This window comes from Schistocerca serialis, chromosome 7 (assembly GCF_023864345.2).
Source record: "Schistocerca serialis cubense isolate TAMUIC-IGC-003099 chromosome 7, iqSchSeri2.2, whole genome shotgun sequence".
In the NCBI taxonomy this organism is placed as follows: Eukaryota; Metazoa; Arthropoda; class Insecta; order Orthoptera; family Acrididae; genus Schistocerca; species Schistocerca serialis.
The window spans coordinates 61326758-61615115 of NC_064644.1; positions in this window are offsets into that span (position 1 = coordinate 61326758).

A 288358-nucleotide genomic window follows, 5' to 3' on the forward strand; every position below is an offset into this window, starting at 1 on the left:
ACATTCCTTACTTCCTTCTTCACTACCCTCACGATGTATCGTCTGTCCCTTCTTACGATCTGGAAACATTGTGTAAGTAGAAGATTAATTCCACTGGCTAATGGCTCACAGTTTTTGAATTGTGCATTGTTCTTCACGAAAGAATAAACAAAACAAAAAAGTATCAGATATATGTAACTGAAAACTATTATGTACTAACGGAAAGAGGTGGAGCGCTTAAACGGCGAAAAACGAAACACTACTCAGTGACAATAAAATTCAGTATACCGTAAGGCTGATTTTTCGGATGGGCAATACTTCCGCTACCCATATGCGCCATGCCGAAGTGAGCATATGGCAGGACTGCCTTCCCGCTCCCCGCCTCACCTCTTCCACAATATTCGTGTGACGCGCGGCGCGAGAAACTGTGCCTCAACCACAACGCCGCGCGACCTGGCGCAGGCGCGTGTCGCGTCCCAGTCGCGTCGCGTCGCACTTCGCGCGGTTCCATTTGAAGCAGTGAAGTTACAAAAAAGCGCGCTGCGCTGCGCCACACACTACACGCGTCTCAGTTTGCACCTAGCCTGACGGAAAACTCCCCCCTCGCCGTAGACAGCCGATGAAGGCGACTGTGCAGGATGAGGAACGCAATCCCGGATGAGTAGCAGGAACTCCGCACTGCTTCCTGGAGACCTTCGCAGCAACCCGATCGGGGTAGTGGACATGAAAATCTTCCAAAGCGGCATCGGAACCCACCCATATCTTAATGTCAGCTGGAAAGATCTCACAAATTAGTACATTATCGCACTTAAGATGTCTGGTACGTAGTACGTCTGCGAAGTTTTTCGTTTTGTCTGTGAAGCCTCTGTAGAAATATCGTCAGTTTACCCAATTCATAGAAATCGCTTACAGGATCACATTAGTTCACTAATCTGAAATCACGTGAACTAACTTCACAGTTTGTGCAGTTTGCACAGGAAGTGCAAAATGGCTAAGCAGGGATGGCTGGAGGACAAATGTAAGGATGTAGAGGCTTATCTCACTAGGGGTAAGATAGATACTGCCTACAGGAAAATTAAAGAGACCTTTGGAGAAAAGAGAGCCACTAGTATAAATGTCAAGAGCTCACACGGAAACCCAGTAATAAGCAAAGAAGGGAAAGCAGAAAGGTGGAAGGAGCATATGGAAGGTCTATACAAGGGCGATGTACTTGAGGATAATATCATGGAAATGGAAGAGATGTAGATGAAGATGAAATGGGAGATACGATACTGAGAGAAGAGTTTGACAGAGCACTGAAAGACCTGAGTCGAAACAAGGTCCTGGGAGTAGACAACATTCCATTGGAACTACTGACGGCCTTGGGAGAGCCAGTCCTGACAAAACTCTACCATCTGGTGAGCAAGATGTATGAAACAGGCGAAATACCCTCAGACTTCAAGAAGAATATAGTAATTCCAATCCCAAAGAAAGCGGGTGTTGACAGATGTGAAAATTACCGAACAATCAGTTTAATAAGTCGCAGCTGCAAAATACTAACGCGATTTCTTTACAGACAAATGGAATAACTGGTAGAAGCCGACCTCGTGGAAGATCAGTTTCGATTCCGTCGAAATGTTGGAACACGTGGGGCAATGCTGACCTTACGACTTATCTTAGAAGAAAGATTAAGGAAACACAAACCTAAGTTTCTAGCATTTGTAGACTTAGAGAAAGCTTTTGACAATGTTGACTGGAATACTCTCTTTCAAATTCTGAATGTCGCAGGGGTAAAATACAGGGAGCGAAAGGCAATTTACAATTTGTACACAAAGCAGATGGCAGTTATAAGGGTCGAGGGACATGAAAAGGAAGCAGTGGTTGGGAAGGGAGTGAGACAGGGTTGTAGCCTCTCCTCAATGCTATTCAATTTGTATATTGAGCAAGCAGTAAAGGAAATAAAAGAAAAATTCGGAGTAGGTATTAAAATCCATGGAGAAGAAATAAAAACTTTGAGGTTCGCCAATGACATTGTAATTCTGTCAGAGACAGCAAAGGACTTGGAAGAGCAGTTGAACGGAATGGACAGTGTCTTGAAAGGAGCGTATAAGATGAACATCAACAAAAGCAAAACGAGGATAATGGAATGTAGTCGAATTAAGTCGGGTTATGCTGCGGGAATTAGATTAGGAAATGAGACACTTATTAAAGTAGTAGATGAGTTTTGCCATTTGGGGAGCAAAATAACTGATGATGGTCGAAGAAGAGAGGATATAAAATGTAGACTGGTAATGGCAAGGAAAGCGTTTCTGAAGAAGAGAAATTTGTTAACATCGAGTATAGATTTAAGTGTCAGGAAGTCATTTCTGAAAGTATTTGTATGGAGTGTAGCCATGTATGGAAGTGAAACATGGACGATAAATAGTTTGGACAAGAAGAGAATAGAAACATTCGAAATGTGGTACTACAGAAGAATGCTGAAGATTAGATGGGTAGATCACGTAACTAATGAGGAGGTATTGTGTAGAATTGGGGAGAAGAGGAGTTTGTGGCACAACTTGACAAAAAGAAGGGACTGCTTGGTAGGACATGTCCTGAGGCATCAAGGGATCACAAATTTAGCATTGGAGGGCAGCGTGGAGAGTAAAAATCGTAGAGGGAGACCAAGAGATGTACACACTAAGCAGATTCAGAAGGATGTAGGTTGCAGTAAGTACTGGGAGATGAAGAAGCTTGCACAGGATAGAGTAGCATGGAGAGCTGTATCAAACCAGTCTGAGGACTGAAGACCACAACAACAACAACAACAACAACTGTCTTCAGGTAAATTAAACATATTAACACCTTACGGTGGCTGCAAAGCCTCGCGGGATTAGCCGAGCGGTTAGGGGCGCTGCAGTCATGCGGCTGGTGCCGGCAGAGGTCCGAGTCCTCCCTCGGGCACGGGTGTGTGTGTTTGTCCTTAGGATAATTTAGGTGAAGTAGTGTGTAAGCTTAGGGACTGATGACCTTAGTAGTTAAGTCCCAAAAGACTTCACACACATTTGAACATTTGAGTGGCTGCAAACATCTGCAGTGTCCTATTTGTCAAAGAAATATTTATTTCAATTTAAAACCTTAGAAATTTTGTTAATAGCACGTGTGACGGCATTTTATTTAACAGTTTACGGAATGTCGTTGCGCTTTCAGTGTAACAGTCCTCCTCGCAAGTCTTCAGACATTCGCTGCGCTGCAGTTAGAAATGCATTACATTCAGCGGATAGTCTCGCTATCACTGTCACGGTTTTGATTAACATCACCGACGTAACACTGTTGGGTCATCGTTTATTGAACATTCACTTTTTTCTCAACTCACTTGACAGACTTTTATAGTCAGATAAAGTTTAGGCTATGCGCGCATATTCTTCATCTGTACATTATTGTTTGATGAATTAATAATACAGACGCGTACACAGTCTCTTTACAGATATACATTTTGCTTACATCAGCTAATGTACGTACCTCTCCACTCTATGGGTTATGATCAGTTTACGATCTGGAATCTTGTTAAACAGGGCTCTGGCTTAACTTCTATAAAGCAAATGTCAGTGTGTTGTCTTTGTAGAGGACACCAGTGTATGTGTTGCTACAGTCACGTGGGTGTGTTCCTACAATCACGTAAGCGAACTACCGGTGCCTAAACATGAAATAATGTTGTCGCGGGGACATCAGTCACACGAAAATTAACAGGCAAATCTGCCATTCAGACTGGGTATGTACACACTCTGTCTCAAGTTCAACTGAAATTCCGACCTTGATATACCGTGGTGCATCTTACAGTGTTAATCAAGGGACACAACGAAACCTAAGCTAGTCATGTTTCATGTGGTTTGAGAAGTTAAACTTATGTAAAAAACAGACTGTAGCGTTAAAAAACATAAAAACTATTATAATACTTACTGAAACTTTAAGAGTTATTAACCTGAATTGAAATATGGATTAACTACCAAAAAAATCTTCATTTTTAAGCAAACAGCATTGAATGCGTTTTGTTCCTATATACAATATTACGTAACATACAATAACAATTATTGGAAATTTTTTTCATAATCAACAGTCAAAGGCCACAGATAATATCTGTCTGGACTAGTTATCTCTTGAGCTGCCCCCAGTGCATTCTCTTAATCATCGCATTTTAAATGATACATGAAATGAAGTACTTATAATCTACTACTACATACTAAAGACTAGTACAATGAAAAAAAAGTAAACAAGGTTATTTAATAAACTTCTTTAAATCTTTGTAAGGTTATAAACCTTTGGCAATCATGTTGTCTGGTTGTGTCCCTAAGGATAGTTTCTACAATTTTGTAGGGAGCAGCATACAAAATCTGCCTGCCACTTTTTATTCTGCCTTTCAGGGCTTGATGACTTAGGATGTGTTCGGAGGAGTACGAGTTCTCCAATTTCATAGTTTCTTACACTTTTTACATTTTTGTCGTACTTTTTCTTGCGTTTCTCTGCTTCTTGGGTTAGTTTAATAAAAATCTGCCTGATTTCAGTTTCTCGCTTCTAGAACCAGCCTCACACTACCAATCTGCCTTTGCTACTGCCAGAAGTGGTCTTCTATACTGAGAAGAGGAAGGCTCTATTATATCCCACTCGATTATCTTCCTAAGTTCCTTTGTTACAGCTTTATCCTTCTTCTACAGTGACGGAGTATGTAGCGTGGCAGTATGTTTCACGTGGTTAGACATCCATGTTATATATGTAACCTTTTAAAGTTCCTGTTTTCTCAGAAAATTCATTTGTATACATACCTTTAAAGTTAGGTCATTGATTATGGTTGGAGTGAATTATTAGGTGGTCTAGGTTTGTATAGCTTATTTGTTTAAATAAGTTAACTGTTTCTGTTGCTGCGTATCTAGGCGCAACGACTCGACAAAATTTTGCCGAATCAACTCTTTTGTGGCAATTACCTAATCGCTTTGACTAAACCGTGAAGTACAGTACCGCTGAATAGGTAGATTACTGTCTAGAAGTAATATTTGAGTTCTGGGACATTCAGTACGGATAATCTGGTAGTACTTGCCATGTATCCCTTCTGTGTCAGTCAGTTCCAACACAACTCTTTTTCCTACATTGTCCACAGTACAGGTTCCAGACGAGAGGTCGATCATTCCGTTCCTCCCTCTGATGAAATCTCTACCCAGGATGCAGGCCACTGATAAGTTGTTTATCACCAGGAACGTGCACTTCAAGGCTCCATTTTCCCTTAAAAGGTCGACCTGCACCTGTGTTTTGACCACCTGCGACTTGGCACTAATAACCCCTACCACTCTACATTCTTGAACTGGAAGTGACGGTATCTTGTGTATGAGACATAATTCTTTGTATAAATCATATTTCATGACGCTTGTTGTTGCTCCGGTTCAAAAAATGGCTCTGAGCACTATGGGACTCAACTTCCGAGGTCATCAGTCCCCTAGAACTTAGAACTAGTTAAACCTAACTAACCTAAGGACATCACACACATCCATGCCCGAGGCAGGATTCGAACCCGCGACCGTAGTGGTCTCGCGGTTCCAGACTGCAGCGCCTACAACCGCACGGCCACTTCTGCCGGCGTTGGTCCGGTGTCCAAGATCACGGTCAATAGTACATTGCCTGTTTTTCGCGTGTACTACGGATTTACCTGTCTTGTTACAACTTTTTGGCTCAGTGCATAATTCATTGCGTATATCCTGGCCGATGTTGTAATGTAACATGTTTACAGAGTTTATAGAGGTGCCCTCACTTTTCTCCTTAACCACTACCGGAAGACATGGGGTGGTCAACTTTAGTTTAAAGAAGTGGACGGGCCGGGTTGTTGGTCCTAACTCGTTGGTCCTGATTCTGCTGCATCATACGACTGTTCTCTTCCCTCACATTATTGTACTCATAATTACTTCTGTATTGGATGTTTCGATCAGGTGGCACCCAATTTTGACTCGGCTGAACCGCCTGTTGGTTAGCCCACCTGTCGGCATGAGATCGACTGGTTTTAGGTTGCTGGAAGTTGGGATTGTTGTGTCCCATTATTTCTCCGCGTCTCTTCCTATTATTTCCTTGCTGATTATGGCCGTGCCCGTTCCCATTTGAATTCGTGTACGCCGCAATCTGTTATGGTTGCTTATAACCACAGTTAGTATGGTTACTATTGTTATAGTAATCGTTCCTTTTTCTGTTTCTGTTATCATTGCCGTTATTATTATTATCATTATTTCCGACGTTCGCCGGAGGGTAACTACCGTTACTCGAACTAACTCTTTCTTCTAACTTCGTGGCTCAATCTAGGAAATTTACGATGATTAAAAATCTTTACAAGTTATCTTAGGCACATTAACTAACTTTGACTGAAATAGGTAATCCCATCTTTAATATCCTTAACACCTCTCTGGTTGTCATGGGTTCGTCCCAGACCGAGTTTTACTAAGGTACTTCTCTACGTATTTTCTCATACTGCCTAACTTCGGTTGTACAATGTCTTAGACGTTCTTGGGTACAAGCACTCCAATATTTGGCTAAGACAACGTTCTCAGATTCTTCGAGTGTTTGACAACTGCCCGCTGTTTCTATTGCCCATAACGCGGCTTCGCCTGTAATATGTGAAGTCACAAATTGTATTTTTTGTCGCTCCTTTCAAATCTTGGACACAACGTGTCTAAAACTTTTAATGAAAATGACCGGATGCATGGTCTTTTTCTCTGCAGAAAATGTTTGAACAGCCTGTGTTTTATGAGGCTTTCTTGCAGTTTAATCTCAGCGTAGTTAGGTTTTTGTTCATAAGCTACCGCTGCGATCCTATCTGGAGCAGGTCTGTAAACATAAACATTTCGTTCAGGGAAAGTTGTTCACAGGTAACAGCTTTCGTTTCAGTAACGCCTACGACCTTGAATCATATTTCGTTCGGTTTCTTGCACACTGGATCCACAACATTCTAGCTGTACAGCTTTATCTTTTATTTAAGTTCTTCCGCTAAGGTGTATTGAATTTGCCTTACTTTATTTCGCAATTCATTTGCTGCTTCGCCACTACCGAATGCAGCTTCGTTTGAGACTTTTGTACCGCATCTTGTAACTCAGTGGTCACGTGTTCCTTCATCCCTACATCCTTTCCGGTTTCAGTCTTTTCCGATTGAGCCTTCAAGTGCTCTTAGACCTGCTCAGTTCATTTTAAAGAAATCTAGTCTGATTTGTTTGTCAGTTCATTTACTTCTGTCCAGGGTGTTTTGTGCATCCTTGCACTTTTTAACATTACTAACAACCTTAGATACTGTTTCAGGTAAGCCATTATATACTTCCTTCATAAGAGTGATTTCGGTTTTAAGAGCGTCTAGCTGCTCGTCTACGTTTGCTAACAGAGCTTCGTCCTGCTTCGTTACAATTTCGTTTAATTGATGGGCGATATTCTCATCACGTAATTTCCCTCTGGCCTCTTGTCTTTCTTCACGTTCTTTGCCGTTAACAGCCAACTGTTCTTAGCGGGTCTCGAGTAGTGCATTAAACTGTTGGAGCATAGCTTTATCTCGTTATTTTTCTTTTTCTTGTAACTTCTGGAAGAATATTGTAAAGAAATCACCACATGGCTTTCCTGTCGGCGATTGTTTCAGTACTGTAGCGTTTGGCCTTGCCTCTGCACAGGTCGATGTTCACGATTTATTATCGTCAGCCAAGACATCCACATCGGGTTCACTGGTTATAAATTACTCATATTTTAATTCTATTCATAGTTTCGTGTGTACTTTCAACTGGCTGTTCTTCAATGTTATTAAGAGATTCGGAATCGGAGTATACTTATTCCTTTCTCAATTGGTTTCAAGTTCTGGCACGATGCATAATATAAATAAATGCAGTCTTTTTTTGCGCTAGCTGTGACTGGCAGCTCAACAGCTAATTTTTGCGCCAGCTGTTATTTAGGCTGCAAGTATTACTCGCTAGTAAATGGAATAAAATCTCAAACAAAACTTCACACGAATACAGACCCTTCCTGCTATGTACACAACACACACACACAAAGCAATACCAGAATCACAATAATAAAATGTACAATTGGGTATCTAGGCGCATTCCTGACCTATCAGCACGGAAAACGGAAGGAAACACTCATTAGTGCCCCTAGTTACAGACAGCGATAGGTCCATGCTGTATGTTATGTATCCTTGTCCTGGAATACAATCCCTTTTCATTACAAATTCCTCTCCTAGCAAGGAAGGTTTCGGGATTTCAGTTATCCAATCAAGCACAAGTGATGATCATGTGGAAACAAACATTCATCAATTAATCATAAATACAAGAAAAATACGATAAAATACAATAAAATAATTATTCATGTTAAACTATGTATTTTACGTATAGTCAGACCCCACGTCGGGCGCCACTTATATCGTCTCTCCCCCCCCCTCTCTCTCTTTCTTTTTAGCATGAAAATGCTTTTATTTTTAATGTAGTATGTGGTCGGGAAAAAGGTAAAGGATATTTAATATCCTGTTGGCGTCGAGAATATTCTACACGCGCATAAGTCCGGCTCACATATACACCGACGATAGTTAAGGCTGCTGCGCACGCACAAATGTTAGTAAAAATGGGTAAAGTTTTGGTTGTAACGGTTTAATTACGTTATCCAAACTCGTGGCTAGTTCAAAGGTAATCAGAAGTAGCATGAAATATTACCATTCTTGCCCGTTAAATTAACTGTTGCAAAAGAGGGAGATGATACAATCACCTACATACCGTAAGTATTTTTACTGACGGTCAATAATTTTCATTGAGAGCAAGTTGGCTTCGATGCAGGTTAAGCATTTCCTTGACAGAAATAAATTTAATTGCGAACTCAAAGATATCGTAAGGCAAACACAAGCCTTGTTGCGTACTGCAGTTAAATTTCTCTATACAATTCCGCAAAAATTCCGACAAAATGAACTTGCAAATATTAATACCTGAAAATTACCATGAATAGCCAAAATATTTATAATGTTGAGAGTGAAGTGTAATATTTAATGTTGTTGATGTTGTGGTCTTCAGTCAAGAGACTGGTTTGATGCAGCTCTCCATGCTACTCTATCCTCTGTAAGGTTCTTCATCTCCCAGTACCTACTGCAACCCACAACCTTCTGAATCTGTTTGTTGTATTCATCTCTTGGTCTCCCTCTACGATTTTTACCCTCCACGCTGCCCTCCAATGCTAAAACTGAGGATCCCTTGATGCCTCAGAATATGTCCTACCAACTGATCCCTTCTTCTAGTCAAGTTGTGCCACAAATTTCTCTTCTCTCCAATTCTATTCAATATCTCCTCATTTAGTATTGTGATCTACCAATCTACTGTTCAGCATTCTTCTGTGCCACCACATTTCGAAAGCTTCTGTTCTTTTCTGGTCTAAACTAATTATCGTCCACGTTTCACTTCCATACATGACTACATAATCATCATCATCATCATCAACATCATTTAAGGCTGATTATGCCTTTCAGCGTTCAGTCTGGAGCATAGTCCCCTTTATAAAATTCCTCCATGATCCCCTATTCCGTGCTAACATTGCTGTCTCTTCTGATGTTAAGCTTATTACTTCAAAATCATTCTTAACCGAATCCAGGTACCTTCTCCTTGGTCTGCCCCGACACCTCCTACCCTCTACTGCTGAACCCATGGGTCTCTTGGGTAACCTTGCTTCTCCCATGCGTGTAACATGACCCCACCATCTAAGCCTGTTCGCCCTGACTGCTACATCTATAGAGTTCATTCCCAGTTTTTCTTTGATTTCCTCATTGTGGACACCCTCCTGCCATTGTTCCCATCTACTAGTACCTGCTATCATCCTAGCTACTTTCATATCCGTAACCTCAACCTTGTTGATAAGGTAACCTGAATCCACCCAGCTTTCGCTCCCATACAACAAAGTTGGTCGAAAGATTGAACGGTGCACAGATAACTTAGTCTTGGTACTGACTTCCTTCTTGCAGAAGAGAGTAGATCGTAGCTGAGCACTCACTGCATTAGCTTTGCTACACCTCGCTTCCAATTCTTTCACTATGTTACCATCCTGTGAAAATATGCATTCTAAGTACTTGAAACTGTCCACCTGTTCTAACTTTGTTCCTCCTATTTGGCACTCAGTCCGTTTATATCTCTTTCCCACTGACGTTACTTTCGTTTTGGAGATGCTAATCTTCATACCATAGTCCTTACATTTCTGATCTAGCTCGGAAATATTACTTTGCAAACTTTCAATCGAATCTGCCATCACAACTAAGTCATCCGCATATGCAAGACTGCTTATTTTGTGTTCAGACATCTTTATCTCACCCAGCCAGTCTATTGTTTTCAACATATGATCAATATATAATATGAACAACAGTGGAGACAGGTTGCAGCCTTGTCTTAGACCTGAAACTACTCTGAACCATGAACTCAATTTACCGTCAACTCTAACTGCTGCCTGACTATCCATGTAAAGACCTTTAATTGCTTGCAAAAGTTTGCCTCCTATTCCATAATCTCGTAGAACAGACAATAACTTCCTCCTACGAACCCGGTCATATGCCTTTTCTAGGTCTATAGCGCATAGATACAATTCCCTGTTCCTTCATAACACTTTTCCATTATTTGCCGTAAGCTAAAGATCTGGTCCTGACAACCTCTAAGAGGCCACTGATTTTCCTCCAATTGGTCCTCAACTAATACTCGCACTTTCCTTTCAGCATTACCTGAGAAGATTTTACCCACAACACTGATTAAAGAGATACCTCTGTAGTTGTTACAATATTTTCTGTTTCCATGTTTAAAGATTCGTGTGATTACTGTTTTTGTCCAGTCTGATGGAACCTGTCCCGACTCCCAGGCGATTTCAATTATCCTGTGTAGCCATTTAAGCCCTGACATTCCACTGTATTTGATGAGTTCCGACTTAATTTCATCCACCCCAGCTGCTTTATTGCACTGCAATCTATTGACCATTTTCACCACTTCCTCAAATGTGATCTTATTTCCATCCTCTTTCCTATCCCATTGTACATCGAAATCTGAAACATTACTGATCGTATTTTCACCTACATTGAGCAACTCTTCAAAATATTCCCTCCATCTGTCCAAAGAATCCACAGGATTCCTTCTTACCTCCCTTTCGAAGACTGCTAATTACACTCCAAAATGGTTTTCCAGCAGCTTGACCCAAAGTCTCCAACCTGTTTCCAAAGTCTTCCCAAGATTTCTTCTTGGATGCTGCAATTATCTGTTTGACTTTGTTTCTTTCTTCAACATAACTTTCTCTGTCTACCTGAGTTCTAGTATGTAGCCATTTTTGATACGCCTTCTTTTTCCTTTTACAGGCTGCCTTGACTGTGTCATTCCACCAAGCTGTTTGCTTCATCCTACCTTTACACACTACTGTTCCAAGACATTCTTTAGCCACTTCTAGTACTGTGTCCCTGTACCTTGTCCATTCCTTTTCCAATGACTGACTACATTCAACTAACTAGTACCTTTCTGAGATCATTGTTATGTACTTGTGCCTGATTTCCTTATACTGAAGTTTCTCCACTCTTATCCTCCTACATATGGACCTGACCTACTGCACTTTCGGCCTCACAATACCAGTTTCGCTGCAGATTAAATAATGATCAGTGTCATCAAAGAATCCTCTGAATACACGTGTGTCCCTCACAGCCTTCCTGAATTCCTGATCAGTTATTATATAGTCAATGACAGATCTGGTTCCCCTGCCTTCCCAAGTATAGCGGTGAATGTTCTTATGTTTAAAAAGGAGTTTGTGATTACTAAGCCCATACTGGCACAGAAATCCAAGAGTTGTTTCCCGTTCCTGTTGTCCTCCATATCCTCTCCAAATTTACTCATAACCTTTTCATACCCTTCTGTTCGATTTCCAATCCTGGCGTTAAAATCACCCATGAGCAGAACACTGTCCTTGACCTTTACTCTAACAACTACATCACTGAGTGCATCATAAAAACTATCCATCTTATCTTGATCTGTCCCTTCATAATGCGAATATACTGACACAGTCCTAATTTTCTTGCTAGACACTGTAAAATCTATCCACATCAGTCGTTCGTTTACATACCTTATTGCAACTACGCTGGGTTCCATTTCTTTCCTCATGTAAATCCCTATACCCCATTGTGCTATTCCTGCTTTGACTCCTGACAGGTAGATATTGTATTCTCCCACTTCCTCTTCTTTCTCACCCCTTAACCGAATGTCACTAACAGCTAGAACATTCAGCCCCATCTTACTTGCAGCCTCTCCCAGCTCTACCTTCTTCCCAGAGTAGCCCCCATTGATATTAATAGCTCCCCATCTCATTACCATTTGTTTCCCGAGTCGTATCTTAGGAGACCCTGGTTTCTCAGTTAGTGGTGGGACTCCGTCACCTCCAAAGGTCCGAGGCATTTTGCTCTGATTGTTGCCAGCATCATATTTAAAGTACCAGGGAAGCAGGTTGCTAGCCTTACTTGCCCCGAGTCCCATTGAGTTTTACCCCTAACGGTTGAGGGACTAACCGGTGGATTTGGTAGTCTTTGCCGCATGAGCACAAAGGTGACCATAACTCAGAATATGTCCGAGATGCCCAGCCTTATTCCAAACTAACCCCGACTGTCGGGACCACTTACTTGGCCACTCTTACGTTGCCCGTGGTTCATGACCTAGGACATGACTACAGGAACCCACACCATGAACCACATACATGGCTACACTCCATGGCTACACTCCATGGGCACACTCCATACAAATACATTCGGAAACGCCTTCCTACCACTTAAATCTATACTCGATGTTAACAAATTTCTCATCTTCAGAAACGCTTTCCTTGCTATTGCCAGTCCACATTTTATATCCTCTTTACTTCGACCATCATCAGTTATTTTGCTCAACAAACAGCAAAACTCATTTACTACTGTAAGCGTCTCATTTCCTAATCTAATTCCCGCAGCATCACCCGGTTTAATTCGACTACATTCCATTATCCTCATTTTGCTTTTGTTGATGTTCATCTTATATCTTCTTTCAAGACACTGTCCATTCCGTTCAGCTGCTCTTCGAGGTCCTTTGCTGTCTCTGACAGAATTACAATGTCATCGGCGAACCTCAATGTTATTATTTTTTCTCCATGGATTTTCATTCCAACTCCGAATTTTTCTTTTGTTTCCTTTACCGTTTGCTCAATATACAGATTGTATAACATCGGGGATGGGCTCCAACCCTGTCTCACTCCCTTCCCTACCACTGCTTCACTTACATGCCCGTGGACTCTTATAAATGCCATCTGGTTTCTGTACAATTTGTAAATAGCCTTTCGCTCCCTGTATTTTACCCCTGCCACCTACAGAATTTAAAAGAGAGTATTCCAGTCAACATTGTCGAAAGCTTTCTATGTCTACAAATGCTAGAATGTTAGGTTTGACTTTCCTTAATCTATTTTCAAAGATAAGTCGTAGGGTCAGTATTGCCTCACGTGTTCCCACATTTCTACGGAATCCAAACTGATCTTCACCGAGGTCGACTTCTACCAGTTTTTCCATTCGTCGGTAAAGAATTGGTGTTATTATGCTGCAGCCGTGGCTTGTTAAACTGATAGTTCGATAATTTTCGCGTCTGTCAACACTTGCTTTCTTTGGGATTGGAATTATTATATTCTTCTTGAAGTCTGAGGGTATTTCGCCTGTCTCATACATCTTGCTCACCAGATGGTAGAGTTTTGTTAGACCTGGGTCTCTCAAGGTTTCATTAGTTCTAATGGAATGTTCTCTACTCCCGGGACCTTGTTTCGACTTATGTCTTTCAGTGCTTTGTCAAACGCTTCACTCAGTATCATATCTCCTATTTCATCTTGATCTACATTCTTATCCATTTCTATAATATTGTCCACCCTTCTGCTTTCCCTTCTTTTCTTAGAGCTGGGTTTCCATCTGAGCGCTTGATATTCATGCAAGTGGTTCTCTTTTCTCCAAAGGACTCTTTGATTTTCCTGTAAGCAGTATCTATATTACTTCTAGTGATATGTGCCTCTACATCCTTACATTTGTCCTCTAGCCATCCCTGCTTAGCCATTTAGCACTTACTGTCGATTTCATTTCTGAGACGTTTGTATTCCTTTTTGCCTGCTTCATTTACTGCATTTTTGTATTTTCTCCTTTCATCAATTAAATTCAATATCTCTTCTGTTACCCAAGGATTTCTATTAGCCCTCGTCTTTTTACCTACTTGATCCCCTGCTACCTTCACTATTTCGTCTCTCAAAGCTACAAATTCTTCTTCTACTGTATTCTCCCCCCCCCCCCCCCCCCATTCTTGACAATCGTTCCCTAATGCTCTCCCTGAAGCTCTCTACAACCTCTGGTTCCTTCAGTTTATCTGGGTCCCATCTCCTTAAAATCTCACTTTTTTGCAGTTTCTTCAGTTTTAATCTACAGTTCATAATCAATAGATTGTGGTCAGAGTCCACATCTGCCCCTGGAAATGTCTTACAATTTAAAACCTTGTTCCTGAATCTCTGTCTTACTATTATATAATCTATCTGATACCTTCTAGTATCTCCAGGGTTCTCCCATGTATACAACCCTCTTTCATGTTTCTTGAACCAAGTGTTAGCTATATTAAGTTAAGCTCTGTGCAAAATTCTACCAGGCGGCTTTCTCTTTCATTTCTTCCCCCAATTCATATTCGCCTACTACGTTTCCTTCTCTCCCTTTTCCTACTATCGAATTCCAGTCACCCATGACTGTTACATTTTCGTCTCCCTTCACTATCTGAATAATTTCATTTATCTCTTCACGTATTTCATCAATCTCTTCGTCATCTGCGGAGCTAGTTGGCAAATAAACTTGTACTACTGTGGTAGGCGTGGGCTTCGTATCTATCTTGGCCACAATAATGCGTTCACTATGCTGTCTGTAATAGATTACCCTCATTCCTATATTCCTATTCATTATTGAACCTACTCCTGCGTTACCCCTATTTGATTTTATATTTATAACCCTGTATTCACCTGACCAGAAGTCTTGTTAATCCTGCCACCGAACTTCACTAATCCCCACTATATTTCACTTTAACCCATCCATTTCCTTTTTTAAATTTTCTAACCTACCTGCCCGATTAAGGGATCTGACATTCCACGCTCCTATCCGCAGAACGCCAGTTTTCTTTCTCCTGATGACAACGTCCTCCTGAGAAGTCCCCGCCCGGAGATTCGAATGGGGGACTATTTTACCTCCGGAATATTTTACCCAAGAGGATGCCATCATCATTTAATCATACACTAAAGCTACATGCCCTTGGGAAAAATTACGGCTGTAGTTTCCCCTTGCTTGCAGCCGTTCGCAGTACCAGAACAGCAATGCCATTTTGGTTAGTGTTACAAGGCCAGATCAGTCAATCATCCAGACTGTTGCCCCTGCAACTACTGAAAAGGCTGCTGCCCCTCTTCAGAAACCACACGTTTGTCTGGCCTCTTAACAGATACCCCTGTGTTGTGGTTGCACCTACGGTATGGCTATCTGTATCGCTGAGACACGCAAGCCTCCCCACCAACGGCAAGGTACATCGTTTATGGGGTTTGGGGGGGGGGGGGCAATATTTAATATTTAAATATTTAATTAAATATTACGTAATGGCCACATGTGAGCTATTACGACAAAAGAAAGCCAGTTGGACACTCTTCTACGCAACTCATTTCAAATAAATGTTTTTCACTTACATACTTCCACATGGAGAGAGAGGTTTTGAATAAGGAAAGAAGAAATTCACTTTTTACCATATATTGTAAAATATAATAAGTACATCAAATACCTAGTTCGTCAGAACAGCTAAGCGACTTAATTCTTCAACAGCAGAGAAAAAAAGTAGTAGTTGATCTTTGAACCAAGTGTTTTTAATCCGCAAAGAGATAAGGCCATAGTTACAAAGAATGTCTTTACATCGTGAAGTTGCTCTTTGATACTAAAATACATATTTGATTTACATATTTAACACGAAAAATCTCATATTGACGAGTTATAGGTTTTCTAGGTACCTGTCGTATTAGCCATGGTTTTTATCGAGAGAAATATTCTTGCTTTTGTACCTTTTTTAGACTTCACATTTACACCTCTGGTATAGTCTTATCTTAATTTTTATTGGGCTTTCGAGGAGGCGTCAGAACATTCCTATGTGCTCCCCGACTCGCCACATAGAGCCGCTCCGCACTCAAACTAAATACTACGTAACTTTGTTTTTACTTAAGGTATCAACTTGTGGTTTTGATACGGTTTTCAATAATTTTCTGAAAGCAGTTGCGTCTCCGGCCAACATGCGGGAAATCAGACAGGACTGCGTGACCTTGTTACAGTGATGACAGAGGCCTCTCCTAACGACTCACCCTGCTTTTGTCCACTGCCAGATCTCTGTAGAGATTTCACAACCGCCTATGAATGTCAACCATACTTTGGTCTTCCCTCAAAAGAATCTCTGACATGTTCTGCTTGGAGCACACCTTCGTTACAGAAGCACACATTCGTTACAGACGTCATTTTGTAGACTATGTACAGCTCAGCCACCTGTCGGAACTTCGCGACATATAGGCGCCGAATCGGGAGTATTCCACGATGCTAGACAAAAATTTCGCGTTCTTTTTTAAGCAAAAGTGACACAGAAAAACGGTTGCTTTAGCTTTTGAAAGGCTCTCGTGGTTTCAAAAAAATCATACAGCCAAAAATCGATTTTTTGAAGCTGACTGAGGAGTTTTGACCCTTAAATGAAATGTAGCCTCATCACCGAATACAAACCTGAAACGAAATTGTTCAATTCGTACTCTACGCTCAGAACAAATTCACAGAATATATAACTGCTAGGCAAGATTTGTAGCAGTTAACTCTCGTATTCGGCCGGAGTGACCGTGCGGTTCTATGCGCTACAGCCAGGAGCCGAGCGACCACTACGGTTGCAGGTTCGAGTTCTGCCTCGGGCATGGATGTGTGTGATGTCCTTGGGTTGGTTGGGTTTGATTAGTTCTAAGTTCTAGGCGACTGATGGCCTCAGCATTTACGTTGATTGTGCTCAGGGCCATTTAACTCTCGTATTGTTTGAAACGCTGACAACGCAAGACACAGCAAACAGACACACAAGGAGCACCTAATTATTGGCTGGCTATATGAGTAGGCCTTGGGGGGGGGGAGGGAGTGGCTTTAAATTAAACTCTGCTAAATGTGCTCTACGTGTGGAACGAGAACAAGGAGCATGTTGAGTTATCCTTATCTCAACAACCAGAGTCTTGAAATTACAGGTGTGGAAGGTACAGTGCCCCACACTCGACGAAAATCACGCCGCACTCTTGTACAGCTGCACTTTTTAAATAGCGAACGCAGAAAGCCTTTTACCGCTGTGTTATTGGCACACATTGGGTAATTGATGAGAGAGTGTCGTCGCTGCACTTACAGGACATCTCCTGAACCAGAAACGTAAAGCAGCGGCAAGTTAAATGGTTGGTTAGCTGCTAAGTTAAAATTCACCCAGGTTTCTGTAGTCAGGATATGGGCTTGTGAAATAGGATCGATCTTAGCGCAGCTAAACCTTTAATAAGAACTATTCGCTGGGTTCAGCATTTCACATAAAGAATATCCAAAATATCTCTTAAATCACTGTCTGTTTTAAGAATTGTAGATTGTAACACACTAGCGACAATAAACTTAAAACTGAGAAAATTAAGAAGTGGAGAAAGAGAGAGAGAGAGAGAGAGAGAGAGAGAGGGAGGGAGGGAGGGGGTGGGTGAGAAAGTTTGCTGCAGGAAACAGCTAAACCATATAAAACTTGATTAGTTACCTAGAAGTTTACTTCCTGTCGACGTTTTGAATATGCCCATCAATTGCTCACGATAAACCGTCCACAATTCAGCTTGCTCCCATTAACATACAACCTCCTCAAAGAAGAGGATAACGGGACCACATTCTGTTGTCTGTAACGTGTGTTGATTCACGTACAAGCAGCTCTGCTCAACCTACTATCTTCAAGTCACAGACAAGCATTACATCAGGTTAGGGGATGGCTTCCTGGCTTCAAATACGCGGGGAGTTCAGAAGTCAAGTTACAAATGTCCTCCCACGCTGAGACCACGTGTTGTCAACAGACAATACATGTTCCGGGTTTCCTGCAGACACACTTTTACTTCGCTATGGATAAGAGGTGCTTGGCTGTGTGCCAATGAAACGGGGTAGCAATTGGGAACTTATTCTAAAGTTGAAACAAGCGGAACAGTAAGATCCTTGTATAGAAACCGTTTAAATATCAGATAAATCCACGAAGAAATTCTGATAGTAGGCTTAACGACTATGTTGTAATATACCTCCGCGTATCCGTGTTACTTCAAAGCGCAGTTCAGCATTCAACCAAACTTACTTCGCCTACGACAATGATGCGTAACTTAAGTCCTCTCGTTCATAGTTATTATCAGCTGCAGCATGTGTCACTTGCCTGCAGAATGTGTCACTTGTCAGTGACTTGAAACTGTCTGGGACTCTCTTTAAAGCAGCTTTTGTAGGTACCTTGATGCCTTTCTGTGAACACTTTGAAGCTGTGCACCACTTTTTACAGAAAATCAAACTCCTCTTTCAGTGCTTCAGAGGCTAAACTCGTTTGCTTCTTTCTAAGCCTTCGATTTTAAATGTAAATAGGACAGCTACGTGCTGGCTAACAGTGTGAGCCGAGAATGGCTTTGTGAGCAGGTTCAGTGAGGCGGGGGAAGCAAGGCGTCCGGTACTGGGTTTAATGATTACGCCCAAGTTGGTCTGTCCGTCGGTTCACTCTAAACTTGGGCTGTGTCCAAGACAAGCCGTTTCTCACCGGTCCCGTAAGCTGACAACTTGCTGCTGGACGTCTGCGATAGGTCGGTGAAGCACTCGTTACCAAAGATTATAAATGAAATACTTCCCGCTTGTCAGCGCTGTACACTTTCAGTGACGCCTCATACTTCCAGTAATTACTGTACAATCCCGTTCTGTTCAGAAAAACTAACCTGTGGTATCTAATGGCAATCGAGATCCTCGTTAATTGGCATAAATTTTAACTGGAGTCTGCGAGAAGAAGAGACTGTTAAGGATTTGTATAAGTGCAGCTACACTCATATTCCAAACCTTTTGGCACTTTATGATTCTTACAGGATAAATCATTTTGTGAAGTGCAGAATATTTCTTCAATTTACCCTCCATTTCTAAACAACATTCATAATGACAGTGTCTTGAAAGGAGGGTATAAGATGAACATCAACAAAAGCAAAACGAGGATAATGGAATGTAGTCGAATTAAGTCGGGTGATGCTGAGGGAATTAGATTAGGAAATGAGAGACTTAATGAGTTTTGCTATTTGGGGAGCAAAATAACTGATGATGATCGAAGTAGAGAGGATATAAAATGTAGACTGGCAATGGCAAGGAAAGCGTTTCTGAAGAAGAGAAATTTGTTAACATTGAGTATAGATTTAAGTGTCAGGAAGTCGTTTCTGAAAGTATTTGTATGGAATGTAGCCATGTATGGAAGTGAAACATGGACAATAAATAGTTTGGACAAGAAGAGAATAGAAGCTTTCGAAATGTGGTGCTACAGAAGAATGTTGAAGATTAGGTGGGTAGATCACGTAACTAATGAGCAGATATTGAATAGGATTGGGGAGAAGAGAAGTTTGCGGCACAACTTGACTAGAAGAAGGGATCGGTTGGTAGGACATGTCCTGAGGTATCAAGGGATCACAAATTTAGCAATGGAGGGCAGTATGGAGGGTAAAAATCGTAGAGGGAGACCAAGAGATGAATACACTGAGCAGATTCAGAAGGATGTAGGTTGCAGTAGGTACTGGGAGACGAAGGAGCTTGCACAGGATAGTTTAGCATGGAGAGCTGCATCAAACCAGTCTCAGGACTGAAAACAACAACAACAACATGTTATGGAAGCGTGTTCATAGTGGTCTGAAATGAGACAATACTCCGGTCTAAGTACTAGGTATTCAGAGAGGGTGTGGACTGTTCTGTGAATATGAGAAGCGACAAGTAGCCAAAGAAAGGCCTAGCAAAGTTAATTGACTATTCTGTCACTTCTTGCATAGCGTCACAGAAGAAAACTACAACACTCTTACTTCTACTGCTACATCAATACGCCAGTTAAAGTGAAGGCTGTGTACTGTGGACGTGTCTTAATTTGTAGCCCTTGTTTCTACGTGTTTCACGGTTTACCGAACGGTACGGTCGAGCGAAATCCATCCCATGCAAACAACAGACTTCGCGCGGAGGTGGCCGTCACCTGAACGCGCGTTTCAAGTCTACAGCCGCAAAGTATAGGCCTCGGATGATTGCAATATTTAAGAATATTGCTCTTTCATTGTTAAAAAATAAAACGTAGTACTTAATTTGTATTCATGATTAGTTCCTCTCTCGTTTTTAAGATTGATACATAGTTTTTGATTTACCGTTTCAGTGCTGTAAGTGGATGATATTTACAGCAAGTGAAAATATTATCTATAAATATTTTACATTTTAGAATTCTAGAAAAGACGGAACGTGTTTGATATTTTTGAGAAACGGTTATTTCTTTTTCAAAGTATACAATTTTAATTTGTTAGATGGAAAAATGTCAGCAAAGAAAGTACAAGAAGTTCGTCAGTGGATAGTACGGAAGTGGTAGGGCTGATCCTGTTCTGGTACAATCTGCATTATTGTCAGACTCCTGATCACATCATAGATATCGTCATCACGCACCATTCCCAGATTTCTCCCCCTCCAATCTCCTGCCACTCAATTTGCCACAAATCAGATATTCAAACACTAGTGGTATGTTCAAAATAGCCGTAGTTTTCCTCCTCTTACTTGGCAGTCCAGAGTAGTGGATCCTGGGATCGTAGTGTTGGCTGCATGGTTGTCAATTTCCCCAGCCCTATAACATCAGAACCTTCTAAGTTTAGAAAGTGATCTTAAGTTTCAGTGCAGGAAATTTATATAGACCAGTTTAAAATTATATCCAAACAATTCCACCCTTCACCACTCGCTCATTTTAAACAATTGCACCTAAGTTAGGAGCTGACTTGCCCTAAATTTAAGTGCACTTGTGCTATGGTTATATTTAATATGTAAACCATGTGCCTCACCACAGCTACCTTAAGTGTGTAACCCAAGAGCCCTCTTATCCCAAGATTAAAATTGTGAGATACTCTATAAATTTGCTTGTCCTCCCTTCAAAGTAGTAGCAAAATCAGATATCTAATACTCTAAGTTTATAATGATGGAAATTCCACTGTTTGTGGGAATGAGAGAACTTAACTTTAAAACTGAATAAGTCACTGGGCCAATATTTATGGTTGTTACGCGCTTGTCACAATCGTCCATAGCAGGTTGGGAACGGCACGGGTATGCACTTTTATTTTATCTATTTAAGCGCGCTACACAGATCCATTCACAGAACTAGCCAACACTGTACCAACCAACAGAAACTACATGGTATGCTGCCAGTCCACACCAGGTACTCAGCTGCAGTTCGTTGCTGGCAGTTGGTAAACAGCATGCTGGGGGCACCTGATGCGCCGAATAGCATCATTCCCGGCCATGGCCAGATGCTCTCACCCGTGGTTAGAGCTCCTATCATGAACTGCTAGTCTGGATGGCACGTCATCTAGTAAGGAAGATAGTGTGACCCAGTCACAGTGCTTACAGCAGCCCACCGACACACAGTGCGCCGAACCTCCATAGGGTTGCTGCACACCATTACCACTGTATCCCGCATCAGCGACTGCAGTTTTTATTTCACATGACATCAAGCAGTGTCCACTTACCTCACACTCCACTTCCACCCGTGCCTGTCGCAGCTAGCATTGCGTTTGTGCTGATATACCACGTCATCAGTTACGACTGTGTATAATTGTCAGTCGCCAATTGTGTGCTATGGGCGGTGCACCCCCACCACAGCTCGCTACATTACTTCACACTCACACGCACCCTTATTTTAGTTTTAGGGTGTGGCCTATTGTGCTAGAAGTACGCAGTGTATCAGCAGAGTCTCTGAAATGTTCGTGGGAGCTATTTGTGGCCCTTTAGTCGTCTGAAATATGATGTTATTAACATCCCAATTGAGGAAATCCATTTCCAGCGCCTGATATACTATCACATAGGGAAGGTTTTCTGCATAGCGCTTCATAAAGTTTTGTTGCGAAGAATGAAATTTTCACTCTACAGCGGAGTGTGCCCTGATATGAAACTTCCTGGCAGATTAAATCTGTGTGCCGGACCGAGACTCGAACTCGGGACCTTTGCCTTTCGCGGGGTTTTTGGTTGCGAACTTTAAGGAGTGACATTCCAGTACGGTAATAGTATAGTGATTACAACAGAAACACACTTTTTGAAATATTACGGTATTATTCACCGATTTTTTGTTGTTGTTGTATAAGGGTCAGTCAAATGTAACGAGGCAGATGGAAAAAAAGTTAGTAAACTGACCGTTATCCATAAGTAATCGCCACAAGTGTCAGTACATTTATCCTGCTGTGATACAAAATGGTCATTGTGTTCATGGAAAAATGTTTGCAGTTGCCTACAGAACCGTGATTGTACCTAGGCGTGCGCAACATCCGAAACAATCGGCGGCCACGAATGCTTTACTTCAGAATTACAAAAATATGGAAATCGCATGGGGAGAGGTCTGGAGTGTATGGAGGCTGCAAAACTTCTGCAGTGTAGTCAAAACTACGTTGGTAATATGTACAAAGTGCATTAAAATGTTATGTGTCCTGAATTAATTTCCTACTCAACGCAATACTGCAACATTAGAATAGTGCAGAGACACGTCTGCTAATGGGACGCCTTACAAAGCAGAATACTGACTGCCACATTAAAGTTATGGCGTGTCGATGTGGCTTCATCATACAACAATATGTCCTGGAGAGTTGTGAATCCAGTGATTGTGGAAAGACGGATTTACCGAATGAACAAATTTCATTACTGAACACATACCCCCAAGCGCGCATCAGTCTCGATGTGTCTGTAACAGCCGGCCGGAGTGGCCGAGCGGTTCTAGGCGCTACAGTCTGGAACCGCGCGACCGCTACGGTCGCAGGTTCGAATCCTGCCTCGGGCATGGATGTGTGTGATGTCCTTAGGTTAGTTAGGTTTAAGTAGTTCTAAGTTCTGGGGGACTGATGACCTAAGAAGTTAAGTCCCATAGAGCTCAGAGCCATTTGAACCATTTGTCTGTAACACATCGTGGAAGAATGTGAAAACAGGAGTGTAAAAGGACAGATTTACCGGGTTAGGTAGTTTCAATATTGAGCACGTAGTGTGAACTGTGTACCGAACTCGAACCAGTTATAATCATGGTCACAAGTGTCTATTACATGCAGTGATGTTGCTAACACTGTTGATGCTACTTGATGTTATGTTACGTTCCGTCAAAAGAACCTGTCGATACTGACAGTAGAATTAATGAAAGAACTGACTGACCTCTGGCCTTACATGCTAATTCACTGCCGTCTCGACCGTGGCCACCATCCGATCCCACCTCGTCTGTAAGGGGCTTATGATAACTAAATGAATAGTTCCAGGAGGCAACATGGGAGTTCAACAGGCCAGAAGTACGACAGATATGATATAATCTTGCATATATTGTTCCAAAGAGAATACATGGAAAAAAGAGGGAGCCTGTTCCTCGTTAATTAAGACCTATCCGCTCACAGCTGATGAGCCTAGCCTGAAAAGGCTTGCTGCTGGACAAGGCAAAAGAATAAAGTAATTACAACATGAACGAGCATTTTGCTAACTTGTCCAGACTGTGATCAGAGAGTGAGTATACTGAGAGATTCATCATACTTATTAACAGGCACGAGAATTGAACAGACTGAATCCCAGGGGGGTCAGTAGAAAGTCTATCGCTAGGGCTGTTTTAGTTTTATTTCTACACAATACCCTCGTAGACATATTATAGAACCAGGTTTATCTTCAGAAGAAGGATCAATTACTTGGGCTGAAACCTAGGTAAAGGTTGGTTTCATTAACGCAGTCGAGGCTGACAGTTTCTTATATATTCTATCGCTAAAGCTTGGCTAGTTTCGTCGCGCCCTCCAACTGAGATACAAACCAATATATTTCTACGTATTCACAACCGAAATAACTGCAGTCGCATTACACTGAATGGAAATCAGCACTTTCCCGAGCTGTGAGGTCGTTGGCTGCTACTAAAAACGGTGAGCATGCACAAGGATATACACGTATATGACAACACCTGCGCTTTTGAAGACCACGCGCTGACTGCAACCAAGGACTGCAAGCGATTGAGGACGAGAGGATTTCTCCCGTGTTCTGGTGTTTCGTTACAGAGGGCGCTGCACCTCAGTATGCGTCCCCTGGCAGAAAGACACGCTCGTGGTCAACCTAAACAGTTTGTTTTGTTCCATCCAGTAATGCCCGTTCTCTCGGTTCAGAAGTTGTGGTTCCTGGAGTGACTAGTGTCCCTGGGCCACGAAGGCGTGCCAATAAATTGAAAGTAACTGCCCTAGCAGCCATTGTAGAAAGTCGCCACGTTGGTAATCACTAAGTATAATTAAACTAATTCTCGAAAAACTCCTCCACCCCCTCGAGACAACAGTCCTCTAACTAGGCAGGCCTATGATGATCACTGAGTGCTGGAGAAAATTAGGTTGACATCAATTATTTAGAAACCAGTTTCATCGGCTTTCAGAATATTAATCGGACCGATCCAACAAATAATATTAAGCGATTCGTAAATCTGTTACCATCGAAATTGCGAATTGTATTTTATTGGGACATAGACAACTTGCGGTAGGGCAGAGCAAAGTATCTGCTGTACAGCACTACGTCATTCAGTACACATTACGTATGTTCTGCATCGTTGGCCGCCCACGCTTCAACCACCAAGTATAGACGGAACACATTTTTTACTGTATGCTTTGTGATATTATCCATCACTGTTACTGGAATATGTGTGTGTGTCGCTAGTATGGAACAACGACTCACTATTTCTCGCTCCGAAGTTCCTTTAGTGAACTCTTCTATTGCGTTTGAACCTTTTGAAATGATTTGTTAAATAAAATGAAATTCGATTTTTCCTGCATTCACAAACACAGTTTCTCATAATTATCATCCATATTACATGAATACACATTCTTGACGTCCTGCAGTCTTATATCTATATACACTAAAGAGCCAAAGAAACTGGTACACCTGCCTAATGTCGTGTAGGGGCCCCGTGAGCACATAGAAGTGCCGCAACACGACGTGGCATGGACTCGACTAACGTCTGCTGATGGAGGGAACTGACACCATGAATCCTGCAGCGCTGTCCATAAATCCTTAAGATTATGCGGAGGTGCAGATCTCTGCTGAACAGCATGTTGCAGGACATCCCAGATATGCTCAATAATGTTCATGTCCGGCGAGTTTGGTGGCCAGCGGAAGTGTTTAAATTCAGAACAGTGTTCACTCTGCAGCAATTCAGGACGTCTGGGGTGTCGTATTGTCCCGCTGGAATTGCCCAAGTCCGTCGGAATTCACAATGGACATGGATGCAGATGATAAGACAGGATGCCTAAGTACGAGTCACCTGTCAGAGTCGTATCTAGAGGTATCAGGAGTCTCATATCACTCCAACTGCACACGCCCCACACCATTACGGAGCCTGCACCAGCTTGAACAGTCCCCTGCTGACATGCAGGGTCCATGGATATATGAGGTTGTCTCCATACCCGTCCATCCGCTCGATACAATTGGAAACGAGACTCGTGCGACCAATCAACATGATTCGAGTCGTCAAGAGTCCAAAGTCGGTGTTGACGGGCACAGGCGATGCGTAAATATTTGTGCCGTGCAGTCATCAAGGACACAAGTGTGGGCCTTCGATTCCGAAAGCCCATATCGCTGAGGTTTCGTTGAACAGTTCGCACGCTGACACTTGTTGATGGCCCAGCATTGAAATCTGCAGCAGTTAGTGGAAGGGTTTCACTCCCGTCAGGTTGAACGATTCTCTTCAGTCATCGTTGTTCTCGTTCTTACAGGGTCCTTTTCCATCCGCAGCGATGTCGGAGATTTGATGTTTTACCGGATTCCTGATATTCGCGGTACACTCGTGAAATGCTCGTACGGAAAAATCCCCACTTCATCGCTATCTCGGAGATGCTGTGTCCGATCGCTTGTGCGCCGACTGTAACACCACGTTCAAACTCACTTAACCTACCTTTGTACCGGCAGTAACCGATCTAATAATTGCACCAGACACTTGTTGTCTTATATAGGTGTTGCCGATTGCAGCGCAATATTCTGCCTGTTTACGTATCTCTGTATTTGAATACGCACACCTACAGCAGTTTCTTTGGCGCTACAGTGTGAAAAACAGTGTTCTGACTGAGTGATTCATCGTCGCCCAGCCAAAACCGCTGAGGACAGAAACTTGAAATTTGGGTAAGGTGAGGATCTTATAAGGTAGGCGTCGTTTAAGAGAGATTTTTCGAAATTCCAACTCTAAGGTGGTGAAATAGGGATGAAGGGTTTTTTGAAAAATGTCGCTATTTAGGTAATTTTGCGCTACACCTACGGAAATGGGTATTTGGTTTCTCGGTCAGAAATAACCAGTTCCTGTTTCAGTATTTTCGAAATTTAACCCTATGGGGGTGAAATAAAAGGAGAATTAAAAAAAATATGTGATTGTCAAGGAACTACTAAAGTACTTTTACAGGTACATCTATGAGCATGGGTATTTCACTTCCTGCTGCAAACATAAAAATACGTGTTTCACTGTTTACGGAAATTTAACCGCTAAGGGGGAGAAATATGGAATGAGTTTTCTTTTGAAAATATTGTACTGTGAAAGCTAAATCAACGAAAATTTAAATTCGACTTCTCATTTGGAAATAAAAAAAAATGTGTTTCATTGTTCTTGCAAACTCAACCCCAGTGGAAGTGAAATGGCGATGTAAGTTTCTACGGAAATATTTGATTGCCCAAATAGTCTTGAAGCTGAATCTATGAAAATGTATATATTGCTTTTCGGTTACAAATAAAACATACGCATGTCACTGTTTCTGGAAATTCGATCCCTGAGGGGATGAAATAGGGGGTCAAACGTTTTATGAAAATATATCATTGTGAAAGCAATTTGAAAGCTAAGTCATTGAAAACTGGCGTTTGGCTTGTCAGTTTGAGACGAACAAACACGTATTTCACAGTTTTTGGAAACTGAATCCTTAAGGGAGTGAAACAGAGTCATTCACTGACTCTTCATGCACCAGCCCAAACCGCTATGGATAAAAATTTAATGTATGGACAGGTCTTGGATCTGTAGGCATCGTTTAGTAAGGGATTGTCCAAAATTCCACTCCTAAGGGCGTGAAAAGGGGATAAAAGGCTTTTTGAAAGTATGTCGCTATTAAGGGAATTTTAAAGCTAGAACTATGACAACTGCTATTTGGTTTCTCACTCAGAAAATAAACGAAATGTATTCAGCGTTTTTCAATTTCAACCACTAACGGGATAAAATAGTTTGAGAAAGATTTTTTGAAAATATATAATTACCAAAGAATTACTAAAGGATTTTTAAGCCTATTTCTACGGCAATTGGTATTTGACTTCTCAGTTAAAAATTAAAAATTCCTGGAAGTTCAACCCTTAAGGGAGTGCAATAAGCGATGAGAACATTAAAAAAAATATTTCGTTACATAAAATTTTGAAGCTAAATTAATGAAAATTGGTATTTCTCTTCTCGGTTAGATGTAAAGAAATATTAGTTAGGGGATGAAAGTTGGTATGGAAATATCTCCACAAGAATGCAAAAGGCATGACTGACAAAAACTAGACACCCGCCACCAGAATCACTTTTGGACAGAAGTATATTAGAAAAAAAACCAGCTCATATGGTCTTAATTAGCGTGAAAAGCTTAGAAGGTGTTGCAGTTTGCGGACAACAAAAATATTCGATTAAAAAAAAAATCTCTGCAGGATTTATCGCCTACGCGAGCAAAGCAGCGGCTCTTAAGCTCGCTGTACACAAACTGGCGTCAGCAGTGTGGGTGAGTGCTGCTCTTTCGCCTTCGTTTGTATGTTTAGGGACATTTTCAGTTGATTATGCAATATTTCATTGAAAGCGATAGTAAAACGTGCGCGTCGTTTAGTGTTTCTCATTACCCCAGTTAGCTTCTACCAACCAGAACACATTAGGTATGTTTTGGTTGGCAGAGCGTTTTGGCCGTGGGAAAACAATAATATGGACAGAAGCATGCTGAATAATGACTGTTTATACACAAAAAATTGTTATATTGCAGTGTTTCAGAACGACTGTGGGAACTTGCCAGTTTGTGTTGATGAGTGTCAATGATCACTGTACTACACATAAATCTATTCCGTAACATCTAGGAACAATTAGATTTTATATTATTTTTATAAATTTAATAGTCATGGGTGACTGGAATTCGTCAGTAGGAAAAGGGAGAGATGGAAACGTAGTAGGTGAATATGGATTGGGGGTAAGAAATGAAAGAGGAAGCCGCCTGGTAGAATTTTGCACAGAGCACAACTTAATCATAGCCAACACTTCGTTCAAGAATCATAAAAGAAGATTGTATACATGGAAGAACCCTGCAGATACTAAAAGGTATCAGATAGATTATATAATGGTAAGACAGAGATTTAGGAACCAGGTTTTAAATTGTAAGACATTTCCAGAGGCAGATGTGGAATCTGACCACAATCTATTGGTTATGAACTATAGATTAAAACTGAAGAAACTGCAAAAAGGAGGGAATTTAAGGAGATGGAACCTGGATAAACTGACTAAACCAGAGATTGTAGAGAGTTTCAGGGGGAGCATAAGGGAACAATTGACAAGAATGGGGGAAAGAAATACAGTAGAAAAAGAATGGGTAGCTTTGAGTGATGAAGTAGTGAAGGCAGCAGAGGATCAAATAGGTAAAAAGAAGAGGGCTGGTAGAAATCCTTGGGTTACAGAAGAAATATTGAATTTAACTGATGAAAGGAAAAAATATGAAAATGCAGTAAATGAAGCAGGCAAAAAGGAATACAAACGTCTCAAAAATGAGATCTACAGGAAGTGCAAAATGTCTAAGCAGGGATGGCTAGAGGACAAATGTAAGGATATAGAGGCTTATCTCACTAGGAGTAAGTTATATAATGTCTACAGGAAAATTACAGAGACCTTTGTAGAAAAGAGAACCACTTGTATGAATATCAAGAGCTCAGATGGAAACCCAGTTCTATGCAAAGTAGGGAAAGCAGAAAGGTGGAAGGAGTATATAGAGTACACAAGGGCGATGTACTTGAGGACAATGTTTTGGAAATGGAAGAGGATGTAGATGAGGATGAAATGGGAGATATGATACTGCGAGAAGAGATTGATAGAGCACTGAAAGACCTGAGACGAAACAAAGCCCTGGGGCTAGACAACATTCCATTAGAACTACTGACAGCCTTGGGAGAGCCAGTCCTGACAAAACTCTACCGTCTGGTGAGCAAGATGTATGAGACAGGAGAAATACCCTCAGACCTCAAGAAGAATATAATAATTCCAATTCCAAAGAAAGCAGGTGTTGACAGATGTGAAAATTACCGAACTATCAGTTTAATAAGTCACAGCTGCAAAATACTAACGCGAATTCCTTACAGACGAATGGAAAAACTGGTAGAAGCCAACCTCGGGGAAGATCAGTTTGGATTCCGTAGAAATGTTGGAACACGTGAGGCAATACTGACCTTACGACTTATCTTAGAAGAAAGATTAAGGAAAGGCAAACCTACGTTTCTAGCATTTGTGGACTTAGAGAAAGATTTTGACAATGTTGACTGGAATACTCTTTTTCAAATTCTGAAGGTGGCAGGGGTAAAATACAGGGAGCGAAAATCTATTTACAATTTGTACAGAAACCAGATGGCAGTTATAAGAGTCGAGGGACATGAAAGGGAAGCAGTGGTTGGGAAAGGAGTGAGACAGGGTTGGAGCCTCTCCCTGATGTTATTCAATCTGTATATTGAGCAAGCAGTGAAGGAAACAAAAGAAAAATTCGGAGTAGGTATTAAAATCCATGGAGAAGAAATAAAAACTTTGAGGTTTGCCTATTACATTGTAATTCTGTCAGAGACAGCAAAGGACTTGCAAGAGCAGCTGAACGGAATGGACAGTGTCTTGATAGGAGGGTGTAAGATGAACATCAACAAAAGCAAAACGAGGATAATGGAATGTAGTCCAATTAAGTCGGGTGATGCTGAGGCAATTAGGCTAGGAAATGGGACACTCAAAGTAGTAAAGGAGTTTGCTATTTGGGGAGCAAAATAACTGATGATGGTCGAAGTAGAGAGGATATAAAATGTAGACTGGCAATTTCAAGGAAAGCATTTCTGAGGAAGAGAAATTTGTTAACATCGAGAATAGATTTATGTGTCAGGAAGTCGTTTCTGAAAGTATTTGTATGAAGTGTAGCAATGTATTGAAGTGAAACAGGGACAATAAATAGTTTGGACAAGAAGAGAATAGAAGCTTTCGAAATGTGGTGCTACAGAAGAATGCTGAAGATTAGATGGGTAGATCACATAACTAATGAGGAAGTATTGAATAGGATTGGGGAGAAGAGAAGATTGTGGCACAACTTGACTAGAAGAAGGGATCGGATGGTAAGACATATTCTGACGCATCAAGGGATCACCAATTTGGTACTGGAGGGCAGCGTGGAGGGAAAAATCGTAGAGGGAGACCAAGAGATGACTACACTAAACAGATTCAGAAGGATGTGGGTTGCAGTAGGTACTGGGAGATAAAGGAGCTTGCACAGGATAGAGTAGCACGGAGAGCTGCATCAAACCAGTCTCAGGACTCGTTTCATTGGAGAGCAATCGGGTTTCTTCCCCGCTCTTCAACACTACTTTTAGTTAACAGACCAAATAAATTTCGTTCAATTTGGCATGAACACGATCATTGCTGTTAGGAAGATTTATCGACTGGTGAATTCTGTTCCGCTGCAAGACGCCCATAGCCTCAGCTGAAGTTTACTGTCTGATTCTCTGAAGTTGCTGGCATGTTGTTGCACAACTGCCGTGTCACACGATGACGCCATTCCACCGATATGTTACGTGAAAAAAATTCGTGGGACGTTCACCGCTAGTTGTACGCTTTGCGACAGAGATTTGAAGTGACGAGCGCACTTTGTGTGCACTGGAGTATACTAACCTAAAGCTGTTTGAGAAAGTAGAAGGACCTTCGCAAAACTTGTTTGTTACATAAAGGTACTTGCTGAGGAGCAAGTCAAACAAAAACACTGTTGCTTCAATGACAAATGTCGTCCGATCTTTAATAGGTGTTAAATTAGAGATCGCGTAGATGCCTGCATACCACGCATGATACGTTCCCTATTACACAGTTCATACCTTCAATTAACTGAGAATGTTACAGTCCACCTTTTCATGCGTTTCTCCTTTTATATATTTTGCACGCACCGACGTTACTATTTGTTCAAAGAAAACAACTTATCTAAAAATGAACACGTTTCTTGCAGAGAACACACAATTTTCTTACATATAACCAAAAATATGACGGATATGACATATAGCTATAACAATAAATCAGTATCCTTAATTTACAGGCGTGCAGAAAAACTGAAAGCTGAGAGTGTAGAAAATGTTCACAATATATTGCTGCCTATAAGAGTTGGCCAATGAGGATATAGATGAGAACAGCCACTATCATTTCACAAAACACAGTGTTATCAGATGGTTCAAATGGCTCTGAGCACCATGGGACTTAACTTCGGAGGACATCAGTCCCATAGAGCTTAGAACTACTTAAACCTAACAAACCTAAGGACATCACACACATCCATGCCCGAGGCAGGATTCTATACTGCGACCGTAGCGGTCGCGCGGTTCCAGACTGTAGCGCCTAGAACCGCTCGGCCACCGCGGCCGGCACAGTGTTATCACTTGTACTATAGATACCGCTACCTCTGAAACAATAAAGTGTATTTTGTCTTTAAAATGGCCAAGAGGTCAGTTTTCAGTTTCTTTCTAGTTATTCGAAGATTGATTAACTAGTACTTCAAATAGTACCAATTATGTGTACCAAATTCAGTGTTAAAATCCTGTACCGCCGTTCGGATGTAGGCTTGCTCTTACCTGAGGCGAATACTGGGATGATTTATTTGAGAAGGATACTGGCGACTTCTTTTCTCATCCAAGTCTAGTGCGAGTTTGTATCTCTTGAATGTCGTTGTCAATGTGTCTTTATACCGGGGGACTATAATTAAAGTCCAACTACTCACAGAGTACGCTGAAAAAAATTAATTCCAGTTTTTGCCACCAGGTGCAAACTGGTGCTATTCAGAATACCGTCGACATCCGGTGTTCACGTTGACCAAATTGTGAAAGTGGCAGTTAATAATAAAATTAACATTATGCCTTCCTTACTTGTGAGCTTTCCAGACCACATCCCATTCCTAATCCATTACATATGGAAACATTTCCATACGTCTTCCTTGAATTCACATCTGCAGGTTTTGCAACTTGTGACCAAAATTGGATTTAATTTTTTTCGGTCTAAATCTTTACAGCATTAACGCATTAGATGTTTAGCAAGTTTCGCTGCCATACGATTATTACAACCCGATCTGGATCCCTATGAGTAGGTGCACTTTAATTACAACCACCCGGTACAACACTCCTCGTCATAAATACGAACAGAGAGGATATGTTTATCATAGGAATTTTGTTGGTTGAATGCGGCAGAGATGGCAGAATGCAATTTTGCCATCCAGACCCTTGACTTCAACCAGTGCCTGATCTAATGAGTTAATTCACAGACCACTCTGTTGTGTATCATGCAGTATAGGCATGACTCACTGTTGACCGTGATGGAAGGAAATTTGAAGCTCGGATGCGTTGTTGGTGTTATCTGATAGGATCCTGCACTGGCGTCAAGCCCCAACCTCTGTTTACACTCATGTACAAGATTACTCCTTACACATACACATCACATGCCGATATTCATAAGCACTAATTTCACGAGAGAAACTGGTTAACACTACTTTACCATTTATTTTATTTATGTCGTTTGATCCACATGACATGCAGCCAACGCCATGTCATATACGTAGTGATACCGATGTCTGAAAAAAAATTATTTAACTGTATAGTAGTGACAACATATCGTAACTACACACAAAAACTAGCAACATATAAAACTATTTTACATTAGTGAGAAAACGTGGTTAGGAGCAGTGCAAATATCTTAATTTGTTCCGAAGTGGTAATGCAGTACTGTTGATCGGTGGCAACGAAATGGTATAGATGAAACAATGTAGCTGTTGTATCATAAGCCAACAGGCATTCAATGGGATGTTACAGATGACCTTCCAGGGATTTCATTACAATCTCGTAAAAAGTCTATGATAATTTTGTGAAGTGTTGCATTTTGTGATGTGAGTATCTTTTTATCATTAACGAAAAACTATTTTTCCTTTTAATATGTCTCTGGAGCGAAGTTACTTGCTGATCTTGACACCATTCATATAAAAGAACAAACCTGTGGGTTTTATGGAGTCTGCAACACTTTCAAATAACGTGTAAGATCTTTATATTCACCTTTTCGCAGGGAATTTGATGTAGTTAAATTTTTCACTGGAATTAATTTTTGCCGTAGTTTCCGAATTCTTCAAGAAAAACTTACAACAGTGACCTTCAAATACGTTTTTCTTGAATAATTCGAAAACCGTGGGCTCCAGCGAAAACATATCCCAATACAATACTTAACTACATCAAATTTCCGACAAAAAAGGGTCCTGCTACTAAATTTTTTCTGTGGGACTAATAGTATGCCCGTGGCAACCGAGAGAATATGAAGACATTGTGAGTTGCGTAAAACCTATCAGAATGGGCAGCTGAAGCACCCTGTACCAATAAATTGTCGTCTGATGTTGGGATGCACGAAGGAAGGAGAAACCTCAGATGTGCAGCCTGCAGAGTTAACTGGGGAACCTTATCATGGCTGTCAGGTATCATACGCTGCGTGTTCACTTAATGATCTATGCTGTAGCAGGAGAAGGTTACAGGCAGCGTTGTTTCGTACCACTCTTATTTCCATGCGTTTCATGCCGTCGCTTTAATTTCAGGAACATTGTCGGATGCACTGAAATCAGAGAGAGGGAAGTGGCAGTCGTTTGTTGTGTCCTTTGCGAGACAAGTCCACGCACACATCTCCAGTTAGGTAGTTGAATAGTTGCTCGATATTACCAGCCATCAGTGGCGACCATTCATCCGTTCTCCATGAAAACAATTCATGTGGCAACGTAAGAATACTTGTAAGTCGTGGCATCTACAGTAGATGACCTGAAGAGCTATGTCTGTATTGGACTGTGTGTACCACCACCTCTGTGCAGAAACAGACGGATTACGCACTGCAGAGTCACGTGCATCGTTCCGCAAAGCAGTTTGAGGGACAATACAGTCTTCATTTCTACGTTTGTATACCATCATGCAGGTGTGAGTGTTATCTGTTTTCAAATGCGTACTTTAGCACCGACATTTTTGTGGAGTACTTTTTCTGTCTTGTATCTAGTGTGCTTATTAAACCATTACTTCTGTCTAGCGTGCTTATCGAGGTATTAAATCATTACGCCTTACTATCTGTGCAGCTTTAATGCAGTCAATTAACTGAAATTCCTGTTGATGTTTGTGTGGGATTCATTATGCTGCACCAAGATTATAGCTGAGCACAAAATGAGAAAAATAACCAGGACAGCGTTGCCAACAGTCCACCGGCTTCATAGCGTCGACTTGTCGCGGAGGTCGTTAGCGAATCTGGAAAGAACTATCAGTGCAACATTAAGTGTATGGAGAGTAAGAATCAATGGGAAAGAAAATGACGCCGTCCCACGACAAAATTAAGTGGACAGAAGGAAGACAATAACATAACAAGCTAATTTTTAAGTAGATGAACATACAAAAGTATGTGCAAATTGTTTCTTCCGAGAAACGTCATTTATCATACAAAACGTTGGTTTCCTTGACTATTTAATTCTTTAACATGTATTCTGAAAGAAAAAAATCACATAAGAATACGGTAATTTATTTCTAGAATTCCTAGAATATGTGTGAAAATTATTTACTTTTGTTTCATTTTTGCGACTATTTTGTTAGTATTTTCTTCAGCTTCCTAAAATAAGACACTAGAATGTACAAAAGTGGGTAAATAAAACTCTCTGTTCACTATGTACCCCTCACAATCATCATGTCCACTCTTTTCAAGGTAAGAATTATAGTCTCATTTAACACAGAGTACCTCTCATGGGAATCGAAGAGACGAGTCTGCGTTTATATGGAACATATACTAAACATAACACTTCAGATGATACATTGCTGTCACTAAATCAAAGGAACTGTCCTAAGAACTAATTGTAGACGCCACTGAAAAGTTTTCTACGTAGTTGTGGATCGTCAGACGCACGTACAATATTATAAACAGAAGTGACACTTCTTACGATATCTAGATTAACTGAAAACTTGTTGTGAATTGATATCACTAATATTACTATAACGTATGAGTAAATGGAAGCTATTTCACATTCCTCGGGTAAACAAGTATGAAAATTTCAGACAATAGCACTAAAGCTATTCAAAACAAAGCAAAAGCTTTCTATAATCAGTTATCGAAAATGAGTGCTGTTATTTCTGTCGGAATTCTGAGACTGCTCTCATGTAGTAGTTAATGTATAACTGTAATACACAAGGGTTAAAATTTATCGTTGTAACACCCATTTCACTGCAGATGTCAGTGCTCAAGACTGATATTAGGAAATTATAGGTAGAAGCTAATCATTTTTTGCCGTAATTATATCCAAGCATAAAACTATATGAAACACGTTGTGCTTGTTTGAAAGAACATGTACTACGACAAGTATTTTTAATTTCAAAAATAGTATGTATCGTCCTGCTTGCTATCGTTATGCCGTTATGGCATCACAGTTTCGGAAGAAATATTCTTCGTGAGGAAACTTTTCATTCCGTATAACCACGCAATAAGGGTAGCATGTGGCGCATGTTAAATATCACTCTGTAGAAAATTATATAAAGAATTCGACATTTCAGCAGCAGTTTCGACGTATAACTTTTTTGTAATCATTATACCTGTATGCAGATTAAAAAGAGGCAACTTATTATCCAGACCTTTTTTTACCATAATCATTATTGCCCTAGAGAATCTGTCTAAAATGAATCTTAAAATATGCGAGAACTGCTTTCATTTTCTTAAAAGCCTCACACTAATTTGTCTGCAGTTCGTGGCCTAATTGCTAGAGTTGCTGCATCTGGATCACGGGGTCTTCGGTTCGATTCCCGGCCGGGTTGGGGATTTTCTCTTCCCAGGGATTGGGTGTTTGTGTTGTCCTCATCATTTCATCATCATCATTATTCGTGACAGTGGCTAGATCGCACTGTGTAAAAAATTGGACTGTGAGAAAATTGGGACTCTCTGCAGGCGCTGATGACCGTGCGGTTCAGCGCCCCACAAACCAAACAACAACAAACAACTCACACTAATTTTAGAAAATATCTTGTTGGAGGAGCAGAATGGTGTCAGGAAGGGTAGGTGATCTTCTGACAACACCTTTGGTATCAGACAAATAATTGAAAAACTAGTAGAATTTAATAGGTAGCATATGCTGTTTATCATCAGTTCGAAAGCCTTTGACAGTGCCGACAGGAAAATGCTGTGGGAAAATCAAGACACGGACGATTGCAACATGACTTACCCAAGAGTATCCCAATAAATATCTTAAGCCGACAAATTTCCCTTGCCCGAAAAGCGAATATTAAAGTAGCAACAACTTTAAGCTTACTACAAAGACACAGAAAACAATAGTCATGCTCTTAACGGCCAAGAGATGATCCCAAGTAAATTTGTAATAAAAGACCAGAAAATAGAGAGAATGAATGAATTCATTTTCTTGGGGAACGCCATTTGCTTCACAAACGAAAAAGACAAGCAGCAAATTATTGTGCTTTCCGCCATTTCTCTGTGCTGATCTGCAGCTTGTTGTCTGTTGTCTTCATAACAAGCTGTACTTGTGAGCAGAGATGAAATTCAGAGGCAGCCAAGTCCACGGTATATGGTGTGTGATCAAAAAGAGGGTCTTTGTTGCCCTTGCAGCTGGCGGCCGAGAACTCTCGGAAGAAGGAAATAGGTGACGTGTATGATATGCGGGCTGCATGAAATCTGACGAAATCTCTCAGTAGGCACTCGTACTTGTGGGGGGGGGGGGGGGGGGGGGGGAAGCCTCTATTTACGTGCTCGCTGAGCGCTCAGAACTGAAAACACGACATGACGAGATCGATGAGCTTACTAGAGACAGTGTCGAACACATCTGTGCAAAGCTTCATCGGATTTTCATTATGGTTTCCATTTTGCGACTGATCAGTCGTTAATGAATAATTGGACAGTATAAACAAAGCTGAAAAAATTTAAGGAAAAAACAAAAACAGAGCTCTACAAAACAATGGAAGTGCCATATACACTTTGTGGCAATGAGACTAGAACAATAACAGCTAGCTATGAACAAGGAAGTTGTACAGATGAGGATTTTCAGAACGGCAACTAGCGACAGATCGATACGATAATGAATACAAAACCCAGGATATAATTGCGCTGGCGGACAGATCAAGGAAAATACAATGCCTAAAATACTAATGAATTATCGACCAACAGGGGAAAGATCAAAAGACAGTCCAAGGTAGAGGTGGAGAGATCAAACAATAACTAACTACCGACAACAGAGGCACTAAACATAAGGATTTAACAGGCAATTGTCTAACACCTGAAGAATGAAGTACTGCTGTTATTTCAATGGTGGATTTCTCTTTTGAAATCCTCAGAACTTACGAAGCACTGAATACCGAGGAATAATTTTTGATGTTTTGCACATAAATGGATCGAGTTTCAACTGAACTGTTTGAGCTAATCTGTGAACGGACAGTATAAACTGATATACAGCTTGTAATGCATATCGTTTCGTAGTATTTTAGTACTTAGACAGAATTTTTCAAGTAATGCTGGTGATAGCTACATGTGGCTAGTTCAAATTCCTAGCTGGAGCAGCGCTCGATTCTGGACACCTGCTTTTAGTACACAGTATTTTGGAAATCGTAGCATAAATTTTGGAAACGGTTTGTTGTTGATTCATTCTCGAATCGCTTAACTAGACAGAGTTTGAAGTCCCAGTCAGTACAATATACTGTGCGAAACGTGCATGAGCAATGCAGTTCATTATTGGCATTGCTTGAAGTGAAAACACATATACTATCCCAAGATACGTAACTGTGACTGAGCCGATGCTATTCGGCTGCGGCGTATGAGAGGATTTGCCAAAAAGGTATCTTTACACGGCTGCCGAACAGATTTAACAATCGTCTACCGCCGGAAATGAGTCAGTCCAAGTGTGTCACCAGCGGAAATGCTGCTTCTCTGGCCACACACTCAGGACTTGTTGTCACCAACAAATAGGAATAGAGCCGTATCACCGATATGACTGTTAAAAAAAAATAAACGAAATAAAAATTTCACTTGACGCTTTTCTACGAAATGATCTCTGTTCCTATCATATTAACTGTGTAAGCGCCGACTGAAGTGGTTTAATTTCAGAAATATCTGATGCCGTTGACTGAGCATTTCATACAAAGTAAATTAATAAAAGACGTAATAGCTTCTCAACAGTACGCAAATCAGATTAAAACAGTGGTGCACGCTGACACTAAAACAACGAGTGCATGACGTCAGATTTGAAAGAAAACAAAAACTCCATGGCATGCAATAACAATTTTGACTAGGAAAACTGGTCTCAAAATCAAGCAGAAAATGTAGTGAAATACTCGTAATCAGTAAAATATATTGGCACAAAAAAAATGCATTTCATTTATTGCACATTAATGTGCCCACCTGTCAAAAGCCTGAATAATCACCTTCTGTTACACAGACCGCTGAGACATTAGGAGGAAGAAAGTCAAAGATACGGACTTGGATGCAGAGCCGTACCGAAACCAGTGCCGTGGCCAGCTCCGCTAAGTTCCTCGGTCCAGGATGAGGCCCAGCACGTGACACTACAAGTTGAGCGGGAAATGCGACGTCACAAGTTTGTTGCAGGGCCGCATTTCCCGTTGGCCCCTGTTTAAGAGGCGTGGTGCAAACAGCCGGATCGAGGTGGCGCTACAGACTCTCCATTGGGTTTAAATCCTGGGGGAAGAAGGGGGGGGGTTGGTGGCCAGGAAAGTACGGTGAACCAATCCCAGTGCTCTTCGAACCACGCACGTGTACAGTGCGACACAATGCATTGTCATGCTGGTAGATAACATCGTGCCAAGGGAAAACAAACAGCATGTGGCGATGCAGACTTGGGTCAATCCAGAGTGACGAATTCCCAGGAAATTACATGAAAGCATTCCCCAGACGATAATGCTCCATCCTCCGGCCTGGACTCTGTCGACGAGTGTTACAGGGTGTTCGATTGGAGGCTTTCACCCGGTACACACCAACGGCGACCTGTCCGATGGAGCATAAAACGTGATTCATCTTAAAAGACCACCTGTCGTCACTCGGCGAACGCCCACCTATGGTAATGTCGTGGAAATTCCAAAATTCGTCTCAGATGAATAGCAGTCAGCTGGGTGCATGAACCAGGCTTCTACTGTGGAGACCCACAGAGAGCTACGTTAGCTGAGGGCTCGTTGAGGACTCACTGCTGGTGGCCCCTTGGTTCATCTGAACGGTTTGTTGCTTAACAGTTGCAACTATATTCGCCCTCACACAATGCAGCAGTTGTTCACGGCCCACGATGCAACACAGTTCCTTCTGCGCCGGCTTTGGGTTTTTACTTTTTCTTTACTGGTGAAACCAGTGGGCTGTCAGCAGCGTAATATGCTGCTCTACAGCCTACAGGAAAGTTAAAAAACATAATGAGATAGAAACAACAAGAAAAACAGGCGATAACACGGTGACACTGTAAAAATCTGTAAAATGGTGGTAAGTTGTCGAATTTAAAATATAAAAACACTGCGGTGACGATGCGAATAAATACAAACAAGCATTAGACAGGCACAATTAAAAAACACAGTGACAGTCTGGTTTCTGATCGCACGAGATAAAAAACACAACTATCGACAGTATGGCAGCTGTTCACAACACTGACAGGGCACGCACAACACTGAACACTCACTTATAACAGCACTTAACAGGTGGCACGGCAGCAGAGGTGTCGGGAGGACCCAGACCTATGAGGAGAAAAGGGGGGAGGAGAGGAAAAGAAAATAGGGGGCCCTGATTGAGGGAGGGGACATAGAAAAAGGGGGCTAGGCACATGTGAGAAGGAGTAGGAATGGCAGTGGAGGGGAGCTCAGAAAGGACTCAGAGGAGAGAAGGGAGGCAGAGAGAGGGTAGGCGGGGAAAAAACAGGTTGGAAAGGGGGAAGAGGGAGCCTGGGGAAAGGACAGAGGAAAGGAGGGGGAGGTGAAGATCAGAGTTGATAGGAGGGATAAATGGAGGGAGAGAGGGCATCATCCAGGAGGGGGAGTTGAAGGAAACCACCTTGGGAAAGGAGATGGAGGGTGTAGAGATGGAGGGTAGGGGGAACAACAGTGGGTGGGGATTGGAGAGGAGCAACCAGGGGATGAGGGGGATCAAGGCAGCAGGAGCTGTAGAGTATTCCAATATGTTCGAGGAATAGGAACAGATGAGGGAAAGAAATCAGGTCGTAGAGGATTGGCATGGGGGATGGGAGTCGTATACAGGAAACAAGGCAGAGTGCATGGCACTAAGGGATCTAGAGGGATTTATAGAATTTGGGGGTGGGGGGATATATCCAGGTGCGACTGTCACAATACAGGATGGGACGGATTAAGGATTTGTAGGTGTGGAGGATGGTAGAGGGGTTCAATCCCCATCTCCAACCACAGAGAAGTTTCAGGAGTTGGAGGCGGTTGTGGGCTTTGGATTGGATAGAGCAGAGATGAGGGTTCCACGTGAGGTGACGGTCAATGATGAGGCAAGGTAGGTGAGGGTGGGGGAGAGGCGGATAGGACGTGTGCAGATGGTAAGGGGGAAATCACGGAGCTGGAAGGAGTGAGTGTTATGACCTATGATGATTTCCTGGGTCTTAGAAGGGTTGATTTTCAGGAGCCACTGGTTACACTATGCTGCAAAAAGACAGGGTTATTCTGGAGAAGACGTTGGGACCGTTGGAGGGCAGGAGCAAGGGCAAGTAATGCGGTGTCATCGGCATACTGCAGGAGGTGTACTGGAGGAGGGGGGGGGGGGGGGCGCTTGGGGCATACCTCTCTCGTGCCTCAACTTTTTTTTTTTTTTTGTCATCAGTCTACTGACTGGTTTGATGCGGTCCGCCACGAATTCCTTTCCTGTGCTAACCTCTTCATCTCAGAGTAGCACTTGCAACCTATATCCTCAATTATTTGCTTGATGTATTCCAATCTCTGTCTTCCTCGACAGTTTTTGCCCTCTACAGCTCACTCTAGTACCATGGAAGTCATTCCCTCATGTCTTAGCAGATGTCCTATCATCCTGTCCCTTCTCCTTATCAGTGTTTACCACATATTCCTTTCCTCTCCAATTCTGCATAGAACTTCCTCATTCCTTACCTTATCAGTCCACCTAATATTCAACATTCGTCTATAGCACCACATCCAAATGCTTCGATTCTCTTCTGTTCCGGTTTTACCACACTCCATGTTTCACTACCATACAATGCTGTACTCCAGACGTACATCCTCAGAAATTTCTTCCTCAAATTAAGGCCGGTATTTGATATTAGTAGACTTCTCTTGGCCAGAAATGCCTTTTTTGCCATAGCGAGTCTGCTTTTGATGTCCTCCTTGCTCCGTCCGTCGTTGGTTATTTTACTGCCTAGGTAGCAGAATTCCTTAACTTCATTGACTTCGTGACCATCAATCCTGATGTTAAGTTTCTCGCTGTTCTCATTTCTACTACTTCTCTTTACCTTCGTCTTTATCCGATTTACTCTCAAACCATACTGTGTACTCATTAGACTGTTCATTCCGTTCAGCAGATCATTTAATTCATCTTCACTTTCACTCAGGATAGCAATGTCAGCAGCGAATCGATCATTGATATCCTTTCACCTTGTATTTTAATTCCACCCCTGAACCTTCCTTTTATTTCCATCATTGCTTCCTCGATGTACAGACTGAAGAGTAGGGGCGAAAGGCTACAGCCTTGTCTTACACCCTTCTTAATACGAGCACTTCGTTCTTGATCGTTCACTGTTATTATTCCCTCTTGGTTGTTGTACATATTGTATATGATCCGTCTCTCCCTATAGCTTACCCCTACTTTTTTCAGAATCTCGAACAGCTTGCACCATTTTATATTGTCAAACGCTTTTTCCAGGTCGACAAATCCTATGAAAGTGTCTTGTTTTTTCTTTAGCCTTGCTTCCATTATTAGCCGTAACGTCAGAATTGCCTCTCTCGTCCCTTTACTTTTCCTAAAGTCAAACTGATCGTCACCTAGCGCACTCTCAATTTTCTTTTCCAGTCTTCTGTATATTATTCCTGTAAGCAGCTTCGATGCATGAGCTGTTAAGCTGATTGTGCGATAATTCTCGCACTTGTCAGCTCTTGCTGTTTTCGGAATTTTGTGGATGATGCTTTTCCGAAAGTCAGATGGTATGTCGCCAGACTCATGTATTCTACACACCAACGTGAATAGTCGTTTTGTTGCCACTTCCCCCAATGATTTTAGAAATTCTGATGGAATGTTATCTATCCTTCCTGCCTTATTTGACCTTAGGTCCTCCAAAGTTGTTTTAAATTACGACTCTAATACTGGATCCCCTATCTCTTCTAAATCGACTCCTGTTTCTTCTTCTATCACATCAGACAAATCTTCACCCTCATAGAGGCTTTCAATGTATTCTTTCCACCTATCTGCTCTCTCCCCTGCATTTAACAGTGGAATTCCCATTGCACTCTTAATGTTACCACCGTTGCTTTTATTGTCACCAAAGGTTGTTTTGACTTTCCTGCATGCTGAGTCTGTCCTTCCGACAATCATATCTTTTTCGATGTCTTCACATTTTTCCTGCAGCCATTTCGTCTCAGCTTCCCTGCACTTCCTATTTATTTCATTCCTCAGCGACTTGTATTTCTGTATTCCTGATTTTTCCGGAACATGTTTGTACTTCCTCCTTTCATCATTCAACTGAAGTATTTCTTCTGTTACCCATGGTTTCTTCGCAGCTACCTTCTTTGTACCTATGTTTTCCTTCCCAACTTCTGTGATGGCCCTTTTTAGAGATGTCCATTCCTCTTCAACTGTACTGCCTACTGCGCTATTCCTTATTGCTGTATCTATAGCGTTAGAGAACTTCAAACGTATCTCGTCATTCCTTAGTACTTCCGTATCCCACTTCTTTGCGTATTGATTCTTCCTAACTAACGTCTTGAACTTCAGCCTACTCTTCATCACTACTATATTGTCAGCGTTATGGATGGTAATGTAGGAGGGACGGTGGGAGAGGAAGGAGGCAATCAGACGGACGTATTTGACAGTAAGGGCGTAAGTCTGTAGTTTAAACAAGAGACCGGGATGCCAAACACGATCGCAGGCCTTTTCGAGGTCGAGGGAGACAAAAATGGCGGAGCGACGGGAGTTAAGCCAGAGGGAGGAGAGATGAGTGAGGCATAGGAGTTGGACATCGGCAGAGGAGGAAGGTCGAAAGCTGCATTGGGTGTTGGGGATGAGGTGGTTTCAGTGGAGGTGGTGATGGATGCGCCGGGTGAGGATGGTTTCCAAGAGCTTGTTGAACACCGAGGTGAGACATATAGGACGATAGGAAGAGGCATCAGATGGATGCTTGTTGGGTTTGAAGAACAGCAGGATACGGGAGGTTTTCCACAGGTCCGGCTTTGGGTAGCAGCACGTTGCTATGCACACTATACTTTCACCATGGCGACTCGAGAAGAGTTTATGGACTTAGCTGTTTTCGAAATTCTTCCATCTTGGACCGGAAGCCCATGCACTTTTGGACATCAGATAAATCGCTCAGTTTCCAAACTATAAGAATAACTGCAGTTTTACGCGCACCCGGACAAGTTTTATCTGCTCTCCACTGCTAGTGCTGCCAACTGCCATCTGTTAGTAATAACTGCAGGTTGACGTCGAACATAGGTGGTAGTCACATTAATGTGACTGTACTGTATAGTACCTCCACTGTGATACAGAACTGGTAGTGTTGCAGACGTAAAAACCACTAAAAAAATGAAACAATGCTAATGAACACGGTTTACTGAAATTTGTCCACAAAAATTCTTGTTGCATGGATTCCAGAACTTTAATCCAATACAACAGCGAATTTCAAAATACTGAAGGCAGATTTACTAGGTGTAACCATACGACTTTTTGGATAAAGGTTATTCATCTGGTCCTGGCTGTATACAGACTAAGTTCCTTACTGAACATTCTGATGAAATACACAGTATATATCCATACACTGCTACTATCTGCTTAACAGGGCGCTGGTCCACCTTAGGAACGCAAGTCCTTAGTACACTTCCAGAATATGTTGCAACACACTTCTACAAACAGATGACGCAAATCCCGTAACTTATGTGCCGATATCTTGTAGGCGTGGAGATGGCACATAAAGCGTCCGTGATGTGTTCCATCGAGTTCAGATCTGGCGTATCTGGTGCCCAAGACATCAGTGTGAGTACACTGTGATCCTCATCAAACCACTATGCCACAATTCTGGCTTTGTAAGACGATCAGCTATCTCCCTGGAAGATGTCACCGCTGTCAGGGACGTCATCAACCACATTGCTATGCAGGTAGTCCACATTAATGCGTACGTAGTCCACAGCTGCTATGGCGACTTCTATTATCAACATGGGTCCCTTGGAGTCCAGAGTCATCGTTCCCTGAAGCGCAACCCTGCATCACTGGTTTGTCTGTGGCGTGATGCATATTTCGAGCAGCCATTCGTTGGATGACGACGAATGCTGAATGACAGGATACTGGTATAACACGAAACACCACCCATGCGACCAAATGACACGTTTCCGTTGTTACACGGTCGTATGTCGATGATCCCGTGATCACTGACGTAAATGATGATGTTATTGGGCCAATATGGGTAGCGGTGTCGCCTCCTTGTGGAGCCTCGTGTTCAGTGGTGAACACTTTGAAACACTTGTACCTTTGGCAGTACTGTACTCTGACATCAAACCTGCACAGATGGCCACCTATTCCGCTTTACATGGCAGACAACCCAATGACTTCCACTTTCCACGATGGGGCATAGGCGTCCAACAGATTTCCACCTACTCGAGGTTTCACTTCCTTCAGTTTCCACAGATGCTCGCAAGAATAGCACACGAACAACGTACCAGCTTCGTCGTTCATGAAACGCTCGATTCCAGACGCCGGGTCCCAATAACACGCCCTTTGCAAAAACCGCTTACGTCAATGGATTATGCCGTTTACCGTCCATATTGTGGTTAAATGGTTCCTCAGTCGTCTCTTCTCCGCTTATGTAGACTACTGTAGGTGAAGATTACGACACAAAGAAGCATACATGTGATTACAATTAAATTTATTTGACAGGTTACAGACATGGCAATACACGAAAGATTAGAATTATGCTATTATACAATCACTTTCATTAGAATTCAATATGTCGTGATGCTGTCACCTGCTGCAATTTGAGCCTGTAGATGTCTTGGTATGGAATCAAAGATAATATTCTTCTGGGAAAACACTGGCACGATGTTTGTTGACACATCCCTCATAAAACATCGACAGTGGTTGCAGACGGACCAGGATGAATAATTTGCCGAACGACCATATTTGATGGACGACTTGTCATTAAACATGCCAGTCAGTGAGGCAGTTGTCGACGTCAGTTTTCGAAGAAGACTTGTGCATTTCCTCGCCACATGCCGCCAAGCTGTACTTTTGAAATACAGGGTGATTCACTTGGAAAAATGCATGGTAAACACTGTGCTGCCTTGCAATATTTTTATTCACAACCATTTTCCATCACTGATCATCTTCACGGTGGAAAATTATTGTGACAGCTTCACATGTCACACATACTATCAGGTAATGATAGTGGGTGGAACAGGGAATAGTCTTGGCAGCGACGGGGAATATGATGTAGGTGGTGAAAGATAGCTACTCATACTGGTGGCACTTATGTGCATTTCGAGCAACTTATCAGCGTCCTGATCGGACTCATCTTAATGCTGCTGTTAGGCGCTTTAACATGTGGCTGGAGAAGACACTGATGGCAGAGGGCATGGGTCACATTTCAGTGGTGCCAGTTGAGTCTATCAGTAGACCGGGTTTCACTAGGCATGGATGCACTTCGATAGGTATGGGAAGGGGGGGCTGGCTAAGCTTATGGGTGACAGTGTAGTGGGCGATGGTGGGATCACTCATGGAAAAATTCCTGTAGTAGCTAGTGTTTGAGCTCAACCTTTTTCGGACTAAAGTCAGCTGATAGGTACACCTGCTTAAAGGAAGTCCCTCTACCTAAGGTCTCACCTTCCGAGGACGTCATATTTCCGAGAAGGAATTAGCATATTTCATCAAAACAGAAGAGGTATTAAAGTTAGTCAAATGCTTATAGATGTTGACTCTGAAATTATTGGTATATCGGAGCATCAATTAAATAATTTCATAATTCTGGGACTTCCTTTACTAGGAAACAGATTAGCTGGCTGTTTTGCTCCTTGCGGAGTGGATGAGTGGCCATGTACGTAAAGAAAACTATTTCATTTGAGTCAATAGGCGCAACATGGCACTGCACTGAGCAGATATTTCAATGTTGTGCAGGAGCAGTTGAATTTGTGTTGTTGTGGTCTTCACTCCAGAGACTGGTTTGATGCAGCTCTCCATGCAGCTGAATTCAGTGAAACTAAACTTATAATTGTTATTTATAGGTCCCATAACTCTGACTTCAGAGCATTTCTGCTCAAGTTAGAGGGGGTTATTGATTCACTTTATAGGAAGTACCAGAAATTAGTTACGTGTGGTGTTTCCAATAATTATTTTGTTTATGATGGTGCAAGAAAAAGGATGTTGGTAGATCTCCTAAATTCATATGATCTGATGCCGACAGTGTTTTTTCCAACAAGAGTGCCAGGGAGCAGCAGCACAGCCATAGATAATGTTTCTATTCATTCTTCATTACTAGATGGGCATTCTGTTAGTAAAAGGGTGAATGACCTTTCAGACCAAGATGCCCAAATTTTGACACTAAAAGGCTAATGTGTTCATGCACTGTCACATATAATTACAAACTACTGAAGAAAGTTAATCCAACAGCAATAGAGTTTTTTAAATCTCTTCAAGGAACAAGAGTGGCAGGATAGATGACTCTTTGAGAGTTGCCAATAACATAGATGACTCTTTGAGTGATGCTTTCCATTTGAACGTTCTAATCGGGGTACTTGCAGTAAAAAGCAGCCCGTGTGGCTGACTAGTGGGATAAGGATATCATGTAGAACAAAGCAGGAATTATATCAAAATATTAGAAGTAGTCACAATCAAGCTACAGTAGCCCATTAACAGTATTGTAAGGTGCTTAAAAATATTATTAGTAGGGCCAAAAGTATGTGGTATGCAAATAGAATAGCTAATTAACAGTATAAAATTAAAACCATATGGTCAGTTGTGAAGGAAGTGTCTGGTCAGCAGCACAAGCTCGACGATATAAAGTCAGTTCGCAGTAAAAATATTTCTGTTACTGATAAATGAAATATATGTACAGTATTTAACAATAATTTTCGAGTATTACTGGTGATTTAAATAAACTCTCTTGGCAAATACCTTTCCGGGATTGATGTCTGAAATGCGCCTCTGTGATACTGACAACGGGGAGATTGAGTCAATAATTAAATCACTGAAGACTAAGGACTCTCATGTATATGATGGAGTGCCTAGCAGAATATTAAAGTATGTGCTACATATGTTAGTCCTGTATTGAACCACATTTGTAACTTTTCCTTTAGGAATCGTCAGTTTCCTCAACGATTAAAGTACTCAGCAGTAAAGCTGCTTTATAAAAAGGGAGAAAGGGATTATGTAGACAATTTTAGACCTATTTCTATGCAATCAGTGTTTGTTAAACTTATTGAAAAGTCTGTGAATGTACGGATAATTGATCATTTTATATCAAATGTTCACTTCGTCTTTAGAAGTCGTATAACAACTGAAGAAGATATACTGTATTCTCTTTTCTCTGTGAGGTATTGGATGGGATAAACAAAAGGTTTCGAATGCCAGGCGTATTTATTCATTCAACTAAGGCATTTGATTGTGTTGATCACAAAATATTGCTCCAGAAGATAGACCATTACGGCTTATGGGAAGTAGCTCACAGTTCGTTTGCCTCTTACTTTAGCAACAGACAGCAAAAGATCATTATTCACAGTGTTGATAATGGCTGTGATGTGGGGTCTGAGTGGGGTACGGTCAGGTGGGGGGTGCCCCAGGGATCAGTGATGGGGCCACTCCTATTCCTTATTTATTTAAATGATAAGCCCTCTAGTTTCTCTTTTATTATTTATTTTATGGCCTTCATTGGACCACTCTAGTCAAAAATACAAAGTTGTAAACAAGTTGTTACACAGGGATACAATTTGGTTCAACAATAACTTAATATGATATTTAGGTAATATAATTATTAGTGTCTACTCTTGTATGATTAAATGATGATGGCGTCCTCTTGGGTAAAATATTCCGGAGGTAAAATAGTCCCCCATTCGGATCTCCGGGCGGGGACTACTCAAGAGGACGTCGTTATCAGGAGAAAGAAAACTGGCATTCTACGGATCGGAGCGTGGAATGTCAGATCCCTTAATCGGGCAGGTAGGTTAGAAAATTTAAAAAGGGAAATGGATAGGTTAAAGTTAGATATAGTGGGAATTAGTGAAGTTCGGTGGCAGGAGGAACAAGACTTTTGGTCAGGTGATTACAGGGTTATAAATACAAAATCAAATAGGGGTAATGCAGGAGTAGGTTTAATAATGAATAAAAGAATAGGAGTGCGGGTTAGCTACTACAAACAGCATAGTGAACGCATTATTGTGGCCAAGATACACACAAAGCCCATGCCTACTACAGTAGTACAAGTTTATATGCCAACTAGCTCTGCAGATGATGAAGAAATTGATGAAATGTATGACGAAATAAAAGAAATGATTCAGCTAGTGAAGGGAGACGAAAATTTAATAGTCATGGGTGACTGGAATTCGTCAGTAGGAAAAGGGAGAGAAGGAAACATAGTAGGTGAATATGGATTGGGGGGAAGAAATGAAAGAGGAAGCCGCCTTGTAGAATTTTGCACAGAGCATAACTTAATCATAGCTAACACTTGGTTCAAGAATCATGAAAGAAGGTTGTATACCTGGAAGAATCCTGGAGATAGTAAAAGGTATCAGATAGATTATATAATGGTAAGATAGAGATTTAGGAACCAGGTTTTAAATTGTAAGACATTTCCAGGGGCAGATGTGGATTCTGACCACAATCTATTGGTTATGAACTGCAGATTGAAACTGAAGAAACTGCAAAAAGGTGGGAATTTAAGGAGATGGGACCTGGATAAACTGAAAGAACCAGAGGTTGTAGAGAGTTTCAGGGAGAGCATAAGGGAACAATTGACAGGAATGGGGGAAAGAAATACAGTAGAAGAAGAATGGGTAGCTCTGAGGGATGAAGTAGTGAAGGCAGCAGAGGATCAAGTAGGTAAAAAGACGAGGGCTAATAGAAACCCTTGGGTAACAGAAGAAATACTGAATTTAATTGATGAAAGGAGAAAATATAAAAATGCAGTAAATGAAGCAGGCAAAAAGGAATACAAACGTCTCAGAAATGAGATCGACAGGAAGTGCAAAATGGCTAAGCAGGGATGGCTAGAGGAAAAATGTAAGGATGTAGAGGCTTGTCTCACTAGGGGTAAGATAGATACTGCCTACAGGAAAATTAAAGAGACCTTTGGAGAAAAGAGAACCACTTGTATGAATATCAAGAGCTCAGATGGAAACCCAGTTCTAAGCAAAGAAGGGAAAGCAGAAAGGTGGAAGGAGTATATAGAGGGTTTATACAAGGGCGATGTACTTGAGGACAATATTATGGAAATGGACGAGGATGTAGATGAAGATGAAATGGGAGATAAGATACTGCGTGAAGAGTTTGACAGAGCACTGAAAGACCTGAGTCGAAACAAGGCCCCGGGAGTAGACAACATTCCATTAGAACTATTGATGGCCTTGGGAGAGCCAGTCATGACAAAACTCTACCATCTGGTGAGCAAGATGTATGAGACAGGCGAAATACCCACAGACTTCAAGAAGAATATAATAATTCCAATCCCAAAGAAAGCAGGTGTTGACAGATGTGAAAATTACCGAACTATCAGTTTAATAAGTCACAGCTGCAAAATACTAACGCGAATTCTTTACAGACGAATGGATAAACTGGTAGAAGCGGACCTCGGGGAAGATCAGTTTGGATTCCGCAGAAATGTTGGAACACGTGAGGCAATATTAACCTTACGACTTATCTTAGAAGAAAGATTAAGAAAAGGCAAACCTACGTTTCTAGCATTTGTAGACTTGGAGAAAGCTTTTGACAACGTTAACTGGAATACTCTCTTTCAAATTCTGAAGGTGGCAGGGGTGAAATACAGGGAGCGAAAGGCTATTTACAATTTGTACAGAAACCAGATGGCAGTTATAAGTGTCGAGGGGCATGAAAGGGAAGCAGTGGTTGGGAAGGGAGTAAGACAGGGTTGTAGCCTCTCCCCGATGTTATTCAATCTGTATATTGAGCAAGCAGTAAAGGAAACAAAAGAAAAGTTCGAAGTAGGTATTAAAGTCCATGGAGAAGAAATAAAAACTTTGAGGTTCGCTGATGACATTGTAATTCTGTCAGAGACAGCAAAGGACTTGGAAGAGCAGTTGAACGGAGTGGACAGTGTCTTGAAAGGAGGATATAAGATGAACATCAACAAAATCAAAACGAGGATAATGGAATGTAGTCAAATTACATCGGGTGATGCTGAGGGGATTAGATTAGGAAATGAGACACTTAAAGTAGTAAAGGAGTTTTGCTATTTAGGGAGTAAAATAACTGATGATGGTCGAAGTAGAGAGGATATAAAATGTAGACTGGCAATGGCAAGGAAATCGTTTCTGAAGAAAAGGAATTTGTTAACATCGAGTATAGATTTAAGTGTCAGGAAGTCGTTTCTGAAAGTATTTGTATGGAGTGTAGCCATGTATGGAAGTGAAACATGGACGATAACCAGTTTGGACAAGAAGAGAATAGAAGCTTTCGAAATGTGGTGCTACAGAAGAATGCTGAAGATAAGGTGGGTAGATCACGTAACTAATGAGGAGGTATTGAATAGGATTGGGGAGAAGAGAAGTTTGTGGCACAACTTGACTAGAAGAAGGGATCGGTTGGTAGGACATGTTTTGAGGCATCAAGGGATCACAAATTTAGCATTGGAGGGCAGCGTGGAGGGTAAAAATCGTAGAGGGAGACCAATAGATGAATATACTAAGCAGATTCAGAAGGATGTAGGCTGCAGTAGGTACTGGGAGATGAAGAAGCTTGCACAGGATAGAGTAGCATGGAGAGCTGCATCAAACCAGTCTCAGGACTGAAGACCACAACAACAACAACAACTCTTGTATGAAAGGTGTTTTGCTCTTCTGTCTGCCCAATATTTCTTCATTCTTTCAGGTATTTTCTTTCTTTCTTCACCTGAGACCACTCTTCCTGTACTCCTTTTATTGATTTTCATTTGTAGTCTGGTTTGCGGGTCTTGCAGTATTCTGGTTTTCTCTGTCTTGTTTTTTAGGTCATCTACTGTAATTTGAAGTCTTTTATATCTTCCTTAATTTCTGTGATCCATTTAATGTCGCTCTTGCTATTCCACAATTATTGTATTATTTTTTTACTAATTCTGTTTTCTGGAGTTCTCATCAGATGTCCAAAGAATGAGATGCGTTTCTTCCTGATTGTGTTCATGACTGGTTCTATTTTCTTATATACTGTTTCATTTGATGCTATTCCCCAATGACCATTTATTTTATACTGTTTATTTATACATGTCCTAATTATTCTTCTTTCTATTTTTAGTATTCTGTCAATTTATGCTCTATTAGTTGTTTCGAAGATAGTTTCAGCTGCATACGTTATTTCTGGTTGTGTAACTGTTTTCTAGTGTTTTAATTTTGCATCTATAGATAGGCTTTTTTTGTATGTAGTTTTGGTAATGTAATTTGCGTAGTTCAGTTTTTTAATTCTGTTCTGCCATGATGGCTTCTCTTTTAGATTGTATGTTATTATTTCGCCTAAATATTTAAATTGATCAACTATTTTGATTTCCTGTTCTCCTATTGTAATTTTGTTTGCAAGTGGTGGATCAGTTAGCGTAATCTCCGTTTTTTTTCAAATGATATTCCATGGCCTACTTTCTCTGCTATTTCTTGTAGTGATTTCACTTGTCGCCTGGCTTCTTGAACGGTGTTGGCTAGGAGAGCAAGATCATCAGCGAATCCCAAGCAGTTTAAGCTAATATCATCTTTTGCACTTCCAGTTCTTATCATCTTTGGATTGTCCTTATACCATTCTCTCATTATGTATTCCAGTGCACAGTTGAACAGTAATGGTGATAGGCAGTCACCTTGTCTTAAGCCTGTTTTTATTAGAAATGGTTCTGAAATTTCTCCTCTAAACTTCACTTTTGATTTGGTGTTGGTTAGAGTGAATTGTATTATTTTCATTAGTTTTGGATGGAGTCCTAGATTTCTTAAAATTTTTAATACTGACGGTCTGTGGAGACAGTCATATGCCTTCTTAAAATCTACAAATGTTATTGCCAGAGGTTTGTTCCGTTTCTTGTAGTATGCCATAATCAATTTTAAACTAATTATCTGCTCTGCACAGCTTCTCCATGGTCTGAAACCTTCCTGATATTCCCCTTACTCCTGTTCTAATTGCTCCTTGATTCTTTCATATAGGATCTTGGATAGAAATTTTTATGTGCAATCTAGGAGAGAGCATCCTCTGTAGTTGTCTGGGTTGCTCTTATCTCCCTTTTTGTGTAGTGGGTGGATGATAGCTGTGGTTCAATGTTTGAGAAATTGTTCTGTTACACAAATTTTTGTTAGAGCCATGTGTAAGGAGGTCTTGACTGTGTCACTTGCATATTTCCACATTTCGACAGAAACTTGATCTTCTCCACATGCCTTATAATTTTTTTGTTCTTTAAGAATTTTTTCTACTTCTTGGAAAGTTGGAGGGTCTAGTTTGTTAGGTTTGGTTTTTATTAGGGTATTATGTTGATTTGTAAGGGTTCTTTGGGTTCCTCACAATTCAGAACTTTATTAAATGCTTTTGCCATGATTCCTGCATTTTCCTTGTTACTGTGTGTCATTCTTCCATCTTCATCTTTCAGTATTAGTGTAGGGGCTTCATTTTGTTGTAGTTGTTTCCCAAAGATTTTCTAGTAGTTCCTGGAGTTGGTTTTATGATAATTACCTTCTATAGAGTTTATAATATCTTTATGAAATCCTCTCTTGATTCTTCTAATATTTTGTGTGAAATTTTTTCTTTCATTTTTAGGTTGATGGCATTTTCTTCAGTTTTATGTGTTTGAAACTTTAACCATGCTTGGTGTCTATCTTCATGGAATTTGTCACATTCTGATGTCCACCATGCATGCTTCCTTCGTGAGTTCAAGGGAGCTAGATTCTCTGCTTCTTTTTTAAGATTAGGCACTAGTTATTCTAGATTGTCTGTTAATTTGATGGTTTGTGTTATTTGTTGGTACTTATTACTTTTAATTAGCTGATGTGGGTCAAACCTCCATTTTATTTTATTAGTTTTTCTGGTCCTCTTCTTTAATGGAGTGAATTTGATTTTAATTTTAACCATATAATGGTCTGAGCCTGTGTCTACTCCTCTCAGTACTATAAGATTGTGGATCTCCTTATGAAAATTTTTGTCAATACAGACATGGTCTAGCTGCCACTCGCCCTTCCACCAGTCTGGATATTTCCATGTTTTAAGTTTACTTGGCTTCGTCTTAAAGTACGTTGATTTAGATATAAGGTTGTGTTCTCTGCAGAGTTCTAGAAGTCTTTCACCGTTTTTGTTTGTAAATTTATGTGGACTCCATTTTACAATTATATCTTTATATTTCCTTTCTTTTCCCAACTGAGCATTGAAATCTCCCAATAAGATTTTTACATTCTTTTTATTTACTCTGTTCACAGTTTGTTCTAGAAGGTCCCAAAATTTATCTACCTCTTCCCTTGTTTTTGTTAGACAATTTTTTTCAATTGTTGGGCATGAGCATTTATTATAGCATAGGTTTTATTCATTGTTTTAAAGCTTAGAGTCGCAATTCTTGGTGATATTGCTTGGAAATCCGTTATTGAATCTATTATTTTTGTGCTTACTAAAAACCCTGTTCCAAACTGGGGTCATTGTTTCATTGCCCTCGGTCCTGGTTTCCCGTTATAAATTCTGTGTCCTTGTGATTCGAATGGGTCCTATGTGGTGTTTCTCATTTCTTGGATCCCTGTTATTAAAATTTTTTGTTTATTTAGTTCATCCGTGAGCTCCTTGAGTTTTCCGGTCTGAAGTAGTAAGTTTATGTTGTGTGTTGATATATAATTTATTCGCTCATGTTTAATCTTCTTTCTGTGTTTTAGTGTGCATTTGGATGGTTGAAAACGCTCCGATTCGTTGCGGTCTTCTAGTTGACTAACCACCGAATCCGATGTAGCCTTTTCCTGCGTTTTTGAGCAGGACAGTAGAATTGTTTTCCTAAAAGACCTTTCCATTTTTGACTTTCGAAGGTTGTCAGCCTTAGTTGGAGCAAGCTCCGATTTACAACTACTGTTGTTAACCGCAGAGGGCGTGTTTGGTCCGCGAGAGCAATTTTATTTCACTCAAGTCCGCCAGTACACCGGTGAGGACTTCCCTATCCACCACCTGGGAAGCGCCACGTAGGAGTATCACCTCTCCTCCTACTATGACAGCATAGTAGGTTCGTGGTATGCCTTCTAGTATTATGGGCAACTCTAAAATATTTTTGTTGAATTGTGTGTTAGAAACTGCAACAACTGTGATTTGGCGTTAGGTTATTTTCTACAAGCCATGAACTTATGTCATGAACTGTACTATTTGAAACTGGGCCAATTTTGCACACAACATCCTTTACTACCAAGCTAGTGTTATCAGCAAACAGAAATATTTTAGAGTTATGCCCTCTAGTATTATGGGTAACTCTAAAATATTTCTGTTTCCTGATAACACTAGCTTGGTAGTAAAGGATGTTGTGTGCAAAATTGGCCCAGTTTCAAATAGTGCAATTCATGACGTAAGTTCATGGCTGGTAGAAAATAAACTACCGCCAAATCACAGTTGTTACAGTTTCTAACACACAATTCAACAAAACCTAAAGCTTTAATTTCGCAGAATGGTCATATGATTATTGAAAATGAACAGTTCAAATTTCTGCGTGTTGAGATAGACAGTAAACTGTCGTGGAAAGTCCACGCCCAGTCTCTTGTTCAGAGACTTCATACTTCCATTTTTACAATTCGAACGGTATCTGAAGTGAGTGATCGTTCGACACGAAAATTAGTCTACTTTGCTCATTTTCATTCGCTTATATCGTATGGTACTATATTTTGGGGTAACTCTTCGCATTGTATAGGATATTTTTGTCTCAGAAATGGGCGGTTCGGGAAATAGGTGGTGTAATTTCATGAACCTCTTGTCGACCCCCGTTCACGAGTCTGGCTATTTTGACATTGGCCTCTCAATACATATACATATATTCCTTACTGTCATTTCTTGTTAACAGGATCTTATTATTCCCAAGAATAAGCAGCTTTCACTCAGTTAATACTCGGCAGAAACCCTATCTGCATTTGGATCGTACTTTCTTGACGCTTGTGCAGAAGGGTATGCAGTATACAGCTGCATCAATTTTCACTAAGCTACCACAAGAATTAAAAAATCGTAGCAGTAATCCACGCGCTTTCAAATCGAAACTGAAGAGTTCCTCATGGGTCACTTTTTCTATTCTGTCGATGAGTTCCTTGAAAAATTAATCTGATTCTTGTTGTATTAATTATTACGTTTACTTAAACTAATGGACTGACTTTTTTCGGGTTCATAAATATTTATTTTATCTGCTATTACTTTTATGTTGTAATTTCATGTACTGGCACGTTCCATGAACTTGGAGATTTGCTCCTGAATTTGGCCCTTCGGAAGTAGACGTGTAAGGAAATAAATAAAACTGAAAGAAATCAAACCTCTTCATCAAACATTCCACTATTTGTAAAGTAGTCAAGCTGAATGTTTATGGGCCACCTTCTGACCTAGTAATAAAATTGTCAAGTTCGATGTTAATACAGTTGCTGATGTCACTGACGATTTACAGAACCTGATCCAATTCGATAGTGCCTGGTTGTACACAGGGAGAGGCTGCTAAACAACTAGGTATCAAACCATGGTCAAATTCTTTCACGACATACAATATGCGGGATCGCTTGTAAGTGCGTCTCGCTACTAATTATTTGGGGAATGAAAGATTCTCCTTTTAGTCACCTATTTTCTGACTGGTCTGAGACTACCCGCCACGAATTCCTCTTCAGAGCTAAGCTTTTCATCTCACAGTAGTAGTTCCAAAGTACGTCCTCAAATATGTGCTGCATGTGTTCCAATCTCTGCTCCCTCTAGTACCATGGAAGTTATTCCCTGATGTCTGAATAGATGTCCTATTCTCCTTGGCGGTGTTTTCCACATATTTCTTTCCTCTTTGATTCTGCGCACAACCTCCAATTCCTAAACTTATCAGTCACCCTAATTTTTTTAAATTGTTCTCTAGCACCACATCTCAAACGCTTCGTCTCTCTTCTTTTCCGGTTTCCCTGTACATCTTGTTTCACTGCCATACAATGCTGATCTCCAAACGTACATTCTCAGAAATTTCTTCCTCACATTAAGGCCTATGTTTGATACCAGTAGGATTCTCTTGACCAGGAATGCCCCTTTTGCCGGTACAAGTCTGTTTTTTAAGTCATCCCTGCTCCGTCCATCATTGGTTATTTTGTTGCCTAGGTAGGAGAATTCAGTAACTTAATGTACTTCATTTCTCCAATTCAGATATTAACTTTCTCGTTGTTCTCATTTCTGCTACTTCTCATTACTTTGGTCCTCCATAGATTTAATCTCGATCTATAATCTGTACTCGTTGGAATGTTCATTTCATGCAACAAATTCTGTAATTGTTCATCGGTTTCACTGAAATTAGCAATGCCATCAGCGAACCTTAGCACTGCTATCCCTTCATCTTGAATTTTAAACTTACTCTTGAACCTTTCTTTTACTTCCGTCATTGCTTCATTGACGTATACACCGAATATTAGGGGTGAAGGATAACTTTTTAGTGAGAGTACTTTGTAGTTGGTCTTCCCTTGTTATTTTTCGTTCTTCGCTCTTTTATACGAGGGCGGTTCAGAAAGTAGCCTCCGATTGGTCACAGTGCGGGTTGTGGGGGGAGTAGCGACGCCATCTGTGCGTTCACGCACTCAACAGGTCAGTCGGCATCAAGCCGTGGTCGAGTGAACGTCGTACCTGCGCTAGTTTAGTTTTTGTGGCAGTTTGAAATGTGTGCTGCAATAGAAAACCCCGCCAAATGTGAAGTGCGTGCTGTCATAAGGTTTTTTACAGCCAAAGGATATTCTGCAGCAGCTATTCATCATGAGCTTTGTGCCGTGTACGGACCAAGAGTTATGAGTGAAGGAGTTGTCCATGAATGGGTACGTTTATTTAAAAGTGGACGAGAAAACGTTCATGATGAAGAGAGGAGTGGTAGACCATCATTGGTGACTGACGAACTCGTTCAGACAGTTGATGCAAAAGTTCGTGAAAATCGATGTTTCTCAATGTCGGAGTTGTCTACTGGTTTTCCACAGATTTCTAAGACTCTCTTGTACGAGATAGTGACAGCAAGATTGGGTTACCGTAAGTTCTGTGCACGATGGATGCCCAAAATTCTTACCGACCACCACAAAACTCAAAGAATGGCCTCTGCATTAGACTTTCTGTCACGTTATGAGGACGAAGGAGAACCATTGTTAAACAGAATCGTGACCGGTGACGAAACCTGGATTAAGTACGTGAACCCTGAGACAAAAGAACAATCAAAGATGTGGTCACATTCAAATTCGCCTACCAAACCAAGAAAAGCCTCGCAAGATTTTTCTGCCAGAAAACTGATGGCAACGGTGTTTTGGGATGCCAAAGGGGTGTTGTTGGTTGAATTCATGGAACGTGGTACGACCATTAATCAAGACGTGTACTGTGAAACAATAAAAAAGTTACGACGGGCTATACAGAACAAACGCCGCGGTATGCTGACTTCCGGTATCGTTTTTTGCACGATAACGCCCGTCCTCACTCTGCTCGCAGAACAACGGCCCTTCTTGAGTCCTTCAAGTGGGACGTTATCAACCATCCACCTTACAGCCCAGACCTGGCGCCAAGTGATTATCACCTCTTCATGCATTTGAAGAAATGGCTCGGGTCACAGTGGTTTGATGACGACGAAGAGCTCAAAGATGCGGTCACAGGCTGGCTACAGGCACAAGAGGGTGATTTTTATGCAGAAGGAATTTCAAAGCTTATGAAGAGATACGATAAGTGCCTCAATCGCTATGGAGACCATGTAGAAAAATAGTGCAAAGATGTAGTTGTAAGATGTATATATCAAAATATTTTTATTTAACTTGGTGTATTTTTTTAAATCAACCGGAGCTTACTTTCTGAACGGCCCTCGTATATTGTATGTCCCCGTCTTTCTCTATAGCTTACCTTCTTTTTTTCTCAAAATGTCGAATATTTAGCACTCTTTTGCCTTGTCAAACTCTTTTTCCAGGTCGACAGTTCCTATAAACGTGTCTTGATATTTCTTCGTCTTGCTTGTGTTATTAACCATTTGATCCCTTTCCTATCGTCATCTAACAGATCTTCAATTTTCTTCTCCACTCTTCTGTATATTATTGTTGTCAGCATCTTGGATGAATGAACTGTAAAGCTGGTTGTACTTTAATTCTCCCACCTGTCGGCTCTTGCAGTCTTCGTAATTGTGACAATGTTTTTCAGAAAGTCTGACGGTATATCGTCAGTCTCAGCCATAAATGACAGGTATCCTGATTGAGGAAGACACTTTGTCTGTGACAAGGACAACCCGAGCAAAATTTCGACGGGAGCAGAGATCACGAATATCTGAAAGCCTGATATTTTATAGACTCCAACTCACTTCATAAATTGTCTTAAATTGACAAGCCATTCACAAGAGACTGATGCAGTAAGAAGGCCATAGAGTTTTTTCTCAGAGGCCCATGCGGACGTTGAATGTCAGTGGAAAATGATTACATACTTCGCTAAAGCACTATAACTAAGGGAAATTAAATTTACCACGACAGAGTTCTGAGTTGGAGAGAGTGTTCCACTTCCAGCAATAGTGAAATTCCATTACGTATTTATGAAGCGTTGATTCAAGATATCTGCATCTACTCCTATAGCCCGCAATCCCCCGTGAGGTGTCTGGCGGAGGATACCTTATGTACCACTGTTGCTTCCCCTGTTTCCTGTTCCAGTCACGAATAATTCGCGGAAAGAACTATTGCCAGTAAGCTTCCATGTAGTGTCGAATATCTCTTGATTTTATTTACATTGTCTTTCCGCGAGATATACGTTGGAGGAAGGGATATATACGTTCACTTTTCTAAGAACGTAAGCTCCCGGAACTATAACAATAAAGCACACAGTGATGCCGATCGCCTTTCTTGCAGCACCGGCCATTGGAGTTGGTTCATCATCTCTGTAACGCATTCGTCATGGTTAAATGAACCTGTAACAAAAGGCACTGCTCTCCTTAGGATCTTCTTATTTCCTCTACCAGTCCTACCTCATACGGATACCACGCTGAAGAGCGATATTCAAGTATTTGTCGAATGAATGTTTTGTAATCCACTTCCTTCCTGAGTATTCTTCCAATGAATCTTAGTCTGGTTTCTGCCTTACTGGCGATTAATTTTATGTCGCCGCTCCATTTCAAGTAGCTTCATATTCATATTCTTCGATATTTTATGGAAGTTACCGCTCCCAGTGATTGTTCTGCGATCGCATAATTATACAATAAAGGGCCTTTCAGTCTATCTATTCGCAATACGTCACATTTGCTAACGTTGAGCGTCAATAGCCACTTCCTACACCAAGTGCCGATCCTGTGCAGTTTTTCTGCATTTCAATGCAACTTTCTACCGTCGCCTCATGGAATTTCCGGCTTTATCTGCTAGGTCATTTATATGTTACGATTTTAAAAGTAATGGTCCTATAAACTCGTCCTCCCCCCCCTCCCCCTACCCCCGTCCAAGGCACGCCGGAACTTATTCTCTCCATTCACAGTGACATGCAGTCTGCTAGAAACTCTTCAGTCCTATCACATAATTGGTCTGGTATTCTGTTCTCTCGTATTTTATTCATTAGGTGGCAGTGCGGAACTGTATGAAATGCATTCCGAAAGATCAAGGAACAGGGCATCTCTCTGGCCTCCTGCTTTATGGGTCTCTCGGACGAACGGACTGAGCTGGATTTCACGCTATCGTTGTTTTCAGAACCCATTTTGGTTCCTACAGAGGAGATTTCCCGCCTCCAGATTTGTCATATTAAGTGAGCATTGCATGTGTTTCAAAATTCTACAAGTGACCGACATCACAGATATAGGCTTGTAGTTCTGTGCGTCCGCCCGACGACCCTGCCTGAAAATGGGAACGACCAGCGCTTTTTCCAATCACCAGAAAGACTTTGCTCGTCCAGGACCTATGGTACACTGCTGTTAGAAGAGGGGCAAGTTCTTTCGCATAATCTATGTGGGATCGTATTTGTCATGTCGAGTGGCCCCTCGACTGCTTTTCTGTCCCATGGTCACTTATTTCGATATCAGCCATTCTTTTGTTCATGCGACGATTTGCAGGTGGCGCTACACTGCTTCTCTGAAACAGTTTTTTGGAATAAGACATTTAGTATTTCTGACTTCTCTGTGTCGTCATCTGTTACACTGCCATTATGCTCACAGAGTGACTGGACAGATAGCTTCAATGCGTATACTGATTTAACATAACACCAAAACTTCTTAGGATTTTCTACCAAGTCTGTGGACAGAATTTTAATTTAGAATTCTTTGAAGACTTCATGCATGGATCTCCTTAGGCTAATTGTGGCTCCGTTTGACATTGCCTTCTTAAAGTGTTTCGTAAAATGCTTTCAGACTTGCCGTATTGATAATGGCCTATGTTATTGTTGAGGATGAAATGTTTTTAATGTGAAATCTGTTTCTTTTCGCTGGCTTTCTTTGTATCTCTATTTACAGCCGTGTTCAGTGACTCTGTAACGGTCTATGATCACTGATACCGTGTTCTGCGCGGAGTACAAAGGTCCGGATCTGTTTGTCACCAGCAGGTCTAAAATGTCTTCGCGAGTCGTTCCGTGATTAACTGCTCAATATTATTTTCGGATAAAGCTCTTAGAACAACTTCACACGATCTCCCGTCCTGCTACCCGTCCTACTCACTTGAGACTTCAGGCGATAGCAGGTAAGTTAAAATCTCCGTCTACAATTATAACCTGACCAGGAACTATAAGAGCGTCCGATGACCGTTTTTGATCCACTTTTAACACTTGACTTCAGTCAAACTGTTTTGCATTCAGAATGTGTTCTAATCTCACACGCCTCCACCACCACATATAGGCAGCATATATTCGTATCGGAATACAGAATTTCTTTGCTATTGATGCAGCATGACAGAGATGATGAAATCAAATACATTGTTCTCCTGAATGACACGTCGAACAGTCCAGCTTAGTGATGGCTATTGAGGTATCTCTGTCATCATCCACATGAGTACTCACATCATTACATAGCGGTGAGTAGAGGAGGGTATTTCCTGTACCACTGATATTTACGCCCTGCCCCATTCCAAACGTAAACGATGCACCCGAAGATCGACAAATGTTAAACCTCCGTGAGGGCTTGAATCCGTATAATTTCACTTTCGTGGTCTCTCTTCGAGAGATATTTTGCAGGAGGAAGCAATATACTGATTGACTCTTCAAACAACACACGGTCTGAGAGTTTTGATACCAAACTTCTCTGTGATGCACAACGTCGCCTTTGTAGCTGCAATCGCTGGAGATGGAGGAGCATTACCGTGACCCATTCGTCCTGAAACACTCAACCGCAACATAAAGCGCTATTCTTCTTTCAATCTCATCTATTCAGTATTATCAGGTATAAGTCAAAGACTAAGCTCAATATCCCTGTATCAGTCGAATGAGTGTTTTTTAAGCAACCGCCTTCCTAAGAAAAAGTAAGAAAGATTTTAACGTCACGTCTTTATAGACGGAGAAAAAGCCTGGATTATAGAAAGACGAAGTAGGAAATCGGCCGTGCGCTTTCACAGGAACCATCCTGACATTCGGCGAAGACCAGTTTAAGTAAATCACGGCAATTTGAACGGCTGAACCTTTGTCCACCTGAACGTGAGCCCGTTTGTCTTCAACCGAGGCACCTCCCTCACTCAACTCTATTTGGGAGTCGTTCAGTGACTCTCCGTCTGGCATCTGCCATTCCAACGATTAGTTTTATGTGGTAATTCATTCCAAATCACGCCGAACGCAAGCTGTCTGATATTTAAATGATGTGACGTTTTATAGCAATTTTGTCAGAAAACGATAACGGGTCTTAACGTCTAAGTACAAATTGGCTAAACAGGAATGACTAGAGAGCAAATGTAGAGATTTAGAAGTATGTATCACTAAGGGAAAGATAGACACCTACTGCAAATAATTACAGAGGCCTTTGGAGAAAAGAGAAGCACTTGTATGATTATCAAGAGCTCAGGTGGAAACCCAGTCCTAAGCAAAGAACGGAAAGCTTAAATGTGAAAGCAATGTATAAAGGGTCTACAGAGGTGGAAAATAAGATACCGTGAGAAGAATTTGACAGAGCATTGGAAGACCTGAGTCGAAACAAGGCCCTGGGAGTAGATGACATTCCGTCAGAACTACTGATAGCCTCGGGAGAGTCGGCTATGACAGAGCTCCTCCATCTGATGTGCATGATGTATGAGTCTGGGGAAATCACCTCATACTTCAGTAGTAATTCCAATCTCATGAAAATCAAACGCTGACAGGTGTGAACATTACCGAACTTTTTTTTTGTCATCGGTCTTCTGACTGGTTTGACACGGCTCGAATGAATTCCAATCTCTGTCTTCCTCTACAGTTTTTGTCCTCTACAGCTCCGTCTAGTACCATGGAAGTCATTCCCTCATTTCTTAACAAATGTCCTATCATCCTCTCCCTTCTCCTTATCACTGTTATCCACATGTTCCTTTCCTCTCCGATTCTGCGCAGAACCTCCTAATTCCTCACCTTCAGTCCACCTAATTTTCGACATTTGTCTGTAGCACCACATCTCAAATGCTTCGATTCTCTTCTGCTGAGGTTTTCCCACAGTCCATGTTTCACTATCATACAATGCTGCGCTCCAGTCGTACATTTTTCCTCAAATTAAGGCCGAAATTTGATGTTAGTAGACTTCTCTTGGCCTGGAATACCCTCTTTGCCATTGCTAGTCTGCTTCTGATGTCCTCGTTCCTCCGTCCATTACTGGTTATTTTACTGCCTACTTCGCCTTCTTCGGGACCATCAATCCTGGAACACGCCTATCTCACCAATGACTAATAGTGTTAGACACATACAGTTGCTGTCAACAAGTATGGGCCTTGAGATGATATTGTAACAACATCGAAACTAGTCGCCAATGTAACCAACACCAAATACAGCTCGAGGAATGTCGTCATTTTTTAACTGATGTTAAGTTTCCCGCTGTTCTCATTCTACTACTTCTCATTACCTTCCTCTTTTTCGATTTACTCTCAGTCCATACTCTGTTCTTTCCGTTCAACAGATCATGTAGTTCTTCACTTTCACTCAAGATAGCAATGTCATCAACGAAGCATATCATTGATATCCTTTCACCTTGAATTTTAATTCCGCTCCTGAAACTTTCTTTTATTTCCATCATCGTTTCCTCGATGTACAGATTGAACAGTAGGGGCGGAAGGCTACATCCTTGTCTTACACCCTTTCTAATACGAGCACTTCGTTCTTGGTCGTCCATTCATATTATTCCCTCTTGGCTCTCGTATATACAGGGTGTTACAAAAAGGTACGGCCAAACTTTCAGGAAACGTTCCTCACACACAAAGAAAGAAAATATGTTATGTGGACATGTGTCCGGAAACGCTTACTTTCTATGCTAGAGCTCATTTTATTACGTCTCTTCAAATCACATTAATCATGGAATGGAAACACACAACAACAGAACGTACCAGCATGACTTCAAACACTTTTTTACAGGAAATGTTCAAAATGTTCTCCATTAGCGAGGATACATGCATCCACCCTCCGTCGCATGGAATCCCTGATGCGCTGATGCAGCCCTGGAGAATGACGTATTGTCTCACAGCCGTCCACAATACGAGCACGAGGAGTCTCTACATTTGGTACCAGGGTTGCGTAGACAAGAGCTTTCAAATGCCCCCATAAGTGAAAGTCAAGTGGGTTGAGGTCAGAAGAGCGTGCAGGCCATGGAATTCGTCCGCCTCTACAAATCCATCGGTCACCGAATCTGTTGTTGAGAAGCGTACGAACACTTCGACTGAAATGTGCAGGACCTCCATCGTGCATGAACCACATGTTGTGTCGTACTTGTAAAGGCACATGCTCTAGCAGCACAGGTAGAGTATCCCGTATGAAATCATGATATCGTGCTCCATTGAGCGTAGGTGGAAGAACATGGGGCCCAATCAATACATCACCAACAATGCCTGCCCAAACGTTCACAAAAAATCTGTGTTGATGACGTGATTGCACAATTGAGTGCGGATTCTCGTCAGCCCACACATGTTGATTGTGAAAATTTACAATTTGATCACGTTGGAATGAAGCCTCATCCGTAAAGAGACCATTTGCACTGAAATGAGGATTGACACGGTGTTGGATGAACCATTCGCAGAAGTGTACCCGTGGAGGCCAATCAGCTGCTGATAGTGCCTGCACACGCTGTACATGGTACGGAAACAACTGGTTCTCCCGTAGGTAGGACTCTCCATACAGTGACGTGCTCAACGTTACCTTGTACAGCAGCAACTTCTCTGACGCTGACATTAGGGTTATCGTCAACTGCACGAAGAATTGTCTCGTCCATTGCAGGTGTCCTCGTCGTTCTAGGTCTTCCCCAGTCGCGAGTCATAGGCTGGAATGTTCCGTGCTCCCTAAGACGCCTATCAATTGCTTCGAACGTCTTCCTGTCGGGACACCTTCGTTTTGGAAATCTGTCTCGATACAAACGTACCGCGCCACGGCTATTGCCCCGTGCTAATCCATACATCAAATGGGCATCTGCCAACTCCGCATTTGTAAACACTGCACTGACTGCAAAACCACGTTCGTGATGAACACTAAGCTGCTGATGCTACGCACTGATGTGCTTGATACTTGTGCTGTAGAGCAATGAGTCGCATGTCAACACAAGCACCGAAGTCAACATTACCTTCCTTCAATTGGGCCAACTGGCGGTGAATCGAGGAAGTACAGTACATACTGACGAAACTAAAATGATCTATAACATGGAAATTAAACGTTTTCGGACACATGTCCACATAACATCTTTTCTTTATTTGTGTGTGAGGAATGTTTCCTGAAAGTAGGCCGTACCTTTTTGTAACACCCCGTATATTGTGTATTACCCGTCTCTCCCTATAGCTTACGGCTCCTTTTTTTCAGAATTTCGAACAACCTGCACTATCTTACATGGTGGAACGCTTTTTCCAGCTCAACAAATCCTATGAGAGTGTCTTGGTTTTTCTTTAGTTTTGCTTCCATTATTAATCGCAACGTCAGGCCTGCCTCTCTCGTGCCTTTACCTTTCCTAAAGCCGAACTGATCGTCATCCAGGGCATCCTCAACTTTCGTTTCCATTCTCCTGTATATACTACTCTAGACAGTAACTTGGACGCATGAGCTGTTAAGCTGATTGTGCGATAATTCTCGCACTTGTGAACTCTTGCTGTCTTCGGAATTTTGTTGATGATGCTTTTCCGAAAGTCAGATGATATTTCGCCAGATTCATATATTCTACACACCAACGTGAATAGTCGTTTTGTTGGCACTTCCCCCAATGATTTTAGAAATTCTGATGAAATGTTATCTATTCCTTCTGCCTTATTTGACCTGAAGTCCTCCACAGCTCTTTGAAATTCTGATTCTAGTACTTGATAATTCTTCTAACACGTCAGACAAATTTCCCCCTCATAGAGGCTTTCAATGTATATTTTCCACCTATAAGCACTCTCGTTTGCATTATCAGTGGAATTCCCGTTGCACTCTTAATGTTATCACCCTTGCCTTTAATGTCACCGAAGGTTGTTTTGACTTTCCTGTATGCTCAGTCTGTCCTTCCGAATATCATTTCTTTTTCGATGTCTTCACATTTTTCCTGCAGCCATTTCGTCTTAGCTTCCCTGCACTTCATATTTATTTCGTTCCTCAGCGCAATGTATTTCTCTGTTCCTGAGTTTGTCGGAACATTTTTGTACTTCCTCCTTCCATCGATCAGTTGAAGTATTTCTTCTGTTACCCATGGTTTCTTCGCAGTTACCTTCTTTGTACTTATGTTTTCCTTTTCAACTTCTGTCATGACCCGTTTTAGAGATGTCCATTCCTCTATTGAGCTATTCTTATTGTTGCATCTATGGCCTTAGAGAACTTCAACCATATCTCGTCATTCCGTAGTACTCTCTTATCCCACTTCCTTGCTTGCTGAGTCTTCCTGACTGATGTCTTAAACTTCAGCCACTCTTCATCACGACTGTATTGTGATCTGACTCTATGTCTGCTGCTGGGTACACCTAAAAATCCAGTATCTGATTTTGGAACCTCAGTCTGATCATGTTGTAGTGTAAATGAAATCTTCCCGTATCAACCAGCCTGTTCCAAGTATCCAGCCTTTTCCAAGTATATCTCCTCCTCCGGTTATTCTTCAATTACTAGCTGCAACTAGTTACAGAACTGCCCGCATCTCGTGGTCGTGCGGTAGCGTTCTCGTTTCCCACGCCCGGGTTCCCGGGTTCGATTCCCGGCGGGGTCAGGGATTTTCTCTGCCTCGTGATGGCTGGGTGTTGTGTGCTGTCCTTAGGTTAGTTAGGTTTAAATAGTTCTAAGTTCTAGGGGACTGATGACCATAGATGTTAAGTCCCATAGTGCTCAGAGCCATTTTTTTAGTTACAGAACTCAATTAGACTTTCTTCTTTTTCATTCCTTGTCCCCAGTCCATTTTCCCTTGTATCCTTGTCTTCTATTCCTTCCCCTACAACTGCATTTCAGTCTCCCATGACTATTAGATTTTCATCCCCCTTTAGATACTGTATTAGCCTTTCAATATCCTCATACACTTTCTCTGTCTCTTCATCTTCACCTTGCGACGTCGGCATGTATACCTAAACTATCGTTGTCGGTGTTGGTTTGCTGTATATTGTGATAAGAACAACCTTGTCATTGAACTGTTCACAGTAAGACACTTTATGCCCTATCTTTCTATTCATAACGAATCCTACTCCCGTTATACAATTTTCTGCCGCTGTTGATATTACCCTGTACTCATCTGACCAGAAATCCTTGTATTATTTCCATTTCCCTCACTGACGCCCTCTATATCCATATTGAGCTTTACCATTTCTTTGGTTATTAGAGCTTTTTCTCATGGTAACCTTCCCCTTGGCAGCCCCCTCTCGGAGATCCGAATGGGGGACTATTCCGGAATCTTTTGCCAATTGAGAGATCACCATGACACTTCTTCAATTACAGACCACATGTCCTGTGGATACATGTAACGTGTCTTTAATCCAGTGGTTTCCATTGCCTTCTGCATCCTCATGCCGTTCATCATTGCTGATTATTATACCTTTAGCGGCAGTTTCCCACCACTAGGACAAGAGTGTGCCCTGAACCTCTGTCCACTCCTCCGCCCACTTTGACAAGGTCGTTGGCAGAATGAGGGTGACTTCTTATGCTGGAAGTCTTCGGCCACCAATGCTGATTATTAATCATAATTTAAACAGCGTTGCGATTCGAATCCGCGACCGAAGACATTTTTGGTTATGAATCAAAGACGCTACCCCTAATAAATCATAGTTAGAAATGATAACACTATTTCTTTACAGAAGAAAGGAAAAAGTGGTAGGAGCCGACAGCGGGGAAGATTGATTTGGATTCCGGAGAAATGTAGGAACACGTGAGGTCTCTTAGAAGACAGGAAAACCTACATGTATAACATTTGTAGACATAGAGAAAAGTTTTGAGAATGTTGACTTTGAAATTCTGAAGGTAGCAGGTGTAAAGTTTTGGGACCAAATTGCTTTTTACAACTCCTAGAGAAACCAGATGGGCCATGAAAGGGAAATTCCGGTTGAGAAGGGAGCGAGACAGAGTTGTAGCAGGTGCCCGGTATCATTCAGTCCGTAGACTGGGCAAGCAGTAAAGGGAATCAAAGGAAATTTTGGAGTAGGAATTAAAGTCTAGGGAAAAGAAATAAAAACTTTAAGTTTGCCGACGCCGTTGTAATTCTGTCGGAGGCAGTGAACCAGTTGACCGGATTAGAGAGTGTCTTGAAAGAAGGCTGTAAGAAGAACATCCACAAAAGGAAAACGAGAATTTTAGAATGTAGACGAATTTAATGAAGTGACGCTGAGGGAATTAGACCAAGAAACGAGACATTTAAAGTAGTAGATGAGTTCTGCTCTTTGATCGGAAAAATAACTATGATGGGGGAACTAGAGAGGATTTAAAATATAGACTGCCAATGACAACATAGGCGTTTCTGAGAAGAGAAATTTGTTGACACTGAATATAGATTTAGTGAGATAGAAAGTCTTTTCTAAAAGCATTTGCGTGGAATGAAGCCATACAAGGAAGTGATACATGGACGAATAACAGTTTAAAGAAGAAGAGAATAGATGCTTTTGAAATGAGGAGCTACAGAGGAATGCTGAAAGTAGTTGAGTAGTTTTTGTAAGTAATGAGGAGGCACTGAAGGGAACTGGAGAGAAAAGAAGGGATCTGTTGATAGGCCTCATTCTGAGGCTTCATGAGAACACTTATTTGTTATTGGAGGGAAGCGTTTATGTGTTTGTGATGGACGGGTGTGGGGGTGGGGGGTGGGAAGGGGGTGAGGGCGAGGAGGGGGGGATAAAAATCATAGAGGGAGACTCAGATACGAATAGATTAAACAGATTCAGAAGTCTGTCAGCTGTAGCACTAATTCAGAGGTGAAGAATCTCTGACAGGATACAGTAACATGGAGAGCTCCACCAAAACAGACTTCGGATTGAAAACCACAACAACGGTTATATGTAGATAAGATTGTGTGTATCTCTATACTTCGGATATATTAGAAACGTGTAGAGATATAGCAATGTTGCCATCTATCTTCGTTCCATACTGAACGTTCTGTTGAACACAGGTAAAAATGTTTGTAATTTTAGCTAAATCCAAAATGTCTTCTGATTTTATACTTTTAAGAGAGGTGTAATTTATTCGTAGTGCCATGATCTCTTTGCCAGCAACATGTAAGGCTTAGATTGTTCCTTGTCCATCGCCTCTTGAAATGTTCCGCGTTCGGTACTTTATTATTAAGTGGCTGGCTTCACTTTTGGGAAATTTTCCAGTTCAGTTCAGGAAGCATTTCAGTCACATCTTTCTGCAAGTCTACAAAGTCTTCAGCTATTAGTTGGGACCTCACTTGCGTCAGCTGATATCAAATGTTGATCCTACCAGGCGCAGATGCAAAAAGTCACATTCTTACCATAAAAGAATAGGAAAACTCCAGTATTTTACCTGTGAATCGAAGGTTTCTATATCGTGTTTTCCTTCCGAATGAATTTCTAAGCCATTACATATCTCAATTGATTTTGATCCCTAAGCGTTTCCATGCCAAACTTGCTAGTTGTGACCCATTAATCATGTAGACCAGTTGTTTTGTTTCGAGTCATTCACAACTTTGTTTATCTGTTTTTAGGGTCTTTCACTGGTAATCAGGCGAGCACAGGAGTATGGGTTCTAACGTATAGTCTAGACCGTCCAAAGGTATCATCGTAATGTTTCTGAATGCCGAGTATTTTTCAGGGTTACGATTAAGAAGTACTGGTATAGATTTGTTTTTATATCGGCTATTTCCTCTTTCTTGAGGACTGTTCGAAATGTGCCGTCTTCCAGCCATTGCAAATACTTTTTTGTTAAATATGTATTTAGTACGCTCGACCACATAGCCGTATACAACGCAAAAGGAGTTCTGTTCAGCTCTTGGTTCCCCACTACTATGGCATTAATACGCAACTCACTTAACAGTAATGGGAATGGTAACTAGAAAGACAGCTTTGCTAGACGATTAAGACAATAACTTGTGTTATATCCGCGTCCTACACGCGATGACGTTAAATATTGCGTCGAGAGGTCTGAGAACCGGTTCTCAATGAGAAGTATAGAAGTCTACTGCGGCCAACTGATTATTGTACAAGTAGGAAACAGTAAACGGCGTATAATAAACCATTTCTCCGTTCAGCTGTGAACGTAAAGAGGGAAACTTCATTTCCAGCCTTAATGCTATCATTTGAGTTACGAGGAGTTGCGGTAGACACCGAGATGAAGAGATAAATCCAGGTGGAGAGGATATACGCAACTTGCTTGAATGGACTGAGGCGGTAATTGCAAACTAATATCTGTACTTAATGGTAAATGACCAACGAATGGGTGCTGTCATACACAAATTATGGGTTTCATTTTAACAGTTCGACGTAGTTTGTTCATTACTGGATATTTACAATGTGAGAAAAGACTGTTGAGGGGGAAATGGAGGTGAGGTCAGAGTGTTATCTGTTTAGAAAGTCCATTAATATAAACCTGTGTTCTTAGAATACCAGCAGACATTTAAATGACACTACATGGTTCACAAGCAGAAGGCCTTCCCTACCTTCATTCACGTAGCTTAATGCTTTCGCTGATCCTGAAACGAAGTAACATTAAAGGCGAAATTAATATTGGTTATAATAATTATTATTACAGTTGTAACACATTAGTAACAACCAATAAAAACTTCTAGTATGGCGCTACACCTGACATTATGTTGTGCAGTATTAAGTTGTATTGTCGAATTCGTCAAGAAAAAAGAAATCGCTGCTCCAATTGTAAGACTCAGCACACTGTTTCTGGAAGACGTACAAATATAATTTCAGAATTTCTGTACTGGTCTCAGCAGTAATGTAATAACGGTTTCTAGAAACGGTTACGACAATCTGTGTATTATATGCATCTAGAAAAATGACATGCTATCGTAACAAGACTTACACATGCAAACAGAAAAATACCTGTTAACACAAGAGAATCAAAGAAATGAGTAAAATAAGAGTAATGGAAAAAAAGAGCCACACCTAAAAATATTTCTCTCGAGATTTTCAGCGATACTTCGCGTCACAAATGTCACTTCGTAAGAACCAGCACATGGCGGTACTCCGTTTGCCTCGGCAGCACTTTTCCATTTAGGAAGTGTCCGGTGGAACAGTTCTCTAACTTCCTCACTAACGGCCCCGAGGTTACTGATGAAGAAGTCCAAATGATCAATGAAGAAACGTAGTTTAATTGACATATTACTTCGCGTAGGATGGTATGATCTCACCTGTTTGCGAACGGTGCCAGTCTCGCGGTTGCTATCTTCTCTATTGTTCCCTAAAAAGACAACCACGCTAACATCAAGTGTTTCTCTCTCAAATTATTCAGTAACGAAGACAAACATGAGGAATTTAAAATGAATTTTTTTTAGGAAGTCACGCAACTATGAAATTTGGTCGTCAAAGCACTGAATTCAATATAATACTGTGACAGGAGAGAGAAGTCCCCAATGACGATGAACCTGATCCAGAATTTTAGACAAAGGGAAATAATAACTGCTCCTGATATCAGATAATTACGCATTAGCGTAATACGTCGCGCCACTGTACGTTCTTATTGTGAAACTATACACACCAAGCTAGCGAAGCGACTGCCGACGCCGTCGTTGGAAGGTAATTGGCTGATCAACCTAAAGGAAGTTCTTACTTCAAAAATACACGCAAAGAACCGAAAGAAATTATAGGCTTGTCAGTCTCAGGGAGGTTCAAAAATGGTTCAAATGGCTCTGAGCACTATGGGACTTAACTTCTGAGGTCATCAGTCCCATAGAACTTAGAACTACTTAAACCTAACTAGCCTAAGGACATCACACACATCCATGCCCGAGGCAGGATTCGAAACTGAGACCGTAGCAGCAGCGCGGTTCCACACTGTGGCGCCTAGAACCGCTCGGCCACCCGGGCCGGCAGTCTCAGGGAGGTTCTGCTTAGGAATACACCATGAAAAACGAAAGAACACGTAATGTGTTCGTTTTTTATACCCTCGAACAATTCGAAACCAGCCCTTTCTTTGCATCCTCTAAAAAATCAAAAAATCCGTACGAAGTCTATTATTACAATGTATGGTTATTAGTGTGGGAGTTAATCGGGTATAATATTACTAAAAGAATTCCACATACACAGTAATAACAGTACTCTCTATTTAATTCAAAATTACGGTACATACGAACATGAATGCTTGCTTTACAACAGGTGCCTAAGTTCAAAATGGTTCAAATGGCCCTGAGCAGTATGGGACTTAACATCTGAGGTCATCAGTCCCCTAGAACTTAGAACTACTTAAACCTAACTAACCTAAGGACATTACACACATCCATGCCCGAGGCAGAATTCGAACCTGCGACCGTAGCAGTCGGGCGGTTCCGGACTGACGCGCCTAGAACCGCTCGGCCACACCGGCCGGCGGTGTATAAATATGGTGGGAATATATGAAGTACAGTATTTCATTAGTTTTAAAGAAAAAGATACACGGAATTCCTCTCCATTTGGCATCATTAGCAAAAGTCTCTGCCCATGCGTCACTGTATTGGTTTTAAATACGTGATTATATATATATATATATATATATATATATATATATACACTCCTGACACCGGTGTGTCAGACCCACCATACTTGCTCCGGACACTGCGAGAGGGCTGTACAAGCAATGATCACACGCACGGCACAGCGGACACACCAGGAACCGCGGTGTTGGCCGTCGAATGGCGCTAGCTGCGCAGCATTTGTGCACCGCCGCCGTCAGTGTCAGCCAGTTTGCCGTGGCATACGGAGCTCCATCGCAGTCTTTAACACTGGTAGCATGCCGCGACAGCGTGGACGTGAACCGTATGTGCAGTTGATGGACTTTGAGCGAGGGCGTATAGTGGGCATGCGGGAGGCCGGGTGGACGTACCGCCGAATTGCTCAACACGTGGGGCGTGAGGTCTCCACAGTACATCGATGTTGTCGCCAGTGGTCGGCGAAAAGTGCACGTGCCCCTCGACCTGGGACCGGACCGCAGCGACGCACAGATGCACGCCAAGACCGTAGGATCCTACGCAGTGCTGTAGGGGACCGCACCGCCACTTCCCAGCAAATTAGGGACACTGTTGCTCCTGGGGTATCGGCGAGGACCATTCGCAACTGTCTCCATGAAGCTGGGCTACGGTCCCGCACACCGTTAGGCCGTCTTCCGCTCACGCCCCAACATCGTGCAGCCCGCCTCCAGTGGTGTCGCGACAGGCGTGAATGGAGGGACGAATGGAGACGTGTCGTCTTCAGCGATGAGAGTCGCTTCTGCCTTGGTGCCAATGATGGTCGTATGCGTGTTTGGCGCCGTGCAGGTGAGCGCCACAATCAGGACTGCATACGACCGAGGCACACAGGGCCAACACCCGGCATCATGGTGTGGGGAGCGATCTCCTACACTGGCCGTACACCACTGGTCATCGTCGAGGGGACACTGAATAGTGCACGGTACATCCAAACCGTCATCGAACCCATCGTTCTACCATTCCTAGACCGGCAAGGGAACTTGCTGTTCCAACAGGACAATGCACGTCCGCATGTATCCCGTGCCACCCAACGTGCTCTAGAAGGTGTAAGTCAACTACCCTGGCCAGCAAGATCTCCGGATCTGTCCCCCATTGAGCATGTTTGGGACTGGATGAAGCGTCGTCTCACGCGCTCTGCACGTCCAGCACGAACGCTGGTCCAACTGAGACGCCAGGTGGAAATGGCATGGCAAGCCGTTCCACAGGACTACATCCAGCATCTCTACGATCGTCTCCATGGGAGAATAGCAGCCTGCATTGCTGCGAAAGGTGGATATACACTGTACTAGTGCCAACATTGTGCATGCTCTGTTGCCTGTGTCTATGTGCCTGTGGTTCTGTCAGTGTGATCATGTGATGTATCTGACCCCAGGAATGTGTCAATAAAGTTTCCCCTTCCTGGGACAATGAATTCACGGTGTTCTTATTTCAATTTCGAGGAGTGTATATATATATATATATATATATATATATATATATATATATATATATATATATGGGGTGTAATGTATGTGATGCGTCTCAAACAGCCTCTCCATACAAATGCCAACCTCACCTTCACGAGTTGCGGCCAAGGATTGCTGCACGGTACACCCTGTTACCACTAACGAGGATATGGCGACCGAGTATCTCCCGGAATAAGGAGACACCCTCTACCAAGCGAAACGGCCACCTAGGAGGGCGGATGAGCAGGTAGAGGCAGGGCACTCTCTTGTCCTTGGGATGGGAAACTGTCCCTAAGGGCGGAAGAGCCATATGATGGCCAACGGCATAGAATGAAGAAGGCAAGGAGAAACCACTTCATTAAAGATCTAATTAGATTTCTCAAGTATCAGCAGCCATAATATGCAATGGACGAGGTCAGAGAAAAGTTAGGACAAGCTAATGGAATCAGTATCCAGGGAAAAATAGTTGATATGCTGCGTTTTGCGGATGACATTGCTGTCCTAGCGGAAAATGAGGAAGAATTACAAGTAGTGTTGGAGGAAATGGAAAACACTCTTGCTACACGGTACAACATGAAAATGAATAAGTCAAAAACAAAAATCTTAGTTGCAAGCAAACAAAATAATCAAGCAATTACGAATATAAGGCTGAATGGAGAGAAGCTGAAAGAAATACAAGACTTTGTCTACTTGGGAAGCAGAATAACATCAGATGGTCGTAGTTAGAAAGATGTAATAAGTAGAATAAATCAGGCAAAGGAAGCGGTTCATAAAGACCTTTGTTGGGAGTGTGCTTCTCTACGGCAGCGAAACCTGGACACTTGGAGAGGACGAAAGAAGAAGGATTGAAGGATTCGAAATGTGGTGTCTGCGAAGGATGTTAAAAATTCCATGGACGGCCAGGATGACAAATGAAGAAGTCCTGCAGAGAGCGGAGGAAGTTCCAGTTCTTTGGAAGACGGTCAAGAAGAGGAGAGATATATGGATGGGACACATTCTGAGACATGAAAGTCTTCTCCACACTATAACGGAAGGCCTTGTGGAGGGCAAAAGGGCAAGAGGCAGACCTAGAAGAAAGTACGTAAGCCAGATAATGCACGACCTAGGATGCGGAAGTTTCACGGAATTGAAGAGGCTGGCGGACAATCGCACTGAATGGAGAGCTGCTGCAAATCAATCTTAGGATTGGCAACTTAAGAAGAAAGAAGAAGATATATATATATATATATATATATATATATATATATATATATTATTGGTGTTTTGCCCTTAAAGAGCGCATTTGAACTAAACTACATGGCCAGTTCCTTTTGCTGCCTTCCTTGTTGCCCAAACTTCCCTCATTCGCTCGCTGTGTTTCTGTTTCCGGTCCTCTGTCCATGCTTTTTGTCGGCTTTGTGTCTTCGGCTTCATCTTGATTGCCTTTTTGGTTGCCCATATTTCTTTCATCTTCTGGCTGTGATCTTGCTTGCGTTCTTCGGTCCATTTTATGCCTGTTCGTTTGTCACATTGTATCTCATGTAGTTTACTTTTCTTAATGATGTTTCTGCATTTTATTCTGTCGTTTATTGTGTCTGCTGTTATGTTGAGTTGGTTCAGGTCGTTTTCTACCTCTGCCACCCATTTGTTGTTTCTAGTGGTTACCCAGTCAAAGATCTGTTTGGTCAGCCTGTGTGATGGCATTCTGTATAGGTGTCCATAGAATTGTAGTCTGCGTCTTCTAATCTTTTCTGTGATTGTCTCCGTATGTTTGTACAGTTCCTATGTAGGTTTCTTGATCCATATTCCATTGTTGTTAGTTGCGCCAAATATTTTCCTAAGTATTTTCCGTTCTACTTTTTCTAATTGTCTGATACGTGTATGCCCTAGGATTCGTGTGGTCTGTGCTGCATATAGTGCCTCGGGGAGCACCACCGTGTCGTAATGGCGTAATTTGGCTTTTTGTGAGATAGACTTCTTGTTGTAATGATTCCACACTACTTTGTATGCCTTGTCCAGTTTAGTCTTTCTTTCTTCGTTTGAGTCTCTGTTATGTACACTGATTTGTAGTGTTTCACCGAGGTATTTGAAGTTTGCCGTTTTGTAAATCGTGCAATACTTTGTGTTCAGAGATGAGAGTTTCTTTGTGCTCATAAACTGTGTCTTTTTGTAAGACATCTGTAGCCCAGTTTTGGAAGCGATTTCGTGCAGTTTTTCAATAGCGTCTTTTGTTTTCTTTATACCTTTCGTGACAATCACCAAATCGTCTGCAAAAGCCAGGCATTTAATCTGTTGGTTTCATAAGGTTATTCCCTGTTGTGATGTTTCCCATTCTGTTATGACCTTATCTAACACCAGATTGAAAAGGAGAGGTGAGAGGCCATCGCCTTGTCGGACACCTATGCGAATTTCAAAGGGCTCTGATAGTTCCCCAAAGAACTTTACTTTAGAGGTCGTGTTTGTTAAAGTTTGCTCTATGATAGCCCGTGTTCTGTTGTCTACTTTGTATTCTGCTAGAATTTTGAAGGGAGTTTTCCGGTTGATAGAGTCGTACGCCTTTTTGAAGTCAACAAAGGTAATGATCAGGTTCTGTTTGTGTTGTAAAATCATTTTCAGGTTCCAAATTTGTTCCGCACAAGACCGCCCTTTACGGAAGCCTGCTTGGTATTCCCCAATCAAGTGGTCGGTCTGGCATTCTAGTCTGTTCAGTAAAGCTTTAGAGAGGATCTTGTATGTGAACGGTAGTAGGGATATGGGTAGTTGTTCAGGTCAGTCTTGTCACCTTTTTTGTGTAGTAGGTGTATCAGGGCAGTTTTCCAGTCGTCAGGAATTTTCATGGTCTTCCAGATGTCTTCCAAGATCCAGTGGATGTCTTTGGTCAGCAAATATATATATATATATTTCACAAGAAAAGAAAACAGGGATTCCTGCACTATTACAGTAGCAGTATTTATTCATTGATATACCTGTATTTTATTAGATAGCTTCATGGGGTTTCATAAAGACATTTCGTAGCTGACATCCATAATGATATAAATATCTGAGCCGCGTGACTTAGTTTCCTTCGTATTCCCGGGGCAAGTTTGTCCTCTTTTTTTCTGCGTGTTCTGATGGAGACGCCCGCCTCGCGACCGCAGCTCGATTTCTGCAACGGTGACCACGAGAGAGCGCTATCGATGCAGGGCAGTCGGGTGGAGCAATTCTGGCCGGACGGAGGTGGCAAGAGGAGTTCGGAAGCGACCGCCAGTACAGACAGAGGGCCCCATCATTTTTCAGAACGAGCGGATCACAGGTGTCTGGTGCAAGGGGTCATCGCTCGTCCCGGTCGTGTTGCCACTACTTAGTGACCTTCAGCTTCCTTTATTTGGTGAAGTTGTCGTAGTGCTGTGATCCCGGACACGAATTTGGTTCCAAGTAAAAAACTTGATTTACGGCTTAGTTGTTTGCTTACGTGTATTCCTGGAAGAATACGCGTGGACAGTTTGGCTTTGCTGGCAGTTGTTATATTTATCCAGTTAATCTGCAGGCCACCCGGCGTTCTATTGTGGATACTTCTCGACATCTTCGTTAACTCCACCCGTGCACTGTAAAAGTTGCTGCCTCCTCGAGTTTACCTAACTTTCGGTATGGTTTGGTTGAACCTTTGAATCTGTCAGCCACCCCGTTGTGGCCGAGCGGTTCTAGGTGCTTCAGTCCGGAACAGCGCTGCTGCTGAGGTCGCAGGTTCGAATCCTGCCTCGGGCATGGATTTGTGTGGTGTCCTTAGGTTAGTTAGGTTTAAGTACTTCTACGTCTAGGGGATTGATGACCTCAGATGTTAAGTCCCATAGTGCTCAGAGCCATTTGAACCATTTGTCAGCCACCTTTTGAGTCGTTCTGCGTTTCGATAACATCTCTGCGGTGTTTTCGTTGAGTTGCGGGCCTTGGTTTCCGCCCACTGCCTTTGAGCCCCTATTAGCCTGGCATTTCCATATTGATTGGGGTTTTGCAGAGGCACTGTGCTGTTTTGCAACGGACTTGTAGTTCTCTCCTGTGTGTGTGTTTATTGGAACTGCTTGGCAACCAGTGGTATGGAACCGGCCGTTAACACACGCCTTAGTGTGTTCTAGTCTTGCCGGCGTGAGCCCACACCTAGTAGACGGCGACGCCGGTCTGACGGGGTTGGAGCACGGTGGGTCGGCAGACGGCTCCCCCAGTAAAGAGTTTATGTGAAGCATTACACACAGTTAAAGGCTTGCCTTGGTGTACCTTGGCCAGGTCTCTCAAATGTTTCTTTTTCCTGCTTTGCTCACGTCATTAAGATTTCAGCAGTTTTCTTGTTGTTTAACTGAAAGGAGTTATATGATTTTAATATCGTGGCAATCGTACATAACTGAAGCTTGCCTTGAATGTATATGTGGCTGGTCCCTGAAGTGGCTGTTTTCTGTTAAATGCTTGGAACAGTTTTCAAAAACGTTGTTGCTTTGAAATTGCAGAAAGGTGTAAATTTAATGGTTATCGTTTTTCTTAAGAATTGGGTAATTGTGAACCTTCCTCAAGATCTTTAATTAAGGTGTGGGTTCGGTTACTTGTTTTTATTTAAATTACGTTTCTTACAAGTCCGAGAAATTTGTAGTCCAAAAATCTTGGCTTATTTAAATGAAGTGCGTTACCAAAAGTTCAAAGATGCTTTCCCTGAACTTTGCCTAACCGTTGCACGTTCCCTTGGTCTTTTTAAATTACTCTTATGTTTTGTTTGAACAAGTCAAGATCACTCAGCAAATCACGTATGTGTGAATCAGACTGTCACGTGGAGCGGCCGCGCGGTTTGAGGCGTCATGTCACAGACTGAGTGGTCCCTTCTGCCGGAGGTTCGAGTCCGCGCTCAGGCATGGGTGTGTGTGTTGTTCTTAGCATAAGATAGTTTAAGTAATGTGTAAGTCGGGACCGATGACCTAAGCAGTTTGGTCCCTTAGGAATTCAGACACAATTGAACATTTTTGAATCAGACGTTAATTCCCTAATCTGCACTCCTACAAATATGTCTTCTTTTATCTTTGACTGAGTTATCCTTAGAAAAGTTTATCTTAAGTGCACGAATCAACTTAAAGATTTGTAAACGGCTTTTTTAAAGTTTTCAACAAGACGCAATTTTACGAGCAGCAGAGGCAGATACATGTTTTTTGTTATCAAGAAGAGGTGTGTTCATCACATTCTTCTGTTCGCAAAGTATTTTATTCCGTGCCATTTTCCCGATAATACTGGTTTCATCTGTCTCTACTGTCCAACAAGCCTTGTAAGCTGCAGTTCTTCGCGTACTCAAGTTGCACGTCGAAGAAGAATTTCTGTTAACCTGAGACCCCCATTCATCCGCAACTTCTACTCGTACTTCTCATTCTGAATATGTGTGAATAGTAGTTTAAATCGTTTATATGTCACCTCGATATTAAGTTAATGGGCAGTCGGAAGCACTGGGAGGTTATAACTAAAGTGCAGCAATTTAGGCTGTAATTACAGTACGGCAAGTGAAACTGCGATAGTGCAGAACCGATTTAGGCTGGAAAAAAACTAGTTTGTTTTGGCAGCACTGGACATTGCACTTTAATTATAAGTACCCTGTTAATTTGTTCCCGTTATGAAGTAGTACTGCTTTCATCTACGAGGGTTATTCCAAAAGTAAGGTCCGATTCGCCGTAACTATTGAAATTTGGCGCCAATGACAAAACACGCATGCGCGCCGACTCCCGGCAAGCCTTGCGCGTCAAACGCCGCCATTCGCTTTGTTACTGTTGCTGAGTGTAGTTCACAGTGTCACTTTACAATGTTTAAGACAATTGATCAGCCCGCCGATTGTGAAGTAAGGGCAGTGATACGGTTTTTGTCTGCAAGAAACAATTCAGCGGCGGAAATCCATCTGCAGATTACTGAAGTGTACGGTCCTAACATAATGAGCGACAGTAAAGTGCGCAAGTGGGTGCGAGCTTTTAATGAAGGACGGGATAATGTGCACGATGAACCACGGTGTGGCCGACCATCAGTGATTTCAGACGATTTGGTCAATGCGGTTGACAAAAAAATTCGTGAAGATCGCCGATTCACTATTACAGACGTAGACATGCATTTTCCGAATGTGAGTAGAACAACTTTGTACAGAATTGTGTCTGAACATTTGAAGTTTCACAAATTGTGTGCCCGTTGGGTTCCCAGGCTGCTTACTGAGCCCCAACGAATGAAAAGAATGGCTTTTGCTCTTGATTTTTTGGAGCGATATCATAAGGAAGGTGACAGTCTTTTAGACAATTTTGTCACAGGGGATGAGACATGGGTTTCTCACATCACTCCAGAGTCTAAACGTCAGTCAGTGCAATGGCGTCACACGTCATCGCCAGTCAAGGTCAAGGCAAAGCAGACAATCTCAACACGTAAGGTTATGGCGACTGTGTTCTGGGATAGACGTGGAGTATTGTTAGTCGACTTTATGGAGAGAGGAACAACGATTAATAAAGCCGCCTCCTGCGCTACCCTGACTAAACTTCGACGTGCAATCCAGAATAAGCGACGTGGTCTTTTGTCGTCTGGAATCTTGTTGTTGCATGACAATGCCAGACCCCACACTGCAAATGAAACGCAAGCTCTGATCAAGAAATTTGGATGGGAACAGATGGACCATCCTCCTTACAGTCCGGACCTGGCGCCAAGTGATTTCCACCTGTTCCGTTACTTAAAGGAGTTTCTCGGCGGCAAGCGCTTCGACACAGATGATGAAGTGAAAGAAGCAGTTAAGGACTGGTTATCGTCACAGGCGGCCGATTTCTATAACATGGGCATTCAAAAGCTTGTTGAACGATGTGACAAATGTTTAAATAAGTATGGAAGTTATGTAGAAAAATAGATAAAGATGTAAGGAATGTAAATAAAACAATTGTTTTGAAAAAACATTTTAGTTTTGATTTTTTTTTATAACCGGACCTTACTTTTGGAATAACCCTCGTACATTTACAGCTGCATATACAGTCCACGAATCTTCATACGGTGTGTACCGGACGGTACCTTGTACCACAACTAGTCATTCCCTTTCCTGTTGCACTCACTCTGTAAGAGCCCTAGCTTCGTAGGAGTCAAATGAAATGTACAATCGTTCTACAGTCTCCCAAATGGTAGTTCCATGAACTTCATCAGTAATTATTACTTAATATCGGTAAACAGGTATTGCTGTTAAGTATCATTCAACTTTATTCTTTACCGTTTTCGGTTGTTAGAATCATCATCACTGGAAGATAAACAGTAAATCAGATGGATAAAAATGCGTATTATTCATAAACGACTAAACAGCATACCAAAATTCATTGATGTTTCACAGTGGTATGTATAGACAAATAAGTATAGTCCCATACTCTGGGAATCAGTGCAGGGGCAGCAGGTGTAAGAAATTTCCATGACCGCTCATGGCGAAATCCTAGTGGAGGTGATCTGCTGTCGCCTTTCTTCGACCTGTCTTGAAGTGACAAGTGTGTACCTGTGTCGTGTGGATGAATGTAACGACGAGTGTTTGTAGAGAGTGGTTTTTGGTTTACCTAGTGGATTGAGGCGTGAATGGGAATTTGGATTAAGGAGGGAGGTATGCTTAGGTAGCCTGTGCAGTTGTGCATACCCGCAGTGCCAGGGTGGTGTAGTAATTAGTCCATCTGTCTAGTGAGCAGGAGACTTGGGTTCGAATCCCCCCTGGTAAAAACTTTCATTCGTCGTTTCAGTCCGAATGTTCATAGATGTTTGAGAGTTGAAAATGTCTCACGAAACGTATAAATTCATTTAATAAATATTTTTATTGTGCTGTAAGGCAAGATAATTAGGAACTTTAAGTAAGGTTATTTGGAAAGTCTGAAATTCAATTTTTTCCTTCTTACGATTTGAATACTTGGCTCAGGTATATTTACAATAGACACGTTGCAGAAATGCGTAGAACAACTGTAAGAGCAAGGTCAAACGTCGTCCAACTGAGGGATCCAGAATGGAGTCCGATTATCGTAACACCAAGCACTGACTTCCTAAGGTCCATCCGCACATATTTCACAAAATAAACAAATAAAATTATTTATTTAAATCTATAGATCTCATATTACCTACAGTAAATAAAACGTAGATAACTTGCTTGTTGCTACTCTAAAAAGGGTTGATAACTACGAAGGAGAAAACCAATTGGGAGGCAATTGGGAGGAACACATAGAAAACGTTATGGGGAAGGCTAACCAAAGACTGCGTTTTATTGGCAGAACATTTAGAAAATGTAACAGATCTACTAAGGAGACTGCCTACACTACACTTGTCCGTCCTCTTTTAAAATACTGCTGCGAGGTGTGGTGTGGAATCCTTACCAGGTAGGACTGACGGAGTACATAGAAAAAGTTCAAAGAAGGGTAGCACGTTTTGAATTATCGCGAAATATGGGAGATAGTGTCACAGAAATGATACAGGATTTGGGCTGGACATCATTAAAAGAAAGGCGTTTTTCGCTGCGACGGAATCTTCTCACGAAATTCCAATCACCAGCTTTCTCCTCTGAATGCGAAAATATTTTGTTGAAACCGAATTACATAGGGAGGAACGTTCACCACGATAAAATAAGGGAAATCACAGCTCGTACGGGAAGATATAGATGTTCGTTCTTTCCGCGCGCTGTACGGGATTGGAATAGTAGAAAATTGTGAAGGTGGTTCGATGAAGCCTCTAAAAATGGTTCAAATGGCTCTGAGCACTGTGGGACTTAACATCTGTGGTCATCAGTCCCCTAGAACTTAGAACTACTTAAACCTAGCTAACCTAAGAACATCACACACATCCATGCCCGAGGCAGGATTCTAACCTGCGACCGTAGCGGTCACGCGGTTCCAGACTGAAGCGCCTAGAATCGCACGACCACACCGTCCGGCGATGAACCCTCTGCCAGGCTCTTAAATGTCATTTACTGAGTATCCATGTGGATGTAGATTTAGATGTGTCCACAATGTGATGTGTCACACAACAGTTGCTTGTTTCCTCATTCCATTCCACTGACTGCGGGAAGCGCGGCTGTAGCGCAATTCCAGAAAATGTTATCCTGCCATCTGTGGATGATCTAATAAAAGAATGCTGCAAAATTACCTATACTTTGAAATTAATTTACCTTACTGTATTTGAACTGGCCAGAGGTCGCCAATAAACCGCTCAAAGATTACGTTCAGGAACAGTTATAAAACAGTTTTGCGAACCAAACCGTTTGTATTAATAATTTCCAAGCAGGGAAAGCAGAAGACGCTTTAGTACTGTCCTAAAGTTACCAAGTTTTCACAGAGATGAAACAGTGCTGGTAAATGAATTCTAGTTCGATTGTACTTTACACACTTCCAATGACAGAAATGAGACTGATTTCTTTTTCTTAGAGTAGCAGATATTAACTGAGAATAGAGGCAAAAGAGGCGACGGACCTTTTTCTTTGCTCTTCGAATTTTCATTGCAGCTAAACCTAGGACCTGGCCATATAGTAATTTTTGGCGAATTATATAAACGCTAGTAGAAAAAGTAGTGACTTTGTTCTCCTGGAGGTACCACACGATAAGCAGGGATACACTGCCTTACAAATAAAAGTGAGGCACGTAGAGTACGTTGTCGGATGTTAATTAACTCCGTACCCATACACAACATCGACGTATGTGTAAGATTTTAGAGTTGCAATTGCCTGTGATAGGTGTAATCGCCAACAGAAACCGGTAAGTTTGTTTGTGTTCAGTAATGTTACCAAAGGCACGGACGGCGTCAGATGTTGTGTGATTACTCTGAAGGTCACGAGATGCTGAGACACCGTTAGCAACACCTGACATCGTCTACAGTGGGCTTCATTGTAGATCTTTTCTGTCCAGCTGGTCGGATCGCGCAATGTCAAGATTTGTGGGGCATTCGATTGTGACAGTCGCCCCGTGTTGAACTACATGGGAAGGTGAGGGCGGGAATACTGGTCGTAAAGGTTCCAGAGCGTCATGTCTGATCACCAACGAGAGCGGGCCGCCGTATTGTACAACAGGTGCTTCACATACGAACCTCCCCACCGCAGGCCAGCAAACGATTCTCTGCTAGCAGCCGGACCAGGGAAGTTTAGTCTTATGCTTGGGGTGCTCTTAACACAACAACATAAACGGCTGCATCTAAAGTGGTGCTGTAACCGGGGAACCATGGACTGTCGGTGAATGGCGTCAAATTGTGTGCAGCAATGACTCGAGGTCTGCACAATCGTGAACGGCCATCGTCTGCGAGTATGGCGGTGGCTTGGGGAAAGGTCCTATTCATCCAATATTTTGAACAGTCCCAATGGTGTTTCTCGAGGCGTCATGATGTGGCAAACCATCGGGTATGACGTGAGGTCGCGGCTGACAAAACTCTGACGGTACAGTGGAGCATCACAAACATCCTGCGTTCTCAAGTGTTGGTCTAATGTGACAATAGTGTGGTGTCAATTTTAGCAGGCAGATGGTCGTTCACACATCCCACGTGTCTCTATGAGTCGTGCATGATGCTGAGGTATCCCGTGGCCAGCAAGACCCACATATCTTTTCCAGATAAAACATGCGTCGGACAAGCTAGGACGTGAACTCTATCCCAGCGCCAGACCATTTACAACAGCTCTGGGCTAGCATGCCTCAGGTACTGATTTAATGGCTTCATGACACCCTTCCCAAACGAATTAGTGCATGCATTCCAGGCCACAAAGGACGCGTTGTTATATTAATAAGTGGGCTCATATTGCCAAGTTCTTTGTAAATTTTTCTTGAACTTTCGATAACTGAAATAGCAACACTCTCAACCCGTGGAGTTTCATGTCGTTTCGTCCAGTCCTTCGGGGTGCTTGACTTCTTTTGTAAGACAGTGTACTTAACGTCACTCAGTTAATACCCTAATCCCTAAGATTTAATTTTCAGGGCTCTTTAATTTTTGAAGCTTTTTCTGTCACGACGTATTCACTCCCACGACATACACTAGTAACCTTCCTATATAAGTACACACATACACTAACACACATACCACACACAACCAGAAATTTTGTGTTGTCCAGTACCATCGTTAGCATTGTTCCACGAGTAATATCGTTCCAACTCGTCCGTCCGACCAATGTCGTCGGGAGGCTTCCATTGGTTGTCAGGCAAATGCCAAAAGTGCTGACCCCTCTCATCTATATCCAGTTCGGAACATCTCTGCTCCACTACCGGCGCCAGGTAAATGGCTGAAAAGACAGAGATTCTATAACGGGCCGGATTATGGCGACCCAGGTAGTTCCCGTGTTTACGCAAGTCTAATGGGCCATTGAATGTAATGCGTACACCAATTTTAAAATTTAGAATAATAAAAAAGATTTCTGGTTCATCACTAGTAGGCCAAATTTATTTTACACAACAATAAATATATACGTGAGCTATCAAAACAACATTTTTAAGTGATCTTCTATTAAATAACACAGTCATTATTAAATAAAGAGCGCCTAGATTGATTACGTATATGCAAACAAACATAGAGGCGTTACTCAGAGCTATTGACTAATGAGCCGTAGTTGTGTCTGGTTCTTCGAAACGCGCGCCAGGCGGAGTGCTTTCGCTTCGCGTCTAGTGTTTGTGGTGGCGCTTTCGGTTTGGCGCGCTGTTTGGATCGCTACCGCCCTTTGGCGGGAGGTGGAGCGAGTGCACGGTCGCGTGACGATCGAGGCGTACCTTCTGGGCTGTGACCGAGAGAGGTGGTGGCGCGAGCGGGGCCCTGCTGTTGGGGGTCGTCAACTGCTCGCAACGTGCTTTGGCCGACCTCTTGGCTGTCAGGGGCTGAGTCTGCCTTACCCGCATGTACGTGGCTAATGTAGATTAGAAGCCGTGGTGCAGGAGATCAGCTTGTGGGACCACTGGCAGCGGTTGGCTCTGACGAGCATTTGGAAGTAACAGAGTTTTTCAAGTTCTAGTGAAGTGTATGAGTTTTTTCACCAGTGGTTTTGTTGGGGTCTTCCCACCACAGTTTTCGTCAGCCGGTCCGCGGGAATGTGGTAAATGGTTCTTGGTCGGGCCGTTACATTCACACATCGTTTGGGTGATTTAGGGTCGGTGTCGCGTGTTTCTGTGGTTCGAAGGCTGTGCAGGCACTGACCATGCTACATCTTCTGGTTTTGGGTAACTCGGGGAGGTGGTGGGTTGTAATGGAAGTTTTCGGGCTGATCTTTCTGTGGCCCTGTACACCACCAGCAACTATTCCGACTATTGTGATTTCGGCCCCTTTACACGTGTCACTCCCTCACCGAGCTAAGGAAAATTCTTTTTGGGAACTGCCTTTAATGTGAAGGTTTGTGTGCTGACTTATCCACATTTATCGAGTAACAACTGACAGTTGTAATATAAGTTATTTAACTGGCGAGAGATAACTATTTTCGCTTTAGTACAATCCAGCTACTTAAAGGTGCTTTTGAAGGAATTGTTCTTTTATAGATATAACAAGTTTAAAATCTTATTAGTGGGAAGATGTTAACGTCATACCTGGCAATCTCCTTTTCATAAAGAAAATTTGTCAGCTATTCGAAATTGTTCTTGAAATTTTTTTAAATGACAGATTTAAAAATTTATTATTCAGAAAGCCTTTCAAAATAAAAAGATAACCTTAGCAGTGTGTGTTTTTTCACCAGCACCTCCTGGCCCCTACTTCCACTATAACGTTTTTGGAATAACATGTGTACTTGAGTTGTTGTTTGTGAACCGCCGTAATTGACGGTTCAACTAATGTCATCATTACTGGTATCCTCGGAGGAATCTAAGTAAGGAACAGAGTCAATTTCCTCTTTACCCATCATCCTCGGTGTCGTTCCAGAGCACGTCTTCACTTTCGTCCAGAATATTTTAAATACGGCATTCCTTGAATGATTTTACGATCACTGGTACTTCGATCTTCTTCCAGGCAGCCGAAATCCAGTGTTCAATAATGTGCTATGCAGCACACTTGGTTTCTCCCGTCAGAGTCAGTTCACGGTTTGGTTCCCAAAACTATTTTTCGTACTGTTCCTGAACGTAACCTTATAAAGGTTCAGTAATACAAACATCCGAGGGTTGCAGCACAGAAATTATCCTTCCAGGAATAATAGAAAGGTGACTGGCTAGGCTGTGGATCTTCTTTTTTACATCTCAGTGAGATGACAGAGAAATTTGTCAAGACGAAGCATTGACAGTAGTTTGGAAAGCCCACCTGACGGAGTTCCCATACGTTTCGGAGCCAGTCAGACATTAAAATTTCGGACTCCCATCCCGTCTCTTGATTTCGAACAATGACATCAACAGAGAACAATATTCATTTTTACGGGTCTTGGCGCTTGTTTTTCACTTGTCTTAAGATGAAGAAAGGTGAAAGTTTGCGCCCATCTGCTGTGACTGCCAGCACTGCAGTTGCGCGCCGTTTTTCTAACCCTGATGTTTTGATGGTAGCTTCCCCTGTTCCCTTCACATCAGTGATGTGATTCCGTGGCATGTGAAACTCAACTGGCGTCTCATCAGACTTGGCTATTGGAACCATCGAAAAATTCTTCTCTTTCCGAAGTGTGATGACATACCACTAAAACTCTTGAATTTCTTTCTCAAAATCCAGTGGAAGCTTTCGGCTTACTGTCGTACGGCGTTGTAGCGATAAGGCCGGCTGTTTCGTAAAGCGATCAATCCATCCACCGATAGCCGTGAACTCTGGCCTCGGTACGGTAAGAACCGCTCTGTTTCCTGTGGTGTTACTAGCCACAGGCTGCACTATGTTTGTCCTTTCGCAGACGAACTCTAAAACTGTCACTTCAGCGTCAGTATGTCTTCCCTTGCTAGCGTGAGAGATTTTTCTATTAGTGCAGTTTCAAAATAATGCCAGTGACCACGCGGTTTGAGGCGTCATGCGAGGCGCAGTCCCTCCCGCCGGAGGTTCGAGTCCTCCCTAGGGCATGGGTGTGAGTGTTGTCCTTAGCTTAAGTTAGTTTAAGTAGTGTGTAAGTTAGGGACCGATGACCTAAGCAGTTTGGTCCCTTAGGAATTCACACACATTTGAACAATGCCAATTTCTGTTTCTTCTGGAAGCGAAAGTTATATCGTCCCGACCTCCTGTTACGATATTTTTCAGTATGAAGAATTACTTTACGCTAGGAATAAGCTTGTCTGCTGAGTCTGGTTTCTTGACAACGCAATGCAAACCCACTAAGCATTAATAGGACAATAGTAATGTAACGAAGGTGAGATTTCCAGCAGTGTATTGTGATGTAAGTAACAACACCTAAATTTAAATGATATTGCTGGTGAACGATGGAATCAAGTTTGCACTCGAATGTAATGCGCCATCGAATATTATGGGCACTCCATTTCTGAATACCGCATAAGATAAAAAAAATGTGAGCTCTACATTCGCGTACTGTACATTAGCAGCTACAGCTCTGAAATTTAATGGTCTCAAAGTAAAATAATTTTGTCATCGTAGCGACTGACATGAGTAAAATTAATAACGGTACTAAGCATTTTATATAGGCGAACCTGAAACTACGACGACTCTTTTTATAAAAAAATCATGGTACTCAAACTCTGACCTTACTCTTCTTCAATCCAAATATGAAATGAACTACATTTCCGTTGCCAAGCTTATACCTGTCACCTACCACTAGATTTTTTTTTTGGTCATCAGTCTACTGACTGGTTTGATGCGGCCCGCCACGAATTCCTTTCCTGTGCTAACCTCTTCATCTCAGAGTAGCACTTGCAACCTACGTCCTCGATTATTTGCTTGACGTATTCCAATCTCTGTCTTCCTCTACAGTTTTGGCCCTCTACAGCTCCCTCTAGTACCATGGAAGTCATTCCCTCATGTCTTAGCAGATGTCCTATCATCCTGCCCCTTCTCCTTATCAGTGTTTTCCACATATTCCTTTCCTCTCCGATTCTGCATAGGAGTTCCTCATTCCTTACCTTATCAGTCCACCTAATTTTCAACATTCGTCTATAGCACCACATCTCAAATGCTTAGATTATCTTCTGTTCCGGTTTTCCCACAGTCCATGTTTCACTACCATACAATGCTGTACTCCAGACGTACATCCTCAGAAATTTCTTCCTCAAATTAAGGCCGGTATTTGATATTAGTAGACTTCTATTGGCCGGAAATGCCTTTTTTGCCATAGCGAGTCTGCTTTTGATGTCCTCCTTGCTCCGTCCGTCATTGGTTATTTTACTGCCTAGGTAGCAGAATCCCGTAACTTCATTGACTTCGTGACCATCAATCCTGATGTTAAGCTTCTCGCTGTTCTCATTTCTACTACTTCTCATTACCTTCGTCTTTCTCCGATTTACTCTCAAACCATACTGTGTACTCATTAGACTGTTCATTCCGTTCAGCAGAACATTTAATTCTTCTTCATTTTCACTCAGGATAGCAATGTCATCATCGAATCGTATCATTGATATCCTTTCACCTTGTATTTTAATTCCACTCCTGAACCTTTCTTTTATTTCCATCATTGCTTCCTCGATGTACAGATTGAAGAGTAGGGGCGAAAGGCTATAGCCTTGTCTTACACCCTTCTTAATACGAGCACTTCGTTCTTGATCGTCCACTCATATTATTCCCTCTTGGTTGTTGTACATATTGTATATGACCCGCCTCTCCCTATAGCTTACCCCTACTTTTTTCAGAATCTCGAACAGCTTGCACCATTTTATATTGTCGAACGCTTTTTCCAGGTCGACAAATCCTATGAAAGTGTCTTGATTTTTCTTTAGCCTTGCTCCCATTATTAGCTGTAACGTCAGAATTGCCTCTCTCGTCCCTTTACTTTTCCTAAAGCCAAACTGATCGTCACCTAGCGCATTCTCAATTTTCTTTTCCATTCTTCTGTATATTATTCTTGTAAGCAGCTTCGATGCATGAGCTGTTAAGCTGATTGTGCGATAATTCTCGCACTTGTCAGCTCTTGCCGTCTTCGGAACTGTGTGGATGATGCTTTTCCGAAAGTCAGATGGTATATCGCCAGACTCATATATTCTACACACCAACGTGAATAGTCGTTTTGTTGCCACTTCCCCCAATGATTTTAGAAATTGTGATGGAATGTTATCTATCCCTTCTGCCTTATTTGACCGTAAGTCCTCCAAAGCTCTTTTAAATTCCGATTCTAATACTGGTCCCATATCTCTTCTAAATCGACTCATGTTTCTTCTTCTATCACATCAGACAAATATTCACCCTCATAGAGGCTTTCAATGTATTCTTTCCACCTATCTGATCTCTCCTCTACATTTAACAGTGGAATTCCCGTTACACTCTTAATGTTACCACCGTTGCTTTTAATGTCACCAAAGGTTGTTTTGACTTTCCTGTATGCTGAGTCTGCCCTTCAGACAATCATATCTTTTTCGATGTCTTCACATTTTTCCTGCAGCCATTTCGTCTTAGCTTCCCTCCTGTACTTCCTATTTATTTCATTTCTCAGCGACTTGTATTTCGGTATTCCTGATTTTCCCGGAACATGTTTGTACTTCCTCCTTTCATCAATCAACTGAAGTATTTCTTCTGTTACCCATGGTTTCTTCGCAGCTACCTTCTTTGTATCTATGTTTTCCTTCCCAACTTCTGTGACGGCCCTTTTTAGAGATGTCCATTCCTCTTCAACTGTACTGCCTACTGCGCTATTCCTTATTGCTGTATCTATAGCGTTAGAGAACTTCAAACGTATCTCGTCATTCCTTAGTACTTCTGTATCCCACTTCTTTGCGTATTGATTCTTCCTGACTAATGTCTTGAACTTCAGCCTACTCATCTTCACTACTATATTGTGATCTGAGTCTATATCTGCTCCTGGGTACGCCTTACAATCCAGTATCTGATTTAGGAATCTCTGTCTGACCATGATGTAATCTAATTGAAATCTTCCCGTATCTCCCGGTTTTTTCCAAGTATACCTCCTCCTCTTGTGAACAGGGTATTCGCTATTACTAGCTGAAACTTGTTACAGAATTCAGTTAGTCTTTCTCCTCTTTCATTCCTTGTCCCAAGCCCATATTCTCCTGTAACTTTTTCTTCTACTTCTTCCCCTACAACTGCATTCCAGTCGCCCATGACTATTAGATTTTCGTCCCCCTTCACATACTGCATTACCCTTTCAATATCCTCATACACTTTCTCTATCTGTTCATCTTCAGCTTGCGACGTCGGCATGTATACCTGAACTATCGTTGTCGGTGTTGGTCTGCTGTCGATTCTGATTAGAACAACCCGGTCACTGAACTGTTCACAGTAACACACCCTCCTACCTTCCTATTCATGACGAATCCTGTACCTGTTACACCATTTTCTGCTGCTGTTGATATTACCCGATACTCATCTGACCAGAAATCGTCTTCCTTCCACTTCACTTCACTGACCTCTACTATATCTAGCCTTTGCATTTCCCTTTTCAGATTTTCTAGTTTCCCTACCACGTTCAAGCTTCTGACATTCCACGCCCCGACTCGTAGAACGTTATCCTTTCGTAGATTATTCACTCTTTTTCTCATGGAAACCTCTCCCTTGGCAGTCCCCTCCCGGAGATTCGAATGGGGGACTATTCCGGAATCTTTTGCCAACGGAGAGATCATCATGACACTTCTTCAATTACAGGCCACATGTCTTGTGGATACACGTTAATTGTCTTTAATGCAGTGGTTTCCATTGCCTTCTGCATCCTCATGTCGTTGATCATTGCTGATTCTTCCGCCTTTAGGGGCAATTTCCCACCCCTAGGACAAGAGAGTGCCCTGAACCTCTATCCGCTCCTCCGCACCCTTTGACAAGGCCGTTGGCAGAATGAGGTTGACTTATTATGCCGGAAGTCTTCGGCCGCCAATGCTGATTATTTATCAAAATTTAGGCTTCCTTACTGAAAGCTTAAACCTACTTTCTTCCCCTCCATTTTGTTGCTGGCATTTGGTCACATGACACCCGTTCAAGGTCATCGCCGATTCCTTGACTCAGTTTGTCTTACTAGATGGGCGCAATACCTCTCACAGAACACGTTGAGCTACCGTGCCGGCCCCTCTGATCCGTTGTGAAGCGTTCACAAATGAGATCTGGAACACGGCATTGCTATTCAGATTATTATTTACGCGCAGTCCATCTCGTGGAATTTGCGATGCCTTCTACTTAGTGTCCACATACCTTCAGCGCGCTGCAGAAGTCAGCAGCCCTGAACTGCAGCCTATTACGTAAAGCCGAACGCATTTCGCAAACAGCTCGAAAAGTCACGCTCAGCTGAAATGGCAGATTGCCGTATTCGGCACCACTAGTCTGACGTACAACAGGCTCTTAATACAAGAGAGAAGTAGGACATCGCATATCATAGCGACGCGTTATGAATAATTTATAATTTATTATTCCACTATTTTCCGGAGATTCGAGCATTGGCGCAAGGTGTGTGTTTACTTGCAGGTTACGTAATAGGCACGCATGATTGTACGTGTGTGTGTGTGTGTGTGTGTGTGTGTGTGTGTGTGTGTGTGTGTGTGTTGGAGCAATCGGGTGCAGCGTGCTTCCACCTGGCCTCATATCGGCCTGGATTAGAGATAATCGCTGGTATTCCAGCAATTACACCGATGTTATCGCTTTCCTCTAAATATATCTCCGCATTTTCCGGTTGAGACAATGTGCCTTGTAAAATTATTGGCTGACGAGACCGCCGGTATTGGCAGTGGTATTGATTGATCGGAAAATACAGTTAATAACTCGCTCGCTTCATATTGCATGTTTCTCATATCTTTTTTCCCCCTGTAAAGCTTTCTTTTTCTGTAGATATATCTTAATTTCTGTTTACGCTTGAGCTTTTTTAGGAGAATTGCATGCAAAGTTAGATATTACGCTTACAAGGAGACCGTGCCTATTCGCCTTCGTCATCGACTAGGTCCAGGTTCATGCTATACGCAGAGCTTGGCCAGAAATTGAAGTGACAGAAATGGGAGCTACAGGCGTCCAAGCGCTTAGAAAATACCTGCATGCGCCACTTACGTTAGACTTTTATTCAGGCAGTGGTTGCCGCAGCGGGAAGAGTATGGAAAGGTATCCGTGAGTCAAGCAGTCGAGTCCACTTGCGGGGACTTCTTTATCATCAATTTTAAGTTGTATACAGGGTATTACAAAAAGGTACGGCCAAACTTTCAGGAAACATTCCTCACACACAAGTAAAGAACAGATGTTATGTGGACATGTGTCCGGAAACGCTTAATTTCCATGTTAGATCTCATTAGCTCATTTTAGTTTCGTCAGTATGTACTGTACTTCCTCGATTCACCGCCAGTTGGCCCAATTGAAGGAAGGTAATGTTGACTTCGGTGCTTGTGTTGACATTAGACTCATTGCTCTACAGTACTAGCATCAAGAACATCAGTACGTAGCACCAAGAGGTTAGTGTTCATCACGAACGTGGTTTTGCAGTCAGTGCAATGTTCACAAATACGGAGTTGACAGATGCCCATTTGATGTATGGATTAGCACGGGGCAATAACCGTGGCACGGCACGTTTGTATCGACACAGGTTTCCAGAGCGAAGGTGTCCCGACAGGAAGACGTTAGAAGCAATTGATCGGCGTCTTAGGGAGCACGGAAAATTACAGCGTATGACTCGCGACTGGGGAAGACCCAGAACGACGAGGACACCTGCAATGGACGAGGCAATTCTTCGTGCAGTTGACGATAACCCTAATGTCAGCATCAGAGAAGTTGCTGCTGTACAAGGTAACGTTGACCACGTCACTGTATGGAGTGTGCTACGGGAGAACCAGTTGTTTCCGTACCATGTACAGCGTGTGCAGGCACTATCAGCAGCTGATTGGCCTCCACGGGTACACTTCTGCGAATGGTTCATCCAACAATGTACGTTCTGTTGTTGTGAGTTTCCATTCCATGATTAATGTGATTTGAAGAGAAGTAATAAAATGAGCTCTAACATGGAAAGTAAGCGTTTCCGGACACATGTCCACATAACATATTTTCTTTCTTTGTGTGTGAGGAATGTTTCCTGAACGTTTGGCCGTACCTTTTTGTAACACCCTGTATACCGCAAATAAAATGAAATAATTGTCAATAAGTCTCGCATATTACATTTTCGTAACAGGCTTGAGAAGTAAAGGAAATGGAAAATTAGGGACTGACACAAATATTCAGGATCGGCTTTTAATGCATATTGGAAGTGGATATGCGTGGTAAGGTCTTATGGGCCAAAAGTGCAGAGGTCATCGGTCCCTAAGCCTACACACTATTTAATCTAACTTGAACTAAGTTAACCATGGACAACACATACACACACATGCACGAGGGAGGACCCGGACCTCCGACGGGTGGAGCCGCACGGACCGTGACAAGGCTACCCCGCGCTGCCGAGACTTTCTATATAAAATTAAATACTTTTACTATCTTGCAGTTGACCATTTACACGTACTGAGGTGATATTCACTCTCAAAACTTGAAATTAAAAGGAAAGTTTCCGCATAGGCACTCTACCGCACGACTCTCGGATTGCCGGTCTCTCCTGTTTCCACTGTTGCAAACCGATGGCTCAGGAAACCTCGATAACTTAAATGGCTAATCCCTGGCCCGACCAGCGGCAGAAATGCTATTTTTGTCTACAATCTTGGCTATCTGCAGCTCCCCTCTGTGCCGCTTCCATTTCTGGCCGAGCTCTGCGGACACCACAGATTTGGTCGGAATCGGTGAGGATAAGGTGGGTCCGTTACTGCGAAACGGGATTACGAAAAGAAACGTTAATTAGAAGACGCACTCTTGCTTTATATTTTACACTATGGCATGAGCTACCGCCGATATGAGCAGACTGCACTTCGCAAATTAATCAGATGTTCCCAGGCGCGTAATTTATATGCATACTGGTTCTGAATAAATAAATATGCAATAAAAAACAAATGGGCAACGTAAATGGCTGTCTTGTTGACGCTGGGGAAACTGCTCGCTGGGGTAATTCACGGCATAATAACAGCTTCTTCTAGAATAATTTCTTTCCTAAAAAAGGAATACACACTACCGTGGCATAGTACAAATAACAATCCGTACAACATGATGATCGAAAATTCACATCTCTTATTAGAAAGTAAAAATCTTTGAGTGAGACAAACGGTATGTTTCTGAAGAGAGCTGAAGAACTTCATTTTTCCTTCGGTTATTTAAACTGATAGAGAGACCCCAAAGAATAATTCTAGTAAAATTTTGAGTGTTTAATTTTTGAACGTTGCCGCTAGTTAATTGGTTATCCAGCTAAGACGGCAAGATGTGGTGCGAGAACACTCCTCGTTTTTTACGCTTTCTGGTAGATTAAACGAAGATACAGCTTTCACGTTCGTCAACGCTATGTAGAAATTTGACGAGTGCGAATATTACTTGAAAATTTAAGCATATTTTCCGCTGTCTATACACACGAGTTCGGCGGCACGGTAGCTCAGCGTGTTCGGTCAGAGAGCTGGTTGGTCTCTGTAATAAAAAACTGAGTGGAAGGATCAAAAAACGAACTTGACCGGATGTAATGTGACGTTCCCAACAGCCAAACACATCAATCCACAACGAATAAAATGCAAAAGAAAAGAGTTATAGGGGTCGTCTTTGATTCATACTCTAAAAGTCTTCGGTCCCGGGTTCAAATCCAGCCACTGCTTAAATTTTGATTACAAATCAGCATTGGTGGACGAAGCCTCCCGGCATACGAAGTCACCCCCATTCTGCCAACGGCCTTCTCAGAGAGGGCGGATGAACGGACAGAGGTTCAGGGCACTCTCTTGTGCATGGGGTGGGAAACCGCCCATAAAGGCGCAAAAATCAGCAATGACAAGTGAACGGCATGAGAATGCAGAAGGCAATGGGAACCACTACATTAAATACACGTAACGTGTATCCACAGGAGATGTGGTTTGTAATTGAAGAAGTGTCATAAAGATCTCCCCATTGGCAAAATAATCCAGAATAGTCCCCCATTCAGATCTCTGGGAAGGGACTGCCACGGAGGGAGGTTACCATGAGAAATTCATTGAATAATCAATGAAAAGATAACGTTCATCCAGTCCGGGCGTGGGATGTCAGAAGCTTGAACGTGGTATGAAAACTAGAAAATCTGAAATAGGGAATGCTAAGGCTCAATCTAGATATAGTAGGGGTCAGAGAAGTGACGTGGAAAGAAGACAAGGATTTCTGGTCAGATGAGACTGGGTAATATCAGCAGCAGCAGAAAATGGTATAACGGGAGTAGGATTCGTTATGAATAGGAAGGTAGGGCAGAGAGTGTGTTCCTGCGAACAGTTTAGCGATAGGGTTGTTCGTATCACTACCGACAGCAAACCAACACCGACAACAATAACTCAGGTATACATGCCAACGTCGCAAGCTGGAAATGAAGAGATAAAGTGTATGAGCGTATTAAAAGGCTAATACAGTATGTAAAGGGATATGAAAATCTAATAATGGTGGGCGACGGGAATGCAGTTGTAGGGGAAGAAGTAGAAGAGGTTACAGGAAAATATGGGCTTGGAAAAAGGAATGAGAGAGGAGAAAGACTAATTGAGTTCTGTAACAAGTTTCAGCTAGTAATAGGGAATACTCTATTCAAGAATTACAAGAGGAGGATGTGTACTTGGAAGAGGCCGGGGGATACGGGAAGATTTCAGTTAGAGTACATCATGGTCAGACAGAGATTCCGAAATCAGATACTGGATTGTAAGGCGTACCCAGGATCACTCAGATCACAACATAGTAGTGAAGAAGAGTAGGCTGAAGTTGAAGACATTAGTCAAGAAGAATCAATACGCAAAGAAATGGGCTACGGAAGTACCAACGAATGACGAGATACGGTTGACGTTTCTAGGGTTATTGATACACCAATAAGGAATAGCTCAGTAGGCAGTACAGTTGAACAGGAATGGATATTTCTAAAGGGCCGTCAAAGAAGTTGGGAAGGAATGAAATAAATAGGAAGTGCAGGGAAGCTAAGACGAAATGGCTGCAGGAAGAATGTGAAGACATCGAAAAAGAAATGATTGACGGAGGGACAGACTCAGCATACAGGAAAGTCAAAACAACCTTCGGTGACATTAAAAGTAAAGGTGATAAGAGTGCAACGGGAATTCCACTGTTAAATGCTGAGGACAGAGCGAATGGGTGGAAAGAGTACATTGAAAGTCTCTGAGGGGGAAGATTTGTCTGATGTGATAGAATAAGAAATAAGAGTCCATTTAGAGCATATAGGCGACCCAGTACTATAATCAGAACTAAACAGAGCTTTGAAAGACTTAAGATCAAATAAAGCAGGAGGGATAGATAACATTCCATCAGAATTTCTAAAATCATTGGGGGAAATGACAACAAAAGGACTATTCACGTTGGTGTGTAGAATGTATGACTCTGGCGACATACCATCTGGCTTTCAGAAAATTATCATCCACAATTCCGAAGACGGAAAGAGCAGACAAGTGCAAGAATTCCCGCACAATCAGCTTAGCAGTTCATGCATCCAAGTTGCTGGCAGGAATAATATACAGAAGCATGGAAAAGAAAATTGAAGACGCGCTAGATAACGATCAGTTTCCCTTTAGGAAAGGTAAAGGCACGAGAGGGACAATTCTGACATTGTGGTTAATAATGGAAGCAAGGCTAAAGAAAAATTCCTAGTATTTGAAACCTGGAAAAAGCGTTCGATAATGAAAATGGTGCACGATGTTCTAAATTCTGGGAAAAAAGAGGTAAGCTATAGGGAGAGACGGGTCATATACAGTATGCACAACAGCCAAGAGAAAATAATGAGAGTGGACGCCCAATCACGAAGTGCTCGTATTAAAAAGGGTGTAAGATAAAGATGTAGCCTTTCGCCCATACTGTTCAATCTGTACATCCAGGAAGCAATCATGGAAATAAAAGAAAGATTCAGGAGGGGAATTAAAATTCAAGGTGAAAGGATACCAATGATGCGATTCGCTATTACATTGCTGTCCTGAGTGAAAGTGAAGAATTACAAAATCTGCTGAACGGAATGAACAGTTCAGTGAGTACAAGAGTATGGATTGAGAGTAAATCGAAGAAAGCCGAAGGTAATGAGAAGTAGTAGAAATGAGAACAGCGAGAAACTTAACATCAGGACTGATGGTCACGAAATAGGCGAAGTTAAGGAATTCTGCTACGTAGGCAGTAAAATAACCAACGACGGATGGAGCAAGGAGTACATTAGAAGCAGACTAGCAATGGCAAAAAGCGCATTCCTGGCCAAGATCACCAAATATAAGCGTTAATTTGTGGTAGAAATTTCTGAGAATGTACGTCTGGAGAACAGCATTGTACGGTAGTGAAACATTGACTGTGGGAAAACCGGAACAGATGAGAATCTAAGCATTTGAGATGTGGTGCTACAGAGAAATGTTGAAAATTAGGTGGACTGATAAGGTAAGGAATGAGGAGGTTCTGCTCAGAATCGGAGAGGAAAGGAACTTGTGGATAACAGTAACAAGGAGAAGGGACATGATGATAGTACATCTTTTAAGACATGAGGAATGACTTCCATGGTACTAGAGGGAGCTGTAGAGGGCAAAAACTGTAGAGGAAGACAGAGATTGGAATAAATCCAGCAAATAATTGGGGATGTAGGTTGCAGTTGCTACTGTGAGATGAAGAGGTTGGCACAGGAGTGGAATTCGTGGCGGGCCGCATCAAACCAATCAGAAGACTGGTCATAATAAAAAAGAAAAAGAAAATACTTTCGGACTTTCAGCAGTCTTCCTGATTTTCTTCGATGTGTGCAGGTGGAAGTCTGTGCTTCAGCGAATAGGCCAACAGGCAAATCTACAGGCCAACTCCCTGCGTGCAAACTAAAAAGTGCTGTCTGGAACTTTTCCTTGTTATTATTTAATGACTACAGTAAGTTTTAGTGTTAAATATATTTTGAATATTTTGGTACGTTTAAGAATTTCGCGTGAAAGGTATTTTGCTACAAATCGACGCCTGTGACCGAAATTTGCTAATGTACTGCCCATTGCAGAGGTTTTGGGAATGTCATAGAAAAGGTATTTCATTCTAAATACTTGAGTAATAACAACAAAACCAGCGGCTGTATGTGAATCCAACGTCGTTCACTCTTTGTAAAACATGCTATCAGTTTCGACACCTACCCCCTGTGGGTCCGGGGTAAGAATAGGCCCGAGGTATTCCTGCCTGTCGTAAGAGGCGAGTAAAGGGAGTTTCAACCGTTTCGGCGTTCCATGTGATGGTCCCCCTTGGGGTTTGACCTCCATTTTTCAAAATTCTACAGAAGTACGAGCCTTTTGGGGAAGGACGCCTTACGTGGTGTACCACTGCTCCTCAGTGCACTAAGACCTTGGCACTCAGCATTGTACTGGCGTTGTAACCATACCCACTATTCCTCAAATTGAGCCTAAACGCCTGATGGGATGTACAAGTTACGCCCATAGTGCGTCCCCATCTGCACCTACGATCATGATGGGCTTTCCATGGCACCAGAAATCCAGCACGGTAGCCAGCCCGTTGTGGTGGGGTCGTCATGTACCCTCTAGGTTGTAGCCCCCTGACAACACAGGCATCGTACTGCCAATACCTGAGCTGCACCCTCCCCACGTCGGCCAAGGGCAGTCTCCTTGGGGCATCAGGACTCCCGGCAACGGTCATCCTGCCAGGTGGCCCTTGCTGAGGCTGGGTGGCGCCCGTGGGGAGAGCTCCTGGTCGGAGTGGGTGGTATCGGGGCGGACGTTTTGCAGATGAAACGTCAACACGTATCAGGTCGCTTTGCGGCCGAGTCTTTCAAAAGCAAAGGTACTATTTCTAGTTCTGGTTCTCCTGCCCTTTCCCCCTTGGCCACTCCCTGGGAAGAGGGACAGGCCCGCCGGCTTGGGGCGAAGTACTTCCCCCGCTATTTGGTCTGTTCTCGAACCGATGGGGGGACGTTCGCCACCTCCAAGCCCATGTTCTTTGTTCAGCACATTGAGGACATCTTCGGGGAAGTCGAGGCTCTCAGCAAGATGCGTTCAGGGTCCGTTCTTATAAAGACCACCTCCGCCACACAGTCGGCGGCGCTCCAGGCGTGCGACCGCCTAGGGGACATCCCAGTGTCCATTGTCCCGCATCTGGCACTAAATAGGACGCAGGGGGTTATTTTTCATTGGGACCTCCTGCTGCAATCTGATGAGGAGCGGTGGGCCAACCTGGAGCGCCGAGGCGTGCATTTCGTCCAGCGAGTCCAGCGCGGCCCCAAAGACTGTCGCATCGACACTGGGGCCTTTATCCTCGCCTTCGAGGGGGACGTTCTCCCGGAGAAGGTAAAGGTGATGTGCTACTGGTGCGATGTGCGACCTTACGTCCCGCCTCCTATGCGCTGTTTTCGGTGTTTGCGCTTTGGGCACATGTCGTCACGGTGTGAGGCTGAGCCCCTTTGTGGCAACTGTGGACGTCCTCTTCATGAGGAACATACGTGCACCCCACCACCTTGGTGCATTAATTGTCCTGGCATCCACTCGCCTAGATCCTCAGACTGACCGGCATATCAGAAGGAGAAGATAAAAGAACTCAAAACTTTGGATCGTCTCTCTTATTCTGAGGCCAGGAAGAAGTATGAGCACCGCCATCCCGTGCCATTGACCACTTCGTTTGCCTCAGTTTTGTCCACTCCTTCCGCGGTATCCCCACCCCTATCCTGTCCCCCATCCGCCTCCTCCCCCCATCCGGGGTCTCTGCCTCCGCCTCCCAAATCCCTCCCTTCCAAATCCTCGTCCCCCGCGGCCCCTGGCCCGTCTGCCCCAGGGGCCACCCTTCCTCCTCCTCCCCCCCACCCGCCGCTTGAGAAGCGATCCTCTTCTCAGGCGTCCATCTGGGAAACTTTCCAGACCCCAGCTTCCGAGGTCCATCGTTCCAAAATGGACCCCGTGCATGAGGACCTTCTTCGGGTCCAGCCCACCATCCCTGTGCTCGGACTTCCAAGAAGGCCTCCAAGAAAAAGTCTCTATCCCCCTCTCCACTCCGGCACATTTCGTCTGACGCTCCATCCGTGAGTCGCTGCTCTCGGCTGTTCTCAGTTTCGCCGGGATGCTCTGCTGCCAGGCGCTCAGCTGGCCTCTCGTTGGCAAATGATGATGCCCCCCCTACACCAGGGACAGCGGCCGCAGCTGGTGACGACTCGATGGAACAGGATCCGCCTCCCGCCGGTTGTAGCGTTGTTCCTTTGAAACCTGGCCCTCCGCGGCCGTCGAGGTGACCAGCTCTTCCCCCGTCTCGTTCCCCCTCTTTTTTGACTAGCGATGGCCTTGTTACATTGTTACATTGGAACATAAGAGGTATTCCATCCAATCAGGAGGAATTACAACTGCTCCTCTGCCTGCACTGTCCACTCGTCCTTGGTCTCCAGGAAACCAAGTTGCGCCCAACTGACCGTATTGCCTTTACCCACTATACCTCGGAGCGGTATGACCTCACCCCTGTGGACGGTATCCCAGCTCACGGTGGTGTCATGTTGCTCGTTTGGGACGATGTCTATTACCATCCCATCCCATTGACCACCCCACTCCAAGCAATAGCTGTCGGTATTACTCTTTCTGCTTTTACTTTTTCAGTTTGTGCCATCTACACTCCCTCGTCATCCGCTGTTAGTCAGGCTGACATGATGCACCTGATTGTTCAGCTTCCCCCGCCGTTTTTATTGTTTGGCGACTTCAATGCCCATCATCCCCTTTGGGGCTCTCCTGCATCCTGTCAAAGAGGCTCACTCTTGGTGGACGTCTTCAACTATCTCAATCTTGTCTGCCTCAATACTGGCTCCCCGACTTTCCTCTCGGACTCTACTCATACCTACTCCCACTTGGACCTCTCGATTTGTTCTACCACTCTTGCCCGTCGGTTCGAGTGGTATGTCCTTTCTGACACCTATTCGAGCGACCACTTCCCCTGTGTCGTTCGTCTCCTGCACCACACCCCATCCCCACTTCCTTCGAGCTGGAACATACCGAAAGCAGACTGGGGACTTTACTCCTCCCTGGCGACCTTTCCAGACCACGATTTTCTCAGTTGTGACAGTCAGGTCGAATACCTCACGGCTGTTATCAATGCTGCCGAACGTTCCATTCCTCATACCACCTCTTCTTCACGTCACGTTTCCGTCCCCTGGTGGAACGAGGCTTGTAGAGACGCTATCCGTGCTCGACGACGTGCTTTACGCAGCTTTCGCCGCCATCCTACGTTGGCGAATTGTATTGGCTACAAACGACTCCGGGCGCAATGGCGTAGAGTCATCAAAGACAGCAAAAAAGCTTGTTGGGCCTCTTTCACCAGCTCCTTTAACAGTTTTACTCCCTCTTCCGTCGTTTGGGGTGGCCTGCGCCGGCTGTCGGGCTTTAAGGCCTACTCCTCGGTACCTGTCCTGACCTCAGGTAATGAATTCCTCGTTGATCCTGTGGCTGTCTCCAACGCCTTCGGCCAGCTTTTTGCAGAGGTTTCAAGCTCCACCCATTACCACCCTGCCTTCCTTCCCAGGAAAGAGGTAGAAGAGGCTCGGCGACCTTCCTTCCACTCGCCGAATGTGGAAACTTATAATGCCCCCTTTACTATGCGGGAACTCGAACGTGCGCTTGCACTGTCCCGGTCCTCTGCTCCGGGGCGAGATGCCATTCACGTTCAGATGCTGGCACACCTTTCTCCGGCGGGCAAAAGCTTCCTTCTTCGTACCTACTATTGCGTCTGGACCAAAGGTCAGGTCCCCATGCGTTGGCGTGATCCCGTCGTTGTTCCTATACCCAAACCCGGGAAGGATAGAAGCCTTCCTTCTAGTTACCACCCCATTTCTCTTACAAGCTGTGTCTGTAAGGTGATGGAGCGCATGGTTCATGCTCGGTTAGTTTGGATTCTTGAATCTCGATGACTACTTACCAATGTCCAATGCGGCTTTCGTCGCCGCCGCTCCGCTGTTGACCACCTTGTGACCTTGTCGACATTCATCATGAACAACTTTTTGCGAAGGCGCCAAACGGTAGCCGTGTTCTTTGATTTGGAGAAGGCTTATGATACCTGTTGGAGAGGAGGTATCCTCCGCACTATGCACAGGTGGGGCCTACGCGGTCGCCTGCCCCTTTTTATTGATTTCTTTTTAACGGATCGAAAGTTTAGGGTACGTGTGGGTTCCGTATTGTCCGATGTCTTCCTCCAGGAGAACGGAGTGCCTCAGGGCTCCGTCTTGAGTGTAGCCCTTTTTGCCATTGCGATCAATCCAATTATGGATTGCATTCCACCTACTGTCTCAGGCTCTCTCTTTGTCGATGACTTCACGATCTACTGCAATGCCCAGAGAACATGCCTCCTGGAGCGCTGCCTTCAGCGTTGTCTAGACAGCCTATACTCATGGAGTGTGGCAAATGGCTTCTGGTTCTCTGAAGAGAAGACGGTTTGTATCAACTTTTGGCGATATGAAGCGTTCCTTTCGCCATCCTTACATCTCGGTCCCATTGTTCTCCCATTCATGGAAACAACTATGTTTCTAGGGCTCACGTTGGACAGGAAACTGTGTTGGTCTCTGCATGTCTCTTATTTGGCGACCCGTTATACATGTTCCCTTAATGTCCTCAGAGTTCTTAGTGGTTCATCTTGGGGAGCGGATCGCACTGTCCTGCTTCACTTGTATTAGTCCATAGACCGATCGAAGCTGGATTATGGGAGCTTCGTCTACTCGTCTGCTCGGCCATTCCTCTTACGCCGTCTCAACTCCATCCACCATCGAGGGTTACGTCTTGCGACCGGAGCCTTCTACACTAGTCCCGTCGAGAGTCTTTATGCTGAAGCTGCCGAATTACCACTGACCTACCGGCGCGACGTACTGCTGTGTTGGTATGCCTGCCGGCTGTTGTCTATTCCCGACCACCCCTCTTACCAGTCCTTCTTCGCCGATTCTCTTGACCGTCAGTACGGGTTGTATGTGTCTGCCCTGCTGCCCCCCGGAGTCCGCTTCCGTCGCCTGCTACGACCATTGGATTTTGCCCTCCCTACCACCTTCAGAGAGGGTTAGAGCCTGACACCACCTTGGCTCCAGGCTCCGGTTCATATTTATCTCGACCTCAGCTCACTCCCGAAGGAGGGTACTCCGGCTGCAGTGTATTGCTCACGGTTTGTCGAACTTCGTGCTCGACTTGCCGGTCACACCTTTATTTACACCGATGGCTCCAAAACTGACGATGGGGTCGGCTGTGCCTTTGTCGTCAGGGCCGCCACCTTTAAATACCGGCTCCTCGACCAATGTTCCAGCTTTATGGCCGAACTTTTTGCTCTCCATCAGGCCGTTCAATACGCCCGCTGCCACCGCCATTCATCGTATGTACTCTGCTCTGACTCACTCAGTGCTCTTCAGAGCCTTGGAGCTCCCTATCCGGTCCATCCCTTGGTTCAACGGATACAGCAGTCCCTCCATTCTTTTGCTGATAATGGTTCTCTGGTCAGCTTTCTGTGGGTTAACAGACATGTAGGAGTGCCCGGGAATGAGGTTGCGGATGCTGCAGCCAAGGATGCAGTCCTACTGCCTCGGCCAGCCTCCCATTGTGCCCCGTCGTCTGACGTTCGTGGGGATGTTTGTAAGAGGCTTGTGTCGTTGTGGTGGGATGCTTGGTCATCCCTCCAAGGAAACAAGCTCCGGGCAGTAAAACCGCTCCCAACTGCTTGGACAACCTCCTCCCGACCGTCTCGGCGAGAGGAGGTCCTTCTGACCAGGTTGCGGATTGGGCATTGCCGGTTTAGCCACCGCTACCTGTTCTCTGGTGACCCAGCCCCGCAGTGCCCTTGTGGTCAGGCATTAACAGTGCGCCATGTTTTATTGTCGTGTCCCCGCTTTAGTCAATCTCGTGTTGTCCTGTCCCTGCCATCTACTTTACCGGATATTTTAGCTGATGACGCTCGAGCAGCTGCTCGTTTTCTGCGTTTTATAACTTTGACTGGTTTGTCCAAAGACATCTAACCTTTTTACTTAATTTATCTGCATCTTTGTCAGGTCTTTCTGGTGTCCCCCCCTCCCCTTGAGTTTTATTAGATTCCATGCGCTCTAACAACAGTGACTGGGCGCTAATGACCTCAGTAGTTGAGCGCCCTTAAACACCACCAAAAAAAAAAAAAGTTTCGGCACCAAACGGCGTCATCTTCGGGCCCCAAGTGTAACCTGCCATCAACAACGGTTTTCACGTGCAATGAACAGAATCGTTTGCAGCGGGTCAAAATTAGCTGGATCCCGTACCTTCAGTGGCAATAACGAACCCAGCATGACTGGGGGTTGGGGGTATTGTTTTGGGTAACATATTGTGCTCGATTTGTAACGCTGCGCACCAGTGCCTCTGACGAAAAAAAAAAAGAATTGCAGACTTTGAGACGTCGTACATAAGACGTTTTATTTTCCTTTTTCACTACCTTCAAATTGATGTGTCTTCATCTTACTGCAATTTCTTTTTTGTAACACATCGTAAAATGACAAAAAATAATTAAATTAATTGAGAAATCGTATAAAAAAGATTTTGTATGCTCAAGAGTTTTCTTATTTATCAGTACAAGTAATCGTATCCACACTTTTAAAATGACCAGAACAGCCTTAAGTTAACGTTTTAAGAAGCCTAAATTTCCAAAACACCACCCACATGGTCGCAGTACCGGAACTTCTTTATTTTAGGAATCATGTGTTAGCAAGATGGTTGAAACGAATGAAAATGCATGAGCTTGTTACCAGAGGTGTCCCAGTCGTTTATAGAAAGGAAGGGAAAGTTGGACGTCACATGGTATCGCCTCTCTACCGGACGAACAGCACGTAGTGTTCCGTTGAGTCTCACTCATCGGCGGGCGACACCGTTTGTGATGATGACGGGAGCAGAGGACCTGGACCAACCAAAGTATGGGTCGCCTACTGTTCTCGGATGAGTGCACATAAAATCTGACTAGTGATTTTGGACGTACCCTCATACAGGAAGAGGTGGGAACACGATACTGTCGCAGGAACATCGTCGAACATAATCGTTTTGGTGGACCATGTGTAACGGTGTGTTGAGGCATAATGTTGCTTTGTCGTACTGACCTACAAATCGTCGAACACGGTACTTTCACCGGTCAACGCTCCTGTACACTGTACTTCCTCCCAATGTGCGTCTTTTCATCCCCAAGCGTGACTTTTCACGGGTGCTTTCGGACGTTATTTCACTCTTATTGAAGACATTGCGCTACCTCGTCGATCAGTGCAGGTGAAGGAGAGTTTGGAAGGAGAGGACATGCGAGCGAATGGCATGACCTGTCCATTTCCTCTACTTAAATGCCACTGGGTACGTGGGGGATGCGTTAGGAGGACGTATTTCAGCACGTTCGCATTCTCCAACGACCATCTAGCAGTTGTGAAGGAATGGAACGTCGTAACATGAGAACTTCTTAGCGATCTCGTGTCCAACGTGGTGTACTTAGAGACCATGCAATGCCGTCCGTAGTGATCACACACTCTATTACGAACCATTTATCAGCTGTTGTAATAATCAGGGGGATATCATCAGTTGCGGTTACTGCAGTGTAATTATTGCCTTTGGATGAAAGTGTCATTTTGTTCGTCTCATTTCATATTTCGTTCAGCTAACTTCTATACTACACTCTAGTAGTCCTTTCTACGTATGGTGTAGGTTTCATCAAGCTATGTTACTCGGCAATGACTTTCGTCCTTATATTTTCGTCTTTAAGTTACTCACACTAGTATAAGATACCCTTACTGAAGACATGACAAATTGTTGTCAATAATGCGGTACGGGCAAATCAATGGACGCCAGATATTTCTTAGCCTGGTAGGCTAATGCGTTCTCTGCGTAGAATGCGGACTTGGTATTCGATAATTGTATTGTGCGTGAAAACTGCCTCGATACTTGCACATTGTGCCGGATTCCTACAGTTTCCGGAACTTAATAAGTACTTATAATGTTTCGTTGTCAACTCCGAAAATAAGTGTGCAGAATTTTTTTTTTTTTTTTTTTTTTTGTTTATTTGACTTTGGCGATGAAAGAGTGAGAGCGTCATCTAGGGTCTTCTTGGAAGAAGTGAACCAGCTGTTCCTGTGGTACCGCTACCTCACACCTTCTTAAGAACATCTACATCTATATACATACTCCGCAATCCACCATACGGTGCGTGGCGGAGGGTACCTCATACCACAACTAGCATCTTCTCTCCCTGTTCCACTCCCAAACAGAAAGAAGGAGAAATGACTGCTTGTATGCCTCTGTACGCGCCCTAATCTCTCGTACCTTATCTTTGCGGTCTTCCCGCGAAATATAAGTTGGCGGCAGTAAAATTGTACTGCAGTCAGCCTCAAATGCTGGTTCTCTAAATTTCCTCAGTAGCGATTCACGAAAAGAATGCCTCCTTTCCTCCAGAGACTCCCACCCGAGTTCCTGAATCATTTCCGTAACACTCGCAGGATAATCAAACCTACCAGTAACAAATCTAGCAGCTCGCCTCTGAATTGCTTCTATGTCCTCCCTCAATCCGACCTCATAGGGATCCCAAACGCTCGAGCAGTACTCAAGAATAGATCGTATTAGTGTATAGTAGTGTAATGAGTCATAATATACAAAATGAAGATGAAAGACTATCCTAAGATGTTATGTGACAAAACCAGATGCACAACTGAACGTCAACTTCCACAATTTACAGTATTCAACTACCTGAGTAAGATTCTTGCCTCACAGCCTATTTGCTTCGTAAATGTATGCCTCACAGTCCACTTGCTTCGTAAATGTATCAAAGAGTTCCACGTACAGGCTGCCGACTAACACACGTTCTTTGAACAAACAGTGCGTATTGACTAACAGTCGTTTATGTACCTAACGGGAATCACCTTTCAATGTGACTAATTCGAGAACCCGCACGGATATCCATGCGTGTTGAAGAGCGATTTGAGGGTCGGGAAAATGCGCCGGCCCTGCATGAATCCGCCCGGGGGCTTAACGACGAGGGTCGGCCTGCACATGACCAATAAATTCTACACGCAGACAGTTCTGGTACATTATTCCGTACCGACTGGTAACAAGGTGGCAACAAGAAGTGCATCCGGCCACATGTTGAATTAAACATGCCAAATCCGGTTAATAACCTTAGCGAACCTGAGCCGAAGATGAACAGAGGCGGAAAAAACCCTGTTACTCTCCCGTGATATTCGTGATGTATCTCATTCTATTTGGAGCACGTGAGATATGTCGCAAGTTACCACTGCATACTCACGTGTAATGTGAAAACGGTATGACAGAAAATGGAATAATACAAAGAACATTCAGCAATTAATGTACCACTTTTGTCTGAATGTAGGTTGGTTTTACTTAGGATTCCAATACAACAATTCCCACTCTTTAGGCTACAAAATTCTATTTTCCAACATAAAGCGAAAGTCTTACACTAGCCTATTGTGAGGGCCTGCATGCCCCCATGGTACCACTCTAATGGACAACGTCGGAGCCAACGTCTCACCACATCAGTAACCTGCCCATTATCCACAACTGCTCTCCGCGAAGTGCATCCCTCATTGGGACAAACAGATGGATGTATGAAGGTGCGAGTTACGGCCTGTAAAGTAGATGAGGAAGAAAAGTCCAATGAAATTCTTAGCTCCTCTCGGGTGCGCAGTGTCGTGTGAGGCCTTGCGTTGTTATGGAGAAGCGGAAGTTCGTTTGCATTTTTGTGGCGACATCAAACAGAATAACTGCTTTAGATTCGCAGAACACCGTCGCCATGACTTAATCGGCCGAGGGTGCGGCTTTGGATTTTTTTCTTCGGAGGAGACGTGGAATGGTGCCATTCCATGGATTACCATTTTGTTTCCGGTTCGAAGTGATGAAGCCTTACAGATGAGATTTTCGCTCTGCAGCTGAGTGTGCGCTGATATGAAACTTCCTGGCAGATTAAAACTGTGTGTCGCACCGAGACTCGAGCTCGGGACCTTTGCCTGACGGAGCGTGAGTCGTGCTTGGGTGGCGCAGATGGTAGAGAACTTGCCCACGAAAGACAAAGGTCCCGAGTTCTAGTCTCGGTCCGGCACACCGTTTTAATCTGCCAGGAAGTTTCATATCAGCGCACATTCCACTGCAGAGTAAAAATCTCATTCTGGGAACATCCCCAAGGCTGTGCCTAAGCCATGTCTCCGGAATATCCTTTCTTTGAGGAGTGCTAGTTCTGCAAGGTTCGCAGGAGAGCTTCTGTAAGGTTTGGAAGGTAGGAGACGAGGTACTGGCAGAAGTAAAGCTGTGAGGACGGGGCGTGAGTCGTGCTTGGGTAGCTCAGATGGTCGAGCACTTGCCCGCAAAAGGCAAAGTTCCCGAGTTCGAGTCTCGGTCCGGCACACGGTTTTATTCTGCCAGGAAGTTTGATGAACCCTTGTTTCATTGCCTTTGACAATGTTCTACAGAAACTGTCATGATCAGCCTCGTAACGCTCAATCAATTCCGAACAGATGGTACTTCGTTGCTCTTTACGGTCTTTGTTAGGCGGCGAAGAACCCAGCAGGTACACACCACTGAGTATCCCGGCTGGTGGACGGTGGCGCCAGCACTGCCAACACATCCAGTTGAGCAGCGCGGTGTTTGATTGTGATCCGTCAGTCACCTCGGATGAGAGTGTCCGCACGTTCCAACACTATAGGAGTCACAGCTGTGTGCTGTCGGCCGGCAAACGGGAAATCGGACAGGTTTGCGCGACCTGGTTGCGATGATGACAGACGCCTCGCCCCAAGCCTCAGCGTGCTGGTGCCCACTGCCAGTTCTCCGTGGGCATTCTGCAGACGCCCATGAATATCTGCGATGCTCTGGTGTCCGCCAAACGAAACTCAGTGACAGTTTTCTGCCTGGAATGCACTTCCGTTGCAGAAGCCATTTTGAAAGCAATGTATAGCGCAGCCACCTACGCGAACTTCATGAAACTAAAGGGTCTGAAACGGGAATATTCCACGAAGTCTCACAACAAATTCCACATTTTTTTTCAATCGAAACTGGTTGAAAAAAAAAATTAGTGGCAATACTTATTGAGCGTTCCTCGTATACAGCTACATCTGCTAACAGTGCTGCTGGGTAAACTTTCCACATATGAACCTAACACTATTTTGAAGCTAAATTTTATCTGTTTAGCGTACACTACTGCATTTCCTTTTCAGTTAAAACTTTACTTTTAGAGTTAATTTCATTATTTTAGATCTATAATTTGTTACCACACAGCCCGCATCTTATGGTCGTGCGGTAGCGTTCTCGCTTCCCACGCCCGGGTTCCCGGGTTCAATTCCCGGCGGGGTCAGGGATTTTCTCTACCTCGTGATGGCTGGGTGTTGTGTGCTGTCCTTAGGTTAGTTAGGTTTAAGTAGTTCTAAGTTCTAGGGGACTGATGACCATAGATGTTAAGTCCCATAGTGCTCAGAGCCATTTTTTTTGTTACCACATCCATTTTATAACGCCCATGCTGACATCTAAGTCCACACTTTGGCAAACAGCAGTGCGTGGCAGAGGGTACTGTATCATATGTTACCGTTCCTTCCCATTCCAGTTGTGTATAGACTATGTTAATAATGAGTGCATGAATGCCTCCGTGCGCGCTCTAGTTAGTCTAAGCTAGTCAATCCCGTCCACAGGGGATCAATGCGTAGGGGGCGCGAAGTATGTTTTTTACAGGATACTTGCCGTCTATCTCCAATGGTATGCTACTTCCGATTCCTCGGCATCCCGTGCTGCTCTCCCGTAAGTCCAACAAAACTCCGACCATTCGTGCTGCTTATTTCCATATACATTCAACACACCATGTTTGTCGTATTTGGTGTGGGTCCTCAACATCTGAGCGGTAATCTAAATGGCACGCGCAGTGTCTTCTATCTAGAGTCACGGCATTTTCCTAGTATGCTCCCGAAGACCAGAAGTCAGATACCCTCTGTACCTGCGACTGAGCCTATGTCATCATTCCACTTCATATCAATAGAAATTATTACACCGAAGTAATTGTAGGAGTTGAATTATTTCAGTGGCGCGTAACTGATATAGTATTCGTAGGATTCCATCTTCTTCCGTTCGTGAAACGACGATTTTACATTTCTGTCGTTTAAACAAGTTGCCATACGTTCCACCAATTTAAAATCTTATAAAGATCTGACTCGATATTTGACAGTGGTTTATTATTGTATATAAGTGCATATTCTGCAAAATGACTGAGGTTAGTACTGTTGCCAGGTCATCAATATGGAAGATGTACAGCAGGAGTTGCCACACATTTCGCTGGGACAAGAAGGAAGAAACAGAGGATGGACAAAAATATGGAAACACCCAGAACACAAGACAATGACATGCCAAATGCGGTGTAGGTAAAACGCTTCCAGTAGTCTCTGAATGGACAAGTACAGGTCCTGTACAGTTTTCAAGGGATCTTACACCATTCTCCCTGCTAAACAGTGACAAGTCCTGCCAACGATGATGGAGATGTATCCCGACCACGCATGCTTCCTTGCAAAGTAGACTCCAAAGGCTCTACAGTACTGACGTCCCTGGTGGCCAGAGGAGTTGCAACACTTCATCCTCGTGTTCACAAAACCAGTCCTGTGTCAACAAGGGCCTTCTCGTCTTAGAACACATAATCGTCATTGGGGAATAAACACTGTACCATGGGAAGGATCTGATCACCCAAAATGGTCACATAATCCTTGGCAGTAATGGGACCTTGCGAAGTAATCAAGGGCCCTTGGGATGCCACGGTATGGCTGCCCAAATCGTCACCGAAGCCCTGCCATGTTTCACTCTTGAGACGTAAAATCAGCCCGAAGTTGGAAACAGTGTGAAACAAGACTCATTCGAGCAAATGACATTCTTCCACGCCTATACAGTCCAAATTCTAAGGCTTCGGCACAACGTCTTCATGTTACAGGCATATACATCACTGCTACGTGGTTCTGGAATTCCAGTTAGTCCTTCAGTTCCTGCTTATGGAGCTCCATTCGTGTTGTTTTGGTGCTGACATGGTTAAACAGTGCGACGTTCACTGCTGCAGTGACTTTTGCATCTATGGTCCTCTTTTTTCGTCACAATGCCCTTGAATGACCCCGGATGTTGTTTTTCCAATTTCCCGGTATGCGGCATAAATTTTCGTTACGGTGCTCCCTGAAACATGCAACACTTTGGTTACCTTGGTTAGAGAAGCGTCCGTCATACGAGCACCAACAGCTTGCACATGTTCGAGTCCTCTTTGCTGCGACATAGAGTACTCACAACTACATGGCTACATGGAACACTGTTCTGAGCACGGCTGGAACTTGTAACGCATTGAGGGCATTTCACAAGTGCCGCTCGTGATCACATACAACAGCTTGGCTAGCATCAGCATGAATGTTCAAGCATGCAATTTTCGTGGTGTTTACAAATTTTTATCCAACCCCTGTACTTCTACGTCCGTTGATGAACATCCATCAAATTTGTTGGACCCCTTACGATACTACAATCGTAAAACCACGTTGTTGAGGTACGATGCAAATATTTCTCGGAAGGCAGCCAATACTGCATTCATCTGGCTTCCCGAAAGTCACGTGAGAAAACCACTAACTGTCCTAATCCATAGCTTTCAGGATGTCATCTCAGTAATGCACATGCACTGTTTCGCGTGACTGATGTTTCGAAATTCATTTCGAGCTCTCAAAATAAGGTTCCACAACAAATGATTTGAATGATATTGGACGCCAGTTTCGTGAGTCACTTAAGCCATTTTTCTTCAGGACGGGTGCGACCTATAGCTTCCTCTAACCGATGGCTACAGTTTATTTGCCAATCACACCAACGCGGGCTGGTCGGTGGCCTGTGTACTCCTGTGCGCCCAGACTAGATAAAAGCGAATGCCGCGCCGCGCACGGCAATGCGAAGTCAGGCTGCAGTCTCGCTAAAAGTGTTTGGACTCACCGCTTGTAACTGAGCACATATATAGACTTGAAATGACAGTGTTGTATGATTGTGATAGGGACTCGGTTTTCAATTCCCTCTGACAGTGTTTTATTCAGATCTCGTGTCAACTTCAAATGAGAGATTAAACATGTTTCTCTACTCCCGGCTACAACTCTTCAATTTTAATTCCACTCCTGAACCTTTATTTTCATCATTGTTTCTTCGATGTATAGGTTGAAAAGCAGAGCGAAAGGCTACATCCCAGTCTTATATCCTTTTTAATCAGAGCATTTCGTTCTTGGTTTTCCACTCTTATTATTCCTTCTTGGCTCTTGTACTTGTTGTGTATTACCCGTCTCTCCATGTAGCTTACCAACATTCTTCTCAGAATTACGAACATCCTGCACCATTTCACATTGTCAACCGCTTTTCGCAGGTCGACAAATCCTAGGAACAGGTCGTGATTTTTCTTTAGTCTTGCTTCCAGTATAACCTGCCACATCAGAATTGCCTCTCTCGTGCCTCTACATTTCCTAAAGCCAAACTGATGGTCACCGAACACATCGTCAATTTCCTTATACATTCTTCCGTATATTTTTCTTGTGAACAATATGGATGCATGAGCCCTCAAAGCTGATTGTGCGATAATTCTCGGACTGGTCAGGTCTTACAGTCTTCGGAACTGTGTAGATGACGTTCTTCCGAAAGCCAGATGGTATATAGCCTGACTCATACATTCTACACACCAACGTGAGTAGTCGTTTTCTTGCCACTTCTCCCAATAATTTTAGAAATTCTGATGGAATGTTATCCACCTCTCCTCTCTTATTTCACCTTCAGAGGTCCTAAGCTCTATTAAATTCTGATTCTAATCCCCTATCTGATCTACATTTTCTTCTACCACATCGGACAAATCTTCCCCTCAGAGAGGCTTCAATGTACTCTTTCCACCTATCTGCTCTCTCGCCTGCATTTAATAGTGGGAATCCCGTTGCACTCTGTGTTAACCATCCTTGCTTTTAATTTTACACAAGGTTGTTTTGACTTAACCTTTACACTGAGTCAGTCTTTTAGACATTTCCATTTCGATTCCCTCATATTTTTCGTGCAGCCATTTCGTCTTTGCTTCCATCCGCTTCCTATTTATTTCATTAATCAGCGAGTTGAATTTTGTGCTTCCTTCTTTCATCGATCAACTGAAATGTTTCTTCTTTTACAAATGGTTTCTACGCGTTTACTTTCTCTGTACCTACGTTTTTCTTTCCAACTTCTGTGATTGCCCTTTTTACAGATGTCCAATTTTCTTCAAGTATACTGGATACTGAGCTATTCCTTACTGCCAAACTTTGGCATGCAATAATTTAGTGTCACTGGCTTCTGAAAAAGGCCAATTATTTTGAATGAAACCTGGGTAAAGATGGGTTTCTATTTGCAACCGAGGCTGACGTGTTACATGTTTCTTTTCCCAAGCCCATATTCTGCCGCAGATTTTTCTTCTACTTCTTCCCCTACAACCGCATTCCAGTCCTCCGTGACTACTAGATACTCATCTCACTTTACATACTGAATTATCAGTTCAATATCGTCATATACTTTCTCTATTTCTTCATCTTCAGCTTGCAACTTCCACATGTATACCTGAACTGTCGTTATAAGTGTTTGTTTGCTGTCGATGCTGATAAGAACAACGCTATCACTCAACTGTTAACAGAAGCAAAAAATGGCTCAAATGGCTCTGAGCACTATGGGACTTAACATCTGAGGTCATCAGTCCGCTAGAACTTAGAACTACTTAAACCTAACTAACCTACGGACATCACATACATTCATGCCCGAGGCAGGATTCGAACCTGCGACCGTAGCGGTCGCGCGGTTCCAGACTGAAGAGCCTAGAACCGCTCGACCACACCGGCCGGCTTCACAGAAGCACACTCTCTGCCCTACCTTCCTATTCATAACGAATCCTACTCCCGTTATACCATTTTCTGCTGCTGTTGATATTACCCTGTACTCATCTGACCAGAAATCCCTGTCTTCTTTCCATTTCACTCCTGTGACTATGTCTAGACTGGGTCTTTGCATTTCCATGTTCAGATTTTCTAGCTTCCCTACCACGTTCAAGCTTCTAACATTTCATTCTTCGATTCGTAGAAGGTTATCCTTTCGTTGATTATTCAATCCTTTTCTCATGGTCACCTCCCCTTTGGAGTACACTCCAGGAGGTCCGAATGGGGGACTTCTGGCTGGCCGGAGTGGCTGTGCGGTTCTAGGCGCTACAGTCTGGAACCGAGCGACAGCTACGGACGCAGGTTCGAATCCTGCCTCGGGCATGGATGTGTGTGATGTCTTAGGTTAGTTGGGTTTAAGTAGTTCTAAGTTCTAGGCGACTGATGACCTCAGAAGTTAAGTCCCATAGTGCTCAGAGCCAACCGGGGGACTTCTCTGGAATCTTTTGCCGATGAACGAATCATCGTGTCACTTTTTCAATTGCAGGCCACACGTCTGTAATCCAGTGGCTCGCATTGCTTCTGCATTCTCATGCCCTTGATCATGGTTGATTCTTCCGCCTTTAGGGGCAGTGTCGCACCCCATAGCAAGACAGTGTGCTGAAACTCTGTTCAATCCTCCACCCTCTTTTACAAGGCCGTTGGAAAATGAGGGTGACGTCTCCTGGTAGGAGTCTTCGGCCGCCAATGTTGATTTTTGTTCAAAATATAGGCGACGGCAGTATTCGAATCCTGGACCGAGGACATATCGATTATTAATCAAATTTGCTACCGCTTTTTTGTTGATCTTGTTTTTTTTTGTTATTGTTCATTGCATTTGTTCGGGGCGGACGCACCATAACACCCTTTCAAGTTCATCGTTGTTCCATTCACTCTTTTTTTTATTACAGCTAACCCTCCGCCAGAACATGCTGAGCTACAGTGCCAGAGCCCCTACGCCACTGTAATTAACCTTGAATACTGTGGTGTCACCGCCAGACACCACACTTGCTAGGTGGTAGTTTTAAATCGGCCGCGGTCCATTTGTACATGTCGGACCCGCGTGTCGCCACTGTGTTATCGCAGATCGAGCGCCACCACAAGGCAGGTCTCGAGATACGGACTAGCACTCGCCCCAGTTGTACGGACGACGTAGCTAGCGATGCACACTGACGAAGCCTCGCTCATTTGCAGAGCAGATAGTTAGAATACCCTTCAGCTAAGTCAATGGCTACGACCTAGCAAGGCGCCATTAGTAACATTGCATATATCTAAAGAGTCTCACTTGTATCGCCACAATCTCCAGATGTACCAAAAGGATGGATTAAAGTTAAGTATTCCAGAAGCTACGTACTTTTCTTTATAGCATTCATTACGTATCCTGTTTCAGACCTCACGCCACCCTGCTTTAGCTTAGGGCGTGCCTTTCGGCTTCCTCTCATTGTGTCTAGGCTGTCTTGTCTAGACACAAGAAATACGTCGCATAAATGGTCGACGGTCTTCATGTCGCGCGATCAGGGTGGCCAAATGATACGCTCGAATTTCCAGAATGTTCTACAAACCAATCGCGAACAATCGTAGTATGGTGACATGGCGCGTTGTCTTCCATAACAATTCCATCGTTGTTTGGTTGCAAATATTCTCCTAGTAACCGAACATAACCGTTTTCCGTCAATCATCGGTTCAATTGGACAAGAGGAGACAGTTCATTCCATGTAAACACAGTCCACACAATTATTGAACCACCACCAGCTCCCTCAGTGCATTTTTGACAACTTGGGTCCATACCTTCGCGGGTTCTCCGCTATACTCGAACCCTACCATCAGCTCTCCCCAAATAAAATCGGGACTCACCTGACCTGACCAGGGCGCGATTTTCCAGTCGTCTATGTTCCAACCGATATGGTCACGAGCCCAGGAGAGGCGCTGCAGACGATGTTCCGCTGTTAGCAAAGACACTAGCATCTGTCGTCTGCTGCCATAGCCCATTAAAGCCAAATTACGTCGCGCTCTCCTGCTGAATGTGTTCGTCGTATGTACCATTTCAAGTTATGCGCTTATTGCATGCAGTGTTGCCTGTCTGTCTGCAGTGACAACTCCACGCAAACGCTGCTGCTCTCGGTTGTTAAGTGAAGGCCATTGGCCACTGCGTTGAGGTAAAGCCTGAATTTTGGTAATCGCGATATATTCTTGACACTGTGGAACTCGGAATATTGAATTCGCTAACGATTTGCGAAATGGAATGTTCCACGCATGTAACTCCAACTACGATTCCACGTTCAAAGTCTGTGAATTCCCGTCGTCCGGCGTAATCACGTCTGAAACCTTTTCACGTGTGAACCACCTGGATACAACTGACAGCTCCGCCAATGCACTGCCCTTCTATACTTGCGTACGCGATACTCTGTATGATACATAGACGTGACAGTCATGGGAAGCACTTATATAGATGGCATCAGTATCGTGTACACAAGTATAAAACGGCAGTACATTGGCGGAGGTGTCACTTGCACCCAGATGATTCATGTACCATACTGAAAATGTATATCTTTCCACGGGAACTACCTCATGGCTACTGATACCAGTTTCAGTACTGACAACCTAACAGAGGTGCAGTCTGTCAGCTGCATTGAGATCTCATAGACATATGATATGTTTGGGCTTCCGAACTATATGTTCCAAGTTTTCAGAGGCACTATTTAATGTTGTTCCACAGTATGTCGTTTCATTAGTGAGCTCCTGTTTCAACCGAATTTATCTATACGTAATGTGACAAGTAGAAAAACGATTATGTAATGATATTCTATTATACCGGCTGATCAAAAAGTCAGTATAAATTTGAAAACTGAAGAAATCACGGAATAGGTAGAGAGGTACAAATTGACACACATGCTTGGAATGACATGGGGTTTTATTAGAACCAAAAAATACAAAAGTTCAAAAAATGTCCGACAGATGGCGCTTCATCTGACCAGAATAGCAATAATTAGCATAACAAAGTAAGACAAAGCTAAGATGATGTTCTTTACAGGAAATGCTCAATATGTCCACCATCATTCCTCAACAATAGCTGTAGTCGAGGAATAATGTTGTGAACAGCACTGTAAAGCATGTCCGGAGTTATAGTGAGGCATTGGCGTCGGGTGTTGTCTTTCAGCATTCCTAGAGATTTCGGTCGATCACGAAACACTTGCGACTTCAGGTAACCCCAAAGCCAATAATCGCACGGACTGAGGTCTGGGGACCTGGGAGGCCAAGCATGATGAAAGTGGCGGCTGGGCACATGATCATCACCAAACGACGCGCGCAGGAGATCTTACACGCGTCTAGTAATATGGAGTGGAGCGCCATCCTGCACAAACATCGTACGTTCCAGCAGATGTTTATCAGCCAGGCTGGGGATGATGCGATTCTGTAACATATCGGCGTACCTCTCACCCGTCACGGTAGCAGTTACAAAACCAGAATCACGCATTTCCTCGAAGAAAAAAAGGCCCGATAACGGTAGATGTGGTAAATCCAACCCATACTGTGACTTTCTCGTCGTGCAATGGAGTTTCCACGACAGTTCTAGGATTTTCGGTAGCCCAAATTCTGTAGTTGTGGGCGTTGACAGACCCTCGGAGCGTGAAATGAGCTTCGTCGGTCCACAACCAATCGTCATCTTCCGCCATCTTTTGAAACGCCCACACCGCAAATGCCGCCCGCTTCACTAAATCGCCAGGAAACAGTTCATGATGCCGATGGATTTTGTACGGATATCACCGGAGGGTACGCTTAAGTGCCAACCAAACAGTAGCGTATGGAATGCCGGTGCGACGTGCGACTGCACGAGCGCTGACTTCCCCGTGCAGAGACGAACCCTCTACAGTCTCCATTTCTTCCTGAACTGTCTCAGCTGCATTACGCCTTGTGCTTGGTCGGCCACTACGGGGTCTATCGTCTGAACAACCCGTGGCTTCAAACTTAGAAATCATTCCCGCCACAGCTTCATTTGTCAACGGACCTTTACCCGTTCGAATCCCCTTCCTATGGCTATAGGATCGTAACGATGAACTAGCACATTCCACATTCTGATAATACAGCCTCACTAAAAGCGCCATTTCAGGTGACGTCAACATGTTGCGACTGCTGGCGTATCTGATTCTCTCTCTCATTACAGCTCCCTTTATACACGGTTGTCACGCGCAGACACTGACGTTTTGCTGTCCAGCGCCATCTGTCGGACATTTTGTGAACTTTGTTTTTTTTTTTTTCTAGTGAAACCCCATGTCATTCCAAGCATGAGAGTCAATTTTTACCTCTCTATCTACATTATTCCGTGGTTTATTAAATTTTCAAATTTATACTGACTTTTTGATCATCCGGTACACATATATGGTTGGGGTTCCGAACTATATGTTCGAAGTTTTCAGGGGCACTATTTAATATTGTTTCACAGTATGTCGTCTCATTAGTGAGCTCTGTTTCAACAGAATTTACCTATACGTAATGTAACAAGTTGAAAAACGATCTTGTAATGATATTCTATTATATGTAAATAGATGAAAATTATGAATAAATCTATACGTTACTAACACTTAGCGCTCATAAAAAGCTAACATGTTGGGTAGAAAAGAACTTCACAACGCCCTTCTTAGGGACGAATTTTCCACTGAAGGAGATGGTAATTAATTTGTGGAATGTATGGGCGCCCGGTGTCTCAAAGTTTCTTGAAATTTCCACTCACTGAACTACTGGTTGTAGTTGACCGCTGAACTTGGCGCCTGTCGACCTTGCCACGTGCCTGCACATGCTACCGCGAAGGAGAAGGAGAAGGGGAAGGGCCCAATTTTAAGGCCGCGACTCGACACACGACACGGGCACCGGGCGGAAGTAATCACTCCTCACAGGTAGACGTTCCACTCAGGCTGCTGCGGCGGCACGCTTTATTCTCCTATAAACGAGACCGATAGCCACGATTTAATTCAGCATTCTAATGAGTGGTAGGTAATCAGAAGAGTAAACAGGCGTGCCTCTGCCTCAGGCCGCAGACTGCGCTAGTGCACAGCACGTGAACCTCGTGTAATTTGTCTGACTGTCGTTCGCCGGCCACTGTGGCCGAGCGGTTCTAAGCGCTTCAGTCTGGAACCGCGCGACCGCTATGGTCACAGGTTCGAATCATGCATCGGGCATGGATGTGTGTGATGTCCTTAGGTTAGTTAGGTTTAAGTACTTCTAAGATCTAGGGGACTCATGATCTCAGATGTTAAGTCCCATAGTGCTCATAGCCATTAGAGCCATTTTGAGCGATTTGACTGTCGTTCGGCTGTATAGCCGGAGGCACAACGCGCAACGTCGTGTGGAGAGAAGGTGTGAAATTAGAATTTCGTGGAAGGAAAATTATTTCTCACCCGCATGTGGCCTACAACAGAGGCAGAGCTGGTGGTCGCACGAGGCTTCCACCAGACAGTGCTCCACCAAAAAGTTCTGACAATGTATCAGATCCTTAACATCTCCCAGAAATTTTGCATTTGGGGTGTGTCATGTCATTCATCACGATCTGTATCTGATGGACACGTTTAAGTTCTGTGAACCCGTTATACGCATTCGCGTAAAAGATGTGCTCTCACTGGAGCCACTGATTGCAAGAGAGTTACATTTTACAAATGGTATTCAAAGATCAGATGCACAGGGTTTGTGAATTAAGTAAAACTATCAGACAAAGGTGGCTGAACATCTAGAGCTGCGCAACGGATAATTACCCAACGCTCATATTTACGAATCATTTATTTTAAATATGATACCAACGTGGGCTGCCTGAGCTTGTATAATGCCCCCTCCACCCTGCCACACCCCCTCATGAACCCATGAGGATCAGGTTTCCACTTTTTCTGACGGTTTATTATCAATTTTCTTGTATAACTAAAAGCAATAAAGTGAGATACCGTAACTTATTTGTAACATTTATGGTATCAGAAGCGTTATTTCATGGGTTTTAAACTGTTACCCTCAAATTTACAAAGTTATCAGGTCGAGACTACCGAATGAAATTAATGGTTCAAATGGCTCTAAGCACTATGGGACATAACATCTGAGGTCATCAGTCCCCTAGACTTAGAACTACTTAAACCTAACTAACCTAAGGACATCACACACGTCCATGCCCGAGGCAGAATTCGAACCTGGGACCGTAGCAGCAACGCGGTTCGGGACTGAAGAGCCTAGAACCGCTCGGCCACATCGGCCCGCAATGAAATTAATCTTAATATCGGTATGAAGAACTGCAGGTAGTATGCAGCAGATAGTGTTGAAGACATGGGCACGGTCATAGCTACGTACTAGTCATGAGGTCCGGTTCTGTGCAACAAAAGCCGTGTAGTTTTTGCAAAGGGGTTATTTCCTCACATCGTTCATAGTATCACCGAACACGCCACCTAATAAAACCCTTGTCCACATCATCAATATGATATTTATTGTATGCAGTTTACTTCTAAGCACTTGGATCCCGCTTTTTTCGACATCGTTCTCTCCTTACTTCGTGTGCAGAATATCGATGTGTTTCACTTAGAAAAATTTGCTTGCTGATGTCATCTTTTGTATCATCGATGACACTTGAAACGCTATCGGTGCCATGTAACATCGGATACTACTTTGAGCTGGAACATGGCTTTTCACGTAGCGGGTATGCATGAAAAAGCCGGATTTCGGAGAAAAGAAAAGATGAAATACTGTTTGTTCAGTCCTCAGGCCAAGCGAAGTTTATGGGTCTCTTTCAACTAGTAACTTGTCAGCTCACTGCCTTCCAGCTGCAAACTCACTGTTGCTTCCCACTCCACAATTTCAGCACGTACATCTGCTAACACCAGCTCATACGTACTGGAGGAAACAGCGTTTCCGTACAACTTCTGCGGCGGGGCGGGGTCGGTCGTCTGCAATCTCTCTTCCACTTACCGGAAGTCCACGTACCTCGATATGCTTCTTTCCGACGTCGCTTCACTCTGTAGTAGCGGATACGTGCTAGGCAGTGTAAAGCAGCGTTGATGAAACCACTACCTAATAACTACGACCCAGAGCCGGCGTAACTCGAGTTGAAAGTCAGTTCCTGAAAGATCATTTTTCAAAAATCGGGCGTTCGGAGGATGCAGTCTATGCGCAGAGAGAATTCCAAAATTAGATTCAATGTACTTTTTATTCATATGGAAACACATGAAATGGCTATCAAGTCAGTATTTAAAATTGTAACGCTCTGTCATTGAAAGTTCACTGTCTCTACAACATAGTTTCACTCGAAAAGCAGCCAGAATTTTTGCAAGTCCGGCCCGACTAATTTTCACGTTCTACCAGGTACCGATCCGCAACTATTCGCGAGTTAAACATTCGGTCGTTTCAGTGGTCTTCTTCGAAAGAAGTGCTCGCCAGAGTATTCCGTACAGAGCACGAAACATGGCACGCGGAATTGTTACTACGACCAGAAAGTTCAAGCTCTCATTAACTCTCAAACTATTTAATTTAGAAACACCAACTATCATAAAAACGTTCGTACCTCCAGTCACTTTAGTTGGGTTGGGTTGTTTTGGGGAAGGAGACCAGACAGCTAGGTCATCGGTCTCATCGGATTAGGGAAGGACGGGGAAGGAAGTCGGCCGTGCCCTTTGAAAGGAACCATCCCGGCATTTGCCTGGAGCGATTTAGGGAAATCACGGAAAACCTAAATCAGGATGGCCGGACGCGGGATTGAACCGTCGTCCTCCCGAATGCGAGTCCAGTGTTTAACCACTGCGCCACCTCGCTCAGTAGTCACTTTAGTCCCGAGGTATTCTAACCACAATTAACTCACTATTTCTTCATTTTTCAGAGTATTTTTACAGAGCTATCCAACATGTCATCCGTAGGCTGGTTAGCAAGCGACTATTTCGAATTACTCTACTCACTGCCCACCGCTCTATATTCGCGACGGAACAGCTTAATTATGATTGGCTGTTGATCTAAACGACCAATCAGAATGTTCCTTCCAGATCATTCTCGCGGCGATACTTGCCTTATCCAATAAATAATCTGATAGTAATTAACGTCATTAAAACTTCAGTTTCTAGTATATTGTTTAATCAAAATTAGGGAGGTATGAATTATACTCCAACCTGATAAATAAACTTATTCCTTCTCTAACTTTTATTCTGGCTGCTTTTATACAAAAGCCATATGTCATCTGAATCATGGTTGCACCATAACTTTCCCACGGTCTATTTGTATAAGGTTTTATGAAAAATGACACCAAGTTTTAATGTATGTCCCACATACTCTCTACATCATTCGTACGCACTCACACAACAAAATATAATCAAATAATAATTTTGACCCATTGTTATGTTACATAATGCTCAGTTACCATGGTATTAAAATGGAAAATTCTAATTAATTTATTTTTATGCACAACTAACTTGAAATGATAATGAAAGTCAATCTGTATTTGTTGCTAACATGGTTTTAAAAACAAGCATTGGTTTTAGGACTTTTAGGTAATTTTCTTTATCTCCAGCACTATAATAAATAAAAATCTGAAATTTTGACAGCCTCATTCCATTAATAACAAAAGGCTGTGTACCAAATTTGAACAAAATCGGATAATAACTAATATGGGTTATTTAGATTCGTAGAGGGTATGAACCTTCGTATTGACTGACTGTCATGCTATGCAGTTCTCACGGCAAGCACCGTCAGTTGCGCTGTGAGTAAAGCGACAACAAACATGGCCATCCTGCAGCCACCGTGCCAAACGGCTGTGTGCCTTACTACAACGAATGTCATTTTGTAATAACTTGCTACGTTACACTTCCTAGTGAAAACTGCTTCCAAGTGTCTTGCCTCGAACTCCATCTTCTCCTCCGCCAAAGAGTAGTTACGTTAAGTTCTTTAAAGGAAGATATAAACGGTATCCATCAATTTCTTTAATAAGTTAATTCTATACTGAAAAAGCTTGTCACACTCCCAACGAAAGTTCTTCGCTATTAAAACTGACATGAAGTATTTAACTAGTACTGTATTACAGAAAACAGTTAACAGAAACTGAGTGCTTCTCTGAGCTTCTACAACTTTGTTATGAAATCAAAATCTCCTCCTATTCACAATGAAACTTTCACGAAGTTCTGCACGTCCGAGATAGAGTGCACAGAAACATTTCAGAGGAGAGTTGAGGCTCAAACGGCTTCTCTTCACTTCTGGGAAGATGAAGTACATTAGAGGATACGACCTACTTGAGGAGTGGTTAAAATTTGATCTCAAATGTTAGTTACGTAAGTGGGTATAGTGTCTAATTAGTTGTTAAGGGCTCGGGTATCGGTGCCTTGGCACACGATGTTCAGTATCCACATTTTCCTACTGTCGGATAAGATGTCGTAAGTCGTCGATCTGTAAAGGAAAAAAAGTGGCAGTCGCGTTTTCCCGTACTTTATGCGAGAGATACTGTTCGTTACGTAGCTGGTGGATCTCTCTGGTGCTGGTCCACCACGGAAGGCCAAAGCCCGACTCTAAACATTTTGTAAAATTTGAAGGGTCTTGGTGCTAGTAGACCACGTCGTCCCTCAAGCTACATTTTGATAGAATGAGGTGGATTGTACGGCCTCTAGCGGTCCATCGGGGCAGAAATCATTCACTGGCGTCGCTGGCGTTGGGAACACCTGCTCTGAATATCAAGTGGCTTCGGCTGTCTCTAATAATCACATTCGTTCTGATTATTGGTATCGATCACTGCTTTTTCACTTTGTGCCTTGCAGTTCCATACTTTTGTACTGGAAGAAGATCTTTTCCTACATTAAACCCAGTGAAAAGTATCCTCTTATATTTCAAATTAAAGCAAATATATTTTTTGAAATACCCTACGCAAACCCATGTGTTCATGTTAAATGTCAATTTCTCCTCAAATATTCGTATTTCAATAGTGAAAGCCTTAACATATTACCAAGTTCTAGACTCTACAGCATATAAAAATTTCAAAATTGTTAGCCAAAACCAATAAAAATCACGTAATGAAGACATGGTGAATGTAAATTAAAGGTTTGTCTTTTCTGTATTCCTTTCCTCCTGTCATAAAAAGCGTCGACAAATGGTTCAAATAGCTCTGAGCAATATGGGACTTAACATCTATGGTCATCAGTCCCCTAGAACTTAGAACTACTTAAACCTAACTAACCTAAGGACATCACGCAACACCCAGTCATCACGAGGCAGAGAAAATCCCTGACCCCGCCGGGAATCGAACCCGGGCGCGGGAAGCGAGAACGCTACCGCAAGACCACGAGCTGCGCACTAAAGGCTGTAAATTCAACTAAATACTTAGAGATTACAATTACGAGTAATATGAATTGGAATGATTACATAGATAATGTTGTAGATAAAGCAAACCAATGTCACTCAGAAAGTGCAACAGGTCTACTACAGAGACTGCTTACACTACGCTTGTCCGCCCCTTCTGGAGTATTACTGTCGATGGGGGATCCATATCAGACGGAACTGCTGGAGGACGCCAAAAAAGTTCAAGGAAAGGCACCTCGTTTTGTATTATAGGACAGAGAGTACCACGGACATGATACGAGAAATGGGTTGGAAATCTTTAAAACAGACTTTTTTCGTTGCGGCAGGACCTTCTGTAAAATTTCAATCACCAACTTCCTCCTCCGATTCTGAAAATACTCTTCTGGCGCCCACCTACATAGAGAGAAATGATCTCCTCGATAAAATAAGAAAAATCGGAGATCGCACGGGAGAATCAAAGTTTGTTTTTCCCGTTCGCCGTTAGAGGATGGAATTCAGAGAAGTAGGCTGAATGTGTTTCTGTGAACGCTGTCAGGTTCTTCATTGTGAATTCCAGAGTAATCATGTAGATATATACGTGGTGTCGTATTGAGATATAGTGTCGTTAACACACATGGTATACTACATACTGTGACTGTGTGATCAAAAGTATGACACCCCCAAAAACATACGTTTCTTGTATTAGGGTCATTGTGCTCCACGTACTGCCAGGTACTCCATATCAGCGACCTCAGTAGTCATTAGACATCGTGAGACAGCAGAATGGGGTGCTCCGCGGAAGTCACGGACTTCGAACGTAGTCAGGTGATTGGGACTCACTTGTGTCATACGTCTGTATGCGAGATTTCCACACTCCTGAACATCTCTAGGTCCACTGTTTCCGATTTGATAGTGGAGTAGAAACGTGAAGGGACACGCACAGCACAAAAGTATACAGGCCGACCTCGTCAGTTGACTGGGAGAGACCGCCGACAGTTGAAGAGGGTCGTAATGTGTAACAGGCAGACATCTATCCAGACCATCACACAGGAATTCCAGCCTGCATCAGGATACACTGCAAGTACTGTGAAAGTTAGGCGAGAGATGAGAAAACTTTCCAAACGACGCCTCGCTTGATGTAAGGAGCGTAAACATTGGACGATTGAACAGTGGGAAAACGTTGTCTGGGGTGACGAATCACGGTACACAATGTGGAGATCCGATGGAAGGGTGTGGGTATGGCGAATGCCCGGTGAACATTATCTGCCAGCTTGTATAGTGCCTACAGTAAAATTCGTTGGCGGTGGTCTTATGGTGTGTTATGGAAGGGGTTTGCAGCCCTTGGTGTTTTGCGTGGCACTCTCATAGCACAAGCCTACACTGATGTTTTATGCACCTTCTTGCTTCCCAATGGTGAACAGTTCGGGGATGGCGATTGCATCTTTCAACACGATCGAATACCCGTTCACAATGCACAGCCTGTGGCGAAGTGGTTGCATGACAATAACATCCCTGTAATGGACTGGCCTGCACAGTGTCCTGACCTTAATCAAATAGAACACCTTTGTGATGCTTTGGAATGTCGACTTCGTTCCAGGCCTCACCTACCGACATCGATACCTCTCAGTGTAGCACTCCGTGAAGAATAGGCTGCTATTCCCCAAGAAACCTTCCAGCACCTGACTGAACGTATGCCAGCGAGAGTAGAAGCTCTCACCAAGGCTAAGGGTGGGCCAACACCATATTGAATTCCAGCATTACCGATGGAGTGTGCCACGAACTTTTAAGCCATTTTCAGCCAGGTGTCCGGACACTTTTGATCACATAGTGTATATGGGGTGTGAACAGTCTCATATGTTGAGTGATACCTCTGAAAAACAAAGATATGTTGTATACTTTTGGGAGGCAGCATTATCGGTGCCTGAGTGAGTCTCAAATTGGCCACATCGTGAGTATTTGGCCAGTTGTTCGAATCGTGCGACTTCGAGGTTCGTGGGGCAGTCGAATGTGACAGTGGCAGGGTGCTGGTCTACATGGGAACGTGAGGGCAAGCACGCTCCTCGTCAAGCTTCCGGTCGACAGCGTCTGACCACCACATTGAGGAGTGCCGTTTTTTGCCACTACCACATCGGAACCCCTTCACAACCGCGCTTGCCGTCCGGGAAACGGGCTCCTTTCAACGCGTCCGTGAGCATCGCGGCGGCTAGAGAAGCGCTATTCTTACAGTGTTTTGCAGAAGCCGAGCGGTGTTACTTCTAAGGCCATGGTGTGGGTTCGACTTCAGATCACTGGTGTGGTGTCTGAGGGAATTCTGACGACACAACGGTGCATCACGGCTATCCTGCATACTCATGTCTTATACGCCATGCGGCAATATCGAGGTGCAGGAGTAGGAAAATGCTCATCCACGAGTTATCTGCGTGATGTTCAGGTGCTCTCGTAACCAACAAGATCCCCATATCGGTTCCCGATGAAGCTTGCATAGGACCAGCTCGGACAATTCCGTCTCAGTGCCACTGTTCAAGAAGTTAAGTACCAGTGACAACAGCTGTGGGCCGTCTTGCCTCAGAGGAGGACAGGGCAGCTATATGATGTTTTTACCAACCAATTCAGTGCATCTATCCATTCCTGAGGGGTAGCAACGTCATACTGATAAGTGACCTCATATTACCAAGTTATTTGGAAATTTGAATCTATTTTGTAATCAGTGATATAACATTACGTAACTTCATTACATATCGTGAATTTTGATTTCGTTTCCTCCTCTCCTACTGCGTGCTTCTCTTCTTTATAAGACGGATGTGCGATTTTCTCAGAATGGATTGGTAGTCAGGGGCTCGTATTGTTAGCCAATAACCAGTGTAATAATACTTAGAGAATGTATAAGTGTATGTTTCGAGTAAACATGCATCAAACGCGCAGTTGTAAGTGGAGCAGTGGCTATTGATTTTAATAAACTAAAAGGTGGTAAAATTAGACAGTCCTCGATGTTTATTACAGCATTCTAGTGCGAATCGTTTACGAGATATCGTATTTTGAAAAGTGTCCACACCGACACTTGTTTGTGCCACACAACCTGCGTAGATGCAAGGTACGATGGTGTCTCTTGAGCACACTGCGACTTACTAGTCAGTTAGTGTATGGCAGTCTACGCAGTAGGTCATCAGTGGACTATAGGATTTGCCTACGCAGAAAAAGCCGAAATGCTCATGGGGTATGGAGAATGTAGGAATTCCATCTTGAACGGTGTATATTGCAAGCTATCCCACTAGCAGTCAGACATCGTTGCAAATAATCATGTCTCTTCAGTTAGGCGAGGGTGGCATCGGACACCTGGCCAACTAGACAACGTAACAGAAGGAGACAAATGACGACAGAAGAGAAAGAAATTAATATTATTCCTGCTCTTACAGTTGATCCGTATGTTAGCTCCCGCGCAATCGCACAAGGAAGTGGCATGAGTCAAGAAAGAGTCCTGCCCATTCTCCATCGAAATAGCTCCCATCCCTATTACTTCTCTCTGCATGGAAACGGTTATTAGAATCAAGTTAACTTTTTCACATGGGCACTAAGAAAGGATACTCCAGATCTGTCGTGTATCTTCTTTATTGATGAAGACACATTTACCAATCATGGCCAGGTAAACTACCGAAACACGTGCTATTGGTCTGTTAACAATCCACATTGGCCATTTCAAGTGTAAAATCAGCGGTTATGAAGTGTAAATGTGTGGTGTGGGATACTCAAGCATTAGCTCATAGGCCCGATTTTTATAGACGGGACACTGAAGACTCACAAGTATCTCAGACTTGCATCTTCCACAGATGCTAAGAGATATTTCTACTCTAGGAGGAACGTGTTGTACCAACATGATGGCTGTCCAGCCTATAGTGCACGAAGTACAACAGGCATGTCCTCACGAATAGTTACAAAATCTTTGAACTATACGCAGGACCAGTTGCACCCGATGATAAACAACGACGTGTTACTGGAGCCTGCTCGGATAACTCCGCTGAAATGCTAGCACGTGTGCAAAACCGTCCATCCATACCAGACTGGAAGCGTGTATTACTGCTGCCGGTGGTCATACCGAATACAACGTGTGTTGGTCGGTTGTCTCGTTACTAGTCAGAATCCGCGTAATTATTGAATGTACAGGGTGATCAAAAAGTCAGTAAAAATTTGAAAACTGAATAAATCACGGAATAATGTAGATATAGAGGCACAAATTGACACACATGCTTGGAATGACATGGGGTTTTATTAGAACCAAAAAATACACACGTTCAAAAAATGTCCGACAGATGGCGCTTCATCTGATGAGAATGGCAATAATTAGCATAACAAAGTAAGACAAAGCAAAGATGATGTTCTTTACAGGAGCAAAACCAGAATCACGCATTTCCTCGAAGGAAAAATGCCCGATAATGGTAGTTGTGGTAAATCCAACCCTTACCGTGACTTTCTCGTCGTGCAGTGGAGTTTCCATGACAGTTCTAGGATTTTCGGTAGCGCAAATTCTGCAGCTGTGGGCGTTGACAGACACTCGGAGCGTGAAATGAGCTTCGTCGGTCCACAACACGTTACTCAACCAATCGTCATCTTCCGCCATCTTTTGAAACGCCCACACCGCAAATGCCGTCCGCTTCATTAAATCGCCAGGTAACATTTCATGATGCCGATGGATTTTGTACGGATAGCATCGGAGGGTACGCCTAAGTGCCAACAAAAGAGTAGTGTATGGAATGCCTGTGTAACGTGCGACTGCACCAGCCCTGACTTGCCTGTGCATAGACGAACCCGCTACAGTCTCCATTTCTTCCTGAACCGTCTCAGCAGCATTACGCCTTGTTCTTGGTCGGCCACTACGTGGTCTATCGTATAAACAACCCGTGGCTTCGAGCTTCGAAACCATTCCCGCCACAGCTGCATTTGTCAACGGACCTTTATCCGTTCGAATCCCCTTCCTAAGGCGATAGGATCGTAACGCTGAACTAGCACATTCCCCATTCTGATAATACAGCCTCACTAAAAGAGCCTTTTCAGGTGACGTCAATATGTTGCGACTGCTGGCGTATCTGATTCTCTATCTCATTACAGCTCCTTTTATACACGGTTGTCATGCGCAGTCACTGACGTTTTGCTGTCCAGCGCCATCTGTCGGACATTTTGTGAACTTTGTTTTTTTTTTTTTTGTTGTAGTAGAACCCCATGTCATTCCAAGCATGTGTGTAAATTTTTACCTCTCTATCTACATTATTCCGTGGTTTATTAAGTTTTCAAATTTATATTGACTTTTTGATCACCTGGTATTTGTGTTGTGCTGCAGTGTTTGCTACCAAAGGTATTGTACAAGTGTTGGTGTGGGAACTTTTCAATATCTGATATCTCGTAAACGAATTCTACCAGAAACCTGCGAAGTCGGTGATCATAAATAGTGTGCCACCAATTTCCACAGTAACTGATATTTGCTTTTGACGCTCAGGGACACATTTCAGTGTTTATACGAACCTAGGACAATCTCAGCACAACGCAGGTACTTACGATACGAGATAATGAGAAGATGGTCTGCTCTTTCAGGGTCTTCCACATATCGGCCGTGAGAATTACGTTCCAACTGTTGAGGAGCAATTCGTAACAAGCTACTTGAGAGTAGTTTTAAACACTCCTACAGTAAGTATTCGTATTATTTTACGATACGAAAACAATAATATACGGCAACATGGGTTCTGGATTTTGGAAAGTTAGTAGTGTTCTTTACTTATTTGGCACTCCTGAGCATGAAAATGACAGGTTCTTTATTTTTTTCATCACCCCCAGTTTTCCCTGCACAGCGACCTCTTCTCCCAACTTACTGTGGGCTATTTACTATTTTCTGCGAAATTTCTTACTGAGTGTTATTTTCATAAATGTGGCAACGTCGCAAGTTTGTAAAATGATGAAATATAAGGAGAGAATGAATTTCAAAGCTGACGTTCCGTTATCGCGCAGAAATCAATAGATGAGTGAGAGCAACAGCTGTAAGGTGCTTAGACACATTGTTGTGAGTGGTGTTATTTAATCGAACTCGTATTCAAAACATCAGGATGATGGTGTGTGAATAGCCGACATATATTTTGTTGCAGATATGGATTCTATGTGATGAATACAAGACGTCGACAAATTACAGAATTTGTGCAGGTATAATAATTTGCTTACTTCGGCATGAAGCTCAGAAATCAGAACAAATAATTTATTCCACACATTGTGTTTCACTCATGCATAGAGCAGTTCAGGAAGTGGACTGAAGGAAAAAATAAGTATTCCCATGGTATGGGGCGAATAGAGGAATCACATCGATGGTTGTTAGTTCTGTATGACGAAACTATCGTGATGCAACAAATGAAACATGAACAAAATCTTCTACCTGAACTTAGATTCGTAGATTTGACCAGTCCCTCATGCTCCAGGACTGCAATACCCTTTCGATCAACACCAATGGATACATTTGAATTCTTTGAACCGATAAATCATGAAAGTAATAAAACTGACAATTCCGACAGTGGTACTGATAATAACCCAAGACCTCTTACTTAAACAGAACTTAACACTTTGATAAAAGACATAGAACTGTCAAAAGACTCAGCAAAGCTTCTGGGATCACGGCTCAGTGAAAATAATTCACTTGCACACGACACATAATATTCAATGTAAGAAATCGGGATGATGACTTTAGGGTAGTTTTCTGTTGTTGAAGATGGTTTAGTGGTGTTCCCCAAAGATATCACCGGATTACCGACGAAAGTGGGAGCTCCAAAGTATGGCAGTAAACAATGGAGGTATTTTTTGATTATTCAAAGCAAGGTCAAAAAGCGGTATTTCCACATGTTGTTAATGAGCTGGAACAGACTCTAATTGAGCATTCCTCACACCCAAAACAGACGTCCATTACTGTAAAAGTATTCCTTCATAATGTGAAGTATGAAGAACACCAGTGTCCTGTATGTGGTGACTTTAAAGTGGCTGATATCCTTCTCGGTCAGCATACAGGGTACACTGAGATGCCTTGCTATATGTGTGGATGCTATATGTGTGAATGGGACAGTATTGCATGTCAAGAACATCAAGAACATTGGAGTAGGGCAGAGCCGTCTAAGAGGGATCGTAGAACATTGTGAATGAGCATTTGGTTAATCCAAATCACAATTCAATACCTACACTGCACAACATATTAGTCCAGATGAAGCACTATGTGAAAGTATTCGACAAAAATATCTCTCCAGCCAACTCCCAAATCCATCGTCTGTAATGCTGAAAGAACGGATATTTGTTGGAAGGGGTTTCTGTAAATTGATGTCCGACGAACACTTTGAAAGTGCAATGACTGATATAAAAGAGCAAGCTTGGAGAAGTTTAAACAATGACTTGCCAAATTTCTTTGGCCAGAATAAGTGTGTGTGTGTGTGTGTGTGTGTGTGTGTGTGTGTGTGTGTGTGTGTGTGTGTGTGTGAATTCCTAAGGGACCAAACTGCTGAGGTCATCGGTCCCTAGACTGACACACTACCGAAACAAACTTATGCTAAGAACAATACACACACCCATGCTCCATATTTAGCAATTATATACAACTACTCGCTCACAGAAAGATCCGTACCTAAGGACTAGAAATTGCTCAAGTCGCACCAATACCCAAAAAGGGAAGTAGTAATAATCCGCTGAATTACAGGCCTATATCACTAACGTCGATTTGCAGTAGGGTTTTGGAACATATACTGTATTCGAACATTATGAAGTACCTCTAAGAAAACGTTTTATTGACACATAGTCAGCACGGTTTCAGAAAATATCGTTCTTGTGAAACACAACTAGCTCTTTGTACTCATGAAGTAATGAGTGCTACCGACAGGGGATGTCAAATTGATTCCATATTTTTAGATTTCCAGAAAGGTTTCGACACCGTTCCTCACAAGCGTCTTCTAACCAAACTGCGTGCCTACGGAGTATCGCCTCAGTTGTGCGACTGGATTCGTGATTTCCCGTCAGAAAGGTCACAGTTCGTAGTTACAGACGGAAAGTAAAGTCATCGAGTAAATAAGTAATAAATAAATAATAAATAAATAATATCCGGCGTTCCCCATTAAGTGTTATAGGCTCTCTGTTGTTCCTGATCTATGTTAACGACATAGAAGACAATCTGAGTAGCCATGTTAGATTGTTTGCAGATTATGCTGTCATTTATCGTCTTGTAAAGTCATCAGATGATCAAAACTACTTGCAAAATGATGTAGATAAGATATCTGTATGGTGCGAAAAGTGGCAATTAACCCTGAATAAGGAAAAGTGTGAAGTTATTCACGTGAATACTAAAAGAAATCAGCTAAATTTCGATTACGCGGTAAGTCACACAAATGTGGTCTGTAAATTCAACTAAATAGTTAGGGATCACAATTACAAATACCCTAAACTGGGACGATCACATAGATAATGTTGTGGGTAGAGCCAATCAAAAACTGCGATTCATTAGCAGAACACTTAGAAGTTGCAACAGGTCTACTAAAGAGAATGCTTACACCACGCTTGTCCGTCCTATTCTGGAATATTGCTGTGCGGTGTGGGATCCGCATCAGGTGCGACTGACAGATGATATCGAAAAAGTACAAAGAAGGGCAGCTCGTTTTGTATTATCGCGAAATAGGAGAGATAGTGTCACAGACATTATACGTGAATTGGAGTGACAATCATTAAAACAAACGAGTTTTTCGTTGCGACGGGATGTTCTCGTGAAATTTCAATCACCAGTTTTCTCCTCCGATTGCGAAACCATTCAGTTGGCACCCACCTACATAGAGAGAAATGGTGATCACGATAAAATAAGAGAAATCAGGACTCACACAGAAAAATTTAAGTGCTCGTTTTTCCCTCGAGCCGTTCGAGAGTGGAACAGTAGAGAGACAGCTTGAAGGTGGTTCATTGAACCCTCTGCCAGGCACTTTATTGTGAATAGCAGAGTAATCACGTAGATGTAGATGCCGGAGGGAGGACTCGAACCGCCGGCGGGAGGGACGCGCGGTCCGTGACCTGGCACCTCAATCCTCGCGGCCACTCCGCACGGCCCGGAATAAGCAGCCTAGTTACAAGGACGTAGTGGAAGATGGGCTACAGTCGTTTAAACAGTTAGGAAGCAAGGTTTCCGTTAAAGAACATTTTCTTATGTGATACCTAGAGAATTTCCAGGATAATTTGGCTGACACATCAGTGGAAAATGGTGATCAAGTCCATCTGGAGCATCGATATCGAGGTCGTTTGGCAATAAGTATGGTGTCTGACCGCTGCTGGTGTGTCACACGTGAAGAAGTGAAACACTAAACGAAAAACGGAAGTAACACCACCCTCTGGTAAGTGTCCCAGCCGCCATATTTGCTTTCTCCAATTCACATTTCTTTCACGTTACTTTTAAACCATTTTATCGTTCCATTTCACCTCCATATTCCTGTAATTATTTTCCGATTTCATTGAGTACAGATTTGGATGATGATTATGTGCAAAAACCTGACGTGCTGTATAGAAACTGGCTTCAGATTCGTGTCAGTGCAGTCGCTTTTGTAAGAAATTCATATTTCTATGCAAGCTCCAAACAAAAAGTCAAAATTAGTCGATCTATGCAATGTTTCGTACATTTGTACAAGAAGTCATATTGTGTACAGTATGTTCACACATCATTTACAATGGATTTGCACATTTAAAGTAGTTTTTGAATATAAGTAAGAGTTAAAATCTTCTGGCTATAGTAACAATAATGTGCTGCTTAATTAAGACTAAAACTTTACGTTTTCTGCCACAACGAGTATTCCAGAGGACGCTGATAGGTGACCGAACATAAAGTGAGTAGAATATTCCACGCGTACATCACACTATTCATACAGACTACGAGCATGTGGCAAATGCCGTCTAAGCTTAGTTCGATGACATTCTAAATGCTTAAGTAGGACCGATATCTAGCACATTTTGGAGCTGTCGTAACAGTTAGAACCACGCTGCGGTCATTTGAGTTTTATCTAGCTAACTCAGCACTCCTGTGGACTGGAATTCTTACGCTAGTCGTGTGTGGGGTGTAATACAACCGATGTAGTTTTTTATATATTTTGAATATTTCAACATGGTAATTGGTGCTTTAATCGTTATTATTGTGGGTTAATGTTATTCTATATTATTGGTATAAAGAGACAATAATAAACGGAATTTTACTTCTTAATTATCAGTCACGCAGCAGCTACAATTACGGCGTCATACATTACTGAAATTAATGTTTTTTTTCCAAAGCTAATGACTGAAGTAATTGAGGTTAGAATCAACAAAATATGGTTTATGTACAGACAGTGCCACAACACACTCATTAGGCAAAAAACATGGTTTGAACATTTTATTTATCGTTACTGACGCAATTCTTTTCTTCACGTGGTCGTTACATCTTTTCCCAGATAATATCTGTCACTGACCTCACTTTCATCTCCTCCCTTTTCAGATGTGTGGTAATCACTGACAATACCATCATCTACTTCATTTTCTCCATTAGAACCAGCAGCCCTCTCAGCAATCAATGCTCCCACTTGGCCCTCTTTAATCCCATAAGGGTTTAACTATAAGTCATTTGCTCTTAATTGTATTATAAAACAACGTATGTTATGGAAAACACAAAAAAAGCAATGAAATAGGAAGCCTGACTTTTCTTCTTGTGGAGCGAGAGTGATGTGTTGGGGTTTCACAAGCCATCGGAAACTCAAACTTGCTTCAACAGCAACTCACGAAGTCCTGTGCACAACTAAAGCTACCAATACATACTCATACCACTCTACTGACATCTCGTAGCAGCTACCTGCAACTACAAAGTAGCATGATATGCCATCTAGTAATTTATTATAGAAATTTGTCATGAGGTTCCCTCCCCCCCCCCCCCCCCTCACCAACGCACACCACAGACAGTTTAAGACAGTTTCCTTAAATGAAAATACCGTGTCTTGCCCCAATTCATTTAACGAGTAACCTACATCTACCGGCTGCAAAAAAGAACCTTATTTCAACAAGCATATCACTTGCAGGGATCGACTTGTATTGCATTAAATTGTCAGCAACGTGTGTGTAAGGGCAACTTCCACCACACTAGTGCGTTCCCCGCTCTTCCATTTCATGCCAGTTACACTGTGCCGCCAGTTTTTGTAACACAGCGCAAAGTCTGCAACTCTTCGTTCTAGAATGGCGAATGCCTTATCGATCCTTGACTTTCGTCGTCCTATTTTAAGAACGTGATCACCTGACGTGCTTTCCATTTCCGTTGTATGAACTTGTACTGTTTGGTTGTACCCCACTATCTGCCTACCCTTTGTGACAAATACGGCAGTCAGATAATTTACAACAACTCATTTCAGTTATTATTTACATATGTGCAAAGAATATTGCTCTATAATAGCCTGACTTAACACCGACAGGACAGTCCGCAGAGTTACATAGTATTCTGCCGCACGGTATTCCCATCAGGCCTCTTTGGTTGCTTGGTCTGCTTGGTCATTACTTCGCATTGGCACTTGTCTTGGTACCCAGCAGAATGATACGTTTCCACTCCTGTTAAAGAGGAATTGGTGTGTTCTACAAGTTACGCCTCAATTTTTTTCCGTAGGCAAGTATACTGCAATGCTTGTATTGCACTAAGTAAATTCCTGATATATGCGGTTAGTATAACACTAATGCAAGTAATAAAAAAAGTATATTAGGAAATTAAAATGGTTAAGTAATTAAATTAGAGGATTAAAGAACCATCTGCTGATACTGCGACCATCGCCGTTGATTATGTATTCTCGCGTTTGCCCGCATCACATATTCCGAACTCCACTATCAGTTCGGTAGATTTTTATAAATACCGTTCGCCAGGCAGCCTAGAGGCCTGCATACGCCAATCTTCTACCGTGACTTTGCAACTATGTAAGAGTTTCTGCTTCACTTCGTACGAGCAAACATGTTATTTTCAGCAGTGTAAGAAACTTTTTGAACTCGTTCTGTGTAAAATGATGGTCTTGATTACCGAAATTTTTTTGCACTCGTCGGGTTGGTCTGACCTCTGTAACTAATCTGTATGGGAAACGATGCTAAGTAAGGATTACAAAGCGACGCTTCGGCAACTACTGAAAGTGGCTCTCTTCTGTCTGCGGCATACGTTTCATCTCTTACGTTACATAGCACATAATCTAACTGATCAAAAGTATCCGGACGTCTTATGTAATATGGATGACCTTTATATGTCACGAGAGGCTGATTCATCAGTATAAAAGGAGTAGGGGACTACTGTGCTGTAAGTAGTGAGGTAGTGCCAGCAGAACGGGTGGATCAGGAGAGGTCAGTGACCTCGAATGTGGAGAACTGGTTGGATCTCACCTCAGTAACAGATTCATTAGGGACATATTCAAGTGGATTGTTGGTGAACTGGAAACGCGAAGGAACAACTGCAGATAAACCAAGACGAGACGGAGTTCCGCTACTGGGTAACGGGGATCGTGGAGCACTGGAGAGCGTGGTTGTAAAAAATCGTTGAAGGAATCACTTTTGAGGTCGAAAGTGCTACCAGGACATTGAACATCACAATGACTGCGTAGCGACACAGTAGGAACTGCGTACAACGCTCCAGCATTTCCTCACAAGCCACGAATTTCTGTAGTCAGTGGGGACGGTGAGAAGGGCAGCGTGGCTTGCCCTTGGATTACCGGAAACGAATGATTTGGAGTGATGCAACACGGTGTACCCTGTGGCAATTTGATGGAGGAGCTGTGATTTGGCGAATGTCTGCAGAACTTTGCCTGCCGTCACGTGCACTGCGGGGAAGGTAGTGTTACAGCATGGGAGTAGCCGTTTGTTCAATCGTTTGTAGGATAGCAACGTTTCTAAAATGGACTGGCTTCCCCAATTTCTAAACCTGAACCCAACGTAACAACTTCGTGATGATTTGTAACATCTACTTCGCTGCAAACCCAGCATCCAACGCCACTACCTTTTCCGATTTTGGCTCCTGAAGAGGAATCGGCTGACGTTTTTCCACAGAAGTTCAGAGACGTCCTTGAAAATGTTGCAAGCAAACTTCATGCAGTCATAATAGTGAATGGTGGAAACACTTCATATTAATGTCTACTAACAGTTTTCCGGATACTTTGAGATTAGAAAACGTACATTCAACATTTTACACTATTACTTGCTGCAGAGCCAACAAGAATTTTATGGCCTGTTTCTTCGAGTTGCAACCAAAGTCTACGAACACAGTTTATAAATATTTTGTGACGTCTGTTTCATACTGTGGTCCGTATATATGACTTTGTAGAACCTACTAAAGAGACGGCAGTTGTTAATAATTCCCTGACAATTTCAATTCACAGCGACCACAGCAATAGCGAACACCAATAACTATACCACATTCGTAACTCCAGTCGCTCAGGACATGTAGTCTAGGGGTAGAATATTTGGCTGCTAATTAAAATATCATAGGTACCTGTTCGAACACAGACACTCCGTAAACTTCCAAAGAAAAATCACTACCAATGGCGGCCGAAGACTTCTGGCGTAAAAAGTCACCCTTATTCTGCCATAGGCCTTGTTAAAGGGGGCGGAGGAGCGGACAGAGGTTCAGGGCACTCTCTCGTCCTTGGGCTGGGAAACTGTCCCTAAAGTCGGAAGAATCAGCAATGATCAACGACATGATGATGCAGAAGGCAATGGAAACCACTGCATTAAAGACACATAAAGTGTATCCACAGGACATGTAGCCTGTAACTGGAAAAGTGTCATGATGATCTCTGCATTCGCAAAAGATTCCGGATTGATTATTCTGACCATCAGAATAAAATGGAATAACCAACGAAAGGCTAACTTTCTACAAGCTGGATCAAGCAATATCGGAAGTTTTAATGTGGTAGAAAAGTTTGAATATCTGAAAAGGAAAATGCAATGTCTCATTCTAGATGTAGTGGAAATCAGTGAGGTGAAATATAAAGAACATACGGGTTTCTGGTCCGAAGAATGTGGGTTAATATCAACAACAGCAGAAAATGATATAATGGAAGTTGTATTCTTTGTGAATAGTGACGTAGGGTAGAGAGCGAGCTACTGTGAACAGTTCAAGTATACATGGCAACGTCGCAAGCAGAAGAGGGAGAAACAGAAAAAGTGTATGAGGACATTAAACGGTTAATTCGGCATGTAAATGGAGATGAGAACCTAGTAAGCAAATGGGAAGCGGTTGTACGATAAGGAACTGAAGAAAGGCTTACAGGAGAACATGGGCTAGGCGGTAGGAATGAGAGACGAGAAAGAGTGAGTCTGCAATAAATTGCAGCTGGTAATAGGGAATACTCTGTTCAAGAATCACAATACGAGAAGCGTACTTAGAAAAAAAACCGGAGACACAGAAAGATTCCAGGTAGATTATTTAACGGTCAGAGAGTGATTTCGAAATCAGATATTGGATTGCAAAGCGTACTCAGGAGCAGATACAGACTGTGATCATAAATCAGTAATGACGAATTGTAGACGAAGTTTACAGAAGCGCACGGAAGAATGTGTGGTAGGAAGTGGGGTAGTGAACTAGTAAAGAATGGTGAGACGTGTGTGAAGTTAGCTTAAGATCTATATACTGCGATGAAAGATATCACAGTAGGCAGATCAGTGGAAGATGAGTGGAAGTCTACAGCAGGACAGTCATACATAAGTACAGGGAAAGTAACTCCAAAGAAACCTTGGGTAACAGAAGACGTACTTCAATTAGTTGCCGGAAAGAGGAAGCACAAAAATCAAAAATGTTCAGGGTAGACAGAAATAAAGCAATTAAATCCCTTCGGAATGAAAATATAGGAAGTTTAGAGCAGCTAAGATGAAATGGCTGGAAAGATGTGAAGAAATCAGTAGGTTGCTGGTTCGACCCTCTGGGGCAAACGTGGGGTCCGCAGCCAGCCAACAGCGGGCCGCGCTATGGCTCGCTGCTGTGGGCAGTCTTGTTGGCTCCCAACACACGCTGAAGGCAACCCAAGGCGAGAGCCACAGATTCGGGAGCCAGATCGCAGGCACTTGTTATCGCCATGATCTTAGCCACGCCGCGGGCCGCCTTACAGCTCCCAACAGGCGGTGCTGAGGCGGCAGGGATGGAGACTACTGAGTCGACTGCCAGCACATCCTGATGTCACGACTCCGCGGCCATACAAGGCCGACACACAGCAGGGCATTGCATGGGTCGCTGAGGCAGCCATTCCATGCCAAGCCATTTTGCAGACAGCAAAGTGGTGTCCTCAGCATTGCGGGATGCGGTGATGCAGACCGAGAGGAACGGGGGAATTGTAGCTGGAAATAATAAATCACTTGGGAAACTAGGACGAGTTTTTACTCGGTGCATCCTGACAACCCATCCTCGTCCAACATTCCTCTACAATACTGTTGAAAGTTGACATTACCGTTGAGGAAGACATGAAATGTGAAGGGATGCAAGTTGTCTTCGATTACCACCACAGGTCTCATGTATTTGCAGAGGAATCTCTCCCATGGCATTATACTGCTCGCACCAGTGTGTATCCTTTGCGCGCTGCACGTTTGGAGCCGCCGTTCACCTCGATGACGACGTTTCTGGAGACGACCAGTGACCTAGTGTAGCAAAAATGTGATTCACCAGAAGAGCCGACATCTTTCCATTGATCGATGGTTGAATGCAGATGGTCCAATGCCCACTACAGTCGTAACTGACGATGTCGTTGGGTCAACAACATATGAACACGTAGGGTCGTCTACTGTTGCGCTCCATGTTCAACAATATACAATGAACAGTGTGCTCTGAAACGTGCGTGCACCAGCATTGTGCTCTTCCGGCAGAGATGCCACAGATCACCATCTGTCCTTCTTTACAGAGCAGACGAGCCGCTGGACCTCACGGTCTAGCGATTTAGAATAGTGGTAGTTTCACTGTACTTTTACCTCTTTCCATAGATGCTCACGACAGTAGCATATGAACATTCGACCAGCTTCGCCATTTTCCAGATACTCGTTTACAGGCTCTGCATAATAATAATCTGCCTTTGTCAAAGTCGCTTATGTCAATGGATTTCCCCATTTGCAGCCCTTATCTTCGATAGGATGACTTTCCACTCGTGTCTGCTCTGCTTACATACTTTTGTTACAGCATAACGTTCCCACGACGCCATCAGTTGGCATCCAACTTCACGGTGGGCAGAGGTCGTAATATTTTGGCTCATCAGTGTATATGCATTTGAACCTGCTTACTCCAGTCAAACTGCCGGCTGGTGTGGCCGTGCGGTTCTAGGCGCTTCAGTCTCGAACCGCGTGACCGCTACGGTCGCAGGTTCGAATCCTGCCTCGGGCATGGATGTGTGTGATGTCCTTAGGTTAGTCAGGTTTAAGTAGTTCTAAGTTCTAGGGGACTGATGACCTCAGATGTTAAGTCCCATAGTGCTCAGAGCCATTTGAACCATTTTTTTGCAGTCAAACTTACTTTACCTCTATAATTTTTGTTCCCAACAAATTCATTCATAGGCTATACACATTGCAGGAAATGTATTCACAGATGCGAAAATGAATCATCTTCGGCTGTTTATTGGAATGATGACAATGAAAATTTTTGCTGGACTGGGACTCGAACCAGGATATCCTACTTTATATGAGCGATTTCCTTAGCAGCTTCGGCCAACTGAGTACGAATTATAGCCAACCATGACATTTCATATGTCTTCGTATATGTGTCACGACCAGTAGTTGTTCGTTCCCTATATTCCCGTCCAGGAAGACATATTTATTCAGATTCGAGGGCCTGGTATTAGCAAACAAATACGAAATAGCCATACTTGCGTGTTTAAGAAGTACGATGCAATGTTCCTTTGGACATGCGTGAACGTCCGACGGAACATCATTTCTTAATAACCCAGGCACATCTGATTCGTGTAGACTATACTAACGCTGCACTGCACACAATTGGAGGACTTCTATCACAAAGTACGCCTCGTGGATAACATACGCCTCTGTGAGATATCAGTGCCCTTGTGGTGGAGGAATTTGGTCGTATTTCGAGGCTGTCACCGACAACAAAGTTCAGACATCCGTGAATAAGACAAAAATCGTAACTGAATGTGGTAAAGTAACTGAAGAAATACTGAACTTCGTTTTTAAATTTTTCTTTAATAAGGGAGATACAGATGTACTGCTTCTGGTGGCTTCCCAGGCCACTGCAAATTTGAGTGATGTTTGCTGGTGACGATGGCGTTGAGAACAGCTACAAGAGGCTCCATAGTCCGATGGGACTATGTTCGATTCTATACAGAGTTTGCCGCTTAATGAGCTCCCCTTACTCCTATATTTCTGCATTCTGTACCTGTCAACTAGTTCGTTTCATTTAGTACTTTCAATATATCATATTTATTTTAAGCTCCAAGATCAAAGCAATCTATGTATTTTCATATTATCGTATTCTCTTTCTCAATTTTCTTTATTCCTTTCACATCCTTTTCGACGTAGAGTCAGAAAAGCTATGTTACTTCAGTGTAGAATAATAGTTTGGTTGTTTCTATTTTTTACTTTCAAAACTCCCATTTTACTCCAGTCTTATTGTATTTTTACTAGGAACGTTCTGGGGTAGTTCCGATTTCTTCAATTCTGTATGTTGTATGGGGTGCTCAACCCATATCTGACATTTGCCAACAAAATTTCGTGATGCGACACTGAACAAAAACGCAAAAAAGTAAAAAAATCTCACTTTTGCCTTTTTTTTAAGTCGACAACTATCAGCTTTTCGTAACTATCCGTCCCGTTCTACAGTAAAGTACATAAAATTTCCTACAAATTTCACTGTTAAGGTTTCTTTTTCTCTCGAACTGTTGCAGCTGAAGCGATAGTTGAATGTAAGTGTATTTCGACTGTCTACATCTACATCCATACTCCGCAAGCCAACTGACGGTGTGTGGCGGAGGGTATTTTGAGTACCTCTATCGGTTCTCCCTTCGATTCCAGTCTCGTATTGTTCATGGAAAGGAGGATTGTCGGTATGCCTCTTTGTGGGCTCTAATCTCTCTGATTTTATCCTCATGGTCTCTTCGCGAGATATACGTAGAAGGGAGCAACATAGTGCTCCTCGGTGAAGGTATGTTCTCGAAATTTCAACAAAAGCCCGTACCGAGCTACTGAGCGTCTCTCCTGCAGAGTCTTCCACTGGAGTTTATCTATCATCTCCGTAACGCTTTCGCGATTACTAAATGATCCTGTAACGAAGCGCGCTGCTCTCCGTTGGATCTTGTCTATCTCCTCCATCAACCCCATCTGCTACGGATCCCAAACTGCTGTGCAGTATTCAAGCAGTGGGCGAACAAGCGTACTGTAACCTACTTCCTTTGTTTTCGGATTGCATTTCCTTAGGATTCTTCCAAAGAATCTGTCTGGCATCTGCCTTACCGACGGTCAACTTTATATGATCATCCCATTTTAAATCACTCCTAATGCGTACTCCCAGATAACTTATGGAATTAACTGCTTCCAGTCGCTGACCTGCTATATTGTAGCTAAATGATAAGGGATCTTTCTTTCTATGTATTCGCAGCACATTACACTTGTCTACGTTGAGATTCAGTTGCCATTCCCTGCACCATGCGTCAATTCGCTGCAGATCCTCCAGCATTTCAGTACAATTTTCCATTGTTACTACCTCTCGATATACCACAGCATCATCCGCAAATAGCCTCAGTGAACTTCCGATGTCATCCACCAGGTCATTTATGTGTATTGTGAATAGCAACGGTCCTACGACAGTCCCCTGCGACGCACCTGAAATCACTCTTGCTTCGGAGGACTTCTCTCCATTGAGAACGACATGCTGCGTTCTGTTATCTAGGAACTCCTCAATCCAATCACACAATTGGTCTGACAGTCCATATGCTCTTACTTTGTTCATTAAACGACTGTGGGGAACTGTATCGAACGCCTTGTGGAAGAAACACCGCATCTACCTGGGAACCCGTGTCTATGGCCCTCTGAGTCTCGTGGACGAATAGCGCGAGCTGGTTTTCACACGATCGTTTTTCTTCGAAACCCATACAGATTCCTACGGAGTAGATTTCTAGTCTCCAGAAAAGTCATTATACTCGAACATAATACGTGTTCCAAAATTCTGCAACTGATTGACGTTAGAGATATAGGTCTATAGTCCTGCTCATCTGTTCGACGTCCCTTCTTGAAAACGGGGATGACCTGTGCCCTTTTCCAATCCTTTGTAACGCTACGCTCTTCTAGAGACCTACGGTACACCGCTGCAAGAAGGCGGGCAAGTTCCTTCGCGTACTCTGAGTAAAATTGAACTGGTATCCCATCAGGTCCCGCGGCCTTTCCTCTTTTGAGCGATTTTAATTGTTTCTCTATCTCTCCGTCGTCTATTTCGATATCTACCATTTTGTCATCTGTGCGGCAGTCTAGAGAAGGAACTACAGTGCAGTCTTTCTCTGTGACACAGCTTTGGAAAAATACATTTAGTATTTCGGCTTTCAGTCTGTCATCCCCTGTTTCACTACGATTTTGACCACAGGATGTCTGGACATTTTGTTTTGATCCACCTACCGCTTTGACATAAGACCAAAATTTCTGAGGATTTTCTGCCAAGTCAGTACACAGAACTTTACTTCCGAATTCATTGAACGCCTCTCGCATAGCCCTCCTCACAGTACATTTCGCTTCGCGTAATTTTTGTTTGTCTGCAAGGCTTTGGCTATGTTTATGTTTGCTGTGAAGTTCCCTTTGCTTCCGCAGCAGTTTTCTAACTCCGTTGTTGTACCGCGGTGGCTCTTTTCCACCTCTTACGATCTTCCTTGGCACATGCTCATCTAACGCATATTGTACGATGGTTTTGAACTTTGTCCAGTGATCCTCAACACTATCTGTACTTGAGACAAAACTTTTGTGTTGAGCCATCAAGTACTCTGAAATCTGCTTTTTGTCACTTTTACTAAACAGAAAAATCTTCTTACCTTTTTTAATATTTCTATTTACGGCTGAAATCATCGATGCAGTAACCGCTTTATGATCGCTGATTCCCTGTTACGCGTTAACTGTTTCAAATAGTTCGGGTCTGTTTGTCACCAGAAGGTCTAATATGTTATCGCCAGGAGTCGGTTCTCTGTTTAACTGCTCAAGGTAGTTTTCAGAATAAAGCACTTAAAAAAATTTCACTGGATTCTTTGTCATAGCCACCCGTTATGAACGTTTGAATCTCCCAGTCTATATCCGGCAAATTAAAATCTCCACCCAGAACTATAACATGGTGGGGAAATCTACTCGAAATATTTTCCAAATTATCCTTCAGGTGAGCAGCCACAACAGCTGCTGAGCCTGGGGTCCTATAGAAACTTCCAATTACCATGTCTGAGCCTGCTTTAACCGTGACCTTCGCACAAATTATTTCACATTTAGAATCTCCATGAATTTATTTCGATACAATTGTTCTTCTTATCGCTATAAACACGCCTCCCCCTTCACTGTCCAGCCTGTCTCTGCGGTATACATTCCAATCTGAGCTTAGAATTTCATTACTGCTTACATGTGGTTTCAGCCAACTTTCTGCCCCTAGTACTATGTGGGCATTGTGACTGTTTATTAATGAGAGCAGTTCTGGGACCTTTCTATAGACGCTTCTGCAGTTTACTATAAGCAGATTAATATTGTTATTCCATGTTGCATTTTGCCTACTCCTACCCTGCCGCGTCTCAGGAGGCATCTTGTCGGGCCTAGGGAGGGAATTCTCTAACCTAAAAAACCCACATGTGCACTCCACACGTACTCCGCTACTCTTGTAGCCGCTTCCTGCGTGTAGTGCACGCCTGACCTATTCAGGGGGACCCTACATTTCTCCACCCGATAGCGGAGGTCAAGAAATTTGCACCCCAGATCTCCGCAGAATCGTCTGAGCCTCTGGTTTAAGCCTTCCACTCGGCTCCAAACCAGAGGACCGCGATCGGTACTGGGAACGATACTACAAATAGTTATCTCAGATTCCACCCCGCGAGCGAGACTTTCCGCCTTCACCAACTCCGCCAACTGCGTGTATGACTTGAGGATGACTTCTGAACCCAGGCGGCAGGAGTCATTGGTGCCGACATGAATAACAATTGCAGTCGAGTGCACCCAGTGCTCTCTATCGCCGCCCGCAGGGCCTCCTCCATATCTCGGATGAGACCCCTCGGCAAGCAGACGGAGTGAACACTGGCCTTCTTCCCCGACCTTTGCGCTATTTTCCTAAAGGGCTCCATCACCCGCCTAACGTTGGAGCTCCCAATCACTAATAAACCGCTCCCCCCGTGTGCCTGCTCGGACCTTGTTGAAGGAGCAGCCACATGTCCACTCACAGGCAGAGCGGGCGATGCCACACGGCCAGCCTCCACATTGACCCTCCGCCTCGTGCGCCGCGAACGCCGCCGAACCCGCCACTCCCCTTGAGGAGAGGGCGGCCCAACCGCGCCCGGTACCCGCGAAATGTCTCGACAGCAGGGACAGTGAGTGAAGCATGTAACACCTGGGGTGTACCATGCGACACACCAGACTCCCCTCTGCCGCTACATTCTCAGGCAGCAGCCTGAAGACGGCTGACCGCGGCCATCAGCACGTTCAGCTGTTCGCGAACAGTGGCCAGCTCCTCCTGCGTCCGTACACTGCAATCAAACATCCTATCCATCCTAAGAAATCAATTTACTGTAAAGAGTTAATCAACTTTTAACTAGACTGCTAATTCACTAAGGCGGCTGATAGTTGACTAAACTATGGTTACTAGACACTTCTTGTAGAAAACAATGAAAATAGCACTACCTGTCTCTGGACCGTATTCAAAACAAACACTAGCATTACGGGCACTATGGCTGACTAAAGGCACTCTCTGTGACTGTATTCAAAACAAACACGGAATCTATGGAACACTATTACTAGCACTCGACAATTAAAGCTTCCTAAATGCAAAAACACACGGAAGAAGAAGTGACAAGTAAGAAAAATACAGTTAATACTTAAATTAATGTAGCTCGCTGCACAGCAGAAGTGACGCAGACGGCAGTTACGACGACACTGACACTACTGGCACTGTGCTGTCTCTGAACGTACATCACTTAGATCGATTGTGTAAAGTTACAGGTAATTTTTGTCAAAATTTCATGAGCTTCAACTTATTTGATTAGGTATGAAATTGTACAAATTCACATATAAAAAAGAAAGTCCAATGAAAATTCTTGAAAAATTATTACATATTATTATATCAATTACAATCGTATATCAAAATGTTATATGAGCAATAATTATATGCGGCGTTGTCGTTCAGAGGATCGTGGATTATGTTCTTCGAAGGCTACGGGTCGTACTGCAAGTTCGTTTTGTTGTATCATCAGCGTTGTTGCTTGTTCATTTGGAAAATTAAACAGGTGATGAGAGATTGTGATCGAATCTCAAGGGAAGAATGATTGCGAAATAGCTAGTGAAATTGGACATACCTTCCACATTGTGTAAGCACCTTCCTTCAATCTGTTCTGGCTTTCTTTTTACAGCCTCGTCTGTCTGTGTCAGCGATATGTTCCGGTGGCTTGGCGATTTCACAAAGTCTCTGCACAGTGTGCAGATTGTGGAACTATAAGGGCCTGTCTTCCTGCATCAACAAGTGTGCTGACAGTGCTTTATACATTTACCAGAATTGGCCGGAGTATCGCGCCTGGTGCAAGGTTCAGAGAGGTTGTTTTCGACGCACCACGTCGAGTATCTTTGTTGATGATCGACTCTAACGTGACCGGATAACTGCTACACTTGAAAGTAAATTCTCACTGAATGTTATTATGCAGCAGATTTGGTGGGGGCTATGAAATTTTGTTGACAAACCTCAGATTGGGATTCAGCACCCCAAAAAACATGTAGAATGGAGCAAATCAACACTGCTCCACAACTTTCCTGGCCGGTACTCTTTTTAGGACAAATTCACTGTATTATATACTACAGGGAAAGACAGGTAACATACAATATGTGAAACATGTACAAGAAACGAAGAGGTAAAAATAAGAACCAAAATGGAGAAACCGTGTTGATATAGGCGATGAATGATTGATATGGGGCCACTGGTTTGTTGACTGGTTTCGGTTATAATCATCATCATAAAATCACATTTTGGAATATTTCACATTCACACTACCCCTAAAGTATGTATGATGTTCTTCTCCCCGCACTGATTATCTACTGATCGTTTCTTCTCCCTGCACTGATTTCCTGATGATGATTAAAGTCAGAACGCGTCAATAATCCAATCAGTTGCCACACATCCAGTGACTTACAGAAACAAAACTTTTTATTCAGCGCGCATATCAGCAATGTTTCTCCATTTTAATTCATAAAATGGGGGCTCACCTCTTGCGTGACTCTGTGTCACACCTTGTAAAAATAAGAACGATTAATCAACAGAGAATTGCTCGGATTATGGACGGTGTAATACAGGGATGGAATATTTTTACTCAACTGCTCAACTTGTATATTGGACGAGCAATAAAGAAAATAAGGAAAGGTTCAGAAGTGAGGTAAAGATTGAGAGTGATATTACCTCAGTAACACGGTCTTCAATTCCACGAAAACGGAGTCGAGTGATTAGCTGTCGATGAGAATAACTACGGTCCGCAATGACAACTAGTTTTTTGACGAGCAACTATTACGGATCCTGTTGCTTACGACGTCACTGTATCATAAAAAATGTGGTTGACCTGCGAAGCTAGATATTACTGGTAGTTAATCAAAAAAGCAAAACGAATGTTAGGAGCGAACGTAATGTATTTGAAAATAATCCTAAATCGCAGAGAAAAAAATTTCAGTATAGTTTGTGGGCGACGCTATTAACCGGCAAGCAACACTTTTACGTAGGCGGAAAAAGGTGTTGTGAGGCTATAATATGGCGCAGGTGCAGTGCTGTGGAAGAATTTATGTGTCGAGTGCTGCGGGAAGGTTGGTGCCTCGCAGTTTCTGACATCGTCACTCAGCCAGTGCGAAGAATTCGGTGTAATTACGCTTTAGTGCGCCAAGGACCAGACACCAGCAAATTGTGAGGTGCGCGCGCCGCACATGATAGATGGTTATTATCTATCACAGAACATTTAGAGGCAGTATTTGGGGTGCTAATTAGTTCTGTTATTTTTTATTATCTCCACTGTTCTGGGGAAAACTGGCTTTATGTCTAGAATATAAATCCGAAATTCACCGATGAAAAAGGTCCTTCAGGGAAGTTTTCTGGACATTTTGGGGTAGAGGATCTATGGTCCCCAGTGGCTCATTACAGATTAATTGCATTTCACTCGTTTTATTACCATCATACAGCTTTGTATCCGTATTACACAAAGAATGTCAGCAAACAGTGCCAATATAGATGGTATGCGTTGCGTATTTTGTTCCGAAAGAAACTTGCGTCATTTACTTGTGGTATTGTTGTTAGCAATAGGCACTGAACACTTTAAAGCAATAGTGACAGTAAATCGAACGTGCCTCTTTCAAAATATTCAGAAGTTTTTGGTTCAAATGGCTCTGAGCACTATGGGACTTAACATCTGTGGTCATCAGTCCCCTAGACCTTAGAACTACTTAAACCGAACTAACTTAAGGACATCACACACATCCATGCCCGAGGTAAGATTCGAACCTGCGACCGTAGCAGTCGCGCGGCTCCGGACTGAGCGCCTAGAACCGCTAGACCACCGCGGCCGACACAGAAGTTTTTCAGAGACCGCTAACAATCACAGAATTTTTATTATTTAATGAATCAAGGTGTTACGAGGTATAAACTTAATCTTTATATTGCAATGGAAATGCAAAAACATTTAACAGAAGTAAAGATACACAAAACATAATTATTCCCACCATTTAGAGCCTCGAGAAACTTGAGTACAACACTTAGTTCTGTAAATACAGAAAATTTACACACGACCATACCCGGGAAAGAATACATAGAAATAATTGCATACAAATTTTGAAAATACTGAACAATGTCAGTATAAAATACTGGACATTGTATATAATACGACTGAAATAGTTGAACTGATATATGTACTAGATCTTGTTCTCTCCCAAAACTATTTCACTTTCAGTGGCAAAATGTGTAAGCAGGATGTAGGCGTAGCAGTGGGTAGTCAGCTCATTGGGATCAGCGGAGAAATTTTTATCAGGAAACTTGAAAATAAACATATGAACAATAGTGACAACTTCACTCAGAAATCAGTGAACTGATGCTGATATGTAGATGAGTCGTGCATTGAGACTGAATAAGAAACTGAAGCTTTCTTTACAGAGTCAATAGTTTCCACAAAAACATCCCCTTCACTATAGAACTCCATAAACTTAACAAAATAAAACTTTTAGACATGAGATTAGCTAGTAAAAACCAGACACGAGACTAGCTAATACAAACCACATCCTAACGTAATGCACAGAAGCCAACAAATACAGACACTGCCACTGGTTAGTGCTGCACACACTCCAATTCACATAAACAAGCTGCATTCGGAGCTTTGTTAAACGGAACACAGAAATTTCCACTTAGTACTGCTGACTATTGTAATAAATTGCACTTAACAATTGTTACAATGGACATGAAATAAATGCAATTTGACAACATGTATCGAAAAGTAAAAGCAAACAGACACAGCTACCATCAACAACAGCACACAAAAATTTGAGTATATAACTGTACCGCAGTTAGGAGTAATTTCAGACGAAATAGCCGAGCTAATACCACGATCGCTTTTGCCACCACTAACAAGGAAGGAAGTGGTGCATGACATGTCACAACCAGCTGAGAAACTGAGGAAAGCAAGAATTTATAACACAACATTATATTATTGCAGCAAATATTACACAGGCCAAACGGGCAGAAACGTTATAATCCGCTTTAAAAGACCATTAACTATTTCAGGTAGTAGAAGGTATCAGATAGATTATATAATGCTAAGACAGAGATTTAGGAACCAGGTCTTAAATTGTAAGACATTCCCAGGGGCAGATGTGGACTCTGACCACAAGCTATTGGTTATGAACTGTGTATTAAAACTGAAGAAACTGCAAAAAGGTGGTAATTTAAAGAGAAGGGACCTGGATAAACTGACTAAACCAGAGGTTGTATAGAGTTTCAGGGAGAGCATAAGGAAAAAATTGACAGGAATGGGGGAAAGAAATACAGCAGAAGAAGAATGGGTAGCTTTGAGGGATGAAATAGTGAAGGCAACAGAGGATCAAGTAGGTAAAAAGATGAGGGCTAGTAGAAATCCTTGTGTAACAGAAGAAATATTGAATTTACTTGATGAAAGGAGAAAATATAAAAATGCAGTAAATGAAGCAGGCGAAAAGAAATACAAACGCCTCAAAAATGAGATCGACAGGAAGTGCAAAATGGGTACGCAGGGATGGCTAGAGGACAAATGTAAGAATGTAGAGGCTTATCTCACTAGGGGTAGGATAGATACTGCCTAAAGGAAAATTAAAGACACCTTTGGAGAAAAGAGAGCCACTTGTATGAATATCAAGAGCTCAGGTGGAAACCCAGGAAGGGAAAGCAGAAAGGTGGAAGGAGTGTATAGAGGGTCTATACAAGGGCGATGTACTTGAGGACAATATTATGGAAATGGAAGAGGATGTAGATGAAGATGAAATGGGAGATATGATACTGCGTGAAAAGTCTGAAAGAGCACTGAAAGACCTAAGTCGAGAAAAGGCCCTGGGAGTAGACAACATTCCATTAGGACTACTGACAGCCTTGGGAGAGCCAGTCCTGTCAAAACTCTACAATCTGGTGAGCAAGAAGTTTGAGACAGACGAAATACCCTCAGACTTCAATAAGAATATAATAATTCCAATTCCAAAGAAAGCAGGTGTTGACAGATGTGAAAATTACAGAAATATCAACATAATATGTCACAGCTGCACGAGAGTTCTTTACAGGCAGAACTAGTAGAAGCCGACGTAGGCGAAGATCAGTTTGGATTCCATAGAAATTTTGGAACACGTGAGACAATACTGACCCTAAGACTTATCTTAGAAGACAGATTAAGGAAAGGCAAACCTACATTTCTAGCATTTGTAGACTTGGAGATAGGTATGGATAATGTTGACTGGAATACTCTCTTTCAAATTCTAAATGTGGCAGGGGTAAAATACAGGGAGCGAAAGGCTATTTACAATTTGTACAGAAGCCAGATGGCAATTATAAGAATCGATGGACATGAAAGAGAAGCAGTGGTTGGGAAGGGAGTGAGACAGGGTTGTAGCCTGTCCCCGATGTTATTCAATCTGTATATTGAGCAAGCAGTAAAGGAAACAAAAGAAAAATTTGGAGTAGGTATTAAAATCCATGGAGAAGAAATAAAAACTTTGAGGTATGCCGATGACATTGTAATTCTGTCAGAGACAGCAAAGGACTTGGAAGAGCAGATGAACGGAATGGACAGTATCTTGAAAGGAGGATATAAGATGAACATCAACAAAAGCAAAACGAGGATAATGGAATGTAGTCGAATTAAATCGGGTGATGCTGAGGGAATTAGATTAGGAAATGAGACACTTAAAGTAGTAAATGAGTTTTGCTACTTAGGGAGCAAAATAACTGTGATGGTCGAAGTAGAGAGGATATAAAATGAAGATTGGCAATGGCAAGGAAAGCGTATCTGAAGAAGAGAAATTTGTTAACAACGCGTATGGATTTAAGTGTTAGGAAGTCGTTTCTGAAAGTATTTGTATGGGGTGTAGCCATGTATGGAAGTGAAACATGGACGATAAATAGTTTGGACAAGAAGAGAATAGAAGATTTCGAAATGTGGTGCGACAGAAGAATGCTGAAGATTAGATGGGTAGAACATATAACTAATAAGGATATACTGAATAGAATTGGGGAGAAGAGAAGTTTGTGGCACAACTTGACTAGAAGAAGGGATCGGTCGGTAGGACATGTTCTGAGGCATCAAGGGATCACCAATTTAGTATGGGTGGCAGCGTGGATGGTAAAAATCGTAGAGGGAGACAAAGAGATGAATACACTAAGCAGGTTCAGAAGGATGTAGGTTGCAGTAGGTACTGGGAGGCGAAGAATCTTGCACAGGATAGAGTAGCATGGAGAGCTGCATCAAACCAGTCTCAGGACTGACGACCACAACAACAACAACTGTTTCAGAGTTAATTAAGTTTACAAGTCAGCTGTAGCGAAACACATAGACGAATTACAACACTGCTGCAATAGGAAATGATCTTAAAATATTCCATACTTCAGGGAAAATCTGAGAAATGGACATCTTGGAGAAAATAGAAAAATTCTTCCATGGAAAAAATTGGAAAGACGAAATCCTAATCGAAATTACAGAACTCAGGATCCCATATTTATTTACCGACTCTAGTTCTATATTGCTGTCACGGAAAATATATAAAAATTAAGAACATTTATGAATATCTGTTAGAGAAATATCTTTTTCATCCTCCAAAACAACCTTAATACTGTCATATTTAACATCAAACTGCCACACTCTGTGGGCGGCGGGTGGAATTATTTGTTTTATATAAAATGTTTTGTGTTTTTCCCGGTTGATGCACCAAATGTGGGGCGGCGGGTGGAATTAATTGTTATATAAAATGTAATGTGGAAATTATGCATTTCCCGGCCGATTAACCATATGTGGGGCGGCGGGTAGAATTATTGTTATTTAAATGTTCCTATTATTTATTTAATGTTGTTTGCCGTTCTCAACACTGGCTCTCTAACTACAGTATTGGCAACCAGAAAGTGATCAGCAAAACGTGAAGCCTGTAATTAGAATTCCTAGTGCCCACTTCATCTGAGAAACACACTTATAGCTACAGCTTATAGCTCTGAGGAATTAGGAGGTTGTCTGGGATTCATAATCAAAAACGATTTTCTATAAATTGTTCAGTATATTCTGAAAGTCACAGACCAAAAGAATCCACACAATCCAACTACCAGAGCAGTTCAGAGTCTAATGCACTGATGCAACTATAACTGCTCAAACTAAATGTTTAAGTGAATGCTCGCCATAATTTGATGATAATGTTCATCAAACGTCACGCTAAATAATGGTAGAATATTTGTCCCACGGCGGCGCATGAAAATACGACATACGCAAACTGAAGATAGATCATTAAAGTCATCCCAGAATTAACGCTTCACTCGAAAACGATATCATGGTTACGCGTATCCCGAGTAACTTATTACGGCATCCGAGGCTGTTTATAGCAATGATACCGACGCGACGCGACTCCCGACACAGGTGGTGTGCTATTCAGCGTCTGGAGAGAACTGGAGCCTTGCTTCCTCGCGCAGCGTTCTTATATACACTCCTGGAAATTGAAATAAGAACACCGTGAATTCATTGTCCCAGGAAGGGGAAACTTTATTGACACATTCCTGCGGTCAGATATATCACATGATCACACTGACAGAACCACAGGCACATAGACACAGGCAACAGAGCATGAACAATGTCGGCACTAGTACAGTGTATATCCACCTTTCGCAGCAATGCAGGCTGCTATTCTCCCATGGAGACGATCGTAGAGATGCTGGATGTAGTCCTGTGGAATGGCTTGCCATGCCATTTCCACCTGGCGCCTCAGTTGGACCAGCGTTCGTGCTGGACGTGCAGACCGCGTGAGACGACGCTTCATCCAGTCCCAAACATGCTCAATGGGGGACAGATCCGGAGATCTTGCTGGCCAGGGTAGTTGACTTACACCTTCTAGAGCACGTTGGGTGGCACGGCATACATGCGGACGTGCATTGTCCTGTTGGAACAGAGAGTTCCCTTGCCGGTCTAGGAATGGTAGAACGATGGGTTCGATAACGGTTTGGATGTACCGTGCACTATTCAGTGTCCCCTCGACGATCACCAGTGGTGTACGGCCAGTGTAGGAGATCGCTCCCCTCACCATGATGCCGGGTGTTGGCCCTGTGTGCCTCGGTCGTATGCAGTCCTGATTGTGGCGCTCATCTGCACGGCGCCAAACACGCATACGACCATCATTGGCACCAAGGCAGAAGCGACTCTCATCGCTGAAGACGACACGTCTCCATTCGTCCCTCCATGCACGCCTGTCGCGACACCACTGGAGGCGGGCTGCACGATGTTGGGGCGTGAGCGGAAGACGGCCCAACGGTGTGTGGGACCATAGCCCAGCTTCATGGAGACGGTTGCGAATGGTCCTCGCCGATACCCCAGGAGCAACAGTGTCCCTAATTTGCTGGGAAGTGGCGGTGCGGTCCCCTACAGCACTGCGTAGGATCCTACGGTCTTGGCGTGCATCCGTGCGTCGCTGCGGTCCAGTCCCAGGTCGACGGGCACGTGCACCTTCCGCCGACCACTGGCGACAACATCGATGTACTGTGGAGACCTCACGCCCCACGTGTTGAGCAATTCGGCGGTACGTCCACCCGGCCTCCCGCATGCCCACTATACGCCCTCGCTCAAAGTCCGTCAACTGCACATAAGGTTCACGTCCATGCTGTCTTGGCATGCTACCAGTGTTAAAGACTGCGATGGAGCTCCGTATGCCACGGCAAACTGGCTGACACTGACGGCGGCGGTGCACAAATGCTGCGCAGCTAGCGCCATTCGACGGCCAACACCGCGGTTCCTGGTGTGTTCGCTGTGCCGTGCGTGTGATCATTGCTTGTACAGCCCTCTCGCAGTGTCCGGAGCAAGTATGGTGGGTCTGACACACCGGTGTCAATGTGTTCTTTTTTCCATTTCCAGGAGTGTATAAAGGAGCGGTGCGGACGGCTAAGGGAACGCCCGATCAAATCGGCTCTCCCGACTAGCCGCTGGGCTAGTAATGCACCACATTAAGTTATTGAATAAATCATCGCTTCCTTTGCTGATGGCCGATGAAGCTCTCAATTTAAATGTGCAATCAGCACACAGGTAAGTAATCATAACAAAAGTCTGACGTGCCTAAGTAAAATATTTTGGGTGAGAGAATTAATTTAATTACATTACATGCAGTAGACGAGCTCTGAACATGCCCTTTTGGAGATACGCTATCGCAATAGTTTTATAGTTATTCAATTGAAACTTCCCACATATTTATGACTATAGCGGATCCCCATTTTACTTCAAAATAAACATCCTAGCCTTATTTATTAGCCTACTTAATCTATCTTGCTTCCTTAATTTTTAAGACAAAAACCAGAAAATCGTTAATTTCAACTAAAATCTTAATTTGTGAGATCCAAAGTACTGTTTCTATTAAATTATTATGAAAGAGAATCTAAATATAAAATTTTAAGTCTCTAGCTGTTTTCTGTTGCGCCAATGATTTTTACAGAAAAACGTCCAAATTTCGAAAATGGTTAGAGTTATTGAACTGACATTCAACACATGTTGATTTAGTATTACTCCTGACATGCTAGAAACATTTCTGGTTATTTACTTGATTTTTAAAGTATTGCGCAACATTTATGATGTCAGAGCTAGTTACAGCGGACTAGGCTGGCACACAATGGAAAGACTGATGCGAATTTTATACGGGGTGAGTAGGCTGCTTCCCTACAACTCCTTCTTACTACTCAATACAGAATGACCGGAAAGGCGGTCAACATTTCAAAATTCTATACCTGAATAAATATTGTAAGTAGAGAATTGAGAAGCATGCTTGAAAAGATATCAGGCTTTATTGAAACCAAAAAGATGAAAACGGTGCTTCTAATGGTCCAAAACAATAATTACAATTACAATAGATTTTTAGCAAAGAAGGATGTTCTTTACAACAAGTGTTCAACATGTCGGCCTTCATTCATCGACCTGTAGTGGATGGACAGTGTTGTGAACAGCACTGTACAACATATCAGTAGGTATGGTGAGAGACTGCCGTCAGATTTTGTCTTTTAGTTTCTCTAATGAAGCCGGTCGATAGCGGTAAGTTTGGGACTTAGGTCCAGGAACATAAGAGGCCAAGCCTGACGGATGTGCTGGCTAAGCACACTATCCTGAACAAACTCTGTGTCCAAGACATCTTTCACTCTTGTAGCAGTGTGGGGCTGGAGTGCCTGAATAATAGCAGTACATTCCAACAGGTGCTTTATTAGGCAGGCTAGGGAAAATGCGATTCTGTAACATACAGCGTACTTCGCATCCTCCATGCTCGTAGTCTGAAAAGCAGCAGACGCTGATAGTTTGAAAAGCAGGTCTCCACAGTGACGGATCACGATGCTATGTCCACACCACTGTGAATTTTTCGTCATGCAATGGGGTTTCCTGCACAGTTCTAGGGTTTTAGGTAGCCCAAATTCTGCAGTTGTTGATGTTGACAGACCTTCGGAATGTGATATGGGCTTCGTCGGTGTTTAACACGATCGACAACCAATCGTTAGTTTTCACAATTTTCTGAGGTGCCCACACTACAAATGCTCTTTGATTTATAAAATCAGTGGCTAAGAGTTGGCGATATGATGTATTTTGTACGGCTAACATTAGAGGGTACGCTTTAGTGGTCTGCAAAGAGTAGTGCTTTGAATTCTGGTGCCACGTGCGACTTCACGATCGCTGACTTCACTGTGCGGAGTCGAACCCGCCAAAGTCTCCATTTCTTCCTAAACTGTCTAAGCAGCGGTAGCACGTGTCTGGTCGCCCACTACTGTGCCGGTCGTCTAAACAACCCGTGGCCTCGAACTTCGTGATCACTTGCTACAGGACCTTTACCATTCGAATACCCTTCTTATGGAGACAGGATCGTAAAGCTGCTATAGCGGATTATTTCTCCCGATAGTAAAGCTTCACTAACAGCACCTTTCCTGGAAAAGTCGACATACCCTGATTGCTGCCGCATCTGATCCCACACTACAGCGCGCTTTGTACACAGTTCTCATGCGGCGCCATTCCTTAGCCGGTTACTGCACTTGTTTTCTATTTGAATGAAACCGCATGTCATTTCAGGCATGTGAGACAAGTTTTAACCTCACTACCTACATTATTCGTGATTTAGTGAATTTTCAAATGTTGACGGACTTTTGGGTCACACAATATTTCGCGACCCAACAGCACAGATTCGACAGCAGGACAGTAGAAGACATTGCAAGCGACTTACAACACCAGGATCGACATATCGGTTGTTAAACTGAAACAAGCTTTGTTTTGAGCGCCATTTTGTTTTCGATGCGCAGTAGAGTTCATTGTTACGTCGTGTTTTAAGTATCCTTCCCAGTTTTATAAGCAGTCAACAAGATCCAAGAAGCCATAGTAATAGAAGTAACTGAACACGTGACAAGATAACATTTATTTGATATGAACAGGGCGAGTGATTACTTAAAATATTTATGTGAACAACAGACCAAGACTGTAGAGAACAACTTTGATACCCATTTATCGATTTGTACAAGGTTATTGTGCTGTAATTTTAGCCTGAAGGTGAGATTTATATCTTGAAATGTGTTTCTTGGTGAAGTAATTGAAGTAGTCAACAAGTTTTGTGAGTGTTAGGAGTCTCTGAAAACATGTCGAATGCAAACTTTTCTCTTACCCTCAACCTGCTCTGCTCAGTCTCGTTCTTGCTTTTCGGACGCTGTCAGCTGCACGTTCACAGTTGTACACAGTAGTATTGTGGGCTTACAGATTAAGATTTGGTGGATATGCCTCTCTTGTGTGGCTTCACTGAAAGCAGTGGAAGAGCAGCACGGCGTTTGGTGCCGCCTGGTGGCTCACCCTAGCGGAGATATTGGCTGCAAATGGAGAAATCCATTGAGAAAAGCGACTATGACAAAGGGTAGGATGCAGAGCATGCGAACGAGTACCTAGAAAACAGGAAACTGGTCGAATGTTCACGTGCTACTCTCGTGAACATCCAAGGGAAGAGGTAGAAGGACAGGGAAACCCGCACTAGGCGCTAAAGGGTTGGACTTCCACGACTCTTCATAGAACATGACGTTCGGAGGCCAGTCTGCTCTGTAAAGTAGGATAGATGTGATCTGTGGTATCTCTACTGAAAGCGTATAATGTTGGTGCACAGAAAAGTGTTATGGAGCATGCAGCTCGTCGTACATTGTTGAACATGTTGACCCGACGACATCGTGAATTACGACTGCAGTGGGCCCAGGACCATTGCAATTTGACCGTCGATCAATGGAAGCGTGTCGGCTCTTTGGGTGAATCCACAAACGGCGTCATCGAGGTGAACGGTGGCTCCAAACCTGCAATGTGCCACGGACGCAAGCTGATGGAAGCAATATTATGCTACAGGAGACATTCTCCTGCGCTTGCATGGGACCTGTGGTAGTAATCGTAGACAAGCTGACAGCTGCGAACCATCTATATCGCTTCACACTTGATGTCTTCCCCGACGGCGATGTCATATTTCAGCAGTACAATTGTCCATGTCTCAGAGCCAAACCGCGCAACAGTGGTTTGAGGAGCATTATAGTGAATTCACGCTGCTCTCGGCCACCAAATTCGTCTGACTTAAATCCTGTGGGAACCATATGGGTCGCTACTGGTCGCCATCACCGCGTATCTGAATCAGGGGCCCGTTACTTACCCGACGATACCCGGCAGGGAGTCACCATTGACACGCAAGTCGCCCAAGTGGCGTCAACTAAAAAGACTTGCACTAGGCGGCCGAACCCCGAAAGGGGATATCCCGGCCAATAAATGCCATACGATCATTTCATTTCATTCTAGTACAGAGTTTCCGTGTTGCTGTTCGTAGCCACAGTTTGTAGTGATCAGCCTGCAAGGCTTAGTCTTCAAGTGGAGTCGCCTGTAGCCTTCGCATAGAGAGAAGTGTTTACTACAATGATCGCCAGCGTGGTGCCCTGAACTGACGTAGCCTTGTTGACATTGCATTCGGTAACGCACGCCTTGACATGCCGCTGCTTAGTTGTATCTGTCCGCAAGCATATCCAACGAGTTGCTGTACAACTTTAGTTACGTATCGCAGCGCAATAAAATTTATATTTGTGAGTCACTAATCTGTTTGCACTGTCACAGTTCCTCCGTCCACTTCGGAGCACCTAAACGTGACAGGCTACGACGCCCGCGAGCCATTCTATCCAGACGACCCGTAAACACCATTAGGTTGGGTTAGTGACCGAACCTCAGTTTCAACACTCAAAGTTGAGTATTTTGTATCATTGCTTCTATTACATTACAGTATACTGATTATTACTTTGTGGCCATCTGATCACAACCGAATAAAAAACAGTTTTTGTTCCATATGTGTTTCGCCGTTATTCTTTGCAAGGCAAGACCTCCAACATATACATTTTATACTATTTAGTTTACATTTGGTACGCTGCATATATAGGCTATAAACAGCACTGATACTTCTTGTTTTTCTACGATGTACTAACAATTTGAAGTTGTACACAAAGACTTCGTGGATCAAAATGCTGTGTTCTTGTTCCTTTGTTATAGTTGTTCGTGTTCTGATAACTGCCATCTGAAATTTCTTATTGTACCCTTCATAGCATTAGGTATTGAGCAGACGTTCTGATGTTATATTCTCGATGGTGCTCCTAAGTGTAAAATATTATTGCCAAATACTGAATGTATTTTTTTGGCGTCCGTGATACCTCTCCCCCTTTCACTCTCTCTCTCTCTCTATCTCTCTCTCTCTCTCTCTCTCTCTCTCTCTCTCTCTCTCTCCGTGTACTTGTTTTGATATGGCTGCATGTACAAATGATATGTTTCTTATCTTATTATTTCGTTAAGTTTTAGTACAGAGTCTGTATTGATGTTCGTCTGTTCATCTATCACATGTTTCTTTCAGCAATGACTTTTTGGCAGTGGTAGATTTCCTACGTTTGCACAAAGCATTTGTTGTGGCTGTTTATACTACCTACTTTCATATCTTGTACCATAACTATTAGATTGTTGCTTATTCTGCCTATATCCTGTTTCACGATTGTCGGGTGATGGTTGGGGTGCTTCAAGTGCCCTACAAATATGGAATGTTCTGTTTCATACTATGTTCTTTGTACGGTGTTTTAAAATTCCTGCAGATTATGCCCATGCGTACTGTTCCAAAGTAATAATTAGCAATATACTGTAATACTATACGCAACTGAAACGGATAAGACTACGAAAGTTGAAGCTTTTCATAAATGTTTATTGCTAGTTACTTTTCATGTTGCTCTTATTATCATTTTAAATATCACGTTCTGCGAGCACGTTGTGGCTAGTGTAGAAGTCAACTGCCTTGTACAGCCATAATTATTCTGTAGTTGGGGGTTCTCTTCCTGTTGCGGCAGAGCGGGGTCGTTTCGCCGTTCTTTCGTCACCTACGGTCTCTCAAAGTCACTTTCATTGAACAGTTCACCTACCTCTATATTTCTTCCTTCCGATGTCCCTTCACTCTGCAGTAGTAGATACACGCTAGGCAGTGTAAAGCAACGATGATGAAACCACTACCCAATACCTACCACACAGAGGCCGCGTAGCTCAAGTTGCAAATCAGTTCCGGTAAGTTCATTTTCACCAATTTCGGGCGGTAGGAGAATGCAGTTTACTTGCAGTAAGTATTTGAAAATTCTACTAGAGTCAAATTTATAAGGAAACACATGAAATGGCTATCAAATCCGTATTTAATGATGCAGATGCTTTATCATTCCAAGTCCACTGTTTATCCAACATACGTGACACGTAAAAGCAGCCAGTATTCCTGCAAGTCCGACCCGATTAATTTTGCGATCTAACAGTCACTGACCCTCCACTATTAAAGAGTTGAAAATTCGGTCGTTTCAGCGGTCTTCTATGTTAGAAGTGCTCACCAAAGTATTCCATAAAGAACACGGAATATGCAACGCGGAATTATCTCTATGAACAAAAGATCAGACGCTTACAAAATTTCAACTAACTTATTCAGGAACATCAACCTTTCCTCAAAATGTTTATAACTTAAGCCGCCTTAGTCACGACACGTTTTAAATGCAATGAACTCACTAGCTCTTCATTTTACACATTATTTTCTCGGAGACATCTAACACGGTGTTACTCGGGAGTAGGTTGGCGAGCAACTATGTCGATGCTCCTCTGCTCTCTGCCTATCTAACTACCTGCGCGCGGGAACCGCTTAATTCTGATTGGCTATTGATCTGAATGACCAAGCAGATTGATCCTCCCAGATCATTCACGTGGCAAAACTTGCCTTGGCCAACCACTAATCAGATAGCCATTTACGTCATTACAATTTCAATTTCTAACACATTGTTTAATAAAATACAACGAAATGCAAAATATTCTTTAAATCAAAGTAGAAACTTTATCCGCTTCAGCCTTTTATTCTGGCTGCTCTCTTAAAAAAGCAAGCACACATCGACATACGTCATCAGCATCGGGGTTGTAACACAATTTCCCAACAGTTCAGCTCTATAGGGTTTTACATAAAATGACAGTAAGTTTTAACGTATGTCTCACATACACTCTCTCACTCATTCTAATGTATTCATACAACAAAATAATAAGAAATAATAATTTTGAATGATTTTTATGCGACATAATGTAGAGTAATTAAAGTTTTGAAAAGAAAATTCCAGTTGATTTTATATATTGTGTGCTTTGTTATGACTTCAGATGGTAATAAAAGACATTTGGTTATAGTCCCCAACTGAGCCTTGAAACATAAGTGTCGGTTTTAGGATATTTGAGTAATTTTCTCAGTCTGTGCGACTGTAATAGATAAAAATCTGAAATTTTCACAGGCTCCCTTCCTTAATAACAAAAGATTGCGTACCAAGTTAGAAAAAAATGGGGTGGTAATTACTATGGTCTATTTAGATTCGTAGCGTGTATGAATGTTACTTGAGACCGTTCTCACGGCTGGTAATGTCAGCTGCGCTGTGAGTCAGAGTGAAGAAAAAAAATAGCCATCCCGAAACCACTGTGCTACAAGGCTACGTACCTTACTGTATTGAATGTTATCTCATAATAACCTGCTACATTACACTGTCATCTCCAAAGTCGGTCGTCACAGCAGTTTTGATGACATCTTCTGGGGATGAGGACAAACCACCACCAAAATTGTGAAGGTGTTGTTACAGAAACAAAGGTAATTATGGCAATAAACCAAATAAATCGTAATTACATTCTGGAAACATCCCCCAGGCTGTGGCTAAGCCATGTCTCCGCTATATCCTTTCTTTCAGGAGTGCTAGTTCTGCAAGGTTCGCAGGAGAGCTTCTGTAAAGTTTCGAAGGTAGGAGACGAGATACTGGCAGAAGTGAAGCTGTGGGTACCGGGCGTGAGTCGTGCTTCGGTAGCTCAGTTGGTAGAGCACTTGCCCGCGAAAGGAAAAGGTCCCGAGTTCGAGTCTCGGTCGGGCACACAGTTTTAATCTGACAGGAAGTTTCATAATTACATTGTTACTCTATGATGAATCACCGGAGATCAGAGGTCCCATTTACTTACATACTCAGAAATTATCTCTGAACAACCTTTCAAATCTTGTCAGCGAACTTCACCTTGCATATCTGTATTTCGAAAACTTTAGTTCGAGGGGTGAAGGAGAGCATCGTGTTTATCATAATAACTTTTTCTTCTGACTGTTGGAAGAAGGAAAAGTTTTGCATCCGAGTTTCACAATTTTAGCCTAGCAAGCACAAGGCGAGTGATAAGTGAAGGAGCTAATGTGATTTTCAACATAGATGCGGCGTGAAGCCACAAATGAGGTTTTCAAAACGTTAAATGGGCCGCTGAGGAAAAAGTCATTGATTGGATACAAGCTGGCATTATTATTCTAAAATTAGGTGTTTTGGACATTGCCATCATCAGGTATCCTGGAACATCATGTTGAACATAGATACAAAAGCTACATTTTGTGATAGCAACGATCATAAGCAGACTGGTCAGTCTGTTCCATTTTGTATCTATGTGAAACATAAATGATGGAAAAGTCCAAAATGTGTAATATTGGTATAAAAAGATCAGCTAGTAACCAGTAAATGACTTTTCCCTCAGCGAGCTAGTCAGCATTTTGCAGACTGATTTTTGACCCCCATGGAAGCGAAGGCTTCTGGAATTTCAAAGTAAGGCTATCCACAGTGCATGGAGCGTTTTTCTTACCACGTACAGCTGAAGTTTGGTGAAATGTTTCTCTAACACTCTCACGAAGAATACACGAATCCGTAACAAAATACTTAGCTTTTCTTTGAAACTTATGTACCTCTTACTCCATCATGATAAAGAATTCCAAGTCCACTTAAAGTTCCCAGTATTGACCAGTGTAGAGCCTCATAAATTATTTTTTTCTACATCACAAACTGGTGGTTGATAAGGTGACAAAAGTTTCATTTTTAGTTGTCTACAGTTCGTATGTAAGTCGTCTCTTTTTTCCATAAAATTCTTCTCGGCGGTATATAGCGTCATTTTGCATAACATACCAACGGCGCAGCCACTTACAACAGTGCCGAAATGTGGATATATTATAAAATTGTATACTGTCAATAGCGGAGATACCTTTTTCCGTGACTGACTTCAAACGTGAAAGCCTACGAACTTATATAAGCAACCTGCTGTTAATCTTCAGTACCGCTTTAACTTCGAATAAAGCTGGGGCAGGTTTACAGGCGATACGCTGCCAAGTACTACATCTTATAATGTCTTTCAAATAAAACACCGTGGCATAACGTGTGGATGCTGTTTAATTCCGTCACGTACACTGTAGAGATCCATGTCAGTTACTAATATGAAACGAACTTAGCAGGTAGTTACATGGGACTTTTCAAGTGTCTAGCGCTACTGTCAACATACTCTATTAGTAACACTCTGTACGTTTATTGTGAGAGCAAAAACATCGCTTTCTGTTCACACACTAACAGCCTCGAGGTCATAAGAAACTGAATGATTTTTATTGAAATATACATTGGTTGATAGAATTGATGGCGCTCTTCTTCTTGTCGGTATTTATTTTCCCAAACAACGTCTAGTTTACAAACAAGACTTACTTATGTCTTTCTAAAAACAGTATCTACTCAAGGATGAGTACTGTAATGGAATGAAAATAGAATTCCATATCACAGGAACTATCTTTTGAAACCTGTTTCTTTTTATCAATAAAGCTATTCTCACACAGCATTAAATGAAAGTACATGGTTCATGGTTTTCTAGTTCAGTTTCTGATGGCACAATTATCCTCAAACGGCAAGAAACAATAATTGCTAAATTTCAACAAAACCGATATCATAAGAGACAGTGAAATGTTTATATGAAAACTAGCTCTGCAGATGACGAAGAAATTGAAGAAATGTATGATGAAATAAAACAAAATTATTCCGATAGTGAAGGGAGACGAAAATTTAATAGTCATGGGTGACTGGAAGTCGTCAGTAGGAAAAGGGAGAGAAGTAAACGTAGTAGGTGAATATGGATTGGAGGTAAGAAATGAAAGAGGAAGCCGCCTGGTAGAATTTTGCACAGAGCACAACTTAATCATAGCTAACACTTGGTTCAAGAATCATAAAAGAAGGTTGTATACATGGAAGAAGCCTCGACATACTGACAGGTTTCAGATAGATTATATAATGGTAAGACGGAGATTTAGGAACCAGATTTTAAATTGTAAGACATTTCCAGGGGCAGATGTGGACTCTGACCACAATCTATTGTTCATGAACTGTAGATTAAAACTGAAGAAACTACAAAAAGGTGGTAATTTAAAGAGATGGGACCTGGATAAACTGACTAAACCAGAGGTCGTACAGAGTTTCAGAGAGAGCATGAGGGAACAATTGACAAGAATGGGGGAAAGAAATACAGTACAAGGAGAATGGGTAGCTTTGAGGGATGAAGTAGTGAAGGCAGCAGAGGATCAAGTAGGTAAAAAGACGAGGGCTTTTACAGATCCTTGGGTAACAGAAGAAATACTGAATTTAATTGATGAAAGGAGAAATATGTGAAAATGCAGTAAATGAAGCAGGCAGAAAGGAATACAAACGTCTCAAAAATGAGATCGACAGGAAGTGCAAAATGGCTAAGCAGATATGGCTAGAGGACAAATGTAAGAATGTAGAGGCTTATCTCACTAGGGGTACGATAGATACTGCCTACAGGAAAATTAAAAACATCTTTGGAGAAAAGAGACCCACTTGTATGAATATCAAGAGCTCAGATGGAAACATAGTTCTAAGCAAAGAAGGGAAAGCAGAAAGGTGGAAGGAGTATATCGAGGGTCTATACAAAGGCGATGTACTTGAGAACAATATAATGGAAATGGAAGAGGATGTAGATGAAGATGAAATGGGAGATATGATACTGCGTGAAATTTGACAGAGCACTGAAAGACCTGAGTCGAAACAAGGCCCCGAGAGTAGACGACATTCCATTAGAACTACTGACGGCCTTGGGAGAGCCAATCCTGACAAAACTCTACCATCTGGTGAGCAAGATGTATGAGACAGGTGAAATACCCTCAGACATCAAGAAGAATATAATAATTCCAATCCCAATGAAAGCAGTGTTGACAGATGTGAAAATTACCTAACTATCAGTTTAATAAGTCACGGCTGCAAATTACTAACGCGAATTCTTTACAGACGAAGGGAAGATCAGTTTGGATTCCGTAGAAATATCGGAACACGTGAGGCAATACTGACCTTACGACTTATCTTAGAAGACAGATTAAGGAAAGGCAAACATACGTTTCTAGCATTTGTAGACTTAGAGAAAGCTTTTGACAATGTTGAGTGGAATACTCTCTTTCAAATTATGAAGGTGGCAGGGGTAAAATACAGGGAGCGAAAGGCTATTTACAATTTTTACAGAAGCCAGATGGCAGTTATAAGAGTTGAGGGACATGAAAGGGAAGCAGTGGTTGGGAAGGGAGTGACACAGGATTGTAGCCTCTCCCCGATGTTATTCAATCTCTATATTGAGCAAGCAATGAAGGAAACGAAAGAAAAATTCGGAGTAGGTATTAAAACCCATGGAGACGAAATAAAAACTTTGAGGTTCGCCGATGACATTGTAATTCTGTCAGAGACAGCAAAGGACTTGGAGGAGCAGTTGAACGGAATGGACAGTGTGTCGAAAGGAGGGTAGAAGATGAACATCAACAAAAGCAAAACGAGGATAATGGAATGCAGTCGAATTAATTCGGGTAATGCTGACGGAATTAGATTAGGAAATGAGACACTTAAAGTAGTAAAGGAGTTTTGCTATTTGGGGAGCAAAATAACTGATGGTGGTCGAAGTAGAGAGGATATAAAATGTAGACTGGCGATGGTAAGGAAAGCGTCTCTGGAGAAGAGAAATTTGTTAACATCGAGTATTGATTTAAATGTCAGGAAGTCGTTTCTGAAAGTATTTGTATGGAGTGTAGCCATGTATGGAAGTGAAACATGGACGATAAATAGTTTGGACAAGAAGAGAATAGAAGCTTTTGAAATGTGGTGTTACAGAAGAATGCTGAAGTTTAGATGGGTAGTTCACATAACTAATGAGAAAGTATTGAATAGGATTGGGGAGAAGACAAGTTTGTGGCACAACTTGACTAGAAGACGGGCTCGGTTGGTAGGACATGTTCTGAGTCATCAAGGGATCACCAATTTAGTATCGGAGGGCAGCGTGGAGGGTAAAAATCGTAGAGAGAGACCAAGAGATGAATACACTAAGCAGATTCAGAAGGATGTAGGTTGCAGTAGGTACTGGTAGATGAAGAAGCTTGCACAGGATAGAGTAGCATGGAGAGCTGCATCAAACCAGTCTCAGGACTGAAGACCACAACAACAACAGTCAAATGAGAAGACAAGATGTAAAAAAGGAAGTCAATTATATATTATTTCCAATGTAACCGCTATAATTGTTAATACATTTATTCTACAAGACAAGATGGTCAGTACCTCCATGGAAAATGTCTGTGGTTGTCCAAGGAACCCTGATTGTACCCTGGCATGCATCTCTTCCACCAAAGCAAATCAACGCCCATGAATATCTTTATTCAACGCTCCAAATATTTGGATATTGAATTGGGGGGGGGGGGGGGGGATATACCAACTGTATGGAGGAAGTGTAAGGACTTCACTGCAAGCCATCTGTTCTGTAGTTGGAACAATTGTGACAACATGTGTGTGAGAATTATGCCATCTTTGAACATTCCTTAATATCTGGAGTTGATCGCGTGCTTTGACACAAACAATTCCTGGCACTCAGCCATTGCTAGAAGCAATAACTGCAAAACAATCACAGTGAATAGTTGAATGTACTGCGATCAATAATGTAAGCTCTAAAACTACTGTCTTCACCAGAAAACTAAGGCACGCAACTATCCACAATGCTACCAAACTAACCACGATTGTTTCACAATATGATCTTATAGAATAGTACATGTGACAATTCATTCAAATAAAGGCAATAACTAAACAAAGCCTTAATACAACAGTGGTGAATCACTGACTCAATCACATAAAATCGGTAGCATAAACTCTTAAAACCACTGGAGTGAACAAATGATGTATCATCATGACAATAAACTAATCAGTTTCTGCTTAATACATTTCCTCATGCCCACAATGTAAAATATCCACAGATACGCCCAATGCGCCTCACAGCACACACTCACCCTGTATGCAATATGGCCCCCTGCACTGCTTGAGTCACAGGGCCACCAAGATGTTACGATCAGTTATGAATCAACCAGTTAGTACTCGTTGTATCATACAGAAGCCGTTCCTTTACCTTCACTTGGTCTGCTGTACATCCAACTAGACTACTGTGCATCCAACTGGAAAAGTCAACAAATGCTCCACCAGTTATAGTCCACATAGTAGTCCTTTCTGTGATGACTGTTGTCTTGTTTAGCAACAGTCATTCATGCACCACCGTCTGGAGGCCCTCGCTCTTCATTTTACTCAGCTCACGACTCTATGTGTCACTACAACAACTGACTACGTTCAAAAACACAGGCCCAGTTCGCCATTGGTGTCTCCTCAAATGCCACGCAAAACCAGTCCTTGGCGACGTACAGCAGATGTGTCCATAGATCCAAAGCTGGCAACAGGGCTGGCCTCAGGAGGCGTTGCCTGTTACAGTCCCTCCATCTTACTAATTACCCTTGTCTTTGCCTGTGTCAGCCTGGTAACGACGCTGCTTGCATCCATCACGTGTCCACATCATCCATCCTCTTGCAGAACGAGTGCTATCCTGACTCGAAAGAATCTTCGGTGGCATGGATATCGACCACACCATTCGTCACGGCAAAATCTCCCTCCCCTCATCTGGTAAAACCCCGGCCTCCCACTGCACCACTACGAGATGGCAACAAACGTCTTGCCTAGAAATAAAAACCATCACAATCAATCATGACTAAAAAATTCCATGCCATCATATAACCTTATCCGAGTTGTCTCTTTAAATTATATTCATACATACTTAACATTGCAATCCCTCGTCAAAACGTATAATCATAAATAATGAATATTGAAATCTTAGTCACTGGTCCTGCCTTCACTGCCTGGAGCGCAAATGGGGAACACGTTGCCCCAGGCCTACCGAAAAGTTGACAAACTGGCCCTGAGTGTTTCATCATGCATGGCGACTACAATGCAGTGAAAACTGATACCAGACAAGCACCTGAGGTTATCCCTTACAGAAAAGAGTTCTCACCCATGAAACCAAACAACCATCTCGTTTATGGCAACGTAACTCATCTCTTCCACAACCCAGATCCAGTTAGTTCAGCTTCCTTGCACTGAAGTGACTAATAATAATTCCGCGATTGTTATTTCTAATGTGGTCAGTCTTTCTTGCAACGTTTTTAACAAAGATCTATTCTTTTCCCCATCAATTCTTAATAGATCGATATCGCTGTTTTTGCAATTCCTAGTTCATACTTGTAACATACGGACCTGGCATGCGAAGGTGATTTCACCTTGTAAGAATTGCACCACTAGTTCAAATTCCGAGAGAGCCGAACTAATAAGACTTACGGCAGTACTCGGGTCCTTGGTCTGTACTTCAGTTAACTGCAGTGGCTCACCCATTGCCTGCCATAGCTCCTGGGACAGCTCTAGCTCTGTATTGGCCAGAAACTGCCCACACACCATCAACTCATACATGAGCTTCTCGTTCCTAAGTCACGCCTTGCCCAGCATATTCCTCACCTACATAACCGAAACAGCACGTAGGAGTCTTTATTCAAAAACTACCTCAGTATGCACCAGCACAATGGAAAGCGTGCTCTGCTATCAAAATGTAGGCTGGGATTTAGGTGGAGTGGGGATCAGGGTGGGGCGGGGGGAGGGGATGAGAGGGTGGTTCTGCAGATGTGGGGCTGAATTTAACAATTATTTTACCAAACATCAAACGTCACATAACAAACCAGTAATCCACTTACAATAACACAACATCTATATATTTCTGTAGCCTTCTTAATTTAAGAAATACAGAAAAGTCCAACTGCTGCCTTACAACGGAAAACTGGGCATCGGCGTAACCAATATAACATATCTGGCACTTGGCCATTATCAGAAACAATAAGTGAAAAACTTATGAACCCAGAGAATACTTAAACTCATCTGGGATCAGTTATATAATCTCTGTTTACATCTTGATTTATTGTTACTCTCAACACCAGAGAACTAAGACACCCATCTATCCATAATTCTACCAATGTACCCATTTTTGAGTCCGAATAAATTCTTACAAAGTAACATATGTAACAGTTCATTCAAAAAAGGCGATAACAAAACAAAGTCTTAACCCCACATGGGTGAACCACTGATTCAATCACGTAAAATCGTCTACGTAATAAACTCTTAAAATCACTGGAGTAAACAACTGGCTTATGATAACAATTGCAGACAAACAATTTCTGCTTAATACGCTTAGCCACACCCACAGCTTGTAATAACTGCATTACCCCCACTGTGCCACTCATGACACACTGCTGCACACCTTGCATGCTGTAAATAATAAGCAGCTGGTTACACAGCACATGCAGACAGTTGTTTACAAGCAGCTACGCTCAGTGTATCGTTTGCATACAACACAGTGCACCGCCTCAATACCATGACCTGCAGGATGCGATCATCAGCTACGAAGGCATTCACGTAGTGCTCCCTATATCATTCAGAAGTCGTACCTTGACATGCACTGGGACTGCTGTGCGTCAGACTGGAAAAGACAGCAACAGCTGCACCAGGTTGTCGTCAACACGGTAGCATTGTCCGTCCCAACCGTCGTCTCGTCTGGCTTTCGTCCAGCCCACGTAAGCTTCTTGAGAGCTCTGCTTCTGACTGCTCAGCTCACACTCCATGAACGGACTAACTCCAACAACTTCGGGCCCAGGCCGCCGTGACTGACCGAGCGAGGTGGCGCAGTGGCTAGCACACTGGACTCGCATTCAGGAGGACGACGGTTCAATCCCGCGTCCGGCCATCCTGATTTAGGTTTTCCGTGATTTCCCTAAATCGCTCCAGGCAAATGCCGGGATGGTTCATTTGAAAGGGCACGGCCGACTTCCTTCCCCCGTCCTTCCCTAATCCGATGAGACCGATGACCTCGGTGTCTGGTCTCCTTCGCCAAAAAAAACAACAACCACCGTGACTGACACTTCAACCACCGCACCAACACGGCTTTGGGCGACGTACTGCAGGCTTGCAGTGTGGTCTTGCCAATGGCCTCGGAAGTTACTGGTATCTCCAATCACTTCGCCGTCCGTACCTGTCCCCAAATCGACCACTGCAGCCCTCAGGTCTATCAAGTGCCCGCCTTTTCTGCCGTCTTGTGACAGGACTGCGACACTCGACGCGATAATAATCTCTAAGGGCAGCGAAATTGACTGTACCGTTCAACATGGCAAAACGAGACACAGTCCAGTTGATGAGGATTGGACAGCTCAAAAAAGGAGAATCCCAGATATTGGGCAAAGAAATGTAGTGAAATGTTAGCTAACTGTGAAGGAACAATGGGTGACAAAACAGCTTCAATCGATTGACAAAGAATGGGAAAAAATACTCAAGAAAATGGAGGAATACGACAATATATTACATATGAATGAAATAAACATAAAGGGCCGGGAATATGTCTAAATGGCTGGTGGAATAAAATTGAAAAACATGGCCGTTGGATGGACAGGTTCAGCATAAAGAAAAATTAAATCTTCAGTGAAATGAAAAGCAAAGGTACAAGAGGCAAAGTGTGTAACCTCCCCCTCACTTATCGACCTTAATGACAGTGAAAAATTAAACCACGTGAACCTAATGGAAATTTGGGAAAAGCAATCGTCACCGAAGTTAATCTGTCGGTAAGGAGGGAGGGAAGGAAAGGAAAAATGCAAATGAAACTGGTGGAAATTAATTTTGAAAAGGGGTAAAGTTAATAAAGAAAGTAAATGTGCGGACGCTACGTTAACAATTAACTAGCGGTAATTAGATATTTGAGATTTGGGAGAAATTACAGTCGCCAGTCCTATGGACAATTACTATAGTAACTGGAAAAGAAAGGTTATTACACATATAATTAGCACTAGAAGCGTGGCAACTGAAGGTTAACACCTGTAGTGTGAAAACTGAAAGTTTGTCAGAAGTAATAAATTTCGCTACACTCTGACTTAATTTAGCAAAAGAATTAATAAAACCGGAAAATTGAAAGTTAATTTAGTGACTGAAATTAATAGTGAGCTATGTTTCTGAAGCACATAGAAATTCGGTAAAATACGGTTAGTCTTGGGCTACCTCAACGATCATTTCAAAAGCTACTTGAATCTACGCAATTTAGAAGTAAGAGATTTAACTTTGAACTTGAATTAAATGATTCTGAACAATTAACAATAGTAAAATTTAGTATGTACCAAGCTGAGCTGCAGTCACAGGTAAGCTAAAATACGGTAACAAAACATGCACTCTTAATTTCTGCTTGTGTAATCTAAATATTGTAGCCGGCTATGAATACCTTAACTGAACTTTGAAATTAAAGCAGTGAAATCGAATGATATTACTTTAATGCTGGCGTTTGAATTTCAACGACACTCGGGTTCATTCCGGAAAAGGAAGGGACCCTGCTTGGTAATGCAATTGGGACAATGACCAACAAAGGTTCATGCTACGTTGCTGTAATTTAGCGAGAAAAATTTAACGGTTTGAAAAGCTGAGGTCTGCCATACAGCTCTAAAACTTTACGTGCTTCCAGTCTTCCTTGTTGGTTGATTGAAGGTTTGAAGTCGTCGGTCGAGGAGGTGGCGACAGTCACTCATTGTCGGCCATCGCTGTTGCAGAAGCTGGATGTTGGTGCGCCTTCTTCTCGACACGGTCACCAGCCGAAACGGGCTCTTGATGTGTGCCATCTAACGTTTCCCGTCCGCGACACCGTGTCAGAAACTATCATAGCAAGTCGAGTGCAATTACATGCTGCCAAACCCCGAAAGCGCGGCAACTCGCGGGAGCGTCATACAACACACCTGCTCCACTGGACTACTCCAGCCGGACTCCCTCTGCTCTGCCCGCGCTCCACGTGGCAGAGTTAACACTACCAAAGATCCTAAACACTTTGGTTCTCCACACGACCTATCGATGTATTCGTTCGACAGCATACTTTGCCCTAGGCAAGAGCCAGCGTAAAAATACAAATAGTATTTACAAAACAAACCGATTATACATCGACATAAATGCATGTATATACAAATAGTAAAACAATTACAATATACAAAGACACAGAAACGTCATATCTTCAGGTAACAAAACAAGGAAAAAAATTTATAGTACAATAGATGGAAATAGGATATGCATTTCCGGTGTTACAAGTGCAAAGGCAAAGGGTGCAGATAACGTAGCAGGTAGCTGGACTCCACAAGGTTTAGACACTGTCTGATGACGTGGAGTAAGAGAAAATGGGAGTCGACATGAAACAGCTAAATAATACAATTTTGTAGAGAGAGTTTACCAAGACGTCGGAAATAAGAGAGAAGGCATAGCTAACTTTCACTCCGGTTTTCTAAAATGGTTGCGGTGTTTGGAAATGGCAGTCAAAAGCTGTTCAAGTTGGTTTCAGTGTCTGTGAATCCAAATACATAAATCTGACCTACAAAAAAAAAAAAAAAATCACTTCATAATTCCGAAGAAAGCAAGAGTATACAAGTCTAATTAACACCTATTAACAGCTCATGCATCCACGTTTCTGACAAGAATAATATGCAGAATAATGGAAAAGAAAAATGAATATCGTTTAGATGACGCTCAGAGTGTCTTCAGGAAAGGTAAAGGCAACAGTGAAGAGCTTACCAAATTGCCCTTGATAGTGGAAACAAAACATGGTCTTGGGATCTGCAGACCTAGAAAAAGAATTTGACAGCGGATAAAAGAACAAGACGTTAGAATTTTCCGGGTACAGAAGTGTATGCTATAGAGAAAGATGGGTAATGAACAATGTGTACAGGAATCAAAAGGGAATAATAAGTAAAGACAAAGTGCGAAGTGCTCAGGCTAGAAAGTGATATAATACAGGACAGATGTCTAGTCCCTCGTCGCATCTGTTCAATCAATAAATTAGCTCGACTAATAAGATAATAAATGAGAAAGTTATGTAGATAATTGCTTAGGAGAGGAAAATGGGGAAAATATTGAAAAGGAGGACGGCCATGTTGATATGCGTGTGTTAAATTATCAAGAAACTACTTTCATGGTATTTGAGCAAGCTGTCGAGGGTAAAAACTATAGAGGAAACAGAGATTTGACTATGTCTAACAAATAATTGTGGATGCTGGGCTGAAGGGTTGCTTTGAGATTAAGTGCATGACCTGCACTTTTTTCCAGTCGTTAGGTATATTTCGTTGCTCAAGCGATCTACGATAAATTACTGCTTGAAGGGGAGCAAGTTCTTTCGCATAATCTTTATAGAATCTTAGAGGGATCTCATCTGATCTTGAAGCCTTTCCACTACTAAGCGATTGTAGCTGCTTTTCAATTACGCGATCACTTATCTCAACATCTGTTATTTCGACGTTCGCACGCCTTCTGCAAATTTAGGAATATGTGATCAACTTTGCATCGCCTGTCGATAGCACTCATTAATTTGTGTTAGTAAAGGGTCAGCTGTATTTCAAAAAAACGGTATTTTCTGAATTCGTTTCGGCTATGTGTCAGTAGATCGTTTTCTTCGAAGGGTTTCATAATGTGCTGTCAGAGTATGTGTTAGAAAATTTTAACTGCAAACTGATATCAGTGATATGTGGCTATAAGTCACATAGGGGAAATAGAGGAGATAGTGCCACAGACAAGATACGTGAATTGCAGTGGCAATCATTAAAACAAAAGCGTTTTTCGTTGCGATTTTCTCATAAAATGTCAGTCACCAGTTAGCTCCTCCGATTGCGAAAACGTTCTGTTGGCACCCACCTACATAGGGAGAAATGGTCATCACGATAAAATAAGAGAAATAAGGGATCTCACAGAAAAATTTAAGTGCTCGTTTTTCCCGCACGCTGTTCGAGAGTGGAACTGTAGAGAAACAGCTTGAAGGTGGTTTATTGAACCCTCTGCCAGGCACTTTATTGTCAATAACGGAGTAATCATATAGATTTAGATGTTGAGGATTTCTTCTGTTTCCGTTCTTGTGTGTTGGCATGATCTGTACAACTTCCCAGTCTTTAGCTACGGCAGATTTGTAGAGCGAGCAGTTGTCTGCAGTTGTTAACTATTTGCTGTTCTGGTCTTCAGTCCTGAGACTGGTTTTATGCAGCTCTCCATGCTACTCTATCCTGTGCGGGCTTTTTCATCTCCCAGTACCAATTGCAACCTACATCCTTCTGAATCTGTTCACTGTATTCATCTCTTGGTCTCCCTCTATGATTTTTAAGCTCCACGCTATCCTCCAATACTAAATTGGTGATCCCTTGATGCCTCAGAACATGTCCTACCAACCGATCCCTTCTTCTAGTCAAGTTGTGCCACAAACTTCTCTTCTCTCAATCCTATTCAGTACCTCCTCATTAGTTATGTGATCTACCCAGCTAATCTTCAGCATTCTTCTGTAGCACCACATATCGAAAGCTTCTATTCTCTTCTTGTCCAAACTATTTATCGTCCATGTTTCACATCCATACGTGGCTACACTCCACACAAATACTTTCAGAAACGACTTCCTGGCACTGAAATCTATACTCGATGTTAACAAATTTCTCTTCTTCAGAATCGCTTGCCTTGTCATTGCGTCTGAATTTTATATCCTCTCTACTTCGACCATCATCAGTTAATTTGCCCCCCACATAGCAAAACTCCTTTACTATTTTAAGTGTCTCATTTCCTAATCTAATTCCTTCAGTATCACCCGACTTAATTCGACTACATTCCATTATCCTCGTTTTTCTTTTGTTGATGTTCATCTTATATCCTCCTTTCAAGACACTATCCATTCCGTTCAACTGATCTTCCAAGTCCTTTGCTGTCTCTGACAGAATTACAATGTCATCGGTGATCCTCAAAGTTTTTATTTCTTCTCCATGACCGAGCGAGGAGGCGCAGTGGTTAGCACACTGGACTCGCATTCGGGAGGACGACGGTTCAATCCCGTCTCCAGCCATCCTGATTTAGGTTTTCCGTGATTTCCCTAAATCGTTTCAGGCAAATGCCGGGATGGTTCCTTTGAAAGGGCACGGCCGATTTCCTTCCCCATCCTTCCCTAACCCCGAGCTTGCGCTCCGTCTCTAATGACCTCGTTGTCGACGGGACGTTAAAAAACACTAACCTAACCTAAAAATCTTCTCCAAGGACTTTAATACCTACTCCGAATTTTTCTTTTATTTCCTTTAGTACTTGCTCAATATACAGATTGAATAACATCGGGGACAGGCTACAACCCTGTCTCACTCCCTTCCCAACCGCTGCTTCCCTTTCATGCCCCTCGACTCTTATAACTGCCATCTGGTTTCCTTACAAATTGTAAATAGCCTTTTGCTCCCTGTATTTTACCCCTGCCACCTTCAGAATTTGAAAGAGTATATTCCAGTCAACATTGTCAAAAGCTTTAAGTCTACAAATGCTAGAAACGTAGGTTTGCCTTTCCTTAATCTAGCTTCTAATATAAGTCGTAGGGTCAGTATTGCCTCACGTGTTACGATATTACTACGGAATCCAAACTGATCGTCGCCGAGGTCAGCTTCTGCCAGTTTTTCCATTTTTGTGTAAAGAATTCGCGTTAGAATTCTGCAGCCGTGACTTATTATTTCGGTAATTTTCACATCTGTCAGCACCTGCTTTTTTTGGGATTGGAATTATTACATTCTTCTTGAAGTCTGAGGGTATTTCGCCTGTCTCATACATCTCGCTCACCAGATGGTAGAGTTTGGTCGGGGCTGGCTCTCCCAAGGCTGTCACTAGCTCTAATGGATTATTGTCTACTCCCAGGGCCTTGTTTCGACTCAGGTCTTTCAGTGCTCTGTCAAACTCTTCACGCAGTATCGTATCTCCCATTTTATCTTCATCTACATCCTCTTCCATTTCCATAATATTGTCCTCAAGTACATCGCCCTTTTATAGACCCTCTATATACTCCTTCCGCCTTTCTGCTTTCCCTTCTTTGCTTAGAACTGGGCTTCCATCTGAGCTCTTTATATTCATACCAGTGGTTCTCTTTTCTCCAAAGGTCTCTTTCATTTTCCTGTAGGCAGTATCTATCTTACCCCTAGTGAGATAAGCCTCTACATCCTTAAATCTGTCCTCTAGCCATCTCTGCTTAGCCATTTTGCACTTCCTGTCGATCTCATTTTTGAGACGTTTGTATTCTTTTTTGCCTGCTTCATTTACTGCATTTTTATATTTTCTCCTTTCATCAATTAAATTCAATATTTCTTCTGTTACCCAAGGATTTCTAAAAGCCCTCGTCTTTTTACCTACTTGATCCTCTGCTGCCTTCACTACTTCATCCATCAAAGCTACCCATTCTTCTTCTACTGTATTTCCTTCCCCAATTCCTGTCAATCGTTCCCTAATGCTCCCCCTAAAGCTCTCTACAACCTCTGGTTCTTTCATTTTATCCAAGTACCATCTCCTTAAATTCCCAACTTTTTGCTGTTTTTTCAGTTTTAATCTACAGTTCATAACCAATTAGTTACAAGAATTTAATTTGTACACAATCTGCACAGAAGGACTTGCCCTTATTAAGTGATTCAGGTAGTTCGTTACATCTAGGATACCTTTTGTGAGTTACTCATTTTGACAGCTGTTCTTAATTCGAATTCAGAGAATTCAAGAATATTTACTGCATCTTATTAAGTGATGGAATTTTTAAGAACTGTGGTTAGTAACTCCATTTTAGTGCCGCTGTCGTTAATAAGATTACCAGTGGTATCATGCAGTGATGGTATTAATTGTGAGTAGCCGCTTAAGTACTTTATATACAACCATTTTAGATTTTTTGTCAGATTTCGAGACAGATTTTCATTTTTGAAACAACTAAAGGCATATCACATTGAAGTCTGTGCTACTTTTCGAGTTCCTGTAAAAACATTGTCACTTCTGGCGATTTTGCATTAACTCAAATCAGGCATGCTTTTATCGTCACTACTGCAAGACTGGCCAAAGCTATCTTGTGTTTTATGGGGGATATCTTCTGCCTCTTATTAAATCTTAAAATAACTGCGAAAATCAAGTACTCTAAAGTTCATGACACTTACTTACTACAGTCGTAGATCAGAAACCTGTATCTGAAGTAGATGTCGATATCCAGATCCGGGTGCCGGCGACTACATGTCGGCCACTAAGCGTCATTACAATGCAAAAACCAATTACACTGTATGTCGTATATTTCAAGAGGAGAAGAAGCTGAACTATTCGAAAACTACTAAAAACAAGGTGACAGCTCAGTTGTATCGTTTCAGGAAACACCTGTTATCCAGAAACTGGCAGGCTAATCAGAAAATCGATTCTGCATAAATCGATTCTGCATATTTCACTTACGCTTTGCTCATACATTCCATTGTCGTACAAAAGTACGACGTGAGATGGAGCAGAAAACAACAATTTACGCACTGTATTATCCAAAGCTTCCAATATGAGTAATTCGTAAAATCAAGGGATGTAAACACTTCAGATGCTTTGGAATAAGTTTGACATCGTTTACTTACACATGCCACTAGTGTTAAATATTAAGTTTGAACAAAGCAAGTTTTTATTTAGTATAAACTGATATTAAAATGTGAAGCGGCGCGTGCATCTAAATCTACAGTGAAATACATTTTTACAGACTGGTACTTCATATGTAAAGTGAAGGAGTGCCTACTGGCATTTACGTAGCCACTTAATATCAGAGTGACTCTTGCTGCAATTGCAGTACTATACTAATTTGATCAGTTCATTAAATATCGAGTTTCTAGGAAAATTATTTGCACTTTTTGGTCGCAACATTTGATTTATTTTATCAACACAGGCGCATTTACAGGGTAACAGATAATGGATTTCAGCAGCAGTGCTGCAAATGCTTGTCATTTTCCTGCAGGATGTACACATTAAAGACACAAAGCCCGTGAAAATGCTTAAAGAACTTAATTTTCTCTTGCCATTTTGCAGGAACGAAACCACAAAGAACATAGTAAAATTCGTGGGTTGCGTGAAGGGAGCAGTTGCTCTGTATTTGTAAGCATCTCCTAATATTGCAATGTTGCGTTGATTCAATATCATCCTGCATTAGTCACTGTTCTAGTCCATGACACACGTTTTGTAGTATGAACTTGGTAAGTAATCCTCCATGATGAACATATCAACTGAAATGTTTTACCAGACTTCGACATACAGGACGGTGAAGTCGACTGGAATCCGCAGGGACGCTGCCGTTTTCTGTACTTTGAGACCAGTGTTCCACATCCTAGAAGTAGATAATAAATTGGTACCTAATGTTATATATATATATATATATATATATATATATATATATATATATATATAATTGCCTACCAATTTATTGTCTACCTTACGAGACTTCTTTATTAGAATTTAATTCGCTGCCAGGAATGATTGTGGATTATGAAATGCAAGTTGCTTTTGATCTGTTGGAAATGTAATTACATTCTTAATTAAATCATTCTATCAGACGTAGAGATCTGCATTATTGTTACTATGATTCATGGCAGACGATCATTCGTGAAACCTCTAAATTACTTGGGCTGAACGTAACAGGAGTTTGTAACACTTGTGACGTAGCAGTTCTACTGTTTTCAATCTCTAGTTTCAGTTTTTGTTCTTAACTTTTCGTAATAATGGAAGTTTGGCTCATTCAGCACACAAAAAGCTATAGAAAAGGAAAAAAAAACGCTTGAATAACACTTTCACTAACCGTCGTAATCTTCACTGTTTATCGTTTCTGCCCTAACGATCATCGATGACCTTTGAGATAGACATTCAAGACAATCAGTCAAGAGTTGCTTTTATAACTTCACTAAAACTAAAAAAAATTTCATCTAATATCTAATCACAGTACTTTCAGTCTGTCTGTAAGATATACTCTTCATCACGTCACAATCTTGTTCAACGATAAACCCACTCTATCCTTTAGTTAACTTACGTGAGCGTAATGTTTATCGGACTAGTGTATAAAGGAACTTAATAATTTTTTCTAATTGATAAATGTATAGATAGTTATTCGACTCTCCTACTAAAGATTAATGTGAAAAGTATTTAAGACTGATGGACAAAAGAAGACTTACGCTCTTCGTTTATTAGTTTTAGAATTAGTTTCCTTTCGTGTCCTCATGTCATGGCGAAAAGACGTGCTGTCAAATTTTAAAGTGAAATCGTGTTATACAATAAAAGCAATTCATCGACAATATGATTTCCTGGCTTCGATACCATGGATCCCAACTCCCGTAACTCAGGAAGGTTGTTATTATTTTACTTTTGTCTGGAGTATTTAGAAGGAGGCGACGATCTGCACAACGGCGCTGCTCAACAATAGAAGTACGTGAATGTGTTCCTCTTTCCCTTCGTGGCCGCCAATGTCAATTTCAAGATTTAGGTCATGGCCTATTTGCCGCAAAATTCAGAACCGGCAGTCTTTCTTTTCATTTAATTAGGAAGTCCGATAACTTTCTTTCTCTGATGAATAAATGCATTTTAATCGCAATTCTTTTTTCCTAGGCCACGGGGAATGATAGTACTTAGAACGTACGTGCCTCTGTCCTGACCGTACGTTCGCATACATTTGAGTATGTACCAACGTAACTATAATTATGACCTATTTTCTTCACAGTATTAATTGTACAAAAATGAAATGACCATATGGCATCGTTGGCTGGGAGACCCCATCGGGAAAGTTTAGCCGCCAACTGCAAATCTTATTTCATTGGACGTCACATTGGATGACTTACACGTCGATGATGACAATGAAATGATAATGTGAACAACACAACGCCCAGTTCACGAGCGGAAAAAATCACCCGGGAATCGAACGCTGGCCGACTTGCGTGAGGGGCAAGCACGTTACCAATGTTATTTTGAACCACCCACTCGCGAAAGTACGTGCCCTCGTATTTTGTGTAGTCAGTCGGGTGTATTCCTTAATATCATTACTTTTAATGTTCAGTAGCTTAGTTTCCGCAATTGACCTTTGCCTGTGTCGCAACTGCGCTTCATGCAAAATATTTATTACGCCACATTCATACCAAATCTCATTTCAAAATTACGACACCGACCGACTAAGCTTCTAACAATTTAATAGGACGGTTACAAGTGGTATGTTGCATTTTCGATAAATTTCAACTAAATCAACTTCTGGTCGGAATTTTCAAGCAATTATTATTGCTCCATTAACCATAGTGATATAAACTTGTTTTATTTTTTTTTTTCATGCATGGAAGTGAAATGACACTCATACAGCTGTTGACGGATTTCCAAAGAAACACGCCATTATCTTTTCTTTTCATTGTACTTCGTGTATGCACTTGGCCGCTTAATAAAATGCAATGAAATGAACTATTCAAGCGAAGTTTAACCGACCGCTGTCCCCAGATCTCAGCCAGCATACGAGAAACAAATACCACAAACACTTCGTAATACAGTTCAAATAAACAATAGTCCTACAATAACAGTCAATAATAATAATAATACCTGTGGAGGCCTGGGAAAAGAATAGGCCTCCAGTATGTTCTGCCAGTCGTGAAAGGCGACGAAAAGAACAAACCACTAATAGGGCTAACCCCCCTTTTAGTGTGATTAGTTGGTTCACGACAGAACTGATGAAGCCTCGCACAAGCGCTGTCATGGTCGGGGACGACGCTTGAACCCTATGCCCGTCCACAATGGTAACGACACTGCTAGCCAAACGGAAAATGATTTAAATCTAAATAGAGGTGTTTCGCAGGATATGCTTCCTGCAACCACTCTAGAAGGAAAACAAAGACAGAGGATGAGATGGTCAGATGAAGTTAACAGACACCTCATGTTCTCTTATTACCAAGCAACAAACCTAGGAACCAACACAACTGGATACAGATCACAAGTATACACAACATTTAATACCAGATACCCAGAATTAAAATTTTTAACAGAACAACGACTAGACTAGCTAGACTAGACAGGGTACCCCAGTCAGAAATAGAAAACATCAAACAACAAGTACAACAAATACTGGAACAAAATAATGTGCAATCAGAAGAAGAAGAAAATACAGTAATGGACTCAAACATCCCAGAGAGAGCAAACAAACAAAGAACAACACCATCAATTAAACAGTCAGAGGAAAACGAAATCTTAAGACAGCCACCAGAACAAGCACAATTAGAACACGAAGTGACACACATGTTAGATATAGAAGAACAATTTCAGCTGACATATATAGAATACAGAGACACAAATACAGACATTAGACCATTCTTGCATAGACCGCCAAATAACCCACAAGTCGAAACAACAATAAAAACTATCAACACAATCATACACAACAAAATAAATGAAAACACAACTATGGAAGAGTTACAACTACTGGTTTATATAGGAGCACTCACTACACTAAATATACACACTAGGCAGAGATCAGAACCAACCAACACACAGATGAAACCCACAAAACCAGCATGGCAACACAGGCTTCAGACCAGAATAGAAAAACTGAGAAAAGACATCGGACAACTAACACAATTTATAAGAAATGATATGTCAGACAAAAAACGAAAAAGGTTAGGTAAAATCTCTCAACAAGAAGCGATAGAGCAATTAGATGAAAAGAAGCAGAAATTACAAGCATTGGCCAAACGACTTAGAAGGTACAAAAAAGTGAAAATAGAAGGAAACGAAACCAAACATTCAACACAAACCAAAACAAATATTACCAGACAATAGATAACACACACATTAAAATAGACAATCCACCAAACATAACAGACATGGAACACTTCTGGAGCAACATATGGTCAAACCTGGTACAGCATAACAGGCATGCACAGTGGATACAAGCAGAAACAGAGGCATACAAGATGATACCACAAATGCCTGAAGTGATAATTTTGCAACATGAAGTCACCCAAGTAATTAATTCTACTCACAATTGGAAAGCCCTGGAAAAGATAAAATAGCAAATTTCTGGCTAAAGAAATTCACCTCAACACATTCACATTTAACTAAAGTATTTAACAGTTACATTGCAGACCCATACACATTCCCTGATACACTTACACATGGAATAGCTTATCTGAAACTTAAAGATCAAGCAGACACAGCAAACCCAGCTAAATATCGCCCCATAACATACCTACCAACAATATACAAAATATTAACTTCAGTCATTACACAGAAATTAATGACACATACAACACAGAACAAAATTATAAATGAAGAACAAAAAGGCTGTTGCAAAGGAGCATGAGGATGTAAAGAGCAACAGATAATAGATGCAGAGGTGACATATGAAGCTAAAACTAAACAAAGGTCGCTACACTATGCATACATTGATTACCAAAAAGCTTTTGATAGTGTACCCCACTCATGGTTACTACAAATATTGGAAATATACAAAGTAGATCCTAAATTGATACAGTTCCTAAACATAGTAATGAAAAATTGGAAAACCACACCTAATATCCAAACATCACAGCCAATACAGATTAAGCGTGGAATATACCAAGGAGACTCATTAAGTCCTTTCTGGTTCTGTGTTGCTCTGAATCCACTATCCAACATGCTAAATAATACAAATTACAATATTACTGGAACATACCCGCACAAAATCACACATTTGCTATACATGGATGATCTGAAACTACTGGCAGCAACAAATCAACAACTCAACCAATTACTAAAGATAACAAAAGTATTCAGCAGTGATATAAACATGGCTTTTGGAACAGACAAATGTAAGAAAAATAGCATAGTCAAGGGAAATCACACAAAACAAGAAGATTACTTATTGGATAACCACAGCGACTGCATATAAGCGATGGAAAAAACAGATGCCTATAAATATCTAGGATACAGACAAAAAATAGGAATAGATAATACAAATATTAAAGAAGAAGTAGAAGAAAAATACAAAGACTAACAAAAATACTGAAAACAGAATTGACAGCAAGAAACAAGACAAAAGCTATAAATACATATGCTATACCAATATTGACCTACTCATTTGGAGTAGTGAAATGGAGTAACACAGACCTAGAAGCACTCAATACCCTTACACGATCACAATGCCACAAATATAGAACACATCACATACATTCAGCAACAGAAAGATTCAAATTAAGCAGGAAGGAAGGAAGAAGCGGATTTCTCGAGATAAAAAACCTACATTATGGACAGGTAGACAATTTAAGAAAATTCTTTCTAGAACGAGCAGAAACTAGCAAAATACACAAAGCAGTCACTCATATAAATACATCGGCTACACCACTGCAATTTCATAACCACTTCTACAACCCTTTAGATCACATAACATCAACAGACATGAAGGAAGTAAATTGGAAAAAGAAAACACTACATGGCAAGCACTCGTATCATCTAACACAGCCACACATCGATCAAGACGCATCCAACAAATGACCAAGTAAAGGCAATATATACAGTGAGACGGAAGGATTCATGATTGCAATACAGGATCAAACAATAAACACCGGATATTACAGCATGCATATTATTAAAGACCCCAATACTACAATAGATAAATGCAGACTTTGCAAACAACAAATAGAAACAGTAGATCACATCACAAGCGGATGTACAATACTAGCAAATACAGAATACCCCAGAAGACATGACAATGTAACAAAAATAATACATCAACAACTTGCCATACAACATAAACTAATAAAACAACACGTTCCCACATACAAGTATGCACCACAAAATGTACTGGAGAATCATGAATACAAATTATACTGGAACAGAACCATTATAACAGATAGAACACCACATAACAAACCTGAGTCATACTCACCAATAAAAAGAAGACATTAACACAACTAATCGAAATATCCATACCCAATACAACAAATATACAGAAGGAAACAGGAGAAAAAATTGAAAAATACATCCAACTGGCTGAGGAAGTCGACGACATGTGGCATCCGGATGAAGTTGACATTATACTAATTATACTATCAACTACAGGAGTCATACCAAACAATATCCACCAGTACGTCAACGCAATACAGCTACATCCAAACTTATATATACAACTACAGAAATCTGTAATTATTGATACATGTTCACATTACCCGACAGTTCCTAAATGCAATGTAACACATACCGTACAGTTAACAGGAAGTCGCGCTTGATAAAGACCGGCGTCACTTTCCATTTTTGATCAGACATAACGTCTGAGAAAAGAAAGAAAGATAATAATAATAATAATGTAATGCACTAACGTTTTATGAAACACAACTGATCTTTTGTTCACACGAATTAATGAATCATGTCGATAGGAGACGTCAATACCACTGACGTAAATATAGATGTTACTTCCTGCCACCCAAACACACGCAGAATAGCAACGTACAAGTCGGTGATATAATGAAACACTTGATGGATGTTGGTGTTGTTGTTCCACATCTACATCTACCTCACATCCTGCAAGCCACCTAATGACGTGTGTCGGAGGGTACGTTTTGTACTACTAACTGAGCCCTCCAAGCCTATTTCACTCGCCAATAGCGAGTGGCAACTGACTGTCGGTAAGCATCTGTATTGACTTTAATATCTCGAATTTTCTACCCATGGTAATTACACGAGACGTATGTATGTAGGGGGAAGAAATATGTTGTCCGACTCTTCACGGAATGTGCTCTCTCCAAATTTCAATAGTAAATCCCTCCGTGACGCACAACGCCTCTCTTGTAACGTCTGCCAGTGGAGTTTGTTGAGCCTCTGTATCGCTCTTGTGGCGACTAAACGATCCAGTGACGGACGTGCTGCTCTTCGTTGGAGCTTCTCTCACTCTTCTATCAATCCTATCTGGCAGGAGTCCAAGGTAGATGAGCAATATTCAAGAATAGGTCGAAAATGCGTCTTATAAATAAATCACTGCCTCCATGGATCAGTTATATTTCCTTAAGATTCTTCCTATGAATCTGAGTCTGTCATCTGCTTTTCCACTATTTCTTTTATATGGTCACTCCACTTAAGATCGCTTCGGATAATTATTCCCAAATATTTTACGACAGATATTGTTTCCAGAGGTTTGTCATCAGTAGTGTAGCTATAAAGTAGTGGATTTCTTTTCCTACGTATGCGCAATATATTACGTTTATTTACGTTCAGGGTCAACTGACAGAGCCTGCACCATTTATCAATTGTCTGTGTTCATTCTGCAAATCGTTACTATTTTCTGGCGTTGCTACTTTGTTACAGACAACCGCATCATCTGTGAACAGCCTTAGAGAGCATCCGCATCTCTCTGCCAGATCACTTATATATATTGTAAACAGTAACGGTCTTGTCATACTTCCTTGGAGTACACCGAAAATTACCTTTACATCTGTCGATTTTGTTGTTATTGTTGTGGTCTTCACTCCAAAGACTGGTTTGATGAAGTTCTCCAGTTACTCTATGCTAGTGCAAGCCTCTTCGTCTTCGAATAACTACTGCAACTTACATCCTTCTGAATCTGCATTCCGTATTCACCTCTTGGTTACCCTTTACGACATTTTAGCCTCCCCTCCCCACCCCCCACCAAAAAAAAACTTTCCTCCAATACTAAATTGGTGATCCCTTGATGGATAATGAAACAGATAGCTGCAGAAAACTGATACACACTAATAGGCGATTCGGTTGTAAAAAATATAAAAAAATTTAACTATGAAAACAGTAGAAAACAGAAAAACCTTGCATTGCTTGTATTGAATAGCTTCACAACATATCACAAAAATTGCCGTCATTAAACGATGTAAAATAAGAAAATCTCTTTCAACGTGTGTCACAGACAGTTTTTATAATATTAAAATCAATAATGAAAAATAATTCAACGAAAGCGGCATCTACCAATTTACCTGAAATGAATGCTCAGCACAATACATAGGACAAACTGGCTATGACTTTTACACTACGGTCATGGAACATATAAATGCATTTCGATGAGACACAGCAGAGAAATTAGCTATAGTCACACGTATCAGAGATATAGGTCACAACTTTGAGAACATAAATGATGACCTGAAGGTAAAGCTCATTTTAAAAGAAGGCCACAAACTGGACCTGTCTGAGATTTACATCCACAAAAAGAAAGCACGACAAACTACTCAACAACCATTCTGAAAACAAATCAAGTGAATTCTTTAAGTCTCGACAAAGTTTTCATCCGTCTTTAGGCTCATATTTACTTGTCGTAAGTGTAACAATTTATTCACATATATCTTATCTCCCAACATAGCCAAAAACGTCATCATTTACGCAATAACTCTGTAATTGTGCACTTATCGAACTGTGTTACAATACTATTATATCATACTTTTAATCATAAGAACTGTATTGTAGACAACAAATAAACAGCTTTTCTCTCTCCTTCTTTTGGCCACCAGTCTTATGACTGATTTGATGCGGCGCGCCACGAATTCCTCTTATGTGCCAACCTCTTCATCTCAGAGTAGCACTTGTAACCTACCTTCTCAATTATTTGATAGATGTATTACAATCTCTGTCTTCCTCTAGAGTATTTGAACTCTACATCTCCCTCTAGTACCATGGAAGTCATTCCCGCATGTCTTAACAGTTGTCCTATCATCCTGTCCCTTCTCCTTGTCCCACATTCTCCTTTCCTCTCCAATTCTGCGAGGAACCTCATCATTCGTTACCTTATCAGTCCGCCTAATTTTCAACATATCGTCTATAGCACCACACCGCACATGCTTCGATTCTCCTCTGTTCCAGTTTTCCCACAGTCCATATTTCACTACCATACAATGGTATACTCCAGACGTACATTCTCAGAAAAATCTTCCTCCTTACAGAGACTTTCGGTGTATTCTTTCCACCCATCCGCTCCCTCCTCTGCATTTAGCAATGGAATTCCCGTTGCACTCTTAATGTTAACACCCTTGCTTTTAATGTCACCAAAGGTTGTTTTGAGTTTCCTGTATACTGAGTCTGTCCCTCCGACAATCATTTCTTTTTCGATGTCTTCACATTCTTCCTGCAGCCATTTCGTCTTAGTTTCCCTGCACTTCCTATTTATTTCATTCCTGAGTTTCCCGGAAAATTTTTGTACTTCCTCCTATCATCAGTCAACTGAAGTATTTGTTCTGTTATCCATGGTTTCTTTGCAGTTACCTTCTTTGTACCTATGTTTTCATTTCCTACTTCCGTGATGGCCCTTTTTAGAGATGTTCATTCCTCTTCAACAGTACTGCTTACTGAGCTATTCCTTATTACTGTATCTGTAGCATTAGAGAACTCCAAGAATATCTCTTCATTCCTTAGTACTTCCGTATCACACTTCTTTGGATATTGATTCGTTCTGACTAATGTCTTAAACTTCAGCCTACTCTTCATCACTACTATATTGTGATCTGAGTCTATATCTGCTGCTGAGTACGCTTTTCAACGCAGTATCTGATTTCGGAAACTTCTTCCTGACCATGTTGTAATCTAACTGAAATATTCCCGATCTCCTAACCCTTTCGGTATATAACCCCTCCTCTTGTGATTCTTGAATAGAGTATTCCCTATTACGAGATGAAACTTGTTACAGAACTCAATTATTCTTTCTCCTCTCTCATTCCTGTCCATATTCTCCTGTAACATTTTCTTCTACTTCTTCCTCTACAACCGCATTCCAGTTCCCCATGACTATTAGAGTTTTATCTCCCTTCACATACTGTATTACCCCTTCAAAATCCTCATAAACTTTCTCTCTCTCTTCATCTTCAGCTTGCGACGTCGGCATGTATACCTGAACTATTGTTGTCGGTGTTGATTTGCTGTCGACTCTGATAAGAACGACCCTGTCACTGAACTGTGCACAGAAACACACTCTCTACCCTACCTTCCTAATCACAACGAATCCTACTGTGTTACACCATTTTCTGCTGATGCTCCTGATATTACCCTATACTCATCTGACCAGTAACCCTTGTCTTCTTTCCATTTCACTCCACTGACGCGGTATATATAGATTGAGCCTTTGCATATCCCTTTTCAGATTTTCTAGTTTCCCTACCACGTCCAAGCTTCTGACATTACACGCCCCAACTTGTAGAACCTTATCCTTCCGTTGCTTATTCAGTCTTTTTCTCATGGTAACTTCCCCCTTGGCAGTCCCCTCCCGGAGATCCGAATGGGGGAGTATTCAGGAATCTTTTACCAATGAAGACATCATCATGACATTTCTTCAATTACAGGCCACATGTCCTGTCAAATATCTTTAATGTAGTGGTTTCCATTGCCTTCTGCATCCTCATGCCTTTGATCACTGCTAGTTCTTCAGCTTTTAGGGGCAGTTTCCCACCCCTAGGGCTAGAGAGTGCCCTGAATCTTCTGTCGGCTCCTCCGCCCTCTTTGACATGGCCGTTGGCAGAATGAGGGTGACTTCTTATGCCGGAAGTCTTCGGCCGCCAAAGCCGATTATTAATCAAAATTTAAGCACCGGCGGGATTCGAACCTGTAAAGAGTTCACAGTTTACACGATTTTTTTTTTCTTTTTGACGTCACACAGAAATTGTACAAGCGTTCCATTTATAGTTCAAATTCTTGTGTACGAGAGGACATAATTTTCAATCAATATCATATTCAATCCCAGTCTCAAAATTAGCAGTAACCTTTTAAGCTGATTGGTATGTTTTGTAATGAAACAGTACCTAAATCATATCATTAACTATTTACCGGACTTCTTAATACATCTTACGATATTTTCTGAATCCTTAGTGATTATTTGGTAATAGATCTTTCCCTTTGTGGTATTACGTGACGTTCGAATACGGTATAGGTTCTAGAATCTTGCTCTAAAATGATGTCAGTTGTTTGAATTTCCTCATTTTGAGAGTACTGAAGGGCGATATGTTTTAACCGTAAAAAAACATTCAACAGGCAGGATAGCATAAAATAGTTCTTTATTTTAGACAACAGGGTTCAACAGACTATGTTGTGATCTTCAAGTGTCAACATATTGTAGTAGTACAAAATGTTCATTTTGCGCTGAACCTCACGCATAAGATGTCAAGTGGATAAAAATCAACATATTATAAAAGGTGATTTTTATCTGCTTGACATCTTTTACGTGAGGTTCAGCGTAAAATGAACATGTTTAACAACAACAAGATTTTATGAGCTGAAGATGACAGCAAAGTCTGTTGAAACCGTCTTAAATAGAGGAATATTTTATGTGATCCTGGCTGATGAATGGTTTTTATTTACGGTGTCAGCTGTATTGGTATGTTCCAGGTTCCATAGCCGAGGCTGCTAACGCACGTCAGTGCAGTAGCACTGGATGCGGAGATGCACCGCTTCGAATCCTGGTAGTGGGTGAATATTTCATTGCTAGTATTTGTCCAGCTAGAGGAGGAGAAGTGGTGGCGGAATGTTCCCGACCATGTCTCTGAACCAATGTACTGGGTTAAATTCCAAACCTCTATGCAGTGTGCCGGCCGCGGTGGCCGTGCGGTTCTAGGCGCTCCAGTCCGGAGCCGCGCTACTGCTGCGGTCGCAGGTTCGAATCCTGCCTCGGGCATGGGTGTGTGTGATGTCCTTAGGTTAGTTAGGTTTAAGTAGTTTTAAGTTCTAGGGGACTGATGACCACAGCAGTTGAGTCCCATAGTGCTCAGAGCCATTTTTTTCTATGCAGTGTCTCACGAAGTGAGGACATGAGCGTCACATGTTCATGGTGATCCCATAAAATATGAGAAATGGTATAATGATGTAATACCTGTTATTTTGACAGATGTCTCAGGGCTGCTTTCCAGACTGTCGTTTATTTCTTTTAGGCAAATGGAACACTGGCAGGTGGATCTCATAATTAACGGGTGGTTTTGGTTGATGTGCTGGCATTTCGAGTAGCAACATATGGGAGTCAGCAGGCAGCGGACATGGAGAGACGGTGTAGAGGAATGGCTCACGCCATCAACGCTCTTAGTTCGCGGTAGTGAGACTACGGGCGAACTGGCAGAGGAAGTGCAGCGCTGTGAGAGAGGCGTAGATGGAGACTCCAGGCTCCACGAGAGACTTACACAGTCTCATCCGATCATCTCAGTTTGCTGTGACACTGCAGTGGCGTACACTAACTTCAAGGGTTAGTACATGGCTTGCGTCACCCTGGTAGGGTCTGAAACTTAATGCTAGTTGTAAGGTCACCTACATCACATCAGCTGGTAAGCCTGTTCCCATAACATAAAAATTTGGTACGAAAATACTAAATCGTTAACTTTATAGAATAATTACAATGTCTTCTAAACTACAACGCCTGTATAAAGACAAGTTGTGTCTAACGTTGTTATCAAAAATATCGAAAATTTCCTCATCGTTTTACTTCAGGTTTCTACACATACTCTAATAAAAAGCTCAGAGAGACATAAGCTATATAATTTACCGTTGATTTATGTAAACATAAATAGAATAATAGGGTAACTGAAGATGATAACGCCGCGTAGGTTTTACCGCCATGTGCAGTTTAATGGCTAGTTTGGAAATATTTCGATGATGGAAACCCCGTGTAAATAACGAATAACAAAGGCAGGAGCTTCCACAGACATGCTTGTAGCGTCCCCTTCAGCAACAGCAACTGCAGTGTGAACTGGACAGTTGTTAAATAGTGACCTCACGTGCTAAAAGTTTGCTTTCTATTGACAATGAATATTTTCCGTGAGTTAAAGGAGGTATGTATGAATTTCTACCGTTACTCTCATTTAATGTTTCGATTACTATGTGATTAAAATACGTTCTTTCGTGTATGAAATGATGTAAATAGATTTTAACTAGAATGAGATTTTCACTCTGCAGCGGAGTGTGCGCTGATATGAAACTTCCTGGCAGATTAAAACTATGTGGCGGACCGAAACTCGAACTTGGGACCTTTGCCTTTCGCGGGCAAGTGCTCTACCATCTGAGGTACCGAAGCACGACTCACGCCCGGTACTCACAGCTTTACTTCTGCCAGTACCTCGTCTCCTACCTTCGAAACTTTACAGAAGCTCTCCTGCGAACCTTACAGTACCGGGCGTGAGTCGTGCTTCGGTAGCTCAGATGGTAGAGCACTTGCCCGCGAAAGGCAAAGGTCCCGAGTTCGAGTATCGGTCCGGCACACAATTTTAATCTGCCAGGAAGTTTCATATCAGCGCACACTCCGCTGCAGAGTGAAAATCTCATTCTGGAAACATCCCCAGGCTGTGGCTAAGCCATGTCTCCGCAATATCCTTTCTTTCAGGAGTGCTAGTTCTGCAAGGTTCGCAGGAGAGCTTCTGTAAAGTTTGGAAGGTAGGAGACGAGGTACTGGCAGAAGTAAAGCTGTGAGTACCGGGTGTGAGTCGTGCTTCGGTAGCTCAGTTGGTAGAGCACTTGCCCGCGAAAGGCAAAGGTCCCGAGTTCGAGTCTTGGTCGGGCACACAGCTTTAATCTGCCAGGAAGTTTCAGATTTTAACTAATTTAAATATTTTTCAGTACAGTTAGCAAAAACTTTAATAAGGCACTTGCAGGTAATAACGCCATTTCTGTATTTTTCTCATGTACTTGACAATATGGGTAAGCCCCGTCAAAATCTTCGTGTAAGGTGGACTACTGAGGATCTATGGAAGACCATTGAAGCAGCTAGATCTGGAATTACCGTTGCGGAGGCCTCGAGACTGGCTAAACAAAGATGAAGAGAAGACGCCAAATAGGAAACTTGGCCGTAATCAGAAGCAACAATTCTCAATAGAGAGTTGTTCAATACTGATCCATCAGCAGCATCAGCAACGGATCTTGCAAATTCTGGCAAGAAAACTCAATTAAAGCACATTCCAAGTCCTGTAAGGAGGACTTGTACTGTATTGTCTTGTTTACTTCTACGACAAAAGGACATTTATTTAATGCAAACTGTTACATAGCCACAGTTTTGAATATAATGTTAATGTTAAAAGATTGCATTTACTGTATGTTCCCTCAAACTCCTCGATTTTTCTGCATTTATTTATTTCTGTTTATCTCACTAATGTTGCTTAGGTTCCTTATGTACTCTGTAGTTACATTAATAGTTGTTTCTTCTTTTAACCTCCTGATGTAGCCTTGTCAAGTACTTATTTTATTTTATTAGTTTTGTTTATTAATAGAAACTGTAATGTAGGCATGCTGTTCCTATTCTGTGTTAAAGTTTTTCCTGTCTACTCCATTTTTATTTATTTACTGTTCAGTGCTTTACTTTTTCATTCCTTTGCCACCACACCGTAAAAGATGTTACTTACTGTATCTTTCTGCTTCACTCTAGACGTATTACTTCTCTTCCAGTGTTGGTTGCGAACATTGTAACTTCTTTGGTGACAATACTCAGTAAATGTCTGAAGATGGCCTCGTAGCCGAAAACCGGTTAAAACAATAAAAGTAATACTATGGAAGAAAAACAAACTGGTGGTTTTCATTTATTATAGTGTTGTTCTACCAAGAACCGACGGAAGATTCTGTTAACAACAAGGACAGATTTCAGTGAACACAACGTAAAATATGGTATAATGAAACATGAGATGATGCATCTCTGAAAATATGTGGGCTGTGTACACTCTGCAAAGATGGCTGTTCCAAACCTCGAAATGACTGAATTAGAAGTTCACTGTGCGCTAAAATTTTGCATTGGTTCCATGATTGTGGAATGTATCACTTCCATTACTAGTTACAATTACGCATTTCCTTCATTTTTGACTAATGTATGGTACATTTGGTGTCATAAATGTGAAAGAATTTCAATGTGGCGTTGTTACCTTCACTACTCCTTACAAACACCAGTTCTTCCTTTCCTAAACATAAAATTATATCTAGAAAAACACAAAATATAGGCCAAATTATTTTTAAAGGAATTCATAAGGGCATAGCTCATTAAAAAATTACACATTTTACATATCGATATACAACATTAGAGACAATTAACAGAATGCACGGTTTTATTACATCCAGTTATCCTATATAGAGAGGAATTGTTGTTAGCTAATTCTTTAAAAGATCTTGGCCAATTTACTTCTGATTTTTACACGATACTTTCGTCAACAATTGGATGGACGTAGGCTGTATATTTTAATATACATACTGTATGAATCTTTACGTAATATATAAAGGACAAATACTGTGTCCAAAACTCTCTAAAAATTCTCGATCGATTCATTTCAAAATTTACAGAATACTTCAATGAATATTCAGGTGGACATAGAATATACATTAATCAAATATCTCGGTTAGCTCGTGACCAATTACTTCAAATGAACTACCACTTGGCCGTAGTCTACTTATTTTAAATGTATATAATATATAAATGTATATATAATATAGAAAAAAGGAAGGTTGTTAGGAAAAGTCGCAATATTGTTTACCGATTTGCTGCAAGTTTTTATGCGATGCTATAATTAACATTCAAAAGGACATAGACTATATATTTGTTAAACGACAATGTATAGGGTTTCTGTAAAACGCACAGCGAGGAAGAAAAAGCCGGACTGTGTTGCAAAAACTGCAGTTTCGATTTCTTTCACTCCATCAGTTTCAACTATGATAGGAGGGCTGTAAATCGTTACCCAAGTTATTTATCCATATATATTCTTTCTCCTTATATATCATTTCAAACAAAAATTGTAAACACACTAGTACGCTGTTTTGTTTCCTTCCTTGTCAGTTTTATGAAAAATTGGAAAGCTATTTTTATGGCTTATGATTAGACAACTACTACGGGATATGACTCATCCAAAACTTTGTAATCCTACCAATTCACAAATTATGCGAAACTGACACTGAAGCTGCTGTCCTCATAAATCTCGATCCAGCAGCAATCTCATCCCATATACACTAACGATCCTAACTGATCTACTCATTCATTAGCTACTTCAGTTCCTAATCATTATTTCGTTTGCAGTAACAATAAACAATATACAGGGGTAGGATGATAAAGAGTGAGTGAGCGACGGTATAGACATAGAGAAGAAGAGGAGGTGATGCACGGAGGGGAGGGGTGGAGGAGCAGAGATGGACAAAGGCAGGTGGAGGAGGAGAGAATGGAGAGAAGTAGTTTACAATGTACATTCAGTTCTCATACACATTTAGCAATTGTGAATCATTGCCTGGCTCGCTAGTACACATACAAAACAGAACATATACCATTTAAATATATTTACATTATTTTAGCTGAACTTATAATACACTAAGCCACTAGCACACTATCGTCACACAAGTAGCTGTGGTTTAGTGATAAAGTAAATTAACGTAACTGTATAGTGTCCTCGCTTTTCGTTGAGTATAATACACATGTAATCAATTAAAATTTGTAACAATAGTTGTAACACGACCTGCAATAGTGCCTGGCTACCAAATTAAATGCCAACGAAAGCAAATAAATAAAAATACACAACTAAATACCCAAAAGAGTTACTTGAAGACACACAATAGTCGTTGCCATAGAGGCGCCTGCTCGGAAAATTCCAGTGTTTTCAGACGAAGTATTCTTACCCGGCAATCGATAAATTTAGTAAATTTCAATACTGATGCCGCTAACGGCGTGAAACTGGATGTATTCAGCTTAAACAAATTATAAGCAATAGTTTCACAGACCTAACTGGAATTTATTAGAGTGATTTTTTGAGCATATCCCTTTAAACACTACTTAACTTTTTCGTAATTTTTTAATAGAACAATAATTTAATTTGGACCCAACCTGTCTACTAGGAACAGTACTAGGAAGTAAAATACATATTAGTGTCCTCTAAAGCGCTAAGCTTCAAGCTTACAACTATTTATTAATACCTTATGAATAATTACTGCACTTTGAATAATTACTGCATGTTTTTAACGGCTGGTGTGGCCGAGTGGTTCTAGGCGCTTCGGTCGCAGGTTCGAATCCCGTCTCTGGCATGGATGTGTGTGATGTCCATAGGTTAGTTAGATTTAAGTAGTTCTAAGTCCTAGGGGGCTGATGACCTCAGATGTTAAGTCCCATAGTGCTCAGGGCCATTGGAACCATTTTAAATGTTTTCTGTGTTCAAAATAGATTTCTTCAAGGAAATCTTAACAACGGATTTGAACGCAGTACCGCACTTCCTATGCTTTCAGCAAGTCAATATAGATTAATTCCATCAGTTAATCGTCATTTCTGATGTACTCTTTAGGCATTTGTAGTGCATTTATTCCTTAATATGAATCGATATCAATGATGTAGTTGCAGTAGCTGCCATAATAACTTCATTACAACACGATGATCGTCCACTGCCCTTGCAAGTCTACGTAATAAACTATTGTTACGGCCAGCTTCAGATACATTATTTCATTTTGTTGATTACATCGCCTATAGTTCTTCTCTGCCACGTAACCGGGTTAACAAAGCAATTCTAAGTTTCTGTAACTCTAAATTCCTACACCGTCCGGACACTTTCATGTGACCATCTGTCAAAAGCTTGAAGAAGCACTTTTTGAAATGCAGGCAGCTGCGAGTCGTCCAGGAAGAGAGTAAATAAAGTTCTGGAAGGTACCGACAGGGAAGTGCGGCCATGCAGAGTCCAATGCCGTGACAAGCTGCGCTGGGTTTCTCGGTTGAAGATCCTCGCCGCGAACAGCTCGATCGAAGAGGTCACGCATTGACGATTGGGTTTCAATCCGGAGAGTCTGGTGGCCAGGGGGATACGGTAATGTCATTCTGGTGCTCGTAGAACCATGCACGTACACTCCGAGCTATGAGAAACACTACAGCGTCCTGCTGGTAGATGCCATCAAACTGTATGTGGGGAACGACATGGTCTCCAAGGATAGGTGAGTACGTATGTTGATCCATTGTGCCTTCCAGATTGATAAATCACCCAGGGAATGCCACGAAACCATAGGCCTGCCGTGTTTGCTTTCAGACGTTTCACGCCATCCACGCCAACGGCCATCTGTACAGTGACACATAAAACGTGATTTATCTAAAAAGGCCACCTGTAGCCAATCAGTGGATGTCCAGGTGCAGTACTTGCGTCCAAATTTCTGCCTTCGTCTCCAGTGGACGGCAGTCAGTTTGGGACCATAAAACAGGCGCTTGCTGTGGAGGCCCATCCGCAGAAACGTTCGCTGAACGGTCGTTTAAGAGCCCCTGTAGTTTGTCCCCCGTTCATATAGGAGGTCACTGGTTCAACAGTTGCTCGTTTATTCCCACGTATACATCTCCGCAGCCGTCATTCACCCTTGTCACCTATGGCCCATGGTGCACCACAATACCTATGGTGCCGGTTTTCAATACACTGCCATTTTGCCATTCACGTTAATACTTGAACCACAGTGCCAAGCGAACAGTTTACAAAATGTTCCAATGTTCAAATGTTTGTGAATTCCAAAGGGACGAAACTGTTGAGGTCATCGGTCCCTAGACTTACGTACTACTTGAACTAACCTATGCTAAGAATAACACACTCATCTATGCCTGACGGAGGACTCGAACCTCCGGCGGGAGGGGCCGCGGAATCCGTACATGATGCACCAAACCACGCGTCCATTCCGCGCGGTGAACAGTTTACAAACTTAGCCGTTTTGGAGATGCTTCCACCCTTCACGCGAAAGCCAATGATCATGCCCTTTCGGACATCAGATAAATCGCTCCTGCATTACGACAACGCCTGCACTGTTTTCCCGCATCCGGATCACATCACAAGCATTACATTCCCTCCATTCCTGGTGCTGCCCTGTGTCATCTGTGAATGATTATTGCACGTTAGTGTCGAACTTAGGGGTGGTCACACTAAATGTGACTGGACCGTATGTAAGGTTAGTATGTGCTAGTGACGTATCTTGGATAATATCGAGACAGATTATAATAATCGATGTGTGTACGTTCCAAATCACCTCCTAAAGAAATGGACCGATTTCAGTCAAACTTGGTACACGTACCCCCTACTACCAGATAACAATTTATGCGGGACTAATAACCATCTATCTGTTACAGTTCAGGAATACGACATCACAAACTACAAGATTCAAAAGCTGCCGCATCATGCGCAACGACCGAACGAGGTGGCGCAGTGGTTAGCACACTGGACTCGCATTCGGGAGGACGACGGTTCAATCCCGTCTCCGGCCATAAGTGATTTCCCTAAATCCTTTCAGGCAAATGCCGGGATGGTCCCTTTGAAAGGGCACGGCCGATTTCCTTCTCCGTCCTTCCCTAACCCGAGCTTGCGCTCCGTCTCTAATGACCTAATTGTCGACGGGACGTTAAACGCTAATCTCCTCCTCCTCCTCCTCCTCCTCCTCCTCCTCATGCGCAACGTTTATGTTTATAACCTCTGTGCTACTATATCTTCTAGCAATAAATTTCTCAGACGGTATCAACATGTGTCGTCAAGTGCACCAACAAAATTAAATCATGGTACCACACACAGTTCAGGAGACATGATGTCCCAAATACTGACATGCATGAAAAACTGCCACATTACGAATGAGGTTTAAATTTATTACTACTTTGCTACGAACTCCAATGGCAACATATTTCGCAGATAGTGTCCACATATGCTGCTGATTTTTCCTACTCATGCAAATGCATTTTTTTCGATATTAAACATTAACACATTTTGTTTGTTTTCGTTTCTAATAGAATATTGGCAAGATGAATAATAGGGAAATGCCGGGTTTGTCAGCTAGACCGCAATAAAAACGTACACGGAAGTCACAATGACCAGAAATTAAGCGGAATGTACGGTGGCCATGGAACGGGTAATATTCTGCCTTGAATGGCTGTATGGCCTTCCAGCCAAAAGAGGCAAATTTTCTAATAAAGAAAGAGGCTTCAAGACAAAAAATGCAAAGACATAGAGGAGCGTTACTCATTCAAGTATGAAACTTTCCACCCCAGGTAGACAGAAACAAATTCTAGAGCAGACAGCCGGCCTGCACTTGTCACTGGGACTGACGTCATGACGGTGGCGACGTCTCCAACAGTGTAGCCAACGAAGTGCGGCGTTTCCTCCCAACGAGAATCTCACACGGTGGCCTCCGCTAAGGCAGACCCCCACAGACCAGACGTCTCCCAGCCGCTAACCCGCCCACAGTAGCTGTCCAAATCAGTGGTTCCCAAACAGCGGCTCTCTCAAACCGCAGATGAAACTCGATGCGCGGCCGCAAACGCTGACCGCACGCCGGAGCACACTCACCTCTGTCGCTCTTACAAAACAACTAATGGGAAAGCAAGAAGAAGAAGAAGAAGAAGAAGAAGAAGAAGAAGAAGAAGCTGCTTGTGGGACCCACCCACCGCCAACAATCTGCGGGTATCAGCTTTAACATGTTGGACCTGAAAAAAATGCATTCTTTTGAAAATTCTCGTACATTGTATGAATGACATCCTAATAAATTCGCTATTTTCTAGAATTACTACTATATAAGTCACTTAATGTATTTTTGATTGTCATCGCAAAGTCAAATTTAACAAGCCTTCCATTTACATATACATCTACATCAGCATTTATACAGAAACTCCGCCATCCACCGTACGCCAACAGAATGAAACTACAGAAACTAAAGATAATGGTATTCAGAAGCAACAAATTGTGATTTATTTACGTATTTGGTAATCTAACAAGAAAACAGACAGATGAAATTATTACTCTATGATATAACTAACGGGTTTCTGTGTTAGATTTGAATCTTGTCAATGAAAAAGACTTTGACTGTGCCAATCACTTCGTATAATATCAACCATTATCTCATACAAGGTAAACGATCAAAATAAACGCAGAAATGAACCGTAAAAAATCCATGGGTTTTGCATGAAGCTATAATGTTAAAGAGTTTTAATCACTTCACAAACCATTATGAAATCGTCATCTAGTTTCTCTGGTTAAGCCCTCTTCAGTATTGTCATCTTGCTAAAAATGAGAAGGATTTTTATTCAGTTTCCTCTTGGTACGCAGCATCTGCGCTGCGTAAATTCTTTCTGCAACTACATCAACACGAATACTCTGCAATTCACACTTAAGTGCATGCAGAGGGTTCATTGATACACTTTCACTCTATTTCTCTACTGTGCCACTCTCTAACAGTGCGTGGCAAAAACGAACACTTAAATATTTCCGTGCGAGCTCTGAATACTCTTGTCTACTTCCTAGGTAGATGGCCGTCAACAAAATATTTTCGCATTCAGAGCAGAAGGTTGGAGATTGAAATTTTGTGAAAAGATATCGCCGCAATGAAAAACGTCATCGTTGTACTGATTGCCACAACCGCTCGCGTATCATGTCCGTGACATTCTCTCCCCCACTTCACGATAATTCAAACGGAGCTGCCCTTCTTTAAACTTTTACGATGTCCTTCGTCAGTCACATCTAGTAAGAATCTCATGCAGCACAAAATACTCTAGCAGTGGATGGGCAATGTGGTATAAACAGTCTTTTATTGTATTTGTTGCATCTGCTAAATGTTCTGCCAATAAAATGCAGTATTTGGTTTGCCTTTCTTGAACATTTTCTATTTGATCGTTCCAGTTTAAATTGTTCGTAATGGCAAATACTAGGCGTTTAGTTGAATTGACAGCCTTTAGATTCGTGTGATTTATCGTATAACGGAAACTTAACAGACTTCTTTTAGATTCATGAGAATGAGCTCGCACTTTTCATTATTTAACGTCAATTGCCACTTTTCGCACCAGACAAGTATCTTGTCTAAATTATTTTTCAGTTGCTTTTAATCTTTTAAAGACTTCACCAGACGTTAAATGACAGCGTCCTCTACAAACAGTTTAACTTGGCCGTTCAGATTGTCTCCTGAATCATACATATAGATTATAAACAGCAGAGGGCCTATAACACTTTTCTGGAGAACGCCGGACATCAATTCTGGATCACCCGACGACTTTCTGTTAATTATTAGGAACGGTGACATTTCTGACAGGAAATCACGAATCCATTCACACAACTGAGACGATACTCCATACATATGCAATTTGATTAGAAGTCGCTTGTTAGGGATGGAATCAAAAGCCTTGCTATAAATGTGGAATCAGTTTCAGATCCCCTGTCGATAGCACTCATTACTTTGTGAGATTAAAGTGCGAGATGTACTTCACGAGAATGGTACTTTCTTAATCCATGCTGACAGTGTGTCAACAGATCATTTTCCCCGAGGTAATTCATGATGTTCGAACAAAATGCATTTCCAAACTTCTACTGTAAATCAATGTCAGTGATACGGATTCGTTCTGAAATAGCGTTTCCGTACATGGGAAATGCTTGGTGTTCGAATGCTGCGTTAGTTGAGAAGATATGGCGCCAGAAACTTGAAATATAATAGGATTGACATGTAGTTATTACATTTCTACAACTGAAGCTTATCTATTAACTGATATTAGTCTGCGATAAACGCTGCTTATTAACTGAATTAGAAGTAAGTAACAGCTGCAAAATACCAACACGAATGTTTTCCAGACGAATGGAAGAACTGGAAGAAGCCGACCGGGGAAGATAGTTTGGATTCCGTAGAAATGATGGAACACGCGAGGTAATATTGACCCTACGATTTACCTTAGAAGATAGATTAAGCAAAGGCAAACCTAAGTTTCAAGCATTTGTAGACTTAGAGTAAGTTTTTGACAATGTTGACTGGAATACTCTCTTTCAAATTCTGAAGGTGACAGGTATCAAATACAGGGAGTGAAAGGCTATTTACAATTTGTACAGATACCAGACGACAGTTATAGGAGTCCAGGGACATGAAAGGGAAGCAGTGGTTGGGCAGGGAGTGAGACAGGGTTGTAGGCTATTCCAACGTTATTCAATCTGTATATTGTGCAAGCAATAAAGGAAACAACAGGAAGATTTGGAGTGAGAATTAACACTCATGGAGAAGAAATAAAAGTTTTGAGGTTTGCCAGTGACATCGTAATTCTGGCAGAGACAGCAAAGGACCTGGAAGAGCAGTTGAAAGGATTGGACGGTTTCTTGAAAGGAGGTTATAAGATGAACATCAACAAAAGCAAAACGAGGATAATGGAATGTAGTAGAATTAAATCAGGTGATGCTGAGGGAATTAGGTTAGAAAATGAGAAACTTAAAGTGTTAGATGAGTTTTGCTATTTGCGGATCAAAATAACTGATGATGGTCGACGTAGAGAGGATATAAAATGTAGACTGGCTATGGCAAGGAAAGCGTTTCTGAAGAAGAGAAATCTGTTAAGATCGAGTGTAGATTTAAGTGTCAGGAAATCTTTTCTGAAAGTATTTGTATGGAGTGTAGCCAAGTATGGAAGTGAAACATGGACGATAAACAGTTTACACAAGAAAAGAATAGCTTTCGAAATGTGATGCTACAGAAGAATGCTGAAGATTACATGGGTAGGTAACTAATGAGAGGTACTTAATAGAACTGGGGAGAAAAGGAATTTGTGGCACAACTTGACTAGAAAAAGGGATCGGTTGGTAGGACACGTTCTGAGGCATCAAAGGATCACCAATTTAGTACTGTAGGGAAGTGTGGAGGGTAAAAGTCATAGAGGGAGGCCAAGAAATGAGTACACTAAGCAAGTTCAGAAGGATGTAGGTTGCAGTAGGTACTCGTAGATGAAGAGGCTAGCACGGGATAGAGTGGCATGGAGAGCTGTCAAACCAGTCTCTGGAGTGAAGACCACAACAGCAACAACAACAACAACAACAACGACAGTTATCTAAAGGCAAAGTACATACACTAATAGACTGCCCGGTGACGCCCAGATGAGTGTTACAAATAACAATTCAGTTCGTGTTCTCTCCCGTAGAAAGTTCAAAACCATTGCCGTGGATGTCAACTGCCCGTACCGTCACAAACCTCAGAGAATTCTAGAGATGGCAATCAAGGTCCACTGCAAGTATTCCGCACGATATAGCCGAAGCTGTGAGCCAGCTGACAGTGCCCGTTGGCGCAACTAGTGATGCGAGATTTCGACCTTTCTTATAATCAACATTGTATGTAATTGGTGGCGCAAATTCAGAACTGTGTGCATTGGAATACCGAACAAAAGTTTTTTGTCATCCCCCGGCGGACATCAAACAGCCGTGTTAGGCCGTGGGTGCACTCTACGCATTGCCACATTTGAAAAGAGGAAAAATCGCATATCTTCGCCTTTACTCACCTGTTGTGTCTGTATCGCTCCGCTCTTTGAAAAGGTGCAATTTTAGAATCCACTGTGAGCAATGGTGCTTTTCGATGTATCTGAATGCAACAGTCCAAGCAGCTTCATTGGTCATGCTCTTTCCAAAACTGGTTAAGACTGACCTGCCGCCGCGCGGCATTAGCCGAGCGGTCTGAGGCACAGCAGTCATGGACTGTGCGGCTGATCTCGGCGGAGGTTCGTGTCCTCTCTCGAGCATGGGTGTGTGTGTTTGTCCTTAGGATAATTTAGGCTAAGTGGTGTGTAAGCTCAGGGACAGATGACCTTAGCAGTTAATTCCCATAAGATTTCACACACATTTGAACATTTCTGAACAGACCTGCAGAACTGTCACTGACAACGCGTGTCACTCGTCTCCCGTCACTGGCGGTTGGGTTCTTCTTACGACCTCTTTTCTTACGTCGTGTAGACGACTACACTGTTCTTGTGGGTAGGAAGTCAACGCACGTTGATACTCCAAAAGACACGGCAACTCCGGGAAAATAAATGGGCAAAAGAAAAAAAGAAAGAAAAAAACCAACGCAGCACGAAGGAAGTGTCCGAATGGAACAGAAATCGATAGATGTGATATACATGTGCAGAAACACAAATGATTACAATTTCAGGAAAAATTGATTTATTCGACGGAAGGAGATTCCGAAGTTGAGCAAATCAATAACGCGTCGGCCTACGTGTCGCCGTTATGCAAACAGTTATTCGGCTTGGTATTGATTCATAGAGTCCTAGATGTCCTCCTGAGCGATATCGTGCCAAATTGTGTCCATCGTCAAAACCACAAGCTGACTGGAGGGACCTGCCCGTAATGCTCCAAATATTCTCTATCGGGAAGAGATTCGGCGACCATTCTGCCAAAGGTAGGGTCCAGCAAGCGTGGGGAAAAGCAGTAGAAACTCTCGCTGCAAGTAGGCGGACATTGTCTTGATGACATTTAAGCCCAGGATGGCTAGCTGTTGTGTTGTAAGGGTGCAGCGGAGCACAACCAGAGGGGTCGTGCTATGAAAGGAAATGGCTGTAGGGTCATATGGTGGGCGATGGTCACGGTGGTATTCGACTTCCGTCCGGGACGTCTTCAGACACACGTCTTCGGCCTGGCATCTTATTGATTGGAGTAGAATTGCCTTCGATGAATAGTCCCGCTTCGAAATGAGCCCCGATGACCACCGTAGATGCGTCTGGAGACCACCTGGACAGCAGTGGGACACCAGTCTAGCTTTTACCCCCCCTACGGACTGATAACCAGGAGTGAGGGCCTAGGGTGCCATTCAGCACAGCGGTATGTCCAGTCATATTCTACGCTGTGTTTAGTTGTTTTGGCATGGCTAGCCGTCCTGGGCTTACATTCCAGCAAGATAACGCCCACCTGCACATGTCGAGAGGTTCTACTGCTTGTCTTCATCCTTCCCAAACCCCAGGTTGGACAACAATGTCGCCAGATCGCTACCCAACCGAGCATTATGGGTAGGGCACTCGAACCAGCTTGGAATTTTGACGATGTAACGCGGATGGCACGATATCGCACAGGAGAGCATTCAGCAACACTTTTCATCCAATCCAAGCCGAATAGCTCCTTGCATAACCGCCAGACATGGACCAACGTATCTACTGATTTGCTGAATTTGTGTAGATCTTTCTCTTGAATAAATCATCCAATTTTTTAAAATTGTGATCATCATTTCGTTATTTCTGTCCCACGCGGATGATTCCTTGGTGGTGCGTCGCCCTTTTTTTTATCTTACATCGTATAATACATTTTCTTGAGACAGAAAAACTTCAGTCCACGAAGCTGTAGTAATTAGTTCGTCTGCACGTGTACATCACGTCTGCCGATTTCCGTCCCATTCGGATAATTCCTTCACGGTGCGTCAATTTTTTTTCTTTTTTTTTTGTCTTACGTCGTGTAGTGAATTTTCTCGAGACAGAAAAGCATCAGTCCACGAATCAGCATGGCTTTAGAAAGCTCGTACGAAATTCAGCTTGCCCTTTTCTCACATCAAGTTCTGCGAACCATGGATGAAGGGCAATAGGAAAGCTCTATATTCTTAGATTTCCGAAAAGCATTTGACACGGTGTCCCACTGCAAAATGTTATCGAAGGTACGAGAATACGGAGTAGGATCCCAAAATACGTGAGTGGCTCGAAGACTTCTTAAGTAACGGAGCCCAGTATGTTATCCTCGACGGAGAGTGTTCACCAGAGACAAGAGTACCTTCAGGAGTGCCCTAGGGAAGTTTGACAAGACCGCTGTTATTTTTTATATACATAAAAGACCTCGCGGACAGGACGGGCATCAATCTGCGGCTCTTCACTGATGTTGCTGTGGTGTATGGGAAGGTGTCGTCGATGAGCGAGTGCAGGAGAACACAGGATAGAATTCCTATTGGTGTCAAGAATGTCAGCTAGCTCTAAATGGAGAATACTGTAAGTTAATGGAGAAGTGGAGGAAAAACAAAGCCGTAATGTCCGGTTACAGTTTAAAGTGAGGTGCTGCTTGACACAATCACTTCGAATAAATATCTATGCGTAACACTGCAAATTTATATGAAAAGGAACGTGCATGGGAGGATTGTGGAAAGGACGACTTCAGTTCGTTGGGAGAATATTAGAAAGCGTGGTTAATCTGCGCAGAAGACCGAATAGACACTAGTGAGACCCATTCTTGAGTACTTTTCCAGTGCTGGGATCCGCACCAAGTCGGAATGAAGTAAGACATCGAAGTAGGTCAGTGGCGAGCCACTAAATTTGCTACCGGTATGGTCGAACAACACGCAAGCATTAAGTAGATGCTTCGGGAAAAAATGGGAATCCCTGGACAGAAGTCGATGCTTTTTACGCGGGGCACTATTGCAGAAATTTAGAGAACTGCCTTTCGAGGCAGAATGGGGAAAGATTCTACTGCGGCCAACATACGTTTCGCGTAAGGACCACGAAGATGAGAGAAATTGGAGCTCACAAAGGGGCGTATAGATAGTCGTTTTTCCGTCACTGTATTTGCATGTACAACAGGAAAGGTAATGACCAGTAGTTGTACATGGTACCTTCCTCCACGAAAAGTACAGTGGCTTGCGGAGTCTATATGCAGATATGCATCTGGATCTACATCTAGATGGGCACTCTGCAAATCACACTTAAGTACCTGGCAGAGAGTTCATCTAACAACCTTCACAACAATTCTCTCAATCTCGAAAAGCGGGCGGAAAAATACGAACAACTATATCTTTCTGTGAGAGCTCTCATTTCTCTTATTTTATTCTGGTAATCGTTTCTCACTATGTAGGTCAGCGTCAACAACATATTTTCGCATTTGGAGGAGCAAGTTATGATTGAAATTTCGTGAGACGTTTCCGTCGCAGTAAAAAATTGCTTTGTTTTAATGATGCCCCCACAAATCCTGTATCATGTCAGTGACACTCGCCCTTGCTTCGCGATAGTACAAAACGTGCAGGCCTTCTTCGAACTTTCTAAAATGTACGTTGTTAATATATTTCAACAACAATTAACGAATTTAGTACTGTCCCAGAGTCGGTAGGTCAGGTATCTTGACGAGATCTTGGGATCTTGTAACGCTCTTCTCTCTGGCGTACGTTACTTATTAAAGCCTGTACTATGATAAGTTGACGGGCTTCACCTTATAAGAAAGGATTTTAGTAAATATGTTGACCGCGTGTACCTGAATGGAGGCAAAATCAGACTTACACCCACTCAGTAACAACAATGATACGTCAAGCAAGTATAAAGTGCAACTACACCTTAAGACGGGCAAGAAACATACACAGCAGATGCTACCGATTGTCAATAATACGGTCGCCAGCCTAATTAGGCATTAAGTGAGTTTTTTCCTTGTACAAGTGGATGTACGTACAAGCATAACAACACGTAGTAATACTGCATTATATGGTAAATTTTAGAACCAGAAAAATCTACTGAACTAATATTTTCCCTTTCTGTACTAATCTGGACAAGCTGTAAATACACAACATTACACTACAATGATTACTACAAACTGTGTTTTGTCTATTGATCCGACTGAAATCGGGCATAGGTTACCCTAGAAATAACACTTTTGAAACTCACATACAATGTAAATTTTAATAAGGATAAAACACTGATAAATTTAGGTTTTATATTGACTTTAACTTTGCTGGTCAAATCAGTTCAGTACACTTCAGAATTTAAAATGAATAGCAAAGAAATGAGAGGGGGGGAGGGGGCCTGAAACTGTTATGATCACTGTGTTGTAACTATTAACTATTGGAAGCAATAAGCACTCAAGATCTACAATATATGAGTTACTACTCTTTTTGTCTTATTACTTCCTCATTTAACTACTATTATTTTTGTCTCAAAATAATTAAGCTTCATTACTAAACCAATTCCAAAATTATCTTCCAACTTTGTTAGACCTTAGTTCTTTGCTTATATTTTCGTTAACAATAAAGCTCCTTAAACATCTTTCTAGCATAGATAGTTCTGCAGGTAATTCTTTTAACATAAACTTTAAATCTTCATTTCGGGACACTCGGGTTGCACAACATAGGGAAAGGACCCTGTCTAGGTTAGTGATAAGGATAATTAATTGCTAGGACAATTCTGGTAAAAGTTAAGTTATTATTGAACAGTCAGGAACAAAATTAACACTGGTCCACACGAATACAATTCTAAAGATTCAACCTGTTCGTGTCGATGCGGCGGTTGGCGGGCGGCGAGATGGCGAGGCGTACAGCACACATACAATTACAGCTATGGCTCTTGCTGTATCGGCACTTTGTTTCTTCTTAGCGTCGCAATCCTTTTCAATTCAGTGACTATAGAATATGGCCATGCTGTATAGTCGTCGGAAACGGCACATCCGAGGCTCAATGAAACCACTTTTTCCAGGATAGCCTCCTCGATCAGGAACGTGTTCCTCAGACCGATGCCCAACTCCGACTGTTACTGCTGCTGAGCCCGTTATGCCGTGCCGCGCCCGTGTGCATTTTACCGCGCTCGCCTGCCATCCACCCTTTACCGCTCCCCTACAGATAGGGTATTCACCAAAGGTTTTACATTCCACATATCCTAATACATTGCCTACGTATGGACCAGGCGCACAGTTACAATTTTAAACATGTTACAATAGATTCAACACCAATTCTGTTATAGCATTTCTAGAAATTTGACATAGATATTAATATTCACATCGAAAGTTGCTTACATTTTCGTTAACATAATGACACGAAAAGAAAAAGAAATGAAATCAGAATATCGATTACACTAATTTATCGAAAATCAGAAGAAAAAATTATTATATGTACAATAGAATAGCGTTGGTGTTGTTACAACCTCACTTTCCGTTCTTTAGTAGACCTGTTAAAGTTTTTAAGTGTTCTGCCAATAAAAGACTGTCTTTCGTTCGCCTTTCCCACAACATTTTCTAGTGTTCTTTCCGGTTTAAGTTGTTCGCATTTATAATTCCTAGTTATTTTGTAGAATTTACTGCCTTTAGATCGATTTCTCGTGTAACCGAAGCTCAACAGATTCCTTTGAGCACTCATGTGGATGACCTGACACTTCTCATTATTTACAGTCAGTTGCCAATTTTCGCACCATAGAGATATATTTTCTAAATCATTTTGCGATTTGTTTTGATCTTCTGATGAGTCTACTAGACGATAAACGACAGCCTCAGTTGCAAACAACCTAAGACGACTGCTCAGATTGTCTCCCAAATCGTTTATGTCTTCGGGAATGCCGAAGACACTTAGGTTTTACCGGATGGCTTTCTGTCGGTTACTGCGAACCGTGACCACTCTGATAGGAAATCAAGAAACCAGTTACATAAGTGAGAAAATATACTATAAGCATGCAAGTTCACTACAAGCCGCTTGTGTGGTACAGTGACAAAAGCCTTCTGGAAACCTAGAAATAGGGGATCAATTTGAAATCCTCTGTCAATCGCACTCAGTACTTCGTGTGTGTAAAGAGCTAGCTGTGTTTCACAAGAACGATGTTTTCTAAATCCGTGATGACTGTGTGTCAATAAACAGTTCTCTTCGAGTAAATTCATAATGATCCAACAAAGTATATGATCCAAAATCCTGCTGCATTTCGACGTTAATGATACGGACCTAAAATTTAGTGGATTGCTCCTACTACCTTTCTTTAATATTGCTGTGACCTGTGCACCTTTCCAGAATTTGGGTACGGATCTTTCGTCGAGCGAGCTATTCCATCAACGTATTCAGAAAGGAACGTATCTGCGGTACAATCTGGACCAGAAGAGTTGCTTTTATTAAGTGATTTACGTTGCTTCACTAGTCCGAGGATATCTACTTCTAAGTTACTCATGTTCGCAGCTGTTCTTGATTCTAATTCTGGAATATTTACCTCATCTTCTATCGTGAAGGAATTTTGGAAGGCTGTGTTTAATAAATCAACTTCCGCAGCACTGTCGTCGATAGTATTTCCATTTAAATCGCGCAGAGAAGACATTTATTGTGCCTTGGCGCCAGCATACTTTACATACGACCAGAATCTCTTTGGATTTTCTGTCAGGTTTCGAGAGAAAGTTTCGTTGCGGATACTTGTATAAGCATCTCGCAGTGTGTCCCGCGCTAAATTTCGGACTTCTGTAAACCACTGCCAATCTTGGAGATTTTGCGCCTGTTTAAATTTGGCATGCTATTTTAGTTGTTTCTGCAACAGTGTTCTGACTTGTTTTGTGTACTAAATGGCATCACCTCAGTCGTTTATTAATTTATTTGGTATAAATCTCTCAATTGCTGAAGACACTCTTTTTGTGAATTGAAGCCACATGCTGTCTACACTTACATTGTTAATTTGGATGGTGTAGAGATGTCTCTCACCAAGAGGTCAACTGAATTTTTATCCGCTTTTTTGAATATGTATATTTTCCGTTTATTTCTGGAGGTTGTAATATTCAGTATTCAGTCTCGCTACGACAATCCTGTGTTCGCCAATCCCTGTATCCGTTTTGATACTCGTTATTAGTTCAGGATTATTTGTTGCTAAGAGGTCAAGTGTGTTTTCACAAAGGTTTACTATTTGCTTGGGCTCATGTACTACTCGACATAATTTTCAGAGAAAGCGTTTAGCACAATTTCGGATGATATTTTATGCGTACCTCCAGATTTAAACATGTATTTCGCCAACATGTTGAGGGTAAATTAAAGTCATAAACAATGTATGAATCGGATGCAATTTGAAATTAAACTCATGTAATCTTTGAACCATTCAGCAATTGTATCATCTGATTTTGGAGGTCGGTAAAACGTTCCAGCTATTATTTTATTGGTTCAAATGGCTCTGAGCACTATGGGACTTAACAGCTGAGGTCATCAGTCCCCTAGAACTTAGAACTACTTAAACCTAACTAACCTACACACACATGCTTGCCCGAGGCAGGATTCGAACCTACGACCGTAGCGGTAACGCAGTTTCAGACAGAAGCGCCTACAACCGCACGGCCACTCCGGCCGGCTATTATTTTATTCCGGTTGAAAAGAATGACCTCTGCTCATACTAATTCACAGGGACCATCAATTTCGGTACAAGATAAGCAACAGGCCACACCAAATTGTATTTATTGTATTTAGCCTATCCTTTCGGTATACCGTTAGGTTCTTCGCAAAAATTTCGACTGAACTTATTTGCGGCTTAAGCCACCTTTCAATGTCTATAACGAGTTGAGCATCAGTGCTTCCTATTAGCGGTTGGAGCTCTGGCATTTTCCCAACACATCTCCGGCAATTTAAACTGTTATGGAAAGTTTTGGAAATTTGTGGTAAGGCCTAATAGGACCAAACTGTTGAGGTCATCGGTCCTTAAGCTTACACACTACTTAACCGAACTTACGCTAAGGACAACACACACACAAACTCATGCCCGAGGGAGGACTCGAACCTCCGACGGGAGGAGCCTAGCGAACAGTGACAAGACGCCAAAGACCGCGCGGCTACCCCGCGCGGCACAACTGTTACGCCGATGGTTCCTGTATCTACATTCCTCCTCTGTTCGACCCGCACCCTTTGAGACTGAAGCCCTCTTTTTGTGTTTCCCCGAGATCCTCTAACCTAAAAAAACCGCCCAGTCCACGCCACACAGCCCCTGCTACACATGTAGCCGTGTCCTGTGTGTAGTGGGCTCCTGACCTATTCAGCGGAACGCGAAATCCTGTCACCCTACGCCGCAAGTTGAGGAATCTGCAGCATACACGGTCGCAGAACCGTCCGAGCCTCTTATTCATACCCTCTACTCGGCTCTGTGTCAAATGTCCGCTATCGCTCCTCTCGACTATACTGCAAATGGTGAGCTCTGCTTTCATCTTGCAAGCAAGGCTGGAGGCCTGTACCACTTCTGTTAGCCGCTCGGAACAATAGAGAATCTCATCCGATGCAAAGTGACACATGACACACATCATTGGTACCAACGTGAGCCACCGCTTGCAGCTGACTGTGGTTTTCATGGCATCCAGAAAGACCCGTTCCCCGTCTGGAATGACTCCAACCGGTATGCACACGGAGTGCGCATTGGCTTTCTTCCCCTTATTGGCAGCCATGTCCCAAAGAGGCCCCATAGCGCGCCTAACATTGGAGCTCCCGACTACCAGTACGAGTTCCTAACACGGTGTCGTTGTGGGCGTGTCCAAACACGATAGTTTATTTCTGCTGCGCAGAAAGACACAATCGTGTTTGGACACGCCCACAACGACTGGCACTTACACAACACTTTTCCACCGTGACTTACGTCAGCGTTCGAGACTCATACGGTCGGCTGTTACAAATTCTAAGCCTATTACAGCGCTCTAAAGCGCCCATTGCACTGTTTTCAGAGGGACGACTAATATTTTGTGTAGTGAGCCTGTTGAACTGAGCTGCGGTATTGGGTGATGTACGACTGCCCACAAAACAGTCCTCAAGAAGGATCCGTGGAGACACATTTTGATAGTCTCTGATAAAATACTACGGCAATGATCATTAGTTTGCTGACGATCGTCGTCAAACTCCTATGACGACAGGATGGCTGAGGCATAAATTCGTATAAGTTCGGTTGGTACGTGCTTGCAGCTGTACCCTCATTGCTGGTTGTATATTGATTTGACAAACCCATTCATCTGAGCGGAATGAACAAGAATTGCTGCTGCAAAAAGATTGGTATCGCTTCTTCGTATTGTTATACTTGACGGAAAATCAGAAAATATTATATACTTGTCCAATAAACAGCACTGGCCCTGGTTTACGTTCATTTGCGTACAGAAGTTTGAAGTGCTAAATTGAAAGCAATATCGGTAAAGTAGCATAGTTGCATTTAGCTGATACTGAAAGGTGTGTGACTGTGAACGATTGGTGATTCAGATTATTGAAAAATTGTTTAGAGAAAATACGTAACTGTGTTAGTGAGATGCGATATCTTAACTTTTTATGAGAGTAAGTAACTGACAAGAACGATTTAATATGTATTCTTTAGCTTTGACAACCGCTCTTTCCATTAACGAATGTTGTAACGTTCTTTTAAAATGATTTGAAATAATAACTTTACAGTTACGTAGAATGAAGTCTGATCTGCGGAATGAGCACTGAACGCAAATTGTCGTGTGGTGTGTTGTAACTGCAAGTGGTGTGCTTATTCTGTGTTATTGTTAGCAAAACTTTACACGAATCGATTGGGCAGTGCAACCCCCAATACCAATAAAGAAATACAGTCACCGCAAAATACATTCAGCCCCTTGAGCACTGAATACTAAGGCCCTGCTCAGGGTTATTAAGTTTGGTCCCTGTGCAGATAACAAATAAATGAAATTGTCTTACCTCTAAAGCAGCAACGGTGTAGCGCGATATGTTCTGGTCTCTCATAAAAAAATGTAAATGCCAGCTACAGGCTCAGCAGTGTGCAACACTGGCCGTAATACTTGAAATGCATATGAAATTCATTTGGCTGATAAACGAGATTTGAGAAAATTCAACTACTTTAAAAAATATACGACCTGGGTTGGGATGCGGTACTGATTATGGTGAATTACTAACACTGAGTTGTTTTAGCAAAATTATATTGTAAGTTAAGTTTGTCTTTTAAAAAACACCTGACAAGTGAAGCTACATTACTCACAATTGATTCACAAATAATGAGATTTAAACAGCATGTATTATCTAACGTCATTAATTCAACATAAATGTAAACCACCAAATTACATAAACTCTTAACATATCTTAAAATCATAAAAAAAATGAAATGACAAACTAGTCTTTTCTCAAAACAGTTTACGTACATTCTGGGGTTACACAACAATTACAAATTATCAGCCAACTCATCTATACTAGCGCGCTGGCAAAAACAAAAGTCATAATTATTTAATATTTTTTGCCTTGGTTGCCTGAACACTTCCACTTCCATGTTCAACATTACTGAAATGCCTAAATTAATCTACCTCTTGGTGGCTTCACACAGCGCACCACAGAGACTGCCTACTCCATCGTCTTTCCCTCACAAACAGCTACCTACGGCTGTGCGACCAGCGCTCTCTTACTCCAACAAAGCAGTACTGTATCTTTGGGTCTGCGGTCGCGCAGAGTCAGCGATCTGTACGATCTGTATTATCGAGCCTACCAGAGGTATTCAGCGCACAGTCAGCGACATGCATTATCGGGCCTATCAGAGACATTCATTATTTATAGTATACTAGTTTCACTTTAATTTATTAATGTTGTTGTTGTGGTCTTCAGTCCTGAGACTGGTTTGATGCAGCTCTCCATGCTACTCTATCCTGTGCAAGATTCTTCATCTCCCAGCACCTACTGCAGCCTAAATCCTTCTGAATCTGCTTAGTGTATTCATCTCTTGGTCTCCCTCTACGATTTTTACTCTCCACGCTGCCCTCCAGTACTAAATTGGTGATCACTTGATGCCTCAGAACATGTCCTACCAACCGATCCCTTCTTCTGGTCAAGTTGTGCCACAAACTCATCTTCTCCCCAATTCTATTCAATACCTCCTCATTAGTTATGTGATCTACCCATCTAATCTTCAGCATTCTTCTGTAGCACCACATTTCGAAAGCTTCTATTCTCTTCTTGTCCAAACTATTTATCCTCCATGTTTCACTTCCATACGTGGCTACACTCCATACAAATACTTTCAGAAACGACTTCCTGACACTTAAATCAATACTCGATGTTAACAAATTTCTCTTCTTTAGAAACGCTTTCCTTGCCATTGCCAGTCTACATTTTATATCCTCTCTACTTCGAGCATCATCAGTTATTTTGCTCCCCAAATAGCAAAACTCCTTTGCTACTTTAAGTGTCTCATTTCCTAATCCAATTCCCTCAGCATCACCCGACTTAATTCGACTACATTACATTATCCTCGTTTTGCTTTTCTTGATGTTCATCTTATACCCTCCTTTCAAGACACTGTCCATTCCGTTCAACTGCCCTTTCAAGTCCTTTGCTGTCTCTGACAGAATTACAATGTCATCGGCGAACCTCAAAAAAAAAAAAATGGCTCTGAGCACTATGGGACTTAACTACATTGGTCATCAGTCCCCTAGAACTTAGAACTACTTAAACCTAACTAACCTAAGGACATCACAGACATCCATGCCAGAGGCAGGATTCGAACCTGCGACCGTAGCAGTCGTGCGGTTCCGGACGGCGAACCTCAAAGTTTTTATTTCTTCTCCATGGATTTTAATTCCTACTCCAAATATTTCTTTAGTTTCCTTTACTGCTTGCTCAATATACAGATTGAATAGCATCGGGGAGAGGCTATAACCCTGTCTCACTCCCTTCCCAACCACTGCTTCCCTTTCATGTCCCTCGACTCTTATAACTGCCATCTGCTTTCTGTACAAATTGTAAATAGCCCTTCGCTCCCTGTATTTTACCCCTGCCACCTTCAGAATTTGAAAGAGAGTATTCCAATTAACATTGTCAAAAGCTTTTTGTAATATTGGAACTAACTGCAAAAACTATTGATGAGGTATGAATGCATGGTCTTGTGGCGATATAAATTAGCAAAATATATGCGATGGTTAAAATTCCACGAACTTTCGACCGAGCCCTCCTCGCACATTGTCAAGGGGCCTCTCCGTTATATAGCCGCGCTGCTGGCTGTGACGTCACTGGTGCTCCCTCTCTCGTCGAATAGGGTCATGTTTCAATCCTGTGTTCGTCGCGTCCGCTTGAACCTTGGGGTGCATGGGTTCCAGGCTGCGCGGAGCTGCAAACCACCGTCCTTATTGATGGTGATATAACGGTTAGTTTTGATGTGGTCTTCCTATTAATTCAAGTTCCTGTCAAAGCCTGTGTTGATCTCCTCTCCCAGTTATTTGGTAGTACAATTGCGAGACTGTTTAAGTACACATTGACATCGCGATATTTCCTAAATGGTGGCCAGTATTTCAACCCGTTGAAAGCAGTGGTGATGGCAAGCCCGTTAGTTCCATCCATAGCCAAACATTTACACGGCTCCAGGGAAACAAAGTTGTTTTTGTCACGGAGATTTCTTATAACACCTCAACTGCATTCCCGAACACATTTTCTCGACAAAAGGCGGCGTTGTGTATACCATTTTTGGGTTGACAGAAAACATCTTTACTGTTAGTGTTATCATGCTTAATATGGTGCTTGATAAGTTCACTATTAACTGTTTCAGATGGCGTGGGTGGCTTAACAGAGCGGCCATATGCCTCACTCCAGACGGTATTGTCATCAGTATCAATGGAATGTAATGAAATTTCTGACGTGGTAAACTTAACTTTGTTTTCCGATTTGGTAGGCACAATGGGTTCATTAATGTTTTCCCAGATTATCAAACTGCTGTCGCTAACCGTAGTGTCGGAGGAAAAACTGACGATGTCATGCCTCTTAATAGAGGTCACGGTTAACTTCTCAGCAAAATTTTGATAGGTGTCACTACGTTGATGTCTTATAGCATTAGTGTCGTCTCTTAAAGGTTTGGTACTGTCTGCGCATTTTATCGCAAAGACATTTTTCACTGGCCTTAATGTCTGTATCTATCTGTTTCAAATGGTTATCTGTCGTTTCCCTGTATGATTTAAGCTCGTCACGTATGCTGGAAAACCGTTCATTGAACTGAGTGGTGTTGTCATCTTGTTCTTCTCTTATTTCTCGCATGCTGGAAAGTTGTTCACTGAACTGTGTGGCGGTGACATCTTGTTTCTCTCGTATGATGGAAAATTTTTCATCATTTTTATTAAGCTGTTCATTGAACTGAGTATTTTGTTTAACCATCATTTCATCAGTCTCATTAAATCGTTCATTGAACATGTGCATGAGATTTTGAAACATCGCTTCCATATTACTTAGAATTTATGAGTCGGATGTCACCTCTGTTGAGTTTTGTGATGTGGAGACATCTACAAACATGGACGTTTCGTTTGTTACATTGTCTGCATAATTACCGTTAAATGAGATTTGGCGGACTTTTTAAAACAGATTGAGTGTTTTGCACTATTGTTTCCTCTGACATACTATTGGCAATCTGATTAATTGTGTGAGAAGTAGGTAAATCACTGACCTGATTCGGTAAACAATAAATTTTGAATTGTGCACATCAGCCATGTGCAGATCAGCGGCGTCCACAATACCGGAATCTAAAAAAGACAAAATTTCAGCACTCAACTCAATGAAAAAAAAAAAAAACAAGGCGGAGCATAAGAATGCCAACGAAGTGTGGAAATTTTTTTTATACAAATTAGTTAACTGCGTTGCGCCAAAAAATCTAACTACTTTATCGCTACAAAGTGGTTGAGAGAATAAAATATATTTATCTATTTTAATATCAAAGATTTCACAAAGCGAACGTTCTTTTAAAATGATTTGAAATAATAAACTTCAGAGTTACACAGAGTCCTCGGTTTTATTTCCGACCAGGTCGGAAATTTTCTTTGGTCGGAAACCGGGTGTTCGTATTGTCATCATCTCATCATCATCGTCGCACAAGCCGCCGAAGAGGCGTCAAGTAGAAGGACTTGCACTACACAGCCGAACTATCGCAGACGGGGTCTCCTCACACAATCACTTCATGCATTTGGCTGGACATCTGTCAGTTGTGTTGGAATTAGAAATGATGTTTGCCACCAAACTTCTGGTGAAAATATGCCGTTTCGTTGAGTATCTGGATTGTTTGATCAAGTAATTACCCGATCACTGGCTTCCTGGCACCTTCCGTCCACTGCCTGACGATGTTGTTGGAGAACATGTTACACTTGCTGCAGTCACCGAATCTTTATGTTACCGATTACTTAGAGGAAAATTTAGTTCTCTTAACGATATCTTGTGAACATCATCCATGCTAGAGTGGTCCTCAAAAACCCACTCTAGTACCAAAAGCTTAAGGTGGGACACCCTTCTTAAAGTGAGCTGAACTTGTTACTATACAGGGGAGGAAAGGCATGAGAAGGGTTAACTACAAGTAAATGACGCAGATAATACTGAAATTAATAGCAACATGGTGCCATCATATGGACAACATAAATGGTCCAAGAAGGTAACTTTCTTCTGTTAGTATTAATTGCACCATTTACTTGCAGTTAACCCCTCTAACGTCTTTCTCCCCTATGAAGTAACAAGTTCAACTCAATTTCAGACGGATGTCCGACTTTCAGCATTTAATACTCGCGTGGTTTTCTGAGGACCACTCTAGCATGAATGATGCTCACCAGGTATCTTTAAGACAACTAAAGTTACCTCTGAGTAATCGGTATCATTAAGATTCGGTAACTGTTCTCCAACAAGATGGTCAAGCAGTGGACGAAATGTGCTAGGAGGCCAGTGATCTAAGTAATTAATCGATCGAACACTCCAGATAACGTAGCGGCGGATTTTCACCAATATTTTGAAGACCTGAGCGACTAAATCAGCATTAAAGGTTTGTGAAACACGATTTCTAATTCCAACACGTCTGACAGCTGTCCAGCCAATTGAATGGAATGATTGTATGACACTAATGGCCAGGAGGCCCTGTATGCGGTAGTTCGATCGTGTAGTGCAAGTCGTTCTATTTGACGCCACTTTGGCAACTTGTGCGACGATGATGATGAGATAGTGACAACACAAACACCCACTTTCCGACGAAAGAAGATTTCTAACTTGGCCGGGAGTAGAACCCAGGACCCCAGGACCTAGAGGCAGCAAAGCTAAATACTAGACCACGAGCTGCAGGAAACCAAACTAGTGATTCCATTTTATCCACAACATTTGGACGACTTGCCTAGTCGTCTTCGTGAGGCAATCACCGAAAAAATGTGTATAATACGGAAGCATGGTACCCAACGTATTCGACCCAAAAGCCTGTTCTTCACTACATTATATGACTACTAAGACTGTCATATACAGAAAATATTACAGGGTACAGACAAGGAGCTATGCAAGGAACATCAGTTAATTAGTCGACTGAAGCATAAAGCCAATAAGGTACGAAAAATCTCGAATCTGTTGAAAGAAAAATGCTAGAAAATATCGAAAGTCGGGACAGAGGTTTTAATCCAAGCAAAACTTAAGTTCTGGATCTCGATTTATTGACTCTTGAATACATTCTCATGTCTCAGGGTCGAAAATACCAATTTTACGTAAATGTAACGGAACGGCTGAGCAACACTCCGAAACATATTCACACCGTTGACAGCAGAAGGTACCGAGACTCGAGCTCGGTTATAAATGCTCGCACGATCAAATAGTACCTCAGGTAGCAAATACGATAGTGAGTAGCACTAGCTCGTGGATTACAGTCCTGTCCTGTAACTGTAACAAAATAGTGCATGCGCTTTCTAAAAAGGAACTCTTGTAGAAGCGGCACCTCAGTCTCACAGGATGGTTGAATAATCAGTGCATTAGAACACTTTAAATCCTTGGCACTGAAGCTCGCTTAGAAGCCTCGCACCCGAGCCCCTGTGCCGTATGTAAATGCTGCTCTTTTTATTGTGGGAGTAATATCCAATTTCTCTGACACTAGAATTGGGAAGTTTTTTTTCTGTTTTTGCTTATTTTCATTCTGCTGTACCCTACGGTATATTTGGAAGGAAATGCTGACATTCACAGACACTATTCTTAATCCTTTAAAGGCTGCCAAGAAGATCTTGCAGAGTTTCGCGCTGGCTGTTGTTCGAGCATTTACGAGTACATGTTTCCTTCATTAAATTTTTAGTTGATAATATCGGCGCATTGAAAACCAACTATGACACACACTTGGATGATTTACTCTTGGATAACTCATCTTTAGCAATTGTACAGTAGAAATGTGAAAGTTTAATTGATAAACGCCAGTTTCTACTATCAAAGTTGAAAGCCTCCCTTTTGGCACACTCCTTTTATTGTGCATAGGAGTTCTTCATTAGTTCCGTGTGTTTGGCGTGTTGCTTATACTATCATAAATCTTTATTATGTTTTTAATGTTTAATTTCTGCAACCTTCCTTCTGGGTTTTTAAACTTTCCTATCAGCTTCCTGCTACCTATGTAGTGATTCGCCATTGGCCAAGTACTGCGGATCCCATCATTCTACGTAACCTGTCGAACTGAATTAATTTGTACTGGGACCTCTTTTCCACGCAGACTATTCTGAAGTGAGGTGATGGAGGTTCGAGTCCTCCCTCGGGCATGGGTGTGTGTGTTGTCCTCAGGATAATTTAGGATAAATAGTGTGTAAACTTAGGGACTGATGACCTTAGAAGTTAAGTACCATATTTGAACATTTGAAGTGAGGCGGGCACGACCACGATCTATCGATGGAAACGCTTGGTTGTCTCGTGCGTCTTCATTCGCTGGTGAATATAGGAAGTAGTGTTTGGGAGCCTGCATCATTACTTTACGATGACTCGTAGCAATCCTAGAAGCGCCACATCCGACAATTTGGACACAAAATCGACTGAAATGTCAAATACCGGAGAGCCAGACCTATTGTTAGGTAATCAACACCCGATGCGTGAAGACGTTAAGTGAATTATAATAACGACAGACAAATAATAATATTTCTGAAAAGGAGATAAAATTTCGTATTCATTTTTGCTGACTTCAAGAAAGGCCTGACCAAGTTTACAGGGAGCCATTTTTTGATATGCTCAGCGAACAGGGCTTAGATGGTAAAACAGGAGACCTAATTAAGTAGTCACCAACAAACACCAATTCTGAACCGAAATTTCTAGAAGTTTTGAAGAATTGGGATCAAAATTGAATGGGGCAGAAAGATGGTCTATCCTCAATGCTCTTTAACTGTTTTCTACAAAAATTCATAAGGAAATGGAGAATGTCAGTAGGAGAAAGCTATACCAACGAGGAACTTATTTCATAACAAAAGGGACAGTCTATGAATAGACTGTTTAGCATTTGTGGAAGACCCAGCTATTTTTTCAGACTCAATAAAACAGCCGCCAGACAATCAGAATAGCTGAAACAAAAAGCAAAAAATGCAGACTTACAAGTCTCCTTCCAGAAAACGAAATTTATGACCAACCTTAAGGAAGCCCCAAATGTATTGTAAACTAAATATGGAAAAGTTAAGAGAACCAACAATTTCTGGTGTCTAGGACAACTAACTGAACAAGATGTTTCGGAGAAAAAGCCATTCAAGCAAGAGTTAATAAGATGAAAAGAGCATCCTGCCTCACAAATGACGTATATAATTAGGAAGCAGTATCCATAAATACTAAACTTGCACCCAAATCCACAGAAGTACTTTATGATGCAGAATGTTTAAATCTGAACAAAAAGACAATGATGGAAGCACTGGAAATCACAGAAACAAAAATGACAAGGAAAATTCTGGGATCAGTTAAAAAGCAAACACAACACAGGAGGCGTGATAATAGTAAACTTTATACACATATTAAAAAATTTACAAATATGATTAGGAAAAGAAGAGTAGTTTTCTAGGGCCACATCCAAAGGATGAATCTTAACAGACTACCAAAAAGATTGTTCATTTACTTCGGTTGATCATAAATGGATCACTTGAGGAGCAAAGAATTTGAAAGGTACATGAACGAACTCCACATTGCTGCACAAGATACTGAGAAACGTCTGCCACTCAGAAAGAAATTACAAGATATCAATGTTTTCCAAGAAAAAAATAAAAAGAAGACTGGAGCCATTTGGAGGGAAGAAAGAAGAGACATAGACACAAGATGAGAGAAATGTGGAGGAAAGTAGGAAAAATGGTTGAAATGGCTCTAAGCACTGTGGGACTTAACATCTGAGGTCATCAGTCACCTAGACGTAGAACTACTTAAACCTAACTAACCTAAGGACATCACACACATCCATGCCCGAGGCAGGATTTAAACCTGCGACCTTAGCAGCAGTGCGGTTATGAACTGAAGTGCCTAGAACCGCTCGGCCACAGTGGCCGGCGGGAAATAAGGAGAAACAGTTGAAATAACCGTAGTCCATTGCGGCTAGTTCTTAAAAGAAGATGAAGAAGAAGAAGAAGAAGAAAAGAGAATTAAAGGCAGTGCACTCATCACCAGCTACTCGGAAGGGGACAAAAACCCGAAAGCTTGCGGACTTCAACATAACCGGAGCACACTAAAGAAGACCATGCAGTTTTCCATGGAATCTTAATGTTTCATTACAGCCCAGGTAGCGATTATACGTAAGACCGTTGTCTACAAAACATGACAAGGCAACTGGAGCAGCCGCCGAATATCTGTCTTAAAAACGAAAAGATCAACTTGACTGGACAAAGAAATATATACTTTGTATACTTATTATTTGTAGGAATGTAATTAAATCTTAAAGCCAAAATATTATTGACACGTGCTTCCATTACCTTAATGTTACCGAGGAGTAAAGTGAGGCCATGCAATTAAATAATCTGGTTCCAAATGTTATCGTTGAAACAAAAAAAAAATTACAGTTTACTGGGATTATTGATATTTAACATTAAATACGAACCACTTTCCTGCCTTCGGAAGCTGAAATTGACCTACGACACCAACAGCCGATTCGTGACTAAAATTGTAGAACATTGGCAAAGTGTTGCCTTTTGATATTGTTGGCTTATTCTCGCAACCACTGACGGAAAATTCAGTTAATATTAAAGGTGTATATTTTAAATGGGCGATGATTTACGGCTTCTAAATATACGTATTTTTGGAAAATCATGCTTTGCGCAACAGCTATATATCAGTTTGTTAGACCATACTCTGGTGATTACAGGACATGTGTCAGATAAAGCTCCCATGAACCTACTGACTTTTGAGTGTGTTGGTTGCCTTCTTGCATGCTTTTATTTTAATCCAGCAGCAATTTAGTACCGATGTAAATACAAGTAATCGTGACTTATTACATCTCTTCTAATCTATGTCTTCCATACCTGCGGATGGTCTATCATGTGACCAAAACTGGTTTTTGTAATGAAACTACTGTGCACATCATGATTGTTTTAAAGACAATTGATTGCAGAGCAGCAGTGAGGATTGATAATTTGAGTTTGTATCCAAAACAAATTTTTCGTACTGCAGCATACTTTTCACTGTGTTGAATCTTCGTACTATAGATGTGTGCCGGAGTAGGCTGAGACTCTGAACCTGGTCTGCCGAGAGCTGTGCTGTTATCGACTGAAGTTTGTAAGCACGACTAAATACCGTTCGTCACACATACAATATGCCAGTACATTGCTGTTAATCTCCACATTCACGAAAGCTCCCTTGCCAGACTTGTTGGTCTATCTCCCCTAACAGAAATGATCAGGCAGAGGTAGGACTCATCCACAACGTAGCGAATTTTACTGAAAGAAATGAAGCTGTGTGTCGTGCCTGGATAGCTCAGTCTCTATTAGTATCTTGCCCGAAAGACTAGGGTCTGGATTTGAATCTCTGTAAGCGCTTATTTCGTTGCAGACTAAAAAGTTCTTGCTGAAAACAACCCTAAACATTTGACTCAGTCAATTCCCAGCGATATTCTTTCTTCCAGTTGTCCTAGTGTAAAATGGTAATGCAAAATAGTTTTTGCGCAACCTGCACCACGCAAGTAATGAGCAGCCCTTAGTGGCTCGCCATCACAGCTTTCATTATTTTAAATATCTTTGTGACTAATGCCCTTTTGGCATATTTATTATTTTATAAATGGCATATAAGTAATGCCAGTCTTTTACGACGATTCCATACTTATACTCTATCATACATTTTTAGTCACAATTCTGTGACCACGTTATAGAATATAGACCATTCTTTGTTCTAATTCTGAGGAAGACACTTCTAGCAGTTTCGAAACCAGGTTAATTTGTTAAAACTAGTGCTGATTTTCTTTCAATTCTAACTATTCACGGTCTCTGAACGTGCAGCCATGTACAAGATTTTGTGAAGTCGTGAGGTTGGATCGTGGTCTACTATACGATTACTATTACATTTTGATGGGAACAGTTTTAACTTCTTTTTCGAAATATGTAATCTAAGCAGCTGTTAGTATCTAAGTAATAGAATTTGATGCTACATATCGGGTGTCTGCCAAACACAGGGCTAAGCTTCTGTCTTAATAAATTGCACGGCAAATCGCGGTCAGGATTTCCGCCGGTAACTTTATCTGCTGTTAAATCTAGACAGAATTACTGAGGAGGTTACCGCTACGATTTATTTAAAGGAATCACAGTTAATTTGCTGCTGCCAGGTTTAATGAACAAGCCAACCGTAAGTAGGTGCCAGAAGCAGGGTCGTAATTGTTCTGAAAAATGAAGAGTCGGGGAACCGACGATCGATTAGCTCACTCCCAGATGAGAAATGACGCACGAAGGTGCTACAAAAGTGCAAGTCATTAGTGGAATAATGTCTCTAGTGACATTCCAATAAATAAACGAGTGTTTCATGAAGACAGTCTCGTGTCTAGAACTATCTCGTACGTCAGCTAGGAAGCTAGTTCATCGGTTCTTTTAGAGCGCTGCTGCACTCTCATTGATAATCTCATCTGAATTGCCCGGACAGCGTACAGTCATTTGTAATTTGCAAGCAAGCAGACCTCGTCCCATGGACGGACAGCGATGTGTCTGTTTTATGTCATCCCGCCTGTCGACCAAGAACATGCGGGAGATAGAGTGGTAAGCAAGTAAGATGTATGTGTATGACGAGAGATCGTTACACAGCAATTAGAATGCCAGGCGATAACATCAAAGCGTAGATTTTCGCGGCGATATTCTTGAATGAACGCTCCACGGAGTACCTGTGGCGTCAAACTGGTATTCAGTCTCAAAGCTTACTACTACTGACTCCGTCCTCATCATCAGATTGACATTTTATTTAGTTTCCCAACTACATTCGTTTACCAACTGCAGATAACGGGCAACAGTTAAGGTACCCTGAAACAAGAACGGCTAACAATAAGCGAACCCCACGATTCCCACAGAAGCACCACTTTCTATAACCAACTACCTTCGATGGATCCATCCAGTGGGGACTGACATCTGACCAGTACATGTAATTCTGACGATAGAATGCTCTCACGACCGGATGACGTTGCTGCTGCTAAACCTTTCGGTCTACGAAAGCTAATTTCAGATTTCTGTTTCGGATTTTAACATGGAGAAAATCCGATCGTCAAATTTAGAAAAAAGCAAATAGGAAACCATCTCGCTAGTATCGGCTAGATGACACATTTGTGGTCTGACGACATTATAAAAAAGATTTGAACGAATTATTTGGTTTTCTAAATAATAATCCGAAAATCCAGTTCACCACGGAAATGTAAGATGATATCAAAATACATTTCTTGGGTGTTTTAGTTATGAGACAGATCGATGGAAGTTTGGATCATTAGCTTTTTCCAAAAATAACGCCTATGGAGAGATATTTACGTAAGAACTCCAGTCACCATCCACTACAAAACAGAGATGTCATTACAAATATTGTCGATAGAATGGGTATGATTTGCTCGCCTGAATACCTAGACACCGAGTTAAAACACCTGAAACAGGCTTTTGAGAAAAACGGATATCGGAGAAAAAAGTAAACAGAATTCTACGACGAAATAACGGAAAGCTGAAATACAAGAAAAAAAGAGATCAGATCGGAAACATTTTACAGAACCATGACTTTAGACCAGTTTTTAGACCACCAAAGAAAACAGGCCAAGTTCTCCGATCTGTAAAGGATAAACGCCGTTTTCATTTCGCATGTGAAGTATATGAAATTTCGTGTACGTGTGGTTAAGTTTATATTGGAACAACGAAGAGAAGCGACGATACACGGCTAAAGGAAAACAAAGGTCTTTCCTGATCAGGAAAAAATAGACAGGTTGGCGATAGCAGAGCATGTTGTTCGGTCAAAAAGTCACGAAGTGAAGTTTTCTGAAACAAAAATTCGATCCACGACGATAAACTATGAGGACTGTCTGTAAAATAAGGTACCCAATAAAAATATGGTTTTTGGCATTGGATAATACATATTTGAAAAGCTTAGATTTTTACCTGTTTTTCGACATAATTGGCTTTTGAGATCAATCCATTTTTACATTCGATGTGCCTGCGGCGTAGAATCCTCCCACCACGCCACAGAGGTAGCTTAAAACCTCTTCTTTCAGCTCCTCTCTGGTTGGGAAATGTGTCCCACCCAGTGTTTCTTCAATCCAGGGAAGAGATGGAAGTCACTTGGGACTATGTCTGGGCTGTAGGGCGGATATGTGGCAGTATCCATCTAAATCTGTTTATGAAATTCGGTGTGACACGGGCGACTTGCGGACGAGTGTTGTCGTGTTGAAAACGCACTCCCACAGTGAGCATGCCTCTCCTCTGGTTTTGGATATTGCGGCGAAGGTTCTTCAACGTTTCTCAGTAGCGGTCCATATTGATTTTTGGACCTGCAGGCAGGAATTCACACAACAATAACCCCTTCCTGCCCCAAAACACCCTCGCCATCACTATGGCGGCAGACAGGTGATACTGTATGTTTCCACTGACGGGACTGTTGTATCATTTCTGGTGTTGTGTAGAGGACCCAGGTCTCGTCCCCACTGACAATAAAGAATTCCTCGCCATCAGTTGTGTAAGCATGATGATATTCGCGACCCACTTCCACGAGTTTCCGTTTGTTGTCTTACGTAACATTTTCAGGACCCACCTTGCACATACCTTGGCGTACCCTAAATGGTCCGTCAAAATTTTGTGAATGCTGGTGTTGCTGACATCAGGGATTACATCTCTGAGCTTTCGAACCGTCACCCTCCGATCTTTCAGCATTGCTTCTCCACTTTCGCAATCGTTTCGTCAGAAACCGATGCCTGTCCAGAACGCTGGAACGTCTGAACGTCCATCTTTTTATTCTCTGCACCATTTACACGCATGTTGTACGCTCATACACATTTCTCCGTAGACTTCACGCAGTTGGGAATGAATTCCTACAGGCGTACACTTTTTTGCACACAAAAAACGAATCAAAGAGGATAATTCTCACCTGACGTGAGACGGCGAGTGGGAGTTGCGTTTCTGACGGCTGCCAAGCCAACACCGAACGCCACAGACAGCTCGCCGGAGCGGGAAACGGGAGAGGGGGAACCAAGCTACAAACCAGTGTTGCCGGATACCGCGTAACAGCGTTACTCGCTTCTGCAGGTCCTTGGAAACCTCATATTACGGACAACTCTCCTTTCATCCATGGTTATCTAGAGAAGCTACTGAAATTTATAAACATAGGGATAATTTTAATAGGAAACAAGAGACAACAGAATTTATCGATATATGAACAGCAGCTCTACCGAATCGATAAACAGTTTCTTTATCACGTTTAACTGTGGCCACGCCCCTCTTTCACAGACGTCCGATACGTCAGCCGGCAAGGTTCAGCGGCGGAGTAACGCCGCTGAAGATGTCCAGCTTAGTTCTGGACGAAACTTCAGGAACAGAAGAGTTTCCTGGATCACGACCTTATACCCCAAAAGATTTATCAGCAGCGATCAGCGATATGTAATTCCGTTCACTTCCCTCTGCGTTCACATAGAAATTATCTGCATATGTAAACAGTACGTCATAGAGGAAACGACTGTTTTTATCCAGTGTGCGTTTCATCCATTCTGAAAACTGAACACGACTTGTTAGATAGTTCACGGTGAAGTGTTGCAACTTTTGCTTTTTGTAAGTGCGCCATTTATCTGTGGTCGAAATTTTAATTGGTGATGTATGGCTGACCCCAGTTTGCTGTGAGATGCGGTGAGTGCTGTGCCCTCGACTCTTACTGAACGCTGCCAGAACAGCGGTTAATGCTGCTTCACGCGTAACCGTTTTGGATCGTCAGCTTTCGGTAATCGGTGGCAGAACTAAATTCATGGAATCTGGCGAGAACTTTCGTCACTGCGGCGTGGGTAGTGGATGGCCTGCCTGGGTGTCATTTGAAGAAATCCTCTGCGATAGCAAGGATACTCCTCCCTTCTGTTACCAGAACGGTGTCAGCGCGTTCGTCTTGCGTTAACGCTATCAGCATTTACGTCACCTGTAAGGAAGAAGGCTAAGTCGTAAACCGAGGGTGAATGGAGCTATGCTCAAATGAAAGGCACCATTCTTTTTCTCGTGCAATTCTCTGTCTGTTTGTTATACCATATGATCCGCTTTCTGTTTAAAAACTACCACAAGTATTACTTCTCCAGTCAACATCCATGTTTCTCATCACATATTAATCGTACAGCGATGAATAAGGTATCGTTAGAAATGTTTTGAACAGGAAGCACACCTATTTTGCACTAAGACCTACTATTTGTGGAAAGTTTTGTCATAAAAGAGACTTTTATTGTCAAAGGCAAAAGGGTATCGAGCATGCCCAGCTTCATCCCTATAATTTAGGAACCCAACTTGTTAGTCACGAAAAGGAAATTCCTTTTTCACATGACCCTATTACAAATACCATTTTATTTGTTTTAAAATACTTATTAACTGGATAATTTGTATGCAGCATTGTCACAGGTAGGCTAATAACAGTGACCACTGGTATTCCAGTATCTCTGCCCGTCATACAACTTGACTTTTCGAAACGAATATACTTTCCCAAACTCGTTTTTGGTATTGTATTGTGATCTACCTAATGCTGCTATCGCCTAACGTACTACCTGTAACTGAGAATGTTTGTCGAGTTAAGGTTATAGGCATTGTAGCTCAAGCCGGGACAAATATTCCGAATGCAAAATATATTTTTGGACACCTGGTAATGTATATACAAGGTTGTATCATAAATTTATTATTATTATTTCACATCGTTCGGCTCATTTCCGAAGATGTTTTCTCTCCATTCCCACAACCACCCATACACCAACGACTACATTTATTTGATATACTGTCATTGCTCAAAACTACAAAGTTGTGAGTGTTTCACACAGATCCTCTGGTTGTAGTAAACAAGCAAACGCCGTATAATCACTTCTTTTTTTACCGAATGCCGGTTTCAGTGTGAGCTGAAGATCATCTTTAGGTCTAGTGGGAGCAGGAAGAAAGAGGTAATAACAATAAAAATAACAAAAGTGTGATATTACAAACACTATCATCAGCGTTGCACAATTAACAACAAAATGTTATCAGAACTGGGAGATACTTGGCACTACAAATTGCATTTTGCCAAGTAACATATAATACAGAGGTTGTGGATGGGCTACAGAAATGTGCGTATATCATAGGTCACTATATTAATACAGTATCACAGAGATCCTCCATTATAAAATAAATTAAATAATATAATCAAGAATTAAAAGATGTGACACTGTAATAAAATTCATTATGTATGATGCGTTGTACAGTAAACGGTAAAATGAGAACTTCGAAAACAAACTCATGATGGGCCTATATTGTGCATTGCACATTTTTATTCTGGTTTGTATATTTTAGAAGAGAGTGTAATATTAAGGAACATATCTAATCAGTACAGTTTATGTCGTAGCGGCCCATTATCAGTTAGAGGGTCCACACAACAGACAAGCAAGGTGGGCTACCGGCCTCCCTTCAAGAGCTCAGATCGAAACATCACCCGCGGATGTAAACAATAACAGGCTTTCCGCATAAACATGGAACTACTTAGTGAAAAGCCAAGTGACAGTGATCCATAAATTGGAACGAAGTGACTACCCGTGGTCTAGGGGTAGCGTTTTTGACTCATAATCAAAAACGTCTTCGGTCTCGGGTTCGATCCCCACCACTGCCTAAATTTTGATAAATAATCAGCATTGGCGGCCGAAGACTTCCGGCATAAGAAGTCAGCCTCATTCTGCCAACGGCCTTGTCAAAGAGGGCGGAGGAGCGGATAGAGGTTCAGGGCACTCTCTTGTCCTAGGGGTGGGAAATTGCCTCTAAAGGCGGAAGAATCAGCAATGATCAACGACATGAGGATGCAGAAGGCAATGGAAACCACTGCATTAAAGACACGTAACGTGTATCCACAGGACATGTGGCCTGTAATTGAAGAAGTGTCATGATGATCTCTCCATCGGCAAAAGATTCCGGAACAGTCCCCCATTCGGATCTCCGGGAGGGGACTGCCAAGGGGGAGGTTACCATGAGAAAAAGATTGAATAATCAACGAAAGTATAACGTTCTACGAGTCGGGGCGTGGAATATCAGAAGCTTGAACGTGGTAGGGAAACCAGAAAATCTGAAAAGGGAAATGCAAAGGCTCAATCTAAATATAGTAGGGGTCAGTGAAGTGAAGTGGAAGGAAGACAAGGATTTCTGGTCAAACGCGTATCGGGTAATATCAGCAGCAGCAGAAAATGGTATAACAGGTGTAGGATTCGTTATGAATAGGAAGGTAGGGCAGAGGGTGTGTTACTGTGAACAGTTCAGTGACCAGGTTGTTCTAATCAGAATCGACAGCAGACCAACACCGACAACGATAGTTCAGGTATACATGCCGACGTCGCAAGCTGAAGATGAACAGAGAGAGAAAGTGTATGAGGATATTGAAAGGGTAATGCAGTATGTAAAGGGGGACGAAAATCTGATAGTCATGGGCGACTGGAATGCAGTTGTAGGGGAAGGAGTAGCAGAAAAGGTTACAGGAGAATATGGGATTGGGACAAGGAATGAAAGAGGAGAAAGACTAATTGAGTTCTGTAACAAGTTTCAGCTAGTAATAGCGAATACCCTGTTCAAGAATCACAAGAGGAGGAGGTATACTTGTAAAAGGCCGGGAGATACGGGAAGATTTCAGTTAGATTACATCATGGTCAGACAGAGATTCCGAAATCAGATACAGGACTGTAAGGCGTACCCAGGAGCAGATATAGACTCAGATCACAATATAGTAGTGATGAAGAGTAGGCCGAAGTTCAAGACAATAGTCAGGAAGAATCAATACGCAAAGAAGTGGGATACGGAAGTACTAAGAAATAACGAGATACGTTTGAAGTTCTCTAACGCTATAGATACAGCAATAAGGAATAGCGCAGTAGGCAGTACAGTTGAAGAGGAATGGACATCTCTAAAAAGGGCCATCACAGAAGTTGGGAAGGAAAACATAGGTACAAAGAAGGTAGCTGCGAAGAAACCATCAGTAACAGAAGAAATACTTCAGTTGATTGATGAAAGGAGGAAGTACAAACATGTCCCGTGAAAATCAGGAATACAGAAATACAAGTCGCTGAGGAATGAAATAAATAGGAAGTGCAGGGAAGCTAAGACGAAATGGCTGCAGGAAAAAAGTGAAGACATCGAAAACGATATGATTTTCGGAAGAACAGACTCAGCATACAGGAAAGTCAAAACAACCTTTGGTGACATTAAAAGCAACGGTGGTAACATTAAGAGTGCAACGGGAATTCCACTGTTAAATGCAGAGGAGGGAGCAGATAGGTGGAAAGAATACAATGAAAGCCTCTATGAGGGTGAAGATTTGTCTGATGTGATAGAAGAAGAAACAGGAGTCGATTTAGAGGAGATAGGTGATCCAGTATTAGAATCGGAATTTAAAAGAGCTTTGGACGATTTACGGTCAAATAAGGCAGAAGGGATAGATAACGTTCCATCAGAATTTCTAAAATCATTTGAGGAAGAAGTTTCTGAGGATGTACGTCTGGAGTACAGCATTGTATGGTAGTGAAACAAAGACTGTGGGAAAACCGGAACAGAAGAGAATCGAAGCATTTGAGATGTGGTGCTGTAGACGAATGTTGAAAATTAGGTGGACTGATAAGGTAAGGAATGAGGAGGTTCTAAGCAGAATCGGAAAGGAAAGGAATATGTGGAAAACACTGATAAGGAGAAGGGGCAGGATGATAGAACATCTGCTAAGACATGAGGGAATGACTTCCATGGTACTAGAGGGAGCTGTAGAGGGCAAAAACTGTAGAGGAAGACAGAGTTTGGAATACGTCAAGCAAATAATTGAGGACGTAGGTTGCAAGTGCTACTCTGAGATGAAGAGGTTGGCACAGGAAAGGAATTCGTGGCGGGCCGCATCAAACCAGTCAGTAGACTGATGACCAAAAAAAAAGACTATGTGTAGCGCTCCGCCGAATCGGCGTTATAAGCACGCCAGCAGAGTCAGACCGGCAGTGTGTACCTACAGCTAGGACAGCTCCGGCCAATACTTTCGCCGGCTCTAGCATAGTAGACACCTGCCTTTGCATTCAGTAGATTATTCTATCTTTGTAATTGGTAGAGTAGTATTTTGATCATTATTTTCTTGTCATTGTCTTGTTCTCTTAACTGTTTTTTTTTCCACCACAAGACTAGTTGTGCCTCATTTGTTCCTGCATTTCGAAATTACTGCACGCCGAGAAGGCGTTTTCATTATCATAATAAATTGTTTTCAGACTTGATTGTTAGTTATTTCCTGCAAAATGCAGGACTCTACAGTTTGAGGCTTATATCTGTTAAAATACAAGTTTAAGAACTGGGCGTCATTTTAACGAATAAGAATGAAAATGAACTGACAACCCTCGCTCTAAGATAAATAATGGGAGGAATAGAGATACAGTTCCAAGAATTACGATAGAGTTTGGCATGTACTACAAACTGCAAAGGCGTTTAATGTTACCAGCGTGGTATGTGTGGATCCCCACAATATTTTGGTGTTAGTTGTGCACCCTCTGTTGGTAGAGTCTGCAGTATCACACTTCTGTAATTTTTATTGTCATTGCCTCCTTTTCTTGTTCCAACTAGATCTGAAGATCGTCTGCAGCGAGACTGAAAGCGGTAGTCAGTAGTAAAAGAAGCGATCTAAACCGTGTTTGTTTATTTATTATAACAAACGAGATCACGATCCCTCGGGAAAGATATGTAAATGTATGTAATATGGCCTCATATATATTACCTGTCTCACATTTGTAAATTCAAACTCCGTCCATAGGTTCTGGTGGGCTCATCAATAGCGGCCAGCGTTGTTTCATTCTCAGCCAGTGGCATCATTGGTTGCGGTACGAGCCCGAGGTGGGGGTAGGATGGGCTTTCGGCCACCACTTAACCATGCCAAATCCGTTCGTGACTACGCCGACCCTGTGCCGATGTGGGACAAAGGCATATGAAAAAGTAGTATCTCCTCTGATTCATTATCTAAACGTACGCTCACAGAATATCAGCGAATCTCTCCGTGAGCCACAATGTCTTTCTTATATTGTGTGTAACTAAAATTCGAAGAACAGCTCGTCTTTCTATCTTCTTTGTCTCCCGTATTAATGCAACCTGGTAATGGTCCCAGACATATGAACAGTACCCAGAAAACGGTCAAGTGCGTGTTTTGCAAGTCAAAGTGCGTTCGCAGATGATTTACATTCTATTAAAATTTTATTTTTATGGGCGTCCACAGCCTCAACATGTTTTGAGAATGGAAACGTGGTCCAAGTAGGCTGTAATCGGTTCATTACACTTGCAATTGACCAGTTTCAACTGATAATCGTTTTCAAGCACATATTATAATCTTCACGCTTTATTTTTCATTCTGATACGTCCATATGGACAGGTATACATCGTATACCTCCCATGCCAGTACACAGCTGGCACATGTGGACAGGTAAAAGTCGAGTCTAATATATTTGCAAGATGTAAAAATGTCTGTATGTAATAGCTGTGTATTAGAATCGATATATACATGTCTCCATGTACCATCTTTGTACTGGAATGTGGCCGTGCGGTTCTAGGCGCTTCAGTCTGGAACCGCGTGACCGCTACGGTCGCAGGTTCGAATCCTGCCTCGGGCATGGATGTGTGTGATGTCCTTAGGTTAGTTAGGTTTAAGTAGTCTTAGGGGACTGATGACCACTGCTGCTAAGTTCCATAGTGCTCAGAGCCATTTGAACCAGCCAGTCGGAAAGTGGGACAGCCGAGCTGTAAGATGGATGAGGGAAACGGTCCAATGAAGATTTGTGAGTTCTTCTCGGGTGCGCAGACCCGTGTGAGGGCTTGCTTTGTCATAGAGAAGGAGAAATTCGTTTGTCTTTTTGTGGCAGCACTGAAGTCGTTTCCTCAGTTTCCTAGGGATAGCAAAATACACTTCAGAGTTCATCATTGCATCAGAAGGCAGCACATTAACCAGAAAAATCTCTTCAGAGTCCGAGAAGACGGTCGCCACGGCTCTACCCACTGACGGTGCGCCTTTCAACTTCTTGTTTGAAGAAGAGGAGTTGTAGGGCCACTCCATGGATTACCGTTTTGTTTCTCGTTCGAAGTGATGAACCCATGTTTCATCGTCTGTGACAACAAAATGTCACGATCAGCACCGTAAACCGCAAGAAATTCCACAAAGATAGTTCTTCGTGGCTGTTTATGGTCTTGTGGTAGGCAGCGAGGAACCGAGTTGGTGGACGAGTGTGCCAGCACTACCAACAGAGACGTCCAGTTGTGAAGCGAGGTGTTTGATTGTGACCAGTCGATCGCCTATAATTATCTGCCATGCTCCGCTCTTCTGTCAAAAAATAAATAAATAAATAAATAAAATAAAAATAAAATAAAAATAAAATAAAAATAAAATAAAAATAAAATAAAATAAAAATAAAATTAAATAAAAATAAAAAATAAAAAAAACTTCACAGGCATTTCTCTCCTTGGAACCCACCTCCGTTAAAGCCGCCATTTTTAAGGCTACGCATAGCGCCACCACTTAGCGGAACTTTATGAAACTATAGTGGCTAAAGCGAGAATATTCCATTATATCCCCGGACAAAGTCTGCATTTTTTAAACCGAAACTGGCCGAGAGAAAATAGTATAGCGATACTCACTGAACGCACCTCGTACATCGGATGGATGCTACCAGCCACTCGTTAGGGGTCGTTCGGGGTCAACCTGGAATACTACCTGAAGGAGAGAAGACGACGATGTCTGCATCGGATCCCTCTAGATTCTCCGTTGCGAGAAATAAACGGACTAGCGAAGTTAGTCTGGCTTTAAGAACTTCAAAAACCTTCTTTACAGAAGGTAACCAAGTCTCGTCAGCTACTATTGCTTCACATGTAACTGATCATCTTGTAAATAGTACCTTCTCGTTCAGCACCCAACCAAGAAGATGTTATCAACTCTCTTTCCAAGGGAACTGCTACTACTTAGTGATCTCCTAACTTCTACAACCGTACAGACAGTTCAAATGGCTCTGAGCACAATGGGACTTAACTTCTGAGGTAATCAGTTCCCTAGAACTTAGAACTACTTAAACCTAACTAACCTAAGGACATCACACACATCCATGAACGAGGCAGTATTCGAACGTGGGACCGTAACAGTCGCGCGGTTCCAGACTGCAGCGCCTAGAACCGCTCGGCCACCATGCCCGGCGTACAGTCAGTGTGCCGTACATTGTTTATATATAATGTTTGGACAAAAATAATAGGCCATCTGCACCCTGTGGCTCTCGCAACTATTGTATCTTTCCTTACCAGAACTCAAGAATGCTACAATTAATATCTCCGGGAGAAACAAAAGTAAAGGTCGAACTCAAAACTCCCAATAAGGCTAATATCTTAATAAGCAGTGGGGCAGTAAAATCTAGAAATACAGCAGCTTGCAACCTACCGGCCATTCAAATTGCTACACCAAGAAGAAATGCAGATGATAAACGGAGTGGACAAATATGTTATACTAGAACTGACATGTGATTACATTTGCACGCAATTTGGGTGCATCGATCCTGAGAAATCACTACCCAGAACAACCACCTCTGACCGTAATAACGGCCTTGATACGCCTGGGCATTGAGTCAAACAGAGCTTGGATGTCGTGTACAGGTACAGCTGCCCATGCAGCTACAAGACGATACCACAGTTCATCACGAGTAGCGACTGCCGTATTGTGACGAACCAGTTGCTTGGCCACCATTGACCAGACGTTTTCAGAGATCCAGAGATCTGGAGAATGTGCTGGCCAGGACAGCAGTCAAACATTTTCTGCATCCAGAAAGGACCGTACAGGGCCTGCAACATGCGGTCGTGCATTATCCTGCTGAAATGTAGGGTTTCGCAGGGATCGAATGAAGGGTAGAGCCACGGGTCGTAACACATCTCAAATATAACGTCCACGGTTCAAAGTGCCGTCAATGCAAACAAGAGGTTACCGAGACGTGTAACCAATGGCACCCCATATCATCACGCCGGGTGATACGCCAGTATGGCGATGACGATTACGCGCTTGCAATGTGCGTTCACCGCGCTGTCGCCAAAGAAGGGTGCGGCCATCGTGATGCTGTAAACAGAACCTTGGTTCATCCGAAAAAATGACGTTTTGCCATTCGTGCACCCAGGTTCGTCGTTGAGTACACCATCGCTGGCGCTCCTGTCTGTGATGCAGCCTCAAGGGTAACCGCAGCCATTGTCTCCGAGCTGATAGTCCACGCTGCTGCAAACGTGGTCGAACTGTTCGTGCAGATGGTTGTTGTCTTGCAAACGTCCCCATCTGTTGACTCAGGAATCGAGACGTGGCTGCACGATCCGTTACAGCCATGCGGATAAGATGCCTGTCATCTCTACTGCTACGGATACGAGGCCGTTTGGATCCAGCGCAGCGTTCCGTACTACCCTCCTGAACCCACCGATTCCATATTCTGCTAACAGTACTTGGATCTCGACCAACGCGAGCAGCAATGTCGCGATACGATAAACCGCAATCACGATGGTCTACAATCCGACCGTTATCAAAGTCTGAAACGTGATGGTACGCATTTCTCCTCCTTACACGAGGCATCACAACAACGTTTCACCAGGCAATGCCGGTCAACTGCTGTTTGTGTACGAGAAATCGGCTGGAAACTTTCCTCATGTCAGCACGTTGTAGGTGTCGCCACTGGCGCCAGCCTAGTGTGAATGCTCTGAAAAGCTAATCATTTGCATACCACAGCATCTTCTTCCTGTCTGTTAAATTTCGCTTCTGTAGCACGTCATCTACGTGGTGTAGCAATTTTAATGGGCAGTAGTGTATTCCTTCTGTTGCTGTCCAAAAACTGGGAGTACAGAAGTCTAAGTAGTGAGGGTTTTGGAAGTAATGCAATCAGGTTTCCCCGTTATCGGTGTTCGAAGGTTTACGAGGAGCTGTGATACAGAACAAACCGTCAAATTGTAGACCTGCTTATTAGTCTTCCAGTCTCAACTTTTACTATACGCTGTGTCTGTTTATGGAACTAGATGTCCTGCAGGTATGCATCTGCCAGCTGTCAGGAAGCGCTTTAGTAACGCTCTCGCTATGGGCACAACAGTAAACAATGTCGGTCCTAGATCAGATGCGTGAAATTCATTCATTCTATTGACTTCTGCGCCTCTCCAATTGCTATTTATGCTTACCGTGAGGGACAGTACCCGCACAGCTATCAGTCCTGTTCTGAATACCATACACGGCGACGATAACATCCACTTCAGGGATGCGTTTGCTATTGTTCGCATGCCAAGCTACGCGTCCCTCGCTGGTCACAAACAACATATCTTGTCTGCGCTGGGCATTGATGATCCGACAAACTTCTGCGCTAAAGATATTCAAGACACGCCACTTTTTTCCGCCACAAGCAAGCAGCGCGGAAGCAGAGACGGAACTTACTGTGCTGATCTGCGTCAGCAGACAGACCCCACTCATCGACCTCACCGGTGGCGAGTGGAAGTAAACAAACAGTGACGACAGTCTCCCATTCACGGTGACTTCATAGATTAGATAATGAATGTTACTGGCGTTGTCCTTCAGAATATTCGACAAAGGATAACCATAACGATATCCCGCACGTCGTCACAGACATATTTTATTCTCATTCTGCCGAAATTATGAAGCCTCAAAGTACTGCGGTGGAAAGCTAGACTAGCTAACTCAAATAGCGAAAGCTTTCAACGAGAATTATTCATTAGTCACCCTTAAACATGACTGAAGCCTCGGCACACTGCCGCTTCCGAAATTGATACAGTATGAGGGAGGATCACCTCGATGAGAAGGGTGGAGTTGCTTCGTTGGTAAAATATCAACGATCGAAAAGGAAATTTCCACAGTTTAGTGACAACACGATGAAATTTGTGAAACTCATTTGACCTTGTAATGCAGTTTTCCAGTAATGTTGCGTGTGATCCAAGTGCAACACTGGTTAAAATTTGTTGAAAAACACCACACAGGTCAACAGTGTTATAGATATACCACACCCATTAGTTGACGATCAAAATAATGTCATTAATGATATTTCCTGCAATATTGTTAAATTCAGCTATTCTACCACCAAAAATAAATGAAGATTCTGCTACATTAATAACGATATGCTCAATGATATGCCAGGTGAAGCAAAAATTTACAACAGCTGTGGCAAATAATTTGTGATAATGAACACAAAATTAATAATTACTATCCAGCAAAGCTTTTGGCTTTTCTATCAGTGGTTCACCGCCACACAAATTATGATTACAATTACAATTACAAGTTAACTGCATTGTTCAATTTGCATGTCAAATGTTTTTATATTAATGCTGTTGATTCCCGAATTTTAATTGGAATCACGTGAAATAAGGAAGTTTTGACTGCATATGTACATATGACTTATTTGGATACTCTTTTACTTTTTCTGTTACAAAGGACACACTGCTCAATTAATCCTGTATTTGCCGCTATCATTAATAATTCACTAGGATAAACACTAGAAAAGTTGCAATTTTATTAAAACAACCAATTCTAACACATGGTCAGTTATATGTTGCAACCAGTAGAGTTTGATATTCGAGGGTTTGCAATTTTATATTTCTGAACGTAGCGACCAACGACATTTAGCGAATGACGAAATAATACTTGTTAAAATATTTTTTTACTGCGTTATTGTATCGTTAAATTGTAAAATAAAGCAACCATTTCCCTAAGATATTGCAAGATCCGCCTCACTTGCACAAATTTTCTGGTCTTTACCCAGGCTTCGGCTCGAATAATCTAGCCTTCTTCAGAAGCATAAAATTACTATAACATATCAGAGTAAGGCACAGTCAACATTAAAAATTAAAACCTGTAGAACCGTGGTACCATGTCGAATTAAAACTACTTAATTGAAGTCCAGCCCCGGCGTAACTTCACCACTCGGTCGGTTGGCAGCGGCAACTACGTTGGCACTGACCCGCGTGATGAAGTTATGCCGGGGCTGGACTTCAGTTAAGTAGTTTTAATTCGACATGGTACAACGGTTCTACAGGTTCTGGGTAAAGACCAGAAAATTTGCGCAACTGAGGCGGAATTTGCAATATCTTAGTCTATCACAGTTGCTGACGGGGCTGCAATATGCTAAAAATTCTTAAACCCTTTCCCTCATTTTTGTCTTTCATTTCCTTACGATTCCTTTTCGCCCTTCCTTATTCTTTTCATCATAGCGTTCCGGCAAGGCCTAAAATCTGCATGGAGTTGAGATAAGAACTAAGAATCTGCATAGCAATACATTTCAATTAATTACAAACTATGAGTTTCTTTACTTTATAAACGCAATTGGTTGAATTTCGACCACAGGTAATACTAGTTTTCTTGAGAGGGCATAAACGTCTTCGAAAGTAAAATTTCAGCTGAACTTGTGAATCTAGAAACAAGACAACTTTTTCTGGTCATATATAATACGTCATCACAAAACCATATCTTTTCGACATATATTGAGGTGACTGATGTCGTCCTAGAGTGATGGCCACAGATGGTGGTAAATTCCTCTCCCACGTCATGTAGGTTCCTCAACGACTACAACCACTGGTGAACGTAAATTGCATTAAACTGTTCCCTCGCAGAACTCAAAAGTATCCGACAGTGTGTGATTAACCAAATGTAGACAAAAAAACGTAATATTTCAGCGTTCCTAAGTTCACATCATAACTGCTAAGTGACTAATTCTTCAGACTGATCGACCATTTTAACGAAATAGAAAACTGAATTGTTAATTAACGTGAGAAAGACATAGAGATTCCGACAGTAATTCAATTTCACGCTGCGGCATACTAAGCAGATACCTGTCATCCAGCGTTACGAATGTTTATGTGGGTATGTGATGAGCCCATAATAAATCGAGCGGTTTCGGTTGTCAGTGACTCCGAGGCTGTAAGAGCGTCACACAGAGTTAACATTTTTTTAGACGAGACTACAATCAGGAGATTAGATATCCAACAGTCATTGCCTCGCATATTGTCATAATTCCTTCCGTTGCGCTTAATTTGGCAGTTTAAACTGATTTCTGAGCTTCCTGACCTCAGAAAAATTTGTTACTTCTGGACCCTAGTTTTGTGCTGTGGTTGTATGTCTAACTAAACCACACAACGTGAGCTATCGTACGGATAGAGCGAGCTCTTACGTAAGAATTCTAAGTGGCCCAATCACCGTTTAGATTAAAGATATTTCGCCGTGGCCTTGGTAAGACTCGTTCGTTACGTAACCGTGCTTTCGAAAGGAACCAAGAGAAGCGACTACTATTTACTGCCTTCATCCATTCCATGTAAATCAAAGAATGCATTGTTTCACGTGTCTGCATTGTTCCACGTGTCTTCTCAAATTTTTCATCCATCATTTGTTATTTTTCATTGTACTTTATGCTGTTATATGTTGTTTCATTATTTCTGAAACGTGTTTCTCAGGTTGTTTACTTAATCCCACTTTTGTTTAACAGTGATAAGGAGAAGTAACAGGGTATTTAGAAAAGTTCGCGGAATCAGCACCAGATGCCAGTGCTAGCACAGCGAAGTAGAGAGCTTTTATAGGGAGAGAGTGGCCAACCGGACGATACGGCGGCCATTTTTCTGCCAAACTGCGGGAGGGACTTTTGAATGGCCAGTAGTGGAGTAGTGGAGTACACACTCACCGAATCAAAAGCACAAGACAATATGGCGAAATTATTCGTTAAATGCCTTTGTTTATAAGAATAGTGTGTCATAATAATTTTCACACAGCCAATTTAGAGGTCTGTTTTCAAATTTAACTATGTATATTGCAAGTTGTTTTATATGTAGTAAAAAGCAAAAACGACTTACTTCGTATAGATAAGAGTTGATTTCCACAAGGCTCCTGTTTGATTTATGCCAGCCCTGTTGACTGCGACTGCCCACTGCTTTCGTCTTTCTTCATTGGGTGGAAATGCTAACAGGTGAAATCCACTTTCGCCTCTATTGGAACAACCAAATGCAGCACAACCTGGCATCGTTTACGAACGTCTGCAGAACGAATTACAGATGTCAAAAACAATACTGTACACTTACTAACGTGTCTGCTTCAAACATGTAGGCCTGCCGACTTCTTCACAAAACGCTTCATTATTTCAACTCGTGCTTAAGATCGCAAACGCTAATTACGTACTAAAAACGATATACAACTAAATCGAACATTCATGCACAACGCATAACAAGTCTCTCAATAATTCAAATACCTTTTAATAGTTTCCAAAAGTCCTCTGAACTTCAATTCAACTCAAAAGCACGGCTAACATAGGAAGCGCGAGAGACGTTTGGCGCCATTTTTATGCCAAAGCTAATCAACCAATCACGGGCAACTTCACCTATGGCCACTCTCTCCCTAAGCGATGTTCTCATGTAATAAAAGATCCTGCTCCATGAGGTAACAGACACGTGATGCGTCTCTCTGGGTAGAGAGCTGTTGTCCGGATGTCTCTCTGTTAGTCCCATGCAGTGATTTGTGAAGATGGAAAAATATCGAGATTCGAGCAGTGACTAAGTACTTCGTAAGGAGATGCACGAAAGCAAAGGAAATTCATGACGATTTTCAGAACACACTGGGAGACTCTGCTCCTTCATATTCAGCTGCTGCCAAGTGGACAGCTTCAAAATCAGGGTCGGGACAGCTTAGATGATGATCCACATACTGCCTCCCCCGCAACAAATTATTGCAAAAGGGCATGAAAGGTTCATGGAGGATCGCTGACTGAAAGTGCCAGAAACTGCTGAAGCTGTAGGGATTTCATTCGGATGGACGTATCACATGTTAGTAGTGGAATTGTGTGTGAGAAAATTATCTGCTGCGTGGGTGTCGGGACTCAACTCAGCATCAGGTAGACATCAGAATGGAAATGTTAGAACAGTGTTTAGCCCGTTACGGAGCAACCAGAATATTTTGCGCCAGTTTGTGAATTTGGATCTACTACTATTTCTCAGAGACAATCAGCAGCCAAAGCAGTGGAAATATGTTGGTTCACCGCCAAACACAAAACAAAACAAAGGCAATATGATCAGCCATAAAGGTCACGGTGTCTGTTTTCTGGGTTGTGAAACATATTCTGAAGATAGATTATCTTCCCACGGGTCAACCCATTAAGAGATAATACTACACGAATCTCCTGGACCAACTGTAGCAGAACTGACGTGAAAAAAGGTCTAGTTTGGCAAGGAAGAAAGTCATTTTTCATCAACACAATTGACGTCCACACAGAAGTGTCCCTGCTAGATCAAAAATGCATTAACTAAGACACGAACTGTTGCCACAACCTCCTTCTTAACCTGATTTGGCTCCATCAGACAACCATATTTTTTACTTTCTCAAAGCTTTCCTCGGTAGGTGGAGTTTCTCTTCTAACGAGGAACAAGCAGCCGAACTTGACAGTTCAGTTTGCAGGCCTGTAGGACTCTAATATTCAAGAGGGGATCAGGGAGTTGGATCATCGCTGGATCGAGGGCATTACTGCAGAAGGTGACTACACTGGAAAGAAATTTCGTTCCGTTCCATTCCGAGAATTTTTCTAACTACCCTCATGTGAATATAACTGAAGAAACCAGCAGAATAACGTTTCTTTATGTGCAAGCATTCTGAACTATAGATTATTCCTTTACCTACGTTTCTTGTGTGCTTGATGGGGCTTTCAGATGTCTCCATGTTCGCGTGCTGTCTTTCATAGCCGACCCAGGTGGCCGAGCAGTTCTAGGCGCTTCAGTCCGGAACCGCGCTACTACTACGGTCGCAGGTTCGAATCCTGCCTCGGGCATGGATGCGTGTGATGTCCTTAGGTTAGTTAGGTTTAAGTAGTTCTAAGTTCTAGGGGACTGATGACCACAGATGTTAAGTCCCATAGTTCTCAAAGCCATTTTTAGTTCTAAGTTCTGGGGGAATGATGACCTCAGATGTTAAGTCCCATAGTGCTCAGAGCCATTTTTTTGTATTTCATAACAGTTGTTCTACTTTTTATAATAAGTGTAACCTCAGTAAAGAGAGATGTAATGGGCTGAAGAGTGTAATAATAAAACACTAATACGTTTTGTAGGAATAATATATCTGTTACTATTTTCAATTGGTTATCATTTAGTAACTGCGACATTCATATAAGGGAGAAAATCCCGATAGTAAACAGGCAGGTCAGCACACCTCAAGGAAACAACCAAGGCACGACAAGGACAACCTATACTGAATCTTGGACATGATAAAAACAGGAAGTTGGAATGTACAGGAAGTGGAACCAAAAGAACAACGACCTAACACTGAGTTAAAAGCTAGAAACATCAGTATGGCAGTAATAACTGAAACTAAACAGAAACTGAAACGGATTAAGTATTTGGATGATTATCTGACGGTTAACAGTGAAGACAGCCCAACACCTAAAATGAAGTGTCAACAAATGAACCTATACGATCAGTACGGCTAACAAGAGGAGTATTTGCTTCTAAAGAAGGAAGGAGAGAAGAAACTGAAGTTTTCTATGATGACCTGCAAAAGCAAGTAGACCAAAACAAGAAAGACTATCTGTTTATAAGTGGATACGTTAACGCACCTGTAGAAAAATTGCGAATACCTGAAACAATAGGGACATTTGGAGAGTAGGTAATAAAGAATAATGGACACGACTTTCCTCACTTTGTAACGTATAACGAAAAGGAAACTACACAGAGTTTCTATAGTAAGAACTAGATTCATAAATTCACAATAGTCATAAATTCTCATGGATTGCAAAGGGCTATAGATCGACTATAGCTACCTCATAGTTAATAGCAAAAGGACTAAAAATGTAAGTGTACTTAGAGACAGAGGCATAAAGACAGACAGTTTCCTGGTGCTTGCTAAAGTAAACCTGATTACCAGACGGAAGAAGGAATCTGTTACGAGGAGTGAACTCTAAGATGAAGTTTTCAAATTCTACCCTCTGCACGACGGCAGTGTAAGAATTCTATTTCAAGGGCGTCTCGCGCATTACTTACAAAATAAATTTGCAGAAAATAATATAAATAGAGATTGGGGAAACATAAATGTAAATGTGATTTGAGCGGCGAAGGACGCAATACGGAAGAAAAAGAAATTCAAGAATGAAATTTTGTTTCAAGATACAGCAATTGCAGTTAAATAGAGACAGAAATCTTACGTTACAGATATACAGCATAATAAAAAATAGACTGAAACGTAATATAAAGAGAACCGTAACTACTCTTAGAAAACGGCGCGAGAATCCTATCAAGAACGTTGGGGTAGAATATCAAAGACTGACAATGACCTACATGGCAGACAACACATGACTAGTAAACTATTGAAGAAACACACAGGGAAGTAATTCTGCACGGATACAAAAAAAGTTGGACAAAGCACTGTCAAGGATTAGGGTAGAAAACAGAGATAACTTGAATTAACAAAGATACACCAGGAAATGAACGAGATGACGAAACATATTAACGATACAGTATCACATTGGAGGAGATACAAGAAGCTTAAAGAAAATGAAGAGCAGAAAACAACAGAACCTGATAATATTAATTCAGAACTTATCAAATGAGGAAGATTAATGTTGGAACTGAGACTTTTACAGTTACCAAATAAATATCGGAAATGGAAGATGATACCCGACCTCCGGAGTGTAACGGAAGTAATATCCCTCTCTAAAAAGGAACTAGAAATAAAAATTTTTGCCAAAATTACAGAGGAATAAGTCTGCTGAATAATGGCTTTAAATTATAAACACCAATAATTAATAACGGACTGAAAAGAGTAGCTGGCGCCCTCTTACTGGAAGAACAACATGTCTTTAGAAAAGGATTATCACGCTGTAGGTAACTGGAAGAGACGAGAACACAATATGAAGGCTCATGTTGCGACAGGAGATAGTGAAATATCATTCAACAGAGCGAATAGCTAAATGCTATGAATTATAAGGGAATGACGTTTAATAGAAATGATAAATAGTTAGTTTTTAAAATATCAAAATTTTAATTAACACAGGCAAAGAGAGAACAGGACCAATAGCATTTAACTAAGAAGTACGACGTTGGTGCAGTCGCTTAGCCGCTAATACAGAATACTGACGACATTGTTATAGAATCGGAAAGTTAACACAGGAATAAAATTAATTCCTAGAAATACACATTTAAATACTGTACTCCTTGCTGATAATCAAATAAATTTTACAAAAGACGGAGGATGGTTTTCAGTTTGCTCTACATCGCTTGGACTTTAGAGACAAATTCTGTAACTTGAAAACATGACGATGAAACCAAAGGAAAATACCCAATTTGTTCTCTAATAGTGACTAGAGGTATGCGAGGGGTCGGCAAAAATACGGAAGCACCAAAAAGACACATATAGTTCATGCCTGTAAGAAAACACTTTCAATCGTATCGGAATGCTCAAATACAGGTACTGTGTGGTTTTTCAAGGGATCATTACATCATACTTCTTGCAACATCCTGGCGCGTTCAACTAACGATGATGGAGATGGATAGTGATCACATGTCCTTCTTTCCTAAGCAGAACGAAAAGCCTCAATGATATTGAGATCTGGTGATTACGGTGAATAGAAAAGATGTGACAATTCATCCTCGTGCTCGCAAAATCAGTCGTGGACGATGTGAGCTGCGTGAAGGGGGCCTTGACCTCTTGGAACACCGCAGTACCACTATCAACGAAAATTGCACCAGGGGATGTACCTGACCGGCCATAACTGTCACTTCGTCGTTTGCAGTAACGCGACCTTACAGAGTATCCAAGGTACTGGTGTAATACCATGATATGGCTGTACAAATAATAGCCGAACTCCCACCATGTTTCAGTCTCGTTGAGTACACTCGGCGAGAAGTAGGAAATAGTGTGAAACAAGATTCATTCAACCAAATGATTTTGTTCCATTGCTCCAAAGTCCATGTTTTATGGCTTTGGCACCATGCTCTCCAATTACGGGCATTTGCATCACTGATAAATCGTTTTGGAATTCCAGTTCATCCACCGGTTCTGTGCTTACGTAACTCACTTCGTGTTGTTTGATGCTGACAAGATTCGCGAGGTGTGCGACATTCAGTTCTATAGTGACTTTGGCAGCTGTGACTTATTTTTCGTCACAGTCCTCTTGAATGGCCTTCTGTCACCATCTATAAACAAATAGTGTCGTCTGCCTCCTGACTTAGTGACTATTTAAACTCCAAATACTTCAGGTACGAAAGAATCCACGGTATGAACGTCAAAAATTTCCCCACGTTTAAATTCACTTAGACATCGTGCCATCGCAAGTACACAGAACACTTTTCGGACTGCGTCTAACCCTTTCAACGTATTGGGGACACAGCACAGCTTCCGTTTGTGGTCAATTACAACAGCGTAACATGCGGCCTTGGCCAGCATCTGTACTTATGTTCAAACACGAATTATTCACTACGTTTCATATATTTGTCCAGCCAATCTAAGTTATGAATATGATAATGACATCTCCAGTAACTGAAACAAATTTCAAATTATATGTGGCGCTGTAAATAGGACATTAGACAATAAAAATAGTAAAGACACAAAGAGAAATTTATACAAAGTAATGGCAACACTTATGCACACATACGAAAGTGAGGCCCGGAGAATAACTAAGAAAGACCAAAGACGGATACAGTGAGCTCAAATTAGATTTGCAACGAAAAGAAAAGGATGTACTCTGAGAGATCAAATAAAGAACTCTGGAATAAGGAATAAATTAAATGTATTTTACATGAACGGAATCATATAACACGGGGTAACAAAATGGAAGAAGCATATTGAAAGAATTTGGACTGTAAGAATAGACGGACTTGTAGCAGACTGAAGGTCTAGAGGGAAGAGACATACAAGAAGATTCAAGGAAAATGCGGCCTTTGTGAAGATGGAACAGGTTATAAGGCCACTTAAACAGTCGGTATCGATTATACAGGGTGTGAAGGACAACTATTTACAACTTACCACTACAGTGTAGACGAAGGCGAAACGAACAAATCCATTCAGGACACTTGTGGTCTGTCAAGCGCGGGAACAGCCTCAAATTGGCTTACGAACACATTTGCGGTCTCTCTAGCAGGGAAATAACCTCAAGCAGGACAAAAAAACTACATAAGCTACCGCGACATGGGCGCCGACCGACGTTTTTGCTAAAATCGTCCTGTAATACAAAAGGCCACTTGTTCTTCCACTTACAAAGGTAAAACTGACGTTTGTTTAAATTTTACTTTTGCGTATTGTGAATTTGAGCAGCACAAAATTACACATAATAACTTCTGCGTAACGTTTACAAAAGTCTTGTTTCTTTCATAACGCTCACGGTAAACGTTAAATTAGTAATGATGACGAAGCAGACGAGTAAGCCAGTGGCGTAAGCGACGGAATATTGAAAACCTCAGGCTCAGGTGGTTTCTTAGGCATATTTGACGTTATTTACCGGTTTGGTACGCCGCAAGTCTCCTTTATCATATTGTTCGTGTCTAACTCCCGTGCACCAATGTGATACGTTGTAAACTGTTACCTTTTAGATTCCGTATACTGTAAGTATATGGAAAATATTAGGAACAGGATATACACATTTCACATGAAAATATAAAAATATTTTAGTAGTTACTAACAAAACATTTCTGGTTGAAGTGTCTCTGACACAAACTAGTATATTATCAACATTACTATCACAACAACACCAAGATTTATACAAACTGTAGTAACATAAGGACGTTATGCAAACTGAATAAATACGTTTTATTTCTGGACAAACTATCACTCACGTCCTTAAGAAAGGACGCTGGTCTCTTTAGAACATTCTAGAGCTGATACCAGGCTGCCATGTAACACTCCACCACTGACATTCTGCCATGGCACTTCAGTGGCGTGTATGTGCCAGTCGGTTGAATGGAATGAGAGCACTAAGATGGCGGAATGCACCACACCATGAATGAAGTTGCCCTATCGACGCGAACTATCCAAAGTGTCTACAAGGAACCATGTTCGATTCACGACAATGTGACACTGCGTAAGAACAGCGCTCGTTAAAAGAACCTAGACGCTAGGGACCGTTGACGTATGTCTGTCTCGCCTCGCCAATGACAGTCGGTTTCAAGTTATACTGTAATTGCTGATGTTAGTGCGTGCAGGTTCATTTCAGCCATCTTCCTATTGAACTTTGTGAAGCGAATTGTGTTCACTCGGCATTTGCAGTTCAAAGAACATAGCTTACAAGCTTCACGTCTTGTAAGGACCAAAAAATGGAACTGGACAATATCTAACTGGAGACTCACTTATCGACCTTAATGACAGTGAAAAATTAAACCGCGTGCACCTAATGGAAATTTGGGAAAAGCAATCGTCACCGAAGTTAATTTGTCGGTAAAGAGGGAGGAAAGGGTTACATCTAAATGAAAGGAAAATGCAAATGAAATTGGTGAAAATTAATTTTGAGAAAAGGGTAAAATTAATAAAGAAAGTAAATGTGTGGTCGTTACGTTAACAATTAATTGGCGTTAATTAGATATTTGAGAATTGGGGAAAATTACGGTCGCCAGTCTTATGGACACCTACTACTGTATAATAACTGAAAATGAAAGATTGCACATATAATTAGCACTAAAAGTGTGGCAACTGAAGGTTGACATGTGCTGTGTGAAAACTGAATGTTTGTCAGAAGTAATAAATTTCGCTACACTCTGACTTAATTTAGCAAAAGAATTAATAAACCCAGAAAATTGAAAGTTAATTTAGTGACTGAAATTAGTAGTGAACTTTGTTTGTGAAGCACTACGAAATTCAATAAAATAAAGTTAGTCTTGGGCTACTTCAACAATCATATCTAAAACTGCTTGAATCTACGCAATTAAGAAATAAGAGATTTAACTTAGAAACTTGAATTAAATGATTCGGGACATTTAGCAATAGTAAAATTTAGTACGTACCAAGCTGAGCTGCAGTCACAGGTAAGCGAATATATGGTAACAAAACTCGCACTCTTAATTTGTGCTTGTGTAATCTAAATGTTGTAGCCAGCTATGAATACTTTAACAGAACTTTGAAATTGTAGCAGTGGAATGGAATTATATTACTTGAATGCTGGCGTATGAATTTCAGCGATACTCGGGTTCATTCCAGAAAAGGAAGGGACCCTGCTTGGTAAAGCAATTGGGACAATGAGAAACAAAGGTTCATGCTAAGTTGCTGTAATTTTGTGATGCAACAATTTTAAAAGCTGAAGTCTGCCATACAGTTCTAAAACTTTACGTGCTTCCAGTCTTCCTTGTTGGTTGATTGAAGGTTTGCAGTCGTCGATCGAGGAGGTGGCGACAGTCACTCATTGTCGGCCGTCGCTGTTGCAGAAGCTGGATGTTGGCGCGCCTTCTTCTCGACACGGTCACCAGGCGAAACGGGCTCTTGATGTGCGCCAGCTAATGTTCCCCGTCCGCGACACAGTGTCAGAAACTATCACAGCAAGTCGAGCGCAATTACATGCTGCCAAACCCGAAAGCGCGGCAACTCGCGGGAGCGTCACACAACACACTTGCTCCACCGCCCTACACCGCCCTACACCAGCCACTCTGCTCCACGCGGCAGAGTTAACACTACCAAAGATCCTAAACACTTTGGTTCTCCACACGACCTATCGATGTAATCGTTAGATAGCATAGTTTTCCCTAGGCAAGACCCAGCGTAAAAATACAAATAATGTTTACAAAAGAAACCAATTATACATCGACATAAATGAATAAACATATATATATATATATATATATATATATATATATATATATATATATATATATATACAAATTGTAAAACAATTACAATATATAAAGACACAGAGTGTATAGCTTCAGGTAACAAAGTAAGGAAAAAATTTATAGTACAATAGATGGAATTAGGAGGATATACATTTTCAGCGTTACAAGACCTGTGAAAAAGAAAGAGGAGTTGCGGTTTTGCCACTTTTCAAATGACGTTATGAGTTGAGTGCAACGGCGACCTAATGAGGCTTTCAACCCACAGTGTGTGAAGGGTGTTTTTTTTTTTTGGTGGGGTTTAAGGGCGCTCAACTGCTGAGGTCATTAGCGCCCAGTCACTGTTGTTAGAGCACATGGAATCTAGTAAAACTCAAGGGGATGGGGGGGACACCAGAAGGACCTGACAAAGATGCAGATAAAATAAGTAAAAAGGTTAGATGTCTTTGGACAAGCCAGTTAATGTTATAAAACGCAGAATACGAGCAGCTGCTCTAGCATCATCAGCTAAAACATCTGCTAAAGTAGATGGCAGGGACAGGACAACACGAAATTGACTAAAATGGGGACATGACAATAAAACATGGCGCACCGTTAATGCCTGACCACAAGGGCACTGCAGGGCTGGGTCACCGGAGAGCAGGTAGCGGTGGCTAAACCGGCAATGCCCGATCCGCAACCTGGTCAGAAGGACCTCCTCTCGCCGAGATGGTCGGGAGGAGGTTGTCCAAGCAGTTGGGAGCGGTTGTACTGCCCGGAGCTTGTTTCCTTGGAGGGATGACCAAGCATCCCACCACAACGACACAAGCCTCTTACATACATCCCCACGAACGTCAGATGACGGGACACAATGGGAGGCTGGCCGAGGCAGGAGGACTGCAGCCTTGGCTGCAGCATCCGCAGCCTCATTCCCAGGCACTCCTACATGTCCGGGAACCCACAGAAAGCTGACAGGAGAACCATTATCAGCGAAAGAATGGAGGGACTGCTGTATCCGTTGAATCAAGGGATGGACCGGATAGGGAGCTCCAAGGCTCTGAAGAGCACTGAGTGAGTCAGAGCAGAGTACATACGATGAATGGCGGTGGCGGCGGGCATACTGAACGGTCTGATGGAGAGCAAAAAGCTCGGCCGTAAAGCTCGAACATTGGTCGAGGAACCGGTATTTAAAGGTGGCGGCCCCGACGACAAAGGCACGGCCAACACCATCGTCAGTTTTGGAGCCATCGGTGTAAATAAAGGTGTGACCGGCAAGTCGAGCACGAAGTTCGACAAACCGTGAGCAATACACTGCAGCCGGAGTACCCTCCTTCGGGAGTGAGCTGAGGTCGAGATAAATATGAACTGGAGCCTGGAACCAAGTTGGTGTCGGGCTCTCACCCTCTCTGAAGGTGGTAGGGAGGGCAAAATCCAATTGTCGAAGCAGGCGACGGAAGCGGACTCCGGGGGGCAGCAGGGCAGACACATACAACCTGTACTGACGATCGAGAGAATCGGCGAAGAAGGACTGGTAAGAGGGGTGGTCGGGCATAGACAACAGCCGGCAGGCATACCGAAATAGCAGTATGTCGCGCCGGTAGATCAATGGTAATTCGGCAGCTTCAGCATAAAGACTCTCGACAGGACTAGTGTAGAAGGCTCCGGTCGCAAGACACATCCCCCGATGGTGGATGGAGTTGAGACGGCGTAAGAGGGATGGCCGAGCGGAGGAGTAGACGAAGCTCCCATAATCCAGCTTCGATCAGATAATGGACCGATACAAGCGAAGCAGAACAGTGCGATCCGCTCCCCAAGATGAACCGCTAAGAACTCTGAGGACATTAAGGGAACGTGTACAACGGGCCGCCAAATAAGAGACATGTGGAGACCAACACAGTTTCCTGTCCAACGTGAGCCCTAGAAACTTAGTTGTTTCCACGAATGGGAGAACAACGGGACCGAGATGTAAGGATGGCGGAAGGAACGCTTTATATCGCCAAAAATTGATACAAACCGTCTTCTCTTCAGAGAACCAGAAGCCATTTGCCATGCTCCATGAGTAGAGGCTGTCTAGACAACGCTGAAGGCAGCGCTCCAGGAGGCATGTTCTCTGGGCACTGCAGTAGATCGCGAAGTCATCGACAAAGAGAGAGCCTGAGACATTAGGTGGAATACAATCCATAATTGGATTGATCGCGATGGCAAAAAGGGCTACGCTCAAGACGGAGCCCTGAGGCACTCCGTTCTCCTGGAGGAAGACGTCGGACAATACAGAACCCACACGTACCCTAAACTTTCGATCCGTTAAAAAGGAATCATTAAAAAGGGGCAGGCGACCGCGTTGGCCCCACATGTGCATAGTGCGGAGGATACCTCCTCTCCAGCAGGTATCATAAGCCTTCTCCAAGTCGAAGAACACGGCTAAGGTTTGGCGCCTTCGCAAAAAGTTGTTCATGATGAATGTCGACAAGGTCACAAGGTGGTCAACAGCGGAGCGGCGGCGACGAAAGCCGCATTGGACATTAGTAAGTAGTCGTCGAGATTCAAGAATCCAGACTAACCGAGCATGAACCATGCGCTCCATCACCTTACAGACACAGCTTGTGAGAGAAATGGGGCGGTAACTAGAAGGAAGGTGTCTATCCTTCCCAGGTTTGGGTATAGGAACAATGACAGCGTCACGCCAACGCATGGGGACCTGACCTTCAGTCCAGACGAGATTGTAGGTATGAAGAAGGAAGCTTTTGCCCGACGGAGAAAGGTGTGCCAGCATCTGAACGTGAATGGCATCCGGCCCCGCAGCAGAGGACCGGGACAGTGCAAGCGCACATTCGAGTTCCCGCATAGTAAAGGGGGCATTATAAGTTTCCAGATTGAGCGAGTGGAAGGAAGGTCGCCGAGCCTCTTCTGCCTCTTTCCTGGGAAGGAAGGCAGGGTGGTAATGGGTGGAGCTTGAAACCTCCGCGAAAAAGCGGCCAAAGGCGTTGGAGACATCCACAGGATCAACAAGGACCTCATTACCTGAGGTCAGGCCAGGTACCGAGGAGTGGGCCTTAATGCCCGACAGCCGGCGCAGGCCACCCCAAACGACGGAAGAGGGAGTAAAACTGTTAAAGGAGCTGGTGAAAGAGGACCAACAAGCTTTTTTGCTGTCTTTGATGACTCTACGGCATTGCGCTCGGAGTCGTTTGTATTCAATACAATTCGCCAACGTAGTACGGCAGCGAAAGGTGCGTAAAGCACGTCGTCGAGCACGGATAGCGTCCCTACAAGCCTCGTTCCACCAGGGGACGGAAACGTGACGTGAAGAAGAGGTAGTACGAGGTATGGAACGTTCGGCAGCATTGATGATAACAGCCGTAAGGTATTCGACCTGACTGTCACAACTGAGAAAATCGTGGTCCATAAAGGTGGCCAGGGAGGAGTAAAGTCCCCAGTCAGCTTTCGGTATGTTCCAGCAGGAAGGACGTGGGGATGGGGTGTGGTGCAGGAGACGAACGACACAGGGGAAGTGGTCGCTCGAATAGGTGTCAGAAAGGACACACCACTCGAACCGACGGGCAAGAGTGGTAGAACAGATCGAGAGGTCCAAGTGGGAGTAGGTATGAGTAGAGTCCGAGAGGAAAGTCGGGGCGCCAGTATTGAGGCAGACAAGATTGAGATGGTTGAAGACATCCACCAAGAGTGAGCCTCTTTGACAGGATGCAGGAGAGCCCCAAAGGGGATGATGGGCATTGAAGTCGCCAAATAATAAAAACGGCGGGGGAAGCTGAACAATCAGGTGCATCATGTCAGCCCGACTAACAGCAGATGACGGTGGAGTGTAGATGGTACAAACTGAAAAAGTAAAGGCAGAAAGAGTAATACGAACAGCTATTGCTTGGAGTGGGGTGGTCAATGGGATGGGATGGTAATAGACATCGTCCCGAACGAGCAACATTACCCCACCATGAGCTGGGATACCGTCCACAGGGGTGAGGTCATACCGCTCCGAGGTATAGTGGGTAAAGACAATACGGTCAGTCGGGCGCAACTTGGTTTCCTGGAGACCAAGGACGAGCGGACGGTGCAGGAGGAGGAGCAGTTGTAATTCCTCCCGATTAGATCGAATACCTCTTATGTTCCAATGTAACAAGGCCATCGCTAGTCAAAAAGTTGGGGAACGAGACGGGGGAAGAGCTGATCACCTCGACGGCCGCGGAAGGCCAGGTTGCGAGGGAGCAACGCTACATCCGGCGGGAAGCGGATCCGGTTCCATCGAGTCGTCGCCAGCTGTGGCCGCTGTCCCTGGTTGTGTTGGAGGGGCAGCATCATTTACCGACGAGAGGCCAGCTGAGCGCCTGGCAGCAAAGCGTCACGGCGAAACTGAGGACGGCCGGGAGCAGCGACTCACGGATGGAGCGTCAGACGAAACGCGCCGGGGTGGAGAGGGGGATAGAGACTTCTTCTTGGAGGCCTTCTTGGAAGGCTGAGGAGGCACAGGGATGGTGGGCTGGACCCGAAGAAGGTCCTCACGCACGGGGTCGGTTTTGGAACGCCGGACCTCGGAAGCTGGGGTCCGGAACAGTTCCCCGATGGATGCCTGAGAAGAGGATCGCTTCTCAGGTGGCGGTGGAAGAGGAGGAGGAGGAAGGGTGGCCCCTGGGGCAGAGGGGGCAGGGGCCATGCGGGAGGAGGATTTGGAAGGGAGGGATTTGGGAGGCGGAGGCAGAGCCCCCTGATGGGCGGAGGAGGCGGAGGGGGGACAGGAGAAGGGTGAGGATACCACGGAAGGAGTGGACACAACTGAGGCAAACGAAGTGGTCAACGGCACGGGATGGAGGCGGTCATACTTCTTCCTGGCCTCTGAATAAGAGAGCCGATCCTAAGTTTTGAGTTCCTGTATCTTCTTCTCCTTCTGATATGCGGGGCAGTCTGAGGATCTAGGCGAGTGGATGCCAGGACAATTAGTGCACCGAGGTGGTGGGGTGCATGTATGTTCCTCACGAAGAGGACGTCCACAATCGCCACAAAGGCGCTCAGCCTCACACCGTGACGACATGTGCCCAAAGCGCAAACACCGAAAACAGCGCATAGGAGGCGGGACGTAAGGTCGCACGTCGCACCGGTAGCACATCACCTTTACCTTCTCCGGGAGAACGTCCCCCTCAAAGGCGAGGATAAAGGCCCCGGTGTCGATGCGACAGTCTTTGGGGCCGCGCCGGACTCGCCGGATGAAATGCACGCCTTGGTGCTCCAGGTTGGCCCCTGAGCTCCTCATCAGATTGGAGCAGGAGGTCACGATGAAAAATAACCCCCTGCGTCCTATTTAGTGCCAGATGCGGGACAATGGACACTGGGATGTCTCCTAGGCGGTCGCACGCCTGGAGCGCCGCCGACTGTGTGGCAGAGGTGGTCTTGATAAGAATGGACCCTGAACGCATCTTGCTGAGAGCCTCGATTTCCCCAAAGATGTCCTCAATGTGCTGAACAAAGAACATGGGCTTGGAGGTGGCGAACGTCCCCCCATCGGTTCGAGAACAGACCAAATAGCGGGGGAAGTACTGCGCCCAAAGCCGGCAGGCCTGTCCCTCCTCCCAGGGAGTGGCCAAGGGGGAAAGGGCAGGAGAACCAGAACTAGAAACGGTACCTTTTCTTTTGAAAGACTCGGCCGCAGAGCGACCTGATACGTGTTGACGTTTCATCTGCGAAACGTCCGCCCCGATACCACCCACTCCGACCAGGGGCTCTCCCCACGGGCGCCACCCAGCCTCAGCAAGGGCCTCCTGGCTGGATGACCTTTGCCGGGAGTCCTGATGCCCCAAGGAGACGGGCATCTACTCCTTGGCCGACGTGGGGAGGGTGCAGCTCAGGTATCGGCAGTACGATCCCTGTGTTGTCAGGGGGCTACAACCTAGAGGGTACATGACGACCCCACCACAACGGGCTGGCTACCGTGCTGGATTTCTGGTGCCATGGAAAGTCCATCATGATCGCTGGTGCAGGTGGGAACGCACTATGGGCGTAACTTGTACAACCCATCAGGCGTTTAGGCCCAATTTGAGGAACAGTGGGTATGGTTATAACGCCGGTACAATGCTGAGTGCCGAGGTCTTAGTGCACTTAGGACCAGTGGTACACCACGTAAGGTGTCCTTCCCCAAAAGGCTCGTACTTCTGTAGAATTTTGAAAAATGGAGGTCAAACCCCAAGGGGGACCATCACATGGAAGGCCGAAACGGTTGAAACTCCTTTTAGTCGCCTCTTACGACAGGCAGGAATACCTCGGGCCTATTCTTACCCCGGACCCGCAGGGGGAGTGTGAAGGGTGATGTTTCTGGCGTGATTTTCGTACCATGGCTTCTGAACACAGTTTGGGGTACTGCGAGAATGAATCACAATGTTTACTTCAACATTCTGGGTGAAGCAATGCTGCCATTTCTTTTACATTTTCATAACTAGTATGTCGTGGACATGCCCATTCTCTACAATGACAGCAACTGTGTTCACACGTCTGCACCTGTAAGTTCCTCATTGACGAGCAAACAGCCTATCATACCCTGACTGGGTCGATAAGTCACCAATTCGCAACCGCGCAGGCTGCGCTCTAGGTGCCACTGGCAATGGTTGTCAGATACCGTCACCAGACGTCGCCCGATAAGATCTGCAGATAGCTGAGTCACAGTGCGTCCGAACTCCTTCGTCAGTTTTTGAAGTATTTAGATTTTTGACGTCCGAGGGTGGGACGGATACCAGGACGCCTCTGTGCTTGGAGACGAGCGTTGCACTGCGGCTTTTACTATTAAAGAGACACCGCATGCCTGTGAATGAGCCGTATCTGCCGCAAAAATATCGCGGAGAGTACTTTACACTCTGTCTCTACCAGAGAAGTCTTGCGAATACAAGAGATGAAAGGAGAAACGTTTTGTACGTGGTGGTGACGATAACTCGTGATATTGAAAAGCTAAATTAAATTCTTGTTTTTTTTTTCAGTTTATTTGAAGTTGTGAAAACGTACGTCAACTAACCTTCAATAACTGTCATTCCGCATACGTGTGAAAGACAATGCAGTTAACTGTAATAAAGTACGTAACCTAAGTGGCCCCAGAATTGGAGGACTTTAAAATTCCACTGCCTACTATGCGCAACGCTCTGTCTCGTACGGCGCTGCCTGGAGGCAGTTTTCGCGACTAGACACTTGCAGCGCCAGGAGAAAGCGCTATTCCTATCATGAATCCATTCGAGCGGAACTCGCCAGCGGTGTTGGCCTCTCTCACGGTTGTGCTGACAGGAAGGTAAGTAAGTAGATGGGTATTGATGTGACAGGTTCTCATCGGGCTGTATCAGAGTGGAATTACATACTATTTATTCTAGTGAAATGGAAGTTTTTTGGACTTGTTTCTCTCAATTGTGAAATGGCTTGCTAACTCACCCACGACTTGTGGAAGCACTGGGTCGTGTCTATCACATTCTACTAGCTATAGTTTAGTGCTTGTTTGCTGCTGCAGGCACCGAGAAGCAGATCTCAGTGTTTTTGCGTATGTGTTCCTGGTCGATTTTGGTATTATGTCTTTGGAAACTGATTCTGGTCCGCTTTGCGAGGTTTCCGCACTGACGTAGGGTTGGTGATTCGGAACATAACTTTTTCTTTTTCGATGTATATATCCAGACTGAAGTGCCGAATGAAATTTTGTATCAAGGCCTGAATTCGAACCTAGGTTTCCTGCTCATTAGGCACATCCGATAACAACTACGCCACCCTGGCACAGTGGCTTTGCACAACTGCACGGACTATCCCAGCACCCCTCCCTCCTCAGGCCAAATTCCCATTCACGCCCCAGCCCATCTGGTATTCCTCCAAAACTCGAACAGCACTGAAGAGGATCTCCAATTGTACTGGCAAAGCACCTCAGCTTCAAACGAAACGGGGGATTCTGTCTGAAACCCATAGGTGCTGTAATCAAATGAAACTATGGGCTTTTCAAGTTTAGGGGGGCATATCAAATGAGCTGAGGCGTGAATGGGAATTTGTATGGAGGTGGAGGGCGTGCAAGGGTAGTCTGTGCAGTTGTGCAAAGATACTGTGCCAGAGTGGCGTAGTGGCTAGAGCATATGTCTTATGAACAGGAGACCTGGGTTCGAAACCATCTCTTAGTACAAATTTTCACTCGCCGCTACAGTCTGCGCCTATACGACATAGACGTCTGAAACTTGACAAGATCTATGGAACGATAGAGTTCTTTTCTTCATTTTTTTTTCTCGCACACAAACCGACTGTAGGATCAGTTACAGACAGTTTATCTGTGTTGAGTACTGTCAGTTTTTTATGGAGATTTTTCAAGATGTTATATCTGATTGAAATCCTGTACGGGTTTTCTGCGTCAGCGATGTTGTTATTTGCCATTTGAGTTTCTTGAGGTGGAAATGAAGTTTGCACATCAGTGGGACGAGAAAACGCCCATTAAGACTCTCTCGAGTACTGTGTACGTTCGTATTCAACCCCAACTTAACTTGGTTGCCATAAGTAAGAGTGGCATCACAGTTGTTCTTTTATTTGCTACTCGATCGGGTGTGTCAGTGTGTGGACTGTCAGGGGACTGCGTGGTTAGCGAAGGCCGTGACCGCGCAAGCATTGAGTTTTAAGTGGTTGTGTTTTATGAACTTTCTTAGTCTCCTTGTCCGTGTTTTATACAGGTATGCGTGTGTTTCTGGTTTAAGTGTAGCTTTGTGTTAATCACAAGTTTTACTTCTAAATTTGAAAAAATCAGCAGAATTTGTAAAAATTAAGTTGTCAAATTAATTTAATTTCTCTCCTAGCATGCAGTGGAACAACAGTAATTGTTGATGATGGCGCGCATTCTTTCTACTGCATCTGATACGCATCCAAAAAGAATGCCATGATTTCAGAAGTTTTTACCATTTACGATCAGTAGTAATTTATCACCACCGTCACCTCTGTGGGGTCTGTATCTGACAGAAGCTAAAACTGCAGATACACAGTTCGGAGACAGCGACCAGACCATACGTAATTTGTTCTTGCTCAAAATGATTGCAAGTCAATGATCTGTTAATAATATCAGGGAAGCGCTTTTCTTACGGAAGTATGAAACCAGTGGCTGAATGCGAGTAGTGTATTTAAAAGCAGATGACGTTCTTCAAATAATGCTTTAGTGTCTCGCTTCAGTGTGTGTCTCCCTGTGTGGGTTCTCCAAGAACGTCTGGGTGACGAAAGCCAAGCCCTTGCGAGCGTTAAGTTGGCTCACTGTGTTTTATGTACTTTTCTTAATCTTTTTGAATTCATAATGCACACACTGGTGCGTATAAGTTCGGTTGTTGCGTTGTGTTGATCAGTCTCTCGTTTGAGTGTGTCGTTGAGATTTGATATTACATGTCTATCAGTGTCGAGTGTTGGAGATTTGTTGTAAGCGACAAAGTATTGTAGATATCACGGTTCATCCGTTTGCTCAATGCATATCTTGAGCTGTTAACCGTAAGAAGCCTATGCCCATAATGATTCTGATTATATCTGTGATAAATGAGCCTTAGTGCACTGACTACCATCAAGGCTACTGCAGTATGTTACTAATTTTACTATTAGCACTGACCAGTTTAGATCCAACGTCGTTATAAAGGTGCTGTTCTCCCCTGCTTAATGAAAACGTAGGTAGGTTATGGCCGATAACTGTGATATCATAAGACAAACTGCTCCTGCCTTAGATATAAACGTAGCTGTCGTCAATAAAGTCAATAAACATCAAAGAAGTTCGCGAAGTTAAGAACTGCACTATGTGATCAAAAGTATCCGGATACTCCAAAAAACATACTTTTTTCATATTAGGTGCATTGTGCTGTGACCTACTGCCAGGTGCTCCATATCAGCGACATCAGTAGCCGTTAGACATCATGAGAGAGCATAATGACCGCGCTCCGCGGAAGTCACGAACTTGGAACGTAGTCTGGTGTTTGGGTGTCACTTGTGTCATATACCTGTAAGCGAGATTTTCACACTCCTAAACATCCCTAGGTCCACGTTTGCGATGTGATAGTGAAGTGGAAACGTGAAGGGACACGTACAGTATAAAAGCTTACCAGACCGACCTCGTCTGTTGAGTGACAGAGACCGCCGACAGTTGAAGAGTGTCGTAATGTGTAATAGGCAGACATCTATCCAGACCATCACATAGGAATTCCAAACTGCGTCAGGATATGCTGAAAGTACTATGAGAGTAGGCGGTAGGTGAGAAAACTTGGATTTAATCGTCGAGCGGCTACTCATAAGCCACACATCACGCCGGAAAATGCCAAATGACGCCTCGCTTAACCGGCCGTTGTGGCCGAGCAGTTCTAGGCGCTTCAGTCCGGAACTGCGCTGCTGCTACGGTCGCAGGTTCGAATCCTGCATCGGGCATGGATGTGTGTGCTGTCCTTAGGTTAGTTAGGTTTAAGTAGTACTAAGTCTAGGAGACTGATGTCCCATATTCTCAGAGCCATTTGATTTGAACGCCTCGCTTGGTGTAAGGAGCTCAAACATTGGACGATTGAACAATGGAAAAATGTTTGTGGATTGACGATCCGATGGCAGGGTGTGGATATGGCGTATGTCCGGTGAACGTCTTCTGCCAGGGTGTGTAGTATCAATAGTAAAATTAGAAGGCGGTGGTGTTATGGCGTGGTCGTGATTTTCATACAGGGGCCTTGCTCCCCTTGTTTTTTTGCGTGGCACTATCACAACACAGGCCTACAATGATGTTTTAAGGACCTTCTTGCTTCCCACTCTTGAAGAGAAATTCGGGGATGGTGATTGCATCTTTCAACACGATCGAGCGCCTTTTCATAATTCACGACCTGTGGTGGAATGGTTACACGACAATACCATCCCTGTAATGAACTGCCCTGCACAGAGTCCTGACTTGAATCCTATAGAACACCTTTGGCATATTTTGGAATTCCATGCCAGGCCTGACCGACCAACATCGATACCACTCTTCAGTACAGTACTCCGTGAAGAATGGGCTGCTATTCCCCAAGAAACCTTCAAGCACCTTATTGAACGTATGCCTGCGAGAGTGGAAGCTATCATCAAAGTGAAGGGTGGGGCAACACTGTATTGAACTCCAGAATTACTTATGGAGGGCGCCACCAATCTGTAAGTCATTTTCAGCCAGGTTGGCTCTGAGCACTATAGGACTCAACTGCTGAGGTCATAAGTCCCCTAGAACTTAGAACTACTTAAACCTAACTAACCTAAGGACAACAAACACAGCCATGCCCGAGGCAGGATTCGAACCTGCGACCGTAGCGGTCGCGCGGTTCCAGACTGTAGCGCCAGAACCGCTCGGCCACCAGCGGCCGGCTTCAGCCAGGTGTCCGGATACTTTTGATCACATCGGGTATCTTGGTTGTAGCAAACTGAGCGGCCGCAAGTGTCTCTACCAATTCATAGGTATGCAAGTCTGCTATAGAAGTGGTTTGTTAATTCTAACCTCTTGTGACCATTTAACCTGTGTGCTAATCAGTACCACTAGGTGGTGGTGGTTGTGTTTGCGTGAAGCGGCACGTCCAGATTACCAACTCTAACAAATGACCATTTATTAGGTGGCGATCAGTTCGGCTTCAGGAACAATAAAGTACCAGAGAGGCAGCTCTAACGTTGTCGTTGATAATGGAAGCAAGACTGAGGAAAAATCAACACACGCTCATACGATTTGCCAACATAGTAAAAGCGTCCGACGATGTAAAATGATGCAAGATGTTCGAAATTGTGAGGAAAGCAGGGATAAATTATATGAAAAGACGAGTAGTATATATTAAGTATATGAACCAAGAGGAAACAATGACACTTGAAGACTAAAAAAGGAGTGATCGATGTCCGCAGCTTCTGGTCTGGTGGCTAGCGTTGCTGCCTCTGGATCTCGGGGTCTCAGGTCCGATTCCCGGCCGGATTGGCGATTTTCTCTGCACGGGCCCTGGGTGTTTGTGTTGTCCTCATCATCTCATCGTCATTCGTGACAGTGACACAAATGGATTGCGTAAAAAGTGGGACACAGAACGGGGGCTGATGACGCTCAGTTGAGCACCTCACAAACCCAACATCATCACAAAAGAAGTGATCGGATCAAAAAGGGTGTAACTCTGGGATGCAGTCTTTCACTCCTACTGTTGAATCTGTGTACTGAAGAAGCAGTGGAGGAAATCAAAGAGCGAGTGAAGGGTGGGATTAATATTTAGGGTGAAGGGATATCAACGATAAGTTACGCTGATGATTTTGCTAACCACAGTGAAAGTTTGATAAGCACAGAATATGGATGGAATGTAATCCGGAAAAAGCCAATAGTAATGGGAAGTAGCAGAATAGAGAACAGCGAGAACTTGACATCAAAATTGGTTATCACAAAGTAGCCGAAGTCAAGGAATTTTCCTCAAACATGACGGACGAAGCAGTCTACCATAGGCAAAGAGGGCTTTTCTGGCCAAGAGAAGTCTACTGGCATCAAACATAGGCCTTTCCTCGAACTCTTTGTTAATCGCATGTTTTCATTGGATACGTTTCAAATAGGAGGATGCCCGGCCAGTTGTGATGTTAACTGGAGTGAGAAGAGAGAGAGTTACAACGTTCAATAGATCACATTAGTCGTTACTCAGTTGTTTCAGAACAAAATCCCTTGTTCCCGCCATTCATCACACACTCTCAGCAATTCTGATGTTCTCGCCGTCGTTGCTACTGACGCCAAGCCGGTCGACCTGCGTCAAGTTCTGACATCTTGGAGCCGGGTTCACTCTCAAGAAACTGGATGGTCGAAATTCTGGGATGATTTCGAACACTGAAAATTGAGTGCTTATGAAATTCTATACTGAAGTATGAAATAAAAGAGTGTTTTAGTATAACCTACTGCCTCAAAAAGTCAGCGCTCCACTCCGCAATCACGTAGCTTTAGTTAGATCTGAATTATATTTCAAAGTGATGCGAAGAATGACGACTTGCTTAGAATTTACAGAAATGTAAAATTACGCACTTCACGGGACAAAAAACTGTTATCCTGTGACTATAGTATCAGTGATTTACATTTAGAAGCTAGCAAAACATATAAAAAACCTGGGTACAAAAATTTATAAGAGTATGAAATTGAATAAATACATAGGATGTGTTCTATGTAAGAGACGTGGCAGACTTCGGTTCCCTGCAAGGATACTTGAAAAATGCAGGTAATCTACAAGAAAGGCTGCATACAAATAACAGTCCGTTTTGCCTTAAAATAACGCTAACGTTTGTGGGATCCATACCACATAGGACTACTGAAGGATTTTAAATGAATACGCAGAAGGACGACACGGAAATGCTGAAAACCTGTATTTGGCAGAAGCTTGAAGGTAAACGGAAATTATTCCGTGAAAATCTACTTAGGAAACTTCAAGAACGAATATCACGTAATTTCATCAACAGCCTACATACCGTTCCCGTAGGGGCCGAGAGGAGAAATTTGTGCGCTAGAGCTGATTAATACAAATGTCAATAAAAACCACTCCAGTACGATGGACGTCCATAAATTTCACTACAACTGTACTTCACGTACGTCACAATAATAAACGTAACTGAAATACAGTTGTGGCGCTTTTCTTTTTGTAATTTAAATTAGACTGATCACAGCACACTTTTAAGCAATCATGGTTTCCGCACTCCAAAAGTGATGGGAACGAGGGATGTGTACTAAGTATCTTATGCCATACACTCTACTGTTATCTGCAGAATATGTATGCACGTGTTGATGATCAAGATATGCAGTTTAGTCAGGTCGGTGGAAATGGAAATGAGCATTTGGCGCCATTGCCCGGGAGGCCCTTTGCGGGCAGGTCCGGCCGCCTTGGTGCAGGTCTCATTACATTCGACGCGACATTGGGCAACCTGCTCGCCGGATAAGGATGAAATTATGATGAAGACAACACAACACCCAGTCCCTGAGCGGGGAATATCTCCGACCCAGCCAGGAATCGAACCAGGACCCGTAGGACGGTAATCCGTCACGCTTACCACTCAGCTATGGGGGCGGACAGTCAGGTCGATTACAGATAGAAAACGGAGAGACGTAAGAAGTGATTCTCGACTGCTGAACACTCTCCGTCGCACAGACCGTGCGACATCTAGCATTCATATGAGTGTAAGCATATTCGCCGCCGGCCGGGGTGGCCGAGCGGTTCTAGGCGCTACAGTCTGGAACCGCGCGACCGCTATGATCGCAGGTTCGAATCCTGCCTCGGGCATGGATGTGTGTGATGTCCTTAGATTAGTTAGGTTTAAGCAGTTCTGAGTTCTAGGGGACTGATGACCTCAGAAGTTAAGGCCCATAGTGCTCAGAGCCATTAGAACCATTTTGAACCATTTTCGCTCATTTGAAATGCGTGTAACACTTTCCGTACAAATAATTCACTTCATCGGATACAGTAGATACTAAGAAAGAGATGACACTGGAACTGGTTGTTTTATTGATGATAATGATTATAATGGTCGTGGTGTTTGTGTTGTTATTACGCAGAGTGTAAACGATAACTGTTTACATGGTACTACAGTGGTGTTATGGAAGTCAAAATGAACAATTCGATAGCAAAAATATCATATCTTAATACATTCTGTCTTTACTAATTGCATAATTCGAATGTTATAATGAAAAATAATTGTGAAATGTAAATATTCGTGGTTTATCTTAATCCTTAAGCCTTTTTCTTTCATTTCTTTAGCCCGCAAAATCAATGACAACTCTTCACTTTGTACCACGGTTTTGTAACACTGCTAAATTGTCAGCGACCCCGTGGCATTTTTCGTTTGAATGTTGTAGTTGTCACAGCACACATCCGATCCAGTGTTGTGAGCCTTGCAGGTAAATAGCGTAAAGCGATGCTAGTTCACATTTGGACATATAAGAAAGGTGAAGAGGAAAGTAGCAGTGGACTTACAGGGTATATTGTATTAAATGTGCTAAACATCAATGAAACTGCATAACGTGTCTAAAATCCACAGCAAAATATCGCACGACATGGTGTAGCGTACAAGTGTACATCGGAAAGCGTGCGTGCAGTGCCAACTAAATAAAAAAAAGTATCAGTCTCTTAAAGGCAAAGTTGCAAATTAGTTCCCAATTTAGTAGAGAGTGTTTATTACTTTGAGCATTGAGGAAACGTGTAATGGTTTCCGAAATCACTTGCATCTTACAGCGTCGTATGCTGTTCCACCGGGATATGCAAACGAGGCAATTGCGAATAGCGGCGAGATCCAGTTGGTATCAGCGTGCTGTAGCATCCGAGCCTACTCTAACTGTTAGTGGTTTCATCGTTAAGCAGCAATTGAATAACGAACATGTTTGGTCTCGACTGGTAAATTTTCTTTGGAAAACACCGCTAACAATTCCGGACGCAATCTCATTTCAGGCTCTTGACAACACTTGAAGGCCGTTTGCAGTCCTTTTACATACTGACATGGAAAATACTAAGAAGCCAACAACACTTGAAAATTTTTGTCGTGGCCAGCTAATTTTCTTTGCATTTAAGGAAAACATGGATTGCACGGACTGTTACAATCACAGGATGCCTCTTAATCGATTCCTCGTTGCTGATGGGAAATAATTACGGCGCTGCGGTATTAAGGTACCGGAAGGTTTATGGTAAGAAATAAATGAAACTGAAATTAATTGTCAGATGAAACCACTTTGGGGCTGTCTAAGAATCGGAGGGCGGGCTCACAGCCATATTTTACTTTAGTGGTTCGTCTGCTGACCCACGTGCGTGGTTGTACACTGTTCCATTGTGCACTAATGAATTTTTTTTAAATAAGGAAAGCCCAGCCTAATGAACAATCAAGTAAACTGTAAAGCCCAAGTAAATGCGAAATGTTGAAGAAGATGATGCAGAGCCAAAACAAGGTTCAAAATGGTTCAGAGCACTATGGGACTTAACAGCTATGGTCATCAGTCCCCTAGAACTTAGAACTACTTAAACCTAACTAACCTAAGGACATCACACAACACCAAGTCATCACGAGGCAGAGAAAGTCCCTGACCACGCCGGGAATCGAACCCGGGAACCCGGCCGCGGGAAGCGAGAACGCTACCGCACGACCACGAGCTGCGGGCCCAAAACTAGGAGCTGCATTGTTAGCGGTGCTGAGATTCACTTCCAGTTTTATTTAGCACAAGAAAAAAAAGTAATCCCAAGCACATGTTGACATCATACACAGTGAAACAAAATGGTAATGAGCGTATGGCATTATTGGCAGGGAGGCCCCATCCGGGGAATTTCGGCCGCCAAGGGCAAGTCTTATCGCAGTCGACGCCACATTGGTTGACTTGCTCGCCGGTGATGAGGATCAAATGATGATGAGGATAACACACAGTCCACCACCGGAGAAAATATCCAGCCCGGCCGGGAATCGAACCCTGGGTCGCTGCACGGGAGACAAGCATGTTGCCACCCAGCTAAGCAGGCGGATACAGTGAGACAAGTTAGAGTTGGAACGACTGCGCAAGCAGAGCGTTCATAGGCACTGAAGTGCACCAAGTCGTTAATCTGAATAAAATCCTAACATTAAACCAGTTCACTCGAGTCTGTTTGCGATACGCAATGCTCCAAAGCAGAGTTCAGTAACAGATGTCTATACCGATACACGCTGTTAAAATATTTTCTAACATATACTTAACTGTTAAAATAGAAAAATGACTAACTGTAAATCCTGAATCAGTGCACATCGAAACAATATAAAGACCAACACAAATGAACACATGGGGCTCTTTGGCCACACAACTTTACCAATAACCTTACCCAAAAAGCCGAGAACACCACAGAGACAACTATCTATGCTCTATTTGCTTATTTAAAATCTCTGTCTTGAGACTGACAGCTTTAATCAAAAGATCTGCCCACCATTTCATGAATAGAGTTCTTCACAGGTTTTCAGTATTCGAAATACGTAAAATATAGAAGTCCCAACAACTTCAGCTGAATATTACTTCCTTTTATCAAAACTAGACCAATTCGTGATTAGGGATTGTCTGCGATCTTAATTTATAAAAAACTGCCCAATTTCAGTCTGCAGATCGCTTCTCTTTATTATCAAACAACCGATTTCAGGTAATTTGTTTCAGTTACGGAGTAACTTATCAAAACGGCACTGTAAGTTCATTGTGAACTTAGAGTTACTTCATAGCTGTAACATCGGATCCGAAGACAGGCAACTGATACGGAACCGATTACTTGAAAACAAAAATGAACGATCTGCAGAATGAAACTGGACAGTATCGTATTTCTTTTTAGTTACATAAGGTGGACTCATATGAAATCGAGACATACGGAAAAAGAAGTAAGTAAGCTCTTTATTATATCAGAAGTAATGCTCTCCCATTGTGAGACAAGATGGTCAGTGCTTTGACAGAAGAATGTTTGCGGTTGTTTACGGAACCGTGATTGTACCCAGGAGTACACTACTTCTTCCAAAGTACATCGGCGGACACGCAAGTCTTTCTTCAGGTTTCCAAAAATATGGAAATCGCCCGGGAAGAGATCTGGCGCGCATGGTGGATGTGTAAGAGCGAAACTTCTGCAGCGTACTCGAAACTACCTCGGAACCATGTGGGCGGGCATTGTGGTGCAAGTGACTCAAGCTGTCCATCAACATTCCTGGACATTTTGACACGATGGCGCGCTTTAGTTTTTGCAATGGTTCCACGTACTGCTGTGTGTTAATTGTGGCGTCGTGTTTCAGAACGTCAATGAGCAGCGGGCCCTTCCAGTCAAAGAAAAAAGTCATCATGACGTTTGCCGAGATGGCGTGCCTGTTGTTTCGACATCGCTGGAGGAGTTTCGCTGCGAAGCCGTTCACATCCTCCATACAGTCTCCATCTTTCCCCACGTGATAATCGTATTTTATGAGCTCTGCAAAAAAAACTTTCGTGGCCGTCGATATGCTTCGGACGAAGAGATGCAGACCTGGTTGCGCAAGCAACAGCAAACATTTTTCCATCAAGGATTTGACTGTTTCGTCCCACAGTGGAATAAATATATTAACAATTATGGCGATTACCTTTTGAAATTATAAACAAATTATTTACTTTTTTTCCATGTGTCTCGTTTTCATTTCACTGGAGTGATGCGTCGGCGAATAACTAACACTAAAATACATTTTTATACTTTGCACAAAGCGGAATAGCGATTGATAGTAAACTGAGAATCTTTATTCTTTTCGCCAATTTCTTCATAACGTTTTCAAATGGAAGATACACTAACAAATTCGTTGTTACATAAATGTAAAAAATTAGAAACAGTAGTATAAATATTTCAAGCACAGTCTAATCTTTTTGTGCAAATAAGGCGAACACGTTACTTTGGCACTTTAGCGACAGTTATATAGTAATTTATTCGTAACAGATATGTAGTTTATTTATTGTTATGTTTAATAAAGTCCAAGGAAAGCAAGAGCCACGCACCATGAATTATTCGAATGGGACGGAAATTAGTAGATGTGATGTACATGTACATACAAAGAAATGATTACAGTTTCAGAAAATGTGGATGCTTTCTTCAAGAGAAAGAGCTTTACTAATCGAGGAAGTCAATAACGCTGTGGTCCGACTCTGATCGATACGCAGTTATTCAGCTTCGTATTGATTGACAGTGTTCTTTGAGGTATTCTGTTGTTGCCCTTCATGGTAAGCCATAGAGGGCAAGATACCGCCCGCCGGCACACTGTTTGTCTTCATGCTTTCCAACCCCTACCATGGTCAGCAAGTCGCTGTTTCTCTCCCCAACTGATCCCAGTCCGGGATTTTGCGATCTAACGCTCCATTTGGACAAAATATTGCACGATAACTCTCTCAACCAATAAAAAGCCAAATAACTGCTTGCATAAGGCCCAGAATTGGACCAACGTATTATTGACTTACTAAACTTATGAAGCTCTTTGTCTTCAATAAATCATTCAATTTTTCTAATTCTTGTTTTTTCTTAGAGTCTATGTTCATTTTCCAGCTGACCTCATGCTCTTTCAAATGGCACATATGTAGTACATATGTATATGTAGTTTATAGTATGTAACTTTTGCTACTTTCTCTCATAAACAGTGTTACACTTAAACAACAGTAACATTGCCAATATTAGTTGTACAACTAAGATGATAACTTTATTCGAATAGGCTCTTTGTTACGAATTTAAAGTTGTAGTCAGATTCACTGTAGATATTCCGGGACTACATTTTAGTGCTTGTGCTGAATGTTTTGAGACTTCATACATTGTCAGAGCCTCTCCATGTCAGCCTACTGCTGGCCCCATAACGAGGCGGACATTCTGGCCCATTAGCGGACAGCAGCTACACACTCCCTGTCATGTCAGCCAAAACGCTTCTTACCGAACTGAGATTCGCTTCCTCGCAGCGTCTCGTCAGCGACACGACGCTCAACTCTACGTTCCCTTTTTATGATTGGTTTAGACCACAACTCCACTGACAAACTTTCAGAAGTTGTTCAGGGATACGCTCTGACTATTTTGTTGTAAGAGACTCACTGACTGCAACGGCTCGTTCAAAAGTAATAACATAATTGTGATTTATTCTGTTTGTTACTGCAATCATCCTTGTTTCTATGAAACTATCTTCACAACACAACAAAAACCCGAAAAATGCAACACCCAAAACTTACACAACACAACAAAGAGTAATGCGACAATTCTCATACGAAACATTTATACTTTTATCATAGCGCGTTCATTCTGTTCTGTCAGTGTGCAATACAGCACGTAACAAATGCACAAATGTTCGCTTACAGGTATTATTCAAACTATCGACCACTATTATCACGGCGGAGCGTACAGCGACCCACCGTTGACTTGCACGCTCAAGAATTCCAGGATTTTGGCGTGCGACTTCCGCAGCTGTGGTAATCCTAGCAACCAGGTCCCTGTCAATATCGACCGGAGTCCGGAGGCTAGTAAACTAAATTCTTCATATAAGTCTACTTGTGTCATGTCTGGTGATACAGGTGAGCATGAATCAGGATCATAGCGGCCAAACCACTGTCGTCGTTCTTCCCGTCGATTGCAAAGTGTGCCGAGCACAGAAGTGTTCAAATCGTGAGCGAGTGGAAACAAGGTGCGTACCACATACCGTCGACATCTTCCATTTTGTGCAGTAGTTTCAGGGCATACAGATACAAAGATAACTGGAGCAAGAAACCACATGAAATGCAGTAACTTTGTACAAGCTGCCAGAGACCATGCAGGGTTGGAAAAACAGATGCCAACACAAAAAACGCATTACCACCCATGCTACAGTAAAGAAAAAACCGTTGATACTCAAAACAGCTTCCAGTCATCTCTTGGATAAACACAGGTCGTGCATGTTTTCTAAGGGGATCTTATACAATTTTTCCTGCAAAAGAGCAGCAAATTCAGGAAACGATGACAGAGGTGGCTCACAAAACCAGTCTTGCACGATGCGAGCTGTGTGATCAGAGTCGCCATCGTTTTGGTACACAGTGTCAGCGCTGGGCAACAAACATTGTACGAGGAGTCTAACATGATCACTTAAAATGGTTACGTAATCCATGGCAGTAACGCGGCCTTGTAGAAGTAAACATGAGGTCCACGGAATACCACGACATCGCTGCCTAATCTTCATCGAAACCCAGCCTCGTTTCATTCTTGGGACGTTAACTCGGATGAATTTGAAAACCCAAACACAGTATACAGGGTGTTACAAAAAGGTACTGCCACACTTTCGGGAAACATTCCTCACACACAAAGGAAGAAAATATGTTATGTGGACATGTGTCCGGAAACGCTTACTTTCCATGTTAGAGCTCATTTTATTACTTCTCTTCAAATCACATTAATCATAGAATGGAAACACACTGCAACAGAACGTACCAGCGTGACTTCAAACACTTTGTTACAGGAAATGCTCAAAATGTCCTCCGTTACGAGGATACATGCATCCACCCTCCGTCGCATGGAATCCCTGATGCGCTGATGCAGCCCTGGAGAATGGCATATTGTATCACAGCCGTCCACAATACGAGCACGAAGAGTCTCTACATTTGGTACCGGGGTTGCGTAGACAACAGCTTTCAAATGCCCTCATAAATGAAAGTCAGGAGGGTTGAGTTCAGGAGAGCGTGGAGGCCATGGAATTGGTCCGCCTCTACCAACCCATCGGTCACCGAATCTGTTGTTGAGAAGCGTACGAACACTTCGACTGAAATGTGCAGGAGCTCCATCGTGCATGAACCACATGTTGTGTCGTACTTGTAAAGGCACATGTTCTAGCAGCACAGATAGAGTATCCCGTATGAAATCATGATAACGTGCTCCATTGAGAGTAGGTGGAAGAACAGGGGCTCAATCAAGACATCACCAACAATGTCTGCCCAAACATGGAAATCTGTCTCGATACAAACGTACCGTACCACGGCTATTGCCCATTGTTAATCCATACATCAAATGGGCATCTGCCAACTCCGCACTTGTAAACATTGCACTGACTGCAAAACCACGTTCGTGATGAACACTAACCTGTTGATGCTACGTACTGATATGCTTGATGCTAGTACTGTAGAGCAATGAGTCGCATGTCAACACAAGCACCGAAGTCAACATTACCTTCCTTCAATTGGGCCAACTGGCGATGAATCGAAGAAGTACAGTACATACTGACGAAATTAAAATGACCTCTAAAATGGAAATTACGCGTTTCCGGACACATAACATCTTTTTTTTTATTTGTGTGTGAGGAATGTTTCCTGAAAGTTTGGCCGTACCTTTTCGTAACACCCTGTATTGCCTGTGAATATGTTTATGTTCAGTAAGTGGAACATGTCATCATTTCCGATTACCTACGTCATTTCACGCTTGGAGTTTCAAGTCTCCTAGTTTCCACTTGGAGTCTGAGAGTAGGTTTCGAGTGCTATCCGTGCCTGACAAAGATACTGATTCAGATGCAGTCGCTCGCCCCGCGCCCATCCACTCGACCAGCAAAATTTGGACATTCACAGAGGACGGGATTAATTGTAGTTGGGAGCTCCAGCTTTAGGCGCATAATGGGGCCCTTAGGGGCATAGTTTCCAACGGGGGGAGAAGTCATTCCAGATGTGGAACAGAGTGCATCCAACTTCAGGTGCTGTCTCATCTTGGTAGTAAAAATGTGATCGCTTTCGATCGGAAGAGGTTCTTTCTGCTTTTGAGGGGTACCTGAATCGGTAAAGACTGCCAGTCTTTGATGTGAGATGAAGGTGGAGCTCACCATTTGTAGTCTCGTCGACAGAAGTGATTGTGCTCCTTTGCTACAGAGCCGTGTGAAGGATCTGAATCAGCTCATAGGATTCTGCGACCTTCTAAACTCTTGATTCCTCGACTTTGGCCATAGGGTGGTGAGTTTCCAGGTTCTGCTTAATAGATCTGCGGTCCCCTACACACAGGAAGTGGCTACCCGGGTAGAGGGGGTTGTTTTGAGAGGACTGGGCCGTCTTTTAGGTTAGAGGAAAGAACATGAAGAGTTTCAGTGTCAAAGTGTGCAGGTCAAACACAGGATAAAGGTTGGTGTAGCAATATAATGTCTTTGCAGTGTTGTGAAAGAATCAAAGCTCCAGGAGTTAACAGAAAGAACTGAAAGGCCAACAGCTGCAGGTACTGAAAACTGACTAAAGCCGGATATCAGTTCAGCCAAAATTTTTACAAAAGGCCTGACGGTTTTCAGAAAAGATAGTTGAAATACATATGGTGGCGTGTTTGTTGCTGTCTAAAGTAGCATATGTTCTAACGAAATTGAAGGAGGTAATTCCTGTGATTTATTGCGTGTACGGTTTATACTTTACAACCGGGAGAAAATAATAATTGATTCCTTTCATCGACTCTCGATTCAGATGATACAATTGCTGAACGATTCAAAGAAGACTTCAGCCTCATTTCAAGTAGGTACCCCCACTCATGCAACTATAAGTAGCAGTGACTTCAGTCTACCTCGTTTTTTATTTATTTTAGGGACTGAAAATCCATGAAATCAAAATTGCGTAAGAGATCTTCTTTATTTGGTGGATTACTGGTTTCGGCTAAAAATCTTCTCATCTTCAGATCATAAAACAACCTTGATTAGTGTAGGTCATAAAAGAGTTGTAGCGTTAAGACTTAGTCACTGACACAATGAAGACTTACACCGCATCATGTATATGATTCTGTGACGTGGTACATGTGAACAGCATGGCAGCTGACGCCCATTTCAACGGTCAAGAAACGCAACACTTGGTTGAAATTACGCCTGGTCGCGCACTTAGAGGTGAAAACAAGGTGGATAAGCAAACAGTGATCAGGACTATTATCGATTTTTAAGTGCACTAAAAATGGCCGCAACATCTCACATAGCATTTCCCCTTTTTGCTACTGAAATTATGCCTGGTCGGGCACTTAGAGGTGAAAACGTGATCTACAAGCTAATAGCGGTCAAGACTAATATCAATTTTTGAGTGCACGTTTATAATTGGTGGCAGGGACAAAGAATCCAGTGAATTTTTTTAAAGTGCTTTATTCTGAAAACTACCCTGAGCAGTTAAACAGAGAACCGACTCGTGGCGATAACATATTAGACCTTCTGGTGACAAACAGACCCGAACTACACTCCTGGAAATGGAAAAAAGAACACATTGACACCGGTGTGTCAGACCCACCATACTTGCTCCGGACACTGCGAGAGGGCTGTACAAGCAATGATCACACGCACGGCACAGCGGACAGACCAGGAACCGCGGTGTTGGCCGTCGAATGGCGCTAGCTGCGCAGCATTTGTGCACCGCCGCCGTCAGTGTCAGCCAGTTTGCCGTGGCATACGGAGCTCCATCGCAGTCTTCAACACTGGTAGCATGCCGCGACAGCGTGGACGTGAACCGTATGTGCAGTTGACGGACTTTGAGCGAGGGCGTATAGTGGGCATGCGGGAGGCCGGGTGGACGTACCGCCGAATTGCTCAACACGTGGGGCGTGAGGTCTCCACAGTACATCGATGTTGTCGCCAGTGGTCGGCGGAAGATGCACGTGCCCGTCGACCTGGGACCGGACCGCAGCGACGCACGGATGCACGCCAAGACCGTAGGATCCTACGCAGTGCCGTAGGGGACCGCACCGCCACTTCCCAGCAAATTAGGGACACTGTTGCTCCTGGGGTATCGGCGAGGACCATTCGCAACCGTCTCCATGAAGCTGGGCTACGGTCCCGCACACCGTTAGGCCGTCTTCCGCTCACGCCCCAACTTCGTGCAGCCCGCCTCCAGTGGTGTCGCGACAGGCGTGAATGGAGGGACGAATGGAGACGTGTCGTCTTCAGCGATGAGAGTCGCTTCTGCCTTGGTGCCAATGATGATCGTATGCGTGTTTGGCGCCGTGAAGGTGAGCGCCACAATCAGGACTGCATACGACCGAGGCACACAGGGCCAACACCCGGCATCATGGTGTGGGGAGCGATCTCCTACACTGGCCGTACACCACTGGTGATCGTAGGGGACACTGAATAGTGCACGGTACATCCAAACCGTCATCGAACCCATCGTTCTACCATTCCTAGACCGGCAAGGGAACTTGCTGTTCCAACAGGACAATGCACGTCCGCATGTATCCCGTGCCACCCAACGTGCTCTAGAAGGTGTAAGTCAACTACCCTGGCCAGCAAGATCTCCGGATCTGTCCCCCATTGAGCTTGTTTGGGACTGGATGAAGCGTCGTCTCGCGCGGTCTGCACGTCCAGCACGAACGCTGGTCCAACTGAGGCGCCAGGTGGAAATGGCATGGCAAGCCGTTCCACAGGACTACATCCAGCATCTCTACGATCGTCTCCATGGGAGAATAGCAGCCTGCATTGCTGTGAAAGGTGGATATACACTGTACTAGTGCCGACATTGTGCATGCTCTGTTGCCTGTGTCTATGTGCCTGTGGTTCTGTGAGTGTGATCATGTGATGTATCTGACTCCAGGAATGTGTCAATAAAGTTTCCCCTTCCTGGGACAATGAATTCACGGTGTTCTTATTTCAATTTCCAGGAGTGTATTTGAAACAGTTAACGCATAACAGGGAATCAGCGATCATAAAGCGGTTACTGTAGCGATGATTTCAGCCGTAAATAGAAATATTAAAAAAGGTAAGAAGATTTTTCTGTTTAGTAAAAGTGAAAAAAAGCAGATTTCAGAGTACTTGATGGCTCAACACAAAAGTTTTGTCTCAAGTACAGATAGTGTTGAGGATCACTGGACAAAGTTCAAAACCATCGTACAATATGAGTTAGATGAGCAGGTGCCAAGCAAGATCGTAAGAGATGGAAAAGAGCCACCGCGGTACAACAACGGAGTTAGAAAACTGCTGCGGAAGCAAAAGGAACTTCACAGCAAACATAAACATAGCCAAAGCCTTGCAGACAAACAAAAACTACGCGAAGCGAAATGTAGTGTGAGGAGGGCAATGCGAGAGGCGTTCAATGAATTCGAAAGTAAAGTTCTATGTACTGACTTGGCAGAAAATCCTAAGAAATTTTGGTCGTATGTCAAAGTGGTAGGTGGATCAAAACAAAATGTCCAAACACTCTGTGATCAAAATGTTACTGAAATAGAGGATAACAGACTAAAGGCCGAAATACTAAATGTCTTTTTCCAAAGCTGTTTCACAGAGGAAGACTGCACTGTAGTTCCTTCTCTAGATTGTCGCCCGCATCTCGTGGTCGTGCGGTAGCGTTCTCGCTTCCCACGCCCGGGTTCCCGGGTTCGATTCCCGGCGGGGTCAGGGATTTTCTCTGCCTCGTGATGGCTGGGTGTTGTGTGCTGTCCTTAGGTTAGTTAAGTTTAAGTAGTTCTAAGTTCTAGGGGACTTATGACCACAGCAGTTGAGTCCCATAGTGCTCAGAGCCATTTGAACCATCTAGATTGTCGCACAGGTGACAAAATGGTAGATATCGAAATAGACGACAGAGGGATAGAGAAACAATTAAAATCGCTCAAAAGCGGAAAGGCCGCTGGACCTGATGGGATACCAGTTCGATTTTACACAGAGTACGTGAAGGAACTTGCCCCCCTTCTTGCAGCGGTGTACCGTAGGGATTGGAAAAGGGCACAGGTCTTCCCCGTTTTCAAGAAGGGACGTCGAACAGATGTGCAGAACTATAGACCTATATCTCTAACGTCTATCAGTTGTAGAATTTTTGAACATGTATTATGTTAGAGTATAATGACTTTTCTGGAGACTAGGAATCTACTCTGTAGAAATCAGCATGGGTTTCGAAAAAGACGATCGTGTGAAACCTAGCTCGAGCTATTTCTCCACGAGACTCAGAGGGCCATAGACACGGGTTCCCAGATAGATGCCGTGTTTCTTGACTTCCTCAAGACCTCCCCACAGTCGTTTAATGAACAAAGTAAGAGCATATGGACTATCAGAACAATTGTGTGATTTGGTTGAAGATTTCCTAGATAACAGAACGCAGCATGTCATTCTCAATGGAGAGACGTCTTCCGAAGTAAGAGTGATTTCAGGTGTGCCACAGGGAAGTGTCGTAGGACCGTTGCTATTCACAATATACATAAATGATCTTGTGGATGACATCGGAAGTTCACTAAGGCTCCTTGCGGATGATGCTGTGGTATATCGAGAGGTTGTAACAATGGAAAATTGTACTGAAATGCTGGAGGATCTGCAGCGAATTGACGCATGGGGCAGGGAATGACAATTGAATCTCAATGTAGACAAGTGTAATGTGCTGCGAATACATAGAAAGATAGATCCATTATCATTTAGCTACAAAATAGCAGGTCAGCAACTGGAAGCAGTTAATTCCATAAATTATCTGGGAGTACGCATTAGGAGTGATTTAAAATGGAATGATCATATAAAGTTTATCGTCGGTAAAGCAGATAGAAGAATCTTAAGGAAATGCAATCCGAAAACAAAGGAAGTAGGTTACAGTACACTTGTTCGCCCACTGCTTGAATACTGCTCAGCAGTGTGGGATCCGTGCCAGATAGGGTTGATAGAAGAGACAGACAAGATCCAACGGAGAGCAGCGCGCATCGTTACAGGATCATTTACCAATCGCGAAAACGTTACGGAGATGATAGATAAACTGCAGTGGAAGAGTCTGCAGGAGAGACGCTCCGTAGCTCGGTACGGGCTCTTGTGGAAGTTTCGAGAACATACCTTCACCGAGGAGTCAAGCAGTATATTGCTCCCTCCTACGTATATCTCGCGAAGAGACCATGAGCATAAAATCAGAGAGATTAGAGCCCACACAGAGGCATACCGACAATCCTTCTTTCCACGAACAATACGAGACTGGAATAGAGGGGAGAACCGATAGAGGTACTCAAGGTACCCTCCGCCACACACCGTCAGGTGGCTTGCGGAGTATGGATGTAGATATAGATGTAGAAGTTAGGCTGTCCTTCATTCGCTTAATCTCAGTCGCCAATGACTTGACGAGAGCCACGTTCATTTTAACACTCCGTTAAAAATATGTGACAAAAACTCTGGTTGCTACAGAAGGTGGTGACCATGCCAGGACTACGATTGTTGGTTAGAATTTCGATAGGTGAATTTGCTAGGCTGTCCTGTTCCCACACTCATCCCCACAGTTGCTGCAAGTGAAGCTTGTTGGTGGCCATATTTGACATAGCAAGCAGCAGTGACAGAAGGACAATCCTTTTCCCGCTAGCTACACCTTAGATGACGACTGTATGTTTTTGATTAACCAAAGTTTTCCAAGAGAATTTTCTTGTCTTTTTGTACTTCGATTCAAACGCAGCAGTGACGGGGAGGTTGTAAAACAGGGTATGGGGCTAGGGTGATGACGGTTGCCTCGCATGGCGAGTCATCACGCCTCTCAGTCTTCTAGAACGTGACACTACTGTCGAGGCCGGTAGCAATTTCTGTGTAAGGCTTAAGACGTGTATTTAGGATCAGACGGGTATCGCCGAGTTCGCAGAAGACCAACGCACTGTTCCTGCCCAACATGGAGCGCCGCACCACCCTGAACCGGGCATCAACGGCGCCCCAGACACAGCTGACATAGTACCTGCAGAAACCGCCGCCGCCGCAGCTTCCGCCGCTGCTAACGGTGATAACATCGTAGTCGACTGAATCGCAGTCGACGCCAATGCCACACAGCGTGTAGACATCGAGGGCACTGATGCACTGCTATCGGTGCCACAGGATGGAGAGACAACTACGTACAAGACAAGTACCGCTTCGGAATCAACTCTTGTCAATAATAACGTGTAAACTGTGATGGGTCAGTTGCTGGCCGCCATGGCAGCACAAAGTACGGAGCTATGCATCTAAATAAGTGCTAAATTGGGCGCATCATTAGTAATGCAGACTAATAAATCAAGTTAATTAGTAGCCCAATGTAATTTGCCAATTAAATACCAAATTCCACTGTCAGTATGTGTTCTTGAAGCTATGAGAAACTCATTCGGTGAAGCTCTTCAACCACACAGTGAAAAGTTTAACTGCCACAGCTGCTCAGGCTCTGGAACTCCAGAAACGGAGATGCCTTGGGAAAGTCATTAAGAAAAATGAGGAAGTCTGGTGCAATTTTGAATCAAAGTAGGTTCAGTAGATGAGAAACCACGTGTATCTAATGAACTGCTGACGATCATGAGGAAGTCTGGGGCAATTTTGAATCAAAATTAGGTTCAGTAGATGAGAAACCTCGTGTATCTAATGAACTGCCGACGACCATTGCTAACCAAACGAATAGAAAATTATCCTCTTGTCGCTAAGCGAAAGAGTGTATAACGATGAGGCCGGTATTCCTATAGGCTCGCTATATTAGGTCGCAGTCTCTCCTTTCTTTTCCCACAAACTCTCTGTACAACTAATCTCACTAAATATGTCCTCCAGGGATACTATGATAATTGTTTCATGAGAGGGCATCAGTTGTTAAGGGGTCACGAATTATAATTTATTCAAACACTCAGTAAACAGTAAGACTCCTGATAACATTCATCATCTATTTCTACATTCCACAATTTGCTATCGATCGCTTCCACAGTAAAACTTAAGCAACGGCCCACCACGGCACGGACGCACTATAAAGGCGTTAAGACGGCTACCGAGCAGTGCCGGCGAATGCACAATACAAGCTCGCCTCCGTCCGTCCTGCCCGACAGCCCAACTGCAACTAACTTGCACCCCGACAATGGTATTGTTTTCTATGTTTCTGCACTCAGTACTGTCCTGATTCGCGCAGTGCTCCATGGTATCCACACAATACGTGTCACGGAAGTAGATACAATATGAAATACCTACACTGATTTTATCGCAAGTTCTCGCATGTCCTTTTTTTAATTTCCAAGCTGCTTGCGAAAAAACTTTCTTCTCCTTTCTCCAGGAAAAGTATTATGTATATAATAAATGAATCATAAAATATTCATTACTTTTGAATGCATTACGGGAACAGCAGTGATCAATGTCTTGTAAATATTTACTATTAAAAACAGTCTTTATCACGATTTATTTATCAAGGTGAACGGTTTCGACCACTACTGTGGTCATCTTCAGACCTACAAGTTGTATACAAAACTCTAATTAGAGGGCTACATACATTAAACAAAATACATAAAGTTATAAAGCTATGAAACGTTGAATTACCAATGAGTAGGAACCTCTTTCTGTTGGAGAATCACTACTGGAGAAACCAGTGCGCGTCTTACTATATATAATGGAGGCTCCACCCACTTCTGACTGCATGATGTCATTACTAACCAATGAGTTATAAGTCGAATTACAATTTAAAATTTCTTAGTTAAAAGAACATTGTAAAGAATTAGAAATAAATACGCTCTAAACTTAGCTTATTAAACAGCTAATGTCAATTAAGAAGCGTTAAAAATGTTTAAATATGCAGGAAAAGTGAACTTCGGTTTGGCAGTACATGGGTTGCCCTCTCAAGGCCTGTCAGGGAACCATTTGGAACCACTGCTTGCCATGGTGAAGTTGCACGCCATTGTAAAGATGAGGCAGCAGGCTTTTTTCGCTGAAGTTGTTGTAAAGTCGATAGTCGAACTAGTGGTTGCCATGGTGAGGACAAACGCCAGTGCAAAGATGTGGCAGCAGGCTTCTTTCCAACGAAGTTTTTGCGAAGTGGAATGGCGAAGACTGTCTCGCCAGACGATGTATTATTGAGCAGCAACATGTCTTTATTGAAACGATTTTTAAAGAGTAAGCTACAATAATCTGTAGCTGACATGTATACAACATGCTGCACAAATACGATACAAAGTGGTTGTCCGTATATATGAAATATTATCTATGAAGTTGATATGTAGATTACATGTGCCAATTTTTTTAAAGGCATTGCTATTCCTCAAGTTATATGCCAGTCTTATAAGCAAATAAAAATGAAAGAATTTAAAATTATAAAATTATGAGCCATAGTGTCAAAAAGGATGTGAATTAGCAATATACAGTCTAAAAGCATATAAGCAACATAATATTTCTATTTATAGAAAACCCACATCAACTGACGTAATAATAAATGCTACATCATGCCATCCATCAAGATACAAAATGGCATTTTTTAAAACTATGATACATAGGATACTGAAATTACATCTCCAACATGATGCAATCCAAAAGGAAATTGATACATTAAAACAGATAGCAGTTCTAACAACTATAATTCCCATCAGGTTGATCTGTTATATCAAAAATTATAAGAAACAAATGATGCCGTTATAAATTCCAAGAAGAGATTTACACAAATGACATACATGGGACCAATCTCAGATAAAATAAATAAATTATTTAAGAACACAAACGTGACAATAGCATTTAAAACTAATAACCCCCTACAGATGAAACTGAAACACACAATTGGAGACTCAAATATATACCAAAATTCAGGTGTTTACAAAATAATATGTAATGACTGTGAGAAACAGTACATTGGCCAAACTGGCCGTAACTTTTTAACACGTTTCAAAGAACATACTACTGGTACTGCACGTACCAAATCAATATTTGGTCAACATCTTGATGGATACAATCATTCTGAGTGTTGCATTTCTAGCAATTTGAAAATATTACATACTGTGCCAAAAGGACCACTGCTAAATACCTTAGAAGAAATTGAAATCTTTTCACTTCACAAAAGTAATCCATTATCTGTTTTAAACGAACAACTTCAGTTAAAAGACAAACATTTCTTTGAGCTTTTCCATGATATGCTTTAGAATGTTTAGTCTTCTGTCCTTTGTTTTAAAAGGTTTTTTGAAATTTTAAAATTATTAAGACTTTTAGCAAATATTTTATCTTTACATTGTAATTGTATTTTACCAAACATTATTTTATGAAAGACTATCTGTTTTAGAATTTTTCTTATATGCTTTTAGACTGCATATTGCTAATTCACATCCTTTTTGACACTATGGCTCATAATTTTATAATTTTAAATTCTTTCATTTTTATTTGCTTATAAGACTGGCATATAATTTGAGGAATAGCAATGCCTTTAAAAAAATTGGCACATGTAATCTACATATCTTTCATTTTTATTTGCTTATAAGACTGGCATATAACTTGAGGAATAGCAATGCCTTTAAAAAAATTGGTACATGTAATCTACATATCAACTTCATAGATAATATTTCATATATACAGACAACCACTTCGTATCGTATTTGTGCAGCATGTTGTATACATATCAGCTACAGATTATTGTAGCTTACTCTTTAAAAATCGTTTCAGTAAAGACATGTTGCTGCTCAATAATACATCGTCTGGCCATTCCACTTCGCAAAAACTTCGTTGGAAAGAAGCCTGCTGCCACGTCTTTGCACTGGCGTTTGTCCTCACCATGGCAACCACTAGTTCGACTATCGACTTTACAACAACTTCAGCGAAAAAAGCCTGCTGCCTTATCTTTGCAACGGCGTCCAACTTCACCATGGCAAGCAGTGGTTCCAAATGGTTCACTGACAGGCCTTGAGAGGGCAACCCATGTACTGCCAAACCGAAGTTCACTTTTCCTACATATTTAAACATTTTTAACGCTTCTTAATTGACATTAGCTGTTTGATAAGCTAAGTTTAGTGCGTATTTATTTCTAATTCTTTACAATGTTCTTTTAACTAAGAAATTTTAAATTGTAATTCGACTTATAACTCATTGGTTAGTAATGACATCATGCAGTCAGAAGTGGGTGGAGCCTCCATTATATATAGTAAGACGTGCACTGGTTTCTCCAGTAGTGATTCTCCAACAGAAAGAGGTTCCTACTCAATGGTAATTCAACGTTTCATAGCTTTATAAATTTATGTGTTTTCTTTAATGTATGTAGCCCTCTAATTAGAGTTTTGTACACAACTTGTAGGTCTGAAGAGGACCACAGTAGTGGTCGAAACCGGTCACCTTGATAAATAAATAGTGATCAAGACTGTTTTTAATAGTAACTAAAATATTCATGATTTGAGCAGTCGTAATAAATCTGTTGTCAGAATGACGTGGGAATGAAAAAGAAAGTACCAGCAGCAAGATTCCTCTCGCTTATGAAGCTGCGAGGTTCAGAAATGAAGAAGAGTTTGTACCTCTTTAATTCTGACAAATTTTGCACGAGAACGAGACATGCACTCGACCCCCTCCTTACCGACCACCTAATTAATTATGCGCACAAAGGTAGCGAAAGGAAATGATGGGTGACCCTGCAAGTTGGTAAAATAAGTAGTGCACAATCACAATAATTTAATAAAAATCGTAATCTACTCAGAGAAAAAAAGATAACTTTATCATAATAAACAACAGGAAGTGGGACTCTGCATATATCTACGAAATAATATGCAGATTAAATATTACATTGAGATTTATTATATATCAGAACATAAAGGCACATGATTACTGACGTAAACAGTAGGTCAATGGATAGGGTGTACTGAACTGTTATGAGAATAAGAGTTGGCTCGAGAACAAGGGGTTCCTACTCTCTGTGATGCAATAGATTGACGACAATCACTGGAGGTCCTAATGAATCAAATAGTACTCTCCCGACTATATTGCAGTATCGCGATTAGTAGTGAGACCTCAAATGGGATCGCATGGAGAAATAAGCAAGGTGGACTTCTAGCAAAGCGATCGCGCGTGCTGTTGAGGACTTCAGTATAAAATTGATAGGTCCTGCAATGATGTAGCCTCAAAATACATTACCAATCCTGAAATCTGTAGCAGGTCGTCGGTAGACAGCGTTATGATGATGTAGGCGCCGACTTCTGCTGTGCAGCAACTCTGTTTCAACCCCTGGCCTCGAAGGCTGTCCTAGAAATCTAAGTTCTGCCGAAAAAGTGCGCCTAAGTCGCAAGACCGTCCGACTCAAACGAAGATCAGGTCCTAAATGCCCTGCGCCCTCGCAATGCAAGATCGAAGCCAACATTGGTCAACTCCCTACTATGCTCGAAAACCGCGAATCAGCATTCAGTGCTGATTCCAAAATTCCCCCACACCGTCTAAGAACATCATTCACACCAATAGCGACCGTTCCCTCTAATTTCGAGCAGGGTTTTGTGACGTGAGCTATCTTTAGTTTAAGTTGACCAATGATGACTCTGCTATTCAGCTGAGGGCACTGAACTTGCCGTTTGACCGGCTACGAAAGCACGTGCCCAGACCACATGTCATCCAGCGCCAGAGAGTGGCGCTGAGCAGAGCATGGCCCACAAGTATTCTCAGGATCATGAGAACAATGCAGTCTTTGTTCCAGACCCGCCGGAACGGTAAACACATAAACTTCAGTGACACTCACACGTCTAGTAGGTCGTTTCGCATTGCATACAATAGACGAAACTCGACCAACATCAGTCTTTCCGCCAGGCTCTTAAGGGGAGATGGAAGGCAAGTAGACTTCAAAAATTCCATTTTTAGATTTTAGCATATTTGAAATGTCTTGTCTTCCTGCGTGAAACAGTTCTTGTTTTATATAAATAAGACAACTTTTTCGTGAGATGTGATGGTTTTCCTGACGCTCTGTGCAATCTGGCATTTAAATGCCACACCTTCTTGTTTGCACCATGCAGAGGTAATGCACAGCATTCTTTTACTCCTTCTATATTATTCCATGCTTCTATTGTTTTATCGCTTCAATGCTTGCTACCCTGTATCTACTATCAAAATGGTTCAAATGGCTCTGAGCACTATGGGACTTAACATCTGAGGTCATCAGTTCCCTAGAACTTAGAACTACTTAAACCTAACTAACCTAAGGACATGACAGACATCCATGCCCTAGACAGGATTCGAACCTGCGGCCGTAGCGGTCGCACGGTTCCAGACTGTAGCGCCTAGAACCGCTCAGCCACCCCGACCGGCTGCCTACTATCGATACTCGTTTTTCCGATCATGTTTGTTATTGTTTTCGAGCGTTAATGGTTGTACTTAGTGAAGTTTGTTGTGAGTGAAGTACGTGTTGATTTGTATTTTATTCGGTTCCGCGTGTTTTGATAAAAATGCCGCGAATAAAGATATTCTCTCCTAAATTAAAATTCAGAGGAAATTAATACGTAAAGGTAAATGAGGTTAGTGGGTCAAAGGACCCAAGAATGTTAGACATAAAGGAAATCAGCACATCAAGAAAGAAACTGCAGTGTGTTCAAGGCATTTCCTCCCAGTCAGCTCGTGGAGATGACCATTAGTCTGGAAATATTATGGTGAACCTTAGCATGCTATGTGATTTCATTTCCAAAAATACTGTGTGCAGAATATGTAGTGTTGACGTATCTTTGAGTGAGAATCAGCGTCTTCGTAAAGGGATTGTGTCAAAACCTGAGATTGAGTTGTACAAAATGTGGTGCAGTTGCTACAACAATATCAAAAATGGCAAATAATAATGTGTTTGAGAACAACATAGAGCTAGTTTATGGTCTCAGATCTATTGGTAAAGGGATGGAGGCAGGCAAACTCTTACGTGCATTATTTGACATTCCAAATCCTCCAGCAAAATTTATGACTTACAATAATGTTATTGGTACTGCTGTTGATGAAGTTTGTAACATCTCAATGAAGGAAGCAGCTGAAGAAGCACTCAAAGAAAGTGATGACCGTGAAAGTGGTGGCATTTGTGCATGTTCTGATGGAAGCTGGCAGAAACGTGGACACACTTCACTAAAAGGTGTCGTGACAGTTACATCATTTGACACCGGCAAGGTAACTGATGTAGAGAGTCTAAGCAAGTACTGTAAATCTTTTGGCAGTGGAACTGAGAAAGAGCATGAACATACCTGTCAGTTGAATTATACTGATCCAAGTGGTGGGATGTGAGTAGCACAAGTTCTCAGGAATTTTAATCTTTCAGTGGCAAACAGAGGTGTCAGATACACACAGAATTTAGGGGAAATTGACAAAAAGACTTATGACCAGATATGTGCAGAACAACCCTATGGTCCTAATGCCACAATTGCCAAATTAGAGTGCATTTGGCATGTCCAGAAGAGAACGGGGTCAAGGTTGAGAAGATTATTGAAAGAAAAGTCAAAAACAGTATTGTAGGATGGTAAGAAGATAGGTGATAAAGGTCGCCTGACAAACGTTGAAATAGATAGGTTACAGAATTATTATGGCTTGACCATAAGAAGAAATGTAGAGAATTTACAAAGCATAAAAAAGCTGTGTGGGCTATCTTTTTACAAAAGCTTTCTACTAATGAAAATCCAGTGCACGGTCCTTGCCCGAATGATCCTGACACTTGGTGCAAGTACAGGAGATGTGCCAGATATAACCGCAAACATTCTTTACCGGCAACAGTAATGAATGAAATTAAACCCTTATTTAGAGACCTTTGTAAAGATACCTTGTTGAAGAAATGTCTTCATGGGACAACCCAAAATTTAAATGAATGTGTGAATTCTGTCATTTGGAACCAGTTACTGAAAACTGTATTTGTTCAGCTTACAGCCCTCAAATTTGGTGTTTATGATGCTGTTTTATGCTTCAGTGATGGTGTAATTAGAAAACTGGATGTTTTGGAATTATTGGGCACAAAATCTAGTGGAAATACCGCAAAATCCTTGGTGCAAATAGATAAAGAGAGAATCTGCAAAGCAGATACTGCTAATTTAAAATGCACAAAAGGAAGCCAGACAGAAAAGAAGAGGGACCAAGAGAAGAAAAGAAGATCAGTATGATTCGATGATGCTCAGTATGGTGCAGGAAAATATTAGTGGTAAGTAATTCTCATCAATAACTATCATATAATTGCAGTATTGAACTTTAAATGGATTTTTCTCAAGACTACAACCTTTTCACTCAGGTACCATTATTTGATAAACTAATGGCGTTAGAAACATGAAATTTGGTCAATTTGTACTGCGATGGTAATACTTTATTACAAGTAAATTGAGAGCCACCAAACAATCAGAAACTGTTTTCTAATAATTGTTGTATAAAAATTTTACTAGTGAAACAATGAAATTCTTTTTCTTCGAAACCATAAGAGGCATTATGTTCATTTTACTCGTAAATCGAGGCATATGTTATATATATAGAGTAAAAATTTCATTGTTTTATCACTTATAGTTCCTTTGAGAAGTGTACCTATTCAAAGGGAAGAATAGTATTGGCAGAATAGGGGTAGAAATTGCCTTCCATCTCCCCTTAAGCCCTTTGATGTACGACCCTGTCAGTATTCGCAGAAGTGCGGTCCCCAACCGGAAACGCAGTGTGCCGCCTCCTCCGTTACTCGCCTCGCACAGGCCAACCAGGGAAGTACCCAACAGCCATAGGAAACAAGTGAAAGTATTTTGAGCTCTCAGTACAAATACTCTCATTACAGTAGCCTTATTTGGCCTGTTAACACCGTGCAATGACATAAAACATTAATAAAATTGATGAAAATGAGAGGCGATATGCAAAAGAGAGCATGGAACCTCTCAAAGCTACACGCATTTTCGCTCGGCTTCGGACTGCTTGAATATTTACAACCGTACATACTACATAAGCAGGCTTCAAATTTTCGAATTTGAGCTTCTCGAAAATGGTTGGGAGACACACATTCCCGGTTACCTATGTGAAAGTCCTAGTCGTACGCTACATACCCTGTCATTATGAATCAAGCCGACAAGGGGAAGTTCGTACGGACCTCTTGTAAGCTTCACCCCAAGTGCCGCATCAGTTTCTGTCAACGTAGCTCGATTCCCATGGCTGGCTTGCATTTGTCGTTTTCGAGGTTCATCTCTCACCGTCAGCTCCCGATCTCTCCCTCTACGTACACGTTTCCCAAATCATTTTTTCTACTGAACTTTTTAATGTGTTCGTCATATGTAACACCTGGCCTTCACCAGAAAGGCAGCTCACCAGATCATTGGAAACTGTGAAGAAACAAGTGTTTATGTTTCTTTTGGTTTAAAATATACTGTCATGTTCTCTGAAAGCCATTCACTTACTGTACCTTAAGCCTGTTCCTTTTTTATTAATTATATCATCGACTATATAATAAAGCTTAGCAAGTTGGCTATAAATAAGGATGCCTACGGTGTCAAGGTGCGAAACAAGAGCAGCTGAAGGACTTACTGTAAGTTGGAAAAGAGAGTGTAACAGTGAGAGGGGGATATATACACGCGTAAGATAACCCCCTTCCCTCAAAACCATTTTTCTTTTTCGTACCGCCTCTGTGTTACCACAGATCACGTGT